The sequence below is a fragment of the Meleagris gallopavo genome, chromosome 12, assembly GCF_905368555.1.
Source record: "Meleagris gallopavo chromosome 12, MGAL_WU_HG_1.1, whole genome shotgun sequence".
In the NCBI taxonomy this organism is placed as follows: Eukaryota; Metazoa; Chordata; class Aves; order Galliformes; family Phasianidae; genus Meleagris; species Meleagris gallopavo.
This window is the reverse complement of record NC_139415.1, coordinates 4,763,035-4,970,575: the sequence shown is the minus strand read 5'-3', so window position 1 is coordinate 4,970,575 and position 207,541 is coordinate 4,763,035. Positions and strand designations below refer to the sequence as shown.

Genomic DNA, 207,541 nt, shown 5'->3' with positions numbered 1-207,541 from the left:
ATTGGTTAACTCTATTAGACAGAAATATATTAGCTAAATGCAGCTAAAGAAAAAAAAAAATAATTTCTTAAAAGAGACCACAGTACTGTATAACAGCATAACTTGAAAGAGCTGAGAAAAAAGACTTAAATGTCGTACAAATGTTAACTCATCATATGTTAAATCATCATTGTCATGAAGATCTGCAAACACTTAATCATGTATCATATCTCCACCATCCATGGTGGAGAAAGAAGATACTCAGGAGTGTTACATATGTCCTTGGATACTACAGAAATGGTCTCTCAAAATCTTGATTCAAGAATTAAATAAGTACTCTTACCATGTTAGTGGGTTATTTGTGGCTGTCCTATACAACAGATAGATGGAAAGGAATGTGAAAACTCCATTGTGCTGTAAGTGCCCTTCTGTCCCTAGAGCCATGGATTTTACAACAGCTTGCTGGAAATATACATCTCTGTAAATACATATCATGCCTTTATTAAACAGAGTTAAGGTAGAAAGGGGAGGGGCATTCAGATAAAAGTGAATTGGAGAATGAAGGAAAAGTGTATGGCAAGCCTACTCTAGGATGGCAGGAAGTCAGAGCAGAGACACTTGTAACAGTTTGCAACAGAAATGCAAAACTGTAGACCTTCCCCATTCTCAATACTGCACAAACTGTGTAGTGGAATTATTCCTTCAAGGTAAACTACAGCATTTGCTTATGCTAAATTTACAAATCAAGTTTTATCAGCCCTCCTCCTAAGCATCAAAGCACTTCTATTTACAACATGGAGCATGCCAGCCAACACTGTTACATTTTATTGCTCAAATGCTCTGAGAAATATTCCATAGGCTTTGTCATTAATTGTGCCATTTATTTACTACATTACATCTCTTCAAATACACACAAACAGCATGTGTGCAGAATACAACGGGGATTTCGTACATTAGAAGTAATTCTTTGAGTTACAAGCAGTGAGTTGGAGGGTAGAAGGCAGCCCCATTAGAACTCTGTATCCTTGCCCCGTGGTTCACACCTAGCCTCTGGGATGCATTAAAAATGCTTGTTATTTGTGTGTCACTCACTGCTTGCAGAAAGTCCTTCTAGTAATCTCCATAGAAGATGGAATAGAGTCTGTAACATGCATGATGAATTCCCTGAAGATCACTTTGGGAAATTCAGAGATCAGCACTAGAACAGAGTTCTCCAAACTCAAGAGAGTGCTTAACTAAGCATCTCATAGCAACTCTTTGCTGTTGTTTTTGTAGCTTTTTAGCCTTCCTTCTATCTCTGTTTCCTTGTATTTTTTCCTTATTTGAATTTATTTGCTCGTTTTTCTTCTTTAACATTTTTGTTCTATGGATGCTTGCTAACAGCGTATAATGTGTATGTGGTGCCTGCTATTTGAGCTGTAACTGAGCAAACACACCATTGGCTCCACATTCTGCTTGAGTGAGAGATGCCAAGGTCCTAATTCAGAAAAATACTGTCGACTTTGCTGGACCTTAAGAATACAAACAGGGAGCCGTTACTACTATAGCTGCCTTTCCAAGCCAGGGAGACTGCTAGGAGAACAGCTCTAAGGAACAAAGCCAGACATGTAGGGTCAAAAAGCCTCAAGCAGAAGAGCTGTAAAACAGTGCCCCATTTTAGACAAGCACCTAGTGGAAAATGACAGACAGGAAGGAAGGAAAAGAAGAGAAATCCAGATTTATTTATCTATTTTGCTTCCTTGATCAAAACAGATGCAGGCTGTCTCTGCCAATTGGCAAAACTCCCATAGAAAGAGAAACCAGAGACTGCAGTTCAGCTCTTCGACTACTCTGAAGGCATCCATGTCCTGTTGTTTGACAAGCAGCTGCTAGACACTGGTCCTGAGCTTCCTTTTGCATGGAGAAAACCACAGCTGACCTGCCCTTTTATTAAAGGTCTGCTATTAGCTGCCTCAGCATCATCATGCTTGTTGCTTTCTGATCTGATGGGTTTCTCACCTGAGAAATCCCACAGCCCAAAGAAAACCTTATTTGATGACAAACTAAGGCATCAACCCTCTCTTTATGCAGTTGCTTTGAAATACAGAGGTACCATCTGCACTTTCTTGGCGCTGAGTTCCAACCAGAGTGAGCGTACATGAAAATCTTTTACCCAAACAATAGCATTGTCATATTTAATATTTTTACCAAAACATTTCCATGCATTAAGCACCACCACACTCCAAGCTGAACTGCCTTTATTATTTCTGAAAGGTATTGCAAGTTACAACTTCCAAAACACATGCTATGAAAATAAAATCTGAGTTATTAAATGTGGGTTTCTAATTTACAAACAAGTGCTGTCATGACAGTGTACCAATTAATGCAAGCGGTAATTAAACTTACATCCTATTTTGCTTGTACAAGATTGCTGTTGCAAGCATCAGCCTTCAGCAGTGTAACTGTAAAACTATGCAGTTATGGAAGAAGGATAGAAGCACACCTTCAGTAACAGAATATGATTATATTTAATGTTATTTCCTTTATTTTGTGGTACAATTCTTCACTACAGAATAACTACACAATTATCAGAAAGGTGGCACCAGAAAGGAGGCTGTGTACGGCCTACTTAGTTCTCCAAAGAACATCCCACTCACTGAAGATATTTATTATGATTTTCTTTTCCCCTATATTTCTTGGAAAATGCATTACATCATTCATTCACTGTGCTTTGTTCAGCATTTGTGCTACACAAAATCATGAAGAACAGTTAAACAGCCAGCACTGCCCCGTGGCGTTTCGTTGTTAGCACAGCGGGACAAGCAATCCCTTGTTCTGGGCTGTTGCTGACCACAGTCATGGTTCAGATGAACCCTGTTGTGCTCAGCTGGGCAGAACACAGGCAGCTGAAATGAACACATGCAATTAGCTAGCACCTGCCTTGCAGGCCCCATTCATGACAGTAAACCATCCTCTGGTAAGTGAGAAAACTAAAAACAGAATACCCACATTGCAGATAACTCTATCAATTAGACAAGCAACTGTTGTGGTGTCTAGACATTATTTAGTAAAGCGCAGTAAAATCCCTCAAATAAGTGCAAATTATACTAATGGAAAAAAAAAAAAAAAATCTATCTTTCCAAACAGAAAGAACTAATAGCAGAGACACTTTGGAGTTCCACTGCAGGCATCTGGCAAGAGACTGCAAAAAAGGGTTTACAGAAGAGCTGCTTGCAGAATGCACACAAAGTTAAGGTGATTGCTAATATACAGTCCAGCTTTCATCCCTTCTGGTTCCAGCATGGATCCCACAGTAACCGCCCAGATGGAGTTTAGAGATCAGACCTTGCCCAAAATGCAGGTGACTATCAGCATGTTTTATATATGCATAGGTTGCTTCAAAAGTAATGTTTTTTTTTTTTTTTTTTTTTGCATAGATACAGAGATCACAACAACACTATTAAATAGAGCAAATCCTCAGCTACAAAATACTGTTTTTCAGCATAGTCACCACCATTAGTTATGCATTTTTGACAGAGATAAGCAAGAGCCTGCATGCTGCACTCCTAAAAATCTGCACCAGAGGAAGTGACCTGCCGTCACCACAGTCAAAACATACCACCCACTGTCTCACTGTGCTCACATCCACTGGTTGGTCTCCATAAATGTTCTGCAAGTGCCCATGAATGTCAACTGTTGTAATTTTTTCCCAACATGGAGGAATTCAATTCCATACTTCTGCTTCATCCATACTCCCACGTCAGATGCCATTTTGTCAGACCATCCCTCTGCTGCCATCTGTCACACAGCAGGTGTAAAATGAAATGGAATATTGGTGGGAAGGTTCACCTCTACTGCCATACCACTAACATCTGCCTCTGGCATCATGGGCCAACAGAATAAAATACGAAGCATTATTTTCAGAGCAACACTCGTATATATACATTGTATGCTGAATGTCACTGAACTCATCTCCACATTGACCAAGGTTTTCCTGTTTTTTAAATACACAAACCACCAAAGGAAATCAAGCTTCTCAGGCAGGCTATGAATATTCCCACTAGCAAATGTATTCCACCACTCACCTGCAGAGAACAGAAGCCAATTGCCTAGCTGATCTAGCCAGACCACATTTACCACATTTAATTCTTGAGAACTGATGAATGCAAAAAAACAAGCGTGAGCTTCATTACTCGAGTAAATAAGAATTAGATTAAGAGTAAATCAACTAGTACACTTAGAAAACTATATGTATTTATATTCTAAAAATACTCTTGTTAGTTCTATTTAAGCCCACATACGTTTGCTTTCCTTGAATACTTGAGTGAACGTTGTTGATTCAGAGGAAGAATAAATGCTCAGAAGAGCTAACTTAAACAAACAAACAGGAACTTTAACATTTCCTCAAAGTAAACTCCAGATTACACAATTAAACTACAGCAACACAAGTTGTGCATTAGAACCCTATGTTGCTGATGCTTTCTGATGGCGGTTACATTCAGGAAATGGAAACTATTGCATGAATTAAGAAACTACCCAATAAAACAAGCTGCAATTGGCACATCAAGAAGAACTCCCCAGCAAAACATAAATACTGTTAAACAGCAAACTATATTGTGTGAAATATCCACTGGCAGCAAAATAAGTAGACAGTTCAACATATACCACAAATAAAGAAAAATAATTTCCTTAGGATACTAGTCTAGAGTGTTAGGGGAAAATTCTGCTACAGTTTCCTATCAGCACAGAAAGCAACCAATCTTCTAGCTAATCACCTGTGCTTAAGGCACATCTTTGCAATTAATTGATTTTAAGTTGTGCTGTCAAATTTGGGTAAACTCGCAGAACAAGTTCAAAACCTATTAAATGAAACAGCCATGAAATGATTGAATAAGCTTGCGTTCCTAGTAAAACCAGCACCACCAAGCAAACAAAACAACAGTAAGAGTAATAAAAAGACTACACAAGGAGATTCTGGGACTTTGGTTAAGGATGTTTATTCATTTTTCCTTGAGCAAAATTTGTATGGTGACAACACTGGTTCCTCTGTCTTCTCATGAGGTCCAGATCATTTCTTTCTCAAAGACACACCCTCATATGATGCAATCTTTGAAAACTTACATGCCAGGTGGCATTAATTTCAGATGAATAAGAAACAGGACAGTGTGCAAAAAGGTTTATGAGAAACAATCACACTAATCCTTTAAGGAAAGAGAAAGAGGTTTTAGGATTTGCCTTTATGTTACAATTCTATTTGCACCAATAGGCTCTTCGGTAAATCTGGCTTACAGCGATGGCTGGCTCTTCTTTAAAGGTAACACAATCAGCTTGAATGACAAATGCCGAAAACACGTGGGGTAACTCCAAGGACAAAGCTTTACTGTGAGAAGTCATTCCCTGATACCAGCAGAGCCTCTTTAAGCCTGAGCCCCTGGGATAATCATTGGATGTGGTAAGCCTTTCCTCAAGGATACTACGTGATTTCAGATGTTTATAGCATGCGGACCATGAGGTGAGCAAGGAAACCATCTTCACTTTGTTCATTCCAGGGAGAGAAACAGTTCCAGTGCTCCCAAAGTGAATTGCCATCCCACAGCTCATTGTAGCACTTATCCCTTCTTTAGAACAAGTTAAACTATTGTTAGGTTAAATGGAAAAACTTACAATCAGGAATTTACAAAATGAGCGTCTAAGGTCACCAAAACCACATTAAAAGTATCTAAACAAGCAACCAGTTTTAAAAACATCTGTCTGCCCCATTGCCCTAATAAATGAACAGCACTGACAGGATTGCAAAGGGGCATACTGGGACATAAGGAAACTAGTGGGTCAGCTCCATTACAACCAGGTGGTACAGCTTATGCTCCTAGTGTCACAGGAAATGCACATCATCCCACTTCTTCAGCTTCCTGAAAGTATCTCTAGGTTCTGTACAGCGCTTACTGAGATTCAACATTTCTGTATTTCACACTACAAATGAGCCTCCTGGTATTTTGGTTATTTATTTCCATGGCTGCTCTTCTCTGCTTTAGAGATATAGTAGACATTCTGCATCAGGAACTGACTCAGGAAAGGAGAGAATACTATCATTTTAAACAATGCTGCTGCCACCAAGCATCACAAAAGAACTGTCTAAAAGGTGTGTCTTGTGCTTGTTCCACTTAATGGCATCAGCAAAATCTGTCCCCTACGCATAAATACACAACAGCATCTCAGTTCTCATCCTAGAACATTGGGCTCATTCTAGTTAACATTAGCTTCCTGCACAGATTTAGTTTGGGAATAGATGAATTGCTGACGGGTAACTCATCCTGTCTCAGTCAGGATAATCCACACAGTAGACATCTGAAGGGCTGATACTCAGGTTTTAGGACGCAGGTAGGCGTAATGCTGTAATTCTATATAATGCTATATATAACACGAAGGAAAATATAACAATAATAGCACGGTGCTATTATTACAACCCTAAGCTACAGCAAGTGAAAACAAGTCCAAATACAGCATCCACGGACACAGAAACAAAGGAACAAAAACTGCCTACCTTTAGAAGGCTTCAGGTAGGCAGGGATCTCCAGTGAGATACCCTCATCTCTACTGCCAATCTTTAAATGAGGTCTGGGAAAGGGTGGATCCTGGCTCCACTCCTTTCAGTCACTCAGGTGCACTGAATTGCGTGCACCTGAGCTCCCCTGGGTTGGCCCTGCCTTCCCACCAGGTGCTCAATCTCCGGTGCAAGCTGTGACTTAGCATTTCAACTACAGTAGGTATCAAAGTTATTGTGAAGATGTAGAGAATTATAGTACTGTCTCAAAGATAAGAGATGCCAGTGGCTGAGGTGCTGGACACATAGACCAGAGACAGGTCTGGTACTGGCAGTCTGGACTCAGAACAAACATGGGCAATAGACAATAATAAAGAGAAAGAAAACCAGATCACAACTTCATAAACAGCTTCTGTACAGAAGGAATTGTACGAACACTGCATTTAAGCTAATACATGTGTGAAAACAGGTGAATGCATGCAATGAATCAGTTTACAGTAATACAGGGCAGCAAAGCAACACACATTCACAGATGGGAAAGAAAGGTTGACTTAGCTTCTCAGGCCCTGTGAGCTTTTGTGAGCAGGATTATCTGCTGGATAAATCTCCTCTGCAGAATTGATAGTAGTGCCACAGGAAAAAAACAAAAAACAAACCCCAAGTCAGGCAAATCTCCCATTGTTGCCAAGAAATCCACATTCAGAGCAGGAGTCAAGGAATGCCTTGTGCTGGACCAGCCAAAACAGAGCACTAGGACACTGCCCACAGAAGACAGAATCTGGAGAAGTTCTGTTGATTACCCCAGCTGGCAGCTAAGCCCCACACAGCTGCTCACTCACTTTCCGCTGGCAGGACAGGGGACAGAACTGGGAGGCAGAGGTGAGAAACCTCATGGGTTAAGATGAGATAGATTAACAACAGGGAAAAATAAGACCAAAGAGAAATAAATAAAACAATAAATAATGGCTTGCCAAGGAACGCAGCCATTTTCGCACCCGTGCTCCACTGGGATGCACAGCTATCAATATTTTACCAACTCATTATGCAACATGAAAGAATTTCTTTTGTTCCTTGCAGGAGCCCAATTTGGAAAAAAGAAAATAGACAACATGACCCTTCTACTCCTGAATTTATTTTGCAATCTAACACAAACATACATAGCAGGTGCCTGAAAGCTGTATCAAAGCTCAGATCACTTCATAATGATTTTATAAAAATAAAACACCAATTTTTGAGCACTGGCCAGTTCAGTAGACTGATCTGAGATTAATCTGCTTCAAACAGGGCATTTTGCAATGATATTTCCACCTACAATGAATTGCTAGCTTGCAAGCATAAACATGAATGTTACACAACATTTGTTGAATAAACTACTAGATCAATTCACTCATCCAAGTGCTTCCTTGTGACGTTTGCCAGAATTTTCTGTGGTTTTGAATGAAAAGATGCTTAGTAGAAGTGGCATCATGCAATATTCCAATGGGAATGATCATTCTCAATGCGTGACTATTAGCTTCATCACTTACTGCTTTTATTGGTGGCAAAATATGAATCAAGTCTCAGGCTCCTGCAGAGCAGACTGAAAATCAAGTAATTCAAAATTTTATGTTTCACCTTCCCTTGTGCACTGAACCTTAGTAATAATATAATAATTCAATTTGATGTTTGATTTGAAATAAGTTTTTTGGGCCTCTTTTTTTTTTAAAAAAAAAAAACAAAAACCTGGTTCCTTATAGATATGTGCCAGGCAGGGAAATGGATTTCATCATTTTCAATTCTATGAAGTTTTCATGGCACAAATGTTGTATTTCCCGATGTTCTTAAGTTTTTACACCAACAATTAAAAGGCCCTTTACTGGTACACCTGTTGCTTTGTTATGATTGGATTTCTCAGAAACACTGGCTACCATGTATTACTCATTCACTCACATACAACTTTGCCCTCACTGAATTACTCTCTGGTGATGCATGATAGAAAGCAGCTTTTTGAAGGAAAGAGGATGAAAAAGGAATTCAGAAGCAAAACTAGGAATGCTTATTTTTGGGTCACAAATTCAGGAGTTTGTACACAGCAGAAAGGTATGCCTGTATGTAACAAAGAGCCAAGGCACACTCACACGGGAACTGTGGAGCTCAGGTGCACTACAGAATAGGCCTGGTTGGAATATTCAGCAGTTTTTAGGACTCCCTGCACAACACTACAAGCAACAGGACTGCTGTTTTAGAAAATACCTTTTGCCTGCTTCATGGTTGCAAAAAAAACAAAACAAAAATAGCAGTGAAATAATCACACACAGGCCCAGGTCACAACTCTCAGAAATTGTGTAGAAAAAAGGGGCACAGCAGCAGCAGATGTCATCTGTGACCTGTGCTGTATCTGATGTCTGACAGCTGAAGCAGAAACTGCATTTTATCATTCAGTTTGCCTCTCACAAAAAAAAGTGCTTTACTTCTTCCCCAGGGCTTTCCATTGCAGCTACTAGAAGCCACAAAACCTCACAAGTATATAAGCACTGTGTGAGTAAGAGGCACCTGGATTCCAGCAGTGATGCCAGCTTCCAGGTACAGAGGTGAGAGAAATGAGCTATGAAGAGAAAAACCAGAGGTGTCCATGTGCACCACTTTACTGATCTATCTGGAAAAGTCACAGGCAAGGCCTGCTTTGTTCTACTGCCAGTCTTGTATGGAGAATCAAAAAAGCTAATAAAGGGGGAAAAAATGGTATTAAGTGTCTCACACTTCAAACCATATCTGTGGTGTAGTGGTATCTAAGAAATAACAACTGAGGAAATTATTAAGGAAAAGAACTAATGTTGGATTCAAAAAAAAAGCATTGGAATAAAACATTTTCCTGTACAAGCAGCAATGATTTCACTGGGTTTTCCCCCCAAGCCTTTCTCTCTCAAGAGGAGAATATTTACAAACAAATTAATTCAAAGCCCTCGAGCCCCTCCCCCCACTGTACAGCCCCTAATCGGTCCAGACACTTAGAAATCGGCAGGCATAATTTGCACGTATAGCAGCTGTGGACAGCCACACTAAGAGTTCTAAGGAATCCACTCAAATGCATGCAGCATCACTGCTGAACATCTGTAACATCTAGATTATTATTTCACACCACAATGCAGAAAAGGACAACTGTGCTTCCCTTTGTTTCTCAGCTTTTATCACCTAGAAGATAGATAAACCCTATGTAGTGTTACTTCACTCAGTCCAGTGGGAGTCCAGTTAAGACTCCATTTCCCTACCTCTTGCATTGCTAGTGATAGACATACTGGTCACAAAGGTCTGTTACTGTAGCAGTAAATAAAAACAAACATTAAAAACACTATGCTGAATTTTATAATCTATCTACATCTACATTATACTACTTTTCCCACTGTACACAAGGGAGAACAAATTGCTTTAGTAAAATACAGAACTATTTTTTATCTCATCTTCCAAAAGAATCAAAATCCTTCTTAGGTGATTTTTTCTTCATAATTTATTTTCCTAATTGTTAATTATCTCTGCCACACCAGTAATGTCCTCTGCTATTTTGTGTGCCGTCACTAATTAAGACTGTACCTCTCTAGTTTTGGAATGAAAGAAAACAGTATCAAGAAGTTTCTGTGCATCAACAGAAGCCATCAAATTACTCAGGAAGTCACACGGAACATTCTGGAAAAGCAGTTTCAGGAAAATTTTCAACACGCATGGATTCAACTGAATTGAATTCAGGTACCACAAGAACACAGCTAAAGAAATCTGCTATTTTAATCTGTTCCTTTCCCCCTCTCTCCCCCCTCCCCCCCCCGTTTCTTCAGGGCTTGTTTGTGTTGTTTTGCTTTTTGCCAACAGGAAATTACTTATGCAGACAAAATAAAATGAAACTAGGTCTTTTCATCTCATCACTACTGTGTAGAAACTGAAATGGGAAAAGGGACTACATGACCTTTTACTACTTTTCCCAGTCTCCTGAACAGCTTCCTGAGGCTGTGTACAGCAACAAACTCCCTGCAGTCCATAAGACTCCAGTGGTTTACACTTCTTGCAAGGGACTCACTAGATCCAAAGTATATGAAAAAAGAATTATTATTATTATTATTATTATTATTTTTTTTTTTTTTGAGTAAACTCATGAAGGAAAAGTGCTGACCAAATGTCTGCTGCTCTAATGTCAAATGCTTAGATTCTGTTCTTGGGAATAGGAAATTTTTCTCAGAAAAAATTCCTCATCTTTCCCACTTGTAACTTTCCCATTTCAAATTGCCCACACACTAATTTTGTATATTTTCACTGCCACTTCCTTCATAAGCACGCAATGCTATAGCAGCCTTGTAATAGGTCTTATACTGTTATGGAAAATATCTTGCTATAGCTCATTATCCTTTTTTTCCTTTCTTTTTTGGCCATGCAAAATTAAGTATGAGCTGATTTAAAGCAAATTTAGCATTTGTCTAGGTCCTTTCTTATATTCTGTTTACAGTTCTGTTAACAGAGTTAATAAAGCTAGTTTAAATTCACAAAGCATTTCAGAGCTTCTAATTCCTGTAATTTGAAACAATAAGCTATTTGGGGAGTGGCAGAACAGGGCAGATTTGATATAAAATTATTTTGCTCCTATGCACTTGTAGCTAAACAAAACTTTATTTACTAAGAAAACACCAAGTCTAAAAAAACAAACAACAAAAAAAAACAAAAAAAAACCTCAACCAACCAAAAAAATAACAACCAAACAAATCTGCTTGTTTAAAGCTCAGGCTGAATTATTTCAGTATATGGAAAAGTAGTGCCATAATAGAGGGAAAAATTCTCACATCAGTCAACAGGATAGCTGAAAGCACATCAAGGACCATCAAATAAAGAAAACTAAAGAAGAAGATAGAGTGTACTTTTATTAAATTTTTCAAAATTCAGATCAGTTGGTGAGAACAAGTCAGCAGCTGCAGGATATTCAGCAGAGCTATATTTAGGATTCACTTCTCCACTTGCTCTAATAAATGCACAGCACATAATAACAATGGACATATGGCTGGGAAAATACATTATCATTATAAAAACTTTTTAAAAAAAGAGTTCATAAACAGGCAGAGTATAATGGCTGGTAACTTTAAGACCTTTTTGCACTACTGACCTAATGACTTAAATATGTTATGAAAGGGACTCCTCACCACAGCCACTTGCACAGAGGCCCTGTTATTTCACACAGAAGCATCTAACATCTGCAATCTTGCCCTTAAAAACTGCAGGTGAGTTCACCAAGCAGCTGGAATTTTCACATCCAGATGACAAACACCCCATACCCTGCTCCTGCACCCACCACAAGACAGTGATTTTCATATCAAGTGTTCAAGAAGGGAAATTTTTTCTCTTCTGGACAGCTATTCTCAAGTCAGAGCCCCATTTTCATTCACAGCTTTAGCAAGGGAATAACACACACCCCCTGGTTACACACATGTTCCAAACATGACTAAGTTTCTTCTCGGATTAAAAAGCCTTTCTGTTGTGAGTAACCTTCACAACATTGCTCTTTTCCAAATGAGGGAAGGCACACCCAAAGAGTTCATCCAACAGAAAAAAAAAAAAAAAAAAAAAAAAAAAGGGCAACTTTTCACAAAAACAAACCTCCTGTTCCGCCTGCCCTGAGCACGCAGCCAGCCTCGCAGCTCCACACACACACCCACACACACAGCAGCCGCTCTACCACAATGTGCACAACTACCAGAGAGCCCACTGCAGACTGCATTATGGCTACAAAATTCACAAGACAGCCATTGCTACGTAACAGGACAAGCTATCAGCTACAAACCTGTTAAAAGAAGAAAGTTAGGACTTCCTCTGCCAGCAGCTGCATTCAGCCATTACTCCTCACCATCCTGCTGCTGCCAGTGGGTCGTGCTGTCACACTATGCAGCACCTCTCTCTTCCCAGACCACAGGCTTCTGGGACGTGGTGAGCTGTGCTCCACCTGCTCGTGTAATGAACAGAGCTGTAAGGAGCACTAATATTGCCCCAGATAGCCCTCCGGGGCAAAGAAGGCTTCCAAACAAACATGGCGCCCGAAGTCTTCTCCACAGCAGAAAGTTGCGCAGAGCATGTAAGGCCTTTCCCAATTGGCCGCTGCCACCTCCTCCTGGAGCCTGCCAGAGTCGGGCAGCCAATCACACCACCCTGAGGCGTCTCTTTTCCTGGCACCAAATGGCTACCAGCAACAACCTGGAGAGCCCCAGCTGGCACCTCTCCTGTGACCAGGGCTGAGCTACACTGGCCCTTTTTGACCATAGGAGGCTCTTGTGGCAGCTGGTGCTCCAAGGACAGCACAGCTGGGACAGGCTGTGGACAGCACCAGAGGAGGCAGCAGTGAGGAGGTGATAGGAGAGGGTCTGGGGGGCTGTGTGGGACAGGAACATAGAGGTACTGGAGTGCAGCAGAAACATCCTGCATGCTGGGACAGAGATGGTGGCGATGGCAACTGGGATAGTCTAGGCCTCCCTTTACCTGCCCATTTATTGTTAACATTCCTTGAGAAACAGATAGGACCTGAACTCCTTTCCTCACTCTCCTGACAATGGCCCATGTTCCTCATGGCAGGAGAGCTGTGGGGTTTGTGCTGTGAACCTGCTGCTAATTCCAAAGAGCTGCCAGTCAGGTCTACTTCAGCAACCCTCCTCCCTTGAGTAGGAGCTCAAACTCAAAACTCTTCATTAATTGTTCTCTTTATTAAAATGTGGTGGTTTTTTTTTGATTGTTGTTGTTTTTTGTTTTTGTTTTTGTTTTTTTTTTTCCCTTTCATAACTATTTTTTCCTTTAGGAATAAATAGGTAAGTTCCAAAATCAACCTTTTTACTCGGAAATGTGTAAACATTTCCTGTAGACAGACATGTTCAACAGAACAAACGGTATGACATGCCTGCATCAGAATGATTTGGCTCAGTTCAGCACAAAACCACATCCTCCTGCACCAGCAGAGTGCCTTATTCCTCCCTGTGCTGCAGTGACTCAAGTCCTGCAGAGCACCACAGGATGCGCTATTAAGGGAGCAGACACTGAGGACGGTGGTAGACGTGGGTTACTCATTGAGCCTGACCTAGAGGGAAGTGCTGCATGAGAACCTAAAGCACAGCTTCTATAAAGCACAGCGGTAGCACATTCAATTGCTCTTGAATAGGGCATTTTCATGTGCATGAAACCAACTTTTTACTCAACACCAAAACTATGCAAGTTTTTGTAACAGATGTTCCCTTCCTCCCATACCCCCTCAAACTCCAAAACTTTCCATCCAGAAAGGCTTCCAAAGGAGCCCTCCTGATTTCTGACTGGCTTTGTCTCAGATAAAAGGTCCATCTGTACTTCAGGCAAGAATTTCACAAGCATTAGTCTACAGAGAGCATGTTCCAACAAAAGATAAGCACAAACTGACAGCCCTCAGCTCTGAATTCAGGTATATATTTTTTAGTTAGTCATGCACACTTAGTTAGTCATGCACATTTATTCATTCAAGCACTAATCTTTATAAACTGGCTGTGCTATCTTCTGTGAGGTGGGAATAATAATAATAATAAGCAACTTCTAAATAATTGAGAGGCAGCACAGTGCTACAGCGAGGAGGGCTTGACAGAAAGGATGGTGATTTGTACTGTGTATTCTGTGCAAGTCAGTTAAACCTGTCACAACACATTACAGTTCCTGCTCGAACTCCATCTGCATGGCAGCAGCCCAAACGGTGCAACCTCCCTCCTTTTTTCTGGCACTTTCATCACTTCCAACTTCACAACGGTGAAGCCCGGCGCACGTAAAATCGCCCCTTACAGCTCAAGCCGTAGCAGGGCGCACCCCGACCCGCCGACATCCGGCTCCCGGGGGCGGCTGCCAACCGGGCGCTGCCCGATCCTTCCCGCCCGCCACCGGACGGCCCCGCGCAGCGCAGGGCGGAGGTTGCCGCACGCTCCCGCGGCGGGCCGTCGCTCGAGGCACACGGCGCCCCAGCAGCCAATCGGGCGCTTCCTTTCATCCGCGGGCGGCGGCCGCCCGGCCCTGCCCTGCCCGCGCGCCGCCGCGCGCTCGGCCCCGCGCGCCGCCAACCTGATCGGCGCAGGATGTGGCCTCGCGGTGACGTCAGGGCCAGATGTTTCCCCAACCACGCCCCGTAGGGGTCCGGGCCACTCCGAGCAGCGATAACGGGGAGAGCTTATTCCGCTGTCACCGCGCCATGCAGGGGCCGGGGAAGCCGCGTCGTTATCGTGTGACGCGCTCGAAAATACAGCATTAATTCACGCTCCAAGCAACAGGCTGCCGGTGCTGGGATCTATCTGCTCATCTTTTCCCTCTTCCATTGGACTTCAGCGCTTTTTTGATCTAGGGACAAGCTGGGCGTGATCGTCACGAACAGGGCGCGTTTTTGATGGCTGCTAGGTCAGGCTGGACTTCTCCACAGAGATCTTCAGAAATAAGGAAGGGTCTGCTTGCATAACCTTTTTTTTTTTTTAACGGAAGGAAAAGTGCTTTTTTTCTCACCTCTTCTGTTTGGATTTCTTTTTGAACTTATGAAAAATGGCAACGGCAGCATACGTGGATCATTTTGCAGCAGAATGCCTTGTTTCTATGTCGAGTCGTGCTATTATCCATAGTCCCAAAGGGGAGACTGATCCCCAGCCTGATGTCACAATGTGTCCTTCATCGAATGGAGAAGAGAAGTGGGAAGTTAGAGAGACCGGGAAGGACAATGGATCGTCACTGATGGTGGTAGCCAGCATTTTGGCAGATCTGAACCAGCACGTCCCAAACTCACCCGCTCTCAAAAGGGAAAAAACAGAGACCTTTGATATCACAGAAAAAATACACATTTCTATCGCTCCTAAGGAGTTTGGGGAAGAAAGTGTGTCTTCGGCTAGTAAGCGTGGAGGAGGAAAAGCAACCACACCTACTAGCCTGGCTGCAGTAACTGAGCCAAGCCCAAGACAAAAGAACAAACGCGGGAGAAGCTGGACTGACCCTGGATCACCCCAGAAAAAGCACAAATGCCACTATGTGGGGTGTGAAAAAGTTTATGGCAAATCTTCCCATCTTAAAGCTCATCTAAGGACCCACACAGGTTAGTTGCAATCCAGCCAGAGATTTATTTGTTACAGCTTGGTAATTAAAATGAATGTTGGAAAAAACAAAAAACAAAACTTGTATTTGGCCACCATTATGTTTTCACCTTTCAGAGCTCAAGCTAGGAAAAAACAACCAAAAAAAAGTCCTCTGGGAATAAACCCTTACTGGGCATAAACCCTACTGGGCATTGGTTCAAAGCTATGTTGCCCTTTTTATTACTTAATATCACAGGGAACGGAGCATTTGTCGTCTGTGTGGATCCTACCAAGCTGTAATTTTTAGTTGCTAGCTGCCTTCTTCAGTGCATCTTCTACTTCCCTTTCCAAAGCTTCTTACCCTCCCCCACCTACTTTTTCTTGCCCTGTGCTCCCATCGCTGCCTTTATACTTGTTTATTGCTTCCCATACAAGCATCAGTACCCTTAATACTTTAAAATTAAATGTTCTAGAGGCACCCAAATGGCTGTGTTTGTTTCTTTCTTTAGCAGGCATTTTTGTGAAACTAGAGCAGGCAAGAAGGCAGTTGAAAGGCTAAACATGAATCACAAGGAGATACTGAACATAAGTGCGGAGGGACATGGGCAGCCTCAAAAAAAGCTTTTGAGGGCTGATTTCAGTAGCAACAACAACAACAAAACATTTGAATGCTAACACTAACTTTTTCTGATCAGCGTTCACTTCTTGGTGAAGTTTCATTTGACCCCTTCTTTGTTGCTGTTACATGAGTCACGCTCACAGAAAAAGTTGAAGCCTTGCAAGCACCATGGAAGCTAGTGAAACACTTAGGAATACTATCTTGAAAAAGGCCCCGTGATATGCCATACTTCATACCTCTGCCTAGTGGTGGGGAGCAGGATGGCCTCCTTCACTTGGGGAGCACCAGAAACTGGGGAGATTAATCTCTGCTGGAGATCTGGGCATAGCACTTATGGCAAGGGACCACACAGACAAAAGCAGGCTCGTGCAAGCTGTTGCACTGAGTTATTTCAGACAAATTAGTTTACTAAAGTCTGTGATCAGTTTACTTCTGATGTTCAGAAAGAGATCAGAACCACACGATAGACACCTCCTGAACCATTATAAACTAGAAGTGGCAGCCCCACCCATAGAACCAGACTTCTACATGCATACCTAGCTTTTCCTGCCACCTTTTTGGTATAAAACAAGAGCCACGCTAAACTGAGGATGTTTTTGCTCTGTGGGAGAGAATAAAGACCCATCAAGTTAGAGCATATGGACGGACAATTCCCTGTGCAGCACAGCCAAAGGAACAGCGTGTTCCTGGCACCCCGGGCAGCTTGCCCTGCTTTGCACTGTGCAACTGTTCTTTGCCTGTTTAGAATTAGACAGAAAAGGTGTTTGCATGGAATTGTCTCCATTATTTTCAGTTCTTTTGCTCTCATTTCTGGCCTTTGCCATTGCCCTAGAAGTGAAAGATAAACTCAGCAACGTTACTGGGTTCTCAAACCAACTCGATACCTACGGGAACTCCCTGATTAAAGAGAGGAGGGCCGGGCTATGCCCGCCCTGTGGGGAGAGGAGCAGAGTAGGGGGAGCAGCGCTCTAGGCTGCCACTGAGCAGAGTCATTCGGGGACGCTGGCTTGCCTCCAGGTTCTCGCAGTTGTGTGGGTTTGTTTTTTTTTTTAACTCTTCATTTCCTGTATTATTTTTTTTTTCTCCTCAAGTCTGTAGGGCTTAATTTGTGATTGCTGTAACCAATGGCACACAGAGAGAAGGAGAACATGTGCATGAGAGCTAGAGGAAAAGCAGGAAAAGGACTGGTTTTGCCCAGGGAGTGGCAGGACCCTCAGGAACTAGAGCTTCTTTGGTTTTTTTTTGTGTCCCCAGTGTCTGTGTGGGAAGCTTTAAACTAAGCTGCCAAGTCTTCTTCCTCACTGGCAACAGGTCTGTCTCTGTTTGGATTCAGTTTAAAGGCTTTAATACCTCTTACTTGTCTTTCAGTGTTTCCCAAGGTGTTTGTGCTATTTTTATTTATTTTTCTTAAAGTAAGCTGTGACAGGCTTGGAAAAGCTAACATGCAGTGACTTACAGGCTGGTTGAACTCCAAAACACATAATGGGGTTTTACTGGTTTAGAAGATGGGTCTTGGGTCTCCTCTGCTTTTCACCTACCAAAAACTTACCTAGCTAATATGTACACATCGGTCTACCCATCTGTCATGTGCGTCAGATAGTGGCTAGCCACACCACCAGACTGTGAAATGTACTTTAAGCAGCTGCCCTAGTAACTCCCAAACCTGATTACTAACCACCAATCAAAAGCTTCTGCTATGGAGTGAAAATTTTCCATGTGCTGTATGACTAGACCAGCTGGTATTTAGGGGCAAATTGAAGTACTGCAGGCTAGAAGATACCAATGATAGTGCTGGAGGTATTTGTACAGTGTAGTTTATGACCAGCTTTAGAAACTTGCTTGCCTTTGTCAGCCACAGTGCTCACAAATTAAAGGCTTTGCTCTTTGTCTGGAGGAAGGGCAAGCAATATCACTGATGTTATGGTGTGGCAGAGAGATACGTAGTCTTTCAAGTGTTATTCAGTTAAATCTAGTCCACATTCATACAAACTGAAAGCTGGCATTATTTTCTGGCTGTTTGGTGTTTCATATGAATTCTTTTGATTGTTCTAGCTCAACTTCAGTGCTCAAGTGGCCAAAGCAGACAGCAGTGTATAGGATGCTAATTAACCCATTTCTAACAGAAGAAAAGCTAGAACAACCAAGGAGGCAGCATATTCTTTTAGTCCAAGCAGTGATCTAAGGACAAAAGTGTTTTAGAATGAAGCTATATGTGCTAGAGTGTCTTGTGTTTTGTATGCCAACAAGTTAGGCTAGCTTAACCTTTGGAATGCTTCGTCTTTATTAACAAAAACAGCCTTGAACCAGGCAGATAACACTGGTCATCAAGATGTCTATAGTTCTCTCTGCCAGCCTGCAAACCCTTCCCCATCCCCCTAGGTTTCCTTTCATGTTTATATTTTCCACCCCACCCACTCACTGGATGTGCTGGAGTTTACCATGATCATCAGCCACAAAGCCCTTGAAGATTTAATGTTTACCAGAAGGTTATATTTAGTATCAGTGGGTAACGTCAAGTCCAGATTCTTTTCCACTGAGGTTCCCGTGGACCTCAGAAGCTGTGTTGTGCTCCACAGATGCAGCACTCTGTCTCAAGCTATAGTGATCTCACTGATAAAAAATTCCACTGGCCTAGCAGTTAAAGAAATCCTCTTTACTCCTGAGAAGATTCCTCACCAGAAAGTACTTTTAGAAAATCAGGCAAAGCACTTACATTAGAAAATTTTCCTTCGTCTCAAGCAAGTTTTCTGCACTTACTTACTAGACAGGTTTGAAAATTCTCTGGAGTCACTGGTTACCAGTTAGCATCTCTGATGGGAAGAGGGAGTGCAAAGCCTGACAGCCATCTCAAGGTAGAACCTCATAGCACATCATCCACACCTCTTATGTTTTAAGAAGTTATAAAGCGCATTGATTCATTGCATCATACAGCATAGAAATATATAGAATCCCAGAAATTCTATATATTACAGCTCCCCCCAAATCACTGTGACCTATAAAGCTTTTACCCACCCACATTAGTATCTCATCCTACACGTAGAGAAAACAAAATATAGCATTGCTCAATTATTCTAGTGAAATTTCCTTCTGAACTTATGAGTAATGCTCACTGAGCACTATGCCAGAATGTAGAGGTGGTTTTCAATAACCAGAAGCAAATGTGTTTGCACTAATTAGTATGAGTTAAGGAGAAGTAGCCACCAGTGTCCATCTGAAGTGCTACTGTGATAAGTGTGTCTGGTGGGACAGGTCACTTAACAGTGGCTCCTCTGTTGTACTGCTAGACTGTCATAGCTTACTTCTCCATCGCTGCCTGGGCATGGAAAGAGGCTATCTTATTTTAAAGCAACACTATTGGAATTTTTAGGTAACACTATTTTAAGGCAGTAACACAACTTCAAGGCATCACTAAGGAACCCATATGAAAAAAAAATATCAATGTTTAACTTACGTACCATTTCTTCTCAGTCATTTCCCTAAGAATGTTTCAATGAATTCATAACTGAGACCTGTGAAGGTGGGGAAAGTCATAATATATTTGGTATTTGAAAGCAGTCTTCTGACATACAAATGAATTGGGCCTCACTCTCACAAGGGTAATGCCAGCATAACAAATAGGCTGGACAAAGTAGGGTAGTATTCAACCTGTGTTTAGGTTTGCAAAGGAGCCTTGATGTAAAGTACAGATAGTGTTTTAAAAGGAAGGTTTTCGCTTTCGGTTCTAGTAAATCTGATTTGTTCTATGTTAATTTAAAGCACAGCAGTTAGGCACAACTTCTTTAAAGTTCATCTAAATCGAGGCATCACAAAAATGCACGTGAAGAAACTGAACAATAAGCTTAAGGTTAAGCAAATTCGCATGCCAATAAAATAGGGTATATCTTACATTTTAGCACCTCCCAATAACTGGAAACTTACGAGTTTACCTAGAAAAAAGTGGACTAATTCTGGCTTAAGTTCCCTTTTAGCTTCTTTTGTGCAAGCATATAATGACTGCAAAAGGTCGTAAATGTGCATGAGCTGAAGGCAGGCAATGTTGATAAAGAAACAGATCCTTACAGAAGGAGGCTGCAATATGAGAAACTTGACACAATTCCTCCTGTTACCCCGCTAATGCTGTGTATCACTAGTTCAGACCATCCTCTAAGCTAGCAGCTCTGGATGCCAGACTGAACATGAAACTGCCTTCACTCTGAAAATGTACACCAGCAGAAACTAGAAGTGCTGATTTCCCACAAGCAGGAGTACAGTCTAAGCAAATTTAGATGCTGTTCCACAATCTCAGTTTTGGTGGCTGGGTCTCCAGTTTTTTTCACTTGTGTTGATGGTTAGCTGCCTGGCTTTACATGCCTAACTCACTACCATTGGCATACATTCATTTTATCAAATGACTACAGGGCACCTCTAAGCTTTTCTGCCCCATAATACTCTTCCTTATACTGTCTTCCACTTTCTTCTCCTTACCAAGCTTAGCAAAAGCTTCTCTCAAATGTTATTCCTTGAAACAAGCTCAAACAATAGCCTCGAGACAGGTTCAGCTTTGAATGAAGCAGTACACATCGCCCCTGCAGCCTAAACCATAAGCATCCTCCCTTATCTTTGTTTAGTACAGTTGCTTGTTTCTGAACCTTACAGAAAATTGATGTTCTTAGTTGTCTTTTAATAACCTTTTAATTCTCAAAACAGAACAAAACTGCAAAGCCTTGATTTATTATTTTTTTTTCTGAAAGGGCTCTGCAACTCTTGAGAAGCATTCTTAATTCTTCTAAGAAAGTTTAAATGCACTAAAGAAGCATAGTTGAAAACATGAAACTACTTCATCAGTAGTCCTGCTGAAGTCCTTAGTCCAATGTGCAACTCCAAAAAAGATACTAGTTAAGCCTACTGATTCTAAGCCAAGATGCAAACAGTTTGTGCTTTTTGAAGGTAATAAACAAGCAGTACATACGCTCTACATCTTTTAATCTTAAAATCTCTCAAAATAAGTACAGGACGCAAAGTCCATAAAAGAGTAAGCGAGTTTTAAGACTTACATTTTCAGAAGTAGCCAGTCAGAAAGAAAGGCAAAACTACTGCTGCTCCCTCCATTTATCTCACTAGTTCAGGATTGAGTAATAGGATTCAATCCATTCAGCTGGAAAAGAGTTTGGGTTTAATTGATTGTGTGGAGAATTCAATTCATGACAGCTGCATTTGCCACACACTTGACTAGTATTAGCTACAAAAAAAAGCACTACATCTTCTGACGGTTACACAGATTTTCTATGGAAGTTTTCTCCTTTCCCTGCACCCTTTCCAGTCTTTACAAAGGTATTAATCATTCATCAGTTTCTGAATGATTAATGACAGGATAGCCTGAAAGCTGTTATCTATGAGATATATATGTTTTGGGTCATTTAGAATAATAATAGGAGATGAATTTGTACTTGTCTGGTTACTACAATCCAGTGTACAATACAGTATGTACTTTGAAAAACCAAAAGCTATGTATGACAGTATTTTGCAATGGGAGCAAACATAAGATAACGTTAATAGGACTAAAGAACACTGTGTCCCACCATTATCATCCCACATCCATTGAAGAGCAGATCTTGTCAAGAATTTCTACAGCCAGTCCAAATGCTGAAGCTTGTTGCCACCATTTTTGAAACACTATAGAGGACATGACAGAACATATGAAAAACAATTAATTCTGGCATATAGGATGTGTGCTAAAAATAAATTGTTTAGGAAGACCAGAGTAATGATTAAGTCTGCTATTTACAGCTGAAGTTCCTTGTTGTCGTCAAAAAAATCTCTCTGAAATGATTGTAGAAGGCGGTGACCATTTTGCATCCCTGAAGAGCAGAATAAAAAACTGAGCAAGCACTTCAGAAATCTGTACCGTAAGAGAAGGTCTCTCTGCCTACCTTATTGGAGAAATAAAGCTGTTGATAACAACTGATAGAGTTTAGGTATTGGAGGTAACGAGCCTTTAAAGCAAAATTGTTCATGTCATTGTCATAACTGAGATGGAGAGAGGATCTACCAAGAAAAAATCTGTTATTTCTCTCTCTTCATCACTATCTTTCAAAGGGGTGTAATCAGCATAGCTAAATATTTTCTCTCTGTAAACTTTTCCCCAACCTTTCTCTGTTTGCTTTTGCTGAGTGACGGGAAGAGGAAGATGACAATTTGTTTAAAAGACAAATGAGCACTGAGTCTGACAAGGGGATACATGGCTGCGTTATGTTGCATAGAAACACAGTCAGTAAACTAGAAAGAAAATCTACAGAAAGAAAAGCAAGCACTTTGTGACTTCCGTAATTCTTTGCAAATTACATTTTGCTAGACAAGTTTTGCTCTGGCAGTGAGTTGCCAATGCATGCAGCCTGGGATCTTACGTTAGGAGAACAGAGGGTAATTAAGAGAAAAATCCCAAAGATCTAAGTATTGCAGATAGTTCAGAATTGCACGTGAGGAGTGTGCTTGTATTAGAAATGAATTACAGCCTTAGGGAAAAAATGTTCTGAAGTACCTGCAGATGATTTTTGTGCAGTAGCACATCCAGTGCTTCTCTGCAGGACACTGGAAACTATTTGTATGTCACACAAGTTCTGTATAAACAAGTCTTTTGTGAAAACTGTAATTCATTAAGAACTAAACTCAGTCAGCTTTCATCTGAAAAGAAGGTGCCTTTAACCATTCAAAACACAAGTGTTGCATTGTGTTATTGCCTGGTAGAACATGGCTATGGCACGTCCAAGAGCACAAACCTGGAACTTGTTTATACTGGACATGTGGTTTCTAGTTCTGTTTTATAACTTAAGTATGTTCCAATTTTTTTCCCCCACCTACCAGACTTGGATCAGCTGTTTGGAAATCAGTAGTAACAGAGCCAAAAAATTTCTACTCTTGCAGGACAGTCTTTTAATGCAGAATAGCCTTTGAAGCCTCCATTCTGCAGTATTTGCAGAGGTATCCTTTTGTTACCAACTAGGTTTTTATTAGGTAGATCCACATGGGCAGTGAGCTCATTATCATGCTGTGTACAGTTTAACAACAGCTATACAATGTAGGTTATTCAAGTTCAAGCACTGAAGCCAGACACACATATCCTGTATTTTTCACATCTTGCAGATTCAGCAGGTTGTACATGGCCTCCACTTAAAAGCTTTTAAAAGTTCAGAGTTCCATCTTTGTAACTACTGGTGGAAAAAGAGACCTCAGAAGCTTTTTTTGCAGCTCTAACAAAAAACATTTACTTACCAGGAACTTGGCACAAGTCAAATGGTACTGAAGTGCACATATCCTGAAACGACCTTTGGTGCAAGGGAAAGATTTTCTGTAATCAGTTACAGCATTTTTGGAGTGTTCTCAGGAATTACAGGCAAAGTATTTCTGACGGACTGTCTGTTGGCACTGCAGTCAGTGGATCAATAAGCTATCTTAGATTTATTGCACATTATGTGTTTTCTGGATTGGAACACTATTCAGTTACAAGTTTTGTAATTTTTGAAATAGGAACCAAGAATTTCACAGAAGAGCACTGTATTGCTGCTATGCATTTGGCAGCTTTCCATCAGCTTTGGTCCTGCAGCAAGCAAAAGCAATTCAGCAACACATGAGCAGGTTGGGTGTGTGGTCTTTACTATCACTGACAGTAGTTCTAAAAACTGCTCAAGGACTGGAGTAGAAATGCTAAGCACTTGGTTCCAGAGGAAGACCAGCAGAGGTACAGCAGCTGAAGAAGAGTAATTGAGCTTCTTCAGCTACATGGCTGTATTTCCATTAGGGGCCTTACAGTAGAACCAGCTGAGAAGGGTTAGAGCGTGGTAGCCTAGTCTGTCTTATTTCCTGCCAAAATTGTCTGCAATGGTGAACTGCTTGTTAACAACTCCAAGAAATATTTGTCTTGCAATTTGGGTTAAATAAATGAAATTACATTGGTACAAATTTATATGCAAGACTAGGACTTTATAGATTCTTGCAAAACCTCATGGTGATATGGGGCTTTCCTAGATTCTTTACTTCATAACTTAGAATTCTACTGTAACGTGTAAATGTGAACAGAGATGCCACTGACTAATTCCTGTTATGTGTTATGAGGAGGGGGTGTTAATGAATTTAAATTTGTAATTTCTTTTAATGCCAGCAGAGCAGCAGAGTAGCTTAAATTCATGATTACTTTGGCAGTTTTTGTTTGTTTTGGCGATTGATATATTTTGGAAGACCAATGTGAATTGTATGCAGCTCTTATGCAAATGTGAAAATCTTAACAGAGCACTGAAAGCCCCTCTAAGTCAATGGAAATTTCCATTTGGTGTATGTATGTTCATACAAGCAGTGCCAACAGAATGTTGGCAAATACTAATCTTATTGTATAAGAAACCCAGAGTGTATTTACAAAGTTGGTTTTTGAAATTTTAAGAGCACAGCCAAAACAAAACTGGATGTCTTGGATAGCCTGAAGAATCAGTTATCTGCCACACTCACAGATAGATGTTTTTCTCCTTTATGCAGAGATGCACAGCATCCGCACCTTCCGTTTTCCCCTACTGTAATCAGTCTTGGAAATAACTGAATTCTTCTCACTAACACGACTTACAAAAGACTTGCAGAAGCAAGAATATGCTACTAGTGCCGTGCTACTAGTGGGAACATAGCTGCATATTATGGGAACGTAATGCTACTCAAGGTTCTTTCCACAACTTTCTTAGCATCTCCTCTGCATATACATACATCAAAAAAGATCAGTAATTACTTTTACATATTGAAGGAGACTTCCAACCATTTTTCTACACTTTCCTTCCAGCTTCAGTCAATTTTCTTGTGTTGGCATCTCCTCTCAATCTGTGGGACAATTTTATTAATGGCACCACCTCGTTGACCAAATCAGCTATGATTTAAGTGAGCATCTTTTTTAGTCTAACTTCTGGGGAACTGTTTTAATTAACAAATGACTTCAGAGAATAAGATGGTTGAGCATCCCATCAGTGTTGTCATTGCTGTGCTCAATGAAGTAAGTAAAGGTTGTAAAAACAGCTGGCACAAATGCTCTTCTGTGAACCCTGTCCCAGACTTATAAAAATGGGAAACATGCCAACGAAATGTGTTTAGGAACATGACTGTCGGACACCTTATTAAGGTACTAATTATGGAGCTCTCCTTACATAATGCAGAGACAAAACTGGCTTGAGAAACAGCTTCTAACCTGTGCTTGCCAAAGCACAGGTGGTCAGCAGCAGCTTCTTCTAAGCAAAGTCTCAGGATGTCTCCAAAGGAGTGTTTTGTTTTGCTTTAAATGAAGTAAAGAACATTTTATCATTTTGTTTCTTAAAGTAAGTTCAGTTTATGGAATTGACAGTTTCTGCTAAACAGCTTGGACTAAGCAAACATGCTGTTTCTCTGCCAGTATAAGCTCTTACCTGACTCATAGTACAAGATCTAGAAGGTGAAGGGTTATTCATTTTTAGACTCCATTGCTAACATTGTGTACAGGTGAAAGCCGTGTAGAACTCAATGTGTTTTTTTTTTCTTCTGCATTTCTGTACATCTGTCTTTGAGCAGTGCTGCCTCTGGAGAAAATAAAATATTACTAACCATATCAAGGCAAGATCAGCTCTATAATGATAAGCTATTGTAAACCTACATCCTTTTCTCCACCCTTTAAAATGACATTATTTGATAGGTTGCTGTTAATTCCCTGAAGCTTTAGGGATCAATAAAATAAAATCAAAAAGTCATAGCTCAGCTCTTTCACTGTGCTTGATACGATGAAATAGTATAGATTTGAGTACTCTCCATTTTCTCAGTCTAACATGGAACTTTGCAGTAGCATTCTTTCATCCTTCTTTCATCCTCATCTTGACTGGTGTCCTTACAGACAGTTTTTGAGAACATAATTTTGTATGCTTGTATGTTTGTATGCTATAGAGCCCTTATTTTTGAATGTACACATCACTGAGCTTAAAAATTCTTTCCTCTCATTAAAAATCTAGTAGGTAACAAAATCCTGGGTGAATCCAGGTTACACTGTGTATTTCTGTAGTAGACATAAATGCTGTAAGCTGGATATGGTCACTGCTACATATAGTAGATCCTATGGGTCAATCGGGGAGATAGACATTTGGTATAAGCTACATTTTTCTGTATGTTTTATGTATATAGGTATACACACACACACAGACATCTGCTTTCATAGATGTTGAGTTGAATTTATCACAGAAAGATGAATATGTCACAACAACTGATGTACTACACTCAGATTTTCTTCTTCGCATGCTTTGGAGGAATTGAGCTATACTCTCATTTGCAAATGATAGCTTTGCAAGTTATCATTTAACTGTTTTCTCAGCTTAGTAGTTGTAGAGTTTTGTGGTATTCCCTTTCTGAAGAAACTAACATGAGTGCAGTTGTTGCCATTTCAAGTACAAACACAGTAAGAACAAGAATACTGCAGCACAACTGTTTCTCACTTTGAAATCAGACTTTGTTTTTCTTAAGCATAGAGGTGTTCCTAAGTCAAGCTTGTGCATGGCTCTTCTGACTATAAAACACAGATGCAGCTCCTTACTGCCATACAGAACTCTGACACAGCAGTGGTCAGTAAATAATTAACTCTAATTCTTCCAGCTTCTGCATTACTTTCTCTGTGGACTCCTTGCGTCCAATTCCTTCTCCCATATGGCATGAGAATAAGCTTGAGCTGCCTCACCCAGAATGCTGAGTTTATTCTCTTACAGCATGTACAGCCTTGAGTAGTAGAACAGAAGGGTTATAGTGAAAAGGTGATGTACAAATGTTCCTCTATAAGCATGCAGACAGCACTGTGTATTTAACTATACAGTGCTGATGTTCTCTATTTTCTGCACCAAATAGTAAATATCCATTTGTGACTACTGAAGTATCATCTTTCCAGAGACTAACATTTTCTTACTCGTATATTATTCACAAACTGTAACATTCTTAAAAGTGAGTTGTAAAAAGTTTTCTTGTCAAAAGAAAGTAGAAACAAATATCAAAGAATTGACTGGAATTCATGATCAAAGTACTGTGTGCACCACATCATTTGTAGGAATAACAGACTGTCCCATTTGGCACTATCAAGCTGCAACAGCAATAGTCAGATCATCTCAGTTTCCCAAAGCTAACTCAGGGTACAGCATAGCTCATGAAATTGCAATTCCTGTTTTCTTTGATTTTATTTACAGTCAGCCTGGTGTAATAGAATCTTCTGATGACTCAAGTTTATGAACCTTGCAACTCTGCACATGGCATTCCTGAATTCCAGCTCAAAGCTCCTCACAGCTGCCTGCGTTGTGCTGAGCAGGGGGTAAAAAATATGGACAGGGAGTCAAGGAGTCAAGTTCAAATCATTTTATAGTTCCCAGGCTTAGAACTAGATTGAATGAGAATCAGAAAGGAAATAAGAGCAGGTGGGGACTTCTGTGATCTTTTACAAGTGAAAATGATGTCCTGTGCTTAGAGTTCTGAAGGCAGCCTACAGACTTGCATGGCAGGGATCGTCTGTTAGAATTTCAAGTAATGGCCTGAAATAATCTGCATTTTCTATTATGCTGTACAGAACTTTTCTATCTATCTAGAAAGCTTCTCCTGAAGATCTTTGGCAACAGAAAAAATTATTTTGCAGAGTATTTCATTAGCCCCTCTGCTTTAGGAAAGCAGTCTGTTGAACTAATTTGTTGTACACAGAAAGAGAAGTACTACCTCAACAAGCCAGAAAGCTTCTTCTGACCCAAACAAGCAAGGCTGTTAAAGAACAGATCTGCTGGCTTCTTAAATGATAAAGTGTAGCAGAGCATGAGTAAATGTGCCTGAGGCACTAATAATTCATATTTTAAGAAGTAATAGAGATCTTTTTACAACAATTTGTATGCCTATAGAGCAATTGCATCTCGACATGAATATGACCTTTAGATCTCAGAACCTCCATTAAGTGCTTACTCTGGCAATAAAACAGTGAGTCAAAAACACATCCAAGAGGCTTTTTAACTGCTTTATAGAGCAAGTGGCAGCTGCTGGACATTGTATGTCCATAGTACCCTTCCTGCATACTAGCCACATTCTGCATTGAAACATAAGTGGTTTTAAGGCTAGACTATTCTGTAAGGGGAAGCAATGAAAACATGAGCAAGGCACACAAAGAAAAACAGTTATATTGATAAAGAAGCCATGTTTGTATACATATGTATAATTTTATGAATTCCAAAACAGTGATGATGTTCCTTTCAATACTACTTTGAAAAAAAAAAAAAAGAATCCAGATAGTCCCTGCATTTCCACAGAAAAGAGAGAAGCTTTCAAAGTTATGTACTCCAAGACAGTCTTGACAAAGCCGTCTTTGAAATATGTCTGTGTTCTAGGTAAAGTCTTCACATTATGGCTATTAAATCCAAAGCCATACCTGTACTCCTCCACAACCACATACTCAATTCATTCGTTGCCAGTACTCACTGCCAGAGAGGCCATGGCCTTTCTCCTGTATCACAGTCCCACGTATCAGACATAATTGGTCTGTGACCTTGCAAGCAGATGTCCAACAAAATACCGTAAAACATGGAGAAACTGCAGGTTCTGAGCCGTAACCAGGGGTGTGCTGAAAGAAACAGTGCTTTTGCAGTGATGCTTATCTACTGTAGCCTCTCCTGTTGCACGGTGTGCTCCCACCATATGAACTGCTGAGGCCTGAAGTTTCACAGACTCTGAGTGAAATTGCTTTGCAGGCCTATCTAAGGAGAATCAACCCTAAGGGCTTCTCAGAGCAACATCTCATTAATAACCAGTCATTCCTATTTTGTATAGAATATGAGCAGCTAGAAACACATACTTTTGGAAAAAGCTTGAGACACTGGATTGGACATTCTCTAATATTCAGAGAACTGGGTGTATATACCTATGAATTAACTCTTCTGCTAACAAAATAATTAAGATAGCCAAGAAATTACATGTAGAAAAGACTGAAAAGCAAGCTGAAACTAGAAAGGAGTGGATAACTTGCTCTTTTTTTAAGTATGGGGTGCTTAAAGGAGATTGTTAGATGAGGAGATGCAAAATAAACCGGAAAAGTACTGACAGAATAGAATATAAAAATGAGACTTGCAAGGGTTGAATGTTGAACTACTTGTCTTTTCTAAAAAGTTGACCTGCTGTAAAAGTGTGCTCATCAGAATATGAGTACAACTGTATTCAAGGAATCTGGTTCTGCTATTAAGAAGTAAAACTGGAGTCCAGGCTTAAATGAGAAGTATGGCTTTACAATCTGGATAGAAGCTCTTCTGAAGTGTATGCAACAGACTTATGCATACCTTGAATGGAAGCTGCTCATGTCAGGCATCAGTCCTACTGTTTGATTACCAGCCCATAAAATTCCCAAAACTGCCTGTTTCATGAAGCTGGATGCTCTATACGGTCACTGACTGACGCTGCTCATAAACTAGTTCAGTACCACCTTGCATGCTGGTACAACACACCCAGAGTCAAAAACAAAAGTAAAATTCCCACTCCTTTTCTCCCTATGGCAAACTTTCAGTATTAAACTGCTTCTCTTAGCTATAAAGCTACGCTTATAAACTCTGAAGTATCACATTTCACATATGTTGTGTTCTGTGAGGCTGCTGATTAAACAATTTGAAAGTTCACAGAGATATTTCATAGTTATAGCAAAGGCAACTTTCCTATTTTTTGTTTGCTTGTCTTCTAACAAAATAAGATGTCATCTTGTCTCCAAATCCTGGGAGATGCTGTGCGCATAGTAAGTCATAACTGAGCCCTCAGTGTCTATTCATGCCAAAGTATATGGACTTCAGTTGGAGGCAGATCACTTTCAACATCTTCCAGAATTCAGATAAATAAAGCACAGGTCTAAGTTTAGATGAATAATCCTTTAGTCTGTTATTTTACATAGCAGGACAACCTTCAATTAATTCGATAAGCTTTGCTTTTACAAGCATTTCTCTGTTTTTAGTAGAAAAGAATAATAAAAAAATCATTGATGTATCAACAGAGAAAAGACTGATTCATGGGGTCGTATGATTCTTTCTTTGCAGTTACTAAGGCAAGTGCTGGTAACAGCGCAGGGAGCCAAAGTTTCACAATTCCAGCAGGAATTCAGCCATACTTCACACCAGATACATATAATTTACCACTACCTGTTTGCATGCTCTCCCACTTAAAACATTTGAATTAATACATGAAAGATCAGAAACATTACTGGGAACATTTTGATGAAGTCAATTTTCATCGAAAGCTCTGTTTAAACCACTACAGAGGCAGTTTTTGCATTTATTGTATAGACAAGGATGATTTGTGATGTTTCAGTTTGATCTCAAACGTTCTTACAATACAAGCAACTCCAGGTTTGAGGCTTTATGTTTAGTCAAACTTTTAAGTTCTTATCTTCCAAAGTAATTCATTAGTGAGTTTCATTAGGAGACAGTACGGACTGGAAGGCGGTGGGGAAATGTGTGAATACATAACCTCTTTTTCCACTGCAACAGTGGACTGGAGAGAGTGCCAAGGAATTTAATGACATTATGAGCTCCCATGGAACGGTCAGATGTCTGATCTGGAGCTGTTTCGAGCTTGCCGAATAGCTTGGTAGCAAGTGAGGAATTCTGAGGTAGCAGAAGACAGATCCAGACAGCCGTTCGTAATGGAAACCTTGTGTTTCTGTTGGTACCTCAACTACACATTCCCTGCAGACACATTTGGTTCAGTTATGTCAGCTGTGGGTAAGCTTTTTTTCCCTTCGTGGAAGAGGGAGAATCAAGGCTGGGGAGTTCTCCTTTTTGGCTTCAGTCGCTGATGGCACAACATTTTCATTAACAGCCTTCTCTGCTGTAACAAAAGGTGAGCAGTGCAGCTGAAACCATCAGTTTGTAGCATACAATGCAGCATGCTGACACAAAAGCAGCGTGGGCTCTAAATGACTAAGATCTTTGTCCAGCAGATACATTCACCAATGTCCAAATTAATACTTTTCAGATTTTAACTGGATTCATTCGATAAAAACTGTGTTGAGTATTACATACACTTGAAGAGCCCTCCTCCAGAGCCTTGTCATTCTAAAAGGCTTGAAATGGCTCACCAGATGGCTGAAAAAGAGGAATAAAATCCCACATACCTTCACTGATGTTACACTGTAGACTGTACACCCTAAGAGGCCAGACTTCTCTGACCTGTGCTGAAGGCACAACATTTTACCTAAGGAATGAAGAGAGCCCCTTGCACAACAGGCTGTTGGATACAGGCAGGGACTCTAGGCTGAAATTCCTCTGCTGAGGTGAAGCAATAGGCCCGACTTGCTGATTAGCACTTACAGTTTTTTGTTTTGCGGTCCTAGGATTTTTTTGAAGTATACTTACTGAAAAATATAATTGACCATTAGAAAAGGAAAAACATCACCTTTTAGTTTTGTCATTCAGTAATACCCTAATATATCTAAAGACTATACTTACAGCATTTCTTTCTCTTATTTTCTATTCACAATAGAGATTTTAATGATCAGTTCTAATTCTTAAATTTATAGAACTGGATAGAACAATAAATCAGAAAAATCCATTAGTTAAAGAGCTACTATACTAATCCCAGGTGAGTGTCACTTTGCAAAGGGTCTGATACTTCATTGTGGTTTGGAAATGACACACCTTCCTCTCCCTAGTATGCATCACTTCATCCTTTCAACATAACACAATTTAATTATCTTGCAATTAAGTGCAAAGGCAATGGGTCAGCTATTCATCTCTATTCTTGGTACAAGCCACAGGAGAGAGAAATTAAAGTGGAAGTTGCTGCTCTTTTAAGTCAGCAACATTTCAGCTGTTTTCCTGAGCGCAGGTTGAATATCTGATGCCTCAGAGATAAGAAGATCCAGTAAGAGTTTTAGGTTTACTAAAAAGAATTTACAGGCAGCAATAGCAGGGGCCTAGCTGAAAGAAAAAATACATTTAGTTTGCATTATTTTAAAATATAAGGTTGCTTTCTTTTCTGGCTGTTGGATTCTTATCCTTGTAAGAGGTAGCCGAAGTCTTGGTTAGTCACAATTGGACAGACTAAGAGGTATTGCAGTATATTTAAAGTGCAGTGCTTTCAAGATATACATGCTATTACATTGCAATGACATAGAAAGACCACAGCAAATATGACTAAAGAGAGTTTAGACAAATACTATGTATGTGGATTTTGACAAGATCATCAGGAGGATACAGGCCGTAAGGCAGTTGCCACCATTAAGTTGTGCATTAATTTTGCTGGTCATCAAAAGAAAGCCCTACCCTGAAGCATCATCATACTTCTGTGGGGGGAAAAACATACAGAGGCTTGTCTTTCCTACCTGCCATAGCTAATCACTGCATTAATACTCAGTGTATTAATGACCAATGTACAAAAACAATTGGTCTAACTACATCTGGATATAATCACTAACTCCCCCAGAAACTTTGCTAAGAACGTCAGAAAGGAAGACAGAAAAATATGACTTCTGATGTCCAGATTAGGGAGGCATACTTCTTAAACGTACAAATTAGAGCACTACATAGGATCAGGAAATGAAAGAAAGTATTTTATTCACTTACTTCGGCTGGAAGGGATTCCTTGCTTCCATCTCTCTAGGAAGAGTTGTGAAGCCAAATGGCATTTTTGGCAGCTAAGACATGTGTACTAAAAACATGATATGAATAGTTGAAGTGATCATGAGATCCCAGTTTAGACTTGTAGTATTTGCTCCAGGAATATTTTCAGTTAGACTGCTATGACTTATAATTCCTGTAAAGGTGGACAGGGCACTCTGCAACCACCTTGGCACATTGCACCTGCAAGCCCTTTCCTGTTGGTTCTTTCACTCTTTGCTGCTCTCCCATGCACTTCAACCACGCCACATTTCAAATGAGTGAAAAAAAAGATGGCTGAAATGGTGACATTTGTCTGACACTATCTTTTCCTGTCATCTATTTTTGTCTGTTTTGCAACTGACTTTATTTAGAGCCTCAGACACAACGCAGCTGAGACTAGATATAAGCAATATGTAAATAACTATCTTTTTAATGAGAGCATTCTCTACAGAATGTAGAATGTTTGTGCTCAGGCATAATGCAAAAGAAGATGTGAATTACACAATCATTAATTTATTAGAGAGGCAAGAATATAACCTCATCATGTTGTGAAAGGAACAGCTTGGAGTTTTGGGCAAGCAAGACTGACACACAACAGCGTTGCTGTAAAACCTTGTCAAGCAGAGTGCTGACATGGATGTGCTGAATAGTTCACGTAACACGTATTGTTTAAATAAGTAAGTGATGTTGGCACACAGTCTTGCTGTTTGACAGCTGATTAGCATATCTGAAGGCATCACCGGTGTCTTACTGTTAACAACTGACTGTGGTTAAGGCTAGGGTAGGAAGTCTGCATTATTTACATTTCTCTAGCACTGTAGCCATTGTTAGTGCAGTATCTGAATGTGTGTTCATCATTCGGATTTGAGTTGTTCTAATTAGTGTTGATTATAAAGCTGTAATCCGTGTTCTCAGATGCGATAACATGAGAACTTCCAGAGCAAATAGTAGCACACATTAACTTACAATGTAAACCTTCTGCTTAGATACTCTCCTTTCAAGAAGTATATGTGTCTAAACATCTCAATGAAAATGTTAAGACACAGAAAATAAACCAAGGATTTAAACAGAAATTATGGTGGCTCGTGCTGCTCTTGTCCAGCAGTAGTAGTAGTTCCACACACACTCAGAAAGCAGAAGAGCCAACAACCTATTTGATTTAATGAGTAGGTTTATTAATAGAGATGCCCACACCTTCAAGTGAGTTTGCACTTATGTCTGGGTATGTCCCAGCTGGAAATCTGAACTTCAGTTCCTAAAATTCCATCACATCACAGATGTTGGAAATAGCAGAGACAAGCACAACTCTGTCAGCAGGTCATGCAACCTCCCTTGATGTTGCGCTGGGTCCTAAGGCTGGAGGGAGTGTTATGTTCCAGAGCTTAATAACATGTTAAAGATTCTCTTTGACTTGGGCATTCATAATGATCTCCTGCATTGGGATTCTGGTATCTAATGACAGTTAAACTCATTCTGTAACTTTTCACTAAGAAAAGTTATTTGAACCTCCTCCTATTCACTGACTTAATGGAACCTAACACTGCTGAATTTGCTATCTCTGTCAGATTTGGTAATCAGAGGTATTTTGTACGTCTGAACAGACACAAAAACATGACTGCATCTGGTTTGTGTCATTTTGAACTAAGTCTTCCCAGTATCACAAATTTTAAACTGCCTGGTTTCAGTTTATAGGAAGATGGAAATTTTCGGGTTTGGATTTTTTTTTGGTCCCTTTTTCAATACTTCATAAAGAAATCACTGTTTGTCTAATATCAAAGCTATTTCTTGTTCTCTTTCTCAAACTCAGAAGGTTAAAGGCTTGTTTTTTAGCTATCCAAAAATGCTTGTTTATAAGCAAGAGAATAACAGAAATGAAAATATTCGTAAATACATGTCAATGCTGTTGAAGGATGACTTTCTTTTTTTAAATAACAGCCAGTCTCAAGAAACATAGACTGTTTGGCTGAGTGTTTTTTTTTTTTTTTTTTTTTCCCCAGGATAGCATTTCCTTTCTTGGAGGAAGAGTGCTTCAGTTGCATATCTATTTAACTGTCTGCTCTTCATCCTCCCCACCCAGCCTGCTGCTGGTCAGTGTTTCCAGATACATCTTAATTTTGAATATGAAAGCGTAGAAATTTAAGAATAGCACACAGTGGCACGTTCAGGTTTCTGTCTGTTTTCATGACAACAAACAGTTCTGTCTGGTGAAGCAGCAGAACAGAGTAAAGATCACACAGCAAGCTGTTTCTGGCTGACCAACTGTGGTTATGCATTTGGAATCCTGAAGTCCCAGGAAACAAAGAATTTCTTTGTGACTTCACAGCCTTGGCATATGCTTGAAGATGAGAATGTAATGCATCCCAAGTCTCACAACCTGTTTTGGCATTTCAGTCATTTGTAGGTTATGTTTTAAATGTGCTCAGACCTACAGTACTTACTATGATTTTTAGTTGTCGTTCAAATGCCGGATGCAGAATCATTGAATTGTTAAGGTTGGAAAATACCTCTAAGTTCATCTAGTCCAACTGTCCGCCTACCACCAATATTACCTACTAAATGATGTCCCTGAGTGCCACATCTAATTGTTTCTTGAACAGCTCCAGGGATGGTGACTCCATCAGTTCCTTGGGCAACCTGTTCAGAGCAAGACAAATATCATATAGATGAGCTGGCAAAACAGAAAGCAGATGACTCCCAGGACTATGTAGGAATGTCACTTAAACCGGAAGGGAGTCCTCAAAATTATACGTGGATCGGAGTAAAGTCAAGAATGCAGAAGTATGGTAAAAGTGGAGCTTGGTAGACATCAGATCTTGCTCCACCATTCCTGTAGTTTCACCGTGTTTCTCATAAACAAATAGAGATGTCTTGATATAAATAACAGTTAACAAGTATAAAATAATAGAGGACTTTTATGTAACACCATAAGTAAAGACTGCCCTCATATCCTTCTGAATCCTTTCCAGCAAAAGTGCAGGGAGGGGTATTTTTTAATGCTGCTTCCAAGCATGGGCAACTCAGTGGTTTCTTTTGGCAGTCTGCTCTGGCAGACAATATAGTCAGCATTAGTAGCTATGTCTGTGCCACTGAAATAATTTCAGAAGTTAGTGCACCTGCAGAAGTCACTTAGTGTTACTCAGTGAACACTGGGTTTCTTAACACAGCTGTATCTACATTTTTTCCTTTGAACTGGGTGGAGTTCAGGAAGAAACAAGAAATGTTCTTGCTTGTGTAATCTTTAGTTAAGATCAGTTGACTGTGATTCTCAAATGCGATCACCTTTTGGAATTCTAACTCAAGCTATGTGATGATGTGCTGTGGCAGAGGACGTATGAAGGTTACAGTTTACTGAAATTCAAAGCTACTTGCAATTGTTAAAAATTAAATACTCATCTTGCCAGCCTCTGAAGAATAAAGGTCTGAATTTCTTTTTGCTCCCTTTATTTTCAAGCACAGCTGTTTGTCTTTTGGAGACTCCTTAACTGTTCCCGACGCTCATACAGCATGATAATATTCTTCCTGCCAAGATATAGCATTACAACTCTCAATATACACACTGACATACTTGACATGTTAAAAGATATCTCAAATACAGCAGTAAACACTTCCACATTAATTTATAGGATCAAATTCTGCAGTCATTCTATTAAGGCAAAATTCTAAGTACAGCATGTCCATGGGTTATTGCTTATGCAAGACATCTCTTCTCTTGGCTGGATGTTCCTTAATGAGATTAGGCAATCAATTCATATAATTTCATTCTCTCGATTGCTTTACTGCTAGAAAAAGGACATTTATATAACAACTTGCCTCACAGAAAACCACATGCCTTTTGTTTGAGAAATGAATCTGATGACAGACTGAATTTTCACCTGTAGTTTTGAAGCAGCAGCTAGGTTTTTGCCTTAATTAAGACAAGTTTGCTCCAGACAGTGCTCTGTGTTTTAATGGACTAATGATTCTCATATCTACATAAGACATTCAGCATTACCTCAACAATACCATTTTCTTTAAGGAGGTATTGCTAAGCCTCAACAAAGCTGGGAAGCATTCTAGAAAACTGATCACCGCTAGAGTGCCAGATAGTACAGGGAAGAGCAACCACCAAGAAGATATGAACCAAATTTAGAGATGGCTGAGGGGAAAAATATTTCCTAGGAAGGAGGAGTACAAAGAGTAGACAGCAATTGGAAGAAAGACACGCACCCTCATTTTTTTTTGGCTGGGCAGTCAAATAATCACCACAACCATCATTAACATCAAATTGGGCAGGTGAGTATGATCCTGAATGTTCCCAGCCAAATCTGATGTGCAATGCGAGGGAGATATGTTGTGAAATATCTTCATCAACTCACTATTAGTGCTGGATAACACAGATATTACACAATCTTGCTCCAGAACCTTGTTTGAAACTCAACTGTTATGCCTACTTCTGGCTACCAAATGTTAGACATAGGAAAGCACATCTGATGCCATGCGATTTTCTTTGAGTTTCACAGTATTCTGACCAGAAGCAGCAAAACACTGCATGTTTTCCTTGTCTGAAAGCAGTCATCATCTGGGGCAGTGTTTCTAGTGAAGAACATGTGTTGTTCTCTTTTGCAATGAAAACAAACACACAGAAGACTAACTTGGGCAACAGAAATGTCCAAAGACCATTGCATTATGAAAAAAGAAAAAAAGCCATATCTGAAAGATGAGAAACTTTGAACCTACAGGCTAGATCCACCTGTCAGACCATGTCATTGCTCTTGATGCCAAAGTTCTAAAGTCCTGCAAGTGCATCTGTTGCACATCCAAAATACAGGGAGAAGACTGGTGAATTTGGTTGCACAACTGTTTTTACTGGCATGTCCCATCATAGGCAGGAGTGTATCCAACAGATGACTGGATACATGACAAACAGCCAAAATATTTGCCTCCCATGTATTTCACATTTCATTTCTTTCAGCAGAATGAGATGTATTCTTAACAGCTTACAGGAGAAGGCTCATGAGGACACTGAATGAATTTGCATAGTTTTTTTTTAAGCAATTAAAATATATCCCGTAAACCACTTGGTGGGGCCCTAAGTTTTTAATCTTTAGTTCTGAAAGCAGTCCTGTTCATCTCAGCTGCTGCCTTCTCCTTCTCAGGCTGCACAGCTACTACAAGCGTGCAACTGCAGGCCTCTGAGACTGCCATGCATGAGCACCCAGTCCTGAGAGAGATGTTTGCTATGTCTGAGATCTGCTGAGAAGAGCATCAGCTTACTGGGTCACTGGTCCTAGGCTCAGCATCGCAGGTCATGGGTTTTAGGATAGCTTGCCACTACTCTCACAGTGGGACATTTACCTAGTTGAAATACCTCCCGCCTAAATAAGACCAAAGGCAGTGAACAAGAGAAAACATTGCACCTCACAGCAAATGCAGAAAACACAAGCATGACTGTGGAGGATACAAGGTGAGAGCCTCACATTTGGTGCCTCAGAATTGTCATCCTGTACTTTTACTGCAATTGTTTTCATGTAGCTATAGAGGGAGACTTCATAACACTGTCTGAACTTTGACAGTGAGTCAGACAAACACAGGGACAGCTTGGAAGCGAATATTCAGTAGGAATACAGTTCCAGAAGTAAAATCCAACAAACTGCCAGAGATGTGAAATGTGACATTCAGTGAAGGGCCAGGATCCCTGAACATCCAGTTATTAAACAAGGCATCAGTAGTTTGATTTAAAAGACTTTTTAAAATGGAATACCACAGTGGTCTCCCACCGTGGTTGAGAACGCCACTGCCTCCACCCCCTTGGCAAGTAGCATCTATCTCACTCCAGCCTTTTTGTTTTAACTTTTGCATATGAAAACCAGGGATAACATTGCCATGCATCTCCTAACCATGCCCCGTTTCCTTCCTGCAGGTGAGCGGCCTTTTGAATGCAGCTGGCAGGAATGCAACAAGAAGTTTGCTCGCTCTGATGAACTGGCCCGCCATTACCGCACTCACACTGGAGAAAAGAAGTTCAGCTGCCCTCTCTGTGAGAAACGCTTCATGCGCAGCGACCATCTGACCAAACATGCCCGTCGCCATGCCAACTTCCATCCGAGCATGCTCAAGAGACGAAGCGGGAGTAATTCCAGAACAGGGTCTGTCAGTGACTACAGCCGCTCAGATGCCTCAAGTCCAACAATGAGCCCCGCCAGCTCTCCATAGACCTACCTGCACTGGATGTCAGCACTTTGCCTCTAATACCTAATGCGGAGTTCTGTTTGTGTTGCACACATTTTAAAGATCCTATCGCTTTCCCTCCTCAATTTTTCCCTGACCCCTACTTTTTTATATATATATATATATAAAATCAGTAAATAGCTGCCTCCCACTGCAATTTTCAGTCACATTTTCTTCACCCAACTACACAGCGGCCATTCTAACCTCATGGATGTAATTACGGATTTAAATGTTCCACTTAGTGACTCCTGCTGTCTCAATATTTCATACATTTTACAACCACAAACAGATCCTCTTGATTATTCTTTATAAGAAAATGAGAAAATCTAAAAAAGAAAAAAAAAATATTAATTCACCTCAGGTGTCAAAAGTAGTTTTGTAAGACCAGATTGCACAACATGAACATACATAACACTTACAAATCAACTGTGTTGGATGGTGTCCCCCTTCTCCTTTCTCAGGGATGGATATTTATGTTACACAATAACTACAATGAAGACACACCCTAACCGCAGCCTTATTCTGTAAATAGATTTGCACTCAGAAGCTTTTTGTTAGGTTCTTTCACACACTGGGAAAAAAAAATAAAAAACAGACAATACAAAAACCAAACCAGTACTGGAATGTAGTACCAGACTCTTCTATTGTTTGTTTTCCTGGCTATACATCTACACTGGGGAGCATCCAAACAGGATCGTCTTTCTTGAAACTGCCCTCTGCTTTTGACAGCAAGCTACCTTCTCGTGTCATGATGAAGAGGCTCCCAAACCAACTTCCTATTCCAAAAATCTCCATGAAATTGAGAAACTACTAATTATTTTTGTTTGTTTTATGCCAGATAAAATTCTGAGCAAGTAATTCTAAACAAGATGCCTTAAGTAAATAATCTAAATCACGAGGAAACGCGTTTACACTGGGCAACACTGTATTACAAAGTGACACGGAATCTCAGAGGCATTCTTTTTTCTCCAAGTTCTTAAGCTCTCTGCACTGTGGAGCAGCAGGGACCAGCAGAACACTCAAACCAAACTACATTGACTTGAATGATTTTCTTTATCCTTTTGTTTTTTTTTTTAATTATTTGTTTTAACTGAACTATGGAAATAGAGTAACTGAACCAATGCCCATCACTGGTTTATCAAGGTACTTACCTTCTGTACAGTTGTATCTTAGTAAGACAAATTGCTTAAGACAGCCTCTGTTTCCTGTTGTATCACAATCATGGTCACTGATAAAAGGAAGAGAAAATTGCAAGGTATTCTTCTGACTACAAAAATAAAATACGCATTTTTTAGATGTTACAAAAAAAAAAAAAGGCATTTTAGCTCTCCTTAAAGTTTCTTAAAAACACAAATATCAGCATAAAGAAAGGTTCTCTTATTTCTGAAGAACTGCTTCAAAGATAAAGGGAATCTTAACTGTTTTTCAATGATTTTGAAGCATTGGGCATAACATATAGCACAAGGAAGTAGACCTTCATCATGTTTTGTATGGTAAGAAGTACAGCAAAAAACCAGAGCACTGCGATGTCCCAGAGACATACGCTTTGTTTTGGCTTGTTCTGATGGTGCATATTATAAATCAGTCTTTTTGATTCTGGAATTTTGGGTGTTTTCTTATTTTTACTGTAGATTATAAAATGCAGGTGAGTGTAGCACGATAAGGCAAAACTCTTTACGCCAAACATGCCATTTGATATCAAGTTAATGCTTACCCATTCCAAATGAGCTTGTATCTTACTTGCTAGCTTGCATTGATCCAGTTCTGCAAGGTTTTTTTTGTACTGTATATTAACTGTGAGAGGCTAATATAGATTCCTAAGTAGTTTTCATGGGTACTTCCATAATATATACGTTATTCCTAATACTATATTTGTATGCATCAATTTACAGACAGTTCAAAGTGCAGATATTTCAGTATTTTCTCATGTTCATTTGCCTCCGATTTCACCTCCAGAAAATCTTAATTTCCCCTTCTGAATTGGAAGTCATGCTAGGCACAGTTCTACTACTGCATACAGACAATGAAGGAACAGGGTTCTTTTGTGAAACAAGCATTGCTGGATTTCTGGGATGAGCTGCCTAACCACTGTATAGTAGGGGAAAGCCAGATTGTTTTACCTCGACAGATTTCTTTTTTTAAATCTCAGCTACTGAGATTAAAAAAAGAGTAAAAACTTTATACTATTCAGGTAAGAGGAATTTACATTCCAATCATTTCTGTGACTGATAAAAGTGTTCTTGTGCTCTAGTCAGGAAAGGCACAATTAAGATATCCAGCTAAAGGAATTTTACAGGTCAGTTGTGCCATGTGCACATACTTGCAGTCATAAACACGCTTGTCATTATCATCAGACCATAAGAGGGATATGGAGGGAAAAAATAACCTAAGTATCAGCAACAGTCATAGATTTTGTGTTCTAACTTCAGTTTGTTCTAAAATCCCCTTCTCCAACAAGACCATCATTTAATCTTTAGCAGAGGAGGAACCACTCCAGTCCCTTTACTAGAGTGTAACATTCACCATGAATCAATAGATACACTGCAGATTTTTATAGCCTCGAGAAGGAATATTCCCACCATTAGTACAAGGATTACAGGAAATAGAAATTATGGGACAACCTATTCTGAGACAAAAACTAGTTAATCTTTAACTCAAATAGTAATCTAAAACATTTTATGTATTTTCCTTATAGAGATTACTAACAACAATAACTTGAGGCTATAAGGAAAAAAAAAAAAAAGACTGGGACAAAGCTGAATTTCCAGTTGAGCCAGTTCATCTAATATGAAGGCTGTGAGACTGCATGTAGCCAACATAGCTACACTTTCAGTAAATTCTCTGCAACTTGCCATTAATTTTTTTTTTTTTTTTATTTAAACAGCTGTAAACACCTCAGATTCTGTTAGGCTGATAGCTGAATTGCCAAGTTTTAAAATCCTAGTTAGAGCTTCAGATCTCTCCATTAAACACTTACTAAATGATAGTTGTAGGATACAAAAATGAATTCCAAACCACTGGTAGTTTTCAGTGCTGAATGTAGGACAAAAATTCGCTTGATATTATCATACATGAAGTGAGAGTTTGGGGTTTTGTGAAGCAGAAAAAACAGCAAGCTCTTACGACTCTGCACACAATTGTTTCTTCTCAGATTTGCAGATATAAGAAGTCTGAACAGTTTGCATTTTTAAATCTGGTCACTTGTCCAAACTAACCTCAGATTTTTACCTTTTTGTTGTTCCACCCAGCTGTGTGACCCAATCCGGTCTTCTTGCCTAGCAGCTGGCACCGCACGCTCAGGAAATAACTGCTCTGGGAAGGTGTGAATTTCTTCCTACTTCTCATTTCCCTGTGCAATCTGTTGAGGTGCATCCTCACAAACTACAAAATTGCCTTAATTTTTTTTTTTTTTAATTTCAGAACCCAGGAATGGGTTTATTCATATTAAAAAGCTCCAAGAGTTTCTTTCCTTTTCTTCAGCCATGATTCTAGCTTCCTTTCAGGATCTGAGCTGATCTGCTTTGCTATAGAAAAAGAGTGCACATTAAAATCACCACCTTACTATCACCATCCAATTGCAAATGAAGACACTCAACAACCTCCATCCAAACTATCAGCTCAGGTCTTAGCATTGGGTCAAGATGTTAACTGTAGTACATGAAAACAGAAATGAAAGGAGTATTAATGTCCTCCAGATGTCTAAGCAATTTTTTTTGCTGATACAAGACTTGCCCTTAGAAACTCATTCCATTAACCCCATCCTGTGCCCAGGATTCCTTTTTCATCCTCCTTATAAAGCAGTCCTGGTAAACCACAGGCAGCTAGATTTTATTGTGAGAATTCTTTATATCTGCAAACTACTTGTTCTTTGCTCTTGTAATACATGCATAGCATTTGCTTACGTTACATAACTGCAGAAGTACATATTTATAAGCAAACATCGGAAGCCTGTCTTTGGTAACACCTAATTCTCGTTTGTACCCAACCTTGAGTGTTGCATTAATACTTGCAATAATTTTTAGTTCTGTGAGCATGTGTACACCCTTAAAACCTCATTGCCTTCTATCCAGAAGTTCAGTGCTTTTCTTTTTTCATGCAGTCAGACAGGAAAAGGCTGTCTGAGGAGCTTACCTGTTTCAAGGCATTCACATTCAAACTGGTTTTCTTTCCCAAGAGTTCTAGGATTTGCACTGTGTGAAATGCATTCTTGTTTTGGGGAATACAATTTATAAAGAATAAGAAAAATGAATTCTGCATACTAAAGCTTGCCTTTCCATTGCCATTTGATTTACTAATTTCACCAGGTGATGCCTACAAACTGACTTTCAGGTGCTGTTTTACTCCCTCACACCATCTGTTCATGCATTGGGTGCTAACATACAGTCTGTATCAGTGAACAGTATGAGGAACATCTGTATTTTCAACATTTTGGAAGATAATTTTCTCTTAGCTACGAAAGTGGTGATGTGCTGGAGCAGGCTGCCCAGAGAGGTTGTGGATGCCTCTGGAGGTGTTTGGGGCTGGGTTGGATGGGGCCCTGGGCAGCCTGGTCAAGCATTACATATGGAGGTTGGTGGCCCTGCATGCGGCAGAGGGGTTGGAACTTCATGATCCTTGCGGTCCCTTCCAACCCAAGCTGTTCTATGGTTCTACAAAGCTCTAGCCTTAGGCAGTAGAAAATAGACAAACTCTACTTGTTTAGCTCATAAACCAGAATAGAGAATGCAAAAATTCACCTACTGGTATATGATTTTTTTAATATGAATTTTTTAAGTGTATGCACATATATGTATATATGTGTATTGTATAGTATGTGTGTGTGTGTATACAGAAATACACAGCAGTATGTATGCACTACACACAGAATAATGAAGGGATGTCTACAGAGCAAAAATAGGTATCCATTTCATTCTAACTAGCGATGGGTCTGAACCAAAATCCTAGATCCAAACACCACTGCCTTTGGAAAGTTTGAATCTGGATTGGGTTGGCTTTTTTTGAGATTTGTGGTTTAGTTTCATCTCTGGTTACAGCTGTAGTTCCTTACGTGTATATGCATTGTGGGGGATGTGTGTGCACGTGCACATGTGCTTATTCACGTGTGCCTGCCTCTGTGGGTGACAATGTGCGTGCCAGTAAGTGTGCACATGTTTACATATGTATTTTCAGCTTTCGGGAACTGTAACGTTACTGGTGTCATCTTCATCTTCTCCTGGACAGTTCTGTCTACAGCACATGAATACTTTCATGGGTCACTTTCAACTCTATAAATCACTACATTGAAGTATTACAGTTGTACAGTTATATATTTCATCTATACTTGCTCTGCTGTAACTTTTTACGTATTTTGTACTTCATAGATTATATATTGTGATAATGTCTATACAACAACAGTAAAAAAAGGAAAAAGGAAGAAAATTAACAACTGTAAAGCATCGTCTTAACATGTATGCATGGTTAGTGACGTTTACATTTTGCAAAATAAAATTTGTTATATGAAATGTTGGTTTTCTTATAATTTTGTTCTCTTTACCAGTTTAATACCCCAACTAGGTACTATTCCTGCTGTTAGTTTGAGTTCAATATCTGTTTAAATTTTAGCCAGTGCTACTGTTTAAAATGGGATTCTTTTAAAACCACTGAGAAAACATTTATGTGATATTTGCTTTGCAATTTTTTTTGTTTTAACTGGTATTTTAGAGTTACACAGTGAAACTCCTTTCTCAAGACTGGTGCATACTGTGTTTTACTTTATAAGATAGTTATGGGATAAATGCGCACCAATTGAAGAATCAACCATCCTTTCTTTCAAAGCTCAGCTCTTTGCACATTGCCAGAAGTGGCAATGTCCTGTCAAAACAGCACTAACCTGATCTCACAGTGCTCCAAGACATTTTCTTTTTCTCATTTCAAAGATGATGAAATCAAAGCACAAGTGACTCAGTTAATTCCTCAAATACATGAGGCTTTAGCAGATACGTCCTGTCCCCTTGGGAATTAACACCACAGTCTCAGAAAAATTTTCTTCCCTATGGTGATTAACTCTCTGTGCAATGCTATATCTGAACTCAAAAACAATTTGAAAGAGCAGACTACTGTTGAAAGGTGAAGGCTAAAATATCCACACTAAGCTAGGAACAACTCTGGAAATCACTTTAAAAATCAATACATTTTCTTGAGAATGAGTGATTAAAATGGTTCAGAGCAAATAACCTAGAGAGGCATTATCTTTAATAAGATGTTTCCCCATGTGTTTATTACCGTGTTGAACTGTCAGTGCCATTCATCATCTCTGATTATGCACCAGTCAGCTTGTATATCTCTGTGTGTCTATAAGCAACTGCCATTGTATAATTTATCCAAAGAAAGGACCTAACTAAATCACATAAAGGCTTAAATATCTTAATGCAGTCCTTATGCAGTAATTTTTATCTAAGAGCAACATACTCTTTGGGCACGCAGTGGACAGCTTTGATTCTATTAGTGAACCCTCACTGAAACAGATAACAAAATGCTTGTATCCAGCAGAAAAACGTGGGTATGTTTCACTCTTCTCTTCAAACATCAGCATGATGTGGTTTCTATCTGTTTATTCTGCATGTCTGTGTTATAATTGGGTAATTCAAGGTTGTGAGGATCCTCAGGCAAAAGCCTTGGTAAAGCATCTAGTATCAAAGTGAGTTGAAGTTCCCTTGCATACCTTGCCTATCAGTCTGATGGCTGAACTTCTTCAGCTTCAGACCTGCCTAGTTCAATTTTTGTCCTTGAACAAGTCGGCTAGGCAGCTGCTTCAGAAGCTTAGTTGCTTTCTGCTAAATCATTCCTATGGGTGGAGAGTGATATTTTTGAACTTTCTGGAATGAGGAAAAGAGAAACAAATTCTTCTGAAAGGATATGTCTTCTCAGCTTAAGTGTAGATTGCTGCCTCAGTACTGTAATGTTATGTGCCTCCCCACCCAGACATTCACACTCTGCAACGTACATGTTAACACACTGTCATCCACAAAAGAAACTGCTCCTCTTGGATTGCTAAATATACGGGTTTCTGTCTTGCCTGTGACTCAGCACTTGTCATCAGATGTTCACAGACTTGGCAGCAGTCCATCAGTTCAGAAGAAAAGAGATAACGCTGCTAGCATTAAGATGAGAATTTTGTGTTTACATTTATCTGTGTACCTTTGGAGTGATTCACCTTATGGTTTACTGCTCCAGCTGCTCAAGGAGACACATCCGTGACATGCCTTGATGGTTTTCTGCAAGAGATTAAAATGGCATAAATACAAATAACACAGTCAACAGAAAGAGAAAAGACAGAAGACACGTTGGAATAAAAAAGAGGCAAGGAAAACGAGACAAGCTGATTGTTTCTAGCAGCTGACCAGAAAGGCTGGAGCACCAGAATAAATACATGTGAGGCTTCCTCAAGAATTCCAGAACAACAAAGCTAGTCAGCATCTCCAGTGGGGGGGATCACATCATCTCTTCTAAGAGCAGTATAGGAGGGAGGTATGTCGAACAGTAATTCATGCACATATGTCAAGTTAGCTACAGTGCACTGCTGGCACAGCTAAGTCCTTAAAGAGAGAAGGATAATAGTTTTTTTAACCCATACACCAAACAAAGGAAGAGTCTCAATGCCCAGATATCTGAGCATGACTTAACAAGGGCTTTGGGAGTCAAATTTGTGCTGTGGGCAATTGAGAGAACAAGATTACATTGAACAAATCTGGAGAAGAAAAGAAGGTGGAAAAGAGATTGAGAAAACCTGAGTGGGGTTTTAGGCAAGAACAGACCCCAAAAGTCTAGGAACAGTGCTAACAAAACCTCAACAGTTACTGCCTGTAATGACAGAAGCACAGAATTGCAGAGGTTGAAAGGACCTCAAGAGATCATTGAATCCAACCCCCTGCTAAAGTAGGTTCCCTACAATAGGTCACACAGGTAGGCATCAAGGCAGGTCTTGAATATCTCCACAGAAGGAGACTCCACAGCCTCTCTGGACAACCTATTCCAGTGCTCCATCACACTTATCAAGAGAAGTTCTTCTGCATGTTTGTATGGAACTTCTTACATTCTAGTTTTAGGCCATTACTGCTTGTCCTATGCTGTGCACCGAGAAGAGCCTGGCCTTTCCATTTGCCTCCCACCTCTCTTCAGATATTTACAAACATTAATCAGAACTTTCCTTTCTTTTTCTCAGGCTGAACAGATCCAGGTTACTCAGCTTTTCCTCATGTGGGAGATGTTCCAGATCCTTTATCACTTCTGTGGCCCTCTGCTGGACTCCTTCTAGGAGATTTCTGTCTTTTTGGAACTGGAGAGCCCAGAACTGAACACAGTATTCTAAACGTGGCCTCATCAGGGCAGAGTAGAGGGGGAGGATCACCTCCCCTGACCTGCTGGCCATGCTCTTTTTATGCACCCCAGGATCCCATTGGCCTTTTTGGCCATCAGGGCACACTCTGGCTACAGCTAACCTATTGTCCACCAGAACACCCAGGTCCTTTTCCACAGAACTCCTCTTCAGCAGGTCATTCCCTAAACTGGATTGATGCATGCAGTTATCTTTCTCAGGTGCAAGACTCTACACTCGGTCTTCTTAAACCTCATCTGGCTCCTCCCTGCTCAGCTCTCCAGTCTGTCCCAGGTCTTGTTGAATGGTAGCACAAACTTCTGGTGTGTCAGCCACTCCTCCCAGCTTTGTATCATCAGCAAACTTGCTGAGGGTGGACTCTATCCCTTCATCCAGGTTGTTGATGAAGACGCTGAAGACAACTCAGCACTGACCCATTGGCAATATTGCTAGTTACAGTCCTCCAACCAGATCCTGCACTACTGATGACATCTATTTGAGCTCTGCCAGTCAACCAGCTCTCAATCCACCTCACCGTCTACTCATCTATCTGACACTCTCTAAGTTTCATAACAAGGATGTAGTGGGAGACAGTGTCAAATGACTCTCTGAAATCACGGTAGACAACATTCACTACTCTTCCCCCATCTCCCCAGCTATGGTGACATCACAGAAGGCTACCAGGTTGGTGAAGCATGATTTTGCCTTTGTGAATTCATGTTGACTACTGATAACCTTCTTCTCTCCCAATTACTTAGAGAGGGTATCCAGAAAAAAGTGTTCCACCACGTTTCCAGGTGTGTAGTTTCCCAGATCCTTTTTCTTGTCCATTTTGAAGACTGGAGTGACACTAGTTTTCCTCCAGTCTTCTAAAACCTCTCCCGCTCACCAACACCTTTCAAAGATTAGATAGAGAGTGGTTCAGCAATGACCTCTGCCAGCTCCCTCAGCACACATGGGTGCATCCTATCTGGGCCCATGGATTGACGTGTGTTGATTTTGGCTCTCTGACCAGATCCTCCTCCACCACTGGAAGTCTTCCATTCCCCAGACTCTCTCTCTTACTTCCAGGGTCTGGGGCTGAGGACTAGTCTTAGCATTAAAGACTGAAGCAAAGAAGGCATTCACAATCCCTGTCTTCTCAGCATCTCCTGTTAGTGGGATCCAAGGCATCTACCTCATTTCGTAGGGGGCCCACATTTTCCCTAGTCTTCCTTTTACTGTTGACATTCTTAAAAAAAATATATATCTCTCATTACCCTTGCCCTCCTTCGCAAGGTTTAATTCCAAGAAGGCCTTAGCCTTCCTCGTTGCATTCCTCTAATAACTGTACCTCACCAAGAAAAAGCAGCTCTGTTGTGTAATTGCTGCCTCATCATAATTGCAAATGAAGGATCAACCTGCCCAACCTGACTGGCACCTGCAGGAGTTACATTTAATCTACGGCTCCTGCTGCCAAGAACAAATGTTCAATAGGCCAAGAGAGGCTGGCATAAGGGGCAGGGCTGAAGGGCTCCTGTTGGCAGGTCTCTGCCTAGCTGACACGTGTTCCCTGCGTCAGTGGATAGCATGCCTGCTGGAGTGCACCGCAACAGGTCTGAGCCTGCTGGGCTGGTGCCCGCAGGGTGCTTTGCAGAGGGCTGCACCGTGGGGCCCAGGCGTAGCCACACTTGCAGCGCTTCGTGTACCTCAGCCCACGGTGCATGCTACTGCTTCCCTCACAGGGGCCAAGTCCAGGCAATACTCTTTCTGCGTGGGTTGTTTATGCAAACAGAAGTGCTGTCTGTAGACCAGGAAATTCAAATCACACCGTCCCCAAGTTTATACATCACACCTTTGCCACCTTATCACTCACATCACAAATAATTAACTTAGCAAGTCAGTAATAATGTGTATAGAAGTATTAACATCAGAAGGCTGCCTTCCATCAGGACGAAAGGCTGGGATCCTGCCATCATTACATGTGCTTTGGCAAGAAGCCCACATAAGTCAGTTGGAAGTGAAAACTGAAGTGGACCCCTGTCTTCCACGTTCTTCAGACTACAGGAAGACCACTGAAGAGTTGTGCAGGTATCCTGAAGTGCTGCTATTAAAGCATTTGACTCTTGGGACTCAACATCACCAACTTATACTGTGCACTGCAAATATGGAAGATTTATCTTCCCTGCCTAACATCTGCCTAACATGTCAAGATGTCCAACCTAAAACTGGAGGTGATTTAGCTGTGCTGATATGACACGACTTAGACTGTAAAGTAGCCCTCACTCGTTAGGCAGAGCAGGGTGGACATGAGGACACCGCTGAGAAAAAAGAGCCCGTTCAAGACCACAAGAGATGGTGCTTGGATAGTCTCAGGTGTGTGACAGCATAGTAAGAGCAATGACATGAAATAATATGGGAAAGAGAAGAAGCAGCAATAAATGGGAAAGGTGAAGTTCAGAGGACTAAGATCAGTGTATGGAGTAGGGCAATTTCTAGAGAGGAAAAGAAAGGGCTAAGGTACAAAATCCAAAAGGAGCTCTGGAGGAAGGAGTACAATGGCTCCTGTGGTGGCATTTCCAACTGACTGAATGGTGAGATACGCCAATGCGTAATAAACAGTACTGTGCGTCCTTAAGAGACCAATGTTTGCATTTTCCCATGCTTTCCTATTGTGGAGATAACTTACTGAGTCGTTTCTCTGATCCTGGAGACAAACGGAACAGACACAAAACAAAACAAAACACAATAGCAACGGGAAGAGAGAAATTCCTCCCTCCCCCTTTCACCACACACGTGTTTTACGTCAGAACACTCAAAGCCTCCAAGTGGAATAGAAACAAGGAACAGACTGACAGGGCTTTGTGGTGCACACTTTTTGAATCAAGGTCACCTCCACCATTGCACGAACAGTTAAAACATAAATGCTGCAGTTCTCCAGTCTGTTCCTTTAAAATATTTTGTCCTGCTGCTTTGGTTAAAAGTCTTACCTTCCAGATTTTCCACAGACAGGGAATAGCAAGAGGAATTTGCTAGCTTTTTTAAACTTCAAAGCTCTTCACTTCAAAGACCCTGCAATTTTTCTCTCAAGCTTCGTGCCCCACCCTCTGGAAAAAAAAAAAGTCAGTTTGGGAGTCTCTCAAAATACCACATTTGGAAGCTTGCAGACCACAGCCTTGTTTTCATATCACACATCCAGAAGTCAGCGTGACAGCATCACAATCTCTGCAAAGGGGAACGATGAACTGGGCACCCCGCTAGGTTGGTACCCAGGCCAGGCTACATCAAGACTTCCTATGCCAAACTGCAGAATTCACTGCTGATCAAACCCAAGCAAAGGACAGTTTCTCTCTCTTTAACCTCCGTTACTGTGCCAAGAACTATCTCAAGTCCTTTGCATTATAAGACAATAACATCCCATGAAGTCACGAGGTATTAGAAAGGTTGGTTCCAAATGCAGCCTTTTTGTAAACTCTAGAAGTAGCCAAAAAATTCCAAGCTTTCCTACGCAGCAGCCGCCATTCACACTGCAGCGCACGGCAGGCTGGGAGGAGCAGGACAGTTTGTCACAAAGCAGCTCAGTGCTGGCACAGCCGGGCAGCAGGGCAGGCTGCAGGTTCTCAGCACCAACCCACGTCTGCCTTCCTCCTGCAGGAGAGGAGCCCGCGAGGCCGAGGCTCGAAGGCAGACACAGCACAGCCCAACTTTACAACTTCCCCTGAGGAGCGAGTGGTGGTTTCACCTTCATGTGCCCTCAACTGGATAACTCGAGTGAGAAAACAGAGGCGAACCCAGGGAACAGGAACCCTGCAGAGGGTGGGACAGTGTAAACAACAAGACCAGGTGAATAAATCAGGACTGGCTGTTGGCTTCCCTGCGAGGAACCTTCCATTAAGGCTCCGCTGTATATTTTTGGACTCCACCTCTCTATTTTTAGGAGGGATAATTAATGCAGAAGGAAATAAGGGAGGAAAAAAAAAATAAAGCCTGGAGTCTGAGAATGGAAAAATTTGTATTCTCCACAAAATTGTCCACTATGATTAAGGAGGAGTAAAAAAAAAAGGGTTCTATTTCATGAGTAAAAATACGCTACAAATCACTGTAAAAATTATATGTTACATAGCATTTGCTAAGAGAGGGGAAGCATTTCCAGAAGACAGCATTTCCCCACTTAACTGTTATTAAAGAGGAATGAATGCTCAGCTTTAAAATGTAGCTGCACTCTGGCTGTGTGTCAGGGCAGCTCTCAGCTGTGCAGAGGCTGTGGGTGCCTCTGTGCACTGCACTCTGGCTTTGGGAAGGGCTGGCTGACCTCTGACAAATGGCACGGGCTCTGTCCGGCTCCCTGCCTGCAGTCAGCATGAGAAAAGTCACAGGCAAGTTGCTGAACACCCTCACCACGTGCTGGAAAACCCCAGGAGCCACGTGCAACACTCATCCCAGTGCAGTTGTGAAACATAGAAATACAGTCTAACATGGAAAAGCAGGTCCTTAAAATAATCTGCCTGAAGTATGGGGCCCTTAAAGCCAGAAAATGTTGTTGGTTGGTTGCTGGTTTTTGTTTTTTTTTTTCTTAAAGAACAAAGAGAGAATATTCTCAGAGCAAACAAAACCAGAAGAGCTTCGCCCTGCTCTTCTGTTCGTGCCTGCATTCCCTACCTCACTCCAAACAGCACCTGCCTCCAAGCAGCGTCTCAGCTGCTGCTCAGCCTTGCACTGTGCCTTGCAGCCAGGAGTGCTCTCTCCACCCTCCTCCCTGGAGCAGCATCATTTCCACCCAGCCACAGATCACCTTCACTTGACACACCATCTTTTCTACTGCACGGGTCACTTTGTTTTAGACTGAATCAAGCTTGTACACAAGCTGGCACCACAGGGAAAACTGATGTGAAACGTTTAACAGCACCAGGACATGTCAGGAGGCAGCAGCCAAGTAATGTCTGAAACAGTACCTCCCTTTTAGATGCCCCTAAAAGTGTCTTTGCTTTGAAAAGCATCAGACAAAAAATTCTCTTTTATACTTAGAACAGCCATTTCCTCAAAGGATGATTGAGGTGTGGGAAAGGTTGTAGCTAGGAAAAAGCTCTGGAAAGTATTCAGTACTATTTCCTAATCATACCTTTCTTGCCTGATAAACACTTGCCCCTGTGCTTCTAATTAGAAATGCAGTGGTTGAGGATCTGTTTATTTCTATGCTCAGGGAGATTAAACAGCAGCTTCGAGGAGTTAAAAAACAACTGGAAGAATGATGACATGCTGCAGGGTGTCTTTGCTAATGAATGGTGTTTCTAATTTTAAAAAGGTTTGTAGATGTACAAACTGTAACGAGCATCTGAACTACCCGTGCTAGCCACATGTAAATAATGCAAAGCACTACACAGTAAAAGGGAAGCTGAAGCATCTGTATTTTGTATGTGTCCAATTACTATTGATAATAAAATGTCAGAGTGGTATTGTCTACAAATCCCAGAAGCCAGATTCATGAGATATTTATGCTTGAGCTTCTGGCTTCTCTGATTATTTCCTCAAAAACGAGGTCATTCTAAGAATGACAGAAGCCAAAAGCAAAGCTGCCTGGCTGTTGTACAGGTTTTATCAGTAATAAGATATATAGTCACCCCTAGCTGTCCAAATCTAAGCCCATACTCAACCAATACCTAAAGTCCATCACACAGCTACAGCTTTTACTTCAATGTGGGAAATAAGCTCAGGGAGTTCATGCAACTCTTGGGTGACAGCAGCAAATGAGACACAGCCACTGACACCCATGGGCATCCCCCAGAGACGTGGGCACAGAGTACTGCCTAGAAAAATCTCTTTTTTCATGATAATTTCTGTAGTGAAAAACTTTCTTTAAAGAAGGAAAGCAATACTTCTTAAACAAACCACCTAACACACAAAATCCTATAGATGGAACAGTTTTCTGTTTTTCTGGAATCCTGCAGAGAAGACAAGACATCAGTGACATTTTGCAAGCAAATGATGCCCCATTAAACTCACGGCTCTTCTTCTGTTCACATAAATGATGTTAACTGGAGAGCATCACCTATAAGCACTGCAAAGAGATACCACCATTTTCCCATGATTATATCCCCATCATTTCTTAATCCAGTGTTTCACGCTTACCTTCAGTTCTAGAGCAGAGACACCAAAAGCATGTCTGATTCCCTAGGCAGGAAGCTAAACTTCAGATCTAACTGGACTATATTGCATTTATCAGTATGCCAAAATGACCGTGCTGGTGAAACACACAGCAGAAAGCACATGCAATATGCTGCTGTGAAATCTTCCTGAGCTGTCAGCAGTCACTCTGGGGCAGGAGCCAGGGCAGCTCACGCAACCAGGGACAAAGCAGATGACAGACTGAGCTGACAGCAGCACCCGCCTCAGGAGGAAGGAGGTTCAAGCAATTTTGAACAGCGTGGACGAAGACTTGTGGAAATAGAGAGAGAGGATGAGGATCATCCGTGAGGTCTAACAGAAGGTTTCATGGGGCCAGGACGGATGCTTGTTTTCTCTATAACTGAGCCAAAGAGCTTGCTTGCTGCTCCTACACACCCTGAGGGGCAGGGCCTTAAGAAGGAAGTTCTTTCTGGTCTGTCTGCATATTCACAGACTTACTAATTGAATTAGTAATTAGGGGCCTACACTAGGCACTGCCATTTGGACCACTTTCTTCCTACTTCTTTCAATTCAGTGATCAGGATTTTTATTACAATTGGCAGATGAAGTCTGATGTATGCGCCTTTACTTTTTAGAAAACCTTAGACATGTCACGACTTACATGCCGTTGAACCTTGTGGAGGAGTTATAGCCTGTTGGGTCTCCTTGGCTTTCATTCCAGTCACTCCTGCAGTTTCCAATCTTTTTGTAAGTCTGAGCATCCTGAGGATGATTTCCTGTAGAATGAAGAAATTAAATTTGCTACTATTCTGCACAGCACTATGATACATATTTTTTTTTCTTCATTTCAAGTAAAATCACGTTAGCATTTACATTTTATGTTGTAAAACTTCTTTTCAGGCTATCTATTTATAGTCAGATAACCAATGTATTACACACTATCTAACCATTCTGACTACAGAGCTGGCAACAGGGGAAAGTTCACCTCATCAGTAATTTCTTTTGCAATTTACTGATCTCATACATCCCAAGGTTTAGAAATCTGGCTCAGATGAAGATTCAAAAAACCTCTGATTTTCAGAAACATATTCCAGTTACATATGGGGTTTGACTAAGCCATCTGTATACAAATCAAACGAAAAATTGATTTTTGAAAAATTGTTTTTAAAATATTATAATTAAAATAACCTTCCCTGTAGAAAAGAACTACCTCTGCCTTTAAGAAGCATTAATAGTAAGTTGTGTAGCAACTACAGATGCTAGTTAGTTTGGCGAGGAAAATAATTTCACAGAAGAAAATTGAAATTGCTTTGAACGAAGTCAACAGGCTGAGGAGAATTCCTTTTGTATCAGCATTCTGCAGACGTGGGCACCTTTCACTGTTTCTGTGCAGTGGCCTGTGATGGCAGCAGGGCCTCCTGCATCCCCACAGCAGATGGGAAGATGCCTACTGTTGGTAACTGTGGTCGGCGCAGTGAAACTGTGTGAGAAAGGTTCATTGAAGCTCAGTCATTTTAAAGGAAAACCCCAAATAAACCATTCCTTATGAGCACTGTTTTTCCTCGTTTAAACTTCTTATAGAGATGAGAGACAAGGACAAATCAGAGTGCTACTTTCAAAACTTCTGTATCCACTCACCCATGGTAGCTCTGAGTATGGTAAAAAATGAAACACGTCTCCAGCACAAGCAGAAGGAAGCTGAGTGTTTGGATTTTGACTGGGGTGTTCATCAGAAAAGAGAACCAATGCTAGATTTCTACAAGCAATGCCTTACATTGCTTTAATGTCCTTCCCCCAGGGACGTCTTGAAGTGTTTACGAGTGCAAACTCCAGTTTTTCTAAGGAGTCTGACCCGGGTTTTCCTGCAGCACTGGTGGAATTCACACAGCTCTGGATGGATGCAGGAATCAGATCAGACTGCACAACTGCGCAATTGTAGCCTCTAAATCAATTTAAAAAAAGGACAGATGAATTGTTTTGTGTACCACTGCAATAAAGGTAACATAATCCCAGTATCACTCAGCAAGACAAGTTAAGTTTAATATTACAATATCCTTATATATAAGAACAACATTCTTAGAAACTAGCATTTAAAGATGAGTGCACAAATAGCTCTACTAGATACTCAAAGGTGTTATATTTCGAAGTATTTTCAGTTCAGATAGCAACATATTTTGGTTAAGAGATTTATAAAGTGCTTTAGACATAGCACATGCAAAGTTAGATTTGAGTCACTACCTCTGGAGGGCTTTGTTTTTCATGTTTTATTTTTAAGCAAGCTTGGATGCTTTCTTTCAGACCAGCAGATAGAATCAAAAGTTCCTATCCCCCGCATCCTTCCTTCTCTGGCTATTATTTCATCTTCTCCTCCATCTGAAAAGTGTGCTTTATCAGTAGCCTGAAGGAAGTTGTCCTGCAGTCCTCCACCTCTCCTTCTATTGCATCCTTTGTGCCTGTGCTGGTATTCACATAATCCTGCAATAAGCTGCTTCAAGAAGTCAAACTGACAGAAATCTATTCCAAAATCCAAAATATTGTTTTGGAGGCAATGCCTCCCCATAAATATGGGAAGTTCTCCTCTACTAGAAAGGTCTCCCAGTTTGCAGTTCAAGTTGTACACGGAGTCTATCCTTGTGCCATCCCTAACCTTTCTCCCCTGTCTGGTAGCAGAGTTGCTCTGACTGCCAGTCAGAAGATGAAGAGATGTAAAGCTATCAAGCTCCAAGGAACTTCCCTGTAAACGTTTCTACTACTCATTTCTGCTAAGAGCAGTAACCTTGAACAGCATTAGTACACTCCTAAGTCACTTCCTCTATACTATTCAATGCAGTCCAGTCTCACCAGTCAAGACAACTCTTCTGCAAATGTAGAGGTGTGAGTAGGTCCCTAACACCACCGATCCTTATCTTCTGTTTGTCTTCAGGTCCAGTATGTTTGTGCCAGGGATTAAGGAAATCCTAACGGTGGGGTAACACACTGGTACATGGAAACCAATGGAAACCTTTGAGATCTGCAGAACAAGTGGTGTGTTTAAAGATTTGGAACTTTGTTTTGGAATCTATTTTATTACCTGATATATATCCAGTTCAAAGAGGTTATCAAACAGCAACTATTGAAGGTAAAGATGTACTGGAAACATGAGCAAAATAATAAAATGGTTAATATGGAACTTTAATCAAGAATGAAAGAATGATAAAATGAAAAAAAAAAAAAGTTATAAAACTTATGCTCTCTCAAAGCTTTTTAGCATACCTGAAAAGATTAGGAGGTTAACTGATAAACACTTCAACACCAACCCACAGTAGCCACCCCCACAATAACAATTTTATCAATCACCAGAGAAAGACACTTTAATGAATTATTAATAATAATAGCAGAATACAGGATCCTAATAATCTAGATGGCTTGGTAAACTGGGTACAAACTGTTTGATAGAATAAAGATTAAGACAGACCTTTAGAAAGACAAATTTCACCCCCTTACTCACCAGGTGGACAGCTCTTGCTCAGGAAACAGGAAAAAGACTCAATCAAAGGGCAGCAGAAGCAGAATTCCTTGCACATCTTAAGCCCAGAAAGACTGCAGACATTTTTGGGCATAAATGCACAATATTTAAGAAATTAACTGGTACTGAAGCATATACTATGAATTACCTACTTACACACAGAACTAGAAACTAACTTAGAAGCTGTGATGATGGACTCACCTGTTAATGCAGTCTGCAGCAGGGTCTGCCTGAATTAATTCTTGTTCATTTGGCGTGCACTTCAGAAAAAAATCTTTCAGTGTATCTACAGATGGAGGGAGACGTTAAAAAGCAGGAGGAGAGTCAAAGCACAGGCACGAGGAAGGTTGCAGAACTGGAAATACACTTATGCAACAGCCTTGGAAAGCTCAGTCTGACATACAAAGGGCCCAGCTAGGGTACAGGCAACAATGAGACCCAAAGGCAGATGTCTGCCATGCAAATTCATACCAGAAACATGTTTTTATAGAAAAGGTTAATTAACCATTAAATAACATACTACATCTCAATATCATTTCTTCGGCACTTACCCAAATCAACCAGCCAACCAAGTCTAGTTCCAAAACAGCTGTTCCACAAAGGCCCCATCTGCCCTGATGACATAGGTCATCTCCAAGCATTGACCCCCTGAGGACAGCCACAGCTCTGAGCCCAGCACAGTGCTGCAGCACTGCTCTCCTTGCATGGGGAAGGCTTGTATCCTTACAGCCATGGGACTGGGAGCATAAAAAAAGCTGAGCAGACCTTACAGTGCCTGGTTTCTGGCTTTTGCCAATTATTTAGTTTATGCAAATCAATCTTGAAATGAAACAGTGACTTAACAGAAAGAGAATGAAAGTTTATGAGGAGCCAATGAAAACCCCACTGGTTTGCAGCATGCCCCCTGCGTGCTTCTCTTCCAGGCTTCAGTTTCCCCTACATTACACTAAGGAGAGTACACACAAAGCACAACCAAGAATTCAAGCAAACAGATACTTTAGAAATAAGTTAATTTTATTGAATAGGCATTATAGCTTCTCTCTGTTTCAAATAATGGAGAAGTCAATTCACACAGATTACAGAGCTATCAGTTACTTGGAGTAATCTTTCATAAAAGAAAGAAATTAAATACAGTTCTGCTATAAAAAGTGCGACAGTTATAACTGGAAGTTTTTCAAAACATAAGCAAGTTTTACTACCTATTGCAAAAATTGGTTTAGTGCTTTAATACTTTACAAAGGAACAATCCAACTGCTAAAAACAGCTCTTACACATCATCTTTGTCAAAGTATGGATCAGATTAAAAATGACATTTAAATTGAATTAGAATGAAAACTGCATGTAGAAAAGGTTCCCAAGAACTCACACTTTTCACAACAAAACATACTCATTATCCTTTAACATTACTGAATGCTCATTTCCTTCAAACAATGGATTGAAATATATGGCAGTCAGCTTAAAAATGACCAAAAGTTTTCACTGCAGGCAAAAGTGACTCCAACCAACCACACCTTGGAATTGTGATGAGGGAAGGCAATGAGAAAAGACAAATTCATTTCTTTCACACGTAACAAAAATCTTGCATGAAAATGATCAAATGCAGACAAACCTAAAAAGGTGCTTCGGCTTTAAATACATTTCAGATACACCTTACTAAACTGCTTTTTGAAATCCTAAATCAATCTTTGCTAGCAGAGTATACATACATAGAAGACAGAAACTGAAACACAAGCTCTGAAAAACAAGGTTGGTTCCACTACACCAAGAAGTTGGATTCTTAACTAAAAAAAAATCAGCAAGGCTTTCTTTATTCCTTATTAATGTTTACTTAAATGTTGGTGAGAGCCAACTTCCCTTCTTTGAGATACATAGTGAAGGTGCAAACACATTGCTTCAGTTTCAAAAAAGTTTGGTTTGCTAGGTTCTTAGAAAGAGTCACATTACCTGTCCTGTTTTTTTCTTTATTTTATGTAAATAGCTATGATTATAATTGAAGAGAGACTCTCAGTAAATGAGTAAATGAACTTCTATAAACGGAGTGTGACATCTGTGCTATTTCAAATCTTGTTTGTGGAAACAAGCTACTCCGTATGCAAACTGAACAGAGAGGGAAAATGTAGCAGAGGCTTAAAAAAAGTATCCTGCACAAATGAGAACAAAGAGCTTTCGGACTTGTCCAGGAAGTAGACTATAAAAGGAAAAATGTTAGCAGTAGCAAAAAAAAAAAAAAAAAAAAAAAAAAAAAAAGTGTGAACAATTTGAGGAGGGCAAATTATACAATAATAAAGTTGTGATCAATTAGCTACTCACACCTTTTGTGTATAATAATTTGGACTGTCCTACAAGATTTACCCTTATCTGAAAGGCATTAGGTTTTAACACAGAATTGTGTAACACAAAGCCTACTGAATATCAGAAATACAGATGAACAACACCAATGTTTTCAATATCTCATTCAACTTTTTCCACACAAACACATCAGCCACAAGAATCAATGAGGACGAACAAAGCCTTCCAAGGAGAACACTGCCTCTCTGCCATGCAAAAGTTAACTTTGAGACATAACAAGAAGTCTGTAATAGTATCTTATTTCTTAAAATTGAATGCAAAATAAAGCTCTAGACTGATTCCAATAGGAATGCAAGAGTTGCACAGTTTTGAAAAACTGTTTCATAGCTGAATCATGATAAGGCTGGCACATCATGAATGCAATACAGAGTTCCCAGAGTTAAGAGCAATGGGCTTGAAAAAGACACAAAGTAAATGCTCCTCCCCAGGAAAGAGCAGGGACCTAACCTAGATCATTAGGACAGTTTTACACAAAACTGTCAAAACTGACCTGCATTACTACGGTTGGGAACTCCTCGCTGCTTAGGTCTGAGGGTCTGATTCCATTCATTATTTAACTTGGGCTTAAGCCCCGTTTCTTTTCCTTGGTTTATGCTGAATCAATTGAGATTGATATTATGTACGTGCAACACTCCTTGAGAGGCTCCAAAGGAAAGCAGTCTGTGTACTGTACATGCATACTACAAAGACTGTATTTACAGTACTTGGAACCTTGAACAATTAAATAATAAAATCATTGATATTCAGCTAGTATTAAAATATGAGTGCACACAGTTTGCAAAGGGTAGAGACAAGAGCGCTTCTACCAAGCCTACATGGCTGTATTTCAATTTATACCTGATTGCAAGCCCACTACAGAGACGCCGGGCACTCTCCTAACCTGAGATACCACGGTTTGCTCTGACATCTCCTGCATATTTGAAACAAAAGCACGGGGAAGAGGCTTTGTGTTAGTTAAAACTGGAGGCAACAACAAGGCAGTGTTCCACACCATCTGCACTGCAGGCACAGCTCAGCCACCACGGGCCAGAAGGATGCTCGTTTGGTCTGGGTCAGCCATGGCTCTCAGGCTCCTGACACACTGCCAGGCTTCACTGGGCAAACGTTCTCTGCCAAAGGATCCCAACTTCATTCTATAGCAAAATAATTCCATGGGATTTACCTCAAAAGTGAAAAAGCCTTTCACCACTTGGCTCCCTGAAAGTGCAGCCCCAGCCTTAATGCCATGTTCACGTTCATGCTGATTTTGCACACGAACAAAAGAAGTCATTATCATACCAGTTTTCTTGCTTTTAATTTCCCGCTTAAAAAAAATAAATAAATAAAGAAAGGGGAAAAAGGAAAATGAAAAGCACTCACAGAAGGGCACCTTAGGCACTGTCTAGTTCTAACATTGATTCATACTTCTGTAATCTCAGATGATGCGGACGCTACAGAATTTGCTTTTTGGCGAAAGGTAAACCTCTGCATCAAAGTAAAAGGCTACAACATGCAGAGATAAACAGCAAAGCAACATTTCTTTGCTTTCCCAGAACACACAAAGATCTACACTTCCAGTCCTGAAAGGAAATGGTTCTGACACAACTTAACCTTCTCTTCTGCAGCACTGCGGTGCCATAGTTACTGCACTGCCCAACATTCACCTGTTTTCACCCTTGTTGCTTACGTTGAGTAAGGTCTTCTGACACGGTGATACTTATAAAGAACCGTAAGTTTTTAAAGCAAAACATCTTTTAAAGCGACAGATTGTCTGGATGAATATGCAGATGCTTATGCAGAGTACAGCAAAGCTAGAATGCTTTACAGCCATGGCTAAATGAGAAGTGGGGCAGAGGCTGCATCCAGCTAAGTGACTCCTGGTCCCCAAAGAATCATAATTTTAAGGCTGTTTGGAACCTGGTGGCTTTTACCCAAATCACATGTTCCACAGTGCAAATGTGCATCTGCCATTTCAATTCTCTTGATACAGTACATGCATTCAGGTAATGGGAGATAAAGCAGCAATCAGAACGGTGTATTTACTTGAGAGGAAAAAAATCAGAGTGAGTACGCTACCCAAAAACATCAGTGGAATACACTAGCCCTGTTTTGACTGCAGTAGGTTAATATATAACAATATGGTCTTTTGGTACAAAGCAAGTCTCTCCATAGGCAAGCAATCACCCCATGAATAAGCCCAATTATTTGTTCACACATGGAAAATCATTGAAGATAAAATGCAATTTCCACTGTGCAATAACAAGCAGAAAAATAAAGCAAAACCCTGAATGTGTGTTGGAATAATGCTCCCCTAATTTTCTGGAGCCAAGAGCTTGTGCTCCCCCAGAAACTGATGCTTAGTCCATCTTAAAACCAGTCTATTTATTAGGAGAAACCTGGATGCAGAATTGTCACATTAGGCATCCAGATTGTACTTTTTTGGTTGGAGTACATAATTTAATAGGAAATTCATTTTAAAAAAAAAAAAAAGCAAACAAAATCACAAAAGTTAGAATTCTAAAATCTATACTGACTCCCAGCTTAAAATATGCCTCAGTTCGTAAAGTCTTTTTTGCGTGACTCACCAGTAATTGGGATGTATAGTACAAAAACCCATGAAGAAATGAAATCTGCACACCTTAATTTGCAGGGAGGCAACACATTTCAAATATAGTCAGATACAATGCATCTGCCAATTACAAGATGACATTTCTATGATCTATAGTGATTTTCTTCCCACAGATGCTAAATCATTGCACTGATTACTAAGTCTTGATTTTCATTTGCAAGGAACAGTAAATCCAAGATTTCATCTTTCAAAAAGCAAAATTATCGTACATCAGTGGATGCAGAGTATGTTCTCAACATCCGGGGTCAATCAGTATTGGTGCAGAAATGCTTCACTTGGTAAGAAAACTTCCCAGATGAATGTTTATTCATAAGCTGCTTATAAAAGTGGCTATTGGTAGCAACCAGAAGGAAGAACAGGAGATAGGGAGGAACAGTGTTTTACCAAAATATATAAAGAAAAATTTAAAGCTTTTCAATTAAGAAAAAAACCTGTATATTCAACTCTCATTAGACACAGATGTGCACAACAGACAGCAGTTAGAAACAACACACACATTTTTACAAAGCTTTCTTTTCGTGGTTAATTTCTACCAGCACTTTGGAAGGTAACCTACTAAAATGATGACCCTGTTTATAATAAAGGCGCAAAATATTGCTCTGTAGCATATTTTGAAAATAATATAAAAATAATTTCTATATTACAGTTTAAACTTGGCTTGTAAAATTCCAACATAATACAGCCTTAAGTCTACAAACAGAACATACTTACAAACACCACTGTGGTTTTTTCCTCTCATTTATAACAATACAGTATTTTTATTCACGTACGTAGGAAATCAATGTGCAAATTAAAAGAGGGATTAGTGCCTGATACCGAAATAGCTTAAGTTCTATGCTGTATACCTTTTGGTGATCCTCTCTGTAAGCTGTCGTACCTTAAAACAAATACGCTCCAAATACACTGACAGAGACTTAAAGTACACAAAGCTGAAAAGCCATCCACAATCAGCATCAGTAACTTTGCTTCCCTGGACCTCTGTCTGTCTGAGATCACTGTGGTATCTGTCAACACACAGTTTCCTAACTGCAGAGCATTCCCAGCGTTAAGAAGACCTTAGCTCTGTGCTAGTTCATACTCTGCTCTTACATCCAGCTTGCAAGCATTTTAATTATCCGTGAAGCACCTGACTTAAGGCCCACTCTACTAATGGCATTCTGTCTGCAGATTTCAAAGGACAGCAGATTTAGCCCACAAAGGCCAGAAGCATCCCTCTGCTCCTCGGGCACGATTCTCATCCATTCTCTCACTGGAAGAGCACCAATAAGCAGCCTGAGAACAAGCACTGGCTGAAGGGCTCTGGCCTCCATCCCACCAACATCCACGCTAAGTTTCCTAACAGTTAAGTTTCTGAAAATAAGCAGTCTCCTTAATGTCAGGAAGACTGTTCATATTGGTGAAGTTGAGCACCAGTGTAATTGTTTGCAGAATCAGGGAGTTGGAGGGCAGTATTTTGTCAGATCTGTGCTGTGCATTTTTTGATATCTACACATTCATCATCACAAGAGAAGTAGATTACCCTGAATATGCCTGTATGTATATTGCCTCGGCAGACTGCTTTGATCTGCAGCCAAATGGTGCACAAACCCATGTTAAGCATCTCTCCTCAATGCTTTCTCTATCAAGTGATACTGCTCATATAATGAGTTTTGTGATTTTAGAAAAGATGATCCTGAAGACTTCACTTGGCCTATTTAGATGCACTAAGAAATAAGCAATGCAATCTCCAAATACAGCATTTTTCTTTCACTGACGCTTCTCGTGTTACCTTTGACTTAGGAAGAAGGAAGTAACTGCTAAAGCAACCTGGGTCTCACACACTGTTTCCACTGCAATTATAAAGCATAATGAATTATATTAACAAGAGGTTAATCGATCATTTAAAAATCACTTAAAAATTTAAAAGTTGCTTTTGGTAATCTATACTACCGTCTTCTGAATGAGCTGCTTGTTAGCCGTCTGTTACAACTGACACCCACATCTGAAAAAAATATTCATAAAGTCTAGCAATAATTTATTAACTCCTTATAGAGCATTTTAAATGGAACTTCAATATAAAGCGCGACTGAAACCCATTATGTATTACAGGCCTACTGTGTTATGAACAGACCTCTGTACCTGAGATCATGAACAAATTAAAGAAAAGCATAATAGCTTTAAACACTGCACATTCACATATTTTAAAAATTTCAGCTTCCTCCAATCTAAGTATCTCCTGGTGATTCTGTTGCTGTTCTGGGAGAGTGTAATCCACCCAGGCTTTTGGATTCTGGATAACAGCGATCATGTCCAATTGCTATTAACGAGAAAAAAGGCACGTACAATGGTGTAAATACATGTGTATTGCAGCCACATGAGCTAACAGAAAAAGTGAGCAGGGATCTCCAAAACCAAGTGATTTCTGTACAGCTTGGGCTCAGCAGTAACTTACAAATTCTGACAGGGGGCCAGGTCAGGCACCAAGACTGACATACTCACTATTAGACAAGTCCTTTATCTAAATACTGACCTTCTGTAAACTTCATGTTGTGAACAGCATATCTTAAAAACATACTTCACAAACAATTCCTCTGAAAAATGGAAAGCAGTAAATTCTCATGGTAATTCCTTGGTTTTAGACGTGCACTGTTTTATTGTTCTCCTCATTCAGAAAGAAACACCTGACTCAGATCCATGGGTTGGTGCACTTTGCTGCTAATATAGTGTTCCTTAAGCACAATTTCGCACAAACATTTCCCAGAGCATCAAACGCAACCACTGCTGTAATGCTCTAAGAATTCTTAAATATTATATGAACTTTTATCCTGTCAGATTCATCCATCTCAACAGCAAATACAATCTCATCCAATGTCTCATCTAACATATTCTGTCCTAACTTAACTTGAAACCACAGATTTCTTTGGCAATGAGAACTTGCATGTCATAACATTTACCCAAAACAGGCCACTGCTTACCAGTGTTTTCAACCAGTCACATGTTTTAGAACCTGCTTACCTCAAGGACAGAAGTCGCAATGAGTTTTAATTTCTCATTAGGCTTCCCAATACTTCCCTTTTATGAAAGGCTGCAATTCGGTGACATCCATTGTGTGCTCAATATACTGCTCAAAAACATGAAGTACAAGTCTGGATTCACGGAACAGCAAACAAGGGGAGGACCAGGGCTTTGAGAAGCAGCTGATAGACTCACTCTGAAAGAGTTATTTAAATCTCTTTAAATCATGTAGTCAATTTTAAATACGTGTTCAGTTTCATAAATTTCTGAGGGACATGGGCAAGCGCATATGTGCTTTTCAGAAACATCAGCATAAGGCTGTGTGTTGTGTTTCATGGACTCCTTCACACATGGCTTTGAGACTAATTAGCGTTAACTGTATATAAGCCAACCATGCCAAGAGTCAAAACGAGTACACTAGAAAGGCAGAAACAACGATCCCTGGGAAACAACTTGTTTTGTGCAGGCTGGAAAAATGCTGTTCTGTAATGCATAAGGCAGAACTCATGTCCTGCACCTTGAGATGGCAGAGCAAGCACTCCTGAAGGCAATGCTATGCTGTACTTGTGGAAAATGAGCTCAAAAAAATGCAGAGAGACAGCTGATGAACCATTGCTCACAAGCACAACTACAGTAAAGATCTACTCTTGTTAGGTTACGCCAATAGACGGTGGGAATGGCATAAAAAATGCATATGCCATACTCAAGAAAACACGCTAATTTCAAGCATCTACTTGAACAGCATTTCTGGTATTTGCATTACAGAAATGTTTCTATGAACACAGCTTTATTTTCAAAGGTACCGCAAATACTTATGTAAGTATCTGGAAAACAGACTTGTACACATCTGTGCTAGGAGAAGGCATTTGTACCTGTAGGCATTTTATAGCCATCTTGAAACCTCCTGGTAGATGTACAACTTGCCGAAGACGACTCAAAAACAGGTGGAGTCAATTGTCTTCAAGAAATGCTCAGAAGTAATTATGTTTGCAATAACTATCAGTCAACAATGTTGGAAAAGGAATAAACAAATAACGATTAGATTCATATAACGGCTAAGGCAATCTGGGGATGCAATACATTTGTTTTGACAAGCAGTTCATTCAGCTCTAGATTGATCCTACATTTCCTAGCTGGTCATCACGTTTTCCAAATCTAATACAATTTTTATATTTTAATTATTTTTTTTTTTTTCCAAATTTAGCAGCAATGAAAATACTACTGAGATTCAGGTGCCCAAAATTATACTGAGTTTTATATGAGTTTTCTTTGTCTTTTTTTTTTTTTTTTTTCTTAGGAAGTGAAGTCTTGCAGGTCATAATGTTTTTATATAAAATGCGTTTACAAATTCAGTACAGGTAAAAATGGTGCAAACCTACTTTTTAATGGACACGTACAAATAACTGCTGAGAACTTAAAATCAGGAAGAGCTACAGCCCTCGTGAATTCAGACCTTTCACCTCCAGTTTCCTAGAATCGTTCCATCTCAAACTAAGGTGAGTATGAACATTAGTGCTAGTGCAGTATGCTGTCATGTTAAAAATGTGCGTTATGCTACCCTCCAGAAAGAAAGAAAAGCTATGAAAAATTTAGTCTTGCTGAGGAAAAAAATACTCTCATAACAGCTACAGAATTTCAAATGTTTACAAGGCAGATACTACCCTACTACAACACCACATTTCCGGTATTATGACTTTCCCCTATCATACTACTACCTGAGTGATGTCAGTGTAAATTCAGGCACCATTAGTAAATTTTTGACCAAACACACACACAGCACTGACAAAGAAGTAAACAACCCTTCAGCTTACCCAGAATATGTAAAAAAGACACTGACAAAATGGAAAATAATATATATTTTTTTATGATAAATTAATCCTATTATTTCCTCATTGCCCAGGAAAAGCGAAAAGCTAGACACTATTTACTCATCAATCCTTTATTCTTTTTTGAAGGATTCCTTTTACTGCAATTCAACACTGTTTACTCTGCAAGTAAGAAAATGGTAAAACTAAATATAGTCACGGAAGAATCCTCAATGCCTGTGTCCCTTACTTTCCCTCTCCCTGCGCTTCAGCTCTTCTTTGTAGCAGTATGAACAGTAATTGTCAGTCTCAGGACGACCATAAAAGGAACAGTTATCCTTCTTACAGCGGTTTTGCTGGATGGGATATATTGGGCAAACTGTGCTTCTGCCTTGATTTTTATCATTGTTCAACCAGGTCTGAGGAGCATCCTCATCAGCATATTCTAAGCAGTCTCTAATGTCGCCAGTATTAAATCCATTAGTGTATGTCTGAGACTTGTGTTCAGTAGGCATGGCATAGCTCAGTGATTCCACTGTGTTCACTGTGCGGATACCAGTTATCCGGGCTGGGCTGTAGCTCTGAGAAGACAGTGATCTGTTCTGTTGGGGGTACGTGGCACAGGTTTTTAATGTGCCAACCACTGGCTTGTAAGTGTCATCTTGGAAGCTCGATGGCTTGGAGTTGACATCATGCAAATGGATGACACTCTGCCTTTGAACAGGTGGCGTATGGCTATAGTGAGCAGATACTGGAATGGGTCCACTTTTCTTAGCACCATTACTAGGTGAAGAAAATGACCCCGGAGTGGGACTAGTGCGATCTTTAAATTTTAAAACCAGTTGAGTCGTATGGCTTTGAGGCAAGACAGGTGATGCCCTATCCTGAGGAGATGTTTCTGACTTTTCTTTTGAATACGCTTCTGGCTCCAGCTTCCTACTAGATGACCCATTCAATGCAGCCTTTTTCTCAGCATCCTTTCTTTTCTGTTCCTGCTCAGCATTGAAACGCTCCTGTGCACTGGTTAGGTAATAACCAATCATCTCCTCATGGAACTGATGCCTGTGGCTGGTCAAAAGAAGGCCAGCAAAAATAAACTTTCGTTCACCCTGCATGGCCGCTCTCAAAATATTGAGGCTGAGTTTCACATCAGTGCTGTATTTCCATGGGTCAGCCTGCTTGTCAGAGAAAGATTTTGTGTTCATCTTTTCAATGGGTGAGTTGCTAGCTCTGTCAGTAGGAGATGGGGTGGTCTTTTCAGATGGAGAAGTGCTTGCAGACTGTCCAGATTCCTCTTTGCTACCTTTTCGAGACTTAGACTTCTTCTCTTTGACTTTCTCCATGGTGTCACCATTTTTTCCATTCCCTGAATTTGCCCTGCTCATTTTGCCATGCACCAGGCCTCCAAGACCGCCCATATTCTTTTTCAGCTTAATTCCTAGGGTTTTACTGAGGCTTCCTATTTTATTGGCAACTGAATCCGTCCTGTTTTTGTCTTTATCCTTCCTCTGTTTGTCCTTTTCTTTTTCTTTATTGTTTTTTCCATTACTGCCGTTGGAATTACTACAGATGGAATCTCGGTCCGAGTCCATTGAGTCAGCCAGAGACTGAACGTCCTCCCCAGCTGAAGCTGTAGGGGATTCTGGTTGAGCCAAAGGGGCCTGCTATGGAAAATTAATTATAATTAGATACAGAAAAAGCAGTTTCATACAGGGACTTGGTGCAAAAAAGTATAATCTAATAAAAACTTTCGAAATGACTTCAGAGGTGTACTTTTTATACTGACATTTTATACCGGTTTCTTTCTTATTTGGCTGTGCTACCTATCTTGCTTGCTCCTGCAGTGGCTTTTGGCTCACTCCAAGCACATCTGAAGAGTAGAGGTCAGTCATTCAGAAGTTCTGTGAAAATCATTGTCTGAATGATGGAGAGACTCAAGTTAGTGCTCTCATCAAGGAGAAGTCTGCAGCTCAATCCCCCTTTTCACACTGACTAGCGAAGTGGCTGCAACCAGTCACTGAACTGGAAGCATCCACAGTACTTGCAGCCTCTCAGCGGGCAGACAGACCTGAAGAGAACTGATACCACAGCAATGAAAAATTAGCAAGGTTCTGCTGAAAGCTGTGAGGGGTGTGCAGCATACAAATCTGTCTGTAGTAATATTTCAAAATTCCTGACGTCCATAAAACAACTTAGTTAATTTCTTTGTTGTTCAGGCCTCCAGTGCGTTTACATCAGTGCTACAATGCACCAGAGCTAGACATCCTGTCCGACACAGTAAATTTAATTACACAGACCAATAAGGTCTGCTCACTCTTACTGGAAATTCAATGTAGGTAAAACTGATGCAAGAAGTCTGAGTTCCAAGTCACGTTTTAGGTAAGGTGATAAAGTATCTTCCTTGACAATGTGTAGTAACAGGATCCTAGGACAATTTCAAATCTGTCTGCAGTCACTGAGTCCTGGAAAATTTAGTTTTGCATCCAGGCATCACAAAACACCAACCTGCTCGAGATAAATATGTAACATTTAACTAACCATAGTGATATAGAACCACTCTGGAGACGTGTATACCTTCACTGAAGAAATGCACACCTGTTTCTTGTCCCTGAGTACTTAAATGTCCTCTTGTCTGGAATCCCTGAAGCAGGGAGAGGTAACGCAGGTCTCATGTTGTTTCAGGCTCACAGCTTACAATTACAGGACAATTTTGCCTCTCCTTTTTCTGATGTGGTGGCCACTGCTTTAGGGTGAAACTATAGAAAAATAGATTTTTTTCCTCTCCTGAAGCTTGTTAAACCCTTTTTCCTTTTGTGCAGTGTTCCTCCTTTCAAATACCATCTGTGCAGGCTGTCTAAATCACCACCATCTTCTCCTAGCAACCTTTCGCATTTAGACTAACCCCTCAATCTATTCAATGTAATTTGCGGAGAAATTTGCAGCTGATGAGATGCCAGCTGGGCATAGTTCTAAGATACTTTTTTTAAAAGAACCAGGCTCCAGTTCAGTGCCAGTCTGTGGCCTTTTGTCAGCCAGTCTACACTGGAGGCTGTCCAGGACTCCAAATCTGTTCTTAAAAAGAGAAAGGGCTGGGGTCTAGTGACCTAACAGTGGTATTAGGAGAGCAAGCCAAGGTTCTGAGGAAAAAGTAGTTAGAGAACGCCTGTTTTATTTTTCTGAACTGAAGGGGCTACTGAAATAGATAAAAGAAAGATAAAGCTAGAAAATACACTTTAGAACAGTATGTAAATTGCAAAAATATACAAGAAACTGTCTTAAAAACAGAATACTAGAAATCTACAAGTCTAGAGACACTGACGGTGTGCCACAAGTGACTTGTCTCTGCTGCTAGGATACAGGTGGTTCCAGGCAGCTGGCCAGGACATGCAGCCTACCCTACACAACACCTTATTGTACCTCATATCACTTATTTGGTTTAGACTGAGGAGGAAGTTTACCTTACCCGTGTTTCAGATGGTATGCGTATCCACGTTACATTCATATAGCTGTGTAGAAGATTAAGCTTTGCCTCAAGAGACAGAATCAAACTAAGGATGAAAACAGAAAGGAACACACAGTCAAAAACACACCAAAAGAAGTGTATCTGGGAGAGATAACACTGTCCAGCACAACAGCAGCCTGACGTGTGACCACCAGCTGGAGATCCATCCACCCACCCACCTCCTCTCTCATGTAACCAGAAAACATGAACAAAGCTCCTTCTGGTTGCAGCTCTCTCAGTACTTAGATTAGGTATGGCTCAAGACATTTCAATGCTTCATACTAAAGCCACAGGAAGGTCTTACTTGGCCAGTTTGGTGTTGTCATTGTCATCTTTTCCCCACTCCCAGTCTTTCCCAGGATCGACCGCAAAGTGCAAAGGCAGTAGCTTGTGTTCAGAGTCAGTCAGGGGGATCACCGCTGAAGTAGAGATAAAACAAGAATCGGGGCAGGGGCGTGGAACAGAGACAAAAGATTTAGCTGTGAAAAGCAGTTAAAAAACATGGGTAAAGAAAAATACCAGAAGTTGGATATGCTGCAGTACCGACTCATCTGTATTTTGATGTTAGTGTGACAGATGAAGGGAAGAGGAGAGGACTGCCCTGATTGCTACTGGCAGTAGTCACCAGATTCAGAGAGGAGACCTGACGGATAACAACGCCATTTTGGATTGCACAATAAATATTTCCTGGAGACAGAACAACTGAAAGCAATAAAATGTTGAAGTATTCCTCTGCACCTCATAGAGATGCACACAATTGCTAAATATTTTCTTTTTCAGATTTGTCACTGGAAAACAACACCATGCTAAGAAATAAAAATATACTGATAACAGCATTATGTGACAAAGCAAACAGTTGCTACAGGGATCCAAACTGTGAATTAGCATAACTGAGGAGCAAAGATCAACATATATATATGAGCTAAGAGGTCAGTTTAAGACCTGCCTTGAGTGCAGGGGAAACAGCGTTACTGCTGTAATAACCCAGCATCACTGTCTATCTGCTTTGGCTATTCTGTTCTTGCCCCTCCCTGCCAGAGCTCTCTGCCTTCTGACATATCTTAATGACTCTGCCTTACACTCAGCATGCAGAGATTGCACTTTGATTTCATGGAGCGCCTATCATTCATCACCACCAATAAACAAAGAGAAAAGCACTGTCAGCTTTAATTAAAACCAGCAATTTGCTTCCATTTCATTAGAAAACAGTCAGAAAGCTGCTGAGGGATCAGGCAGGATCTTCAGCAATGCAGGTCACTGCTGTTTCTCTGACAGCCAGTCAAGGAATTAAGTTTTCTGTGCCACAGCCCATAAGGACTATATTTACATAGCTATTCCAGCAAAGCCAGGGAGCAAAGAATACAGAGAAATCATCCAGCAACATGGTGTTGAATTACTGCAAGTTTATGGCATTTATTGGTTATGTGTTGTTTACAGAATTTCCTGCAGTTCAGAAAATATGCTATCAAACAAAGACAGAGCATTTTTGGCTAAATGTTACTCTTTACTTAGCAGAATGCAGGAAATATAAACTGCATTTTTATTAACGTTGTTAAGTTAGTATCAGATTCAGGTAGCTTGACAACTGCAGAAAATATGCTTATTTTTCATCTTATTGCAGGTCTGACAATAGTCAAAACTCTCTGAATTTCGTGGAAATGTCGCCCCCTACTGCCTGTAGAAGGTAATTCCTGAAATATTTCCCCCATACTAACAGCAAATACAGTACAGAACAGCTGGAGACTGATCAGCTTCAGCTGCTGATTGCCTATACAATATCACTATTACCTGGAGAAATACTCTTCAGGTTGGAGTATAAATACTGTATCTGGTTATAAGACATGCTTCTTTTAAGAAGCCAGAGCTCTAAGCTCTCAGTCTTCTGACAGTTCAAAATCTGGCCACGTACTGTGATGCCTTTGCCATCCTATTCTCACCCTCACAACTGCGGCTCTCCCTTCCACCATACCAAAGCTGCCAACACCTCTGTGCTGGCAAGATACAAGAGCATCAGTGTGCCAATCTATTTCCTGTCACAGCATCTGAAGAACAAGCACGATGCTGTTCGCTGCCAGCAGTCTCTAACACCAACCAGTTTTGCAGCTGAATGCCAAAGCATTCCCCTCGTGCCAGATTGAATGCCAAGTGTTCTCTGCTGCTTCACAGAATTAAAGCTTGTGTATTCAAGACCCTGTGGTAAAACATGTAAAACCAGATCATACAAAATAAATATTAGTATTATATTATGGAGGCATCTTCTACAGGAAGACAACTCTACAATTTCTAATAGACGTGTGTAGAACCTGGTAACTTAATGGCATAGAGAATTTAAGAATTAGCTTTGCACAGGGCATTTCACATCATTCATCAGTATTATGTTTAGAAAATGGCTCCAATGTGAAAAGCTTTTTCATAAAAGCTCTTCTACCGATTGAGCTGGAAGGCTGCTGCACTGTCCCAGTGTGTAATGCAAAGGCTGGAGCCATTGCCCAGCACCTCCTTGCAGATCCCTGGAATATCTTTATGCTACTGAAGGCTCAACAAGTTGACTGGATTCATCTTCTCATTGGATATCTGACTTTTAGATCAATTTCTTTTTTTCTTTCCATTTCTGTGTTATGATTCCGTTTCCACCAACACAAAGGCTGTCACATGCAACAACATGCAGTGTTGCCCATATCGTGCAATCTCACTTAAAAAGAAAACAAAAACAAAAAACTCAGTTCCTTCCAAGAAGAATGACTCAATTGGATGTCAGATTCTTTCCTGAAAATGTTTACAATAAAATCTGTCCTTCAGCAATTTTTCCTCATTTCAAAATTTCAATGAACAGCTTTCTCTCTGTTGACAACTGCACAGCTGCAGCATGCTCACTGTCCCATAACCATGGGAAACACCAAAATACATCCAAAATCAGATGGAATGCATGCAGTGTTAGGGAACTGAATGCAAGATATTCAGCTGCCTCTAAACCACTCTCTGAGAAGAAGGACTAAAAAGAAATTCACTCAGGAGATCTCAAAAACCACATGTTCCACATTTATGAGTACATATATTTATTAGGGATTTAAAACACCTCTGCAGTCATCAGCAAAAAACCATGGAGGACTCACAGCTAACGTCATGCTCCTCTTCACTGGATTCTTCTAAAGCCACATCACATCTTTAGCAAAAACACTTTTCCCTTTGCCACCAAAGGAGTGAAGACAGACATGAGCTCATCTGAGCTCTGCTCGTCTTGATCTGCTTACTATTAGCTTTGAATTTCATGAAAGTGGAACTGGAAGCTTAAGTGGACAAGATTTACTCACAGCAGGCTGGAGTTATAAGTTTGATTTGAGACTGGAAAGCCACACACGTACCCCTCTTTCTGTGCTGGGTGTCACCACAGCAATCTGTAGATGACAGCTGGATTAATTCATTTTATACCCATACTTACATAAACTTAAATGGGCTTTGTAGCTTAATGATTTTATAAAATGTGAAGCTTTGGCAATAATGAACAGTAATTTAAATCTATCATCAAAATATTCCATTTTTCACATGAAATACCGGAAAAACAAAATGTCTTATAGAAGTGTACGCTATCTTAAAGCAACAACAGTGCTCAAGTATCTTAGACTTTCACTACATTAATTATGCTCCAGCACTACAGAAGACACAGAAGTAAAGAGCACCATCCCTTTGTACAGACCACCAAACGGTGACTCAAGGTTACACTATTTGTTCTCAGAAGAAAATGGTAGCAATGAAGTCAGGAGCCTGACTGCTTACAGTCTACCTACTAAGGAGCCTATGTTCCTTCAAACATGTATTTAAATCCATCTGGCTGGCTTCCAACCAGACGCAAGCTCTAGAACTATTGGCTTAGCATTTCACAACATACCAGTGGTGTAAACTGTTATAATACATATGGAGAATGTCCTAACATCAAAATCTCAGGCAATCTAAATAGCTAACTGCATAAATATTAGGTTTAGGAGCAACTAAATTACCATTTCACAAAATCTATAAATATTTTCTTTGACTTTGAATTTATTAGGCTTTTCCCTTGATTTTATTAAAATTGCCTATGTTAATGCTGCTGGGGGTTGTTTTTGCTTCTGTTTTAAGTTTAGGGTGTGTTTTTCCCTTCTTTATTTTCGTTTTATCAACCGTTAATACTTCCAAACTCTCAGTGCTTGGTAATGTTCTCTATGTGCATGAGATACTTGGAGAAGAATAGAAGGGAAAAAGAAATAACTGGGTGGGCATGTCTCCCTTTAATCTAATACATATCCAGTGAAGCTTCCACAGAGGCGATTATGCTAATTGTCGAGGCAGAGCTGACTACTGGAGTGTTCACCTTTGAGATTTAGCAAAATCTGAGTAGCTGATCTGTATAAAACCAATGCAGCAGGACTAAATTAGTTACAAGAGAAATTTCAGAAAGGGCAACTCCTAGCAAAGCAGCAAAGATGAGTGAACAGTCTAATCCATAACGCTTTGGAAGCATTTTGACTGAAGTCTAAATTTTTAAAGTAAAGCTTTTACTAATTTGACAATTTTGCACATATGACATATATATATATAAGTGTTTGTGTACCTATATATGGCATATGAATATATATTTACCGGTGTATACAGGGGTGCATCTTTGCCAGGAACAAGTCTCAGTAAAGGGCAAGGGGTGTGATTTAGTATGGCTACTTGATTTGAATAATTACCAACAAAGATAATTTTCAGTACGACAATCCCTAACTTGATCCAAAACTAATAATTAAAAAAAAAAAAGTGATTAGATCACAAACACAATCCTTGAGAGCATAAATATACAGTAATCAAAATAACTGTTGTATGACCATAATGCTCTACAAACACTAGTAGGAATGTTTTTTTTCCTTTCATTGGTTTTGTTGCTGCTTTTTTTTTTTTCTGCTCTTACATCAGTTCTTCACTGACAACACCAAGCAGCAATACTCAGTGACCAAACACTAGGACTAGGAAAGCAACTAATACAGCAAAAATTTTATTGTAGCCTTGTGGACCACAGCACTAGCAATACTCCAGCTATGTGGGATATAGGTTCAGTGTAGACAGGGAAGAATCAAATATTAACATGCTCTAAATCACTTAAGGTTTACTGTTGACATTTCTATCATTTATTTTGCAAGTAGCTGCAGCTAAGTCAGACTTGCAGTATGAATATATTAAGTTTTGGACACATATCCAGGTAACCAATGACAGGATGCAACAGAATGACACAGAGCTGAGCAAGGGGAGGTACAAGCTGGACATCTGGAATAGCTTCTTTACCATAAGGTGGTCAAATACTGGTCCAGACTTACCAGAGAGGTGGTTGGTGCCCCATGCTTGTCAGCATTCAAGAGGCATTTGGGTAAGGCCCTCCATGATATGCTTTAGCTTTAGGTTAGTCCTGAAAAGGTCAGGAAGTTAGGATATCTCTGGAGATCCCTCCCAGGTGAACTATTCCACTAGGTTCTGTGATACAGTGAGAGATGGATTCTCTACGACATAATGACTTTCTACTCTAATGAGGGAGAGCACCCGGAGAAAAAGATGTTCCAAACAGCAGTCTGGCATATGAAAATTTTCAGCACATCAAGCCCAGTAATAGCTAGTTATCTACCCTGGATTTGGGTGCTGGGAAGCAAGAGAAGGGTAGGACGACCAAGTGCTGTATTACTTCTTACAGATTTCTATTAGGTAAGTGAAGGGAACTTACAGCTACCTCCTGGGCTACTTGTGCAGGAATTAATCCACTCCTAACATTCCTGTCAATTTTAATCCTGTATCCAAGAAGCTCAAACCTGACACACAAAAATCTGTTCAGACTTTGTTGTCACTACTAGAAAGTTAAACAGAAGATAAGGTAATAAAGATAAAAAGATTTTCACTAGATGTTTTAAAATGGAAAAACAAGTACATTTAGTGCGCTGGAAGAGGCCTTTCATTACCTGATTCACACTTAGCTTTCTAAGTGCTTTACAAACCCTAATTAACATAGTCCTTCAAGAACTCAGAAGCACAGCAGATAATTACAATTATAGCTATTTATATATGTAAAAAGACAGAGTGATAAAGCAAAGATTAGAACTGAATAGTTCTTGGCTCATGGTTTTGCGATTAGACACTAAGGTTTAGACTATAAAAAATAAAATTTAGTGGATATTGCTTCCTTTCTGATAGACACATACGCTTAGAGATCTGTGACAGTACTTAGAGCACTGTGCTCAAGATATATTCCAGAGTTTGTGTGTTTATAGCATACCTTGCTCTCTTTGTTGATCTTTTTGTTCCATGGAAACAAGAGCAGAGAAATGTGCCTGATCATAGGCTAGAACCAGAGGTGAGCAATGGCATCTGTTAGGTAGAACTTCAAGTGGCAAGTAAATTCCTCCAAATGGTATAGGTGCAAATGCTGCAATGAAAAAATAAGATTATTACTTTTTTTCTTTTAACTATGTAAAAAGACACTAACGTTGCTTTTACTGTATGTAACAGTTATGCTACGCTGTCTTCAGAGCTCGAAGAGAAGAGCTCTGAAGTGGAGCAATCAATAGGGGAAACAGTCATAACAGCAGGTAAAATTTTATTATAAAAATATCAGGAAATACACTAAGGGCAATAATGAAAACATTCCACCTTTAGATATACTTTCCTTAGTCTGTTTACTAGTAAAGATACAAAAGTATTTTAACAAAATCTTGATGACTGCTACATGTTTAACACATCTGTAAGGACAGAGCTCCAAAAGTATTGCCTCTTCTTTTATTATATTGGCCCACAATGTCAGAGGTGTCTGCTGGTGGGATGGCAGCAGAGGGGCAATCTGACAAAACAGAATCTGACATGGAAGCGCAAATGAAGCAAAGGTGTAGAACTGAATTCCTCCATGTGGAAGAACTGCACTTCCTGACAATTCATTGACACTTATTGAATGTTTCTGGAACCCAAACAGTGGATGTGAGCACAGTGCAACAGTTGGGTGGTACACTTCAGCCATGATAATAGCAATGTGAAATACAACCATGTTCTGGAAGGCCATGCACAGGTGTCACATCATGAAATGAAGAGCGCTTCAATCAGCTATCGATGCCAATTAGTGGATTATGACCAGGGAACTGTGTATGGAGCTTAATATTGGCTTTAATATTGGAAATGATGGTGGCAAGTTTGGAATATCACAACATTTGTGTCAGGAGGGTCCCATAAGTGCTCACTTAGGAACAGAATGAATGCAGGTTTGTCAGGGCTTGTTAAATCAATATTAGGCTGGAAGTGACATTTTTTTTTATCTCATCATTACTGACAGCAAGACATGGTGTCACCACTGCGAGCTGAAGTCAAAACTTGCAGACCACGGAGCGCAGACAGAAGAATTTCTCACTGAATAAAAGTTCAAAACACCCTTCAGTGGGTAAAGTGATAAGCACTCTCTTCTAGGATAGGAAAGGGGTGATCCCTCTGCATTTCAAGAACAACCAACCAACTCTGACCGCTACATTGCAACGGTGACTAAATTGAAGACTAACTTCCAGTCAGGCCAGAGAAGATGATAACCTTTCTTTTGCAACACAACAACATCAGACCTCATACCAATTTGAAGACTTTAGAGTACATTGTCAGTCTTGGCTGAACTGTCCTACCACACCCATCATACAGCCTGGATTTGGCACCTTCTGACTTCCATCTGCTCAGGCCGATGAAAGATGGACTGCATGGAGAACATTTTACAAGTAACGACATCATCATGGCAGCTGTAATCAGTGGGTCTTCTCCACTGGTGCAGATTTTTATGAATGCAGCATGCAAGCTCATGTCCATTGCTGGAGAAAATGCATAGCTAATGGTAGTGACTATATTGGAAAACAGTTTTGTAGCTGAGAATTTACTCAATCAAATAGTGTTATCATGCTCTTTGTAGCTGCTGCAGCTTCATTGAAAATAAATAGGGGGCATTAGTTTTGGAGCAACCTAGGTAAATAGGTGCATCAATTTCCATTGAAAAACTATTACCTTCTCCACCAGAGTCTCGTAACATTGTGTCTGCTACTACAACAATAGGTCGTCTTAAAATGTGGGCCAAGACAAAAACATGGAACTCTTCTAAGCTCTCATACACCGGATCTTCTGAATTATCAACCCTGGAAGACACAGCATTGAAACTTTAGAAAACCAACCCAGCGGGGCAGCCATTTCCTCTTCCTTGTCACTCATATTCCTACTCTTCTGAAACACACATTCCAGTTACTGAAATAAACCAAGAGAAATCGGAAAGAAAAATATATTTTTGGGAATAAAGTAATAGCTACAGAAAATGTTTTCACTTGCAGACTCCACACGGGCTTATTAGTCATCAAAATTCATTACTGAGATATTGTCTGGTAGTGTAGCTAGAACTGAAAAGGTAAATCTCAGCCAAACTCCTGGTGGACAACTGCTTCCTATCATAAAAACAGTCATTTCACATGACAGCATGGGCAGAGAGATTCTGCAATGGAAAGCTAAATGCTCTTCTAGTTCCTCTAGCCAAAACATAGAAAGTTACCTTAGCAATATAAAAAACAACATCAGCCTGAGTAGGTGGAATTTAACTTGCCAAGTTGAGCAAAGCTTTTCCTCTGATCATTACCAAAACGTTCTTAAGATAGAAAAGAGTATCTGCTTAAATAACTGGAGATTCATTTTGCTATCATTTTTCCCAGTGAGATAATTTTCACCTTCTTTAGACATCCAAAATCAGAATTCTAAGCATTTCATCTTGAATATATATAAATAATTTAAATAGATCAGCACATCTGGAGGTCAGATCATCCCTCCCACTTAAACATTTGCCTAAAGATGAGGTGAAATTTTTCATTTCTTCTTTAGAGAATACAGAAGGAATATAAATCAGTATGTACTAGGGTGAGATATAGTGAAGTAATATTAACAGTGGAGCTTCATGGTTCAGAAAACACATAGAAAAAAAAATCTATACAAGAATCCTACATAGTGGGGCAACTGAATGCGATAGTCAAACAATAAAACAGCACTACAGAGAAGTCAGAGAAGTTTTTTTTTTCCTGAAAGTTGGCCTTTTAACAGGATCGATCCATCTACCATTCCCTTAATCTAGCTGGACTAAGTAGAGTAGACAGGTCATATTTCAGATATGCAGATTAAAATATATGGTTTATTCAGGAGTATTCCATGGGTCTAAATAGAATTAACACCCAATCAACTTTATAGTGAGCAAGTACTTTAAAATGAGGACAAAAAAGTGCTTTCTTGGAAGGAATTTTTAAAAACTGACATAAAATCTAACTGGAAGCCAATTAGGGCACTTGAAGAGTTTTCTGCCTTTGTTGTTTGTTTTTTCTTTTCAAATTTTTGATAGCACTATGTTTATCAGACATCATGGGACAAAATCTATTAAATTCATTTTCTTTACACAGTAGAAGTATGGAAATGCCTTCCAACATCTATTTCTTCCAGGTAAGGGTACTGACTGCTAACATTTCACAGTTTGACAATACAATGTTTTGCATCCAAAATAGTCCCAAATTTCAAAGGTGGACAAAAAGAATAATTACCTTCTAAAAGAATTTGACAAATACAAGTACACAAGTATGGTGCAATTAAAAAAAAAAAAGAAAAAAAGACTGAGTTATCCCAATCCTATCCATAATGCTTGAGGCAGTTTCTGTTCTAGTCATCATCTGATGTCTGAAAGGCACAAGCAATGAAAGAAAAGAGAATAACAGGCTGTCTACTAGAAAAGATACCTGGATGTGAAAGGAATATCAGACAGAACTCATATGAAATGACATAATCACTACATACAGAACATACAGCAAGATTTGTAATAATTTTTACCAGAAATTACAAAGCAAACCAGTACCTGTGAAACTCATCTACAGTCTAAACATCTATTCTCAACAGTATCATGAGTCAGAAATACAAATTCAACCACACAGTTGTGTTTAAACAACCATGTACACAGAATAGTAAAGGCTGGAAAAGACCTCAGTCATCAAGTCCAATCATCAACCCATCACCACCATGCCCAATAAACATGTCCTTAAGTGCCATATTATGCAATGTGGCACTTGAGTCATGACTGCTCTCCCACTGGGATGGGATGCCCTTGGCCACCAAACCTGAACAAAAGAAGAGACAGCCAAGTTGGAGAAACATCTACATCAACGAGGAGATAAACTTAATTACACACCGGACCTCACCAACACAAGACTTTCCGAGGCCAACTATGACAATGTATTTGAGAACATCATCCCTCAAATAAGACAAGTTACTAAACAGTGAAACACACTACATGCGAAAAACAATCACTGTCTTCATACTGAACCTAACAGAAAGAATTCTATACCACATATATGCAGGGGAAAGAGATGAAGTCTTCTCTCATAATGTTTTAATGCCTGCAATAAACTTGTTTCAGACCGAATTTACTCCAACATACAGGGAGGCACAATCTTATAATACAATTTATCGACTAAAATCCTTAAATCCCTTAAGCTATTTGTTATCTTATTCATCTGAATAGTCTTATTTTCTCAATCTGTAAGAACTTCAAAAAGCCTTTTTCTTCCATATATAGTTAAATCCAATTGCTACGCCTGTTTTAAACATTCTTTTATGGAAAAGCTTACAAAACTTTTGACAGCAACAAGAGGGAAACAATGTAGAAGAGCATGTGCTAGTGATTGTTTGCTTGGAGTGCATCACTGATTGGTAAATGCATTGGGATGATTTGCTCTTCCAAAAAGGTAACACAAATAAAAGAGATTTTTTCCAATATATATCATTATGGTTTGGATCAGACCCACAATACTGCATTAACCAAAGAAGATTAAAAATTATATCTCAAGTTCTACTTTTTACTTCTTACTCTTTAAAATCTCAATACTTTTTTCTCAGGGAAAAACAAGCTTGATAAAGCATTAATTAGTCATAAGAAACATCAGCTAATATAAAAGATGCACTATTTGCAATACTGAACCTTTTTCTATTTGCATCTGGTAATTGTTCTATATACTGAAACAGTGAGAAAGGAACAGCACTCCTGTAACAGACAAACACACAGAATAATACTTGTTTCTAGGCATCACCTTTATTAAAAAATGATCTAAACTAAATCCTCTGCAAGATAAGGGTCTTTGGTGAAGGCAGCAGTTTGGATATTTTGTTGAATTACTCTGAATACCTAGCCAAGTCTGAAAACCCAAATTACATATAGCTGAGAGATACTTCCTGTTGAAACGTTCTGGTGTTGCTGCATTAAATAAAACTCTGACACATGGAAAGACTACAGAAACCTTTCCTCTCTTCTTACCTATTTAAAAATCACCTGACTTTTTTAACAAGATGCCAATACCATATAAGACAGCGAGCTAGAAGCTGACAGGTATGTTTAAAAATGAGTATCATTCACTTTCAAAATAAGTATGTTTCAAAATACATTTTGCTTCATCTAAATGAAACAATTATGATAATCTGTCCTTTTTTTTTTTTTTAACACTTACAGAAGGATGTGCAAATCCACTTCAAAATAAGACTTTGCTTCATAGTTGATTTGTAGTTGATTTGCTTGAAGGATTTTACATACTGGTAACAAAAAGCTAGGAGCAAGTTTTTTTCAGTGTTCTCTTCATCTATTTCTCCAATATTCAAGCCTCAGAAAGAACATATTCTCAGAAGAGAAATCCATGAAAGTTTAGTGACAGTTGCTGGTCACCTTTACACGTAGTTCAATCTCAGAAATTTATTAAAATTTGTAGGTGAATGAGGCAGCATAATTCCTAAGCTTGTCACGGAATTCTTTTGAAGCACATACAATTTCTGATGCTTTTGCTAATCCTGACACCAAAGAAGAATGCTTCATCTATAATTCAAAGACTAATCTGCAAGCTCTCTTAATATAGTACCTAAAGTAGAGAATGTAATAAACTCCATCTCAAAAATACTGTTTTGATGTTCCTTTTTCTTTGCAGAGTCTCTGTTATTTTGAACACTGGATGCATTACATGATTCTTTTAAAGGAAAAATGAACTGTTACATATTTATCCTTACTTCTTTCCAATTAGAAAAAGAAATGTGAACCATGGAAAAACAATTTAAATTTGTTCTCTATACAACAGTGTGTGGTATTGCCTTTTGAACTGTCTGGGAAATAAAGGTAAAGTCTGCCAATGCAACATTTCATGACATCTCTGACTGGAATATAGTGAAACTATAAACTACATGAAGTTTGCAGAATTAAAGACAGAAGGCAGCCTGGGAAAACTAGTGGTAAATGGTCAAATTTAAGAGAAATCTGAATTGAACTGCATTAGAAGACTAAAGCATATAAACAGGAAAATATCTACAAACATAGAAAACAAACCGAGAAGTAAATCAATTAAAACCAATCAATTAAAAAAAAACAATCAATTAAAAGAAATTAAAATATAAGAAAATTAAAACAATTATGGCTGACAACTTGATCATCATCTTCCTTCTGCATTAGATTTCCCTATCCCTGGTAACACAAATTTAAAAGGAAATACAATATAATTTCAAATACAGTTTGAAATGTACATAAAGAATATTTTTACATAAAGAACATTTTTTTGAACATATTATTTCTTCATTATGTTTTATGTTTTGCCAACTTTTCACATACAGTTTTCTTCGGGGGAGTCAGTAGCTAGAGGAAAAAACGAACTGAGTACACAAACCTAAATATTCTTCATTACAAAAACTAGACAGAAAAATGAAAGCTCTTGCATTAAGGCTGGTTGATAATCTTATACTTTGGAACAAATGCACTGCAAAATATGCAAACTCTACACTCACCCACCACCAGTGCCTCCATTTTTGCTGAAATGCGTGCGAGGCTCACTCGATGCCAGCTTAAGCAGTTCATTCCACTCCCGCTCCCACTCTTCTTCTGTATACACTAAACCTGACTATGGGAGAGAATGAAACACATTTGTAGTTATGCTGGTAAAAAAATTGTAAGCAGAGCCCTGTAGTAGTATGTGCAATTAACTTCTCTGAGCTTCTTACATGATACATTAATCGTTCAACATTCTTATTCAGATGAAAAGAATATTAATTTACTAGAAAGATCTAAGACACTAACTGTAGGAACTAACCGTGCATAGTTATGCCCACAAAGCTACGAATACATTTCATTTTGATATTCAAATTTAAATACAAATCTCTCTCCCCAGTGCAGAATGGAAAAAGAAGGAATTTGATAGCAAATGAAACTTTCACAAAGTTCAGAATATTTTGTTTTGACACCCATTATGTTAATAAGGTTGCCTTTAGACTATACAGACCTCCTTATTCTGCTGGGTCTGTTGCCATCTCCACCTTCTTTTCAGTGCTTCCCTTTCAGCTCCACTTCTCATCATAGTGTAGAGCGCCTTCCGTAAAACAAGATCCCGGTCATGAAATCCCCACATTCCTACAGTATCACAAGAAGGCACTCAATTTTAAAGAAACTACATTAAAATAGATACAACAAGTACTAATATAATTAATATTGTCCTATAAGCAAAAGCAACATAGCTTATACATTATTTAAGACTTTTCTTGGCAAGTAATCTACTCATTATTTCTAATGTTTCCTTCCAAAAGGGTCAATATACAGATAAAGCAGTGAACAATAAAAGGGAATTCTAACAAAGCTTAAACTTGGCTTAAAGAATGACAAGGATGTGAGCTGTTTCATTATGTGCTTGCAGGTAACAAACTTTGCTGCAAGCAAAGGAATATTCAACACACAAGTTACTTCTACTAGCTAGTTCTAATTGCCAGCAGAGCTTGCAGACACAAGAATACTAATGACAACTGCAGGCTCTTTTGTGCATCACAGATGATGATTCTGACGCCCACAGGCGTCCACTTTTACACAGCATGATGGCAAATTTCTTTTGGCTTCAACATCCAAATAAAAAGCATTCAAGATGATTTGAAGTCTAAAAATACAACCAGCCACAGGCTTTCAAGCTCCTTTTAAGACAGTTCACAGATCTTCGCAGAGTCAAGCAGTAACCATGACAAAAGAGCAGAACACTCACTGAGACACATGCCCATAGACATCCAAGATTCTGTTATATTATCAGCTGCTGGCATTAAATATGTTTATTTCAAATTTTGCAAGTCAAAATACTCCCAGCATTTTTTGTAAATAATATACAATTCCTCTAAGCAAAAAAATAGAGAAAATAGAGTAGGCAAAGATAAAAGGATCCTTGGAAAAATAATAAATATAAATCTATATCTATATCTATATATCTTTTTACTACTATTTTCAAAAAGAATAGTCCCTTCAAAATGATTAAAAATCCTTATGTTTTTCACAAAATTGCTTTTTGAAGGTCTGCTGGTACAAAATTTTAGCAATGGGAACAAGAAAAGAAGCTTCCTCATGATAGTTATGATATGGAGCAAACATCAAAGACTTTTGGCTTCACAGGTTTCTATTTATTTGATATAATTTGAAAAAAGGCTTCATAGATCTTGTATTAATGATTAATTAATCAACTGGAAACTATTTTTCATAGAATGATGGAATCCTTTGAATTGGAAGGGATCTTTAAAGGTCACCTAGTCCAACTCCCCTGCAGTGAACAGTGACATCTGCAGCTAGATCAAGTGCTCAGAGACCTATGCAGCCTACCCTGAATGTCACCAGGGACCAGGCATACCTCACCTCTCTGGGCAACCTCTGCAGTATGTCATAACCCGTATAGTGAAAAAATTCTTGCTCGTACTCGGTCTGAATATTCTCTCTTTCACGTTTGAAACTATTTCTCCTTGTCCTGTGACAACAGACCCCACTAAAGAGTCTGTTCTCTCTCCTTCTCATAGCCCCACTTCAGGCTCTGAAAGGCCGTTCTCAGCTCTCAAAATTTACACCTTCATTCCTCAAGAATGCCTACAACAATCAATTCTCTAGTGAAGTTTGAAGAATGTATTGCTCCAGAACCAGACTTTTAATGAAATTCTTTACATTCCATTTGTTTCTGAGCTTTCACTGGGCATAGAGTAAACTCATAAATATTTCTGGCAGAAGACTCCATGCACACATTCTTCCTTACCTAAAGAGGCAGCATGCAGGAGGCAGTTTCCATCACCTGTTGTGGCCAAGGGAAGAAGACGTTTGCAGCTTGTACACACTGTGGACCACCAGTTCAAACGACCTGAAAAGAAAGCATCTATTAAAATGAAATAATGGGTACTAAAGGAGGGTGAGTACTGTGTAGAGTCACATGGTGATGATATGTAATGTTGAAGGCTATTTGAAACTGTCAGATTTAAATTAGAAAATGTTACAGTGATACTTTAATAGGCAATTTGCTGACATGTGCTTGGTTTCCTTAAGGAAAGTAGGCTAAAAAGAGCCTTTCTTTCATTTCTCCAGTAGATTCTATTTCCAGAAAACCGCCCATCTACAAAACCACTTACATGCACTGATGTTCTTGAAATGTAATACTAAGCTGTGCATGTAGAAATAACTGCAGAAGTAAAACTGACCAACCAAGTAAATGCTTCTTTTGGGGCTGATGCACCAGCAGTACTGAGGTTACCAACCAGAATGCAAATCCAAAGTCATAAACTAAGATGGCACAGAAGTATACAATTACGTATAACTGAGTACACATGCCCAGCAGTGAGCTCCTGCTCAGTTTACCAGCTTATTTCATAATCAGAGACTTGTTTTTCCACATTACTGCATTTCATTTTAGTGTGAGAAAATACTTGCTGCTCATACTAGAACTGAATAACATAAACATGCATTCCAGAGAGGAAATGTATTCCAGAAAGGAGGAAATGAATATCATTTTCTTGTAATTATGATGGTTGTGACTCCAGCACCTGACATATACTTGAAAGTCTGTTAAAAAAATCTTAGCTAGGAAGACATTCCTATTGTCTCAAAATGCATTTATCTATATTTCTTTTAAATCAAAGCTTAATTTTTAACAGTCTGAAATCAAACATTTTCATAATTTTAGGTATTTGTTTTCAGGAGCGTGAAACCCAGGCAAAATATGCAGCTGCATTATATGCTTCATAAAAATCAGTTTTCAGGTTCATACAGTTTGTTATACTGAGTTATGTTTAAGCAGAGCAATAAAAAACCCCACTGTGTTGGAGCACTTTTTGTAGCTGTTCTGCTGCCCACGTGACGTATTTGTGAGCCCATCAGCACAGCAGTTTGGGTGCTGCTGGTACCTCCGCTGCAGCCAAGCAGCTTCTCTGTCAGACTACACCTTAACTGCACACAACAAAAGTATGGCAATAGAAATCAACCTGATGCAGTAAAATGCTTAGAATTATCTAATTCCTTACACCCAGATCTCATTTAAGGTTATCACAACCTGAGCCATCCTCCCCTGCAGAACTACACCGATTGCTGCAAGAGCACTCAGTCTGCACATACTCTGCACACTGACCTCATTCCAGGCAATAATGAGCAGCTGGGGTTACGAGATGCACAAAAGCCTCAAATGCTTTTATGTGTACATAAATCGTACACGTTGATGAGCTCTAAATGTCTAAGAGAAATTCAGAAGGCAATCACACAAATAGTAACAGATACACTGCAGCAGCAGAGAGCAAGGAATGCTGCCTTAATCTGGGTCTTGTGTTTATGATCTAACAGCATTTTTGAGTGAAACAGGAGTTTCTCTACAGGCAACCTGAACATCCTTTCACATAAAGATATAATGGTAGCAAGTGCTTAAGCATGTAGGAACAGAATTTAAAAACCTTTTAAAGACATCCATCTCATTTGGGTATGTCAAACAAAATGTGCTACAGGCTGAGGCTGTTTTTAGCATCTTTGCACCCCCAATCTATGGTGTGCTTTTGTTGTTTTTTTTTAAAGCAGTAATCTGCTGCTCCTCCTCTTGCCTAATCAGCTTTTTTTTTTTTTCCTCCTCCTATTGAAATTCATGCCCTTAAACCAGAACTCAAGCACACACTTCTCTCCTCCCTTAACAGTATCTCAGCTACTGAAATGACAGTCCTCTTCTTTTTCTCTTTCTTTTTAAAATAAGATCCCAGTCATTTGCAGGGAATGCATCTTACCCACCACTGTTTTGATGTCACTGACCAAAGTGTAGTCAAACTGGGCCCTCTGTTGGTCAGACAATAAAATGTGTGATGCTAAGTGACACCTATTAATTCATGCTTCTCATTTCAGACAACACGTGTACAATGGCAGGCAATACAGGGAAACAGCATTTGTGTGTCTTACAGACAACAGGTCACTTTATATGATGACACCTGACATGAAAACACAGGTGTGCTTTGTTTTTTGTTTTGAGGTTTTTTTGTTTGTTTTTTAAATTAGGTATTTGCTGTTTGATCTGTTAAACTCATTTCAAGAAAGAATTCTTTCTCCAGAAAGTTTTAGGGTCATGACAGCCTTCTCTTCAGACACCAGGGGCTTCAGGCAAGAAGTAACCTTCACAAAGCAAGTAGTAATGGGGGGACCAGCAGCCCTCACTAAGAGAAGTGCCAGGAACAAAACAGTTACTGGTTGTTTCCACTGCCATAATATTTTATTAAAAAACAAATCAGCTTTCCTACTGTGAGTCAAGATATTGCCCTGATTCAAGTAACATGAAGAAATGAATAAATGATTAATTCTAATTGTCAGAGAAGTCTGACAGGAATACTCAGAAGCAGGAAATTTTAAGCAGGTTTCCATGGTATAATCCTGTAAGCGTGTCTGCTTTTTGCCACTTGCAATGATTTTGGACACGTGAATGAGAGATAGGACTGCTGCTCTCTACCTCCTTACTCATCTTTTCTGCATTAAATGACTGAGCTGCTTATGAAGCAAATCCTGCATTTTAGAGTCTAAGGTTTTGAGGCAAACCAGCACTGACTGCTGGCTCCAGACCAGCACCCTAACTCTAAGTTTTCTATTTCCTTTTGTTCTGCATTTGTAAAGCCCATTCTTCCATTTCCTAGCATGCAAGCTACACCCACGCTGGTATCTCAGTCCTACCACACCCTTCCACATGAGATTTATTTTTTGGACCAATACATCTGTCCCTGTATCCTCCACTCCCTGAAGTACACCATGCACATCCTCTCTCTGATCTGTGGTCTCTCTGCAAGTTTCACTCTTCCAGGCTTAGGCTTATTTAGACACACAACCTTCAAAACTAAATCAATATCTACACTGAGCCCATACAGATAGGTTCATTTCACGGTTCATTAATAAACTTCATATTTCATCAGGTAAAGATAATAATTTCAAATATGTTTCTCCTATCTATCCAAACTAAAACTTTAACTTAAAATGTTAAACTACTAATAAATACGAATTAATATCAAAATTAACTTTTTTCATGTTAGTAATGAACTATTATTTTCACAATCTTCAGTTTCTTATTACAGAAACAATAATCAATATACAAGTTGCATATTTAAAAAATATTCTCAAGCTGCAACAGAACTTGAAGAGGTTTCCTTTGTTAGTTTGCAATTGTTAACTGCAATGACATTTCCTCACAAGTACTAGAAGCACCAACATGACTCTCCATGTCTTCCATTCCTTCCTTCTGCATTATCTTTGAATTATTAAACAAATTTGACAGTATATAAAGTTTTAAGAGAGGATGAGGGCATGCATCATTCTGCAAAGCACAGTATTTCCTCCGGCACTTTTTCTTCCTGTGCAGGACATCCAAATTCCAAAAATGAGGCATCATTAAAAATAGCAAAATGTCAGATAACCCAACCAATTTGAAGTCCATACCCACCTGCTTGCTCCAAAGCAACCATTGTTGCCTGCTCAATTAAGTCACGTTCAATGAAGCTTCTGAAATCTTCGCTGTACACACTAAGGTCTGGTAGCTGGAATGTGTAGATGGGCATCTCCAAAGGGAATTGTTCATTGCTGCATTCATTTGCTACATGTGATCGAGCAAGAGAGACTATGGCTGAGCTGGCATGAGAAATGCCTCTGGAAAGCCGCTTTTCTGTAGAGAAGCCAAAGAGATTATAGACTGTAAGAATACACTGAAAAACATTCAACACCGACAGTCTGGTGAATGTCTTTTCACTTTGGAATGTATTCTGCTTCTTTAATACTTTTTGGGGCTTATTTCTCTATACTGAATGATTGCTTAGTTCTCATTACGGATTCCCTATGGCAAATTACAGATGAACTGCACGCTCCTTCTTTCAAAACAGATTAATGGTAAAGAAATGGCATGAAAGACAAGCATTTTATTTTCAAAAAGTTCAAAAGTTATTCTTATGTTTCTAAAGATGCGTAACAAGAAACAATTACTGGTAGACTTACAATGATCAATTATTGCTTTGAACTTTTAAATTAAGTTGACTTGTGAATTAAAAGATACAGTATTCTGCAATCACTCCATATTGAATGCCATACTGTTTTAATTTCAGAGCAATCCACCTGGACAATTTTATCATCACTGTGATGAAAGTCAGGCAAACTCAGTTTTTAGGCATGAACGTTTTTTAAAATCCTGAGCCAAGGATCAACCCACAGTTCAAAACAAACAATAACATTAGCAAGTCTCGTATAAAAGAATGTATTGTTTTAACTAAAATGATAGATTTCACTTCTTAGCTGACAAATGCCATAAAAGAAACAGTCAATAATGAATAATGGACTGATAAAGCAAAATAAGCACTAGAATCTTAAGAACAGAACAAATTACTACCACGTGATTTTACTTTTCTGTACATGTCCTCAGTTCTGCTATCAGCAAACAGGTAAGAGAAAAATTCATCATTAATACTCTGCAAGTGTTAAAAACCATAAATCATTCAGTTCAAACTGACATATTTGTGAACTTAAAATATGGGAAAGTTACAAAATTGAGAAAAACTGTACGTACCAGGACTTCAGTAATACCAAATGGGTTAGATCTGTCAATGCTGATAAAATGTTACAGATAACAATTTTAAAGGGAATTGAAACAGTAATATCTCTGAAATCAATTTCATTTTTTAAACAAAGACCAACTTAATACTCCTCTTGTTTTCACCTGACATAACTGAAATTGCCTACTTTAGTTCCAGAGCTTTAGTCATTAACAGCTCACTGTTCAGACTTCTCTGAAGAGGTCAGGAAGGATTTCAGTTATGCACGTAACATAACTTAAAGCCAGACTCGTACCACAGAACCCACTACAGACATAAAACCATCAGACGAACATTTCAGTGTAAACTTGGTAGTATAGTAATATGGATTTTTACAGTAAGTTGGATCCTAATAAGGGTGAAAGCAACAGTTTTACCAACTACAGTGTGCTATTCTTCCTCCCTTTATCTGAGAGTATTTCATACTCTCAGGAGTCATAAGAAGCAATGCAGTTCCTTTCCTACTGGTGGAAGTTATCCATTTAAAACAGAGCTTCACTGATACTTGTGAGCACTGATGACGTTTCCTGTCTGATAAAAGGGATGAGCTGGCAGGAAAAGGGAAGGCTTTCCGTTCCAATGACTGCATAGAAAGCCCTGCTGAAATCACCATGCTAGTGCTGTTGCTTTCCTACTTGAGAAGCTGTCAGAGCTCTAGATTAACCTTAGTGCTAACTACAGTTCCTTGATAATTAATATGAAAAAGAAATGCATTCCAACAATCCGAGCAAGAGAGTGAAAACTTGAAACAGAATTGCATGCAAAAAAAGTAAATCCTAATGCTCGGGATACTATACTGGAAATCAGCTGCCTGAAGTAGATGACTCATTTTAGTTCTGAAGGTTTCAATTTCTATGTTGTGGGACTTGAGAAGGGATGTTCTTTCTTCAGGGGAGCCATAAGGGATCAAAAGTTAAAAGCTGAAATTTATTCACAGATTTCATACATCCTAATCAAATACTACGAAAAAGAATGCAAAGGCAGAAATATGGATTATTTATTAAAAAACGCCTTTTTTGTGTCTCATGTAGTACAAAAGTACTTCATGAAGCACTACATACAGTAGTGGTCTCTGACACCCTCTACTTCCCTTTTTCTGTACCACAGGACTGCCTAGGAATAGTGTATTTTTGTACTTGAACTGCTCATTAAAAAAAAAAAAACAACAACTTGTAGAGCTGAGGCAAAGCCCGTGACAGCTGAAAAATGCAACGCATAGCATCTCTGCAAAGCCTATCACAGTGACGTGGCTCAGAGGCTGGCGGCCAATGATTTCAACCTCCTTGCAGACACGCAAAACTCACAAGCAGGCCAGCTAGAAAGCTGCTGCACAGAAGCCCCAGAGAAGAGCTCTTACCTTGAGCGATGTCATCCTGCCGCTGCAGGCAGGGCCGCTCGGCCTTTGTCACCTGAGGAGGCTGCTCGGGCTCGGGCTGCTTGCAGTACTTGCCCTCGTTGAACACCTGCGGCAGGTTGGCGGTGTGCACCTGCCGGAGCTGCTCATAGTCACTTAAAGCTGCTGTCAAGTCCCAGTTTTTGCCTGCCAAACGAAAAAAAAAAAAAAAGGACATCTGCTCAGGACAGTCTGAGAGCAGACTGGGAACCTGGAAACCATCTCCCTGTGTATTTAGAACCAACTTAAACGGAGAAATCATTCTCACTTAGAGCATCAGCTTTTGGAAAAAACGTTTTACAACTGCTCCTTCCTGAACAAAAATGCAGAGTTGATAAACACCTTGAAAGTGCACAGCAAACAGACAGGAATACAACTCTTTTCCCTCTTGTGTGCATTATTGGTTTGTTTTCTATCATTTGCATCTGTAGAACACACGGCCTTTTGAACCCATCCACTGCTGCACATTTGCTTGAATTTATTGCAATGCTTCAGCATTCCCCTTTTCAGGGGGTGAAAAGTCCTCATGCTGCTTTCCAGTACACCAACCACAGTAAGACACATTGTCCCTCAATTGGGTTCCATCACCTCACATTGTCCCTCTTTAATCAAAAGGAGAAGAGACCTCGTAATGGAAGAGACCTCAATATGAGTAATCCTCGCTTGCTCAGAGCTGAGCACAAGCTTTGTCAGATCACGTCTCACACTCTTTAACAACAAAACTCAGGCACACCCTAGGCTGCCCACACTGGCTGTACTGTTACTAGATTGTATATTTTTCAGGCTGATAACACTCATGAAGCAAGACCTGAGCAACATACTATTTATTTAGGATTTAGTGTTTTTTTTGGTGTCTTTGTTTTTACTAAACAGCATAGATTAGCAGCACTGCAATAGTTAACAAAATCATTTTCTTTCAATTCTTAACAACAGACATCATACAATTAGGGGACATTCATCATTAATCAGCAGGAATAGCAAGCACGCAATTACAAAGCCACACTCACAACCTTCACATATCCACCTACTCCAATATGTTAAAAAGAACATTTAAAAGGTCACCAGCAATTCTTGATTTAGTGATAAACAACATGCCAGAAAGGATGCAACCTGAGACAGAGAACTAAGAGAGCTCTAAGTAGTGAGGACCACAGCGAAGGTCAGTGTGCAACAATACACATATACAGGACTTCAGCAAAGGATATATTGAGAAGGACAGGAACCGCAGCATGAAGTTGAATAGGACCAAAAACATGGGGGAAAAAAAAAAAGATGCAAAAGGGGAAGGGAGAGGTTAGAGAGGACAACGATGCTGAACAGGAAGCTAAGCTAAGAGAGGGCACAATTCTTCAAAATGACAAATACGAGTTTGGAAAATAGGTATTTTGGCAAAATGACAGTATAACTAAAATGAACACATTATAACTGAAATGAACACGTCTTTCAGAATTTTTAACCATTCTAATAGAAGGCAATATTTCCCCAGCTACTTGACTTTCAATGTCATTTTTTTTGTTCTTAATGAAAATAGCATGCAAATACAATACCTTTCTGAAAACAAAAACTACTGAAGAAGCAGTATAATAATACAAACATGAATGCTTTAGCCAGCATTTCTTACCTATTTTACTATCACTGCATGAACATTTTACAAGTCACAGAAAACAAATCACAATCAAGCATTACTAAAGATAACGCAAACCTTCTGTAGAACTAAACCTATATTGAAAATTCAAAAAACTGAAAAATAATTATAATAATTAAAAAGCCAACCAAATAAACAAAGTCTCCCTGTCTGCAGGACAGAATTCTTGCTGGCAAACAAATCCGACATTTTCACTCTTTCAAAAACTAGTGTAGAGTCACTACCTCGTGACCCAAATATTCCATACTGTCGTATACAAAGGTGTTCTTAGGATAGCAGCTGTGCCACAAATACGAAGTAGCAGCTGTTAGGTGTAAGGAACATCATCTCCTCATTTAGCCCATTACACTGACCATGCGTTTTACACAAGACTGCACAGTGGTTTGGTAACAAAGCAGTTAAACAGCAAAAGAGTTTTTAGCATGAATGCTCAGTTCAGGCAGCCCTTTCCCTATGGGATGAAATCTACCTGCAAGGACGTAAAGCCGCAGAAATTTATGAAGCACCAGACACAAATCTGGTATTTGGCAGGGTGTATAACTTATTTCTAAAAGCAAAGTCCAGGACTTGTACTCCATCTATGCTCTGTGCCATCTTTCAGCTTAGATTTTGAACCCTTAAGCATGGCAGAAAGTAAAACAGCTTTGATCTCTATACTACTGCCTTCCTTCCAAGAAGGCAGAAAAGAGTTCTTAGCTGAAAATATTGGCTGCAAGGTTGAGAGGAGAAATGAGAAAGTCCTACCATCAGGTGCTCCTTATAAACAAAGGCATGCCCAAGATGAATCAATTTAAAGCCAACCATAGAAAGAGAATCGTATCTGTTCCTGGAGTTACATCAATATCCCATCTCACAAGAGAATGCAATAAGGCCTGAAGGCTGTGAACTGACTGAGCTCTCTAAAACAGAGGAAACCCTTTAAAATTCTTCTTTTTCCTATCAGCCTCAATTAGTCCTGTCCAGATTTGATGTTAATTTATGCGTTCCTGACGCATAAAGGAAGTGGAAAATGTTCACCTTTGACACAATGGAAATTAAAAGCTGAATGTGGCTGGTGCATTTTGTGACAGACCGGACTCCTCCTGGAACACAGGTAGGCCTCGATGTTTTGTGTGATGCTGCTGGCTGACAGGCTCATAACTGCCAATAATTATATGAGATCATCAATCTCATTTAGAGATTTAGGACCAGAAGTGAAGATTATTAACAAACAACTGTTCAATCGTTCCGTATCTTGATGAAATCTACTCAGGAGGCCTTATGTACGCGTTTCAGCTGAACCATGATTAACCTCAACTTTTTAATGGAACGTGTGTGTCTAGCTGTATGTGCTGGTGAAGTTAGAAGAATTATTCTGAACTCAGCAAGTCCTGGCCTTTTACCCTCACTATTACATAGACCTTTTTTTCACAGGACTCTCTCCAGATGTTTAGAATTTGGACTGCAGGTACAATGCAGAGTTATAAGCTATGTAAAAACAAATAAGATGAGAAAAAGCTAAGGAACACCCCTTCCAACCGCAAGAACTCTTTTACCTCTTCAGTTACTTCTCTTTCACTGGAAGCCAGCTCCTCTATTTATTAAAACTAAGAGATAAAAGATGACTAATACAGAAAGGCATCTGGAGAAAAGAAAACAGCCTCTGACTTTCCAGACAATTAACAGATTCTTAGTTCTTATCAAAACAGAATGACCAGTGAGCAATTAATTAACAGAACAGATTAATTAAAAAAAAAAAAAAAAAAAAAAAACTTCCCTCAACTGAATAATCATTTAAGATAGAAAGTTTACCACTATCTTTTTTACCATCTGAGGAAGTCCATTCTGCTAATAAAGCAATGCACAAGTTGACTTTAAATGAAATTAACTCTTCCTATTTGGCACAATGCAGATTAACATGGATAATGACAGGCAAAGAAGAATTCTAGATCAGTTCCACTCTTTCTGAAAAACTTGGATGTAAAACCAGGCTAATATTACACCACATGTTTTAAAATAAGTTTAATTTTTGTTCAAACTCTCAAATAATAACATAGCAAGGACACTTAGTTGATGTTATCCCATTTCCTGCTTGATTGCAAAGTCACTCAAGATGAATAGACAGCTGGAAATGACAATTTTGATCTCTGCGGAACAAGACATTGATAGCTGTTCAGTTTCTTCTTCCCTTTGCCAAGTCTTCCACAAGAGAACTATAAAAGGAACTGTCTGAGGGAAAGAATAAGAGGCTATTTTGGGAGAGATGGTTTTGTACAATCATATGACAACACTGTAAATTTCTCCACCAATTATGTGGGGTTTTTTTGTTTGTTTGTTTTTTGTGGGTTTTGTTGTTGTTATTGTTTTTATTGTTGTTTTTTTCTTTTAATTCTGCTGATGTATACTGTTCTCAGAAGGAAATATCTTTCTACTGCATCTCTTAACTTTCATGGGTCAGTCTCCTTGAACACACACGTTCCATGACTCAGCCAATCTCATGACACTTATTAATGCTGAACTATATACACCTCAATTAAGTTCCACACAAAGCTGGAAATAGATATCAATTATTTCTATGTAAATATGATGTGGTTAAATATGACACACATAAACAGTCTAGCAGAAAAAGCAAAGATACTGTTGGTTTATACAAATAAATGCTGAGCACAGTCATATAAATGAATGAAACCACTTATGTAAGTACATACAGCTTCCCACTTAAATATACATTATTGCTGCAATTTAATTTCTTTCTCATTTCCATTATTATTATATACACTGAATTTCACAAATCTCCTTCACCTGATGCTTGTCTATAGTATTGGCATTTCAACATCTCTCGTCCTATGTCTAATCCCTTATCCTCCTTGATTAGTAATCACTAATCAAGTGATAACTGCCTGTATACCTCCTGCTGTCTGAAAACTAACCTGTATGTTACCTGATCTCTTAGCAACCTCTACATTTACCCATGCCTATACAGAAAGTCCGTGACTACAGAAGGACATCATTAGAGTTTTAGACTAGACAGCCATAGCAATGCTTTAACTTACTCTTGTTTTCATAAAGGTAAGTGCGTGCTCCTGGTTAGCTATTAAAATCAATATTGAACACAATTATTCTCAAAACAAAGCTACTGTTACTGTTTAAGTAGAATCAATTTTACTGCTGTAAAAGTGTATGAAGAGCATATTTTGAATGAGATCTAAAGCTCAGTATATCTTTTCAGCAGTTAAGCACTAACCACTGAAAAATACAATGGAGGAAAGGAAAGTTTGTACCAAAACCAGGCACCTGAAACAGTGGTACTGACCTGTAGGAAGCAGCAACAGACCTTCCAAGTAAGGAAGACTGAGGGGAAACATGTAACTCACAGATGCTACAACATTACACCTAAGTGGATTCAATAGAATACAATGCTTTTCTGGTTTTCTAATTTTCAAAAATAAGGCAAATATAATGTACTATAATGTAATGTATAATGTAATATAAATACAATTGGTTTTATCTTTCAATTTAATGAAAAAACTCTTTTATAGTAATACAGAACGAACTGTCCTTCTCTATTCCAAACTGGGTCAAATTTAAATAGTATTTGCTTGTCCTTCAGCCATCCGGTTTTGGTAATTAGTAATATCCTCATGAAAGACAGGATAGTAATACCAGCAAGCATAAATTTAAAATTAGAAAAAATATATTTTGGAAAAAGACACAATGGAAAAGAACTGGCAAAAGAACTGGCAATACGGACTTGGTCCCCAAGACACATTGAGGGATTTGAATGCTATTTTATGAAGTGCTTTTAAACTTAAAAAAGATGTAGATGTTCACTCTGTGCTTTAGTACACAGTCGAAAAGAAAGCCTTTGTCTCAAGGAATTACGTGAAAGGCTGTTTGCATGGAATTGACAGTACTGGAAAAGCTATTGCTTTCAGATAAGTTCACTGAATAAACTTTTGTTTGTTTGCATTCTACATACACACACATGCCAGAGGTCTTCATAATCACACAAGAGCAAAGAACTCAGGTCATATGAGATATTTTTGATATGAAATGATCTGCTTCAAGCACAACCGATTTCTAAACCATCACAATGTGTAGCATCAGATCCAGTTTCCACGTCTCCAGAGTCAAATGCTGCTCGTAAAGCCAAGCAACTGTCACAGTCATTCTACTTACTCTGTAATTTGCTAACAGATGTTGTGCTCATACTCTCCTCAACTTGCAGGTTTTGTTTTGTTTCTGTTTTTTACTATCTGGTACAGACAGTGAATAGTTTTTGGTGTCCCTTACTTCCACAGGGACATATTCTTTATTCTTTGCTTGCCTCTTAATTATTAAGCATCAGGATTTATGATGTCTTGGAGATGCCATGATTCTGAAGACACCTATTTGATGTTCAGGCTCTCACAAGTTAATTTCCATTGGGCGTTTACTTCAAACTCTCTGCAAGACTAGAGAAGGTGTCAAGTGCTGTCAACCAAGAAGCCTCCCTGGAGGCTTGACCAACAAGGAGGAGCATTGCAAAGTCTTGTAGTCATGACCAAGCTGACAGAAATGTGCTTCCCATTTTAATAATTCACCCATAATAGCAACTATGAGTTTTAGTACTGTAAGTAAAAAGCTGTTCTCTTAATTAAAAAGAATGATAAAAATAACCTACGTGGTCCACAGCAGCATTCAGGCAGTGAATGCAAGAAGTTCTGAGGAAGAAAAAGCCCTACAACAAAAAATGTATAGGAAGGTACCAAGAGGAACAAAGCAATCAAAAAAACAAGCATGAATTGTTCTATGCACTAGACACTAGCCAGCAACTATCATATTCGACAAGGAGTACTGCAGTTCCTGATGGAATACAGATTCTGATGTGGAGACAGATCATCTGCAGAATTCAGCCCAGAAATAGCTCACTCAGCTACTGCTAAGGCATGATGGCACACTGTGAGCAGAAAAAAAAATTGATACTGCTATAGAGAGGGGGAGATGAAAGCCTCCTGAGCAGAGAGAAAGAAGGTTTGGCTTAGCAGTATAGATGTCCCACAACAGGCTTTTTTCTCATGATCTCATCTAGCTTAGATCCTCACCGTAGGAATGGGCGTGAGGTTATTGGGATATTTAAAGGCAAGAGGAAAAAGAAAAAACTGGGGGAGGAGGTTATTCAGACTTCCTCTCTACAAATTTATTCTCAGTTGTGATAAAACTGAATTATTTTGTGCTATCAAAATCTGTTTGAAAACAGTGCAGAACAAATTATTAATTAATAATTCTGTGCTTGAGTTTTCTCAGGTACTGCACAGATGTCAAGAATGGAAGAAGCTGGCTTAGGATACTGTCATCAAAACTGGTTTCCTTTCTTAGACTGCCCTTGGGAATTAAGAAGTCCCCCACCAACCCTCATCTCTGAAGACAAAAGAGGATTAAACAAGACTCTGTGGGTCAATGGCAAAGTACCCATGCCCTGAAAACAGACATTTTCCCAGTGCCATGCTGGAAAATAATCTTTTTTTTTTTTTTTTCAATTCTAATACACAGTCAAATGAAAAACAAAAAATCAGTGAATGTCACATGGCTCTATGACCTATTAGACTGTAATCTCAAGTTTTAAAAGCTTTCTTCAGAAGGAAAACTATGCTGCTTATAAGTCTATCGATGTATGAGAGTAAACTGTAATGGAACAAAGGATCTTTAAAATGTCCAAAAAAATCAAGAAACCCTAAAAAGCAAGACAGATGACATATTAAAGTGTACCTGCTTGTGTTGTTAAGTGTTAAGCCCCTTCCGCCTCCACATCTTTCCTTGATTATTCTTCAAGTCTGTACATTTTTAAGTTCCCACAGCTTTACCACGTGAATACAAAACAGCAAGCAGCCTAGGACTGGTCATTCAAACTAAGTAGAAATGAAACATTATTCATTGGAAAAATATCAACTAAGCAGTTATTATTGCAATTTTAACCACCAATGAATAGCTGATTATACAGCTGTGGGACTTTCACAAATGTACTTAAAAGACACTGTAATACCATGAAATTGATTTTAATTTCTTATGTAGAACTAAGAAAACCAAAGCCAATTTTTCACTTTGATGCAGCTTTTAAAGTCTGTATTTACATCTATTTTCAGATGTGCATAGCAAAATTCTCAAACAATGAACTAATGCTTTTGAGTCTGTGAAATGTGAGTTCCTGATCAGTTAAGCAACTACACAGAATATTAAAATTGGTTATCTTGAAATGTCAGAGCAAGCATGTATTGACCACAAGCTCCTTGTCTATACTAAAGCATAGCCAAAGATACAAACAACAGTATAAATAATGTGACTGCCAAAAAGACACTTTGTTCTGTATGTAACACTAAAAAGGTATATACTCACATAACCAAAGGAATTATTTATACATTCTTTCGAATGATAGAGAAAATATAAAAAGTGAGGCTTGCAACTCTGCGTGTTTCACTTATCAAAAACTTATCAGAAACTGGATTATACTACATTTTATTCCATGATACTAATAGCTGTCAAGAAGAGCCAAACATACAAAAGCTGGAACCAATTTAGGATTTTTTATTTTTATGTTTAAAAAACAAACAGAAGGAACTAGCCATGTCACCAGCAGTGGGTCCAATCTTGCTCAACTTCAGTGACCCAGATGAAGGGATAGAGTCCACCCTCAGCAAGTTTGCTGATGATATAAAGCTGGAAAGAGTGATTGACACACCGGAAGGTTGTGCTACCATTTAATAAGACCTGGGACATAGTGGAGAGCTGGGCAGGGAGGAACTGGATGAAGTTTAAGAAGACCAAGTGTAGAGTCTTGCACCTGGGGGTGCATGCATCAGTACAGGTTAGGGAATGACCTGCTGAAGAGGAGTTCTGTGGAAAAGGATCTGGGTGGACAATAGGTTGGCTGTAGCTAGTAATGTGTCCTGATGACCAAGAAGGCCGTGGGATCCTGGGGTGCGTTAAAAAAAACGTGGCCAGCAGGCCAAGAGAGGTGATCTTCCCCCTCTACTCTTCACTGAGAGGCCACGTTTAGAATACTGTGTCCAGTTCTGGGCTCTCCAGTTCCAAAAAGACAAGGATCTCCTAGAAAGAGTCCAGCAGAGGGCCCTTTATCATCTCCCATTTGAGGAAAAGCTGAATAATCTGGGTCTGTTCAGCCTGAGGAAAAGGCAGCTGAGGGAGGGAGATCTGATTAATATTTGTAAGTATCTGAAGAGAGATGGAAGGCAAACAGAAAGGCCAGGTTCCTCTCAGTGGTGCATAGCATAGGACAAGCAGTAATGGCCTGAAACTAGAATGTAGGAAATTCCATACAAACATGCAGAAGAATCTTTACCCTACAGATGGAGCACTGGAACACGTTGTCCAGAGAGGCTGTAGAGTCTCCTCCTACGGAGATATTCAAGACTCATCTGGATGCCTACCTGTGCGACCTATTGTGGAGAATCCACTTTGACAGGGAGGTTGGACTCAACATACTGAAGACCCTTTCAACCTCTGCAATTTTGTGATTCTGTGTGGAACTACTGAATGAAAACACCTTTTTCATCTCTATCTTCATTCCAAATCAAGAATGGACATTTCTGTCAGACACAATAAGCAGCACGTTTTGGTCAAACAAGTAACTGTACTCAATACAAAGCTCAAAAGAGAAAAAAGGGCAGGGATTTTACTGATTGCCCACTAGATAGAAGGATTCAAGTAATTTTCACCAAAAGTCAAAGAAAGGAGATGCTTTCAGTATCAAACATATTCTTCCACTTCTAAGCTTAAGGCTATAATAAAATAAGTAAAAAGACAAAGTTATTTGTCTGATACAGCCTCTCAGATGTTTTAAACATAGGAGCCATTTGACTCCCTTTCCATCAAGCTGGAATTAGGCACATAGATTGGACCCCAAAACATCTCTGGTTTCTTTGTCTACAGTACAACCATTTCAGACTCAACTGCTTTGGCCAGTGAGTCAAAACATTTAAAACTACTTTCAGACAGCTAAAAATGACAAAACTAAGCTAAGGCCCTTTGACCCCATTCCCTGGGTGGCACATATACGCTTAACATGATCGTCAGTAAGTTAAAACAAGCAATTTAACATACCAAGAACTTTTTAAGGCTTTTGCCAAAAACTTTGATGAAGTCTCTGGTCAACTGACTACAACAGTTGGCTTACTAACCAAAATACTAAGAAATGTCTGTCAACAGAGGCTAGAGGTTTCTTTTTATTACTGGTTCTTGCTTTAAGAAAGCGGCAGGCATAGGAAATAGTTGTGTCCTGAAAGCTTACCTTCTAGTAAGTCTCTGGCCAGACCTGGTTCTGCCCCTGTGGACCGAACAAAGTCTGACAGGACTGCATCCATATCAAGAGTCATGTGATCATTCAGAGATGCTGCCAGACATGAGGCAGCAGCAGGACTCGCCGATTGGCTAGAAGGCATCCATCTGCCAGGAAGAAAAAGAAACAAAGTTATGGAACATACTCCAAAATGATGGAAATGTTATTTTTCCTCTCTTCATCAAACAATGCTAATAGAAATGCTATACAAGTTATGATATTTAAAAGTATTTATCATTCACCTCTGCCTTAGACTAGAAGCTTTTGGTCACTCACATTTTCTTCCTAGTTCTCTTTTTTTATTATTATTATTTTTTAACATTTCATATTTTTAATTGATTTTTCTTATCTGCAGCTTCTTAGTAATTCCACCGCTTGAAGAATCAAACTAAATGTATGCACTGTTCATTCAAAACACAACGACTGTATCATTGTCTGTATGGATAGAAATTCTCATACACTGAAGTTTAGCAAATATTTAAATGTCTGACTAGCTTCCAGCTCTTTTGCTTTACTAACGCTAACACACGTAGGACAGAGTTCAGTATTTGTTCTTTTATTTACTCTCTCTACCACTTCCGTAACTTATTGTTTCCCCATTACAATGTCAGGCTTAGATGAACTTCACTAACTAACTTCCTAGATTTGTGACTAACACAGTGTCAGTAACACATCTATGTCCCAACCATAGCTAAGAAGTGCTTACACAGCACCAAGGCCATCTCTGTTTCTCTCCTCGCCCATCCAGAGGCTGGGAGGGAACAGAAGTATGACAGCTGACCCCAGCACACCAAAGGGACGTTCCATACCATGTAAATGTCATGCACACTAATAAAACTGGAAGAGAATCTTTCTAAAGTAGCTGTTGCTTGGAGACTGGTTAGGCATCAGTCTGCTTGTGGGAGGTGGTGACTGATTGTCTTTGCATCACTTGCTTTCCCCCCACCTCCTCCATCCTTCATTTTAATTAAACTGCCGCTATCTTGATCCATGACTTTTTCCTCCTTTTTGCTCTTCCAGTTTTCTCCCCCCTCTCTCTCTGTAATGCTAGGGGGACAGTGACTGAGCAGCTGGTGGGTGCTTAGCTGCTGGATAGGATTAGCAAACTCAGGGCTTGTTAAGGACAGCAAACAGCAACAGCGCAAAGCAAAGTTGTTTTCTTTGCATGGGAGAATAATCAAGCAAAATTGGCCTAACGTCTAATTTGATATTTGACCCTTGTTTTGCTCCCATTCTCCAGAAATGATCTCGTTAAGACAATTAATAATTTTCTTTCCCCTCCCCCTCCTCCTCTCCTTTCCCTCACTTTGTGAGGAAATGAAGAATGACAACTCCCTCCTCTCCTCTAGGATAGATGCCTCCTGCCTTGCTGAAACAGCCCTTCAGTGTCTCAGATACAGACGTGTAACCAGAATGCTCATATGATGCAGAAAGACTGCAGGTGCCATCCAGGTAGAGGGAATTACCACCCGTCTTCTCTGACACTGGGGTACTGAGACCTAATCAGGAAAGACAAACTCATTAGCAGCTCAGATCCATTCCTACGGGCTAGACAGCCAACAAAAGGACTAGAAAAGGGCCACAATCCACATACTCTGCATAGAGCTTCTGTTGAATATAAAGTCAAAGCATCCTCTGAAAGAAGACCGTGCAAACTACCAAGGCAAATGGACTGGAGTTAAGAATGGTATCCAGTATCTGAGGCAATTAGCAGTGGTTGAAGGTGCTTTACAGCAACCTGGAGAGCAACCAGTCCTCCAAAGATATACATGAAGTTCAGCATGTGCAGTCCATGTCACAGAAGTTTGTACGGAACACACCAAGGCCATATATCAGCACCTCAGCAACAGGTGGAGGTGAGGACAGCTACCAAGGTACCAGCTAAAGACAGACTAGCCTGCTGGTCTCAGAATATGCAGCACATTCCTTTTTAAAAAGAAAAGCTTAAGTGGAAAGCATAGCATAAAGGTGCCCAATATAAACTACATAATTGTCATACACTGAGACAGTCACAGATAACTGAAGTCCCAATTAATAAACCTCAGCCAGCTGACCTCCAGGCAAACAATTCAACAGAGCACAAAGCACACTGCAGCTGAACACAGAGTATCTTTCCAGCCTCCAGCATTTCTGTAGCTGACTTTCTGGTGGAAAAACCCTCTCCACAAAGCAAATGAAAAAAAAAAAAAACAAACAAAAAACCAACACCTGCAACAAGAAAGCACTAAAAACTTGGACTGACTGAGGTCCAGGTGGGAGAGTTAGGAAAGGAAGGTCCTAGCTATACTTCACTCCTCTTCCTTTTTTTTTTCTGAATAAAGCAATCAGAGCACTAGTTAACACAGCCAGGTACACATAGGTCTTCACTCCTTTTAATAAGTAGTTATATCCGACTCCTGCCCTGGCTCACCCATCTATCCAGGGCTTCCTAAAGCTGTCATCATGCAGTACCAGTTTAATCATTATCACAGACTTTTTTCCACTTCACAGCAGGATTTCTCATCCCAAGGCCAAGTGGCTCAGTTTTAGCAGCCTACTGCCAGCTGTGAACACCAGCATGGCACTGAGGCAGCCCTGCACAGCCATGCCCAGGTGCCAGCAGCAGAACTCCATGAGGAGATGGCGTTGCAGACACGGCCTGTGGGGCTGGTTCCAGCAAGCTACGCCATGACAGCACAGGACACGGAGCCTCTCTGCAAGCAGTCTTGCTTGATATTGACTTAGAAGGTTGGCTTTGAAAGGGTGAGAGAACAAGCTGATATTACTGTGTTTTGTATCTATTTTTTTTTTTCCCTAGAGAAGTCAAACCCAGCCTTCAACATAATGTTTATAAAATAAGAGAAATTTAAGCTGGCACCTTGAGAATAGCTAGTAAGATAGCTGGCATCCAAAATAGTTATGCTAAAGGTATTCCCCTGCTCATTGCAGGCGAGTTGGTTTAGATGACCCCTAAAGGTCCCTTCCAACTCAATCCTACAATTCTACTACCTCCTTATTCTAGCCTGCCTACACTGTCGCAGAAACAGTGCAAAGCAAAGTCAACTGGATCAAGTTTAATGCATAACTTAAGCACAAGTGCAGATCTTACTCCCATTCTATTTGCCACTGGTCAACATCTACCTTTAAATATGAATTAGATCATTCCAATTAACTTCTCACAGGCTCAGATGCACCTTTGCCAAGTGTAAGGATGAAGACCGACATTTCCTACTGGGAACAGATGATATGGGCTGGCTCCTGCTTGTACCACAGCCACAGAGTTATAAAACTGGAGAATAATAAATAAATAAATAAACAAAATAATAATAATAAAAAAGGAAGCAGTTGATTTCCCTGTTACCTAAAGGAACTAATGTCCTTTCCTAAGGATCATCATGGGCCAGGAAACATTTCTAATACTTAACAATAAGAAGAGGTGGGGTAAAAAAAGGAAACTTGGAAGTATTGAAATGGCTACTTAAAAAGGAATGCTAGCACTTTAGAGAAGAGTACTACCTTAGTCAATCACGGTCAGAGTCAACATGTAAGCTCTGTAGCAACTGAAACCTTTTTCTCTGTTTAAATAAAAATTGAGGATGATAATGCTGCTATTGTTTGACACATTCTCATACACAGATCCGCTCTATTAAACAGAACCTAACATCCATACGAAAAGACCATAAGAAACCAGATCCAAGAGATTTCTTCAGTGACTAGGAGTATGAGACGAATCTTAACCAGCAGGAACATATGGACCAAGCTAGAAGAACTTGCTGCGGGTGAATGATACAAAACATTAGCAAATTTCAGATTCTAATACTGAGTGACTCAGTAGTATTGAGTCTATCACTAGTGATTTAAAATGCACCAGCTGGGCAATCAAGTGCAGTCATTATGTCTGTGTGCTAGACTGCTCATAAATTTTGAAAACTTAAGTGCCTATCAGTCTGAAGAAGTCAGTTCATGAGTTGTCTCAGTATCAGCATTATTTCAGTATTTTTCACTTTACTATTGAACAGATATCCTTTTAACAGCTAAAGACAGGACTGATCTCTGCATTTATGACATCAGCAAACACCCCAGAATTGCCTTATGATTACACGACCATCGGAACCCACTCAGTAACCACATCAACAGAACCATGTTATTTTTAATCCATTCCAGCAAAGGTTAAATAATCTTTTCTATGGACTTCTACAGAAGATCTTTTCTATAAACTAAGTTCTTTCTGGTTCTCTGGCTACATGTAGAAAACTGGTTATCCCCGCATACTGACAGCTGATGAAAACATGTAAAAGCTAAAGATGGCACTTGCTGCTTTCCTGAGAAACAATATAAATTGAAATAGTATCCAGATTCTGTTATAAAACAAATAGTAGCTTTACAGCTAAAAAACAAGTGACTTATGCTGATTGCTAAGACAGTATCAAACCAGATCTCTCAAATCCATGACAGCATGACGAATGCTCTAGTTGAATGCATCTTCTGTGCTTGTGCACTATGCTACACATGTCTCTAGGATTCGAGTCCTCCAGAAGTGCTTAGAACACCTGCACAAAAGCATCTATGCTACTTAGATTTTCCTGGTACTCATCAGACCTCAATTTACAAAACAGCCTGAATTAGTGGTGTTTATTCAGACAGAACTGCCTAAAAAATGGAAGGGTTCATACAGCCACATGTTCATGAACATTAAAATTGAAAGACAACTAAGAACAAACCCATCATTGATTACTTGAAGTAACCACTGCTTCATCATTAAGGATTACTTAAAGATGAAATCAGACATGCAGAGATGCATTGACTGGAGCTGGTCTCTGCTCAGTTTCCTGGAAAATTCCGAATTTCATTTGTGCCGAATTAAGCACATCCGAAGCTGTAAGAGACAACTAAAACCCCTGCTATACAAGCAACTGAGTAATGGCCTGCAGAAACTCTTTTCTCATACACTGGCCAAGCCTGAAAAAGTCTCTGAAGTATTACAAACTGGAGGTGGTACTACTAAGCCCATAAAAATTAACAGTTCTACTGAAAAAAGTCTCTAAAGACAAATTACTAGGTCTCTTACTACAGCAATACTTTGTTGCTAGAGCTAACTATATAAACCATTTCACTTTTTTATTTCATTCAGCAGACTATTTCTAGTCATAATTATCACAGACGGCAGGTGGTCTAGCTATTCCTTCAGCTACCACTCAATGCGAATAAAAACCTCTACAAAAGTCGGAACAATGCATGCTCTACACTCTGAAAACAAAGATCCTCCCTTAATAATTTTGAAGTAGCCCAGATGGGGATTTATTGGTTGTTTTTTTTTTTTTCTTTTCTTTTTTTAACGTCAGAAAGAACTGTTTTCTTACCTCTCTCAGATTTAGAGAGGTATCGAGACAAAAAGCAATAACAAAGAAAAACCCCACAAAATAGCATTTAGAAAATTATACTCTTTGCCATAAAACTGCTATTAGCTGTAAAAACATATCCAGATGGACTTGGGAAAAGATTGAAAGGAAGAAAAGAAGATAAATTGTAAGGAAGAAGGCAGTCAGTAATTCACTACAAACAGGGAGCTCAGAACCCGGCTGGCTACCAGGCTCACTGTTCTCACCAGAAGAATGCAAGCTCTCCTCACATTAAGATCACGACTATCACCTTCACTTCTGGTGCCTGGCTAACATAACCTACCCTCGTACGTATCACATGCACCTGGAGCAGATCCGACACACTCTTCCATATTACACCCACTGAAAATAACACCTCCTGTTCCATTATGTTGGTCCATGATGTCAGAGGTGAACATTGCTGGTGTGGCAGCTACCAATACTCTGCTACATTCTGTTGCCATGGGACAGATGGCAGCAGAGGGCAGTCTGACAGAATGACATCTGACATGGAAGAGAAGATAAACCATAGGAGTGGAAATGACTTCCTGTTTAAAAAATGGCACCCAGTGACATTCATTGATGCTCGCTGAACGTTTATGGAGCCCAACCAGTGGATGTGAGCACACTGAGACGGTGAGCAGTGCATTTCTGCAGTGGTGGCAGCAGGTCACCTCCACTGGTGCAGATTTTTACAAGCGTGGCATGAGGGCTTATGTTCACCACTGCCAGAAGTGCATAGCTAATGATGGTAACTATGCTGAAAAAATAGTGTTCTGTAGCTGAGAATTTTCTCTATCAAATAGAGTTATTGTGTTCTCTGTACCTATCGTAGTTTCTTTAAAAATAAATAGGAGGCAACCTATGTACTTGCTGTTTCTCTTTCAAATGTGTCACACACACGATATATGAACAGCACGTCGTACTGAATGCAGACAAAAACTATTTGATCCTCAAAGCACAAGTGATACCTCTTGCTTCACTCACTCTGTACTCAAAATTTCTTCCCTAAATAATTTCATATTCATTCAGCACAAATACAAGAGGCAATGAAAGGGAATAATCTGTTGTTAGATAATTGTTGTAAGAAAAGCATTTTAAAAAGCTTTAAAGAAGAAATACCAGTTGATTCTAAATATTGAAATGGGTGAAAGGATCTGAAGTTGAATTAACAATATTTGATCTGTTTTTCCCCCTTAGTACCTCTCTCTTAAAACTGAGCTGTTCTCAAACATAAACAGCCTTCATCTGAATTTAACTTTCGCTTCTTCAAAATCAAAGGGCAAAATCAAACAACCTAAAAATACTTTTTCCTCCAAAATTGGTGGAAAGCCAGTACGTTGAAACAAATCCCAAGCCTAAGGCATCACACAATTTCCTGTGAAAACACAAGCAAGGAAGTGAAAGGAAAACAGCTCTGAAATGGACAAACCTTTGGAAAGGCAAACACTAAACGGCAACTAAACCTTCAAAGGAAAAAAAAAGCATCTCCAACAACATGACAACAAATCTCCAGTAGGCCAGGGGAAAGTCATTCACTGATAACATGAAGCCCACTCTGTCCTCTCTCCCATGGCTTTATAAATACCCATTAGCATTACTCACTCTTCTCAGCTGGTCTAGCTACACAGAAAGTGCAGACACGTTTGTTGCATGGTAGTTATGGCAGAAGGACCCTATTTGTGCAGAGCTCCAGACTTGGAAAGTATTTTTTTCTGACATGACATATTTGATGAAGAATGTAATAATTCTACTATATTGATAAGAGCATTAAATTGAACCAATGCACCAAATAAATTGTTATTAGTGAAACATATAAATTCTTCGGATTGAGGCAGTGCAAGTTTTCATTCTTTTCTGCATGTAAAATGTATTTACTTACACTTTCACAGGCTTAAAGTTTCTGGCTTACTGAAAAAAATGTGGTTATTACATTTCTAAAGTTGTTCCAGTTTTCATTAGATCACATTCTGCCAAATATCCATATACAACATAAACTTATTAAGCAAAAAACTGTAATTAATCCAATCCATTAGAGTTTTGTCTAGAAGCAGAATATCATCTTAAGACAGTTAACGTAGGAACTCAGCTCTTCAGACCGTCTGGAAGGAACAGCACGTATACATAAGAATAGTTAATTGTCAAGAGTATTTGTCAATCAAGTAAAAAGGATTTAAATATTAACATGTAGGACTGGTTTGAAAAATAAAAAATGCTCTGCCAAGAGTGACTGAAAAGAATGACACTGAATTTTTAACTTTTTTTTTTTTTTTTTTTAAATAGCAATCAAAACACAATTTTTAGGTAAGAAAAATACTGTAGTTTGCCTACAGGAACAAGAGCTCACTCCAAACATGAAACTTCACTCTACCCTTTATTTGGACTAATTTCAATATCGTTTAATACACCATGACCTTATTTCAATGAACTTTTGCAGCTTAACATTTCTATCATACTTTGTTTCTGCATCCCCTGAATAGCCAGGGACGTGAATTTCTGCATGCTCACCTGTGTGCACGCATGTATATATACACATATACGCACTGTTATATATATACATAAATATATATATTTAATAATAATAATAAGTATAGATGTACTCTTCAGCACAGATATAATCAGGTCTGCATCCAAGATACAGTTTTAAAAAAAATAAAAATCAGAGAGTCATACTAGCTAGATGAATTCATAACATCTTTACTATGATTGCGGTAATAATTTATATAAAAATTAGTACATGACTACAGAGCTAAAATTGTAAACCACACTGCCACAATGTGAAGTAAGCACAGCAACTGCAAATAAGTGAAGGTGTTTACAGCCAACATAATAAGTAATGCTGCTCTCTGTATCTACAAACAGTACTGTCTTTAAAAGGAACTCAACAAGTCAAATTTATTTTCCTGAACATACCTTATTTCATTTCCTGTCAACTACATGGCTATTAATTTTTTGCAAGATATTACGAATGAATGTGTTCTACATGGCAAGGAATAACTGCTAGAACGTTAGACTGAATTCTAATAGAAATGTTAGTTCAGGAAACCAAGCACTGAAGAAAAATGCAGAACTTCTAAAGAGTTAGGGAAACATTACGTAACGATCAAATTTCAATATTTTACAGAACTGTAACAATATGGTGTAAACTGACCATGTAGATTCAGTCACATTCATTTAAACCACATCTATACAAATCACTGTAGTTAAGTTGCAAAAAATAAAAAAATTACAAAAAAAGAAACCCACACCAGAACAACCACAGAACCATGTGCTTTACTTTAAGCACATGCTGAAATCCTATCCAGATCAGAGGTTATCCGTATCTGCTGCTTTGGGCCAACTGCTACTGACTACTGACTGAATCACCTGCCTTCAAATTTCTGAAAGATTTTCCAAGTCCAAAGTGCCCTACCAAAGGGTTGATGGAGTTTGGGGGGGGAGGTGGTTGATCTTTATATACAGAACAAACAAGAAGTTTGGTAAAGAAATTATATTCGTTCTCCCACGGCCTTCACGACTAGCATTCAGTCCAAATTTCAACCTGGAATCTACAGCTGGGGCCCAACTAACCTACTCACTGCTACTCAGGCTGTAACCACAACTATTCAAAAACAGTGGTATTCCTTTTCTCGTGGGAGCAATACAGCTTGTGACAGGATCATTATTTTTTTCCTTCAGCTCCCTATTACTCAGCACTTTCTTTGGTCTCCTATTCAGGACACTGTTGTGAGTTAAGCAGAAGCTATTAAGATAATCTCTTACTGAAGTGATCGCACTCTAAGCATCTCTAAAAATGTTAATTTTTTTGAGTTAGTCTCACATTGGAGTGATCGCTCCTTTGGAAGTTTCTTGTTTATTTAATCCTGAAGATTTAAATTTTGGCAGTGTAAGATCTATCTTTGTTTAAATACAGTAAAAGGTAAATACCTCTGCATGAAAGCTCTTCAAAAATTCATAGCACTTTCTTTAGTTATTTCTCTACTTGATATATGTGTATATTTACAATTAATTTTAATGCTTGTAGAAAGAACAACTTATTTTTCTTGGTCCTTTGAATTTGAATAGGCCATCAATTTGATTATTATATTTAATAGATATTTGCTGTTATCTGGGATTTCAAAGAGATTTCTGTACGTCAATAACAATTCGGCAGACTGCTGCAAACCTTGTCTCATTTGCAGATGAGAATTACCTAACCAATATGCTCTGACAGTGATTACAATAGATCAATCATTGTTATTTATGGATGTTGGTTGCTCTCAAAGTAATGCCTTCTACTTACTTCCATAGAAAAACAATAGGTATAAAGAGCACAACAACACTATTTGATACAGAAAACTCTCAGCTACAAAATGCTATTTTTCAGCATAGTTGCCACCATTAGCTATGCAACAAGAAAATAACTGAGTGGAAGAGCTCAAATTTAGAGAAATTCCAAGGCAGAAGCTAGATGAAAGTGAAGTCTTTTATAATTCCACCCTGACTTATGACAGCTGTGCGAAATATACTGCAATTCTCAAAATTTAAAAGGCAAAATTGTCTGAAATGTTACCCAACGGCATCTGAACTTATGTGAAGGGAGGTGTACAGATTTGTAACTCTCATTTCTTAACTTTATTTATAATCACTCAGTAAGCGAAAAGAGAAAAATAAACATGAAGTTCAGACAAAAGCCAAAGGCATCATACAGTTACTCTGAATTACACTTGCTGCTCTAAATTCTGCATTATATTTGCTAGTCCTGTGTGGGCAACCCAGACAATACAGAGCTATCAAAATGACGATACACATCTATGAGCATGGTGCCCAAATCATCCATTCCTACCTATCGTGCTTACCAAGTCTGTATTCAGGTACCTGAATCTCTGTTGAAATGCCAAAAGATCATGAAAACCTGGGGAATTTTATTTTTTTTAATCTCACATATGCTTTGCTTTACATTCACCTTAATGCGTCAAGACAGCTCGAGATTGTAAAAAAAGAGAAACAACCAGACAGAAATTCTATCAGCAGCTTCTTTCAGATCAGAAGACAGCTTTTCCTATACCAAGTGCCTCCAGCTAGAACGACGCAGTCTCAATGCATACTGAAATACAGGCTGGCTCTGTTTAGTAACAAAAGCTCTCACGTTAAGCAATAAACAAAGCCATTTAGAAAGACATATTCCACAGCTGTCCTTCACTCAGGACCTCCCAGCTCTCCCTGCAGCAATTTCAGTGTTTCTACACAACACGTGCCCTAAGCTTTCACCCAACTTCTCCAGCAATGCCCAAACATGCAAGCTGCTGACACCACCTACCAGAAGCCTACTCCTCGCCATCAGAAATTCACATTTGGCACACTAGACATAAAGCTGCTTAAATGAAACACTGAGCCTCTCTGAACAGCACTCATAGGTCACTTCATAACCATAGTTCTGAGTAGATATTTGTTTTTATACTATAGAATTTTCAAGGACAATTAAAAGAGATCTTATCTCGTAAATATTTTTACTATAGATTTTACATTCATCCCATTCAACTCAGCTCCTCCCCAGTAGCCAGCAGTAGAAAAAACAATACCTGTTTCACTGTATACATGCATTTGTATAGAGCTTAAACATATATGCATGTGTGCATCCAAAAATTACTTATTATGTAGCACATTATTTGTATTATTATTTATGTATTCTTATAATATGATATTTCAAGTCATACAAACACCTTCATTCAGATTAGCTGCATCTTACTGTGCTCTACTACCAGAATGGCAAATCACTGTATTAACAGGCAATGCATAATGACATTATAAGGTGACATATGGTCAAAACTAGTATGAAATATGAATCACCCATTTCTTCAAAGTCTGATTAAAAAATGCTTTAATACTGGATGGATGAGATCCTGATAACACCTGTAGTTACAGTATCAAATTAAAAGGCATTAGCTGAAGTATCCAAAATGACAATAACTACCCTAACAGGAGGTAACACGCACTACACTCATCACTGAAGTGGGATAATTATAAATTACTTACAGAATGTTAAACAAGCATTATGACAAGACAGCATTTATTTATAGACCACCTTCTTTCTCAAGAATAATACAAAGTTACAGGAACAAAAGGTGAAGAAGAAAGACAAAGACTCCCATCAGATATTAATGCTAAGGTTCTGTCCACACAGTGAAACTCCGGAAAATCAGCCCAAATTAATTTAACTAGATTTGTCCAAGTCTATTAAATTCCTTTGCAAACACTATCATCTGGGAGTAAAAATGTGGTGTTAATTTGGCTCAGCTCATCTCACCTTTGAAGTGAATTAAACTAAATCCACTGGAGGCCACTTTAATAATGAATGGAAGAGTGTACACAGAGACTTGGTGGGATCTAAACCGTCCTCTTTAAATTCCCACATTTAGTTGACTTCCATCAATTCTCCTTGGTACCTTGTGTAGATGAGTCCTGGCCTGATATATTAGACAAAGAAGTGAAAAACAGAGAACGAGGGAAGATGTGCTGAGAAGTCCTCAGTCAGCACAATAAGCCCCTGTGGGAACTATCAAAGAGAAAGGCTGTTCAATTTCAGAAATGTTATTTAAAACATTTATTACTTGCTTGTTTACTGGATTTCCTTGAAGCTAGAAGTATTGACAAAGGACTCTACTAAATTACCTTTTGAGGAGACTTAATGAAAAACTAGAGACTAGAACCTTGTATTGCAGGCTAAGATAAAAGAATGTAGGAAAGATTGAAAAGATAAGGCTGCGCTTAAAAGCTACAGCACACTCCTGCTGCAGAAACATCACAGAAAGCTAAAGATGCTCAATATCTTAAAATACCTGAATCCCCTTCAAATCTTCTGAAACAACTACAGTCACTGCAGCAAGGGCTCTCAGAGGTGCTTTCCTGGCGCTGCACAAGTACAGCAGCTGCCCCGTGCCAGATGAGAGCGGGGAGATAAATTCACTACTCAGGCAATGTTCCCACCTCGCTGTGCTGCAGGAACACTTTTACAACTGTCTTTTCATGGAGCTTGAGAAGGATTTCATAATACTACGGCACTATAAGTGATCTCAGAGAGAAGTATTTCATAGACAAATGAGAAGTTCATGGAAAGAGGGGTCCACAACAGAAATGAGACAACAAGCGGGAGAGAAGAACTGTCCACATCCATCCCCATCAAAATTTTTCCAGCATATAGCAATTTTATTGTTATGATGTCTTCGCATTCAGGCAGGACAACAGATAAGGGCCAGAACATAAGACAGTTAGATCATCTCCCTTATTTTATTCACACAAGTTCTCACAGTGTGCTAATTATTGTCTGGCAGAAGGCAGCGGAAAGATAAATGCAATGCCACTGATAAAAATGGAATTTCCCTAAAACAAAGCTTCATCTTAAATCAAATTCAGGTATCAATTATTCTTTTATATCGGAAAATAATAAATACCTAGGCGGTATCTTGTACTGTACTGAAAATGCAATCTGAGACCTCTTATTAAATGCACAATTTCATTAAGAAACTTGTCTATTCCACTACAGTGTACCTCTACAAACTACAAGCAATTAGAATAAACTAGATTTTCTTCTTATTTTGAGGTTTTTTTTTTTCATGTTTTTTCCCCCTATATTTAAACATTTTTCATTATGCTTCTGCAAGAAAATACTGTCCTGAACATATTCCTCCAAATTTCAGCCTTCAGATAAAGAAGGTACCCTGGCAAAAGATCTAACCTTACAATTTCCTCTGTCATCCATATATTAAATACTTCACAATTACTTTGCACGCATACAATTTATCTCAGTAAGTAGAAAAGCATGATACTGAATAATTATTATTGGAGGGTTTGTTTGGTTTTTAACATAGAATCGCATTATAAGTTAACACTTAAGCCTACAGGCACCACAAAATGCACGCAGCTCAAAACCCAGCACAATGAAAAGCAGAATAATCACTAGCTGTTTCTTATATTTTGAGTTATTTAGTCTCCTGTTTCTACATTGGGAATACTAAAACTGTCATAGCAACATGAGGCTACACCTTCATTTACAACACAGATAATCTTTTAGGTTGTGTTATTCACGCATCCAGTTTGCTAAGCACTGCGGTAAATATTTAATGGGGGTAGGGAGCGAGGAACAGAAAACACAGGTATGATGCAATGGTACGCAGCGATCAGGAAGCAGCTCAACCTCAAACTGCTTTACAAGTTATTTCCTCCAATACTCTCACTTAAGAGCAAACAGCTGCTGCTAAAAGCCAGACTGCCAAGATTAGTTCTCTTTTTAAGGCTGCTTGTTCTTGAGCCATAAATAGATACAAAGCAGTTTAAAGCTACTTTAAAGCAAGTTTTTCATTTCACTTACTGTGAACAGACTTTTGATAAGATTTCCTTGAGGCAAGTGTCTGATAGGCGTTATGCTGCTGGTTTTTGGTAAGGAAAATACTCCATTTTTGCCACAGTAAAAGGTATGAATAAGCAAAATTGTGTCCCCTGAGAAATCTGCAAAAAAAAAAAAAAAAAGATATTAATCATTGCTCTTATTCTTATTCTGCACTATTTGAATTACATCAATCACTGTCAAAAGACAGCTCTGCCTTTGACACCAACAGCTTAATAGATGCACTACTACCAATGCAGATAAATTGGTAAATGCAATAAACTGCATTAAAAAGATTACTTGAGCAGCTGTAGTATGAAATGTTTGTAAACTTATATAGGGCACTTACTGATAAAACTATGCAACCATTCCTTATTTTCTCCTACACAGACATTAGAAAAAGGTTCTGATGCTCAACTGAATGCTCGGTGCAGAGGCAACACTAAGAGCTCAGTAGTTTTTTAAAATGGAGTCTCATGCATTTTCAGATCTTGAGGTAAATAACTCAGCTGCTGTTTCCCAACTGTCAGTTTTGAATTCTGCATCATTACTTATACGAAGGCAATGCATATAATGGTGATTTTTCTATGTTCCCCATAAAAATACTGATTCTACCAAATGGTTCACCCCACAGCTCCAGGGACAGACAGTGGTATGAAAATTTCCCCTCCTGCAGTGTCTTAAAAAGAAATGAAGAACTGAACTTCTGAGATTGAGATAACATATAAAAAAGGCAATCTTGCAAGTTCTCATATACATATAACATAAAGAGCACACCAAGTTACTGTACTGGAGCCTGGCCAGGCACCCATGTAGTGTGATGGAATTCAGTTAAGCATATACAGCAGCTAGGTAAGCCACAGCAGAAAGGAGCTCATACAGACATATTATGCAACAAAACTGAACAGGCAGAGTTCCCCAACCCCACAACTCCCATCATCGTTTCTCTGAGAGGAAGTTCTTTGGTTACTGCATTTATTTTAGTGAAGCTAATTATAAGAATAGCATGTCTAGTTCTATTTCCCATTAAAAAAACGTCATCTGCAACATTTTTCAGAGCAACTAGAAATACAAAGGAGAAAACATAGAGATATGAAACTTGAAAGCTTGAATGATTCATTTCACATTCTGAAGATGCATAATTTAATGTAGCAAATACTTTCCGTGTGTTTCACTTGAACTACATAAGTAATTGATGATCTATGAAGAACCCATTAGTAAAACTGGAAAATGGGCATCAGATACACATGCAGAGATGGAAAGCACCTTTCCATCCATGTAAGTAGTACAGAACAGTATATCAGAAGATGTATGTATCGAAGGTGAAAGGTAAAACTGTGGCTTTGTCATTACTCATTTTTTTGCCAGGTAGTAACACAAAACGTGCAGTTCTTCTTAAAAATAAAGGCAAAAGAAGTACTGTACTATTGCAAGTCTGTGCTGTTTTCTTTGAATCTGTTTCTTCTTCATCGTAATTCATTTGCTAAGTTCTAGTGAGAGTATAGGTATATTTTCACTTCATTTTTAGTCTAGACTTTCACTTCATTTCAAATCTAGTAACATGGTTAGCATCTATTCTGAAGTTATCTAGTATTAAGAGTGGCTCTCCAACCTTTTAAAAAATATATAAAATACTCTAAAGCAGCAAGAAAGTCCCTCTTTCATTTAGTTAAATCAATTCTTAGCATTAAGTTTTCTCTCCCTACGACTAAGATTCAAACACCTCTAAAGTCATAAAAGTCTTTTTAATTCTTTACTGTAACTCAGACAACCTTAGAAGTAATAATCAGGACATCCAGGTTCAACAAGGAAAACTGGAAGCTGATGCATCAAGGAAAGTGTCACAAGGAAACATGCAGAGGAATTGGACACAATAAAAAAAAGCATTAGTAATTAACAGATATCCAAAATCTGATGGTAAAATAGTGCAGCCTGATTTTGACTGCTGCTGAACATTGCTAACCAACTTCAACGGGATGAGTGGATACTCAGTGCCTCTGAGAAGTAGACTGCTTGTTCTAATAGCCACTGTCGTCATCATCCATCATTATGTGCTATGAAAAGCAGGACACAGTTGGAGTTAAGTAAGTGAAACAGGAAATTTGGAAAGCCACAGAAAAATATGGAAGTTCCCATTAATTGCAAAGTAAGCCTGAAGGGGTTGAGACAAAAACCCCTTCAGCACACTGAATATTGATTTCTACAGGCACCAGCTTAAGAAAATTATAATGGCGCCTGTTTCTTTACACGTATACCAAGCTCACATAGGTAAACAGTGCCTAGACTTCTGAAGTCTCTCCTGAAACAAACTGCTCATCACAGACTACAAGACAGTAAAGAGGAAAAGAAAATACAGAAGAATTTGAGTCCGCTTTGAGCTTTAGTCATCAAACCTGATGACAACAGAGCTCTAAGGAATTATGATACATTTTGCATAGTTTACCGCAAGCTTTAGCACATAAGCATCTTCCACCAGCTCAATTCACTGCAGAAGGAAATATTTACATCTACTTTTTAAAACTTACCTTAAACATAGATTTCAATAACATCTGTATTTTTGCCTTTTTTCCCCAATAATAAGTCCTCAAAAATAAAGATTTATTTTAAGTAAGTGTTCACTGAAGCTATCCAAAGCGATATTCCCTGTCTCACGTTTATACGTTGTTGAAGACATTGATAAACATCTACTTAGCTGCTGGTCTGAAACTAAATGCATGCAAAGCTGATTGGGTTGTAGCTGATTATTTTTAGAAAGTATGTATTGTCAATTTGGATAACATAGACTGTCAATTCAATAGAAATTCTCCCTAGTATCAAGGCAGAAAATTAATTCTGCTTATTAGACAGAAAAGCAAGCAAGAAGGAAGAAATCCTCTGACTCTTGATTCAAAACAAAAAGATGCAAAGATGGAATGGAGACGATTTCAAAGATGATCTAAAACTATGTTTGTGCATCATATGAAGTAGAAACAGCTGAGAAGGGGCCAGAAAAAGAAAATTATTTCATGAGGGCAAATGGTCCCACAGCAATCTATCAGTAGAGTTTGGTAAAACAAGTGCTCAAACAGGCAAGACCATGGATCTCATAGGAGAGAAAACAATTTTGCTGGAAACCTTACTTTACTGTCATCTTTAAAAATAGACACCTAATTGAACTCCTCAACATGGTGGTTAAATGGGTGACCAATCATAGCATGAGAAGCGGAGAAACAGAATAACTCATTCCACTACTCAGGTTTACAAAAACCTATTTGAAAACATGTTTTTACAGTTAGTGTCAACAACTTTCCAGTAAATTGGTCAGTCAGTTTTACCAGTGCACTATCTCCTCATCTAAGTCAGATTTTCTCTTATTTACAAATATTTTGGAAGAAAAAAACAAAAAAAATCCTCCTGATTTTCCACTGAACCACTCAATTAACTGGAAGTATTCTGCTTTTCACAACAGATAGAATGAGCTAATTGCTTGAAGCTGCAGTCAACAGACACAGAAAAGCAAAGCATCTATTGGCCGTAAGACTTAAAAATAAGCTGAATTTTATCTCCTTGAAAATATATATTTTTTCCAAGCACTAACATCAAAGGAAAAGTAGGGATGTCAGTAAAATGAGAACATTACCACCATCAACTAGTCAAATGCTTAAACTTGGATCTGAACTGAGATCATGCCATCCATATTTGTGCTTTAAGTAACAGAGATGTATGTGGTTATCTGCAACACAAACGCTACTCAAACTGCACAGCAGATAATATTTTCTGACATGCAACATCTATAGTTAATGGCTATAAACTTTAAAGAGTCTTCAACTAAAAAGAATTAAAAATAACACTTTCACAAATAGATTTCATCGAAAAGAGACTGAATTGCTGCTTCTTCAGCAGCTTCAGACAACCCTGAATCTGATCTGCAGGTTGTTTTTTTTTTTTTAAGAGTTTATGTGACCATATAATCTGCATATAGACAGATCTGTTTGATTAAATCAGACTGCCAGTCTCCTGGAGTAAAGCCATAGCCAAAAGGTGCAAAATTATGTAAACAACCTCCAGCAGGGGACCTGAAAATCTGGCTCTGCATCTTCTCTGTAATTCAAATGACAAAACCGAAAGCCCTGAGCAGGGTGCTCTCAAACAAAAAGGCATCCTGAGAATTTCTATTACACTTGACACCACTACTGACAGATGATTAGGAAATTTCCACATAGCAATTTACCTTGTCAGTGTCAGAGCCTGTTAGGATGTCACCCCAGCAGGTGTCACTACTGAAGGCTTACCATGGAAGTCTTCCTGAACTATCAGCCCTGTTCCAATCCAATCAGGATTTTAGAATGTGATCAGCTCCTCATATTTTTTTCTCTCTTTTCTATGAAGGCATCCATCCACTAAACATTGAAGAAGAAGACAGATGCAGATTTTCAAACCAAGTCTTCAGCAAGAGCCTCTTTTTCTACATGGAAATCAAAAGTTATGGACAAGAAATGGATGAAGTTTCTTACTCAAGAAATCTGGCTGAGGAAAGGACTTGAACTACTAGAATATATCACTTTGGATGGAAAAGCATGGAAAAGAAGTAACACTTACAATGAAAGGATAGCCAATAGGTCAATATGCTTTCATCCTACAGCGGCAAAACACCGATGCAGAGGATGCAGAGGATGCATTGCTAATGGAGTAAGGAAGAGCAGGAAGGATCTGCAGCCATTTCTCCTCTGTATTTCTAATAGGCTGAACAAAATATAGCAATGGTTTATTTTAAACTCTTCCTCACCATATGTGAAGAAGTAAAGAAAAAAATCAGTTTTTAGTTTTTATGGCACTTTTGCTCTTACTTCTAGGCTCAGCATCTTTCTCCTGGTCATGACTAAGCTGACTACAATATCAAACAGCATAACATAAATTATTTACTCTGAAAATGAACAGTGAAGAGAAACACCCCATTTCAAGCACCATTTGCATTTTGCTGCACTGTTTCTGTGACAAAATAACCTCCAGTATTCTTGCAAAAGAACATTAGCACTTAAAGAAAAAAAAACTTTTTGATTGTGAAAGCTAAAGCTGAAGTTCCTTATACAAGCATAGAGAAAGCTGCACCTACAGGCACAAATGTGATAAGCAGTAAGTAGCACACAGTCTTGTGACCTTCAAGGTTTACAAACAAGCTCTAACGTTTTTCAGAAACAACAGCTAGTTCTTAACACTGTGGGACTGACCCCTTCAGTTTTGTCTGGACCCATCTATCTGCTGCCAGCCAATAACACTCACACAGCAGCACACTTTGAGGGACAATGAACATCTCAGAATTCACAGAATCAACAGATCAATTCAACACGTAGCATACTTACCTGGAAAACTCTTATCAGCTTTGCAGGAAACTATTCCATGTACAACAGAAAGAAGGAATCCTGGCTTTGGTGGTGTTCTACCCCTATTTTTTTTTTTTTAATTATTTTTTAAATTCTCTCCTTTATATGCTAAATTTCAGCAGCCACTAGCACACTGCAGAGGTAACCCAGAAGAACCACGTATACATTACTGGTCAGACATCTGCTTTCAAACAGTCTAAAAATCAGTCAGATTCTAGTTTGTCTCCCTTATCCACCAGCAATAGAATTCTACAAATTCTGTATGACTTTTATTAACTTTCACAGTTCTATTTACCAAATTCTGTAATGGTTTCAGGGAAATAGGAAACAGTGACACACAGATGGATGGGCGTTAAGTCTCATCTGTCAGAAAAGCAGGCTGAAAATGTTTTCCCCTTTTTGTGACATTTGACATCACTTCAATGCTGCACACCTATGAGCTTGCTAACATGACATTGTCTAATGTCTGATTTCAAAACTTCATTTCCAACTAACCATAACCCTGATTTGTAGATCCTATGGACAAGTTGAAGGTTTACCCCCCCTTTAATCACTCTTTTTTTCTTATCAAGTAATGGAAAAACAGAGCACTCAGATCCTTGAGTCTGTAGCCATACAAGTCAATATGCAAATAGAGAAGTTCTCCGAAGAAGGAAGTAGACAATGTGCTCAAGTTGTTCTCTGGAGTTTCCATTAGCTATTTTGAGAGTCTAGGTTCTACAGAAGGATGGTTAAAAGTCCCATCACACAAACGTGCTGTCCTATGTATTGCTACAAATTGCAAACAATTTTATAACATGCTGGATGAAATTAGACGCATTACAGAAATTACAGCATAGTATTTAATCATCTGTACCAGCAAGTACTAGATATACAGATTTTAGCACTCTTATAAAGCAGAACAAGGAGATCATCTGTTTCCTTGTTTTATTACGCAGCTTTAATTATTTTATCATGTTTTGTCCTTTTGAAGAAGCCATCTGTTACATTTATTTATCAAGATTAATTTCAATTACTAAAATCAAAGATGCTGTCTCATTAGCCCAAGAGTATGCCCTGGAAATGAACAGGTATGGGTCAATCTCAGTTTTCACCATAACACAGTTTACCAAACCCCAGTGTAATCAATTAAAATAAAACTGTTTTGCATATTGCTCTGCTTGGCTCCTGCTTTCAAATGAAATTCGTCTGCATCAATTCTGAAATGTTTTGTGCCTTGTACTTACTTATTTCTAGTAAGACTTTTTTCTACTTCCCACTGCTTGTCCTTCCTATAATAAAAAAGACAACGTAACAGGTAAAGTAACTGGACAGACATCTTTGTTATTTTTACTGTCTTCCTGCCTTCCTCAATGCTTCCTACCATTAGTAACTTCAGAGCATTCCTGTTTCACAAGAAGTGTGGTCGATAAGTCAGATGGCACTCAAGAGAAAACAAGTGTCCCTCAATGTTCTATGGTTCTATGGTAAAGTCGTTCCACATAACCAGGTCTGCAGCTTCACCTACTAAGAGATACAGAGAAATGACAACTGGCTTTCTCTTGGATATCTCTCCTAGATGACATTTTAACCATTACAAGAACCAGAAGCATATTTAATAAATTGCCTTGTTCCACCAGAGTATGAAGCAATTCTAACAGATGCCTTAGAAATTAATGCAAAATTTAATTTAAATTATTTAATTGTACATATTAAAGCCTCTGTTAACAACAATCACTGAAAAATTGTGCATTGTGATAAAACGTTCTCCAGTGTCTTTTCAACCAAGATATTTCAATAAAACATCCTTTTAATCCTGGTTTGTTTAATAAAAGAAATAAGAAACTTCTTGGTTTATTACACCCCACTAGTGTGCAATTCATTTTTATGAAACAGCAACAGTAAATAACTTGAGAACAAAAATGGAACAATCATATCTCTCAGCCTCCAGCGATACAATATATACGGAACAGAATTATATGCAGCACACATTTTGCAAAGGATGTTGACTCAGTTCCAAGTTAGCAAAGCACGACCTTAAAAAAGATGTCTGAAACTTAATTAGTGTTTGACCCTTTTCAGTCTTGTAAGCTACTACTTGCCAAAAGCTCCTTTAGTCTAAGAGCACAGAGACCCTCCAGTCCACTGTAAAGAATTAACTGTTCCAAAAGGAGATTTTTTTTCGTTTTCTTTTGTTTTTAGAATCATACAGGCCTAATTTACACTGAAATTTACTTTTGTTATTCACAAGGATTTAATTCGCTCTGAATAAAGTTTCCAAAGATTTCTAATGTCACATGAAATGAATAGTATCAGCTTTTCCTGCTTGAAAGCTATGGAGGTAATTCAAGAAGAAATATGACAGATGATGATTTACTTGGGAAATAAGTTACTCCCTATCTCCTCCACCCGTGTATCAACTGGTTCCTTCTAGTTACATAAATAGTACCAGCTTCTCCATCCATACATTCTCAGCCCCTATACGCATCAATAAAACTGAGAAATCAGGTAGAGATAATTACTGTCTAATTTTACTGGTTTTTTTTTCCTATGGAATAACACCTAAAAATATTTTACTGTACTTCTACTAACCAGTAGAAGTGTTTTGATTTCATACGGATTAAGTAAACAAGTCAAGCTTACACTAGTGAAAGGTACACACCAGAAGTAAAGAGCAAGAACTGCTTGTTTTCAACATTTGGAAAAGCAAAGTTATGTGTTTGCACTCACTGACAATACGTACCTCATACGACAACATTTATCATGTAACAAAATTGCTTCCAAAAAACACCAATCCAACCAGCAATTAAATCTCAAAATAACACCGTATAGCCTATAATTAAAACACACTTCTAACCACATTAGGTAAAGAAAATTGAGTATCCTCACACAGGTCATAGTCTTTATTAATTGTATCTTAATGAAGACTCCTATGATAAATTCAATACTGACATTCAAATAGACTACAACCAAATGGTACATAGTCATAAACTAGCCTAGAATTAATAGTAACTGTTAAATGATGAAATCAAGAGTAAGTTGCCTGCAGTGACAGGTAATGTGTTTGGTTACCTGAGAAACTGAATAGCATTTCTCTATAATATATCAAAATAATCCCCTAAACATTCTACCACAACATCAGGACCCAAGAGAACACTTACGTAACATGGAGTAACATTTGTCTATTCATTCTGAATACAAGCTAAATAAACTGCATGAAAAAAAATAGAAATTAGATTTGTTTTCTGACAGCCACTTAATCATTACCAGAAAGTTCTGGGACATTCCTTAAGCCCCAAGGAATGCCATTTCCTTACAACCTAAAGATGGTACTTTCTTACACCACCATCAGCCCCTCGTGAGATGGCAGACAGCTGGGGTAGATGAGTAACACAAACTAAGAGTTACAGAATTTTCTATTCTTTGCAGAGCCTGAGTACCAAAGTAGTCAGAAAAGAGATTGACTTATTTTACACAGGCACTGCTGGTCTCTGATCACTATCATGGGTAAAGTTTGGGAATCAGCTGGAGTCCCTGCTCCAAGTAAAGCGATTAATTTTAAAAGATTAAAGAAGCCAATAACATGCTTCACTTTGTTCGAGCAAAGCAACCCAATCCATTCAGTGCTGGTGATCTGGTAAAGACAAATAAAATTAGTCTGACACCTGCTGAGAAAGACTTGTGGATGGTGAATGCAGTGCCCCAAGCCACAAGGACTTTGGAGGTGGCAAAGGTTCCAGAGGGAAGATTCCAACACTTGGACACAGCTTTTCCCCCTCATGACTGAACTGGATGCCTACGAAATTCTCAGCAAGAATCTGAAAAGGTTTTATTTATACAATTCTTAACCCTCAACGATTTTGAATAGAAAGAACTGAGCTCCCAGGGATGGGTGGAGTTCTGAAAGAAAAGTGTTCATTAGTTGTTGAGAGAAATGCTGAGCTCAGCAACAGCTTAGGAGTCTTCACATAGTTTGGCACATCAAGTCCCACTTCTGAAAGGGAGACACACTTGAAGGACTCGCATTCAAGAAGAGACATTTGATAGTCAGAGATGAAAAACAGGATCTGAACACCACTCAGATCTGAAAATCTCTGAATTCTAAATTTACCTGACTTAATTCCACACGCTCCAGTCCATTTAAGTCTGTTTAATATGAATTCCAATACATGAGGAAACAATGGTCATCACTCTGTTTCTTGAGTGCATTAAGAGGTTATTACTCAAAACCTGAGTGCATAGGAAGTATGGTCTTCAGCACGGAATTGTTACTCAGGTTTATAGTCATCTTCCTACTCAATTCCCCAAAAGTACTGAAGATAATTATGCCACGAGATAATATTTTTATAGCTACAACCAGTAAGGAGTGTACTCAATATTGTATACTGAGCTCAATTCAGAACTGTTAGATGTAGAAATCCAGCTCTCTGCAATGACTGTTCATTGACTGACAAATGCTGCAGAAAAAAACAAGACTGTATATGCCAACATACAAGAGAGAGCACAACACCAACACTAGGATGCACAACCTCTCTGTTCAGCTGTTATACCTCAGGACAGAGAAAGGAAAGCTGAATTGGTCAAGTATACTCAGAGTTTTCAATGTGCCTAATATGTTGAAGACAATGTTCTGTGTCATAGACTCCTCTACTACCAAAATAGTGTCTCCCAATTTTTTCTTTTTTTAAATACGAATGTATGCATCATTTTTTGCAAAGTATCTGAGCAACTGTTTTTATTCCACTTCACATGAGTTACAGATTGACTTGCAAAGTGATAAAAAAAAAATCCAAGTTTTCACAGCAATCCGTTCTACAATATAGAAGCATCTCTAGTAACAGTACAGTTGTTTACTTAACTATTTTCCTTTCAGACATAGTTTTAGAATAACCTTCATAATTAAAACATTATAGTCATTTAAAATAATAGAATCCATTGTTATCTCTATCCTTCATTCAAAAAATTTAATCAAATTAAAATGTTCCAGGAATTTAACTTACTGTAACTTTTTGAACCACTTGAATGGAGACTTTTTTCCTCCTTTGGTGCTCATCTGTGCAGAATATACATATCTCTTTACTAAGCTTGTTAATGTTTTTTTTTAAAGTGCCTGTGAGGTGTGCAACTGTTACTATTTTAAAGGTGGAGCTAAGGAAGCCAAATTAGCTATAAAAAATACCTACTAATTTTCAGTCCCTGCACAATTATCACAATTTTAGAGGGAATTTAGCACCTCAAAACTTAAAAATCACGTTAACCACATGCTCAATTTTCAGCATAATGTTAAAAAAAAAAAAAAAGACACTTGGGTGTGAAATAAAAAAATACATATCATAGTTTCACATACTTTTCTGTGCATCTATGGAAGAAAAGAACTATTTTTAACTCCATTTATTTATTTTGCTGATTTAGTTTATTGACTGTCGCCTCCAGTAGTACTGTGGACCAAAAATGTCAAGGGAGGAAGAAGCAGTTGGAAAAAACTTTTCAAGCCAGTACTGTTGCCAAGGAAATGTTATTTGTAACACACTTAGAAAGAAGTAGAAATATTTGCATGAAGTTTGGTTTAAACAACGTATTTAGTATTACTGAGAAATTCTGCAGCAGAAGGACAAAATCCAACTCACCATTGTAGCTTCCACTTGCAAAACTATCCCTTCTCTCCTGCATGCCCTATCTCATTTTGGTGAAGCAAACGAGGCAGGCACCAATAATCCCTTTTTTCCTCCTGCAGAAAGCAGAAAGAAGTCAGCAAGCAAATGGCAATTTACAGCAGCTGATAATCAGCTAAGTAACATGTACTTAGCAAACGTATGGTTCACTTCACTGTTCTCACCAAGGTTATTGCTATGGAGGTCTTCAGTTATAGCCTCACAATGAATTGTACCCTTGTATCACTACAGAAGGAACAGTTTTTAAAAAAATCTGAAAGCAAAAAACAATGCCCCAAACAGAGCTTTTGCAGTGACAAGTCAACTGCTGCAGCAGTTTTACGTTACAATAATATGCATGGTTTTAGGAACTTAGTATTCAAGCTTTACGAAGAACAGATAAAGATTAATCTTATGAATAACAATACACTGTCCAACAGCTCTATGCTGCCACAAGCAATAGGCACACTGTTAGTTGTTAGTAATTTTAGGTTTCTTTGGTTGGCTACACTTATTTGGGTGAAGAACTGAATGGAAGGCAGTGCTCAGAGTCAGAATGAACGGAGCTCATTCCAGATGGTTGCCAGTCATCACTGGCATTCCTCAGGTCTCAGCAGTGCCAGTTTTGTTTCACATTTTTATCAACGATATTGATAAGGAGATCAAATGCACCCTCGGTACCTACACAGACAACATGAATTTAGGCAGAGCTGTCAATCTACTTGAAGTCAGGAAGGCTTTGCAGAGTAACCTGGTTTGGCTAGTCAGATGAGCCAAGTCCAGTTCCACGACACTCAACCCCACACAGCCAGACAGCCTTGAGGAAGAGTGGATGGAAAGCCTATCAGCAGAAAGACCTGTGCATGCTGGCTGACAGCTGCACACGAGCCAGCACTGAGGCCAAAATAACTAACAGCATCCTCGTCTGCAACTCGAATAAAATGGTTAGCAGAGCTAAGGAAGCAACTGTCCCTCTGCACTGGGCACTAGAGAGAACACACCTCAACTACTATGTTCACTTTTGGACCCTTCACTGCAAGAAAGACCCAGAGTTCCTGAAACTTGTTCAGTGAAGAGCAATAAAGCTGGTGAGGGGACTAGAAAACAGAACGCACGAGAAGCAGCCAAGAAAACTGAGGCTGTTTAGTCTGAAGAGGAGGGGCTGAGAGGAAGCCTCATCGCTCTCTATAATAACCTGAAAGGAGGTTGCAACAGGGGTGTCTGTCTCTCTTTTCTCAGATGACAAGCAATAGGGCTCGAGGAAACAAGTCTCAAGCTGCACTAGGGAAGTTTTACATTGGACATTAGGAAGAATTTCCTCACAGATGGGATGAAGGCCAAGCACTGGAAGAGGCTGCGCACAGCAGTGGTGGAATCTCCATCCTAGAAAGTATTCAAGAGATGTGTAGATGTAGCACTAAGGGATGTAGCTTAATGACAGGACTTGGTAGGTCAGGTTTATAGTTGGATTTTATTATCTTGAACCTAGGTGAATCTATGCTTCTAATTACTGCAAATTAGAAAACAAGTGTAATTCTTGTTTTCTTTGCAAGGCCCTTATGTTCATCATTTCAAAACAACTAAATGACAAATGCTAATTTAAGGAGTGGAAGGGATGTTTACAGCTACTCAAAGGAATAAAGTAGGCAGGCCCCTTTTCCTGTTTTTAGTATGCTTACCTATTTAGGAAGGCAGGTGGCAACTGTCCAGATGAATTTACTTCTGATTTTGAAGCTCTGGAGTATTATGTGCCTGTGAGAACAAAGAGAAAACACAGAGTATGTTTTACTGACTCCAAAAGTAACATTACAAGGAACTGTTTTGCATCCGTTTATATTATCCCCACTACACATCCTGACCCCGGCATTACAATCTGCAGCATTATTTCAAAGAAAGAATTCTTCTAACTAAGTTAACATTTCTAGTAACAGCACATAGGAAAAAGCTAGTCAAAGAATGACTGCCTATGAAAGTGCTTGTTCATTTCAAGTGTCATTAAAAAGTGCTGGTTATACTGCAGTTCAAAAATAGCCAGAAAAAAAACTCCCTCTGGACAGCAAAAACATGAAGAAAAAAACTAACAAGGGATTGCATGAAGAAAAACAAAAACTCCCTTGACTCCTTTGCCTCCTGCTAAAACTATCCCTATGGACACCACGCATCCGCTAGATAGTAAGATGGGCTGGGAAAGGAAATATATTGGCCTGATGGTAACCCTATGGAATTCATGCATAAGGCAAGTAGACATAAAAACTTGTTCTTCAATATACAGGTCATAAAAAAAACATAGTTGTCTCTGACTGTGAATTACAGATTTAAATAAAGTTGCAATTGCCATAACAAGCAATAAATCTGACCTCAGTATTCAATTCTACATTCAGTTATTAAATGAGTACACGCAAAATGATACACATAAGAAATTTAAATTATACTAGATTCAAACTGAAACAATCACAACAAAGTCTTTAAGAAAAGAACACCAGACATTTCCAGTAAGTTCTTAAAGGTAATTAATGATGCCAAAATTAAATCTGTCTTATTTATATCACAACCAAGATATGAACATCTCTCCTTAATGATTCATTAAGATTTCAGTGTAGCAATATCTTGACATTGTTATAGCCTAATAAGTACCGTATGTTCTCACACTAGATTATACTATCCCAATATCAGTAACATATATGTATGTGTATACATATATATTACTATTTAAGCTCAGATTTTCAATACACTTCCATTTAAGTTCTCTGTTGCATGTATCACTTTAAGGCAGCAGTTTGCCTCTTTGTATAGAGCTCCAATTTAAGATCTGATAAACATCTCTATTATGCATATTGCTGCTTGCTTTGAGCATCTACAATGACAGCAGGAACAGTCAGAAGTCACAGAAAACTGCCTGACTGGTCAGAAGCTAGAGAAAACTATTCACAATGAAAAATTCTCTTTTTAATTACAAGAGGATTAAAATTCTATGCCAACACCTACTTCTTTGTCATGCACAGCAGAGACTTTGTAGAAAACTACAAATCCTAAACTCTCAAGTTTATCAACTATCTACACTCAGATTTGAAAAAAAAAAAAAACTTAAAATCTGAACTGAATAAACAATGGATTTTATCCCTTATCTTCACATATCTGTTTTGTGGATAGGTAGAGAAACAAGAGGCGCATACAGATCCAGAACAAAGAACATGTGGAGATGTTTTTCAAATCATTTATCTACTCTAGTGCATGAAACAAAGAGCACAAAGATCACACATACAAAAATGAACTCACTAAAAGGTCAGAAATGTCATTTCCTGATTTATTTTTTTTTAATGCTTTCTTGATTTGAAATTCAAGGTGTTTACAGACCAATTTCAAATTTACTGCCAAACACTGCAAATCACAAAATGAAAGTGCAATTCTAAGTGTAATAACAAAGCCACAGCTTCTGTCAAGCTACAGGACAGGCCATAGCATTACTACTGCCTTAAGTGCCTGAATCATAGTCCTTGTTAATTACTGATGCACATGTCTGAGGGGTGGGATTGAAGGAAAAACTCACCTCTCGGAATAAATCTGAGATAGTTTAGAACTTAGAGAAGATAAGGCTTTCTCTAAGCTTTCTTAACATCCATAAATACCTGAACAGGGTGCTGAAAAGATTGAGTCAGGCTTTTTCAGTGGTGCCCAGTGCCAAGAGGCAAGAAGCACAAACTGAAACACAGGAAGTAGTATCTTAACATCAGGAAATGCTTTTCTGATGTATGGGTGATTGAGCGCTGGGTGATTGAGAGGTTGTCAAGAAGTTGTGGAGACTCAGCTTACAAAGAAAGGAGGAAAAAAAGGAAACATTCTCAACTTCTACCTGAAGTACTCAAGAAAATCTCCACAGTTTAGCATCCTGCATATGTTATTTGCATTTAACCATTGCAAGCTCACAGGAAAGTCACGGCAAGTATTGCTAGTCACTAACAAATGACTTAAATCTGACTAGGTGAAATGCATAGCAAAAACACAGGGGCTTCCTATCTACTTTTGTTTAACTAGATCCTACATTAACAATTTTGCAATCCAGCAGCTAACGCCAACTGTGGTGACAGAAAGGGTACATGCAGCAGGGAGAGACTAGTGAAGGTTAGCATTCCATTAAATGACACGATTACAGCTTTTAATTAAATACTACCAATCTATGCAGATATTTGACAGCTTGTGAAAAAGCTGAAACGCAGCTGAAAGCACAGAAGAAAAATCCTAGCAGAACTAGTTTGTACTGACTCAAGTATTTGTGCGACCTGGTGTAGGGAACCTGCTTTGGCAGGGGGGTTGGTCTCGATGATCTCTAGAGGTCCCTTCCAACCCCTACAATTCTGTGATTCTGTATTACGCTAAAATTCAGTAGCCTTAAAAGGCCAGGTGCTTCTTCCTTTTCTGCTGCTCTGCTTTGGGCTCCCTGGTGCCATTCTCTCCTTCCCACACACTGTGATGCTTATCCAAGTTGTGTAAGGGCCACTGACTCACCAACAGAAAGCTCCCACTACGTTATTTTTTGGTACGGATGAACTTTGTGCTGGACTGAATCAACATACAGAAATCTGCAAAAACACCACTGCCAGTACAAGGTAGACAGCCGGATGCAAGTGGAGTGAAGAATGTCTTTAATTCAGTGTCAACATCCTTTGGGATCAGCTCACCTCTTTTGTAGATCCACAGCTTGAGTGTACTCAAATCCAGCTCTCTGCTGGCTGGCCCCACACAATTGTGCTGAGTGCAGAACCCAGCCTGTTCCCACAAAATGGGCATCCTGGTGGCCCCCAGGGAGCAGACAGCTATGTTCTGGTATGGAGACAGCTGCAAAACCACTCTTGATTTTTTACAGCACAGAAGTAAGCTTGACTGGGGCGTAGGTCCAAGGACCTTATCTGCATATTGTACACAGCTTTGTTTACATGCCTGCACTTTTCTTAGTACTCCCACAAACGCTGTGGAAATAGCACCAGTCCTACCTGCCCTTGAACAAAAGGAGCAATAGAAGTGAACTGGAACATCTCCTTTCCTCCACAGCCAAGGAACATTCTACCAAGAGTAACAAAGAAAAAAATAATTTGACTGCCTAGCTATGCATCATTAAATTAATTGGACTCTCCTGTGTTCTCAGAACTGCTGCCAGCTACTCTCATCATCTCTCTGTGAAGAGGACTGAAAAACATATGATCATAGAACTTGTTTCTTCTCCCCAGCATCCACACTTTGTTGTACGTATACTTAAATAAGATAGATAAAAACTCTCAAATAAGGAGCTCTTTCTCTCCTTAGCCACTGAAAGACAAAATTCTCAAATTGGCTTTACGGATTTTCTTGGAAGATCAAAATAGTATAGATCTGGATTGAACCCCAAAAGTATACCTTGACTACATAACTCACCGTATACTCTCACTAAAATACTTCTGTTTGTGAAGAAAATGTTTCTGGTTTTATTTGATTTAAACACAAAGTTGTCCTACTGAGTTACTAGCTCAGTAGAAGCTTATTCTGTGGCCTTACTTTCATTATAGCAGTAACTATCAGAGAATAAAGATCATGCCACATATCCACATATAAAAAACACCGAGATGTAATTCTATTAGTTTTTCCTCTCTGTAAGTCATTTATAAGACTTCCAATTTACTTTTTGAAAAATGGTTATTATTAGCCTACTATACTGAGAAAATTGAAACAAAAACTGTATTAAGCAATCAAGTAAAGATTATTTGTGAAGGAAAATATGCATTTACAAGGGATATGAAGAGAATGAGCATGATTTGCCCCAGGTTACTTTTAAAATTAAATTGTCTACCAGGTCCACAACTAAAAAAAGAGTTTAAACCAGGACAAATCTACCAGCATGAGCTGTTTTACTGCCCTTGTGACACTGTTCACAAGAAGGCAAACAAGCACCCAGTGGCTGGCATGACAATGTGCTTCTGAGATCTTTTAGAACACACAGGAAGAAATCCCAGTGTCACTGAGTAACAGAAAATTTTCCATGGACTTCATCTATAGATATCCATTAAATATCATGATCTCTGTTAATAAGCAGAAAATCAAAAATCGCAGGAGATCAATTGTTACTTCTCACCTTTAAATGATGGTAGCACTATCTGACTTTTACCTGTGGCTTCTAATTTTGTGGTAGCTTGAAAACATATTTTAAATTGAAACACATTCTGATATGAACTATTTCTACACATATACACACACATGGGAGGCTACCTTTGTATATGTACACATACAGTGCCCATACGTATACAAACAAATATCAACATACCAATAAGGCTTCCTTGCTAGACCTCGATTGATTACCAAAGCACTACTTATTTTGATCAATCAGTGTTCTTAATCGTAACTCTTTTCTACCGTACTCCATTGTGGGCACACCAAATGATATTTTTCATTAGTCTAAAACAGTCACAGAATCGCAGCACTGTAGGGCACCTCTGGAGACCATTCAGCTCAACCCTCCTGCTAAAGCAGGGTCTCTACAGCAGGTTGCACAGCAAAGCATCCAGACAGCCTTCATTCATTTCCTGACGGCAAAAGAGGAATAATTTTTAACTTGAACTATGTTGCAGTAAATTTCTGTGAGAAAGCTACTTCTAAGTTGCATACATTTGCAAAAAGATCACAACAATAGCTGAGCAAAGCTCTGCTGTGAACTTTCTCTGAAAGCTCTCAGCCAACTCATTTCCAAGCATACAGGCACTGTAATGGTGGACATTAGGAAAATATGTTGCCATAGAGCTGTGCAAACTTCAGCAAATAAACAGAGTGCATTTTTAATTACAAACCGAACTACCTTTTTCTAAAGCAACTCAAAACACAACCAATTCAAATTACTCTTTTGCACTCTGCACCAAACATCCAGTTTGTTGACTTCACAGGAACACGTAGCCGTCATATTCCCCTTTGAGGCTTCCTCAGACCATTTCAGCTGTACTGGGAGAGTTCCACCTTTATAAATAATAAATGAGACTTCACTGTTAAAAGGATCTTACTTGCTTAATTGCTTTACAATGCAATGCATCTATAGATACAAAAGCTGACAACTTCCAGAGCATCACTACACCATATTGTCAAGTACCTGCTTGTGAGAGAGGACCTTCCTGGCTGCTGCCGGATGAGAAAACGCAGCACAAAGCTGAAGCACGCTACAGGCAATGCTGCCTACAGACTCACGGCAGAAAACGCAGTCTCCTACTGATTTCAGTTTCACTTCATGAAGCCTATTTTTGTTTAACTCCTGCTTCACCAAATAAAGCAGATTTCCAGTTGCCACTCTCCCAGTAATACCAGTAAGGTAAAAGATTCAGAGGTTTGAGAGAATTCCTGGAAAAACTGGGAACCTGCTGTTGCTTCAGATAACTGCAGAAGTCTTGTTTCTCCTCAGTCAGCTTCTAAGGACTGAAACAGAAGAAAGGAGCCCACAGTCTGCCTCACCAACCTGGTATGGCTGAGCCAGGGCGATTCCAACCGCCCGCAATAGCACGGCTCCCTGGTTTGCCACCATCTGTGCTGCACACCCGCAGCTTCTCAAGGTGAGGGTGGGTGGGAAAAAGAATGGAGGACGTCAAAGGCACTGAGACATGCACAAGTTTGCTTTGCTAACCAAGTATTTCTGCATCGTGAAATGCCAGCAGAGCAAATCTGACCTCTGCACAGGAGAAACGATTAAGGGAAAGGAGAAACAAGGGGAAACACTGTGTGATTTATTGAGGTGAGGAGGGGAGAAGAGATTTTGAACCAGAGATAGTAAGTCTCATCACTCAACTCTATGTATGTGTGTTTGTGTGTATACATACATATATATAGTTCAGATGTTAATGTTAATTTTCAAGAAAAATAATTACTCAAAATCTGCTTGTTAGATGAAGATAAAAAAGTCTTTCTTGTTTTTCAGAGATGCTCTAAGAGGAAAACATGATGATTATACGATGAGCTGTCGCTCAGCTACAGCCCACTCTGTTCTATTACTGCTCACTACAGCTGCTTTAACATTCAGTCAGCTCAGCTGCCTTTTATATTCATTACATGCAGAAATTCTCAAATGTCCCTTATCACACAAGGCAATCCCTGTCCTCATAGTCCAACCCAATTTGATCTCTTTTTGCTTTGTTGGCATTTAGGATTGATTCGTGAAACAGAATAGGAACCCTGCTTCGATACCATTTGAATTCTTACACCACATACATTTTTCTCTGCCCTTCCTTTTGTCTCTAGAAAACTGAGGTTACATGGTGCAGTGCACTATTTGCATATCAAAAGCAACAGCACTTTATGCAAAAGTGAAATGCAACCAGTTTTCTGCTTTCAGGAAGAGCTTAAGACATGAAAAGCACTTCCTTCCTCTTTAACTCTAAATTCAGGTGTAGCATAGTCCATCACGAGTGGTTAATGTAAACAGCTTATTACTGAAGAAGCACCTCCACTGCCACTGCTACCCAATAGATACTTGCAAAAAACAGAGATTGTTTTCCTTCCTGACAGAACAGTTAAAAACTTCATAGTCCTATATGAAGTAACAAAAATAAGAAAACAATTCAAATGCTCAGAAATCATGAAGAAAGAACTCTAATTTATCTCAAGTGACCTACAACTTGTGTGAATGACGCCAATCCTCCTACTGGGTGTTTCAGTGTCTTTTCTTCAAGCTGGCCACCACAGCCTCTGATGTATCACATTACGTTATTACAGTGAGCAAGATGACTCTGTTCTGATTTGTGACTGGTTTGTGGCATCTTTGCCAACAACCTCCCTGTCTAGAAATGCACCCGGCCAGCCTAGACAGAGCAGCGTGGTGGGGACAGCAGAACGGCTGACAGAATGCCGGCTGCCCAGCACAGCGCCTGGCTGCTACAGGTGCAGACAGCGGGTGGTGCTCGAGCTGCCCTCAGCCCTGCCAAATCCCTCCTCCGTTACTTCCCAACATTAGAAATGGTGAATTCCCCACAAGAACACACTGACCAATTCGGGCAACACCAGTTTCATAAAATATGTAAGCTTCAGGTGGTTTAAAAGAAAAACAGCTAGCAGATGGCTCCTATGGTCCAAGAACCGTGCTACATTACAGCATATTGGATCATATACTCATTAGAATTATACTATCTAACCAAGTTAGTTTATCATTTTTGAGTCACCTAAAACCCTTCTTAAACCCTCACAGATAATCTGAAATTTATCCCCATACATCTTCAGTTACAGTCAGATCATTTACATAAATTACATTGGATCACAAGCAAGAGCCCAGATTTAAAATTAGCCAGTCTCAGCAAAATACCATTTTTCATCTTCCTTGCTTACTAAAAATCTAAAGCACACAATAGAAAGGAATGCTCAGTTCACATCACCAAACAAGTGTGTAAGAGCACACTGATACTGGCACATTAATCCTTTGTCATTTTAGAATCAGTTTTATCACATTCACAGGCATTTCTATGCCAGTGCTCTGCCTCCCATGAAGCTGACAATGATGCCACTACCATGCTTTTTCAAAGAAGTGACAGAAAAGTGCATCCATAAAAGACTGAGATCTCACACGCAGGAATAATAATTGCCACCACAGCACGTAACCTTTAAAGGGTTCAATCCATCTGTGAGGCTACATTCCCCTACTGTATTTTAGTTGAGAAAATGGAGAAATAAAAATACTCCTCCTGATAAAGCATTAGGGAAACTCTGACGCTGAAGTCATACATCTTATGGTGAATAAATAGGTTTCTCCTTAATGATTGCCAAAGCAGATAGGGAATTTCTCATGAAAACTAGAGTCACCTTTCTAGAAGGTCCTACTGCCTTCACTCCCCTAAGACTCCAAGAAGTTCCTACACCCTAACATGCCAAACAAATAAGTAAATCAGGCATTAGAGTACCCAGATTCTCCACAGTTAAGCCTGACTAGACTTGTTCTTTCAGAAACTAGAGCGAGAAAAGTACCCACATTCATTAAGCTAGCCCTTCTCTCTGGCAGCAGGCACCAAACAGGAGTTAGTCATAAAACTTCATGTATCAGTAAGAGAAAAAATGCATACAGAAGATGCACAGCAACTGACACGTGGCAAAGACCAATGCCACCTAAAGTAGCTTAGCCTACCTCTGACAGGTCCCAAGATTTGTAAAATTCAAACAAAACTGCCTGGATACATGAATTAGAGGTGAACTTTTTCATAGCTTCATTTCTCATGGAGCACAGCAAAGAAACCTAAAATCCACATTTCAATCAGGAAGCCTCTTCAGAACAGATCACAAGTCAGCTGTCAAAACTGTCTCCTATGTCTTGCTCCATCCTCAGTTCAGTCCTGCCTTTCCATCTGCCTGCCTGATGTATTCAGTGGTTGTTGTGGGAGCCACTTCCTCTTGTCTGCCCTATTTAACTTGTGTAATTCAATGGAATAAAATCAACTATTTCTGCAATAGCAGGAAGGCACACAGCACACTCTGGAATACCAAATATATCAATTCAATTTATTCAGTGGATACGAATTTTACCCAGAATTCCTCCCTGTGACTGACTGACACTGAAACAGAACAAATAATTCAGTAATCACACCTGCACCCGGAACAGGCTGTCTTGTTCGGGATTGAGGTCATCCAGAGAGGGGTTTGCAGCTGCTGTGCTTTACATAAACACACAGCTTCCCTGGAATTGTGAATGCCTGCTTCTTCCACTCCCACCTCCTTTTTAATATCACTTTCCTATATACTTTGGTCAAATCAGTGTTTCTGTCCCCCACTGCCTCCCATCAGCAGTGTTTTTTCCTAATTTGAGAATGAACTGCATCACAAAAGTGTTTTCTACCATAAGCAAGAGAACCTTACGATTATTTCACTAGGACTCAGATGCAAGATTCTCATGTATTTTAATAGCATAGGAAATAAAAGTTTTAAAACTAACTCTGTTTCTTCAAAAGCCACTAAGGCAGAGTTTTAAAGGAGAAATAACCAACAATTCAGCTGAGAGCACGACACAGATTGTTTACACTTACTCAGTTCCACTCCTTCAGTGGCAAAATCATCCAGGCTTGTGCTCTCGTCTCTGTTTTGCCAGGCTCCTCCCCATGACTGACCCTCATTCTCCTTCAGCCACTGCACTAAAACAAACTGCTTACAACAATGAAGAACAGTTATAGCCATTTCTCATGTGCTAGATGTGCATTTTCTTCACAACATCCCTCGTGCTTCACTTCTACTGCAAGTATTACTCAGTACAGACCTTCTCGACGCTTGCCAAATCACATTCTAAATATTTCCCAAGCTAAACTGGTGAGGCATGAAATTCTGTTTTAACACACCAGATAACCAGCCTTATCTTGATGGATTATTTTTGTTAAATGGCAACTAAAACTTCTGCAGCACAAATAAGTGTTCAGAAGAACCCAAAATAACTTACATATCCATGTATCATTATCATATATCATTACAGACTTAAACTCTCATTTTATGAGCAGTTCTGTACAAGTACACTTACTTTTTAAACTCATGTTCCTGCAACAAAGGTAACCAGCAGCTGTTTCAGTATCAGCCAGCACAGGCATCCCAGCTGAGCCAAACCTCTCACTGCTGCAAGCTGGGAATCCTGCTTCAATAGGCATTCTCTATGAGACCCATTCAAATTTTCATATAACCCAACAGAATAAGCAGGAAGCTCAATAAGAACAGAAATATATAAGCACATTTTAACACATTAAAATAATGCAAGACTTCCATTCTTCTTTAACCAAGTTTCTCTGCATATGTAAAAGAGAACAAACACAAAGCCTTCAATTTCAACTACGCTCTTACAAGCGGCACCAAAAGATGGAAATGTTTCTCTGCCAGTCCAGCTGAACGTTACCTCATCAACTGTTATTAAAAATACTCATTGAAATGAGTGGCAAAATCACCACTGGCTTCAAAAACAAAGAACCCTCTCTGAAGAGAAAAAAAAATATTGAAGGAAGATGGTTGGCTTGCACTTTTCCTATGTGCATCACATCAGCTTTTGCATCGAAGCTGGTAGTGCAAGTAGGAAAGCAAAGCCTACTATTTTATGAACTGATGTAATCGTGCTTAGCACTCCTGCGGGTTTGGCAGCGGAGGGCAATGACAGCACTTCACCTCAGATCACACGCTCGTGTTCTTTTCCCCCTGCTCGTACATCCTGACACGTTAGGAGTCAGCCTGCAGTCCAGTGGGACACAAAGCAACACTTGTCTCAAATCTCTCTTCCCCCACTCCCCTCCTTCTCTCAACTGTTCCAGCTACTGCATGCAAAACCAAAACATAAGAGAGTGGAAAGAGGAGGGAAGGAGAAATCTCAGGAATTGAAAAAAGCATGTCTAAACACTGAGAAGAGGGTCATCAATCTACACACTGTTCAAAGAACTGATGATTTTTAGATGTACTGTAGCAGATATTTATCTGTACATAGAGCTAATCTGGGAAAACTACTGCCCCCTATGCCAAGAGGTGATGCTTCACTGCTCCTCCAGCCCCACAGAGACACATACTGCAGTTAAATTATAGGCTTGGTGCTCTTAGCTTTCTACTCTTCACAGGCCTACATACGTATTTCAACAGGCTCCTACAAAGCTAAGTTTCTTCACTCTTCCACAAATGGAGTACAGTGTTATCATATAGACATGAGCTTCAACAGAAAATATTACAGAGTACATATTTACACATTCACACATGGAAAATACTGCAAATACTGTAAATACATACTGACAAATGTAATCCATTACTGAAACCTGCCAGCATACACAACTTATTTTCTAAGAAGTTCTACTAGGAGGTTTCTTGAATCTGTCCTGCTGTATAGCGCACAAACATAACTGTGCATTGGTTGTACCAAAGCTCATCTAAAAAAATCCACCATCAAACCAGCTATACTATCAGCCAGTTTCCCCACATCCACTTCTTCCCTCCCACATCTATTTTGGAACTACTGGGAAATTAAGAGAATCTATAAGTATGGTGGAATCTGCCATTTCTAGATTTTTTGTCGCCTTCTTCACTAGATCAGATCTTTTGCAAGGTTTAAGACATTGTGGAGTACCTAACACAACAAAAGCAACTTGACACAGCCTGAAGAAGATTAGACATCTTGCTACATACTTACCTTTTGTTCTTCATCTGAAATATCTTCAGGCAGTTAGATACATCTTCAGTAAATTGCAGACAATAAGAAAAAGTTGAAACTGAAGAGCTGTATTTGCCAGTTCTCCTTTCCATTAATAAGAAAGGGCACAAAACCGTCCCCTACACCTGCTAGCATTTGTGAGTAGCTTATAAAGTTACATGCAAATAAACAAGCATACATTTTACTAATTAGAAATCAAATACATATATAAATAGCAAGAACAGATGTGTTTTTATGGACAGAAAGAAAATGTTACATATCTGTTAAAATGTATACATATGCATATGCATATAATCCATATGTAACAGGTATCAATATTTTATCTAAATGCCAATTTATTTCCTATGTATTTATAGATAATATTACTACACACAGATTTATCTATAAATAAAAACCTTTACGTAACATTGCTAACATTACTGGGTTACTTTTTTTCCACTTGGGATAAGCTGTCAATTCAAAATAGAGAACTTGATACACACCAGTTATTAACTCTCCTATAAAGCATGCAGTTTAGAGCCCAAAGGATTTTTTTTCAGTATTCTCCTTACTAGCAGAGCTGACAGACATCTGACAAAGCAGAAAAGTAGGATTTCATTTATGCTTGTTCCATTCAGCTCCAACTGTTTTTTTTTTTTTAAACCAAAAGAAAAAGGAAAAAGTTGCCAATGTTTTAGAATAGGAAGTCAGAAACCCGTTTGTAACAAATGGGCCCTGTTTTATTAATTACCACTAAAAATTCAGATGTATTTATTTACAAAACAAACAAAGGACAAATTATCTTAAGTAGCAATTCTTACTGACTTTCCCACCCCCCCAGTACCACAGTTGCTGCAGAACCAGTAAGAAATAATTTCTCTTAGGCCAGTCTGTATTATCTATCATGTTGTTTTCCCCTGAGATCATCAATTCTCCCATAATGGCAGGAAGAAATGTAGTTACATATAACAGAAGACATGCATTTCTTTCTAGTTTTGTCACATGTATTAAGCAACACAAGATGAAATACTTAAAAAAATATTTTAACATAACGTTATTTCATTTTATTTCCAAAGACTTCTGGCACCACTAACTCTCATCCCTTTATTTAACCTGCAAGACCCTAAAATTATTAAGATATACATCTGTTTGTAAGACAAAGAGACGAAGCAAACTATGACAAGTGGAAATGACAAAAGGCAAAAGGTTTTTTGGTTTTGGTTTTTAAACACAAAGTCACATCTTCTCCAACACTTAATATTCGTACAGACAAATCTGCCACTTGTCCCTCTGGCAACATGGAACAAGATAACACTCCACCAGGGATCCTGAACTTGAGCCCATACAGACTTGTTCTTCTTGCCAGCCACACTCAAAACCTGCGTAATCACCAGCAGGTGAACCAGTTACACCCAGTAGCACTTTGCAAGTGCCTAAGACTGAACCACTGAAATCTTGCAAATAACATGCTGCAACATGTCAAAATGCAGTCAGCCAGTGCACTGACAGACCAAGCAATGAAAATTGCTGCGCAGAGGCCACATTAGAAAACAAAGAGATCTCTAAAAACTGGCAAAGGTACAGAGCAAAGTGAGTCAAAAACAAAGAAGATACAACAGAAGTGTGATTTATACAAAATCATCTTTTCAACACAACTGCTCCAAGTGGAAATCTATCAGAAGGTAAGTTGAATGGCAGGTACTAGCTTTAGAGATGAGCACTGAAAGAAAGATTTCATTTTGTTCATCCTTTTTGCCTGAAATGCACAGCACAAGCAAGGCAGCCACAGTCTGATGAATAGCGAGTTGTTTAGAAATAAATTTCAGGTGCTTGTGAAGGGCTCAAAATGAAATGTTTCTGTAAAAACATTGCATCATAGACTGGCTGAGACTGAAGTCCCCTCTGGGTCCACCCAGGTCCATCCCTGCTTAAGCAGGACACCCTGACAGCTTTGGAAGTCCCCCAACTTCACAACCTGTGCTCCATCACCCGCACAGTACAAAAGCTCTTGGCAACAGTCAGATGGAACCTCTGGTTGCACTGTCACTTCCTAGGCACTATTGTTTTTAAAGAATTCTCTCACACCTCAAGCTTTAAATATCACAGACATCCGACAGGCATGAAACAGTGTAAGAAGTGTTAGCAAAGGGTAAGGATTGCTATAAAATCTTAAGGAAGTGAATGAGAACAGCCAACACTAAACCTCAGCCAAACAAGAATTCAAAGCCTAAAAAGCCATAAATCAAACAGAAGCTGACAAGCTTCGAAGACAGAAGTGCCCCTCTGCAAGGAAACACTGGTCCAAGACTGGATGTGCGGGTGACCTCCAGTGATCTGTGATGCTGCAGCTCCATTGCTGCCTCGCACATCGATGCAGCTGTCAGCTCACATCCTTAAGGTTTGCTGTCCTACTGGAACCGGCCCCAAGAAGATGACTGATGTTCTCCACATGCTGCCTGCTGCAGGGCAGTCCCATCCCCACCCTATATTTTTAGTTAGATTCTCTAGAAGCTACTGCAGTAGAAATTGAATATGGGAAGAAATGTGAGTCTTACATTGCCATTTAGGATCGTCCTAACAGAAAAGCAAACTCAGCACGTAGGGCAGACAGGATGCAAGGATCCCCATCTTATGCAAATGGATTTACCACCCATGTGCAAATTTCTGCTGTGGCACATACATGGTACATCTGATCTGAACACATGCTGTCAGAACATCTAGGATTTCTGCGCATCTGTAGCTCTGGAGGAACCGTGACTCCAACTGAATGTCCTATGGCCCGATTAGAGCTGCTACGGGAATTCCCAGGCAGCCATCCAAAGGCCTCACAAAGCATCCAGACAAGATTTCCAAAGAGGGACGGGAGGGGAGGGGCAGGGAATCTACAGACAGCTCCCAGACACATGAACCCATCACAGAGACTGATCACTGAAACAGGACAGAAAGCAAGGAAGCCCTTTTTAGGTAAAAAGTCTCCTGCTTACTTGTACACAAGGAGAAGAAAATACTGTCTTTGTGCAGGAACTTCAAAACCATTGGAGCACGTATAACAAAAATTGATAAATTATAATGTTGCCTGTATTGGGCAATTTAAAATTGGGAAATTTAAACGACTTTCGGTGTCGTTTTATACCAATGAACAGAAAATTAAATGGCTTTTCCTGCATAGTTTCATTTGCAAAAATAAACGAAGTAAGGCACTCAGTATACACTTGATCCTTCACAAATTCTCACACTAGACAATTTTTTTCTATTGCTGAAGATATTAACCAATACTTTCCAAAATACTGAGCTTCTTGTTCAGATTATCTCAGGGCTTTTTCTTCCCCGCCTTACTTCAGATGTCACTTCACATGATTAAGAAATGTTCTTATAAGTAAAGCAATCATATTTCACGTGGAATTTCTTGTACAGGTGAGTTTTAGGGTTTTGTATACACGTGCACAATATAGGCTTTACAATACCATTAATGTCATAGTAATAACGATAACTCTGTAATTCTGTCACACCTGAGACATCGGAAACAAAGTATACATCTGACTCCAGGACTCATTTACAGGTGGATAAAATAAGATATACCACATTAGGTAAGCAGACACCAAACCACCAACTCTCACTGTTATAAGCCCAGGCAGAACAAGGATCGTATCTTATGAACAAGCAAAGTTTGGGAGAATTTTAAGTAAACCATACTCTGCTTGGGACTAGAAAGAATGCATACATAATGATTTTTATTCCATTATGAAGCCTCGCATTTGACTCAGTCATTGGAAGCATATCTGTAAGAACAGAGATAAAGCAGAAGACTGGAGATGTGAATCAGTCACACAGTGTGGCACAGCAGACAAATAGCTCCACGTTCCTATTGCTGCTGTTCTGACTGTGAGGATTATTAAGCATTCTTTCTTCAAAAATAAAATATTTTTATGGGTTTTTTAATTTCCACTACTGGAAAAGATTCTTAAACGCAGATCAACGCAAACCATAAACAGGATGAAGCTGCCAAAAAACAAATTGAAAAAAAATCAGAAAAATCTCCAGTGACTGTTCTCCTGATGTCACATAGCTGGAATAAGTTATAACCATACACTTGTATACAAATTAGAGCTCAACCAGATTAATGTAAAGAACAGACTAACATGCTACTAGCCAGTGGAATATGGCTAACAGAACTTCAGTATACTTGGGAGTTTAAGAGTATCTGGCTTTGAACTTCCACTGCACAAAAGTAATAAAATTTTTAGAAGGCCTGAATACAAAGCATTTAATCATTTAAAAAGCAATTTTATTTTTCAGCAATTTATTTGGGATCAGAATGTATTATTCAAGATAAATTGTTAAGTTAGCGTTCTGTATTAGAATACTTAAAAAAAAAAAAAAAAATCAAGTACAGTTAGTCACATTCATCCTTGCTATATCCCTGCTGAGGTAACCAAGACTTCATTATGGATAAATACGGTTCAATAGGCTCAGCTGTTATTATTTATTTTAGAAATAAGCTAAATGTAAGCTTCAATCCTGACATTTTACCTGAGCTCTTACAAGTTTCCACCAGAGAAAATAAGTGAAGTGGCTTTTTTGTTGGTTGGCTTTTGTTTCTACAGTCTATCTATGCAGTTTAACAGTCTAACGGCTTTATGTTAATTTAGCATTTCAGTTTGCTTTCCTAATATATAAAGGTTATATGATTTCCAAATATGAAAGAAAAGAGAACTGTCTGGCATCTTACTGAATGTACTTATTTGCTCCCAGATTAATACAGATAGCAAATACTTAATAAGATAGATATTCATAGTCTGAAAAGGCCAGAACTCCATTTGTCATCTTGTCCCCCACAGACTATTCCAAATGCACAGACAGTTGGAGCCAAGCAGAACAGCTTGCAGACTCAGAATCTACATGAGCAGTGCTCCTCTGACCTTGCACAAACATGCTGGACCCACCTGAGGGCTGTAAACACTCACATCAGAAAAAAAAACACTGCATGGTTAAGATGAAGCTATTGCTACACAAATGTATACACAAGAAAACACACATAACAGGTAATGCTGAACAATTAAGTAAAGAATAGGCACACAAAAAATTAGAATGGAACTTCCCCTCAAGCCTGCATTTCCTTCTTCCTGTTGGCTTTGCATACCACATGAAGACATCACAAAAGAGAATGGAGTTTCATCCAAAAGGATATTGAAACTCTTCAGTCAGAGCACGCTAAGTTGAGCAGACGGACTGTAAACACATCAAATTTTGTATGGAAGAGCCTTGCCAGAGTAGGGTTTACAGAGACAATCTCAACCGAACCCTAAACTCTTTTTAAAACCAGATAATTTTATACATACAAACATAATACATCTCTACATTTTTAATGTTTATTTCTCAAATTCCCTTTCTAGATGTCTTAGAATCTTTAGATTACTTACATTCTCTATAAAACAATGTTTAGCTATTGCAACACATTTAAAGAAATAGTATAACCCAGGCAAGGGTCAAAAGATCAAGTCTGATTCAATGACATTAGCAGCATGTGAAGGTATTCCATGGATCACAATAGCCATCATCTTCTGTATTCTGTTTCCTAGTGTACTGGAATTTTCCCCACTTACTGATCTGTGCACTACGCCAGCAGACAGATGGTAGGTAGCAAGGTGCAAAATACGTAATGGCCATAGATCAGCTGCATGATAGGGAACTTGCATATTTTTCCACTGTAATCAAATTTATGTCAAGATTTAGTAACAGCTACTCAAATTACCATAGAACCACAAGTTCTGATGAAAAACAAACATATGTACAAGTATGCACATATAAGACTAATATGTATGCATGTATACACATACACACACACACACAGACACACACACACACACTTTCCTTCAATCTTCTTCAATTATAGCCATAATTGGCAACCTTGCAAAAGGAAGGAGGAAACAAATCTGTGGTCGCATATTTATAACATACTAGGCAAAATGAAGAAAAAAAAAAAAGGAGGGTCAAAAATAACCAGGGAAGTGCAAAATAAAAGCCATTCATCCTACTGGAGTCTTACAGTGCTTGTAGGTTTCTACACAGATGGACAGTTACTTAAGATCTGTAACATGTACAAAGTCATACCATAAAACTTTCTCTGACAATTTTTTTCCAGGTTCCCCTCCCCTTCTTTCTCTGTATTCTTGCAACAACTGACTAGTTTGTTACTTTTCGGACATGCAAAAATATAATATTTCATTCTAATTAAATTCATTCAGAAAATTCCAGATTTTAAGAAAATTATTAACAGAAGACAACTATGAAGGAAGAAAAATAAACAAGGCATTTTTACAAAGCCAGAATTGTAACCAATTAAATCTGTGCTAACTATACCACCACTATAAAAATTATTATTTTTCCTCCTATTGATTTCAAATAATATTTAGGCTATCCGCAGAAATGGTTCAGAGGACAGCAGATGCACTGATAACCTAGCTCCTGCATAACACAAGCTAAAGAAGTTCACCTCTGCATTAAGCCCATGACTTTCAATTGAACTACATCATTTATTTCAGAAAGATAATCAGCACTGATGGAAAACCCATCAGATATCAGACAGTTTAGTGGACCTGTCAGTGGAAATCCAGGGGAACTGTCTTCCAGTTTGCTTTATCTAGCTCCAGCTTGCAAGTCATGGCCCTCACCATAAAGTCCTCTGCTAGACTTATAGCTCTGGAAATTAGAGATTGTAATTACATGCCTTATCCTTCTTTTCCATAAAATAAACAGATGGTTTTGAGCTTTGGAAAGGTTGTCCTGTAAAAGCAGATTACAGAACCTTATTTCTCCTCTTATCTCACTTTTATGCGGATCACTGCTTCTACAGCACTGAAACCCTGCTCTCAAAAATAAAAAAGATTAACTATTAAATTTTAAAGAAATACTTTCATAGCCTGCTAGTCATACCTTGCTGCTGCAAGCAGCTAGGATTATGCATGGCAATACAAAACTTCTGGATACTCACAACAAGGAACCTGGTAGTCATGCCTGACAATTGTTGCCATTTCTTTTTCCTTCTGACATATTCAATGGTAATTTTCACATTAGCAGCAGAAGGTACATCTTGACTGTTTTAACCAAAATGTCATAACGTAAAAACTAGATACTATGCCTGATAATCCACAATCAGGCATAGTATCTAGTTTTTACGTTATGACATTTTGTCCATCAGGAAGTAACTGATCCATTTGATGGGAAGTCACAATGTCTTTTCCAATCATAGAAGATCAGCTGAGGCAGATGGGCAAACATTTCAGTTACAAACACAGAACTATCCAAACTGAGTAATATTGTTCACCATATCTGCATGGTTCTTAGAGAGCCTGGAGCTTCTACGAAAACCTTCCAAGATGTGTGCACATTGCTAAGCCCAACAGCACAGTACTACCTGCTGCCTGCTGCACATAACTGGCTTCTATTTCAAAATGTCACTGAGTCAACAGCAAGACTATTATTTTTACAGCTGGTTAAGATACATAATAAGAGCATTAAATAAAAACAGTTATAGAAAGTATTCTTGGATCTAATTACTGGTAAAGAACTATGTTTTAATTAAATGGAAGGATACATAACAACAAGCCTATAATAACAGACTTCTAGTAGATGATGAAAGCTGTGAAACAAAACCAATGGAATCAAGTGCTAACTTGTGTTCAAAACAGAGAAAAAAAGAGGGGAATAGTAAACTGGGAAAGAGAACAACTGAGGTTCTGTAAAAGCATTCAGGTAGTGGATACTGAGAGGAAATGAAAACTCACTGGTTTTAAGGAGTTGTAAATGTGCGAAGTGCATGACATGATGCTGAGCTATAGCAGCTGTTTTTGCAAATGTCAGACAAATATTTCACTAACTGGAAAAAAGCAAAACGATAACCTATCATCAACACCACATATGCCATGAAAAAGTATCAAATTTGGATATAAAGCATAAATATTTCCCACTGCATTCACAATTGCTGAAAAGTTTTGCACAGCCTTGCTTTGAATTTATTTAAAGAAACCAAAGAATAAATCTGGCAAATGCTAAGTACAAAATATCATATGCATCAATTAAGTTAGTCAGAATTAGTTTTTCACTTCCTCCAGAGATCCTCTTAAAAAAAAAAGTCTGGTATTTAAAAGCATATATGATAACATATAATATATAAATCAGCATATAATGCACAAAAGTGCAGATTGCTTTCAACAAAAACGCACGGAGAAATCAAAAGCTCATGCCAGTAAGAGAATGAGTTTTCTGATTACACCAAGCTTTTTTTTTTTGGCAGATGCTCATTGAAAATATTACCAAAAGATAAGATACAGCCTCACCACCAAAAATGGATGATGACACCAGAAGAACTCTACATAGAGTAGGAACAGCTCAGAACAGCCTTTGTCAAGGGATGGCATTCATTTCAGGAGTAAACATTCTAAGTTAGTGCTCAAGGAACACCTCAGCATGATTCTGTATGGGAGTTAGAGCTATTCCATATTTTTTTTTACCAACACAGAATAACCTTAGCTCTTTAAGTTGGCTCTGCAAAACTGTAAGCTAATGAGTTAGTAATTTTTTTTTCCCCCATGGTAAATTCTTCAGGAGTTTTTTTCCATGCTCTCATCCACACAACAGCACACCATGAAGTCTCTCTGTAAATGGGGCTGAAGTTAGTACCTCTACATGTCTTAGTAAGGAGGTAAGCAGAACATAAAACTGTTCTTTTATGCATTCATAAAAATTTACTTCCAGTAATAATGGAATCATTTACCCAAGAAACTCCAGTAGAACTACAGAAAAACTAATCAGCAAGTTCTGTTTGTTCTGCATTGATTTTAGCCATGCAGAGATCAGTGTAGTCTTTATTTTTCAATCCTCAAAGAATTAACACCATATCATAACATGGAAGGCAGTAGTTTTTCAAAGAAAAGTAGACCAGTGTGGAAACATAAGATGAACTTTCATCATCCACTGTGCTCTGAAACTCAATAAGACTAGTTTTCCTTCTGCTATTGCAGTAACAACAACAAAACTACATGAAAATACTTATCTCGATGTTTAAACTTCAGAACGGATTCTACCAAGGCCCCAGAAAGACCCTAAATTAGAAAGGCATATGTAACACATAACCTGATACGAGGATTGCAGTCACTGAATTTTACAGCCTAGAAGGATTGATACGTTCACTGATGCGGCATGTAGCTAACAGTTAAATGGGTAATAGTATGGTTTTCTGACCTTGAAGTCAAAATGACAGCAATCAAAGCCCATTCTGTTCTTGTTGCTAGAGCTCTGTTATAGCTGACATGCATCCTCACATCCCACAGAATTAACCTAGTATGCCCACTAATTTCTGCAGAGAAGATAGTCAATGATTCCACCTCCTGGCTACTTCCACAAAGAATCTGAGAGCTCATTATAAGAGATGCTTCAACATCAGAGGCAAAAGTCTTTCTATGACTGCAACATTGTGTAAACTTGAATCTGGTCATGAAATAAAGGCTTCGGCATCCAGAGGACATAAGACAGCACAGCTCTAAAAATTTCCTGGCTTTCAAACATTTGCAAATGACAAGTACACAAGAATTTCACTCACTCAAAAAGCTGGTGCTGTTTATACACCTGATAGGGTGCCCCTATCACAGCCAAACTGACTACTGTATACATTACTGCTATATAGCCTGGAGGAAAGCCTGTGTTTTAAGATTCCAAATTAAGTTTAATGATCATCACACAAAGAAAGGTTGTTAGAATTCTTTTCCTTTGAGTGAGAAATTGACCATATGTTAAATACTCCACAAATATATCAATGATCACAAGGAAAAAAAATGGGGCCTTCATAGCTCTGGTAACACTTGAATAAATAATAAGGTCCCCAGTGAAGAATAAGCGTCCCTAAGAGCAACAAGGTTGTGTAAATACACATCTAGGGTGGAGGAGAGGGAATTAACAAGGAGATTTCCAGCCATTCAGGCATCCAAACTGATCTGTTGTTCAAAACCTTAGAAATACAGGACTAGTTATTTCATCCTAAACGGAGGCCTTTTATAGACTCAGCTTCAGGAAGCAAACATATCAAAAGCTGTTTGACCTTGACGTTCCAGAAAACAACGCACCATGCTACAGCCATGCTCTTTGCCACGTTGAGAGGGTGTTGGATTTTTTTCTGCTTTTTCACTTAGAATTACTCACTATCAAAACAGATGTTTCAAGCTTTAAGATCTAAGAAATACCTTCTAAAATTAACACTAAAATAGCTAGAAAAACAAACAAAAAGTTGTTTCCTTGGTAAACAAGGAACATATTAAAGAATCATAGAATATTTGGCCAGTCAGAAGTGTAAAATACTAGTGGAAGATAAGCCAGCATGCTAAGCTGTCAACAAATGGTCCTAAAAGCCTCCTGGCCTTTGCTCAATCCATCAAATTGCAGAGAAGACAGATAATCTTCCTGAGATACAGAAAACAAGAAAGAGGGGAACAAAGTGTCAAATTACATGATATGTATATATATATTATGCTATATATATAAAATTATTTCTACAAAACCCCCCATCCAGTTAGTGGAAAGAGAAACAAATAGAAAAACTTTGAAACGCAGCTACTACTAAATGAAGAGAATAAAATAAATTAAGAGCTTCTGCCATAATAGAAATGTTTTACTAGGCAGTAAGTTGCTGAATTCTTTTCCCTGCTGAAGGACTGCATTTCTAACTTTCTAAAGCCCAATATTTTTGCTCTTGTATTAAGCTCATCTTCCACTGCTTACAGCTGTAGCTCAGCTTTTGGACAGTGACAATAGCAGGTGCAGATCCAGCAGTGAAAAGCTGTGTTTTTCCAACATCTCCTAAGCAAAAGCAAACTTTATTATCAGGCAGCAATAACACTGTGGGAGCAGAATCTCTCTCCCTGCTCTCTCTCTTCAGGAACAGCAATTTCGAGAGTATTGCATCAATAGTTATTTGCTTCAATATTTGAAAACAAACAAACAAACAAACAAAAACAGCTCAGCTCATCAATCAAAAACATTCCCAGACTCCCTCAGCAAAACCACCCCCAGGCACTAGGCAAAACATATATATGTACCAAGAAAAAAAAAATCTGCTAAAAAGAGTGCTCATCAGTGATAATAAATCCTTCATCATTATCAGATCTGTACAGGTCTTTTTATTTGACTACCCAGTTATACGGTGTACAGATACACCACAACATTTACTGGACATTCAGTCTCAAACTCCCAGTCTTAACCATCACATTACAATATGACTCTTGTCTAAGTAATAAAATTCATTGAAAGATAAACCTGAAAACATATCAAGAAAGATTTTTAAGACCTATGAGACTGAATACCATCTCATTTTCTATCACGCGTTTATACTTCCAGATTTGAAGTATCTATCTCTCATTATTACAAATATATTGTACCATTATTTTTGTATGGCACCCTTTCAGAAAGCTACAATACCAAATATCTTAGTTGAGTTCATTGCTCTGCAGCTGTTGTAATACAGAGATTTTTCCACTTAGATATCTCTTGAATTCAGCTCTCACTGTACCCTTTAAAAACCCGAGCCTTAACTATCAGATTTCATTCTCCATTACGTGGAGCCTCCTGTGTCAAAGTTGTCTGTTTTTCCAGAAAGAAACTCAAACTCAGCAGCTCTTCTGAAAGTAAAAACAATCCAGCAATTCAAAATCTTAAACTGTCTCAGCATTTGAGATTCCTTTGGATTATGCAATCTGGCCTGCTGAAAAAGAAAACACTACGTTTGAATAAGTTCTTCTTTAAATACAGCCCCCCAAAATGGGAAATTAACATGAACTGTTCACAATCACATTTCATTTATCTACTCTTAATCAACTATCTACATAATCTATTTATTCCATTATCCAAACCAGATACTCTCTCTGCTGCCTCACAGTTGCAGTCACTCATAGTACTTCTGATCAAACAAGAAGTGCATATTCCTTAAATAAACAGCTAAATCCATGTAATTCAGCCTCCTTTGGGCTTTTTGAAAAAATAGAGAAGTGAAATATTTTTGCCAAACAAAAAGAAAATACATATCTGAACTATGGTAACCTAAAAATGGTGAGAGAACAATTTACAACTTTTAACAGTGATACTGCTTCTCAGGTACTGGAAGAAATGAAAATTATACCAGTGATCAGGAAAAAAAAAACAAAAGCTTTTATTCTTCTTGACTTGCAAACTTATTTTTCACTGCTGTACTTCCCAAAGGATTTGGGAAATGCATGGCAATGGTGTTCATCATAACATATTACAGCCCTGTAGTGATATGCTTACTTAAGCTTTCATTTTCCCCATACAAGACTGCTGCTTCGTTTTGGGGGCCAAGAAAATGGTGATGATACACATGGTATCACATGCTCTCATTTCTCTATTTCATGCCTTAATCAGCATACAGAGCTATATGATCTTTAATGCATACAATATAAAAAAAAATGACTGTACTAGTAACAAAAATTTCTGAGAGAACTGGGATTTCTGAGCTTTTTTTGCAGCTTCAGGGAGGTGGAGGATGACAGATTTTGCTAACATTTACTCTTGGATAGCACCGAAGTATGAAACAGAAATAGTTCACAAAATGTATGTTACTTTCTTCACAGTACTGGAGAATAACACCACCCTCTTCACAAACCAAACATAAAAATAAAAGAATGTTTCATGATAGCTGCTTTCAGCAAAGCTTATACAAATTGTTTCTAGTCATCGCTGTCTGACTTTAATTTTACTGAGCTGCTGAGAATAAAGGATGGTGATTAAAGGAACACAACTACTTCTGCAGTCTATGAGAACCTATATCATAGATTAGCATCCTAGTGTATGTGTATTCTGGAATTTCACTGTGGCTGTGGTATATCCCAACCCAGAAATCTGCTTCTAGAGAAAGACATTTGTCTCTATTGTTGAAGACTGATGATTTCATCTAAAGCTGCACTCATCAGATGTTAATGCCTTGCAGCACTGGCTGCGATCACCATGCTGAACTGCAGTAACAGCCTGAATATGCAACTGTGCTAAAATTCAGCATATCAAAGACATTTTTCTCTTCTAAAGCACACGTATGTCTATAAGTCTCCTTCCCCTGGACAGATGTAGTAACTGTTTTATTCAAAGATGTTTTCTTGATCATGAAATTTAAGAGATTACTACGTACTACACTTCTTTCTTTACAATCCAGGCAACAATGGGAACATAAATTAAACTCCAAACCAAAGTCAGTGACTAACCTTTCCTTGCATAACGTCGGAATTTTGGAATATCAGCAATAACAGATGTAATATCATATTTCTAGCTTTCATCAACCACATTATTGTTGAAAAATCTTTACATCTTACCTCTCTCAGATACTGCTCAAGCTTCTGTCCCAAATTCCCTTTGGTAACATCTAGCTTGATATCTACCTGGAAAACTACCACACCTAAAGACATTCATGAGTTTAATTTTACAACTTAGTTGATTTGTGAACTTAATGGACTCTTATATAATATTCCCCCATACCAAGTTGCAGCACATTCAACAGTTTGCTTCTAATACCAGGTCGTGGTCATCACACAATAAATCTGTTAGTCATGACAGTCACGTTAGTCATAAACAAGTTCCAATACTATTTGAATGACTCACTTTGACACACAAAAAGGACTGAAGATCTTCTGATCTGAAAGAATATTTAATTTGGGAGAGTAACCTTTTCAAATTAAAATAATCAAAACAAATATCTTGTTTTAATTTCTCTGAACTAAAAGGAAGAATTCTATGGGATTGTCAGTTATACTCAAAATGCCACAGGAATGTTTTTCCATTCCCATTTTCCTATTTTATTAATGTATTAATCCATTTTATGACTGAAAAAAAAAAATGGCACAGCTAAGTGAACAGATCCACAATTAGTTTCATTTTCAGCATCCAGTTGTAAATTTCTGATTTTTAGAGAGTTAACTCTCTAATGTCCATCCCCAATTCAGGTTTTAGTTTTAATAACTGAAACATAAGTATTTTCTGAAGTCAAAATGAGTGCAAAACAAATAGAGCACTTAGAGAAATCCTCAACACAGAGAAAAGTGCTATTGATTCCAAAGAGTGGTAGACTCACTGACATGACAATAACGTAAGCAGGGACAGGGTGAAGCTCTTGGGTTCCAGTCCAAATCTTTCAAACCGATTGCTCTAATCAGGGTCCAAAGTCTAAATTTAGGTGTCTAAAATTAAAATGGCCTGACTGTCTAAGGGGTCAATCTCCTGTATCTTCCAGTTAATTTAAGGCACAGTAGGGTTACTCAGTTTTATGGAGAGAAAAAAAACAAAAACAAAACAAAACAAAAAAAAACACAGATCACTAATAATTTATATACATAACTAGTTTCCTATACAACCATTTTCTGGACTACATCAATTTTTCCTAAACGTGAAAATTATGCCACACGGACAGAGATCCTCTTGTTCACATTGTTCCCAATACCATAAAACTTTACTTTAAAAACAAGCAGGCAAGCATCTGTTCCTTTCCAGTTTATGCAAGTTTCATAATTATTTCCTATCCATTCCTTGGTAATTTTTCTGTCAAAGAAAGAATAAGGTAGAACCCAGAATACGAGTATTAATCCCCCCCAAATATTCAGTAAGCTACAGATAAGAAAGACTGAAGAACTGTCACAGCTGGAAGATGAGAAGACAGGTTCATAGAATGTGGATATTTACGAAATATCCAGATCCAAGTAGATGAAAACTATTCAATCGTAATGCATCACTTTTTTTTTTAATTTTATTTTTAATTTTTATCATCCTCTCTTCTGAGTCTTACGAGAAATCTTTCATAGAGCCATGGAATAGAAAGCTTTAATTCATCTTTCCCCAACAAAAAAGAAACAGCCTCAGACGGATTACAAAGATAACATTCCTGGTTAGATCAGAAGACTACTGAGGACTTCATTTCTATCCCATTTCAACTACACACATAAGAACACAACTGACACACACTCTCCACTTGCCTACAGAAGATGAGGAGCTATCACATTTCCTGGCTACAGTGCCTGACTTGCTCAAGCCAAGGATAGATGTGCTGCTAGCATTACATACTTGCACTTCAGCACCTGATGTATCAGCTAAGAAGGTGATTATTATAATCATTTTACAGATATTCTTTATGAGGCAAGAAATATTTTAATAACAGGAGATTTTAGATAAGCCAATAATCACATAGCAACTCTGCAGGAACCCCAAATTCCCAATTTTTGCTACGGGAAACATCACAGTTTTGTATACGATGTTCTTTGTCTTGTGAAAACAAAGACTATTTGTGTCAGTCCAAATACTTTTCACAGCTGCAAGTTAATTTGTTGGTTTTTTTCTATCCCAAGATCAAAATCCTCATTTTTTGAGACATACACTTTCTCATTTTACCTGTAGTAGTCTACACAAGCTATTACTATACAGTGTTCAGATTCCTCACAAGTGAACAACAAATCAATAAGACACATTAGTAAAGCTGTAACTTTCAATTCATTGTTGATTGATTTACCCTCTAAGACCAGACAAGAATTCTAGGCAAACAGTCACTGGCACCAAAGAGCTGATAAAATCTTGGCATTCAGATAGTTTATCTCGGCTGTGGTGAACTAGGTGCAACAGCTGCTAAAGCTGCATTTTGCTAACAGTAACAAAACTGTTCATTTAAAATAAAGTTTGTAACTTGGTTGAGCAGTATTCCACGCTGAATACATCCCATATAAAAAAAAATGGCTTGAGATTTGCGGGAGAAACTAGAAAGTGATGACTGCACTCTAATAGCACAACACTGCAATGGTTCTACACACATCGTGCTTTTGTGCAATCAAACCGCAACAAAAACGAAACATCAATTATGTATCATTAGAACTAAGCCAAATTAAATCAATCAAAGGCTATGGTGAAGGGCATAAAGAAATGCCCTATCCAAACCTCCCTCCATAACCACCTTGCCTCCCAAACCCTCCCCATCAGGAAGGTCAGCTGGACCAGTGCTCAGCCCCCACTACAAGCTACACCAGCAGCAGCATCCCTGCTGCAGCTGGGGATGTGCAGCTAGAGGAGAAACCAAGGCCCCTGCGAGAACCACGTGCTGCCCACCAGGGACAGTAAGCTATCCTGCTCTTTGCATACACAAATGCAGACAGGCACTTGTACATACAAATACATGTATGTATGAAGTAATTTCTCCCTATCTGAATGGCCTATCAACCACTTAGTAGCCAACACCCCTCTCTGCCACAAATAGAGAAAGCTTATTGTCTAGACAAAGTGTTTAATCTGTACATAGAGTGATATTTTATTTCTCTAAGGGTTCCTATCCCCTTTTCTCTAGTTGATTAAATTAAAAGTAACAAAATATTAGGACATCTCCTTTGGTTCTGCCATAGAAATAGAGCATATTGCCTGAGAGGTACTGTTTGAATTTCTTTTCAAATCACACACTGGAGGTGGTTTTGACCAGCACTGTGGTAAGCACAAATTGTGTTACTACTGCTTTAGTTTCAGTCAGCAGCACAGTTCTTGCAGTTAAAAAGTTCTCATGAAAGTTTCTTGTCAGAAGCAGGGAGGATGCTAATCCAACCAAAGAAGCAGCCATACTCCATATTGTTGTCTCCTAGGAACATCAGAGCCTGCTCCTCGCAGGGCCTATGGCATGAGAAAAAACAACAATTTTTCTCATCTCTGAAGCTATTCTTCATATTCTTAACTATTTTCCACTCTGCATAGTCTGAACTGCAGAAGTAACTAAGAAAGTTGCTTATGCAACTTAAGCTAACCAAGTCCATTAATACTTACTTCAAATATATAACCATTTTAATCACAGAAAATACTCTCTGAATGATAATAGAGAGATACAAGAAGGACGCTTTTAGATCTTTAACCTCTAATTAGAGTAATGCTTTTTGTTTTCTGAAATCAGTTACCTCCAGCCACAAGCTAGCAGCCAGCCATTGACCCTTCCCCAGCATAGCAAAGATATGCCCGTACATTGAATTATCCAGGAAGCACCAAAGAAAAGGTCATCAATAAAAAGTCAGATGAAATGGTAAAAATATATACACCAAAAAGCCTAATTAAAAGACACTGTATTGATAGAATTAGTCCATCTTCCTTTTTTTAAATTTTTTTTTTAAGTTGCATGTATCTTCACACAAATAATCTTGCAAAAGACTCCCTTATTGAGTAAAGAACTGTATGGTTACCTGAAATTTGTTGGTGAGGTATTGCAGCATGTGAAAGTTCTCACACTAGATAAGATGCCAAACAGTACAAACTCTGAAATTATCACAAGATGTAAGCTGGCAGTCATGCACTGATCCCTGCTGTTTTGGTATCAACACATATTCACATTCTTTCCCTGTCAAGATATCTCATAAATTCAATACCTTTAGGAAAGGATGTCTGGTCCTAGAGATCAGAGTATAAGGTGAATGAAGGTTTCCCTAATGGCACCAAACACAGCTTTTAGCATAAGCACATTAGTTGTTGTAGACAAATGAATAGCTTAAATTGCAAATGCTAACAGGCAGCAGATAATTGGGCGTATGTTTGCATCTGTGGCTGAATGTCTGATACTGAACTTTTGAACTCCCATGTAAAAGCTTGGTGCTTGCTGCAATCAGTAGAGGCTGGCTGTAAATTTTGAAAACACCTGGAACAAACAGAATTAGCACCTCACGAATTCTCCAATAAACACAGAGACAGAACATGCAATTAAAAGGCCAGTCCTGTACCATATTTCCAGACACTACCTAGATAAATGCATGAAAATATGGACTTGGGTACCAAAAAAAAAAAAAACGGTTCCCAGCAAGTAGGCAAAAATAAAACATAAAAATAAGTGGCCAAGATAGAAGAAAGTGAAGAACCTAGCAGGGGCAGAGACTCTGGAAGTAAGGCAAAATCCTGGATATCAGAGGGGCACAGAGAGCCAGGAGAAGCCCAGAATCTCAGCCAGCGATGTCCAAGACTGGTAACCACAAGAAGCTGCAGAGCACAAAGCAATGTGACTTCCTACCCAGCCTTCCCAAACCTGCAGTGATGTCTCTGGTAGGATACAAAGTCAAGTCCTAGTGAACACCGTGCTGGCAACAAAGCAGCTAAGTGAGTATGCAGAATGAATCAACCACAGTAAATGCTTAAATCCTGTAGGTTTTTAAATGAACTCCAGTATGTAGCTCCATCAGAGGCTGGTTTTTGATGTTTCATCTGTGTCAGCTGTAATAATTTCCTGTTCGTTCTCCTTTGCAGGCTTTAATCTACCTCCTGAAGACCACCAATTAACAATGGGAAAGCACATTTCATTCACCATTTACGACATAAAAACGAAGGAAAAAGATAAACAAACCCCTTTAAATTAGAAAGTATTTATACAGATAAAATTGCTTTATAACTGCAAGCCTCAAATAACTGGATTTCAATCACAGAAACATTATTAGAAAACAGCATTCTTCTGAAGAGAAGTACATATCGTACTGCTGGTTGCTACCTTGCGGAAAAATGCAGCTGAAGCTGAAAATAAAACACTACTCTAAAATTGAAGTTCATAATTAATAACAGAAAAGGTTCTGAATCCATGGAAGGTATCAAAGAACATTATTCCACAATTTCCATTTCAAGTATCATGAAAAGAAGCAGGCAGAAGTATAAAAAGCTTGGGCAAAAAAGAGCATCTTAGTCTCTTGGGACTTCATTTCATGCTGTAATTGGTGAAAAGTCTCCCTTAAAAGGTTATAAATGCCATATTAATTTCATTAGGAAAGCCTCCTGTGGCATATTAATTTAGCTTCTGGCACTGTTATTGCATCTTTTCGGATACACAAAATCTTAGGAGGCAATTTCATTAACAGTAAAGATCTGAAAAAAGCAACTATTTTAAACAGATTGGTGATAATTCAGCTTGGAAATATGCAGGTTTATTAATACACTCACATTCTTCTGATTAACAACATACTGACACAGCAAGAGATAGCAGGCTGTGCTACTGAAATTACGTTATCTTCAATGCCTTTGTCTTTGCAAAGATTGCACGAACAGCTCTCAGAAGATTAATGGCCTACTCCTTTATTTAAGGCAGATACTCATCTTTAGTGATCACGTGTAAATTCTGAAGCTAAGCATGAAATTTAACATCTGACTTATCTTATGATGCTACAAAAGACGACTTTTTGCCAAGCACTTGCTACACTCAGTACTGTAGGTAATTCTAGACATATAAAATAGTCTAATTGCCAATCTGTACAACAGCACTATCTGCTTCCCAATCCTGACCTCAATTCTGTAACATGATTTATACATGCAAGCCTTTGAAGCTACCTACGGTCTCATCAGTTACTAGAAGCCAATAGGACCTTTTTTCATATGATAAAATGTAAGTATATGTAAAACAAGTCCTGTAAAAATAAGCATGCTGATACTTATAAATCTCACATTATTATCAAGTTCAAAAATACAGCATGTATTCTGTAAGCATTTCATCTTTGTAAGTTCTAAAACCTGCATAGGATTTCCTGTTAATTGAGTCATCCTAGGCACAGCTATCAGACAGTTTTCCTCGGACCGTCCTTCAAACACATGCCATCCATTCAACCCTGCTCAGTCATGAGAGAAAGAAGACAGAAGAGCTGCTTTAAACCACAAAGGTACAAGCTGTGCAACCACAGCTGCTAATGTTAATACATTTGTGATATTCATCTAAGCCTATAAGTCAGGCCCAAGTATCTTTCTAAAGAGGATGCTATTGTTCAAATAGACCTGTAGTTTTTTTAAGTGGAAACTCCACCACCAAATTCTACAGCTATCCCAGGCATCTCTTCATCAGAACAGAAATTCCAATGCAGTTAATAACAGATACAAAGTCTGGTACCCATTGGTGCATAGAAACAACATTTAGAACAAAAAAAACTCATATACATAAATGTACAGAGACACTTACACACCTTAGGGACATTCAGCCCTACCCCTGAACAGTCACACACACCTCATTATTCTTGGTACACTTTTCCATTCTTTGGGCAGTTTCATTTCCAATTTTTCTTGAGAGGTACCAAAAATAATGTTTAGATCCACAGCAGTAAGAATAATGTGTAACTGGTTACCAATCAAATACACATCACAGAACAATTTTCAGGAAAATAAGTAATCAGAAATTAAATTCTTTTAGAAAAGAATGGAAACAAATTAACAGAACAAGATAAGCATTATTAAAATGAAATAATTATAAAGCCATACCAGCGTGAACATGCAGAAAAGAAAGGCTTGGAATAGCTCTGCACATGGGACTCAGTCAAATACGGATGAAAACATTGCATGAATACTACTTTCCTTTCAGTAGATTATCTTCTGTAGAAAACAAAACGCAGGGATCCCACAGAACCACATCTGACCAACCAGCTCTCAGACCAGGAACCTGGCCAGCTGACTGGTGCTCATAAATTCTGATTATTCTTACTAAATTCTAATTATTATTGAATCACATACTGTTTATTTCATATTATAAATTCAATTTGTTGCAACCACGCTTCATTCTATCCCACTTTAAAAGAATGCTGCTTTTCAGGCTACCATCTGAGCTGACACGAAATGCTGCTTTGCAACTTATGAACTGTCTTCAAAAACACTCTGCTTATTAACAGCAGTGTTTGCTCAAACGCTCTGAAAATCAACAAACATTTTCTCACTTATGCAATTGCTACAGAAAAAAAAAAAGAAGGCATACAAGGAATGCCTCAGAGACATGCCTTCAGTTATCTGCCAGAGCTTACAAAGGACTAAAGATCTTAAAGTTCGGGTTTAAGTAGACATGTCTAAGGGCTAGGAAAGCACTTCTCATCACACAGTACAGAAGTACACAGAAAACCGATGAGGCTTTGTGGCTGATAACCAGATCCACTGTTTTGTGGGTTGTGTTTCTTTTTTTTTTTTTTTTTTTCCCAGTATTGAGCTGATTTTTTTTTTACTGGGGGTTTCACAGCTTAGCTATTAATGAAGTTACAACTTCATGTGGTGGTTTGATCATCAGGACCAGGACTTAAACATTACTTCATATGATATAAGAGCCTGAATCCGATTCTAAGAGGTTATGTGATCCCTTAAGATACCATATTCACTTTTCAAGTGAGTCCAGGAGCTGTGAAAACTTTTAAACCATTTTCTCTGATTGAGCTACTGATATTTAAAAAAGAAAAAAATAGCAACCATTCTAATCCTCCTCTTCTTCCAAAAAACAAACCTAGAATCATGTCAAGAACTGTCACGTAAGACTTTAATGTTCTGCTGAAAAACACTGATCAAAGATACACCAAGCCACTGTGCCTTCGGAGCTGCAGCCTGCTTCCTGCTACATTCGGTCAAATTAACCAAATCCTGTGGTATTTGCACAGGTAGGAAGAACTTTCATGAAGAACACACTATTTCTGAACTACTACTAATATACTTAAAAGAAATATCCTTATTCTTAACTGTAATGTTTCTTGTCAAACTGTGAAATCCTGCTACTAACTTCTGTAAATACGACAAATCCTCATCTTATTTAACATGCATTATATGCAGTGACCCAATTTAACAGTGCAGGGCTTGAAGAAAAGAAGAACTGTTAGGTCTACAAATATATAACATCACTTCATTCCAGCCAAACAAACAGTGGGAACATGCAAAAGCAACAAAGAATGAACACTGCATCTTATTAGCAGCCCTCTGCACCCAGTTATTTCATTAAACAGGTTACAAGATCTTATGTTCTCTAGCTGCTCAGGAATTTAAAAAATTAAAAAGAAAATAAAAACAGCACCTCTTCTGTCAAACTAATGTAGGATGAGCAAATGGGATTTCAAATAGATTCCTAAAACTATTTTCTAGCCCTGGTCATTCTCAAAACAAAGTTATAGCAGTATTTTTTTTTTTCCAATCACATGACAAGGCTCATACGATCAACTAGTAGACCATCCCTATGTTAAAAAAAAAAAAGCAACTGTATGAGAATTTAAAAATTCAGTAGTTCTTTTGAATAAAAAATGTTGCCATTTGCCCATGCCTATAAAACTGCAGCTACATTTTCGATAACATCTTTCTTTCTTACCAAAACCACTAGGAGCCCCTTATAAGTTTATACATATGTAGGCTTTCATACATAGAGCTTCTACATTTCATTGGTTTTTTTAAAACTTAGGCTGGAAGATCAAATAAAGGTCATATTTTGCACAAACATCTGTATGGAAAGTTAAGTTCTGCTTTGATGTTTTTAACCTTTGTAACAGTAGCAAGCTCCATTCTTACTGCTGCATTTAAAGAAATGACAGACAGCACACCGTGCTCATCATCTCAAGTCATACACTAACACCACATTCATTTTTCATGGTGTGATGATAAGAAGATTACCATAGCCTACCAAAACTGCAGTTGCACTTATTAGACAATCTTTCTTTTGGATGTCCAGATTTTACTGTACAGCAGTGAACCAGGTATAAAATTAGCTCTTCTTACAAATATGAAATTTCTTGTACAGTTCTGATAGGGTACAGGCTTTAAGGCAATCTATTCATTCTTTAATTCCACCAAATAAAATAAAATTTCATAGACATATCCAATGAAGATATTTTGGTTTGGGGATAAAACATCTCCGAGAAATCACTCTCCCCCAGTGAATATACTGATGCAGCATTGTTTCAAGCATTGCAAAGTAGATCTTTTATGCATACACATCAGTCATGACAAGTGTTTTTAAAACATCGAGGACTTAACTGGAACCTTTGTGACAGCAAAGGATTTTGTTCTTCCAGATGTGAAAAGATTAACAGTAAGGAACTTAAACGCACTTGTTGGCCAGCCACTATTCCTCCATTTCGACTTAGATGTGTTTTATGGCACAGTTATTCCTTCTGAGGTCACCTTCTGCCAAAGGGACTCAGAGAACCCCACAACCCAAAAGCTAATTTCTGACATTATTACACCACAAGAGGTTTGGGAGAAGTGAATAGTTTGCTTCTGTAACTTGAAAGCTCCAGTCCTCTTTTTCTCCTGTTCTCAGAGTGTGGTAGCATGACTCTCAAGGCCACCTATGCCCCAAGTAATTGAAGTTATAGTCAGAATCTTTTTCTCTTTCACTGCTAAGTCTCAGATTTGTACTGGGGAAAAAAAAAACACAACAACAAAAAAACCACCAGTTCACAAGACTCATAAAAACAAAGCCTTCATGCTGTTCTGTATGTTCACATAACTTCTAAAGGACAACTACTGGGGTAAAAATACCCATTGGGTCACTTATAGCCACTGTGACACACGGCACACAGAATAAAACTACATAGCCTTCAAACCCTTTCCTCAGAGAAATAAAGCATCTTTTAGGGAGGAAAACCTTACAAAATCCAAGGAAAGATATTCTGTGTTTTTCTTCCATGAGCGGCTTTTGAGACCTTTTCTCTCGTGAGAACACATCCTTCTATTTATAATGGTTAGGAAAGTTGTATTGTATATTAATTGAGAAACACGTGGAACGAAAGCTAACAAGTGAAGAAACCATTTCTCCTGTTTTCATGTAAAGTATATTTTCAGAGACAAAACTGGAAGAAGGAAAATGATAATGGCTCCTTCTCAAATTTCATATCAACGAAAGTCAAGATATTATCAGCTACATACAGTCATCTTATCAACTACAGATACTTACAACTGGGATGCTCAGGCATGAATATTCATTCCCCTGGTAGCACAAAGCCAGTGATTTATATTTCCACTTTCTACACTATGTTTCCACTATATTTCTACACTTCAGTACGCAACGGTCTGTGCTCATGACAACTTATTTCAAGCACCTGACCTGCACTAGTACTGAGGGAGAGCAGCCAAACTACTGATCTTCAGCTGGATGCACATTCCTTAGACTTTGCACTATGACTGTACCTTGCTTATCAGCTGAAATGAGCATATCATCTTTTTGCAGCCACAGGGCTTCCAGGCTGCACATAAGCAATACATCATAGCAGCACGACACATGTGCCAGTAAATCACTGCCTTCAGAAAACACAAGGACAACTTGATTAAAAGATTCCTCAGTGGGTAGCAAGCAACAAACATTCTGTAGCATGTGCTTATGATCACAGACAATAGCAAGCTCAAACAGACTCAGATCCTATTGTATCTCCTATCATAAGCCCTGAGCTGCAATTCCCAAACTACCAGCCTCTGTGTGACCCATCTTAGTGTACCAATCACATGTATTCTCCTTCTGAAGGATAAAGAAACTGAGCTGAATACTTGGGGATAGATTCAGCAATAGAAAGAGGGTATCTTCTATTGCAGTCCAGTGAGAGACAACGTAATTATGTTTCTTGTTTCAAACAACACAGCGCTAGGCTTTATGGTGTTACTCTTTCTTATGCCCATAGCTCATGTATAAATGTCAGAAGAAATCCTGAACAATGAGGAATGAGAAAAATGCAAATTGTGTTGCCAAGGAAGTACTACAGACATCTAAATGTGGTTTCTTCAAGACAACTTCCCTTTTTGATGGGTGAGAAAGAAATGTAACCTTCACAGAATGTTTTGGTTTTTTTTTCTTTTCCCCACAGCCCTTAGCTGTTCCTTCTTCTTGCAAGAAGTAGGCATCCTTTTACTAATCCTGATTAAATTCTGCTTTGGCCATTTACAGTCTGCCTATTAATCTTCGTATTTCCTGCCCAAAATCATTATAATATCCTTACTCTCAGTTTTGCATCTTAAAGCAGAGATACAAGCATGATTACAGACATAGAAGAATAAGAAAATCAGTAAAGCATGTCTGGAGCCTTCCAGATGAAGAGTTATTTATATCAGTGCAAACAACTTTCCCTAGCTTATTTAAAACTCTGTCTCTAAATATTCATCAATGAAGAGAAAAAAGAAATTCTAGCATAGCATAAATGCAAGAAACCTTCAAATATAAACAGATAGATATGCAAATTTTGTCTATCTGAGGTCCCAGCATATTGCATTCATACAAAGAAGCCTGGAGGAACAAACTGTCTAAGAAAAACACAGCTTTTAAAGGACGTGTCATATCAAGTGGTCCATACGCACTAAAAGTCATCCTCAAAAACAGTCTCAGAAATTCCTTCTCCTTCGTATGGATCTTCCAGCACAGAAGAGACAATGCATAAAGCCAAATATCAGAGCATCTAATTTCCCCCCACAAGGATATCATAACAACGCATAAGAGGATGTGAGAATAACTTGTAGGACCTCACATTTTGAGGCACACTGTCACTCAGGCGTAGAGCTTCCCCAAAGTGACCTGCCACTAGGATGCCCTTCCACGGTTTTGCTTCAAGTCTTACTTTTTACAGTTATTGAAACAAACATGAAACATTTATAGACATTACGTAAAGCATCTCAGCTGTTACTTTTGTTTTAAATTCCAAGTTTTCTTGCTAACTTCTTACCTTTGACTTCAACCCTCAGCTGGTAAATGATCAGGCACTCCAGTATGTACGATTCAAGAAAAGGTTACTCCTTTCCAATGGCAATTTTTTTGTTTGATTGGTTTTGTGGTTTGGCTGGTGTTCTACTCATGGCAGTTGTTTGTTTTGTTGTGTTTTCGTTTGTCTGCTTTTGACAACATAAACTTTTCAACCTGCATATACTTCATCAGCCTGAATTTATTTCACGTTATCTTCTTGACCTCCTCAGGAAGAACTGCATTATACGTTACTCATGTCTTCCCATGCGTGCTGAATATCATCTACTTGCAACACTTTGGTCTGAATCCTGGTCTCTTATTCTGAATAGAGCACACAAGCTGTCTAAGCACAGCATTTGGCAGTCCTTCTACAGTTTGCTGCTTACTACAGTCTGAATCTCACTAATAAGTTCAAGTTTACCACTATCCAGTATCCAACCTCTAAACTGATCTCAGTGCTGACAGTGAATATTCTTTAACACAGGACAAAAGCTCCTTAGCAGTATTTTAGAAACTCTTAAGACAATATAAGCATTTTCACAGAAACTTAATGAGTATATATCTAGAAGACATATTTAGCATCGCTTCCTTCATGTCCCTGCTTAGCAATTTCCAATCATATATAAGCACCTGACACAGTTGCTCACCAGTAACAGAGAAATGACTCATTCCAACCAGAAGATAGAATAACTTAAGTCACAGAATGCTTCTGGTACTTCGTCTCACTGCAGTAGATCTCAGAAGGAAAGGAACAAGCTGATCAAGATATTGTCTGTTGTACGTTCTTATTTGGCATTCTTATATTTAATACAAAGATAAGCATAAACAAGAGTTATTAACTGGTAGCTGCATGAGGTTTCCAAACTATGTGTATAACTAAGATGAGGCTGACCATTCAATTCCAATTTTCTTAATGTGCACCAAAGCAACACACATATTATTAGAGATTATCTCACTTAAACACTGAGATTTTAGACAGCATCAGTATTTTCTCAAGCAGCAACTCAAAATCAGTACCTACCTACAACATTCCCACCTTGCTAAGAAATTCTGAAAGATATTTAAAATTTTGTAGCCTTGGGTGTATATGCACTAAGTCGGGAAAAAAACACAGTCAGAAAAAAAGTACTGGCCTTCCAGAGTAGCTTCCTATGACTGAAGCGAGATTCACGATTTGCACGGTTCAAGGTAGATGAGCCAAAGTGGCTCAGGTTCCCAAATTAAACCTCTGTCATCACATACCATGAGGGCTACACAGATGCTGCCTAATGGACACAGTGGTAACCTTTCCTTGCTGAAAGAGCTTTTTTGAAGAAAATGATGCTTATTGTACTGCTTAGAAAGTAATTACAGTAGAAGAACAAAGTGAATTAACAACAAAAATCAATACTGCAAGAAAGGCTTCTACCCCAATGTCCTTGTTCTTGAGACTAAGAGTCCATGGAATGACTGAATTGTCAGCCACTCATGCATTCAGTATTTAGATAGATAGAACCAATACAACTGCAGCCTGGTCTGCTGTAAAGTACAGAGCCAAGGAATTCATTCAACAATTTGTTAATCAGGAATATAACAGAATTTCATTCCTGCTAAGATGCTGAAAAATGTAGAAAAACTTAAGACTTTTTTTCATTCAGACTTCCGAACAGGCAATAATTATTTTACCAGTTTCTATGGTACTATCACCATGGCAGCTAGCCATTTTAATCAAAGGCATTAGAACATATTTCTGATAACATCAGAGCAACGGCTTCGAAATATATTACTTCTCCTGGCCATATGCAGCAGTAACAACTTTGTAAATTTCCGTATGACAGAGGTCACTAATGGCATCAGCAGTTATCAGAATTAGAAATGTGATATTTCGAGCATCTAATAACGAACTAGTTCTCAGTGTTCCCTATTCTAACTCCAAAAACAATATTGGAAATATAACCATTGAAACAAAAGTTCTCTTACAGGTTGCTTGCTTTCTACATGGGTTTTACCTCTTCTCTGATTAACTAGTCTATACGTATCATTACTCAGTAGGTTCCAAGAAAACATGCATGTGAAAGAAAACTGCCATGGAACACTGGGTAACTGAAAACACTGACAGATAAAGATAGATACTCTCACATTAAAAAAAAAAAAAAAAAAAAAAAAGCTGTTCTCAGCACAGGTTGAGTGGTATTGAAGCACGGCATACAAGACTGAAATTGTGAAAAGTGAGCTGACAGATGAATTTTAAACATACAATGTGAAACACGCTAATTTCACTAAATTTATCATGAATTACTTGCAGATATGCTCACACTTAAAAAGAAACATTCAAAAATACCTTCACCAACTGAACTCTTGCATTTTTTGCCTTAAATAATCAGTGCCACAATTCAACATTTTAAAGCAGCTTTTAGAACTACAGCACGTCACTGGGTAGTGACTTTAGGAAGCTCCTCAATCCAAAAAACAACAAGAATTCACATTCTTGTATGTAACCTGGAAAGCAATACAAATAAGTGATGCATATAGACGTAAGCTTGTTCAGAAAGCTTACTGCATCTAAAAGGTCAGAGCCAAAGACATTACATTTAAAAACAAACTAGCTCTAATACCAAGATATACTGCAGAAAGATGTAAACAGCAGATGTGAGTACAGTGAGATAGCTGGTGATGCATTTCAGCAGTGGCAACAGTGGGTCAACTCTGCCCGTGCACATTATTGAGTGCAGCACGCAGGCTCTTGCTCATCGCTGGCAAAAATGCATAGCTAATGGTGGTGACTGGACTGAAAAACACTACTTTGTTGCTGAGAATTTGCACTATCAGATAGTATTACTGTGCTCTTTGTATCTGCTGCAGTTTCCAAAGAAATAAACAGGAGGTATTATTTTTGGAGCAACCTTCACAAATAATAATAAATACTAAACAAGAGTACAATTTAAGCTGATGCTCTAAAACACAGATGGCCTTGGGGAAGCAGGGAAAAGAAAAAACAAAAAAACTCCTGTTTGAAGTTAAAAAGTCAAATGACTCTTTCCTAACTCCATCAGAACTACATGACATGCCCAGAGTTGGTATTTGGCATGTCAGATATTGCTCTAGATGTATGGAACTTCATATACGGGGACCAAACATTTTGTCAGGCAGTGATAAAAAGCAAAACTGTCCTTTGTGAAACAAACAGCAACCAACCACTTCTCCTCCAAATTTCACAGGAAATTACATTTTCAAACTATCTTAAATTAATATTCTTGTCTTGAGATTTCTGTTCTTTTTTTTGTTGTTTTCTGTGGTGTTTTTTTTTTTCCAAATTAAATTGTATTTCAAAATGCTGAGGCTGAAATATTAAAAGAATTTCTATATCTTTTAATTAAATCTAATAAATACATCCAACAAAGAATTATGTTGTTTACTTCAGAAACAAATCATGTTTTTTGAACAACTGAAAAGACTGAATTGACAGTGACTGAAATGACACTATTTAGACATAAAACCAGGGTTTCTGGAATTTATAAGCTGAATTCAATATGTAACAGTCTGTGCTTCAAGCTTAAATCTTTTCCAAGAGTCCACCCTAAGTACAGATAATGTCAATAATATTCTGCAGGAAAACACCACAGCACAGCCCTTCAACAAGAAGTCACTGGTATAAACATATCCAAAAATAAATGGTGCTAGCCCAAGTAAAGGAAGAGCAAAAAGCTGAAGTAAACTGGGAAGAAGACTTGAAATTAATTGTAATTAGCTTTGTCTCTTCAAACTATCTAAGATTAATTCAAAATACTCATCACAGGTACAGTTATGTTACAAGTCAGATCTCCCACATCTCCAGTCTCTCCAAGATCATTGGCTTTCCAGTTTTATCCCCTTCAGTCAGCATCTGGGCAGCAAAAAGAAAAACCAGAAAATACTTGAAGGTGAAAAGTCGTTTTGTTACAGATACATGCATATACTAATTAATCTGCCTTCATAATTAAAATTTGTTTATTCACAAGGAACTGCAAACAGTGCTACCATCTTACTGTCGGTGCTCGGCTTCCTCACTTTGGTGTCACATACCATTTTAGCAAACCAATGATTAAGAAATAGAGAACGATGCAATGTAACATCTATGCAACACTTATATTACACCGGAACTAATGAAGTTCTACCCATATATAAGGCTGTACTGCTGAATTTTCAGTTCATCAGTTCAAAACAGCCATGTTTTCATTTTTACTCTTAGGAAAACACCAAGAAATTTGTTCAGGAGGTCCACATATCTTTTAGCTCTACGTTTTAGCTCTATGAATCCATGTTGGTAATGCAGTGCATATTAACTATAAATGAACTACTAGACCAGAACACCTTCAAGAAAAAGCCTTTTCTACATCTTTCAGTCTTCATTTTAACAGCCGCACGTTACATCGTAAGGGCTTGCCATCTCTTTAACCAGAAGTTTGTTTAATTTTTGCCTAATATGAGTCCTAATATGTTTCATTAAATGCAAGTCAAAAGGAGGTTCTGATTTCATGACGTTTGAGGCAATACAGAATACACTGAGCAGACAAAGACTACATCACAGTAAGATCTGAAGTATAGACTGCCTTGTGACAAATATTCTGCAAGTTCTCTTAGTGCTTTCCCACTTCCAACCTCAACTTTCTCTCCAGCAACACACTACTGTGTGGGCATATCTTGACAGAATGATTTTCCTTCTCCAAAGACTACAGCAGTTAAGTGCGTCTTAAGGCAACAATGAGCTAAATAACAATACATGACAACAGGACCATAAACACATTTCTTAAACATTATAGGCACACAAGAGTTTAACAGAATTAAAAATGTTGGCAAATACCATTTGTTTTCTCCAAACACTAAAGAACTCATACAAGAAATGATACGTAAATCACAAGAAAACACCATTGTGATTTAAACATAGCTTCATATTACAAATTCTACATCTAGTACTTCAGCCAACAAGTTGCTTTTTTCCTAGCAAGAAACAAGAAAGGCAACAACTAGCACAGCAGTTGTGATCGTAAGATCTGAGTCAATGTTCATATACCTGCTCACACATGGCCCTACAAAAATCCTGGCCTAGAGACCCATTCACAGAAAGTCTTCTCACTCCCTGGCCTTTTTGCTGAATCCACCAGCATGAATACATGTGGCAGTTGTCAAGAACTGTTAGACATGTAAAGGTAGAGGCTTACTAAACACCTTCCCACCTGCTCATCCTGCACACTTCAAGCCTACAACATTCAGCCATCATCATCCTTACTTACACTGGTAAACCAAACCTAAAGCCCTCTAGATCTTATCTAGAACATTACTTTTTTTTGTTGTTATGGATGTCACACTACAATTAATCAAACAAGCAATAATTATATATATATTCACACACACATATATATGAAATAATTAGTTTATTATACTTCACGCTTAACTAGCATCATGTTATTACTAGTTATTAATTACACGCATTATGCTGCCCTAAAGATGACTGAGCTTCCCGTAAACTACTTTGTGAACATTTCTATTCCACGTCGTATCATTAGAGCCAAAATGAAAAAGCACACAGTAGAAATACTCCACACACAACTGATGCTAGCACCTTATCAAAAGCCTGCAATAAAAGTACTGCAGAGAAAGGTGGGCATATTCCCACTCAAGCAGGGAAACTCCAGCCTGCCCTTGTGGAAGCACCACATGTACACCTGAGCACAAACTGGCTTCCTTCCAGATAAGAAGGGAGACCATTTAGACAGTCCACACGAACAGCATAAAATGGAGACGGATTCAGCCTTGAGAGCTATCACACTCATTTTAATAATAGGTTATAAGAAAAAAACTTTTCCTACCAATAGCACTTAAATTCCAGAAGCTCGAGATCTTCTCCTTTAAATCTGTGCCATAGCAACCTTCTCTGAAGTCAATGTCACCTGTAAGGACTGAGTTAAAATGTGGGCCAAATTTAGCACGTTAGTTTCCTTTCAGCTTAAAGCACTCCATTTCATCTTGTACATGATTTGAGTCATGAACGTTGTGTCCAGCAACGTATTTTCAGTCATTCCAGGGCAAAATATTTGCCCCAATCATCAGTTTCAAACATTTGTCTGAGATGAAGGTCAAATGGGAAGCGTGAAAGGTTTCTTTCTGTTCACATATACATTTACATCCCTGCACTAGAAATGGCAGCACTACTCAGGCCTGAGTTTGTTAAAATACAACACTTCTACTCGGTCAATTTTGAGGTGCATTTAACAGACAACGGGAAAGACCACTCCCTCTCGCAGTGTGGAGTGTGTATGCCCACACAGCCATGACTATCACAGTGTGTGTACAACAGGGACCAGGGATGGGAAATTACCGTGACAGAGCTACAGAAAAAGTGGTCAGTGATCCGGTTTTTTTTATTTTCAGCACTGGGTCATGAGGGACATCACATCATTAGTGCAGACAGACGAGCAATAAGCTCCAGAAAGCGCTCAGAAGAGACATCTCCTACAAGCTCCAGCATAAGCATAGGGGAAGCAAGCTTTCAAATTCAGATTATGTAAGGTCGCGTGCCTCACTGCATTATGTTTTACATGCACATTACCTCTCCCTGCACAGAATCACACCCCGTAAACTCCAAACAATCATTATCTGCACAGATTCCACAGCTCTTCCAGAGACGGAACGAACAGCACACGCACATCCCACATCTACCTGACTAAGGTCGGCTTCCCACACGTCCTGCCAGGGCTCGGGAAGCACGGGAGGGACGAGGCACCGCCTGTCCACAGCGGCCTCTCGCCCCAGCAGGACCCGAGATGCGGGCTGCTTTCGGCAGAGCCGCGAACGCGGGAGCGAAGCCGGGCCGAGAGCCTGCAATGCAGAAACCCTTCCCGGAGCTCATCAATGAGCCGGGGGAGACGGGGCGGGGGCAGAGCCGGCGGACCTGCCCACATCCCCCGCCACGGCAACCCGCGGTCGGGCCGCTCCGGAACGCCAGCTCTGCCCTTTCCCGGCCGAGGCTTCGCCCTCCGGCCGCCCGCAGCTCCGCGCAGCGGGAACTTCTGCGGCAAGGGCAGCCGGCGACAAGGGCACCGCTGCGGGCCGGGCCGGGCGCACCCGGGCCACCTGCCGCCGCACGACCCCGGCCCGCCGGGCGCAGCGGGGGTGGAGGGAGAAGCGGCTCTTACCTGCTGCCGCCGCTCCGCCCGCGCGCCCTCGCTACCCGAGCTCCATCTTCCTCTGGCCGGTGGGGGGGGAGCGCCCAGCCGCCTCCGCCGTCCCCCAGCTGCCGCTTTCCGTCACCGCGGTCCCCCCACCCGCCCCGCAGCCGGCCCCGCGTGCCGGAACGCCAAACCCACCTCCCGCCTCCGCCGCCTCCTTCCCATGAAGTCACTCACCGGCCGCAGGGGCCCTCCCTCCCCGCGGCTGCCCGCAGCAGCCCCGCGAGCCGCCCCGCCCCGCCCCGCGCCCGCCCCCGCCGCAGCGGCACCGGCCCGGCCGCGGCCCGCAGGCGTCGCGCTCGGCAGCGCTTCGGCCCCCGCCCGCCCCTCTCCTTGGCGGCGGCGGAGGAAGGACGGCGGCGGCAGGCCGGGGCCCTCCGACCCAGCGGGGTGGGGCGAGCGGCTGCTGAGCCGGGAGACCGAGGAAGAAGAGGGAAAGAGCGAGGGGCCGCCTCCTGCCCGTCCTGTCCCCGGGGCGTCCTCGCACCTCGCCTTGCCCTCCGCAAAGAGACTGTGCTAGTCTAGCTACTGCTTTTCACGTGCCTTTCGTTGTGATACTTCGCATTATTATTTGCTGAAGGGATAGCAGTAGAATTTACTTCAGCCCCCAGCGACTTCTCAGGTACCCCGGTTCCAGCTACTCTATGTATACAGGTGTAGTCTTTCAGTTAAAACCTCCCTGCGCCAAGCAGTCTCTCACTTCCACTTTTCCAGTTGAAAAGGTAGCGGTTAGGGACATGCCTCCGGACACACCTGAATGTTGCCCTTTTCCACTCCCAATCACTTAGAAAAACAGAAGCCTGTAAGAACATGGACTTGCAGAACATGTAGCAGAGAAGGGAAAATCATGGGTACAGGAGTCTCTGTCAAGAAAAACCTCCTCCTTTAGAAACAGAATTCTCGACTGAAATTAGCCTGCTACAGATGACAATCAGTTACAGATACAGCAGCACTAAATTTTCAGGAAGTCACAAGAAGGAAATGAAATATACTGTAAAGCTTTTGCACTGATGCAGCACATCCAGGGAAGTACAGTTGGTGATGCATCTGAGGACAGTTTTGTAGATACGGATTTTCAGATCATAAGCAAATGGCATTAGATGGTTAGGAAAGAAAACCAGGCCAGTTACTTGAATTCCAGCTCTACTTGAACCTCAGTATCAGTTTGGAATATTGTCGAAATCCCTTCAAAGAAATCCCACCTTATTTCCCATTGCAGCTGAGGAGGAAGACATAAATGAAAAAGTTGCCAGCTGTTCCTTAGCTAGTTCTTTGCTGCACATGCAGTGAGCTACAAGCTTTTGTCAATTCACCAATACAAAGACCAGCATTATTTAAGTGCAGCAAGCGAAGATAAATTGTCATATATGTGAGGAACAGACCCCAAACAAATCACAGTTACAGAAAAAGATACTTCTGTCTTTTGCTCTTAATGTGACTGCACATGGATTTGTACTACTGATAATTCCTAGATAGTCATAGTTCTATAAAAGGCAGATCATATGCATTCAATATCTGCTTTGGTAGAGCTTTGTCTTGAGAAAGAACTCTATTTGTGAATACTTGAAAATACCCTCAGGTAACTACTCCAGAGCTGTCTGGACTGAAGATATTTATTTTTTAACTCAGAGAAGTTATACAGGTGTAGAAGTCCAAGTGTGGTTTGATCTGAAGGTTCTAAGTTGGCCAACTGGTAACACAGAGTTGGAGATTCACTGAGATAACTGCTTGGGAAAAGTGGTCACCTCTCTCTCTCTCTTCCAGGCAAAGCCAGTATAACCGTAGCAGAGGTCTGAAGGGCTTCACTTGACCTCAGCAAAGAAAAAGGTGCCTAGAGACACTCAGGGAGCAGCCTTCCTATTGAGACAGTTTCCTTATTCTTCACCTTTTATTACCACTAGCAAAATTTTCTCTTATGAGTCTATAATGGGAAGATATGTTTTGAGCAGTCAAATTCCCAGACAAATGCAGAAAGACTGGATCTCTGAGGTGTGTTAACATACTTTGGGGAAATTATGTTCACACTCAGCAGAAATGGCAGTATCTCCACTAGCAGCAGCCTCAATGATTTAAGAACCAAAATTCTTCAGTCCAAAGAGATACAATCAATAAGTACTGTGATCTATCTGAAAATCTTCCTCATCTTTGAACTAGAAAGTAGGTGTGTAGCAGTCTACAAAGACCAGTAACTCATTCAGAGGTTTTAAATTTCCTTCTAGCGAAAGCAAGTGTGCATGCGACTGACACTTCCTGCAAAATTTACTGCATTCTTTCTGTGACCACATATGGATGCAGGGTTGAATGAACAATAAATAAATGTACCTTCACAACTTCTGTTCTACACAATTCATTGGTCCTGGCAGCTGAGTGGGTGTCAGCATAACATGACTCTGGAAGTAGACAGGGAAGACAGGTTCCTGTCATGATGAAAGTGATCTGACTTCTCCCTGTCCGTTCACATAAAGCACCACTACTGCTACTGTGTTGTCTCTCATCACCTATCTTGCATTGCTGTGGGTCAGTGGCAGAAATGATTACAAAATATGCAAATTACTTTGAGCTCAAAAATATCTTGGTACGGTAAAACTCATTTCCTGACTACTACTAAACTCAAATGCCTCATGTGTTCTCACCTTCCAAGGATGGAAGCAGGTATCCTCTTGTTTTTTTAGGTAGGTAAAACTGGATGAACGTCTCTGCAAGAGATGGCCAAGAGTCCATCTCCCATGAAACGTAAACACACACTGAATGGAGTTTACAAACTTAAAAATATTTAAAGAGAACAAAGAAACTTTTGCATTTCAACTGAGCAAAGTAACTTCTGCTCTTCAAACAAATTAATAGCATTCCTGATAATATATTCTTTTAAAAAATTATCAAAAGAAAGTGTGCTGAAATAGTAATTGAATAAGCACTCGACAGCATGCTTTGAAGTCCAACGCTTTAAGCTGTTATACGCGGGAGAGTGTGAGGAGAAATGTACATCATAAACTCAAATACAGATTTACAAAGTGTGTGCTGCTAAAACATATATATGGACATGGACATGAGGTCCACGTGACATCAGAAACAGCACTGAACTTTCCATACAATATACTAAAATTGGACGCTTGGCTAAATAAAGACAGAGGTAAGAGCAAGAGCACTATGGCTGGGTTAGTTCAATCCTCTAAGCAGAAAACAAATTCTGTTTTCTACTTTCTATTTCAAAAATAAATACACGATCAAGTATAATTGCAAGCACCAAAAGAAATAATAATTTCTCTTGACGTTATCACTCTGTTATGGTAAGCTTATGGCAATAGTATATATGAGCCTGACAGTCACAAACAAATGGTCTGAGGTATATTTAAATCACCATTAAGAGTTTCACTGCAGCATTCGCAGGTGTACCTAAAATAGCCTTAATCTGGCTAACATAGGTAGTTATGCTGAATCAGCAATATCCATACAAAGTTACTTAAATGCTATGCTTCTGAGGACCGCAAAACTCAGAAAGTTCATTTTGCTAATTTAGTTATCTTACCTTGCTTTGTTCTCTATTTCAAGGCACAGTGGTTTCATCTTGGCTGCTTTTCTTCAGGACTCAAAATGCAGAAAGTTTAATACAGAAGTAGAGATGCTTGTTTCCCCTTGTAAGATAAAGCTGAACGAGTCTCTAGGATGTTTTTTCTCAGCAGGGCTTCTTTATAGAGCAGCATTCCGCTTCTCACAGCACTGCAAAAGAAACAGCAACCATATGTATACAGACTGTACCCCACAGAGCCTTGTGATTCCCATTCTATAAATGCAGCAATAACACAGAGGTTAAATAATTTGAAGAGAGAGATTCATTACCAGCCTGTGGAAACACAACATAGAACTTAATTGCAGGGCTGCCCCTCATTCTTATGAAGTTTTTACACAAAAGCTTCAAAACATAAAAACTAAGTGTATGCTTGTAAATGCTACTAACTACTTTAGGTATTTCAGGCAGTTGAAGTAAGGACAATGACTTAAATGCAGTATCATGACCTCTAATATACTTTGCTGGTACTAACAGACCAAAGGATCTCTGTCAAAGTTAGTGCAACCTGCCTGGAATTTAAAAAATAAAAATTAAAAAAAGGGTTTCCTATCAGCCACGCAGGCCCTCTCAAGTCCTTCTTCTCTGCTACCATCTCTCACATTTCTGCCTTCCTATGGCACAAAGGCATATTTATGAAGAGTAAGCAATACATACAATAGCCATATACAATGTAAACTATTATCTTCAATTTTATCCTCTTGAATTTCAGTTCTGCCATGTCTTGCATGTGATGATCCTTGCGGGTCCCTTCCAACTGAGAAAAAATGCCTTTTGATTATTCCATTTGGACAAAACAATTTTACATCTATTATCCATGGAAAAAGATTTCCTCAAAGACCTAGAAAATCTTCTTTTACTCTAGATATAAGTGAAGGGCTACAATAAATAAATAAAACCACACACAGTGGCCAGTCGAAAAGGCACAAAGGACAACTTGAGTTGTGAAAACCTTGGAAGATTTAACATGAACTACAAAGAGGATAAAATCACTTAAAAAAAAAAAAAGTTATTGAATAATTGTAGTTAATAGCACTTAAAATTACAGTTCCTGTGAGTTGCTACTACTTTTCCATCTCCTCTCCCTTATATAGATCAAATAATCAGCACTTTCACTACTGAATTCCATGAAGCACATGCATTGCAGACCAGGTCAAGAACAGCGGGGCAGAGGGAAGGAAGTAGGAAGTCAGTCTTGTCACCTCCTTCTCGTCTTTGACATTGGGATTCAGAAGAGATTGTTTGGTAGCTAATTTGGGTTTAAAAGTTGTTCTTATTATTAGATGTCATTGAAGTTTGCAATGTTTCTTCCCAGTCAACTGGTTTTATTAATTGTTAACTCTCAGCATGAAGATATTTTTCTATTAAGTCAGCTGGGAAGTTTATTTCTTCTGTCATTACATCAGATTATTATTTTACAGATACAAACAGATTGCTATCAGCCGTTAGAGGCTTTAAAAATAATACAATATGGTTCCTAGCAATTGCAAGGAGACTGAGAAATGCCACCCACACAATTAGCTTTTTAAAAAAAAAAACAAAAAACAAAAAAACACAGCAAGCAAGATTCTTTCTCCGGATGTTACAGAGTTAATTCTAAAGTAAAGAACTGGCACAGACCAGATTCACTAATGCACTAAGCCATGAAACTTCTGTACTGAAATTTACAGAAAATGTGCAATGCCTTTACTGCTTACTGGAGAGAAATTCTTGAAATATTTCTCAGGCTATCTGATAGATGGCACTTCATTAGTATGTTTCTACAACTGTACTTAACAACATGCTCTTATTACTAACAAGAGTAGGCATTATAGAATATTGCAGAGCTATACCTCTACGAGTGAAGAGCCTAGATCTATAGCCGTGTTACCGAGACAGTTGCACATGCTCCATGGCTCTCCACTGCACCTTACTGTAAAGAGAAGGAAAATGTCCCACTTCTAAACAACTCTCATGGCATGCACAGGGAGGGTCTGGAAGTTGTTAGCATCAAAGGAGAAACCATTTTCTAGTTAAAAAAGGATTAATTGATTTGAACAGTTAAAGAATCAGCAGCATTATACCTGAGGGACACAGTGAGCATTCCTGATTTATAAATAATAAGAATTCCTAGATGGAAAGGTTCTTCGCTTTTTTTTTTTTCCCCCCTAATAGTGACCACGCTCTTGGCTGACATTTGAAGAGCTGTCAGATCAGCTAAGTAAATGTATTAAAATTTAAAAACAAGCCAAGGTTAACTTTCCTAATACATGGGTTTTCAATGAACAGAGCGGAGTCTTATAGTGTAAAATTTGGAACTTATGCAAGAAAATAACTGCTTATGTGCAATGAAAATGAGCACTCAGAATAGCCAATCCTGGACATGAGCAATAATCTAGCAGTAAGAGTCACCTGTGAGCTTTCTTTAAGAGAGAATCAGTCTTTTTGCACTATCATCATTGCTGAGACATGGGGTTTGTTCATTTCCCCAGGGAACCAACAGAAGTGAGAGAATACCTGCCTGTATTCTTGGTTTCTGCTGAGCTGCAAGCTGCTAACACGTATTTTTAGGCAAAGGCACAAAAGTACTGTTCCAAAAACCGCAGAACTGATAACTGGACTTGTGGCATTACAATTGTTTTGAAAAGAAACAAACTACTACTTTTAATAATTAAAAGCCTTTGCAAAGTCATTAAAATTAAAAATGAGCCATACATTCTGCTCAGTTTGCACAAGCCTTGAGAAATCACAGAAAACATCAATGTCTCTCGAAGGCTGTAGTGATGTCAAACATTTTACTACCGAAAATAAGGTAAATTTTCTTCTGTATTACTGTGTTCAGCTTGAGCATGCTTTCAAATAAAGACAGCCAGAACCAAATAAATTCAGACACCTGTACAGGCATGGAAAAACTTCTAGATGAGAGACACTACATGATATGCCACTGGGGAGAAAGTAGTTGTGAGCGTCTATTATCCTTGCAGTGGAAACTCGAAGGAAGATGCCATAAAAAAATGAACACCAATCATTAGAATTATGATACTCCCCTTCTCTTTCAGTGCATTAACCACCACTGGAACTGGAACTCAAATTTACAACACATCCGATACTAAGAGATTAAACAAAGTAGACAGACAGACAGCTCTGGAATTTTCCAAAATGCCTATGACATGATGCAAAATTCTCACCAAAACATACATACAAAATTATTAAGAAATATTATTTTAAACATTCATGAAAGGTAAACACCATGAACTGCTAAAGAAACAGTTATTCTTGCCAAGAAAATATCCTACTCCCATCTGCCCTGCGCATCAAAATAGTGTCTAATATAAGGTGCAGCATTCCCCATGATATAAATTTGAACACAGACTTAAGTCTTCTCTGGTAAGAACTTTTAAAGATCTCCATCGATCCCTAGTCAAAAGAGCTAGAAATTTTGATCAGTCTGATTGTATCTATTCAGACTCACATATTCAGTTCATGTACTCAACTGCTACAAATAGAACATGAACCTAAACGGTTTATTACTATCACCTCAATCTCTTAAATTTTTCATCAACTAAATGTAATTCTGTCAAAAATCCTACATCACTATTTGAATTGGCAACAAACCAGCTCCTGAACATGGTTGTAAGAGTAACTTCTTGGTCCAAAGACTGCTTCAGGCTTGAGACAGAAATTATACAATGGTCACACTGAATTAGCAGTTGTCATAGGGATGTTGGAGACCATTATTCCCTGTGTGCACATGCAACCCCTACTAGCATTAATGGGGTTACCAAACACATTGAGAGGAAAGCTGGCCCCATTATGTGAACACTGTTGAAAAGATTAACTGATTTTTCATGCTAGATGGATAGAATGGAAATTTTCAACACTGATTCATTGAAGAGTATAGGAGCACTGCTATTAAATGAATTTGTGACACAGAAAGGGACTGAAAGCTTGCCTTTTGAAACATGGGGCTACAAAGACCAATCTCATACCCTAGGAATCCTCGGCTTCAGTGTTTGGGAAAACTACAGGTCTGCAAATGAGGATATATGGACCTGATCCAGGTTTCTGCCATGGATGTGAGCATGATTAACAACACAACTTAATCTCTCTAAGGAACATTTATACCATCTAATGTAGGATCCACCTGCAAAAGGTGACCAAACTGTAAGCCTGCATTCCCCATACACTCAATGAAGCCTTTAGAAGGTAAACCTAGCTTTACCACTTTCCACTGAATATTTAAGTAGCCCAGTCTGCTGCTGGAGATGCTTAGACATAAATGGTTATGTTTCCACTAACAGTGAAGCATGCACTGTCTTTTCAAATCTACTGGTGGAAAAACATTGAATATCAAATGAAACATACATACAAACAAGGAAGCACTAGACCATCGCCCTTTTGAGTAAAAGGTAAAACAGAGATGTCAAGCCTACACAGGGCCACCCTTCGTGGTGAATTAAACTGGAAATTATCTGCAGAGATTTCTCACCCCAAGATTTTGTAGCAAAGAGTTAAAGCAAGCACAGAAGATAGGCAAGTCCGAATGCTGAAGAACAGACACATGCAATCTGCCTCCCTGGAACATCTGACAGATCTGTGAAGTCCATGGGCAGAATGTGACCACTTAGAAGCACTGCAGTCACCTGGCAGAAGTGGGCAGGGAAGAGCTCAAAAATGCAACGTGTGTGATACGAACAGGTCAGCAGAGCAACGAGAAGGAAGACACTTCTCAAAGAACCTTCTAAGGGAAAATGGGATAAGAACCTTCTTGTGGGTCAACCCTGACAACTCTGTGATTCTGAGATTCTAAGGAATAGCTGAGGAAGAAGGGCACTCAGAGCTTGTCCTACGCAGGTCTGAGACAACTCTTGTGACTGAGTGTTTCTAACTTGCATGCCATCAGCAGTGATGAAATACTGCAGTCCTGTCTCATGTAAACAGTTGTGACTGTCGTAGCAACAATTATTAAAAAAGAGATAATAAATATATAAAAATATATATCTGTACACACATACATGCACGCATGTATTTAATGTAATTTCCCCCATTAAGAACTTTGGCTCATCTTGTCACAAGAGAGAAAAAAACAATTCAAGATTTTGACTCTGAAGAAGAAATTCTATTCAAAAGAATGGGATAAGGAAAATACCTGAGTTGAAATATGATATGTTTTTCAGGAGTTTGATATTTCCCTGTTGCTTGCTGAAAGAAGATTGAAGCCAGTGGCATCAAGAGGAAAATTTTCCAAATCCACAGCAGGATAAAGAAGTTCTTTGTGCAGAACACTGAATAGAAATTCAGCTCCTCCTGCAACAACAGACTTGCTCTTCTTTCTGTCAGTTACAGGAGAAATGATGGCGACCGAAGAAGGGCAAAATTAGATGTACATAGAATTAGTTCAAGAACAGACAGTTCAAGGGCCAGCAACACTGCAAAGCACTATGCATTTCCAGATCAGTTTTTAAAGGTAGCACACTTCTTCCCTTATGTCCCTCCAACTAAAATGCAATTAAAGGTAGCAACTCAAAACCAAAAAAAGTATGTCCAGTGGTAATCAGTCCCTAAATCAGTCCTTACTTAGTCACTCTTTAACCTACCTTCGACAGTTTGTCTCCTATGACATAATAACAAATGGGATGAGAATAGTAAGGACCTAACCAAGCTTATTGCCACACTACAATAATTAAAGGGCTAATTAATAAACATGGCTATCTGCAAAAAAAACTCGATTCCAAAATACAAAGGTTGAGGCATTGAAAGAGAACTTAAACCTGGGCTTTGAAATTTAAGGATCTGCATGCAAATTATTCTGCATGTTTGCAGATTTTACTGTAAGCTTTCAGGTAAATGAGTGAATTATTAAAGGCTGCAAAATAACCATCCTGAAAACCCAAAAACGTTCAAGTCAGACTAGATACTAAGACTACACAATCTTATTTCTCTGTATCACTGCCAGCTTGAGGAACCCCTGTAGACAATGGTTGCGACATAATCACATTAGCACCCTGATTAAAACCAGTGATTTACGTTTGTCAAATCAGAATCTGGGATTTGTCAAAAAAAAAAAAAAAAAGCAGTAAAAACAGATCCAATATTAAATATTAATATATTAAATATTCAATATTAAACTTACTAGTGATACACAAGAGAGCAGGCATTATTTGACGATTTACTTGTGTTGGACCAGCAGACTATGTACAGACATAATTCAAGTCAAATCCAGCAACCAGAGAAAGTTTGACTATTAAATCTTGTCATCAAATATGCAGCATAGATAGAAGGCTACATTTTGTCCAGTAGGTTAATTATACACCCAGCAATTTGTGATCAAGAAATTAAAAGCAAGATTGTTCCCAGGAAAAAAAAAAAAATCAATTGCTAAAGCAGTCACTAAGAATCCCTGCTATTGTTCTTATTCAAGCATTACTGCTATCAAAGCTTACTGGCAGTGAAGCACTTCATTTTACATTTAGCTTGCTTTCTTCTTTTTTCTTAGATTTGGTTAAACTGTGCACATGTAAATAGAAAATGCTTTCAAAATGAGGGCACTGCACATACTGTTCATCTAACCTGCACTCCTGCTTGCACCTTTAACTGATAGAAAGATAGAGAAAGTATGATTTTTTTTTTTCCCAGTCCCTCTATCTTCATCTCTAAAGAGTTTGACAGAGAACGACAGATCAACTTAATTTTTTTCTGAATTAGGAATCTCTGGTCTCCTGTTTTGCTTCTTTGCTTCTTCTATCATCACGCAGACCAGAAACAGCCCTGAAATCCAAGAACTACCATTCAAAGATCTGCCAAAGAACCTGGAGAAGTTTATTATCTCCCTGCTGCTCAGACAGCAGCAGACCTAACACTTGGCAGAGCAAAGCGTGTTTTGGGTGTTTTAGTTTGTCTTTTCATTCAGTTAGAGAATATTGTAAGACACACTGTTCCAATCCAAATTTATGCCCAATTCTCACCCACACACAGAACAAAAAATAAAAGTGATTACTGATACAGCTTCTGGACAAACATTAAATTAAAAACAAACAAACAAACAAAAAAAAAACACCAAAAAGGCCACAAATAAATAAAAAATAAATAAGCAAGCAAACAAATAATAGACAAATCCACCCCAAGTTCCTCACTAAGGGGCAGTGAACACATCAGTATTTAGCTCCTCACACCTCCTTGATTACATTTTTACACTTCATCAAGCAATATCTTCCACTCTGACTCAGCACAGGGATATTGCACTGAAGAGGAAAAGAGAGTTTAAGGACAGAAACAGCAAGCAGGAAGTTCCTTACATTAAAGGAGGCAAGCTAGTTTTCAAAAAAAAAACAACACTGACATATCTCAAAACCCAGAAATAATAAGATGTCTTTAAAGCCAATTTTTGTTGCAGAGTTTACTCAAAGCTGAAAAATGAACTACTCATCTCTCCAGTTCTCTGCCTGAGTTCCTAACAGGGGCAGTATGTGGGAAAATCCTTAGCTTTACTTTTCTTACCTTTCTCAGTTCTTAATCCTTTCTCCTCCATTAGGTATAGGCCAGATGCTGACTCACGGTGCCCCCAGAGGACATCTGAATTGAAGATTTCGCAGCACTGGATGTATCCTCTGTCAGATTTGTTTCTCACACTGTCCTACATAGTAGAAAATTGTTGCTCTGTGATGCTGGATTCGGAAGTTAAGTGTCCTCAAAATGTACCTGGGCAGCACCCAACATTTTCTATTTTTCACATCAAATAATATAATCTTAAATCAAACAAGATTAAGCCATGAAGCCAACTTGCTCTGTCAACATCTACGGTGCACGCAGTCCCCAGCACTCTGTTCTACGCAGTGTGATTGGACACATCACCTTCAGCCCACGCTGGAAGCAAGCCAAAAGTAGCTTAGTTTGCCCATTCCACTATTTTCTCCAATCCACAATGATATATGAAAATAAGACTCATTTTAACCAGTTGTATTAGGGAGGTATTACTGTCAGCAAACATTTAACACTTCACATTACGAATGTGTTGTTTTGGCTGGCCCTGATTTTTCATGTGCCAACATTTCCCACACAGCAGCCTGCTGGCTATCCTGCTAACTCAGCATAAAGCACACTGTAAAGCTCAGCTCTGCCACGTGGACCAGCATTACTGCACGCTCTGTCTGAGATGGTTGCAGTTCTGAGCACACTACGGGTCAGCAGGGCTATGGTTATGCATCACAATTGTACTGGGGTCAGACTTCACCTTCCAAACACATCCAGATTTCTAGAGTGACTCTATGAAGGTAACTTGCAGATGTTTAAAAGCTTCCATCCCAGACCCTGTAATTCTATTGCCTTACAGTTTCTCACAAGATACTATCACTAATCCCAAGGCAGGGATGACACACAGCCACAGCACTGTGCACTTATTCCAAACCTGTCACTGCCACGTACACAGACCTGGAGATGTAGGTCACAGCTGTCTACTGGGACACCATTACTTCCTGAGATCTTTATTCTGCTACAGTTACCATACAGAGCACCTGAAGGAAATTAACTTGCTGTGTAGTTTGCCTTTTCTGAACTTGGATTTTCTGGTTTTAGGATTGCAATCCTTACTCCTCTGAGAATTATTAGCACATTGTTCATAGCCTGGAGAGCATGAAACACCTGGGACAGGAGAAACAATCAAGCACACTGTACACAATATTTTAATACAACGGGTCAGAGGCAGCCTCTCACCTTGCTGCTACACAAAGGAAAATAAAGAAGTTGTAAACCCTACATCATAACGTATTTTTTGCATCAGTGGGAAGCCTGCAGGAAGACTGCTATCAGTCCATCAGGTGCAATCGATACTTGTCACTGTTCTTAACAAGAGTTTGTGTTTTCTTTCTAACCAGCATCCTTTCTTTCCCTGCACTCAGCAAAAACATTATGAGCAAGAATTTAAGTCCATCTTATAAGGAAAGGAAAAGTAAATTATAAGTTATGCCATTGTCTAATTCTCACCAAAACCTACAGAAAGCACTCCAGTGGCTGTAGGGACTGAGATACTGGACCTCCAGTAACAGGTTCTTTTCTCACTTTGCTCCAAAGTGTTTTAAGTGTCCTAGTTAAATGCATGTAAGTGCCATATGCCTGTCCCTTTAACTAGTGCCCCCAGGGGAACAAAGAAACCACTGCCATCGCTTTCTGGAGAAGGCATTTTCCTTGCATTTCACATTGAGCACCTGAAGATTTGTACTCCCGACAGCTCGCTCCTTTGCCTCTCTCACACAGCTAAGGCTACACGGACAAGTGAGAGAAGCCCCCACCACTGGCAGAATTGGTGCTGTTGTGGTAGCACGCATTCGAAACCTACAGTTCCTCTAGAGCTGAAGAAAAGGAACGCAGGGACGGAAACAACTCTCAGTAATAGCATTCTACTTGCAACGCAGTAGTAAAGTTTAAGAAGGATATAATTTCTTTCCTATCCCATCTTTCTCTAAATTGCTGAAGCCTGTACACAGTGGAGAGGAACAGCCGCATTCTCCATTTGGAGATGTAAGTAAAACAGAATCAAAACTGATATTCAAATCTAAGACTTGAGTAGTAGGCAGTGAGGGTTTTGAGTTTCCCGCTCAGACAAAACGATTTTTCATTACTGTGTTTAAATCAAGTTATTTCATGTTCAGATCTGCTCATCTTGCTATGTATTATAAGAGAAACTATATGGAACTTGTCGTGGACAGAGCAGAGACACTTTTATAAACATCTGCATCTGCCTCTGATTTAAGACTGTTTTGGGGTACTAGAGCTGTAACATTAACTCAGTTCTCATTCATTCAAATAAATGTGAGAGGGGAAATCTGAGTATAAGATAAACCAGTGTTTTTCAAAAGCTGTTGCTGCAGGCACTTTGACATTTATGGGTATAGTATCCTTCCTGCTGTAAGTCCCTAACTCAATGCTCTATGTCATTTAGCCATCTACAGTAACCAGGTCGTCAGTGAACTGAGGTAAGAGCAGCATTTCTTCACAGCCATTGTGTTTTGTTTTGCAAAATACTACGTACAATATGGTTCTGACAGTGAAATTAATTCCAGCCCTACTTCTTACCACGCTGTAATGAAAACAACTTAAATGTGGAAAATGTCAGGTAACTATCAGGCTCCGTTTAACCACCACGTTTCACCTGTGAGGTGACACCATTTGGATAAGCAGATGGTGTTGTTACAGGGTTGCCATCATTAGTAGAAGCACACATTTGACTCTGAAAATGGAAGCTGTAAGATTAGATTTAATATTTAACTAGATTTAATATTTAGCATTTCTGGAAGCAACACCGTACTCAAGCTAAATCTTAGTTTCTCCATCAATAACATAGTTTTGCTGTTAGGGTTGCCTAAATTCCTCAGTATTAAGCAAAAACTTAATCCTGCTACCCAATTCATAGTAATTTTTACAAGTATTTGTACTCCTTCTTCCTTTGCTCCTTCCCCTGAAATCCCTGTGAAAGTGAATGTACAATTTGTGTTACTTGACCAAATCACTTATGTAGCTGGGAGTCTGCTAAAATAAACTGTCATGCTGTTTCAGGAACAGGAATGTCACTATCCAGCTAAATTAAATTGTCAGTGTTATTGTAAAAGCCAGAATGGAGTAAAGAAACAGTGTTTTGCAGCTGAGAATTTGTTCTTGCGCTCATTTTATCTGTTGTAATCTGCTTATTTATAAGTAGGAGGCATTACTTTCAGAGCAGCCTACATATACTAGACTGAAACAAATATGCTTTCTTTTAACAAGAAATGTATACTTAAAGGAAGTATTTCCTTCACAAAAGTCATTACACAAACCACTCTTCAAAAAGTTAAATTCTGATATACGTAGGGAGAGGTATGCATATATATATTACTATCATGACATGCCTGTTTGATTATTTTTTTTCTTTAATCTGGAGCACCAGTTTCCATGCATTACAACCACAAAAGTTTTTCTTTGTTGTTACTAAGCATCTCACACTTAGAGCAAGTAAGAGCCACTGATTTGTTTCAATACTCAATGTCACAATCTTTGAGGCAGCCATTTCCCTTTTCAAAGGTGTTTCCTCAAAACATCACAACTGTTAGAATCACATATGCTGTTAACTGGAAAAAGCGTCATAAAAACATTCCAGCTCTCAAATAAACAGCTCAGACCTTATGCAGCAAAGGTCTCTGTGTTCCACAGGTGTTCGAACCAGCAAGTTGCTAGCTGGTTGTTTCCAAATCTTCCTTCATGTTTTGTAGAATTTTGAGAATCCCCATGCCCTCCTTCCCTCAGAGAGCCATTTTATTTGCGTTACACCTGGCAGTGATCATTTCAATAAAACACATGAGAGTACACATAGCTGCATGTAAGTAGAACCTCCTTGCAACATACAAAGCCCATCGTCTGTGCGCAGAAGTTCTTACTACTACAACAGAGACAAAGCAGCACAATTAGTTCCAATGATACCTGCTTGCTAGACACAGTGGTATCTTTCCAACTTGCTCCAGATTATTACTACTGACAGACTTGTAGCACTTTGTACAGTAAATAGATAGATAGAGAGGTAGATAAAGCGAGGAAACAGCCTCAGACTACTCACACAGTCATCCAGAAAAATTTAATCATCTTAATTTCATATTAGATCTGCAACAATAAAGTGTAAATAGCAAATAATGTTATGTTTCTAAACCACCTCACAGCGTTCGTCCAGGAGATGGTTTGTGCATAGTTCATATAATTGTCAGCAATGAAAGAAGAAGCACCCTAAAAGAAGAAGCCTAACTATAAAAGCCAAGTTAATGAATGCATACACATTGAGATTCCTCCCCACTCCTCTCAGAGGCAACATTTCCTGCTCTTACAATTTTATCACGAGTCTCACTACTTCTAGTGCTTTCCTTAGAGCCCTTGCTGCTGGAATCATGCCTAAGAGTCCTAGCGTTAATATTAAAAGATTTCCACCCCCTTGCATCCTAAGAAAAGCTTGAAAGTGTGAAACAAGCACACTTACAGGCTGAATACCTACAAAGAACACAAGAAATTCAGGATGGACTGTTTTTGTGTTTAGTTCAAAATAAATAAATAAATAAAATAAAATAAAATAAAATAAAATAAAACCTACTGATTCCTTGAGGGCAGGAGCCAGACAGCGCAGCTACTGCTCAAAGCTGTCTGTTCTCTGGCATCTCGCCTGAGCAGATGGAGACACATCAGCAGTTTTACATGGAAAAATATGCAATGTCACTTTCACTGCTCCAACGATGCAGAAACTATTCCTACATTTTAGAATGTAATTCCAGCTTCTCTTAAAAGTCATACCTGAAAGAGAATGCTCCACCTTTTGACCTATGAAGGAACATTATTTCATGGACAAACTATTTTTCAAGCGCAATTTTTTGTTTTTGTTTTTGTTTTGTTTTTTTTTCCCTGAAAAGCTAACTTCTCTACAACTAAAAGCACCCTGTGTGAGAGGATGTAATTGTAATAATGAATAATTATAAATAATGACTTACGTTACCTACAGGAGAGGTGTACATGCACATTAAGGAGGAGCATAGCATCAGACTTTGTTAGGGAAAGGTGACGGCTTTATATTCGTATCCCTTAAAGCAGCTCCTTACTGTTAAAAACGGAAGCAGCTGGAATTTGAAAGAGAAAATTAAACAGATTTTCTGCGTCTGTACTGTTATAGGTTTGGGCCGCTTTTTTAAACGCTACCACTAGATGGCGCCACAACTGCAGCAACCGCAAATCCGCAGCCTGTCCTGTGCGCTTCCCTTCCCGCCTGCACGAACGGCTCTCGAGGCATCGGGAGGCAACGCCAACCGAGGAAACAAGCTTATCTTCAGTAATTCGAATTTGCCAAAAGCTAGCATTGTCAGAGCTTGACATCATAACAATCTGATCTATTTTTTGGCATCTCTTTTAAAAATAAGGGAACAATATTTGCTCAACTCTGGGAAAATTGATCAGTATACGAAATTGCTACGGCTCTCTATGGCTGAGAGCTACAGGAGGAAGGAACTGACTGATCACTGCAGATGAGGGGGTCCAGAACACTCTTCTTGGACTTCAGAAATTCAAATTCAGCTTCCTCTACTGTTAGACCAACTCAGCAATCCCAAAAGCAAGTCTCAACCTCACTGCACATAATTTCTCATCTGGAAGTAAAAATGATGGAGTTGTTAGCACTTATAGCCTCATATGAATGACAGAAAGACAAGTACATTTAAAAGCTATGTCATATTCCAGAACTGAAAAGTATTTTAGTATATCGTGTATTGCTCTTATAGGCAACTACCAGCTTTGGCATTCACCTTCCCTTGGCCTATAGTACCTTAAACAGATGTTTTCTGGTTAGTTTTAAAAGAGCCATGATGACTTTCAGAAGTCTCTTACCTGATACTGCAGGCGATTAGACTTGTGAGCTGCTACTACTGTACACCTGCCTCTTCTTTTAGGACCCTGTTAGGACCATCTCCTGATTTTGATGAAAGCCTGGTGGGTCAAACATATCACTGTTCTAGTTTTGGCTGGGATAATATTCTTCACAGAGGCTGGCATGGTGCTTTATTTTGGATTTAGGAGGAAAATAATGTTGATAATGCACAGATTTTATTTGTGTGTGTGTGTGCTGCTCAGAGCCAAGGACATTTCAGCTCCCTATACTGTCCTGCCAGCAAGAGCCTGGAGGAAAAAGAAGATGCAAGAGTGCACAACTAGGAGAGCTGACCCAAACTGGCCAAAGGAATACCCCAGACCACATAGGAGTTGGCCAAGGGGCTGCCTCTGCTTGAGGACTGGTTGAGTATTGCTTGGCTGGTGGCAAGAAATTCAATTGTGCATCACTTGTTCTACATATTCTTTTTCTTTCTTTTTTTTTCCTTTCCCTTCTTCTCCCCTTTCTTTCCTACTAAACTGCCTTTATCTCAACCAATAAGTCTTACTTTCTTTTTGCCCCAATGCCCTCCTCCACCCCACAGGGAGCAGGGGGTGAGCCAATAGCTGTGTCGTACTTAGGCAGGCATAAACCACAGCTGCTATTCTGCTGCTACAATGTTTAGCCATTGGCTCTGCCCAGGCTGGTGGTCAAGATTGTGGCTAGATTTTTATTTTAGCAGTTTTGTTTAAATATTTATCAAGAGTTCCAGGAACAATTTCTTACAAATTAACTTTAAGTAAACTGATAATAAAACGGTGTCTTCCTCATTTCTAAATAGACTGCTGAGGAAGTTCTGAGCTTACTTTGTTCAAAACCAGCAGAGCTAGAAATCTGAAGTGTATCTTGTCACAAAACAATTTTGTTTTTTTTTCAGTGATCATCAGTAAACAGATGATAACCAAAGTTAATGAGTAATATGGATTTAAGCCTGTAAGAAAAAGGGAAGTGTTGGGCAGGTAGCATTAGAAAGTCCTGTAGACAAGGTAAATTTTCTATCAGCTAGTAGACGTCAAGTAGACTATTTAAGTAATCAGGTATGTGAGATAACACACAGAAAGCACACACCTTCATTTCACAAGGAAGAAACCTCGCCCAGCCATAGCTACCCTCTGCACGGACATTAGAAAACAGATTTAGAGTAACATGCTATGAAACAGACCAGGAACTGCTACAGAAACCGTGAGGTATCCCGCACTCTACCTTCCTGTAGAAGGAAGAATTATAGGTTAGAAAACAAGTTGCAAAACCGTGCCTATTACGTAGACCTAAGCCCTGAAAAACAAGGTAACTGAGAAGGCTCTTCCCATGCATCACAGGAGCAAATTCCTGCAGGAGATGACTTTAGCTAAGCTAAAACTCTTCTGGAAGCATCATCAGGGTGCTCACTGCGATGCAAGAGACTCAGGCTTGTGACAGAAAAGAATGTGTATTTGATATACAGAGTACTCTAAGCTGTCTTTTATGGCTCAAAACACATTTACTCTATTTGTAGAAATACATTACTGTATGTATTACTCTGCCCCAAAGGAGTAGAAGCATGCCCTTTCCCCTCGCATTGCACTAAACACGTATGCAATAAAAAATGTCACCAGCAGACATGAATACAACTGTAAAGATAGAGAATGATAAGATCGACAGTAGTCCAGTAGCTTTAGTATTTATAGAGAAAAGTGTACCTCAGAGACTTAAGGCTGAATTTCTGCATTCCACAACTTCTGCTAACACCACAATGGTATTACCATCAAAATCTTGGTTTCAATACAGCCCGACAAAAAAAAGATTAAACACAAACAGTGTTAACAAGTCAGTTATTATTGCCTCACAAACAACATCTGGGGTGACTCCTTTGTAACTGGTTTGAACTAGCTGTTAATCTGCTAATTTCTCAGTTAAAGGGAAATTCATCTTTATCATCTTGTAAGGAATAATTCAGTTACAGCCAATTCCTTTTTCTTATACAACATAAATTCTTTATACAGTGGAGCGATGCAGCCACATGGTTACTAAATAATTTGACCATATAAAGTTGAGAAATAGCTGCAGCCTCTTTCATTGCTACTGCTCCCACTGGAAGCAGAAAAGAATCACATTTTCATTTAAGGATGATCAGAAAATAACACAAATATTAATTGATGGCACATCTACACTGCTGCAAGGCCTCTTCCTAGCACAGCAACTGATCTTATGCCACTGCTATTACATAAAGAATGGCCTATATCACTAAATCCAGTAGCTACTGGCCAACCCCCGTACCAAGAAGCAGTCTATCCTGAAAGAAACAATTATGGCACCCTCCTTAAGTACCATAACCAGGGCTGATCTAATCACACATCTTTTATACTGGCAAAATAATGCTTACATCGGAGGCTAAAATACAGACCTTGTCAGACCAAGCCTAAGCTTAAGCTGACATAAATGTAGCCATGCTGCTTATGTTGTTGACTCTAAACAAGCCAAACAACACTGGTTTATGAAGTGCCTCCTTGAATATCTTTATCCTGAAGTACTGCTAGGAGCCCTCCCTCATTCAGTACACTTCATTTCCTCTGAAATGGACATGAAGCCATTTCAGCAAGATCTGTCCTTGTAAGATGTTAAGATACTCCAAACTGGATGAGAATCCTTTACTACTTAGTCTTTCTCCTAACAAAGCTATTGCCCCTTGGTTGCAACGTTGTCTTCCATTCTCTCTGCATTCAAACGCTGTTGGAAAAAGAAAGCAATATATTCTTAATGCAGACAGGGTCACCAAACTGTAGAGGACTAGTGGAAGAGGAAAAAAAAAAATAAGAACAGGGGACTCCAGCCCACCCTGAAACCTAGTCTCAGCTGACCCTTGCACTTGCTACAGGAAGATCATCTTCATTGCACCATGAGTACGATCACAGGCAGCTCTCTTCTGATGCTTGGCTGTTTCTTTCAAGGTGAGCTTCCAGCTGGAACATTCTTAGCTAAAAGCACCGCACAGGCAGGACAACACTTGTGGCCATCCTGAGCAACAGTGTGGATCCAGCTGTGACCCAATCCGATCTAAGCTAGCAGAAGAGCTGTATCAGAAAGAATTCAACGATCTCCCACCAGGGGTCAATCTACAAGCTGCTACATCCAGCACAGTGGATCAAGTGCCATTCACAAACTGTGGCACTTGTGCTTCCGCCAGACCCACTCACCCCTGAAGTACATACAGGTCAACAGGAAACTTCATTTCTTATATGATACACTCCCGATATACCTGCTTGCTGACAAGCACCTGTCACAAAAGCAAACCAGGAAACCTTAGATGGGCTTTCTATAGAGGCTTTTGCATTCAGGAAAACCGAAAAGAATGAAGAGAGGTGACAATAGAGACCACAAGTGGTTCTGAGGAAGCTAGATAATTTGAAAGCCCGCGTATCTCCTAGTGTTCTGATTAAGTTCATAGGCCCCAGTCAGGGAAGATAAGACTGCTCACTTTTTAGCATATTTCTTAACACTTATAAGCTCGATCTCTCCAGGTGCCCAAGAATATTAACAAGCCAAGATGTTGATCTAAATGAGGATCACTTCACTTCAAAAAAACCCTGCAAGACAAGGAAGATTGGTTCCACAAAAGGAGTATAAAAATGAAGTATCAAAAAATAAGGAGTCACTGCTTTTGCCACAGCAAAGTCCGTCACTAAACATGAAAATTAACATCCTGGTCTTTTCTGAGATTGAAATAGCCTATTTTCTTTTTGCTTCCATTACCTCTTTGTTATTATAGAGTAAGAGTATTGGAAGAATACTGGAATGTGTGTGGACATTGTACTCAAGTTGCACCTCTGTTTTTGAGAGAAAAGAAGCTTTATTTTCCCTCATAAGCTAGCTTTCAAATTAGTATTCCATGAGATTTCTACAATTGAAGTTTGGCATGATCAAAACTTACGTCACTATATTTATACTACTTGCTAGAAGATTAAGAATCAACCCAGTTTATCTGCACACTTGTGTTTTATTGGCATTACTAGTTATTGTAAATGTTATTTAAATGGACTTCACAGGAGGCAAGTGAAAAGTTTATCTTATTAAAAAGATTTCTATCATCTAATAAAAACCACTACAGAATATTAAAAAAAAAAAAAAAAAGATGGAAAGAATTAAAGGGAAGTGTGATTTGTCTGAAGGATAGCATCATTTTAGTTAGTCTAATAACCTGAAAAGACAGATTTTCTAAATAGGCATAGGCATGAATTGACAAGCTCACATGAAGAAAGCATTTCCAGATTATTCCTTTCTCAAGTTCATTTAAGAACTTATGTGGGAAAGCCAAGAAAAACAGTCCATCAAGCCTTTTAAAAAAAAATAAAAATAAAAAAAAATGAGGCTATGGAGGTTCAACTTCTAGGTCACTGAAGTCATCTGTTACAGATCAGTGAATATTTGAAATATATACTTCCCAGCTGCGGATTGACTTACTCATCAAACAGAAGTCTTGACTCATTTTCTGCCATGGTGTATCTGCCATCATTACAATTGTCTTTTCACTGCTTACATAAACAATCAAAAAACAAGTGAGTCTACCCACTTCCTTAACAAACAAAAAGGTGAATGGGCCTACTTCATCCAGGGAAGTGCTATGCTAAAAGTCATGCTGTTCTTAAGGAAAAAAAGAAAAAGAAAAAAATACAGAGTCTGTAAGCATTTGCCAAGCAGGCATTTGCCCAAGAACACTGTATTCACATACTTAAAGAAAAAAGAAAAAAAAAAACAACCCACAAAACTTGTTCAGCAGTAACTTATGAGGTGACAAAAGGTGACGAGAACTAACAGTCTACTCAGTCATTTCAAGAACGAATCAGAAATACACCCAGTTCTACCTGAACCCCATGTATACAGCCAATAGCACTTTTTAATTAAAAAAAAGTCAGGTTAATTTGTAGTTTGTTCAAAAATAGTCCTTCACAAAGCAAACGAATCAATCCAGAACCTGCAGCATTTCAGAAGAGCTTGGATTCCTTGTCTCTAGCCAACAGTACTGGTCTCAGTGCTTATTTTAGTTAGGGAACTGGATCTTTATGTTTTCCTCTTGAAGGGAAGAACTTCCTTTTCCTTTTGTTTTCAGTAGAAGTAACTCCTAAGCTCAGAAATTACTTAACAGTAACAGCTAGCTAGAGTCCTGTCTCTCAGCAAGACAGAGATTTGGACAGACAGGAGTGCATACATAGAGAAGGCAATAGCTAGGAGCAGGAAAAAAATCAAGGATGCACATTGAGAACAACCAAAGATAACAGACAATACGCCATAATTGGCTTCATTGTTACAGGCTGTGTCTGAGTTCAAATATTCACTGAGAGACAGGATATAATTTGCTGATTATAGCTGAAAGTTCTATCTCATAATACCTTTATACTCCTGCTATTCAACAGCATACTGGAAAACCTTTGCAGGTTACACAGCAATGTGGAGTATAAGCTGTTCAGACATACAGCTTTTTCACCATGATAGAATGTAATATTATTGACTATTACATCTGACACTGCTCCGCAGAGGCCCATTCTCTTTATGCTAAGTATATTTATATGTACACAAGATAAATTATTTAACTGAAGTTCAGAATTAGCAACTGGCAGAATGTCTCAAGCTCATTTATTTGAATCATCTACTGGAAACAATAGAAGAATTTCAGCTACAATTGAACTCTTCACCTGCAGCTGAAGAACAGGGCTTGTTAAGGGAACGGAGCCAGTTCCCTCAGTTACAAATTACCTTCAATTTCATTAGAAGTACCAGTTGACAGTGGAAATGTATTAGCAGTAGATCCTGCAAAACATAGATCTATTAGCAGTAGATCCTTCAAAGAGGTCCTTGTGTAAGTTGCAGTATTTAGCCCAATCATTTGGTGTTGAGGGTTGTGGAGGAACGCACCCACACTGCCAATTTTTTGGATCCTAATGATGAAAAGAAAATCAAGCAATGCTGCAGCGACTCAAATATACATAATAACGGTTTCCTAACAAGTATGACCTACTTCAAGAATATCTTCTTGGGAGACCTGAAAATAAGAAAACTGTTTTTTTTTTTTTTAAGGGGGAGGAGATTTGTACCCTTCCATCAGCTTTATTTCTTGAACTAAAGAGCAGGACAAATACACTTTGTGGGTATTCTTTGTAATCTATTTGTAACTTGGCACTCCACCTGCAAGTCTTGCAACCACATCTGCCACTTTAAGACAGGAACAAACAGAAGACATGATGTACCAACAATCCCAAATTAATAGAAGAACAACTGCAGGCTAAGCACCTGGACAAGCAATTTACACTGTTCCCTGTATGAAGGAAGGAAGAAAATAAAAACAGACTTCTTTTCACCGTTGAGAAGAAAATCTTGTATTTATTCATACTAAGAAAGTTCTGTATATTTCTGACTCTACTGAGTATTTATTGTGGGTTTGGTGCCCTGTTTCAAAAAATACCCCATTTTTCTAATCCAGCACGCAAATCGTTACATTTTTAATGGAGGCAACAGATAACCAACATGTCTCTTCCCTAACTAATGCCAGTGCTTCTCTCTATGCAAGGTGTCACTGAACATTTTTTCTGCAGTCTCCAGTACACTTTTTCCTGACGACTGCTAATCAGGAGACAGATCACTGTCCCATCTCCTCTGACAAAACACAGGGCTCTCAAATGTCATTAGCAGGCAGCAGATTTAACACCAAGAAATTACAACTTCCTTCAACATGCTCAGCTGTGAAACTGCCATGTATTTAGAAAAGTGTTCAAAAAGCAATTTATAAAATCATTTCAAGAAAAGCCATTTTTTGAGATCAACACAGGATACCACCTCCATCTCAGAAACTCCCTGAAGCAAAAACTAGGAGGGCAGACCACAAAGGAATAACAACACATGCTTTATGCTATTTGGTGAAACACCTGTGAGTGTCACAGATGAGGGAACAAGCCAGCTGGACTTGTATCCTAACCACACCAACATGTCCTCACAGGAATTCTTTGTTCCTTATACAAGAAGTATTTGAAAGAATGATTTTAAACTAAAACCTTCCTTCACAAGGTGAAAAGTTTTCTAGTGCAAAAATCCTATCTTTAAGGGACATCTCTCTCAAAATTGCTAATACAGGTCTGTGACATTCTTTCTTACTGTGAACACATTTGCTACTTATCTCCTGAAAAGGGCTTCGTACCTAAGGCTTTATGGACCAGAAGAACTGTAGAAAGGGGATTGTCTACACTGATCAATTGATAGATGTTATTCTTGATCTGTGAATTCATAAATGCTATATACTGACATGTAAGAAAATAATAATGCCTGACGGGTCACATCAGTGGCCCTCTAAGACAGCATTCCAACTAGGGCAATATCAATAGGAGATGCTATTCTGGGACAGCACAGAATGCCCTTCACCACTTGTCTTCATTTAAAAGGAATTCTTAGGTTCATGGACCTTAGTTCAGACAGTTGGTAGTGCTTTGTGTACTGATCTCTAGAACCATCCTTGTTGAGCACAAAAGCAGCAAAAAAGAGCACACAGAATTTAAATCTGAAAACAACACGAAGATAGGAACCTGTTGTGTCCTATCTTTTAAAGAATGAACTACTACTCTGCTACTCACATTTGCATTTACAGCTAACGTGTTTCCCATAGGCCTACAATTTGGTACTCCTACAGGACCGACAACTGACACAAACCAACTGCCAAAATCTCTTGCCATAAAGAAAGACCTTTTCTTATAAATAGAAAACGTAAGAAGAAAAAAGAAATGAAAAAGGAAAAAAAAAGCTAGCTTAATAAAAACACATATTTCCCTTGCTGATTTCTTTTGTGTGCTTGCTTATATAGCATTTCATGAGTGTGAATGTAGGAAGCGTTCTACATCAATTCTACAGATATTTAGGGAAAATTTACCAAATTCACTGAGGCTGAAATACACAACCCAGCAATAGGACAAAATCCCTGCCCAAAATATTCTTACCTAGCTGTGGAATATTCAATAATCAGACTGAATGTAGCTCTAAACATATTCAGATGCATTTCTGGGCAGCTACAGAGAAATAAACTGTCACATTAATGAAGTTTTTGACAATTTGTATGTTGGCCTTCAGTCTGCATATAAATGTCATTATGTTTATGACCAAGAAGAAATAAACAGATAAAATTGAAAAAATGAATGCAATTTTATTACAGAACAGAAAGCTCCAAAGTCCAAAAGATTATGCAGATTGCTGCCAAGAAAACAAGGAACAAAGCTAACATGCTTCTATGATTTTTTTTTTTTGTTAAGATACCAACTCTCTCAGTAACAGTTTTATCTATTTCAGGAACTCCTTTATTAAGCAACATAACCTTCAACGGGTTAGTTATCGTGGTTTCTTAATTGTGATAAATGTATAAAACGAATTTTGTTCTTTTTGTTTCTTTATTCCTACAGTTCTGAATGCCTCTATCATCTTTCTAAGAGAGTTTTGTTTGCTGTTTTGTTTATATTTCCTACACTGTATGAAACAATCCTTTTCTAGAAACAGTGAGGCATGAGCTAATGTATTTATTATCCCCAGTATCACTGTGTTTTCCTTGTGTTATATCCTTCACGAAAAATCAGGTTATTTTTTCCCGGCAAGATCAGTTTCCAGTGTTGGACTCCACAATCAGAAAGCTGTCAGTTTTTAAAAGTAGTTCAAAGAACTTATTTTTCAAACACCTTTACCAGCATCCTTGCCCTATTTGAATGCCTCTACAGTGATCTGCATAAGGTGAGTAAATGAGTAAATCCTTATCCCCATAATTTCTAGTGATTTTGCATTATATCTTATCAGAAGAGTTCCATTTTTCTGTAAAACATTAGCCACTAAGAAACATTCTGCTGATAATATGTTTATTATGACTACCTGTTTTACCTTTCTTCAAACCATACTTACTCACTGTTACTCCAAATAGTCCAGCTATTTTGTCATCAGTGAAAGTTGAAACTCTTCCATTTCAGTAATATTTCTACGGAGGTCCAAAACCTGGTGCATTGATCCTGTAATTATAAGGTGATTAACATCAGTTACCAAATCGGAACTGCTAATTATGATACCATAAATACTGCATTGTGATTTTCATTTCTATGCTGCCTTTTCATGTTCTGATGTATCTGTGTGGTGGCTGACTCAGAGGTACTGCACACACTCTTATGCCGTTTGTCACAGGGAACAAACAGCAGGGAAGCAAAACTGTGTAGAATTTACACCTCTCAGTTTCCTCAATGGTTTACTTAATCTCTAATTAGTCATAAAAACAGCTAAAAAGATACATGTGGGCCTGATAGAGTATGGGACTGAGCCATGTAACTTCTAAAATTAAACAGCAAGCAAGGTATGAAACGGGCTGGAATTTCAAGAAGCAAAAGCTGTGTAAACCATCCAGAGTTCATCACACTGACATTTACTATGCGGTGTACATTTGTAAATATACTTACATAAGCTTTACTATAGTTACTTTCACACCAGAATATTTCCTTGTTCCCTTTTATCCCACTCGCAGAAAAGTAGGACTGGTCAGAATCCATATAAAAAGAACAGTAAACCTTTGCTCTCTAAGGACAAACATTGTGAAGGTTGTCACAAAGTTCTCCAAAAGCCTGTCAATACTTCAAATCTTAAAACTATAATCCAAGTATGATTCTCTGATTTTATAGATAAAAATACTACAACAGCACAGTGAGTAAAAAGAGGAAGTCTGAGCAGTCAAGAAAACAGAAATCTAATTCCTTATCAACACAATTCAAAGGAAGAATTGATAAATAATAATATCAATTTCTAGCAGACTTAAATAAGAAAATTCCCTTAGGCAACACACAAAGGAAGTGGAATGCAGCACTTCACAACACAATGATTTTAACACAAAGTATGTACTTAACAGCAAATCATGCATAGAGTACATTTAGGAACAATTTTACTTAAGAAGCAGTCAGTGGGAGTATCACTGATTTTGTTTAACTTCCTGTTATTACTCAACCAAAGCTACTTCAGTATCAGAACCAGCCTTAAGTATTTTTAGGTGAGTCTGCAAATCATCTTTCATGCTTCGGGCAGGCAGGCAGACATTTGTCAGGTGACTAATCCATGTAACTTTGGGGAGAACCAGCAAGCTGATCCTCTGTATTTCTAGGGTACGTTATCTGTTAATCGGGATGACCGTACATGTGCCTTTGACAAGTTGGCCAGATCATAAATCATCTTGAGCTGTAAAATATACTGAACCGACACCAGGACAACTAGAGCCACCAGCCTCCCAATGCAAACAGGAAGCTGAGCATGGGAGAAGGAACAGAGGAAGACAAGAGCAAGAAAAGTTACATACAACCTGTTCCTTACATAAATCATACCCTTATCACATATTTCTGTCCTCTGCCTAGTTCCCTCCCAGCAATTAGCAAAAGAAGATCCATATTCAAACAATGGTTAACTTACTGGGTTTACGTGCAATGTTTTGGAAGGGAGGTAAAGGGGGCCTATGTGATTACAGAGCAAGGGCTGCCCCCGGCCAGGCACAAAGAGCCAGTCAGCGAAGCTGGTGGTGCCTCTGTATATATATAAGAAATATAGAGAGAGATATACATATAAGAAAAGGGGAAAAAAGGGGAAAAAGATAAAAGAAATGGCCTAGTAGAGTGAGAGAGAATGGGGGCATGGGGGCATCCTGCAGACACCAAGGGTAGTGAGGGAGGGCAGGAGCTGCTGCAGGCAGCAGAGCAGGTATTTCCCTTGCCACACAGATGGGTATGCCCCAAGTGAAGCCACAGCCCGTGCAGAGCTGCCCATGCAGAGCAGGATTAGTGGCAAAAATCACAGCCAGTGAAGGTCTCACTCTGGAGCAGGTTTACCCTGAAGGACTGAAGGCTGTGCAGAAAACCCATGCTAGAGCAGTTCACAAAGGACTGCAGTCCATGGGAATGCTGTGGAAACCATCCAAATGCTCACTCCATTCAGGCTAGAAGCGTGGCCCTGCAAAGAAAGGGCACTTTGGATGAAGGACCGCTCTACAGACAGCCTCTGTCCTTGCTTGACAAATTCAAGCAAGAAAAAAAACAAACACTGGAAGAGGCATATCCCCCACTTCTTTGTCAAAAGGATTGAACATCCACAAACGATTACTTGGTACTGCTTTTCACTGATATTTCACACACTTTAAACTCTCACTCTGTAAAGCGTGTTGCCTTCTGCTTCCCTTATTTGTACCTCTTTCAGGTACTTCCTTCTATTTAACTCTGCACTATCTAGCTGACACGCAAAAGCCCAAACAACTACCAGACACAAAGGGTAAAGGCAAGTCATGGTGCTGTGAACATCAAATTCCTGATACAAAAATGCAAAAAGTGTATTACAACAACCTTAGATAAGTTATCTAAGTTCTTGCAGATAATAATATTTCACAGCAAAACCGAATACAATGAAATCACATTGTATACATGATTGTATACATGAATCTACATTTCACGTCGCAATCTATTCTCCTACTTCCAGCTTACTGTTCTCTCTATGCAAATATTCGCGTGGCTGTGGATTACCTTGTAGACACTGCCTGTATTGTAGGACGGTTCCTTATCACCTACTACACTATAGCATCCTTATCTTTATATTTAGGACAGCTGCTCAGCACACGCGTTTAAGCAGTCATTTCTGTGCTCAGAGGGAGACAAATGTTAAAACTAAACAAAGCCAAACCTTTGTTTAATTTTCTTTTTGAGCCCCCAGTTTACAGTGAAGCATTCTGGAAGTTTTATTTAGTTACAGATACGAGCAAAACTATTAGTAGTTTTTAAATATTAAATTAATAGTTTTTAATCCTTATTTTAGGATGAAAACAAGTTCTTAAATCTTGGACCTTACCAACAATACATGGTTTGTGTAGGCTATCATTTCTCTCAAGGAAAAAGAAAGATTTGCAGGAAGCATGACAGCAAATATGTTCATTTAATACGCCTGCCATGTTTCTCTAAGAATTAAGCTTCTTCATCATGGTTATGCAACAGGAAAAAGCCCGTACAGTGACATAGCAGCACTGTTATGTATTGTATTACGCAAGTGAAATGTCACCTACTTATCTAAACTGCCACTGAGGAACTCATTTTCATCAAGCTTTTTCAGATGTGCGTGCCTTGTCTATAATGCACAGTGCTCTTATCAGACAAGCCAGATACCAATCCTTATAGAAACTGCAAAGTTTTAATCCTAACGATGGAAGCTGCAGCTCATCTGCTTAGCAGAGAATAAAGCAAATGTTCCCCTGTGCTGATGATGTGCATTGTTACTTGCTGTTCTGAGAACACAAAAGGAAATAATATCATGAAAAACCGATGCTAAGTAACAAAGACGACATTCACAGAGAGTTGGTCAGTACATACAGAGTGGTACATTGATAATCCTCTCTGGAACTTGTTCAGATTTGCAGTTAAGAGTGTAGCTCGTAATTTCCACACAATACAGTTCAAAAACCCACCCTGAAATTAGGCAAGGAGGACATTCCTGAGTCTCTTGTAACTCCTTCGGGTTACTTCAGTCTGCTGTTCAAAACCAACAAGAAACCTTGGGGGAACCTATGTCCAAAGAGCTAGGTAGCACAGAAAGCACAGAGCTTCATATTCATCAGCCTGAGATTAAATTCATAGAATGATGACAACTGAATTCAAAACTTGTTCTTTACTTGGTATTGGACTTTCCTTATTTAAAAAAAAAAAAAAAACTATCGGATACAGATATCAGCAAATATAATTTGTCCAGAGATTGCTTTCCACGTGACTACTACCATCAGTGTGTATGGCAGCAATTTCAAGATGTTACTTTATAATGTATTACCTACAGATCTGTTCATGTCATTCCCATCACTGGCCAGCATACAATGAAACAGCACCAACCAGCTGCCGCTTCACAGTGGGTTGGGGTTATTTATTTACTCGTTTATTAAGCTTTTGGTGCTGTTCAGAGATCAAATACCCTGCTAGCCTTAGGGTCAGAGCTGGGAACACAGAAAGCACATTTTTCAGGTCTCGGGTTAGACTTACCAATTATCAATTTTTAACAAAGAACTGTGGCTGTTTATTCATATAAATGTGTGATAGGAAGTTACAGTCTCTTTTCAAGTTCCTGAAAAACACTTTCATGAAAACATCACTGCATTTCTGAATCACAAGACCATAATTTTCAAAAATTTATACCAAAATGCACGTTACTGGCATTAGCTATGAAATCCCATTAAAGAGCTCTCAAGTGGAGTCACCGCTTTTTCAGCATTTCCTGTTAGACTAAGAATTGGAAGATTTCATCCAGACACCATGCCACGAGAAGGTGTGACACATACACATCAGCCAGAACCTTAAGGCAGAAAAAACTGTTTACACTGCTATATAGTATCTACAATATCTACAACATGCATTCCTGGCCCACAAGATGTATCAAAGCTGAAGTTTGCACAATGAAATCAGAATACAGATTCAATATAAAGACATCACCTTAAATATACTAAGTCCACAACAATTATCTTTTCCCCATTGGAATGCACTTTGTCCAGGTGAATCAACTCTCTGCAGCAAGCTGAAGATAACTTAAAAATTTGTTGAAGCACAGTGAACACTCATACAAACACTCAACCAGCAATCTCAGTATAGAAATTCAGGATGTAATAGCTACTGTTTTCAAAAACTCATGCAGAACAATTCCTGGTTCTCAGCTCTGGTGCATGTTCTGTGTGCTTGACGTATCTAGAGCTAGATAAATAGTGAGACACACCTTTCTTTGTATTTCAGAAAGCCAATGTCTCCCTCCTTCCAGTTACAAATGTCAAATTCTTAGTACTTTCTCACTTTTTAAGGAAGCCTTACATAAGCAGTCCAATTCTTTCGCAGTTTGTTTTTTTTTTTAAACAGAAGTTTTGTTTCATTGGAACCAACACTCTTCACAAACACACTACCAAATTCCTTGCGTGGTTCAAACCACAAAGTGATTCAGTACAACTGCTGAGGCAGGTGCACATGAAGATGCACCGGTATTCTTTCACTCCTTTATTTGAGCAGACACTTTGTGGCTATTCATCTATAACGCACGGCCTCTGATTTCACCCTCTGCTCCTACTGTAAAAACAAAGACTACTTTGAGCAGCTACCAAACACCATCTGCAATGATTCACCCTCAGTGGCCTCCCCTGCTCTGCTATTGTAAGCTCCCACCCAGAGTGCTGTGTGCAGGTCTGGGGGCCTCCTGTACAGGAGGGACGTGGAGCTGTGGAGGAGGTCCAGAGGAGGGTCACAAAGATACTGAGAGGGCTGGAGCACCTCTCCTATGAAGAAAGGTTGAGGAAGTTGGGCTTGTTTAGCTTGCAGAATAAAGAGCTCTGGGGAGACCTCATCACAGCCTTCCAGTATTTGAAGGGAGCTTCTAAGCATGAGGAGGACCAGTTTTTTTTGCATGTTCTGATATTGATGGGACAAGAGAGAAACGGCTTTAAACTAAACAAGCGAAGATTTAGGTTAGATATTAGGAAGACATTTTTTTACTCAGAGGACGGTGAGGCCCTGGCACTGCTACCCAGAGAAACTGTGGATGCCCCATCCCTAGCAGCACTCAGAGCCAGATTAGATGGGGTCCTGGGCAGCCTGATGCGACGGTTGGCAACCCTACCCACGGCAGGGGGGTGGGAACTGGATGGACTTTAAGGTCTCCTCCAACCCAAGATATTCTATGATTCTATAATCCTTCACTAAAGCCCCGAATGTTCCGGGTTAGCAAACACACTGCTGCAGGGCTTCCCCCCAGAACATTGCTGCTGTTGCTCCCTGACACGATGCAAACACTGGGAAAGCAGCATATATCCCACAGTCATCTAGTAATACTTCTCTTTAAAAGCACAAGGTTGCATTCTAGAAGAATTCTGTTTACTCCACAGATCGGTAAGCGGTAAGATAAAATATTTTCTTTCGCGCTGACACACAAGATATGCAAGCACTAATAAAATGAAACAGTCACGAAGCAAGGAGGGAGGGAGGGGACTTCCTTTAATTCACCTGCGGTGACTGCCCCGCAGCTATTCCACCCGGCAGGATCGCGGCACCGTCAGCTCATTCATCGCACGGCAACGACCATTTCACCGCTCCCTCGAGGCGACGCGGGGCGCCCCGGAGCGAGGCAGCGGCGGGTCGGGGCGAGCAGCGCTTCGCTCCCAGGCGCGGGCCGGGCATGCGGCTGTGCGAGAAGAAGCTCCCGGTGGCGCGGCGGCGCTGCGCGGCGCTGCTCGGCTCCCTGCTGCTGGCCGCCGCCGTGGCGCTGCGCGGAACCGCCCGGCCCTGCCGCGACGCCCATCCGCGCTGCCGGGACCGCCTGTACGGGACGCTGCGGCTGGAGCCCCGCTGGAAGCTCGACTGCGCGGGGGTGATCCGCGGGGACGAGGAGGCGGTGCGGGACGCCCTGCTGAGCAACCTGGAGGTGAAGAACAAAAGGCAGCCCCTGAGCCCCGAGGAGTACCTGAACATGACGAAGGACTGCGGCCGCTTCAAGGAGAGCCGGCGCTACATCGAGTTCCCGCTGAGCGAGGAGGAGGCCGACTTCCCCATCGCCTACTCCATGGTCATCCACCACAAGATCGAGATGTTCGAGCGGCTCCTGCGCGCTCTCTACGCCCCGCAGAACGTCTACTGCGTCCACGTGGACGGCAAGGCTCCCGCCGCCTTCCAGCAGGCCGTGCGGGCCATCGCCGCCTGCTTCCCCAACGTCTTCGTGGCCAGCCGCCTGGAGAGCGTGGTGTACGCCTCCTGGTCCCGGCTGCAGGCCGACCTCAACTGCATGCGGGACCTGCTGCAGAGCCCCGTGCCCTGGCGCTACGTCCTCAACACGTGTGGCACCGACTTCCCCATCAAGACCAACGCGGAGATGGTCCGCGCGCTGCGAGTGCTGCAGGGGCAGAACAGCATGGAGTCGGAGAAGCCGACAGCCTACAAGCAGGAGCGCTGGAAGTACCGGCACCGCGTGGAGAGCTTCATCTCCCGCACGGCCACGGAGAAGCCCCCGTCGCCGCTGCCCTCGCCGATGTTCACGGGCAGCGCCTACATCGCGGCCACGCGGGCCTTCGTGCGGCACGTGCTGGAGGACCCCGCGGCGCGGCGCTTCCTCGAGTGGGCCAAGGACACCTACAGCCCCGACGAGCACGTGTGGGCCACGCTGAACCGCGCGCCCGGCGTGCCCGGCGCCGTGCCGCACAACGACAAGTTCCAGACGTCCGACATGAACGCGCTGCCCCGCCTGGTCAAGTGGCAGTACCTGGACGGCGACACGAGCCGCGGAGCGCCCTACCCGCCCTGCACCGGCCGCTTCCAGCGCAGCGTCTGCGTCTACGGGGCCGGGGACGTGGCCTGGATGCTGCGGCAGCGCCAACTGCTGGCCAACAAGTTCGACCCCGAAGTAGACGATGCGGCCATCCAGTGTCTCGAGAGCCACCTGCGCCGCAAGGCGCTCCTCGGCCGGGGACTGTGACGGCGAAGGGACGGCGCGCTCCGAGTGCGGGAGCGGCGGTGCTGTGGGGCGGAGGGGCCGGGACTCCTCCCGCCGCTGCCGGCCCCGCACAGAGGTGGCCACGGAGCTCTCCGGCCGCCGTCGCAAGCGAACGAGCGCGGTGTTTTTGCACTTTGTGCGCGGTCTGCTCGCAGAAGTGACGCCGAAGGTTCGCTGTTAGGTCACGGGACAAGCTCAGGTGAAGCGATCCAATTAATCGGCCCGCCCGGATGAACATCGGCTGCTGCTCCTGTTTCGGTCGCTCGGGAGCCCTTTAACTGCTGGCCATAGCCACCAGCCACACAAAAGGCCCTTCAGTAAAAGCAAACGTGCCAAAAGAGACAGCTCCTCGGTGCCCTGTACTCACCTGAGGAAAGCTGTCCGTAACCTCCAGCCCTTCTGTACCTGCAGCACAGGTACAGGACATCTATGTGGAGAGCAGTGCACAAACCCACCTTGTCTGCCTCCTTCCTCTGCCTTTTTCCTCCACGCAGAGATTATTTTCATGAAGAGTGCTCTCCGTGGTATAACTGCCACGTCCAGGGGTGTGCTGGGCCTTTAGAAGAACAAAAACATCCAATGCGTTTTTGTTTTTTTTTTTACCTCAAGTTATTATAAGTAGGAAAAGTTGGTCAACTTTGGTATCTCACCCATAGGTGCTTCACCCAGTTCTCCTTAAGGCCAGCTCCTTCCACACACCTGGCAGTTCCTCACGGAGAAGCTGAGAGTTTAATTCAGTTGCCTCTGTGCTGGTAACATTTTTTCCTAAAGATTTTCTAATCAGTAAACACTTCCATCTTTATAAATTCAGAGTCTCTTGTGGGGAATGACCATCAGCCAAAGAACGTCTGAAATCAATAGCTCGCTACATTTAGATGAAGTTAAATTATGACTGAAGCCGCGCAGTTCTTTGAAACACTGATTTAAATAAGAAGTGATTAAATGACTGACTTAACAAGGTGTGCTGCTGCGATTTTGTTGGACATTTTAAAATAAAATGATAAATGCTGATTTTTGAAATGGCGCAGTGAAGTCGCAGTGATTGCTGTAGGCAAAAAAGGCAAAACAAACTGTCAAATTAACACTGAACCCATCACTGGACATTTATTTACCATTCCCAACCCCCTCTGTGCAAGGCTCTGTGAAAGATTCCCAAAGGAGGGACCCCTCTGTTGTTTAGTAAACGTATCTCTAAAGAAAGATTTGTACTTACAGGTTACTTACAGATCTATCACAGTAGTTTCTGTCTCTGTCCTTCTGTACATACATGCAACTTTTAAACTTGTTTTCTCTCTCAGAAATACGAAGCATTGTTTATACAGAATAAATATCAGCAAAGATTTTATCTGTGACTGACAGAGAGCCCCGAACAAACAAACAATCAAATGGAGACAGAGCAACAAGCACGTAGATCTGCAAACTATTAAAAAGCCACTTTGAATCAGTTTCACGTAAGTCCCTCAGCAGAGTCAAACTAACTTCTCTTTTAATATTACATATTGCAATCTGTGCTCTTCCTGGTTAAAATATAGTATTTGTCCACACTGGAAAAAGCTTGCCCATTGAATAGGAAGGCCTCAAGTGGAATCAGCAATCTACACATTTTACCCCTTCTTGGGGCAACTAGTTTAACTACACACACAAAGTATTTTTTGTGCTGCAAACATATGCCTGTTACATCACAAAAGCAGTATCTTATTGAGTGATAAATATGAAAATAATTACATCAAGACGTTTTTAAAGTACCTTTAGTCCTTAAATAGAGTCCATCTGCCCGATTCACCAAGTGTTATTTTTAATCTGTCTACCTTGAACTTAAGTATTTTGGTTGAGAATCCTTGCTCCCAAATCTTTGTTGTAAGATTACGCCGTAATATTTTGAGGCAGTTGATTATCTTCGGTGCGTTTTGGATACAGCCTTTTTACACAGTACATGGGCAGTCAGGCAGAAACAAGAGGGTGGAAACAAGGGTGGAAACAATCAACGAGTAGTCAGACTCCCATTCTCTGACACCTCATGGGTTGTATGCACTCTCTTACAAAATATTTACTTTTTCAACGTGATTATACTATTTTTACCATCAACAACAGCATTCGAAAATTTTGGTTACTCACAATTTATCTCTGATAATTTGGTTCCTA

General features: G+C 39.2%; 3 protein-coding genes and 1 long non-coding RNA gene across 18 annotated transcripts; 2 read left to right on the top strand and 2 right to left on the bottom strand.

Annotated features, from left to right (window-relative positions):
- Nucleotides 1–14,536: 14,536 nt before the first annotated feature.
- Nucleotides 14,537–44,489, top strand: KLF13 (KLF transcription factor 13). Its single transcript, XM_085233708.1, has 2 exons — nucleotides 14,537–15,572; nucleotides 38,681–44,489. The coding sequence occupies exons 1-2, from the start codon at nucleotides 15,032–15,034 to the stop codon at nucleotides 38,971–38,973; spliced, it is 834 nt and encodes a 277-aa protein (XP_085089834.1). The 5' UTR covers nucleotides 14,537–15,031; the 3' UTR covers nucleotides 38,974–44,489.
- On the bottom strand, nucleotides 33,935–51,139 carry LOC146543537 (uncharacterized). The gene is made up of 3 exons (XR_014885804.1): nucleotides 50,311–51,139; nucleotides 39,193–46,241; nucleotides 33,935–36,300 (listed from the first exon to the last, which is right to left on the bottom strand). It is a non-coding gene; the product is annotated as an uncharacterized LOC146543537 (long non-coding RNA).
- Nucleotides 51,140–66,162: 15,023 nt separating this feature from the next.
- Nucleotides 66,163–197,901, bottom strand: OTUD7A (OTU deubiquitinase 7A). Of its 15 annotated transcripts, XM_085234235.1 has the most exons (18): nucleotides 197,798–197,901; nucleotides 175,468–175,658; nucleotides 127,861–127,933; nucleotides 126,158–126,258; nucleotides 121,915–122,057; nucleotides 121,778–121,822; nucleotides 115,177–115,313; nucleotides 101,425–101,579; nucleotides 91,481–91,663; nucleotides 88,989–89,207; nucleotides 85,305–85,406; nucleotides 83,538–83,665; nucleotides 83,047–83,159; nucleotides 78,226–78,353; nucleotides 76,478–76,627; nucleotides 70,511–70,625; nucleotides 70,168–70,252; nucleotides 66,163–68,368 (listed from the first exon to the last, which is right to left on the bottom strand). In XM_085234235.1, the coding sequence occupies exons 8-18, from the start codon at nucleotides 101,573–101,575 to the stop codon at nucleotides 66,935–66,937; spliced, it is 2,808 nt and encodes a 935-aa protein (XP_085090361.1). In that variant the 5' UTR covers nucleotides 101,576–101,579; nucleotides 115,177–115,313; nucleotides 121,778–121,822; nucleotides 121,915–122,057; nucleotides 126,158–126,258; nucleotides 127,861–127,933; nucleotides 175,468–175,658; nucleotides 197,798–197,901; the 3' UTR covers nucleotides 66,163–66,934. The 15 variants fall into 15 exon arrangements, with proteins under 15 accessions (XP_085090361.1, XP_085090350.1, XP_085090359.1 ...); XM_085234224.1 differs by lacking the exons at nucleotides 121,778–121,822; nucleotides 121,915–122,057 and adding an exon at nucleotides 168,537–168,619; XM_085234233.1 differs by lacking the exon at nucleotides 121,915–122,057.
- Nucleotides 197,902–203,892: 5,991 nt separating this feature from the next.
- Nucleotides 203,893–205,528, top strand: GCNT3 (glucosaminyl (N-acetyl) transferase 3, mucin type). Its single transcript, XM_010717391.3, has one exon. The coding sequence runs from the start codon at nucleotides 204,092–204,094 to the stop codon at nucleotides 205,379–205,381; it is 1,290 nt and encodes a 429-aa protein (XP_010715693.3). The 5' UTR covers nucleotides 203,893–204,091; the 3' UTR covers nucleotides 205,382–205,528.
- Nucleotides 205,529–207,541: the final 2,013 nt, after the last annotated feature.

Bases quoted from the DNA above. Each gene is read 5' to 3' on its own strand.
- KLF13 (XM_085233708.1), top strand. From the start codon at position 15,032: ATGGCAACGGCAGCATACGTGGATCATTTTGCAGCAGAATGCCTTGTT. The intron at 15,573-38,680 runs GTTAGTTGCAAT...TCCTTCCTGCAG, and splicing joins TCATCTAAGGACCCACACAG to GTGAGCGGCCTTTTGAATGC.
- OTUD7A (XM_085234224.1), bottom strand. From the start codon at position 101,575: ATGCCTTCTAGCCAATCGGCGAGTCCTGCTGCTGCCTCATGTCTGGCA. The intron at 78,354-83,046 runs GTGAGTGTAGAG...TGTGTCTTCCAG, and splicing joins AATGGAGGCACTGGTGGTGG to GGTTGATAATTCAGAAGATC. The intron at 76,628-78,225 runs GTAATAGTTTTT...TTTTCATTGCAG, and splicing joins ACGAGACTCTGGTGGAGAAG to CATTTGCACCTATACCATTT.
- GCNT3 (XM_010717391.3), top strand. From the start codon at position 204,092: ATGCGGCTGTGCGAGAAGAAGCTCCCGGTGGCGCGGCGGCGCTGCGCG.